Genomic DNA, 229,039 nt, shown 5'->3' with positions numbered 1-229,039 from the left:
ATAGAGTTCCTGTAATAGATATGTATATACATAGTTATATAGATAAATAAATACATGGATAGATTATTTCATGATAAAAAGTTGTAGCCACTGATAAAAATTATACGAAACTTAATATAAGGATTCTTTATAATTTGTCTTTAATTTACAATTAATTCACCTCAATATATATGGCGTGAGCACGTATTATTACTAATAAGTTCACGTTGTTCTGATAAATTGTACTTGTTATTTCTTTATTATACATATACTCAACTGATATTTGATCAGAGTCAATCTCTGAGTAGAGCTTTCGGTAATTGATATAGAAATTTTTCTTCTTTTTATAATCTACAAAATTTTGCGTACTTCGAGTAGTAAAAACGTTGCTGTTGTAATTCTGTACACTTCTCTAATTCATCAATTTGTCTTAAATATGCATTTTCACGATTTTCACAGCACGAGGAAAAATAAATTCGTCAATATGCACATGTAATTATTGTTGAAATTCATTTGTCGCAATGTTCGTTAAGTAACGCATATTCTCGCTAAGTCAGAAATATTCAAATCTCGTTAAACCTGTTACTCGATGAATATTTGTCGTTCTGGAAAACTAACGCTGTTGATCAGAATGAAAGAAATATCAAGACGTGAGTGAAATGTTCTTAAACTCACAGTAATATACAGTATGATATGCGCGATCTCTTATTGGATTCAATAAATCACCTCAGTATGAATATACATCCTGTATCCTGTTTTCCAAAGAATCCGGCAATATTGCAGGATTCAAGTATTTACATAAATATTCAAATTAACTTATCCCGGCGTTTCGCGTGGTCGAGGTCAAGCACATGGCAAGAAACTTTCACCAGATCGTAGTAAATATATACTTGTCTAACCGTATAAATAGACACTGAAACTCGTGAACTCACTTAGTGAAACCCGAAAATTTTCCAATTAACAAACCATAGCTGTGTTAAGCATTAAGGGCTCACATACCTCTGTGCGCGCTGAAAACCGAGTAAATTTGAAACATTACTATAAAGATTATGTGGTGAAAAAAAAAATTAAATTGATGATTTCACATATTTTATTAACTCTTCAACTAGAAGATTTTTTCAATGTTGACACTATTTTTTACGGGTATAATAGGACTACTGATGAAAACCTCCCGATGAAGTTTCCTTGTCGACATCACAACTTCGCCAAAAATGATCCATTCTGCAAAAAATAAAAAAGAATCTTGTAAAATAACGTAGTAGTAACAGTCTGACGGAGGGAATTTTTTAGTTCATAAGTAAAGAAATTGTAGTGTTTGAAACTTTAGTATGCGATTGGAAAAAAAAAAAATTAGAATTTAATGATTTATAAAAAATTGTACAACCAAAAAATTAAAAAAAACCACTTAATAGACTATAGAGAAATAATTATCAAGATTTAAAAAAAAAAAAGCTAAAAAATATTTGAAATTGATAGAGTTGGCATTCTTTCTGTCGTATCTTCGTCTTTTTTACCGTTTTCTACCTTCTTTTGTCAATTCCAGCTTCTTTAGTGGATTGAATTGATTGTATCCTGGCGTATTTCAAACGGTTAGCATCTTCTTTTTCACAGTAATTACGAGCTTCAACCCCAATGCTGATTCCAAGTAATTGTAGAATTTGTAAATAACCGAGAGCTCCATCGTTAAATGTAGATACTGGAACGCTGGTTGCATTTTCTTTAATTTTACGACTACCTGTCATACACTTAGGAGCAAGTTTCCAAATTTTATCATTGAGACTCTCGTTATTGTTTTCAAAAAATCCACCTAATCACTTTTCCAATAAGTCATCGCTACTCAATGCCTCGTAGATGGGTCTAATTGCGGGCTTATGGACAAAAGTTGACCCCTCTGCCTTTGTCTTCTGCCAATCACACCAGCTCTCTTCTTCAGACGATTACCTACAAACGACCTTGTTTTTTAAAAAATCCAAGTTTTGCGAACAAAAGAAATACAAAATCCAGTTGTCAAGAGGAGCGTGGCAGTTAGCCAGGTATAGCCATCCCAACCGGATGTCCGGTTAAATTTATTGCTATAACTTTGTCACCGAGTAGAATTTTCTCAAAATTAAAAAACAAAATTCTTAATAGTATAAATAATGAAAATCCGTAAAAGAAAAATCGATTCTTTGAAAATTTCAGGGGTATGTGAGCCCTTAATATCTAAGCTTCTATTCATAAATTCAGTAGTTTATATTTTTTTGTTTTTAAAGAGATTTTCGTTACTTTCGTTATTGAATTCATTTGTTACTCATGCCACTGACAACAACGTACATCTTCAAGTCTGCAACGGTTTATTCGAGGTCTTATAATAACTTACCGTTATCAAATAGCGGTGCAAATGACGTGTATTATAAGACGATAATTACGTGAAAACCTGACGCTTCGGTGCTGAAATGCAATAGATATATGTATAATAGAAGCTATGGGACGAGCCATCAATACGCCATAGAGCATCGTTATGCTACTTTTATATAAAATTTTCTTCTCTCGCGATACTTAAGTGAAGATAAAATTACTAACAAATAGAGAATGTATGTCAGATTTATTTGACTCCGTATTGTGAGTATTAAGTTTCTCAGCTATTGACGAAATAGACTGCGGGGTTCTATCAGAATTCAGCTGCAGCTTCGTAGAACTCATTTTCGTTTATTCGTTTTCAGTGATTAATGAATTCTCGAAAGTTTGTAGATAAGAATTGCTCTGTATAGCAAATTTTTCGTCAATCAAAATCAATCGGGTGAAAAGTGTAATTTTGAAATTGCCGATGATCTGGGATTCGTTGATTCTGTTCATTTACTTATATTTATTTTATATTTTTTCATTTAAAAGAATGATTTAATAAGTATACCACACGTTTACATCAGTTTTTCTTTTTTTCTTCTCCCTGGTTTGGTGACGCAAGAATTATACAGCCAGCGAGTCTCGCTTCAAAGATTTTCCATCTAGCTGAAAGACGGTCATTGAAATGAGACGTTGCTGCAATCAACTCTTCAAAGTGCTGAATTTTTTCACCTGCGATCGCAGCTTGGAAATGCTGCAACCCATCACGTGTGGCCGCAGATTTTGTGCGCTGGAATCAGCAGGCACCGATACTTGGGCAGCCAAATTACCGATCCTTTGGTCTTTCAATTTCACCGCAGACTCCAGAGAAGATACTTTACGATTCAGCTTACTAATCGTAATCTCTTTCTCCTGGAGCTCTTGCCTCAGCCGTAAAAACGCCAGACGTGAAATCAAGTTTTCCTCACTTTCATCCTCGACGTCACCAGTACGGGAAACTTCGGCTACCGCCGAATCATCATCGACCATTTGATCTGCAGACGAGTTTATGCCGCTCACTTCTGCAAGTTTCATCAAATTATGATAGTTATCAACCATCGAGAAGGTGATGTTGGGTTTTTCCGAAATATTTCTTATAGATTTACAACCATGTTTGTTTGTAATAATATTTATATAACGCGAGCATGTTTTACTCGTTTTTCCATGCGTCTTTTCCGTACACAAAGTACCCGTTTCTATGACGGTTCAGTGAATTTGCGAATGCGTATGCGCGGAGTACAGAAAAAACCACTTTTGAGTTCCAGAAGTCTTTTCTATACTCCGCGCATGCGCTGTCGCGAACAAATCTGACGTTACGCGACCGTAACCTCAATTTTGTGCTTCCTGAAAAATCGCGTAACATACTCTTGTTATAAAAAGAATCGTGCAAACAAGTGACGGTACAAAAAAAGCACTAAAATGCATGCGAATATCACATATCATGTAGAGGTATATCAACACAAAGTTTACACATTCTTGAACGTGATTGAACAAAATATGTACTTTTAATGTTTCCGAAACATTTGGCATAGCATTAAAACATTTTCTTGAGTCTTCTAAACGTAGGTGTAAATTCGCTGAAACTGTTTTTATAGAAAAGCAGTCATCAGCAACTTTCTTCGTTGTGTTAAAAGCGCTGATATAGGCCTATCATGTATCATATAAGGCGACGGACAAAGTTATTGGCGGCTGCTTTTCTACAAAAAAAAATGGGTGCGTGTACTTATGTACGCGCGTGAGAAGTTATACTTCTTTGGCATCATTAAAAAATACACAACATGTCAAAATCTTCTGTCACACAATGATAAAGAAAAGAAGTATGTAATAAAAAACAATAAAACAAATAACGGATGTCTTACATTATATTTAAATAATCTATTAAATTTTTGTCACGAACTTTTTATTAAATGTTCTATTAAATTTATTTCTCTATTTTGTAAATATTAAAAAACCAATAATAAATATTCAACATTGATAATTTAATAATATTTAGTATTAATTATATTAAATAATGATATTTTAATTTATATCAATAAATAATACATACGGATAACTAACCTCAATTATATTGGAGCACTTGAAAAAGTATTTTAGCACAATTTTTTCACTAATATTCACAAATTTTTCGAGACTTAATGAATTCGGTTGAGTGGGCAACTTCATCCTGTTAATTTTGTGTTACAGTGATGCGCGCGCATCTTGAAATTGAATTCGGTTGAGTGGGCAACTTCATCCTGTTAATTTTGTGTTACAGTGATGCGCGCGCATCTTGAAATTGAATTCGGTTGAGTGGGCAACTTCATCCTGTTAATTTTGTGTTACAATTTTGTGTTACAGTGATGCGCGCGCATCTTGAAATTTCACTCTCATCAGTTTTTCATAACGCGCCTAAAGAAGTATAACTTCAAAAAAAGTTTCAGCGGATTTACACCTACGTTTAGAAGAGTGAGAAAAAAATCTTTTAATGCTATACCAAATGTTTCGGAAACATTGAAAGCACATACTTTGTTAAATCACGTTCAAGAATGTGTAAACTTTGTCAACAAAGGATTGAGTTCAATAAATATCGGAAGAAACATAAAATAAATTCCATGGACAGTGATAGTTACAGGTTGAGACTGAAAAATGCTGTTGTTCAATGCTCATGGCGTGTTTTAACTAAATTTATACAAAAAGGAGTACAGTGTTTATAATTTAAATAAAATTGTTGTTAAATGTTAATAATGGGAAACGCTAAATTGGCTACAAATGTTATAAATCTAGTTACTACCTGAATACGTTGAGTTCGTGTTAACCGATTTTTTTTATCACTCATAACTCAAAAAAAGGATTAACGAGGATTTTGGTTTCAATGTACAACTATTTTTTACTATTCTATAATATTTTCAAGAGAATAGAATAAATATAGAATCGACGATCACATTGCCTGAGAAATTACCGATTACTTAATTCACGTGCAAGTGAACTCGATCAAATTACCCATCACAATGAAAGTATGAAATTGAACTGCAGTCGACAACCTGTTGCTTATACTTTTGTACTGTAATTAAGTAGACTATAGTAATACATTCATAAAGTAGCGAGTATAATTGCATTTAGTTTAACTGCGTATTGCCTGAGTTTTTCTTATAATTATTTTCCCCGTTTACGTTAAATACGGGCAATCAAGTTGAATTTCAACAATGGCGGATCCAATACGGCGGTCAGACAAAAACAGCCGGACGGAAAACTTTGAAAAAATTCTGTAAAAGCTTTTGGTGTGTATTAAGTTTGAGTAAAAATTAGCATTCGGATTTTCATGGTAAATGAGCAGAAAATACTTTTTTTCGTGGAAAAGTACGAATTTCGACCAGTTGCTTACATGTACTATTTTTGCAATAAGTAAATAAATTTTATACTTTTTTTTTAAGTGAGAAATATTTGAGTGACCACGTGAAACCAGAAACCTCAACAGTTGTTACCAAAAAAGTAGTTTAATAAATAAAAAGGTGCAAAAAAAAAAAGGTGGGACGCTAAGCGTCCCAGCGTGAATTAAAGGGTTAAAACAATTAGTAATTACGTAAAGTTTGTTTACCAGGCATTGAAGTAAAGGCATTGAAGAATGTGTTTAATTGTGCGATATCGAAATAACGGCTAATCAAGATTGGTTCAATAGTAAAATCTTGGAGTAACGAGTAATCAAGTTAGATTTAATTGCAAAAAACTAAAGTAACGGTTAATCAAGTTAAGCGTTACTTGATCGTTAAGTAGTTGAATGAATATTGAACCTAACAGTATTCCCGACGTTCTTTCATTGTGAACAGCGAACTCACCCTTGAAATTGGAAGAGCATTTGACGTTTACGTTTCCGGGAGTAACAGTGAATGGCCACATCCATCCAACAAGCCATCTACAGGCTTGTCCAAGTAAATTCTTCGTGTTTCTCGTCATCGAAACCTGGGAGCTAGAGACTTTGCCGAGTGTTTTAAGGTCTTCCGACGAGCAAGTAACTTCGCGGATATTTTTATCTACGTGAAAGATATGAAAATGTCATTTCTTAGCCTTTGGGGTAAATGAGTGAAGAATGGATTCGAAATTACCGCAGTTGGTACCGCGATCTTTAATGGCGATGTCGGCTTCGGTCCCTACTTTGATTATTTCCTCACATGCAATTGCATTGCTGGATTTTTTTTCGACACGAGCATCCTTCGTCCGAATCTTATTCCGCAGATCCATGAGAACCTTTTCGATAACTCCCTGCTGAGCGTTTGCCAGCTGATTTATCACCTCCTTGCTAAGCCTGAGATCAATTTTTGACAGCACCTTGCGGTTCAGAGTGCTCCAATTGTCCCTCTTTGCCGCTACGCTACTGGCCGAAATGTAGTTATGGACGTCGACAAACCGGGGGTAATAGACCCTCAGCACCTCAGCCATGAGTACTAATTCATTGGGTAAGAATTAACGAGTTGAAGAAAGGTACAAAAGGGAAATTTAGGTGGTGTACACGAGTAAATGGTTAAGAAGTGGGTGAACTTTAGAAATTTCTGTCCTGACTCTCAATCCAATTCCATTCGACTGAGGCTTGTTTTAGTTAAAAGTATACAGATTGAGCTTCACTCGCCTATTTTCGTTCATTAGAATCGATTGCCAAGAAGCATTATTATTGACAATAACATCAACAATGATACCGAGTGACATGCTTTGTGGTGCCCACGTGACTCAAAAATGGCTGAACAGATTTACTTCAAATTTGGTACCATTATTCTTATATGGTGTGATCTATTTTTTACTTTTTTTTTTTTAATTATAATACTTTGCTATTACTTGAGTAAAATGTTGTAGACGTTAGAAGAAAATCGAGATTCAATTTCACACGGTCGCCGTTTTGTTTGAAATCAACATCGGACTGTGACAAAGCGGTTACTGAACTATCCGTGAACTCCGTCTCAAAATTACAAGTGAATCGATAATTCTGTTTTTGAGATATCATTGGTATCGCAAGACATACACGGAGTAATGGTTGACGTTATGGTCAATAAAAATGCCGCCTAACAATTAATGCTAATCAGGAAAATGTGCGAATAAAGTTTTATCTATATCCTTTTAAATAAAATGGGTTAAATACCGCCGTCAGAAAAATCTCGAGGGATGTTCTTCTTCGGCCTTGAAAACGGGATTCCTTCTATCCAGGCGTAGATCTCTTCGAGATTATCTCCCTGGTTCATTCCAGACATTTCACTCATTTTCTTACACGTTGTTTTAATTTTTTCAGACTTCTGTTTTAGCTAATGACGAAGAGAGGTTAGATACTTGTTTGCTACAGATCAATCTCAGGTACCGATTGTCCGGATATTCATTTCAACGACAAATTTAAACTGCAGCTTCTCTTGCATTATACACCCAAATTTCCAATTCACGAGTGAACAAGTACTGTTTAATTTTTTATAAAAATGTCTAATGTAATTATACTGATATTTGTCGTTGCTGCAGCTTCATGGCAGACGTGAAGATGCCCCCTATTCCATTCTAAATTGGATAACATTTGTTTTAAAATTCTTCAATGTTCACGTTGCTCATACCTTATTTAAATAATGACGAACAACAACGCACGTGCTCTTATTTTTCACTTCTTATCTTAACTCAAAAAACAGTGCATAATAAAATATAAGTTTGTCATACAGTCATCTAATTTATATAAACTGTTTTGGCACCCAAGAATTGATTTGTTCGCTGTTATACCTTATTTTACGTAAAATATTAGGCCTTTAACTTTTTGAAGGGCACATTTTTCTACTGAACAACTTTAGAAAATCATATTCTGAAGTCAGAATTACAAAATTCAAAATGGCGAGAAAGAAAATTCATCTTACGAAATTTCCAAAAATCTGTGTCGATAAAACTAGGGTACAGAAAATTACGAAGAAAATATATATTATAAAACTATGTATGGGGAATACGTAAAATAAATTTCAGAGCCCGCGCTGTTAATCAGTAATACAAAAAAATCCTCTTCAATTTCTATGGGTGAAAGCCCAACTTTTACGTGAAAAATTTGTCACTCATAGTGTAATTTTTTTTCATTTCCGTACTGCGATTTTAATTCGGAGACTCAAATTTTTCTTTCAATTTATTTCAGTTCATTATCTCCCTTTTTGTCGTGTGATTTCACATTACCATCAATTGGATTTTATTTTGCTTATAATTTCCTGTATAAATTATTTTCGAGAATATTTTTTATTACATTGAGTGCCTAAGTAGATTCGTAACGGATCCTAACAGCGTAATCTTAGAAAATGCGACGCATAAATTTCCGTCATTTAAAAAATCGTTTATTTCGTTTAGCTTTGAGATTTATTTCTTGCGATGGAAAATGCTGATTTAACTGGCAATTATCTCCCTTTAAATGTGAAAGGATACTAATATTCACAATATAATATAAAGTGATTTTTAAAGTTTATTTCTCCTGCTTTATCACCTGCTCAAATTTCACAACATAAATGATTATTATTAAATTCTAAAATGAATAATCTTGTGCCATTACTTAAACCTTTATTGGTACTGAAATTTCTGATCAGTGATCAGCATGATCACAGAATACGCTCTGCATTGCAATTCGTGTGAAAGGAAATTTGGCAGATTTAACATGTTTTTCAATATTTTGGTAGCATAACATCATTCATATTTTCGCTGTTGCAAGATTCAACATTGCTTAAACTCGTGTTAATTCATTCTGTTGATCTATTCAATAAGACCAAAACTCTTTTATTAATTTTCTCAGCAACAGAAATTTTTACAGAAAGTATTGCAGACTTTACTTATCTTTCATGTCCCTTTTTCTTGATGAAATTCTTATACCTATAACTTGTAGCAATTTTCTTTCGGCCCGAAACGTATCGATATACATTTTAGTTTCTACAACGTAGGAATAAAAATTGTATCGTACAAACTTAAATAATACTCGTGTGATATAAGATAGATCTTTTTGTTACTTAATCCGATATATTAACAATATTCCATATGGTTAACCTTGTTCCTCTGATGAGCAACGATAATATCGTTGATAATAGATCTGAAACTGTTGGCGTGAGTTTTCAACCATGGATTCTTTTCTTCTAGGTAAGCGTCTATGTTATAATTGAAAACCATACGAATGAATTGGCTCCTATTAACATTGGACATGTACTTGATGTTTTTACTTTTCGATGGCTGTGCATTGATGCTCATATTTAACGTACGTTTGTAAAGTGAACCCAAAGGATTCTCTTCATCAGAATCTACGATGTCGATAATTTTTGCTGGTATCGTGGGCCGATGGTCAATCTCTCGGGTCTCGTTTCGAATACATAATCTATCCTGAGTTTTTCCAAGTGATAAAATCTTGCTATTCAAATTTCTGTCTGAAGCTACGAGAGGAATATCATTTTCCGTGTTGCAGGACGGTCTTATTTTATAAGAGACGAATATTTGTTTCAGCATCTTTACTATTTCTCCGGAAGCTTTGCATACTTGGAAATCACTGTCGTTGTCCAACGTGGCCAGAAGTACCTGCACAAGAATTCGCTAAATGTCAGAAAATATGAATATATGGAAAGCAGTAATTTTCAGAAACAATTTGCTGCTCGATTTTCAATTAATTTTCTTCTTCTTTTAAACGTTTAATCATTTTCTGTTCACAACGAATCAGTCATACTGTCTGAATCAACAATAAGAAATAGAGCAAAAACCGTTTGAAAAATCTCCAACAATGTTATTTGCGCAAACGATGGTGAACACTAACGAAACAATGTCCCTACTATGTAATAGAAATATGAAAAAAGAAGGTTAAAAGGGATTGAATTTTAGTGTTATTGATCTGATTATAGTGTTTCGGGCTCATTTTGCTCGCTGTTCAGTTTCTGGCGAATTGTCTCAAAAGCCTTCAAGAAATCGTGTATTATAGTATAGCTATAATGCGCAATGTAATTGTTGAAGAACATTTGTTACACCGTACTTACACAAATTTATTTCTATGCATTCCGAAGATGGGTAATTATTTTCTTTTAAATTTCGCTGACACTGGAGGTTTCTATGGTGAACAAAATAAGCGCATAAATTTAAAATTGATTTGAAAATACGACAGATTAATCCTTTTAAGCGTTGCTGTTATAAAACTTTTGTTCGAGTTATTGATATCTTAACTTGTGCAAAATATTCGAATTTACTCAGAATCATTGCTGTTATACAGTACAGGCGACGTTGTATCCATTCCTGATTGTCATAATTGCCAACAATAACACTTTAGAGATTTTCCGAACGGCTTTTCAACTTCTCCTGATTTTTGATTTCGAAGGTACGGTCCTGCTGGATTCAAGTTGGATGGACTTACGCTCAGACAATTTCGGTTTGCTAATTCGTCAAGAACTTTAATGATCCGTTTTTTAATCTCGTCTTCGTCGAGGGAAACTATTCTTCTATGCTCCTTAGAAAACGTATAGGTAGGAAAAGTTCCATCTAGCATCCCCTGATCACTAAGGCGTGACTTTATAAATTGTGACCAGAAATCCAGCGCCTTCACTCTAACTTCCCAGTTAAGATCTAGAATGGCGGTTGCGGACATGACGTTCGTGATTTTGTCTAATGTTGATTCTCTGTAAAAGCGATAAATGGGATCGTCTGTTATATGGAAATCGTGAGAATGTTAATTACTCGAGTAAATTTTTCAAAGGGTTCGTCATAGCTTTTACTGTACACAAAGTTGAAATCTTAGAATGTTTGTATGATGTTTGAACTCACAAGCATTTCCTATAGACGAACAATTCCTTGACAAGTATAACAGCTTCTCTTCTTACTATCGCTTCCATTTCATTGGTTATCAAATTTACAGCTACGTTCTGAAAGTGATGAATGGAGGGTCGTTCAATACAGTTAGATATTCTACGATATATTTATAAATATAAAATTTGGTGTGGTCCTTAAACAGTCATTTTCGAATTTTGATTACCTCACCCCTAAAATCAGTTTCTAACAATTAAAAAATAATTCCGTTGTTTTTTCAGATTTTCATCTCAACTCTAACCCGTGCCCGTAAAAGGGTTTATTTCCCCATTCAACCCTTTCAGGAACACATTAAATCCACCCAACGGATTTCGATAGAATTTGGTCTAGGAAGCTTTCTTGGGTCGCTGGTTACGAAACTGAACTCAAAATTTGAAAATTCAAAATGGCGGATCCAATATGGCGGACCATAATCCTACAGTCATTTGATGTTGCCAATTAATCATAATAATGAAAAAAGTTATCTGATTTTGAAAAAACTCGGTATTCGGGGGTTATTGAGGTCGCTGATTACGAATCTGAACTTGAAATCATGAATTTCAAAATGGTGGATCCAATATGGCAACATCAAGTGACTTTTGGGATTTTGGTCCACCATATTAGATCCGCCATTTTTAATTTTTCAATTTCGAGTACATATTCGTAATCAGCGACCGCAAAAGTCGTTGAGTACCGAATTTCACTAAAATCCAGTAATTGTTCGGATTATCGTCCATAATATTGGATCCGCCATTTTGAATTTTCAAACTTTAAGTTCAGATGCGTCAGTGATCCAAAAAATCCCCGTATACCAAATTTTATCGAAATCCGTCCTCTAGATTTAATGTACCCCTGAAAGAGTTAAATGGGGGAATCCAGCCTTTTGCGAGCAGGCGTTAAAGTTTTGGTAAACATTTGAAAAAATAAAGGAATGGTTTTTGAATTGTTTGGGGCCGATTTAGGGGGTAAGCTAGTCCAAATTCAAAAATGACCTTTATAAGGACCACCTAATATACGTACATACGTGAAACTCAATTTACCGGCAGATCGAGGTGGTACAATTTGTCAGCCCATATCTTGTGTAGTCGCACAAAATTTGAGAGGCATTTTAGCGCTGTTGCTCTTACGTAACCAATTTCGTCGGTAGCAGCGATGTCGACGATCAACTCTGGAAACCGGTTAGCAAGAAGTAAATCTTGAAAGGCTGGATATTCTAAAAGAAGAATAACAGATACAGAAATTAATTTTCAAACATCAAGTTTCAACTCGATTGACTACTATTTCCTTATACTGCCTTACTGTCTTCGGCTATTCTCGCAATTGTATTTATCACTTGCAAAACGCTCTCTCTGACTTGCCACTCCGCATCGTGTAGCCGTTTGCACAGTACTAGTCCCATTTCATCTGTCTGCCTGTCCAATTTCATCAGCAGTACCAAATTTGGTGCCATAAAATTCTCAATTCCCATTCTGCAGAGCGAAAGCGCTTGGATACACACCTGAGTAGCATCAAGTTGTACTTCAAATAGTATTCAGTTAAAAGTGTCACGAACGCCGCATGTACATACACTAAATTATCATTACACGACTATGTCATTAATTATTAATTCGCTTTTAAAATAGACGAGGAAGCATAGCCTTAATTTCACTATTAAATACGTATAATTTAACCATATATAATCCAGTCCGTGGCACGACGAAAGCGCAGCGGCGCAGTGGACCGCTGCAACGTCAGCGTTCTCGCACCCGCCAGATCCCGGGTGTAATCAACACCGGGATGAGGCGAGCGCGAGATTACGCGCATCGAGAATGATCATCGCGAGGCGAGCTTTTGTTCTAAATTGTAAAATCAGCAAAAACCTTACTCGCTGTCCGACGCTCCAAGGGGTGTCAGACGAGCGAGCGAAGTTAGTTCCGTTAGAAACAGCCTAATCGACATCTACGGAACCCGGCTCCTCCAAGGCTGTTGTGTGAAGAGTATCAGACTTACAAGGAAACGTTTTCAAGTGTCCCCCTCCGATTTCGATGAAACTCTGGTATGTTATAGAGGGTCAAAATCGATGGCATACGTATTTTTTTTTATCGGCCCAAACTCATTTTAAAGGGGTGAAACACCCCTCCAAAGTTGACCACCTCCCAAGATGATTTTTCTGTTCTGCGTACAAGGAGGGGATTTTGATAACTAATAATGATAGTAATAAATACCTTGTCAAAAGTGATGAAAAATACACTTCGAATATTCTCAAGAACTCTTTATTTTAGGGGTTAACTTGTATATACAAAGTTCAAGTAATTCATTTTTTACATTAGAAACAAGATGTTCATCAGAGCTCAATGAATCCAACAGCACTGTGAAGAGCATGCAAGAATACAGAATACGTGCTTTTGATTTTTTCCCAAAAACTGAATTTTTATCGACTTTTTTCCCATTATTGCGGATTATGTCTAGTATTCAGCCATGAATCATTGAATAACATTGTTTGAGGCTCGCATTCATTCTGGCATCGCTCTCTTATCATTTTACTGTTTTATCATTTTTGTTCAAGAAACGTAAATATTTTTCATTTCCAGCAGACTATCAACTACTCGAAAATTCGATGTATGTCATATGTAAACAAGTCATATCTCTACTTGAATTAATTCTATGGCACAGATGTTTGAGGGGTAAGGGCTGGGAAAAAGATAAACAAAAAACAAGTAGTGATTATTAGCCATTTTGCATTGAAAAAATGAATGAAGAAATTTTTTTTTGTCACTTTGATTCATACACTAAATACACCTGTAAATAGTTTTGTAAATAAATTACGTTTTTATATAATACAAAATTGTTGAACATGCACATGATTCTACTTCCTCTACCGTGGCCACACCCTTTAATCAAAAACAAGTTCCAAGTTTATCTATAAATCGCTTTATGGATGATAGTCGGTACAATAATGATATTCATCAAAAAAATGCTGTAGGCAAAGTGATTTTTTACACCAAGAACATCTGATTACTGCGACATTCGTGCAACCTTCGATTTCACAATTCGGATGAGATGACTGTCCAAATGCAAAATCGACGGGGTTATCAAATTCATCAGGTTTCTTTGCAATGAACCCGCTTTTATGCCACGCATAACGAAACAAATTATGATATCGCGGAGATGACAGTTGGTTGTGAACTAAAGACTGTAATTTTATTATATTATTCCTTAAATGTAAATTTAAATCATAATCAAGAAGAACTAGGGTGTCTGAAAAATGACGAATATAATTTTTCCATATACGGAAGCCGAAAACATCGAGAGGTTGAATTTTTCCAGTGGTTCCTTTCGGTATCAATAAAGTCGTCAACTTTTTGTCTTGGGGTGTTGTCTCTTGCACAACTCTAGAACAATGCCCACTCCAAGAATAAATTAGAAGTAGACTCTTCGGTCCCACTTTTGGGATAAACACTTCTTCTAACCACATCTTGAAATGCTCTGTAATGAATCATTGTGATTAATATCGTTTGAATATATGCAGCGCGAAACAAGAATTATTATACCTGAAGTAAGTTTTCCTGATTTGGAAGCTGTGATGAAAATATTTGGCGGTCTGAATAAATGTTGTTCAACTATAGGTCCGAACGTTCCAGATCGTTCTTTTAAAACAATAAATAAAGGAGATAATAATTTTCCGTCCGCTGAAATTGTAGGCTGTATAGTATAACTGTGCGTTGTTGAAGTTACTGATTGTACTATGCACGACACTTGTTTAGTTCCTTCTTCCGTTAACATTCGTCCAGAATGAATCTCTATTTGAAAACCACTCTGATCAGATTTATATATATTTTGTCATCCATATTCGGAAATATGAGGTTCAACTCTTTACAAAAATTCTTCAGCACTCTTGTGTAAATATTCACTATTTTCCACTGATTTTCGCGTGACGAATTTATTGATTTTTCTGCTAGTAATGCGATGGATCTTCTTAAAGTGAAGTAACCACGTTGGCGATGCTTTAAATCGAAAATCCTTATGACTGATAAGTCCTTGGGCCTGTAAAGCCCATCTTCGCAGATCCGTATCATGAACAATCAAGCCTGTGTCAATGGCATTTTTCATATTCTGCAATGTATACTCTGATATGCGAGCTAATTTTTCCATGTATGTCCCTCCCTGGTTGATTTGGTGTGCCCAACGACGCAATTGTCGTACTGATTTGACTTTTTTATATCTATGACGAACCGTATCAATTGAGCGATTTTTTTTTCGTCTTTGCACTTCTCCAATATTCAACAGCTCTTGTTTTATAATCGAAACTTAAAGGTTCCTCATCTTCGGAACAGCTATCTTCAGGTCCTTCGGAAGGCACCTGAAAATCTGCATCTTCCACTGCGAACGTTTCAAGATTTTTGTAGGGCTCTTCAAAGTCAAGAGAATTTTCCTCAATCATTTCCGCACTATTATATTCTGTCATGCTTTGTAATAAAATGTTTTCGAAGTTCGATACTGTTTCACGTTCATCATTTGTTAACGGGGACTCGGGTATATTCGTTACTTCAAATGCTGCCCACGGAAGTTTAATAACGTTTATTGGATTCACTTTCATTGTAAACGTGAGAAGAAATTCAATAACTGCTCGAAGTTCCGTTATTAACGTATTAACAAGCACTGAACGGTCTCACGACTTTTCATATTGAAAAGATCCGAAAGATACGCGTAATCGTTAAAAAAAATATCTGTGCCATAGAATTAATTCAAGTAGAGATATGACTTGTTTACATATGACACACATCGAATTTTCGAGTAGTTGATAGTCTGCCTGAAATGAAAAATATTTACGTTTCTTGAAAAAAAATGATAAAACAGTAAAATGATAAGAGAGCGATGCCAGAATAAATGCGAGCCTCAAACAATGTTATTCAATGATTCATGGCTAAATACTAGACATAATCCGCAATATTGGGAAAAAAGTCGATAAGAATTCAGTTTTTGGGAAAAAATCGAAAGCACGTATTCTGTATTCTTGCATGCTCTTCACAGTGCTGTTGGATTCATTGAGCTTTGATGAACATCTTGTTTCTAATGTAAAAAATGAACTTTGTATATACAAGTTAACCCCTAAAATGAAGAGTTCTCGAGAATATTCGAAGTGTATTTTTCATCACTTTTGACAAGGTATTTATTACTATCATTATTAGTGATCAAAATTCCCTCATTGTATGCAAAACAGAAAAATCATCTTGGGAGGTGGTCAACTTTGGAGGGGTGTTTCACCCCTTTAAAATGAGTTTGGGCCGATAAAAAAAAATACGTATGTCATCGATTTTGACCCTCTATAACATACCAGAGTTTCATCGAAATCGGAGGGGGACACCTGAAAACGTTTCCTTGTTAGAATCACCGTCAATTAGAGAGGGAACCCCTCTAATATCAAAAGCGGTATTGAAAAGCGTCTCGCGTCGCGGCGTTAGTTCTTGAAGTTAGAATAAGTGTCAAAAGCTCGAGCCACGAACTCTGTAGAGACGTGTAGTAACAAGAATAGTGATAAGTGAGTGTAAACGAGTGAGAGCCGTTCTTTGGATGTGTAATTAAAGAGTGAGTAGACAAAGGAGTGAATGAGAATATTAGATAAAAACATTGTAAGCTTCCTCGTCTCAAATATTCACCTGCTGCTGTCGCTTGCTATTTGCAATTGATTCATTAAAACTTGGTTCCATAGTAAACATTCTGTTACAATATAATTAAATCCTCCAACCCATTTCCCAGGGATCGCCCTGTAGAGGACGATCACCTACCAACCCACGCAAAAATAAACCTCTGCGACAATCTAGAGGGTTAAGTCGTCGCGTGCGAGACCGCTCCGCATGTGACAAAAGGTGCAAAAAAAAATTTCATTTCGTGATTAAAAAACTGGTTCTAAACAGAAACTGAATCGATCAATCCTTTTCGTATACATACTTACAATGTAAACCATTTACAAATAATGTGTAAGTACAGTGTATCTATTGAATTTGTCATCATTTTAATTAGGTATGTTAACTTTCATTATTTAGCCATTGTCGAGTTTTGTTGGCCTTTTGTAGTTTCGTTTATCGTTAAAAAAATTTTATTGAAAATTACGAATCAATTTTACTACACTAAAACTTCTTGTTAGTCATTTGTTAGAGAAACGAAAATTTATCAACGCTAATTCGTACCTTCAGACCAGCGTTTGGATGATTCAGGATAGCTTGAACGGATGGAAGAATGGTTATAGTTTCCAAGCACTCTTGCCACTTGAATTTATATTTACGTAAAATTGTCGCAAGAGCATGAAGAACAGCAGACAACAGCTCTGGGAACTTAACGATCGGATCGCCATTGAGAATCACCTTCAATCGTGGTACCTTATGATATTCAACCTCATTTCCATATTTACTGGTTGTAAAATTATATCGACAATTTGCTTCATTATTTCCAGCGCTTGCATATTGCTTCAATAGGTGTGACATTAATTGAAATAAAATCGCCACGCCCTCCTGTGATTGAAAAGATTAAATTGAAAAATGATTATTGTTTACGGGGCGTTATCTTTTACATCGGCTAAGATTTTAATACCGCATTTTTCATTTGCGTAAATTTTTTTAAATTTCGATCTACCCGTTGAAAAGCGGATTCCTGTTTTTTTGTTTAATATTCATTATAATTGTTTTTTAAATTATCAACCATTACAAAATTTCATCTTCCAATTTTTCAAATGAATATTAATAAGCGATAAATTTAACCTGATTACCTACCCTGTCCATGACGTCTAACGTGTCTAGTATTATTTGAATAGACGTTTTGGCCATCAATTCTTTCGGCAATTCTTCCCTCAGTAATGTGTCGCGTAACATGTAGCAGAACCTTTGTGTATAAGTGCTTGTGACGCTGAAAAATTTGTACAAGAAGATTTCGAATTCGTCCTCGGGAATTTCCGGAACACACACAAATACGTCCAACAGACCCATCTGCGTAAAACATTATTGTTAATAAACGAACATTTTTTCCCCTTTAGTTGATGAGGTATTGAGAAAAGAATGCATTATCTGGTAATCGATGGACGAGGGATAAAAAAATACTGGATCACAGGTATGATTTTTGAAAACAAAGGAAACTGAAAATATTTCGTTAAAAGTGCGAAATGTGCAACATCATATCAATTAATTATAATCCCACTTTCTAAAATTTGAGGCTTTTGCAATAAAATCTCCGCTTTTCAATAAAAACCTCGTAGTAATTATTAAGATGTTTCAGGGGAAAAATGAATACTTAGGATTGATCTAGAAACGGACAATGTGGCGGTTGAAAAGACCTTTAGACCTTAGTCTTTTTTGTACCAAAAATATATTGGGTAAAAATTTTTCCTGGGGGGTGAAATTCAACTTTCAATCTACTATAAACGAGATAACTAATTGACATAAGGTAATGAGACGTAAGTATCATATATAATTGCAGTGAATGTCAGGAGTTACTTATTTTCATTACCAGTAAAACTACACCGTGATTTTCAATTTGGTAATTACTTGGCATTTTTATATCACACAATCGATTCACTTTTTTCCAGTATGTTAAAAGCAACTTTCCACCGTTTGCCATGCCCAAAATATGTTTTTTTGCCAACAGTACCGAGTCTATGAATTGTAAAGTTACTCCAAAAACCTCCCATGCTTTAGGGTCCACGACCCCATTGGATCCATCGATTCCGTCTTTGAGTCTCATGAATAGCAGTAGATATACCAGCTTCATAATGTGTGAGTGTAATTTTATGCTTGTGCAGGATTCGAATAAACCCATTATCCTGGATTCGAGGTTTGTCACCGAATCCAGGAGTCGTGGTATCGCGTTGTCTATGCTCAAGAACAGTGTGTTTTCCATTATGGCGGTCAGGACGTCTATTGCGCTAAGAAACGCTTCATTTTCCTCAAGCTTTTGTTGAGGCTGAAGGCTGAAATTATTCCTAATAAAAGGTTCGGCAGCCACGGAAATGACTCGTCCACAAAACACGGTGTTTCCAGATTCGAACATCAATAATTTACATATGAATTTTTGACTCTCTCTTGTCACGTACAGCATCCGATTCGAGTGGCAAGACTTTGCTTGTTCTATCCACGCCTCTGTGAAATTAATAATCATCATGATGAACATCTCAGTGATATTTTCACGGTGACATCTTTCTCTGGCAAATTATATTCCTTTGTATTCCTATAACAGTTTCAGACGATACCTTGATTGAAAAAGTTTATGAACTAATATTCTTGCTGCATAAAAACCAATCAAAAAAAGGTTTACTTTACAGATGTTTTACTTTTCATCTGCTGACTAATCTGTACAAAATTCATCGTTGGCGAGGTAAATCTAATTACCACATCTGAATCATATTTGCATCCAGGTAGGATGCAGTCGAATCAAATAAATGAGGTACCTTGATGAGGTAATGTTTTTTTTTTTGTATCTTTTGTGCCAGCGCTTTCTGATTAGTCATACCAAGATTTGACCGTAAATGTCTGATTGAAATGACAGATGATTTGACACTGCATTGAAAACTTGCAAAGAAAACTGACAAATTCATACATAATTCGAATTTTACTGACAATCAGAAATTGACTAATCGTAAGCTTATTGGAAAAAGCCAAGAACTTGACAGAGATTTATCAATATCAACAAAGTACTTTTTGATTAACGCTAAACAGGAAAAAAATTGTTAAAAAAACCCTTAGATTCTACCAACGAAAACATTTGGACGAATTTTACGCTTGTATTCGTATAAATGGCAGGTCCATAAAATTGTCAGTGACGTTTACCAGTCTCGATGATCCATTGCCGTCCGCTTGTGTGGTTAACAAATTCAAGTAGCATCTTGGTGTAAGCCATTTTAACGGAGGAGTGAACGTGGGAATCCTTCAGAGCAAAGACAGTGCATAATTTATTCAGTATATCTTTGTGATACCAATAGAGAAAGTCGACTTCATCGCGACCAAGAATCCTGACCAATTTTATAGTGAATATTATCACAGCCTGGTAAGGCTTTTTTTCAACTGTCCAAGTATCCATTGCTTTCGAAACCCATTTTTGTAAAATGGACTTGTCAACATCGCCGCCCGTGCAACCTATAACACATAGAACAAGTAACACCAATAGGATAATAACATTTAAAAAAAAGTTATTAGGCATATATTTGAGTATAATGAAAAAAATTATTATGCTTTTTTTTAGAATTTTACACTGGTTTTACTCTTTAACCCTTATGTGCGCACCCAGCGTTTACCATATGAATGCGCCCTCAGGGTACTTGGATTCTCTATGATGTGAACGGAGCCATCCAAAATTAATTCACTTTATCCAATTAGCATAAATAAAAAGTATATGAGCTGTTTTAAAGTCTTATAGGACAGTTAATTCACTGCAAAGGGAAATTGGAGCAGAGGTTTCGAACGCTTCGCAGACATCGCGCGGTTAGTCTTGATCCGTGGCGGTTGGCAGATGTTCGAAATGTTAGTGGCAATGGTAGTAGCGTAGCATAGATTTATTTATTTTTCCAATAATCTGTGTTATGTCATTAAGACATGTATCAGTATCACAACTTATTTCCAGGTGACCAAATCATTTTTCACTTACAAGCGGGCACTCGGGTCCTTCCCGTGGCTACCTGTTTTCAACCTCCATATTTTAATGGTAAAAAAAAACAGCTTCCAAATAAGGCGAATCGCGAGAGTCAGGAAGCTCATATCAAAGGTGAAATTTTTCAGAAAACTCATAATAAATGTGTGAAGTGGTGGTCACCCGGGTACTCGGGTTTTAATTGGAAAAGTTTAATATATATGCTACTGCGCAAAAAACGAGTCAGTTGATTGTAAATATAATAACATATATCGTACCTCTGCTCGAAATCTTGTTTTCGATGTGTGAGAGTAATATGTCGAGACATGTTGTCGAAGCGATGGAGTAATCGGGCAGAAGTAACAAGCCAAGAACTTCCTTGAGCTTGTCATTTTTATTCACAGAACTCATCGTACACAGTATCAAACACCGATGACAGCGACAAGAATGGGTTTGGCTGCATATACAAACGACGTAAATAATATTATATCTATTTATCGAGCGATTCGAAATCAGTAGAGATTCTTTATATGGTGAAAACATTACATTGACCCCATAAATAGGGCACTGTTCTTATCGCCGTGCTCTCCATTTGGTATCAATTTTTCATAATATATGTTTTGGTGAAATACGTATTTCTCTGATTATATAAATGTGTATATATATTTGTATACCCAATATCTATAATACGTTGTATATACATGTATACCCTCAGTTACGTAAAAAAGTTACCACGACAATTTTTTTTTTTTTTTTTTAACCACCGAGCTTTAACAAGAACATGGCGGAGTGAATTCTTATCAAATATCAAACCAGATTAATCCATTAGTTAAAACTGCACACAACGGCGGTCAGCAAGTTAGTGCGGCCAACACCAACAAATTGCTTTAGTGGATTCGTCTTATACTCACTGTCAACCTGTACACGATATCATATCATTTATAATCACATGTTTGCGACGCACCATTAAGAACTCTAAAAAGACGGAGAGACATCTTGTAAGCAGAAATCAGATAACCCAGAACTAAATCTACCAGTTTATTATTATTTTTTAATCGCACCAAATCTTTGCAAACAGCACGGATCTGTAAGAAATAATTTTTCTTTTCCACACTTGCTTGGACAATTTGATTTTCGAAGCGTGAATAAAATGCCCTATTTTCGAACAGAACGATAAAATTACATTGGCACATACGCACAACTGACGTCCTCGATTTTACACGCTGTCTAATTGACATCGCAAGTTAACCAACTTCAATTTTACACGCTGTCAGTGACACCTTTATTGCTTCTCAAATCAAACTATCCTTCACAGGTGCTGGAAATAGTAGCGTGTGTTACAGGTGTGGAAAGTGGGCGATATCTGACTCACGTGATTACAGAACTCGCCTTTCGGCTCACAGTGCAAACTTCACACCTATCAGAAATCGCCTACTTTCCATACTCGTAACACAATATATTATTCTTACATGTACAAACATATTTATAACTATGCATTTAATAATCTACGTCATACAATATTGTACTCAACATTTTTTCGCTAAACCTTAAGTGGTGAAGCTTGAATGTGTCATCTACACGTTTTTCTATCCATCTGCACGTAACACAAAAGTCAAATACTATTTACTAGACGTTTTGAAAACATTTTAGAACTCAATTTATCACTTATAAAGTCTTCTGAAGGATCCAACTTGAAAAAATGACACGTATGAAGACTATGGCTATAGACGTCTCTAGACGTCTTTTTATCAATATTACTTCTAGTCTTTTGTTAGCTGCATTAGGTAACCTCCGTAAAGCCACAGCTATTCAAACGATTCGTTTGACATCGAGCTGAAAAGTTACGTGTTCTTGTCAGTATATAAAATACCGGAAGTGTTTTGTGAAATCAAAATTACATTTGACGTCCGTACTGCTAAATTCGAAAAGATATCTTTGTGTAACCAATGGAATCTCCGTCAGCTGTTTGATCAGATACTTTCGGAAACGGCAGTACAGGGCTCATGTGTATCTCCGGTTGCCTATCTACGGACGCTTAGCGTCGAGCTTCACAAAAAACATTCGATATGTGTACCATAGCCAAATGTGGATCTCCTGCAATTACGCATAAACTATAGTGAGCCCTGACTCCACCTTGAAATCTACAATTTCAATTCATCACTCCCGTCACGATTTGGGCATCGCAGTAAATGTTAGAGTAAATTCACCTCAATTAGTTTTCACAGAATTTGTCCTCCACATGGCGATCTTTCAAAATAAGTGACACGGATTGAAGACTTCAGAATATTCTTCGAAGCGAAAGAACCTGATAAGCTCAACTGATTTTTATCTAGTAATCAAGCTGCTGCACTTACCTAATATATCGTTTCATTGAATATGTATATGAGGCTTTCTACGAGACTCACTAACCGATTGACCATGATATCGTTGGATTTCATCAAGGATCTTACCTATGTTAGTACGAAAATCTAAGACATTACAAAAATTTTCGGTAATCGTTCGTCTTTATCGTATGTGTTTTTAAACCAATCTCAAAAACACCTAAATAAATTGATATGAAGCAAGAACAAAATATTCTGTTTTCGTAATAAAACATTTTTATGTAAGATTTAAAGTGGAAGTACGGTTCTTTCAATTTTTTTTTAAATCATTTTTTCTATTTTCTAACTATCTGGACTATTTTCAAACCTGTTCCAAATCCATCATAGTTCATACCACATTTTCGATTTGATAACCCATTTTTCAAATTGTTTTTATAATCCTAAAACACACTCACAGTTTTTCTCATACTTTTGCAATAGATTTTAAATACTAGTACGAATAGAAAAAACTTATTTAAATAATAGAAAGAACATCCTTCCACTGTGAATTTTGTGTGAAAATGTTTCATTTCGAAAATAGAATGTGTTTTCTTTTTAATAAAAATCGATTTGGGCATTTTTGAAATCGGTTGAAAAGTTCATATGGTGAAGACGAGTGATCAGAAAAGCTAAAAAATTTTTTTAGGTTTTCAGGGATCGTACCAACATGGGAAAAATCTTTGATGACCTCAAACTGAAAACAATCTAGACAACAAACCAAGCCGTGCTGGGACTAATGTACGATGAATATTTATACTCAAGCCGCGTTTCACCAGTTAATCACTGCTAATATAACACAACAATACCACAGGTCAACGAAAATTGTTTAGAAATGACAACGCTATAACAGCGCGATAACAAACCGAAAAGAACTCTGTCTCTCGTGAAATGAATTGTATTAAATTCGTTTTTGACTTGGATCGCGACAGTAAAATGCTATTGCTACGCTGTCAAGAGACTAACGTTTAACGTAATGAATTTAATCCCCTGACTCCTAATTACATGACGAAATCACAGAGTGAATACGTATCGAACACTGTCTAACAGCTTGTATCAAGCATCTAGAGATTCACGCTGCACTATTAGAGAACAAAGTATGTTCAGAAAGCGTAGTCTATGAGAGGATGGGATCCCCACTGGTCTGTTAGACTATTACTGCAGGGCTTGACTAATATTCTGATCTAGTAGATCGCGGTGCTGGAGATTCGTATTGCACATACTTTGCCACTTGAAAATACTTAACGAATCAAATCGAGTCAATAAGACACAATTACCGAACGCGCCTGTCACGGATCGAGTATACCCTACCATCTTCCCCTGCAAAGTTAAATTACGTAGAATTACGAAACCTACAACGGTATATTTTCCATGTTGCTACACTGTCAATCTATGTCGAGAATTAGTTTAGTTACTTATTCAATCAGAGTTGCCTATAGTAGAGACATTCAATCACCGTATTGCAATTTGCAGTTGCTCAAAGTTTTTTCGAGTGATATCTATTCTCGTACATATATTTTAAATTAGAACTGAAAATATACACCAACAACAAATATGCCATCGTTGAGACGTCCGTAAAGACATTTTGTTCATCAAAGTTGTTCGTCGTTGTTTATAGTTCTTCCATCGATTGTCTTGTAAACATCTCTTGTTAATCACTTTCACGAAGATGCCAATATGTCGTGGCTTTTAAAAACGATCGATGTTGAAGTTCGCAACGTTAAAGAATTTTTTTTCTTTGTAATGTTGCAACTCTAGAATTTGGTTTCAATCTCAAGACCTTTCTTAACTTGAAACCGATTAGATTTCGGGTACGATTGATATAGTAGTTATCAAGTTAATTGGGTAAAATCAAAAAAGAAATAAAAATAATGATAACTCGAGAATGGATTAACGTCTTTCGATGCTTTTAGTCTCAATAGATGCAGCTTTTCTTAGATTATAACAGACTAAATTCTGAATTTCAACGGTCAAGTTGTTTTCGATTTATTTAGCTTTTCGTGGTCTCACGAGGTCCAAATTACCCCAACATCCACTTAGCAGTTAAATAAATGTACGATCGCAGAGACCCAAAAAATTGACCCGTCCGATACATGAAGTTTGAAGTTCCCTTTTCAGTGGGGATTACTAGAGCCTGAAACCCTGCTTAGATTGTAAAATAAATACTTTCTTGCAACGCCTACTATACAGCGTGTCCCTAAATTGAGGGACACGGACCAGCCAGCGTGATACCTGACTGAAATGCAACCGAGAATTTCTTTACCGGAAGGTCGTCCGACGCATAGTTTTTGAATTATAAGCGATAGCGTTAAGCCAATCAGAGTGCACCATTTCAACTGGATTTGCCGCCACGGAAATTGCTGTTTTGTTCGTCTGGGTGAATTATTATTATTCGGTTACAAAGTAAATATCGGCACCTCCCCTCTCTCGCTGTTGTACCCCTTCTCGAGCGCTGACCTCGGTATTGTTGCCGCGGCACACGCTGCCGGCCGCACACCCACGGACGCACACTCGTGTGTGTGAAAATAAGCGAATGCCCAGCTACACAATACTACCAAACACACATCTACGAGTGAAAATAAAAATAAATCTCGAAATAAATCAGCCGATTTAAGATTTAATGTTATAAACACTTCCAATCATCGATGTATGCATAAAACTAGAGATTTAAGACGATTGATATGCCGTTAGGGTTCATAATTAGTCATTCAATCAATCTGAATTATGCTTTCCGAACATTTTCTGTGTCTTTGCAACATGTTTTTTCCACTAGTTTGAAATTCATCATTGACATACGATTCTTCAATAATGCGAGGAAACAACAACTCGCTGAATTGACGTGTCAATAGGTTTGTAAATCAATTACAATTCACCTGAGTTAACACAAAATAACTGAATAAATGAGAATTCACTGAATCACTAAAAATGATAACTGAAATCATGAGAATTATTTGAGATATAACTGAATTAGGAAGAGTTGTGATAAGTCAAGTTACTTTGAATAACTTTAGATTCGTGCCAAAATTTTATGTTTAGAGAGAAAAATAATTAAATTCAAATAAAAAAGTGATTTTAAATCAAGAAGAAGAAAATTTCCAAATACCTGAATTCAAATGAAGCAATTTGAATTTAATAAATCTATCTGAATTTAAGGAAAAATAATAATTATTATTTGGACCAGAAAAATGAAGTCGAATTACATGAATAAATTCAATTAATTCAACTCAAAAAAATATGGTATCATTCAAATTCCCAGTTATTTCCTCGTCGATTCAATGTGGGTCTGGAGTGGCAAGTAACGTTCAAATTGTTGAGATCAATGCTAGTGATGGCCACTTATCTGAGAACAATCGATGTATCGATTAATCGATTTCAACAAAATGATCGGCACGGCTCGATTGAATTGGTAAAAATTAATCGTTTTGCTAAATTTCTGCGTGTAGTCTCAATATCACAAGAGATATTTTGGTAATTTATAGTCTTATTCAAAATATTTTGGTCCAAATAATAATTATTATTTTTCCTTAAATTCAGATAGATTTATTAAATTCAAATTGCTTCATTTGAATTCAGGTATTTGGAAATTTTCTTCTTCTTGATTTAAAATCACTTTTTTATTTGAATTTAATTATTTTTCTCTCTAAACATAAAATTTTGGCACGAATCTAAAGTTATTCAAAGTAACTTGACTTATCACAACTCTTCCTAATTCAGTTATATCTCAAATAATTCTCATGATTTCAGTTATCATTTTTAGTGATTCAGTGAATTCTCATTTATTCAGTTATTTTGTGTTAACTCAGGTGAATTGTAATTGATTTACAAACCTATTGACACGTCAATTCAGCGAGTTGTTGTTTCCTCGCATTATTGAAGAATCGTATGTCAATGATGAATTTCAAACTAGTGGAAAAAACATGTTGCAAAGACACAGAAAATGTTCGGAAAGCATAATTCAGATTGATTGAATGACTAATTATGAACCCTAACGGCATATCAATCGTCTTAAATCTCTAGTTTTATGCATACATCGATGATTGGAAGTGTTTATAACATTAAATCTTAAATCGGCTGATTTATTTCGAGATTTATTTTTATTTTCACTCGTAGATGTGTGTTTGGTAGTATTGTGTAGCTGGGCATTCGCTTATTTTCACACACACGAGTGTGCGTCCGTGGGTGTGCGGCCGGCAGCGTGTGCCGCGGCAACAATACCGAGGTCAGCGCTCGAGAAGGGGTACAACAGCGAGAGAGGGGAGGTGCCGATATTTACTTTGTAACCGAATAATAATAATTCACCCAGACGAACAAAACAGCAATTTCCGTGGCGGCAAATCCAGTTGAAATGGTGCACTCTGATTGGCTTAACGCTATCGCTTATAATTCAAAAACTATGCGTCGGACGACCTTCCGGTAAAGAAATTCTCGGTTGCATTTCAGTCAGGTATCACGCTGGCTGGTCCGTGTCCCTCAATTTAGGGACACCCTGTATAAGGTATTTTTCCTCAACAGTACCATATTCAAGAGTGTCTGTTGTAAATTTTATAAGAAAAAATTGAAGAAGGACTGACTTGTAGTTTTCTTAAGTGCAAAAGCACATTTCTTAGGCCATTGCGTTTTGAAAACTTGCTTCACCATTTTCAAGGTCAGTTCCTTATCATTTCCAGCAATTTTTACTTGAATCGATAGTCTCCGACTGTGTAACTAATTCTTTTTGAATTGCTGATTTCAAATTATTCATTTTAAATGTTGGTCCACGAAGCGATGAATAAATAGTAAGTTTGCCGCAATAAGCGCATGTCAAACCTATTAAAGATGTCTGCCCACTTGCAACTAGAAATATTTCAACTGCATTACAGCCACGGGACACGTACTGCTTTCTCCGCTATTCACTTTCACAGTCGATTTCTGATCATTCTTTCACAATGTCAATATATATTTTATATATACTACCGTCTCGTTTGGATACTCATTGGTTGTCTTTACAGCTTTTAAATTTATTGTTAAGAGTCACCCTTATTTACAAGATTCTGCCACATTTCACGTAGTTTCGAAATACAATCATAATATTATAACATCTTTTAGAATGTGATGGTAGAATGAAAGTATATAAAAAATATTTTTAAAAGCCAATGTATCTCTGTAGTATATTTAATTGAAAACAAAAAAAACTAACGGAAGCTTTATAGCTTCTAATGCCTATATATACTAAGTGTTTATGTAAACTCTGGACAGTCTTCAAGGATGTGCTTAGGCAAGCATTTTCAGGTAAGATACCCATGGTCGGAAACTCATCCTAACGGCAGTGGAGGGCTTTGAAGGATTGGGTATCGCGCGCTTCTTTGTAGTGTAATGAATTAGATGTGATCACTTTCGACCCAACGTTTTATTCAGCCGCAGACAACTGTACAAAGTTCTTGTGTGGAGTCAACAAAATGACAAGCTTTAAAAAAACGATAAATAAAATGGAAACTTTGTGTTTCGTTTTCCATAACTTTTTCAAATTCTTTCTGCAAGCACCTAAAATTGTTTTTTTTTTTTTTTTAGTTACCAAGTTTATAGTGTTGTTGACTTAAGTCATACAAGAATTTTGTACTGTCGTCTATGGTCGAATAAAACATTGTGTCGAAAGTGATCACATTTGTTTCATTACATTATGAACAAGCGCGTGGTACCAAATCCTTCAAAGACCCCCAACAGCCTTATTGTTAGTAGTCCAGGAGCCAACCGCACCATATCTTCCCTCATCGAACATACGGCCAAAATGCATATGAATCGATGGGGAATATAGTGGTCAATAGGATGCCAGACTTTATAGACAATGGATCCTGTCCGGCGTGTCAAAAAAAATGTCACTTCCGGTCAGTTTTTTCGAGCTTGTCTTCCCTCATCGAACATACGATTGAAACTAGTACCAATCGATCGGGGAGGTCGAGTACTTGAAGAAAAAACCGGGGTGCCAACCCCCACCCTGTCCGGGGGGGGGGGGCAGCCACCCCTAAGTGTAGTCGTAAGTAAAGTCGTTCGACTTTTGGGGGTGGCTGCCGCCCCCCCCGGACAGAGTGGGGGTTGGCACCCCGGTTTTTTCTTCAAGTACTCGACCTCCCCTATCGATTGGTACTAGTTTCAATCATATGTTCGATGTGGGAAGATAACCTCGAAAAAACTGACCGGAAGTGACATTTTTTTTGACACTCCGGACAAGATCCATTGTCTATAAAGTCTGGCACCCTATTGACCACTATATTCCCCATCGATTCATATGCATTTTGGCCGTATGTTCGATGAGGGAAAATATGGTGCGGTCGGTTTCCCGACTAGTACGCACAGCCAAAGAATAATGTACGTATGTAATATACATACAGATACACTTTAGCTGTTGATTCTGACTCTTTCGATAAAACTAGTAATTTTACGACCCACGATTTCGAATGAGCACCGTTGGCACTGCTGGCAACGCCAAAACTGTGGATCGTAAAATTACTAGGAATATTGATGGAGTCAGAATCAATCTAGATGTCTGTACATTTGTCCTTGCCCTTCCCTTATCACACGATGTGCATAACAGGTTGAAAATAGTGGTCCTTTCCCGTTCCACCGGCCGCCAGGCAACGCGAACAGTTGACAGACTTCGTAGAAATTCGTTATTCTTCGCCCAAATAGGATAGGTGGCGCCACTCGTAAATCCGACTGAGATAGCATTTCTGTTTACTAATCGATCATCATTGTGGGAGAGTTTGTAGCTAATACTTTCATATTTTAGACTGGCGGTTGGGTTATGGGATTGGAATAATAGTGAAGGAATGAGAAAATGTGGGTGCTGTCAATATGATTTGACAATGCGTGTCGTTCATGGTTTGACTGAATATCTGGTGTGGTGATTGAGATGACGGTGAATATGCACTGACGAAAACTAAGCAACATTGTTGACGGTGGACGGTATATAATGAGATAACGAAACGCAGAATGAGATACAGCGGAGTCCTCAGCTATGCGGTGCTCACGCTAAATCTGCATTTTACTGGTAGGAACCAGCTGTCAATGCTCCGATCACGCGCCAAACATTCTCCAATCCCGTTCACCATCACGCCCTGCCCTCTAAATCAACGTCCGTCGAATTCATTTGTCCTGCAATTTCTTTTTATCTTCCATGAGGCAATTGTTTTTTCCCACCTTCGCCGAATCCCCGACTATTTTACTAATTCGATATGACAAAAGTTTCTTCTTCTCGGTATATTCCTGACCGCAATTAATAAATCTTCCAGGTCAAGCTAGGGCAAGCGGTTCTTGCAAGGACGTACAGGGCCGATTCTTCGAGTCGGGATTCCACTACAGCCCTGGCCCGGATGCGTGCACTCTCTGCGTCTGCGACAATGGGAATCCAAAATGGTGCAAGGCGGTTCTCTGCTCCCAGCCACAGGTGATCAAACAATTAGTCAGAACTTTGTTGGACCTTGAGAAACAATTTTCCATTATCATTTATATATTGCTTCTCGTATAGGACTGCAAATCTTTTCGTGTTGGCACCACTTGCTGCGAGTTTATCTGCATGGACGACACTCTCCCAGTCGGTGGTGGAGATGGAAACAGTGGAATCGGAGGCGGCTTGGGAGATGGCAACACGTCAAGCGACATGGGACTTCGTCTCGTCGCCAGCTGCATCACTGCCATATTGTCACTTTCTCTCATATTCTTTTTGATCCATCGACTTCGCCAGAGAAAAATCAGAGGTGAGATCAACAGATATCGTTACGCATTGAACATTTATATTTTTTCATCCTAATGCCATTACATGTTCAGATTAGTTCATTAGTTCACAATGCTGCACCAATAAAGATTTGTTTTACTTGTATGAAATACAATGGATAAATAATGGAATACTATAGTTTGTGTGGCAGGGAGGCAAAACCGGCAACTAACCGACGAGCAGAGAAGTCTTGGTAGTATGGGATACCTAGAAAGAGGTGGATTGTCGCACGGTGGACCAGCAGATGACATGTCATGCGGTGGTGGTTATCCGTTGTGGAAACCACCAGGTAATTATTTTCCACGCGGAGAAGCTCCACCACCATATGAAGAAGCAGTAGCAGCTGCGAGAGCAGAGCAAGCTTTGCTATCTGCAAGTCCACACGCGTTATCACCATTGAATTTCTCTGGCGCGTATTTGTCGGTGAATCACGGCACTCATCCTTCATCAGTCGCGACTGTAGCAAATAGCCAAATTGGCCTCTCAGTCACAACGCCAAATCTCTCAGACAGACATGGAGCATCTACGTCTCCGATGATACTGTCGATGAATAGGCCTTTGAGCAGCCCTAACACTCACTCAAATACCCATCAAGTAAATCAGGGCGAATCCATGACAGTTGGGGCCTATGCGAGTAGCTCTGTAACCACATTTAACATAGGACCTAACACTTACGAAAATCTCCCACCACCGCCAAGCATCATCACCAACCAAACTAACGATTTATCTCAGAGTAATATTTTACCTCTACCACCTTCCCACTCCACTATTCCAAAAGCCTATCACCAGCACACGACTCTACCTCGCCAGGGCGCTGGTGCCTTTACCATATCTGCGACATTGCCCACCTCGGGCACATCCAGCCATCGCACTATTCCCAGAACCCTGGCTACCAGTGGCAGTCTCAGATTGAGAAGAGAGTTTACTGCTCATCAGCCCGTTGCTCCCCTTTTCGATACCCCACCACGGAATGTTTCCCCTCAGAATACTCCACAATCTGCTCCACCGACTGCATCAACCAATGACAATTCTATTCATTCGGATGCATTTTATGATGATGTACTTGTTGGATTACCAACTGCTGCGCCGCAGGTTGAGGGGGAGCCGCCTACCCAACCAAGTCCCAATCTAACAAATTGTGACTTTAAGGTGAGATTTTATTCGAAAGAAACATGCTAGTATTAATCAGTGGTTGGTTCCAGTTAAGAGTTAGAAACTGCATTGACAAAAGAACATCATGACGATTGTGTGCATATTCAAATACTGGTATTCAATTTCAGCCTAAAATTCCTTCAACTACTGAAGTGAACCAAGATGGAAGCATCGAATCTGTGGCATGTGCTTGCAGCATGCAAGCTCTGCCGACATTGCACGACGACGCAGATGACTATCGCAGTGAATGTGAGAATTGCAAGAGTGCAAACGGTTCCCGATATTATCTGGACAACCAGGATGAATTAGTTACTTCTCCACACGAGACAATGACATTGCATCGTAGACCAGAGGAAACACCGCTAGGCACCGCACCCCAGTATTATCGTACTTCCTTGACACTGCCCACTAGTACCCGTCAGCGTACGAGGTGAGATAAACTTTACACAGAAAATTCTCCCTAGCAAATAACTTTACCTCAGTGGAGAATAATGAGCGGGGTTTCTTTATTTTTTTTTTTTTGTTTATATTTTTACAAATTCATTCTAGGTAGAGAATTATTAATGTGCAGCAAAAAGATGTTCATTGATAATAACAATTGCTATGTTCTAGGAGCACCGGAGCTCGTGAAAATTGGTTCAGCTCAATGCCTGAAAGCTCCACAGAGTCTTCAGATGAAGATTAAAATTTGAATTTAAAAACAAACAACAAAAAATCAACTAACAAAAACAAAAAAAAACTCATAGTTGTGCATCATATTAGGTATTTAGAAAAAAAAAACAACGTACAAGAAGCAGCTTGAATACGCGAGTGCCAAAAGTATTATCCAATCTTTATTGTAATTAATAAATAACCGCATACATACATAAATATCTATATCAATACCAAATATTATATCTTCAAAAACAGAAATTTTGATATTTTCACTCTAGCAATATAAATATATATATGTGTGTGTGTGTGTAAAAGTATACATATACGTATATGTATATTATATCTATTGTAGGGTTAGTTAATAACGAATCAAATCTGTAACTAAAATTTTTGGGCTGAAGACAGGAATAAACCGAACGAATGGACGACCATGCCGTAACATCGGTAATTATTGTTCGTTTATCGGCAGGTTTCTAAGATTAGATAATATATTTGTTAAAATACCCACATATAATTGGTAGATGGTGGAAATATTGTTCTGTACACATAGTCTTCACAAATCAACTTACAAACCTAGTTAGTTTAATCAAAACATATTTGGCTTTGAGTGGTAATGATGAATACCTTATAGTTGTCGAAATATTCTACTCACAAAAAACATTTCTTATCACGATTCAACAACAAATTTGTATAAATGCAGTAGTAGTGTTGTTACCAATCAATATTTCTACCCATTTTATCTGTACTGCATGAATTCGTTACAAAAAACTGTGCCAAATAAGAAACAGGACTTGTAGAAAAGAAGAAAAAAAAAAAAAATTGCCAAAACTAATGAAATGTTTTATTAACAAGGCATAAGTCAACAGTATTAATTAAAAGGCAGCATATACGTCAAATTATTATCATTTTCAAATTTTTATTAAAGACATTTAGACTGTAGTATATTAACACGTGTTCAAGCATATATATATATATATATATATATATATATGCTATTTTATATATATATATATATATATATATATATAAAATAGCATATATATATACATAAAAGAATAGAAGGTATCTACAAACGCTCGTTTTTCAGACTAAATTATAATTCTCTCTAAAACGAACAAAAAAGAATCAAACATAAATAAAACAGTTTTGTCAGGGCGGAATTTATTACAATTAGCTAGGTTGTTATTCAAATATACCAGGGACAATTTTTCGAATTTAAAAAAAAAGCGGCAGCTCAAGTACGGATTATTAATTTTTATCCACACATATTTAATTTTGTACACTATTACACGTAGAATCTTTCGTCCTTCGTTTCTTTTTTCTCGTGATTGGAAATCAATTGTTAATCTAGTATTATTTATAATTAAAAATCGAAAGTTTTCATCACAATTCAAATTAAACTGTATAGGTAGGTGAAACTGTACCGTTCCAATTGTATCGTGTTTAATCTGACTCGCTCTGTTAAACATACAGTCATTTACATAAATATATACATTCATTGATGTAGAATCTTAACGATATGGGCTAAGAAAAAATAAGTGAACAAAGTACTTATGGAGAAAGAGCAAGGTCGATACGTGTCAGGTCGCTAAATAATAGAAAAGTTTCTCTATTCGACTTAGGCCCCCTGATATACATATGAAAGATAAACATTCCGGAAAAAAGGAAAAAACGAAGCAATTTACAACTAGATTTCAAAACACGAGTAATAAAATAAAGAGCAGCATCCAATATTTCTGAAACTAATTTGAAAAAGTTTTGAACAAAATATCCAAAGTGAAACTTGTATTTTCTATAGAATGTAGAAAAGTAAACGTACGTTATCTAAAAGTAAAAAAATTAAATAAATAAAAATAAACTAATATGTTCTGACTGTAACGGTTGCATGGGGCCCAAACCAAAAAGACAAACCATAAATAATCTTTATAAGTAAATTAAAGAGAAGATCAACTAGAGCGTTATTATAACAAATATTCAGGCATAACATATAATCATTCTGTAATAAAAATTGAATGAAAAAACGATGAAGAAATACGAGTTGGCTCAAAAAACATGTTAGTGTTGGTACAAATAATAAGAACCATATAATATGTAGGTGAAATGAAACTTGGGAACGTGCAAAAAGAGAGAAGTAAAAAAATTATTCATGGAAAAGAATTCTGAAATGATGAAGGGCTTGAATAGTAATTTCGTGAGATATTTTATTTCTTTTTTTTTTTTTTTTTGTTAGAGAAAAATAATCACTCTTTCCAATTAGTTGCAAGTAACATTTTTCTGAATCATCCTGTACGTGTTATATCTCTTTACCGTGACTTATGATATAACTTGATTAATAAATGATAATAGTATGCGTAAAAAAATAATATTACTCGCTCGAAACAAAGATATTTGAAGATACCTTTTGTTATTAAATTGTTACCACTTGCACCACAATCATGATTCAACTTGAATGGATTCATTATTCATTTAATTTACTTGTGATATTGTATAATTTTGTTGTTGTTGGATTAACTGTTTTTTTGTTTGTATCTTGATACATATATATAATATATATAATATATATATATATATATATATATATTGTGTATATTATATACATACATATACATATATTTTTCTATTATTACGACTTGTTTACATTTTCACGATATTTCATTTGTTGAACATTCCCTATAATTATAATCATTATCATTGTTACGAATAGAATTATCGTTACTATTATTCCAGATGATACGTAAGATTGAAAATTCTCGAATATGTATTTAAAAATAATATATTAAAATATAGATTATATGTTAATACATCTTTCCCATTTCATTATTTTCCCTGACGGTCAATTTATCCTGTTACTACATTCATAAATCACTCAATTGTATCAGGCACCACATAAAAAAGTAATCAAAAGAACAGATTAACTTAGATGTGTAACTGTATAAATTACTACCAGAATTATAATATTGCAATCTGTACAAGTAAATAGAGCAATGTAAGCTGTAAAGTAATTGTCACATCATTCATTTTAACATTGTAATCGTAAGGAAAAGTACAATAATTCAAAATATTAAACATGATAAACATAAAAATATGACTCAAATGAGATTAACTAATCAGAACTGCTATTCTACAACGCAATGTATTGTTGCATATACGCATTGTCTTGTATGACGACCATTGAGAGATCAAGCCGTGTTATTTCTTGAGTTGATGACAGTGTCACTGCCGCTTGACAGTATATTCAAATGTTCAAGTAAGTTTTCACGTTCTCTCAGGCAGCTCCAAGCCTTCTCCTGTTCTTTTTTAGTCATAGACACTTTTCTCTGTTTAGCTAGTATTAATTTTTTGTAATGTTCAACGACTTCGTTGTCGACAATGCTTATTTTACGTTTCACAGCCTGTCGTTTGCTCTCCTCTTGCGCCAATTGAAGCAGTCGTTTCAACTGTGTCACATTATGATTGGACAAAGCGGACAGTTCTTGTTGGCATCGTTTGATTTCTGCAAGAATTTCATCATCTTGATTCTTTTTCGGAGTATCAGCCTCAAGTATACCTTGCTCTACCAGCTCCTTGTGCATCCTCAATTCCAAATTCATTGAATTTTGTATAGACAAGTCTCTAAGCACAGGAGGATCGCCATCCCTAAACAATTTATTATCCATATTATTATTAGCTACATATACATTCTCTTCCAACAGAGCTGAAACTAATCTTTGGGTCAAAGGTCCTGCGATGCTATTTCCCTTCTTATCAACCTTCGAAACAAGGAGCGAAACGTCGGACCGATTTTTCTTTTTATCCCTGTTTGGATTAGCCGCATCTTCCTCCTGCAATAAATCATTATGCGCCCACAGCAGACTATAATGACGACCCAGCGGCGGGATTTTCTTCAACTCGCTCTGATCGCTATGAGAAGCGACCAATTCCTCCAGCAGCTTTAAGTCCTCCGGCATGATATCGGTGCAGTAAGGATCGACCGAAGCCCAGAACTTATTGGGAGTATCGTTTTTGGGCAAAAGTAATTTAGGGAGATCAGATTTACTCCCATCGATTCTGTTCAATTCGTGAGGATTCGGGACAACTTGAGAAGCTAATCCCCCAGAAGTTTTTTGCTTAAACAGTTTGGCCGGAAGCGGAGACTGCGCCTTCGAGCTAAAGTCCTTGAGCTTGGATTTATCCTCGCGAATTTTTTTGTCAAGTGTCGACAGGCCTTTTACACTCTTTGACCTTTTGTCTCTACGTTCTTCCGCGGACGACAAGTTTGTTATCTCATCTTGCAGTAATCGGCATCGAACTACAACGGATGAAAGCAATGTTTCCAGCTCCAGTTGTAGCGTATCCAAATCCTCCATCCCGACACATTCCTCCGCCGAACGCTGAAGAATGCTACAGTACCTTGGCAAATGTTTTCCATTGTCAACCGTCTTTAGAACAGGCAGAGAAACTGCAGCCTCTGTGCTCTCCGAACTTGTGTCAGAGTTTACAGAAGACAGATGTCCGGATTTACCTCCCTCGCGCACCTTTATCAGCGCCTTCTTTGAACTCTGTTTACCTTTACCTGACATTACGGTTTCTCTCTGTCTTCTCTGTGGGTATGTTCAGTTAACGTTCGACCGTTATAAAAATACAACCAATAAGCTGGATTGCAGTAAGTTTAAATTATCAGTAATTTCTGTGATTTTCACCGACTGTATTAGTTATTATTATTCACCGTAAGTGTCCAATAAGCAATCTTGGAGGTTAGGTTCTGTTTTTCCTTTGTGTCCACTTACTATGGAAAAGCGAACAAATCAGGTACGTACGAAAGATCGTCTGATCTGACGATTAGTTTTATCCAAGGTACGTTTGAAATTATCATGCCAATCATGTACCCAATTGTTTAATGATATTTCACTATCAACACCATTTTGCAAACGATGTCACACAACCCACACAACCTAGGACACAAACTAACCTGCACTAACCTGTCATCTGACTTACCAAGTGCCGTCATTGGCGGGATAGCGGAAACCGCCATCTTGAGAGATGACAACTTCAAATCGAACTACTGCAACAAGTGTTTGTTACACATTTAAAACAATATCTTCCGTCAATAACAGAACTACTTATTAAGCAGTATTACACATGTGGAACCAATTCACAATAAAATATTCGGAAGCATGTACGTAAGCAAGTATTCTTAGTCCTTCCTTGAGGAACAAGGAACATAAATTTTTTACAAACAAATTGATCATTTGAATATTTTTTCAAAATTTTATTTCACAACTTTATTATATTATAAATATTACGATTTAAAAAAAAAATTTTTTTTCCTAACAACAATTTTTACTTGTTTATATTCGTTTTTTTTAGAATTCTATTGTTTAAATAATTAGTTGCGAAATTATTTTTTATCTAAAAATCATAATGGACAGTCCTCCATGAAGTAACAAAACAAATTTTTTTTATCAACAATTCCATTGTTTATTAACTTATCAATTTGTCATAAACAAATTTTTAACTTTGTTACATTTTTTTTCTCAAACTTCTAAAAATTAAAAAAACACCCATATATAACAAAATACATAAAAACAATTTTTTCAATTTTTTATTTTAATACAAGCTTAGCCAAAACCTGAAAAATTTGAAAAGCTTGTGAGAAAACTTGAGAATACGGCGCTGTAACGAGTCACTGAATATATGCACGAGTCCAATCGCAGCTCTCGCGCTCGAGGCTTGGCCCGTCTCTCCGTCGTCGCATACCGCGCGTTACCCGTATCGCTATTATCAAACGTATTGGAATATTCAATAACGAGTAACGAAAAATGAATAAACCGTTTTCATTATTTTCTTCCTTATTTTTTTTTCTCTGCCAACAGGTCATTCCGTTCTGCGGCAACAAAATCATGGTCTGTTCGGCATTTTACGTACGAATTTTCTTACGCATTTGTTCGTTAGGTACAATTATTGTACCGTATTCGTCAGCTTCTTTGATCTATGAAGGAAAAAGCATAAGAGAGAGAGAGAGAGAGAGAGAGAGATTGATTGATTGATTGATTGATTGATTGATTGATTGACTGAACCTTTGTTATGCCTTGGTAGTACCATGAGGCGAATTATGAAAGTACATAAAATTATTCAGTGTAAATCAGAAATAAGTTTTTCAAGGATATCAAAATAACAATAGTTGGTATAAGTATAAAAAAGAAATATAAAAAATATTCAATAATAGTAATAAAGTTGATATAACGGTAGTAGAATTATTTAATAGTAATAGACATGTACAAGAGGACACGAAATAAAGAGTATGAAATAATGTGCCGAAAATAAAAATAAAAATAAAAATAAAAATAAGGACGTAATTAAAATAAAGATGAATAAAGATCAAAGGATTGTGGATAGATACAATGTGATGATACTTAAAATTAAAATTAAACTAGCCAAAACGTTCAAATTTTGATTAAAAATAGCTAAACCGTAACCCTATCTATAGCAAAGAGGTAGTTGTGCAGTCGAACCTTTAGAATTGGAAGTGAGGGAGAAGTTGCTACTTCAGCAGGGAGAGAGTGCCAAAAATGCATGGCAGAAAGAAAAAATGAATCGCGATAGGTAGACGTGCGGGGTAGAGGTAATTGGAAATAGTGAGTTTTTTGTTGTCGGGAAGTATGGTTCGTTTGATTTTGGAGAGAAGATAACTCTTTCAAATATGATGGTGAGTTGCCATGGATTATGTTAAATACCATGATACCTAGAATATAGAGGTGCAGAGAAAAAAATGGTGATTCAACGATAGATGAAAATAAGATGCATATGCCAAATGAAACATTGGGAGGGCGTGTAGAGACGAAAAAGCGGATGTGATAATGAACGAGAGCGAGTGAAACAGCATTGTCTGTCTGTTGTCAAGAATTTGTGAAAAAATTCCAAAGATCGATCGCGAATAATAGCTACATAAATGCGTTCTTTAACTGTATGGTTAACAAATAATGTATTGCTTGAAAAATAATTGAAAAAAAGTCGAATATATTGAACAGATTTCCATACACACAATTTCAACAAATGGACGAATGAATTGGCCAACTTTTAATTATAACTACATATATTCCAGCAATAATTAAAGATGTGCGTACGCGTAATTTATAATTGTATAAAAGCAGGTGGTCAAGAAATAAGATTATCGTGAGTGATAAAAAGAAAAACATTCTTTAAATTCGGTTTGACACGTTTGACACGTTTGCCATGCTCAACATGTTTGATCGTACATAATTGTTTACCTGCTCGCTAAATTATTTTTTCTATAAAAATATAAATGAAGAAATTTTTGTTTCATTTGTAAGTGGAAGGGAGGGGGGAGAAAGAGAGTAATTAATGATTCGTTTATTATTTATTTATAATACTAATATTTATTTATTTTTATAATACTGGATTTGTTTGTAGTACTATAATAATTAATTGAATAAGTATCACATGTAGAGTATTGCATCCGTTTACGAAGCAAGATCCGAAATTGCATTTCTGTAATATTAAGCAACTGAATCTTTGCAAAAAGCGGCAGAGTGGCCGAGGGATACCGCGGTTTCACCCTGTAAGACGCGTGCGTGTGAGCTTACGTGGATGGGTTAGCATAACAGAGAGCTAAGCGGTGGAGCAGATAATACAGAGCATACTTCGTTATCTGCGTCCATCGCTTACCCGCCGAGAATTTAGTTCACGGAACGGACACACAGATCCGACGGAACCGAGCTTCACCAGCCTGTCCCAGGCTCTTCGTTCCGTGGGCCCTCTCAGGTTTCTCTCTGTATAGAGCAAGATTCGGGCCAACGCCATCATAATCAAAATAACAACAAATGTCGCGACTTGGTGGGGATCCATCTGATTGTTAAAAGTCGCGGGGAGGGAGTTCGCCGAACGTGACGGCTCCAAACAGACGACTTTGTCGCAGGCACGTTAATGTAAGCAAGAATTGTGACGTCAACGTCGGATCGTTCTGCTTTCGTCAGGGATGAGTAGTTTTGAAAACAAGTTGTGTGTGTATTTGGCTTATGGCTAGCCCGCCTTTAGTTGGGTAGGGTGGGTGCAGATTGCTGCCGCGGTTAATAGAACCCGTGTAACAAAACAAAAAACAATAACAATACGGATATAATATAAAGAGAACAGCGGTGTCGTCATAGTTCGAATTATCTAAACAGCTTGGGAAATCGGACAGTAATTTACCGTCAAGAAGCATTCGTAGTTGTTACAGAAGTCACGAGGCGAAAGGTGATAACAAAAAGGTTTCGCGTTAAAATGGACGCTCTAAGGGAACAGGTGATGATTAATCAGTTCGTTCTGGCCGCCGGGTGCGCCAGGGAACAGGCGAAACAGTTACTGCAGGCTGCTCACTGGCAGTTCGAGGTGAGCTCTACTTCCATTTTTCATTAATTATTTCTCGTCTCGGCCGCCGAGGCAAGCCACAGTAAGTAAACAAAACACGCACGACGACGACGACGACGATACGACGGAGTAGTGATAATAAAATGGCTGCTCTTCGTTTACAAGTTTATCTTGCGCACTTTCCCCGTATCTTTAAACAACAACTCGCGGTTATTATGCGGCTACCATTATCATTTCACCCGCATGTGATATAAATCGATAATCGGCAAAAACCCGGCTGAAATTCGATGGTAAATGAACGTCTAATTTTACCACGGATTCTGCGATACTATTATGAACATGTTGTAGTTAGTAACGTTATCGTAACTATTCGTGTTGACGAAAAACCGTTATTTCGCGATTTTGGAACTGTTTGAAATTCAGTAAACCGTAATAAAACAAAATACACTCATGTTTTGCAATCTTAGTTCCTTCAAAATCATCGTAAAAATAAGAAATAGTGATATTTTTGTTCAATGTTTCCTTACGGTAACGCTACTAACTTTAATGTCGTTATTTATGTACCATCTTTTTCTTTTCTATCACACATCCGCCGTTGAAGGTAAACACTAATAAACAACGATCGCTCGTTGCTCGAATCTTTTGTCACCAGGCAATAGGCCGATTTGTCATTTTAAGAGATCGGAACAGCAGGAAATTGGAACTCAGGTCGCGATGATTACGTACGCATTTCGTAACAACGCGAGTCGGGTCTCAGATTGAATAATGACCGGATTTCAACCAACTGATGATCGTTTCTGCTGTAGAACGGAAATAATTTATTCGTAACATCGCTACTCAGCTTTTCATGCCGCTGACCAGTCTCTCTGGCATGTCTGTTTACCATTATAGATTATATATTTTCGGGCAGACGGGTGACAATGGTCTGTGCCAAACCAGCCTAGTAAAAAATAACTCAACTTGGCAGGTGGCAAAATGCCATTTGCGATTATTTATACTTAGTCTATGCTAGTGTAGCATAATCGGAATGAATTCATTTCACTAGAAGGCTTTCGGCATTTTTTGTCATTCACTCAAGTCTTTTTTTAATTCGTATCTATGTCAATTTTCGTTGTCAAATTTATTCTTTTATCTGTCCAGTCAATGACATTTTCTTTTATCAAACCGAAGTTATTAACGTTATCGTAACAATTCATGCTGGGTAAAAACTGTTATTTCATGACTTTGGAATTGTCTGAAATTCAATAAACTTTAATAAAACAAAACATACTAATATTTCGAAATCTTGGTTCCTTCAAACTCATTGTAAAAATTAAGAAAATAGTGATTTTTTCCCCAATGTTTCGTTGCTAACTTCAGTCTCGTAGTGTTAGAAGATAGTCTTATTTTTAATTCGCGCCACCTTCTACTCAACCTTCCACCCCGCCGTGAAATTAAATCTTCTAAGACTAGTAGCGAGTAACTTATTTCTCATAACTGAGTCAATTTTACCATAAAATTGTCAGTTTCAAATACCATAATATGTTATGTATTCCTATTGTCTGGTGATATTGTACAGACTGCTCTACTTAACTGCGGCAACAGTGACATTTGCTTCGTTACAAACATATCTTAAAACTTATAAGTGCAGTTATGTTAATGATTCAACACATGCATGAATGTTTTAAATTTTAGTCACCACATGTTACAGTTTTGAAATAAAATGATTGTTTCTTGTAAAAACTGCAAACAGCTAGGGTTGAAAAAAAAAATCGAATCTATACGCAATGTTGCTCATACACAGTAGAATAAGAATCTGAATTGCATCTGAGTAACATTTGATGATCCTGTATTTAAAAAGAAACAAGCAAATTTATACTTTACGTCCAAATTAGGAAAGATTGTTTTTGTTTACAATTTAAAAGGTCACTCTTGTTATCAAGAGTGATAATATTTTTTGCATCCTGCATTAAAACATCGTTTTATGAAACAATGAATTGGTAAAATAATTATTAAGACTGTACGCAAGCCAATTGTCCTGCTTCCAATCAATTTCTTCGATGAAGTCTGTGGTGTAATTTGAACATCTATTAATTTTGTCATTTACCACCTATGGTAACTCAGATTCTAATTTTATTGTAGCTAGATTACTGACAATGTGCTCTTTATCCCAAAGGTTCATCATTTTTTTACAGGTTATATAAGTTTGGAAAACGGATAACTGTGATAATCAAGTATCTTTACGATGTTTGTCAGTTCTTTTTTCTACATTTATTTTTTTGTGAAATCAATCGCGAACCAAATATTTTGTGATTAGATACTAGTGAGGTTTGTAAAAGAAACATACTTGTAAAGAGTATTGCTGTTTGAAAATGCTCCAACATGCTGTAAATGATCATTAACAGCACACATAAAGCGAACCATACTGATTTTGCAATCACAATCCGTTCAAAGTGATTCTTTGATAGTAAAATATTTATTTTTTACGATGTTGTGTAATTTGTGAAACATTTCGTAAGGTTAGATGAAATAATCAGTGAGATTGTAATAACACGTAGAAAATATTAGAGATTAGTTTTTTTAAATCAGAACATTATCTTGTTCACACGTTCTTAGAGAAATGCATAATGCAGCTGAAACAATGTTTTTAAAACATGTATTTGCACAATATTCAGGTTATAAAAATTATAGACAGAAACTCTCTTAGTAAAAGTATCAGTAATTCATTTTCATTGCAATGAACACATGGTTAATTTTATGATCTGCTTTACAATTTATACTCTCTAAATTAAAAACTTTTTCACTCTGTTCACTTATTTTATATTATATATCAACCAATATTAGCAACTAGTTTTCATGCAATAAACCTTGTAATAAATCTTTGAAGTCACTTTTGCTTTACTTTTGCACAAAATATTATGCGCTTTCACCAATTCCCAATTTAACAGCATATATTTTTGTTAATTTTGCTTCAATTCTGTTTACAGACGGCGTTGAGTATATTTTTTCAAGAAGCTGCTATACCCTCGTGCGCTCAAGGACCAGGAACACATTTTGGACAGGTGAGAAATAGGATAGAAATAAATAAAACTCAAATCCAGGATCGAAATATGTTTTACATTTGCCTTTCACACAGAGTACATATTTCCATTCAATTCTCATTTTCTTTTTTTACTTACTACTCTTTCAGATCACACCATGCAATACGCCAGCTACACCTCCAAATTTCCCAGATGCATTATTAGCATTTTCTAAAATGTCTGCCGGAGACAAAACGCCGTCTGGTAAGTTATAACTAATGAACTTGTTTTCTGGAGTGTCTGGTCTGATGTTTGAAAAAATAGTTCTTTTGAGAAACGAAAAGTTAGGGATCGCTTAGGGATCGGCTTATTCTGTTGTAAAATGCGTTACTAAACATGATTAGATCAATTAATCACTTTCTTAAGACTATAAAAATAATTCCAAGGCCCGAGAGTATTCTAATAATAATGATAATAATAATATTAGATAAGACAATGAAATTGTTTTACAATTATCCAGGCATGTCTCCGAGCCAGAATGGGCAAGTACCTCATCAGCACCCAGGTGGCAGGTGTAGTGTTTCTGGTACACAACAACAAACCAGCCAATCTTTTGAACTCGGTGAGCCACAGAGATAAAACAAACCTACCAGCGTGCAATTTAAATAAAAGATGTAATAAGTAATACAGTGATCGTGTTCCATGATTCCTAAAAAAAAAAATAGGATGCAGATCATCGTCAGAAGAGTTTTATTTTTTCTTCTTCTTTGAGTGACGAGTATGTTGTCGTCAGACTATCAGATGCACAGAGTTCTCATTTGCAGGGGGATGGTCCGCCTGTCAAGAATTTCATTATAGTCATGCCTGTGTGTGTGTGTGCGTGTGCGTATGTGTACCGGGCCAATCACTTGAAACTTGAAAATCAATTGCGCAAAATGTGTACGTTTGAATTTTTCAAAGAGCATAAGCATTAAATTCCGACCGTTCAACTGCATCTCCGCTAGAAACAGTTTTACAGCTGAAACTCAGGATGGCCAGCCTGCATGAACAGCCGATAAAATTTGTACATTGATTTCCAAGTTTCAAGAGATTGTCCCGGTATATATTCAACACCATAGATACAGAATTTTATCTCCAATCAGTTACATATCTAGTTCAGCAGTGTCAGCTAATTGAGAAGATGTTTTATCTTCTTTTTTCTTTTCTACCTTTCATTCTAACTAGGCTTCCGAAAAAACCAAAACCTGCATTCATTTTTTTTTTTTCAATTCTATGGTATGACAAGGAATCTGAAAAATTCATTAGTAGTCAAACTCGGGGTCAGTTGATTAAACTTTTTTTTTTTGTTTTTACTATGGATGTCTTGAATTATTAAGAAGCATTGCCGCCCTGGTATTTCAAGTACCTGGAGTTCCTATTGTATTGAAAATGCAGCAATCAATAGATCTTATTCAATATAGTTTTATGAAAAAACATATATTTTTTTAAATGTACATGTTATCGAGGGTCAAAAGTGTTGAAAGTGTTAGGTTGAGTTAAATTGATTAAATGGTGAAGAAAACGCATGGCCACCCCCAAAAATGAAGAAACAAAGAGAAAGAAAAACCTAAAGTACAAGGAACTCGTGTTACTGAATATGTACGTTATTCTCTCAGAAACACTGACAAGTCATTGCTGCCTGCATTGAAATATAGTTACTAACTGATATAGCATACTTATAGAGTAATTCATATGGTTATTGAAATACATAATTCACAAAAAAGTAAATGATTTTAATCTATCCACGTCTTATTTTTACTTTAATATACATCGCTGAGTTGAATTCGATGATCAGGTTATTTTTGTAGCGATACTTCAAACCTCTCAAACTTATTTAATGAAGTGACATGAAAATAAGAAGTGGAGGAAGAAAATAAACAAAAGTATGAACTATTCCGTATGGGTAAATAAAAGTTTAATCAACAGTTGCTATTTCTTTTGTTTTAAGATTTTTTCTGTTGATTTTCAAAACAATTCAGTGAACTATGATCCATTGTGACTTACATTGTGAAATAGTATAATTACACTGATAGCAGATCTTTCTTTCCATCTTTGTCTCTCTTCTTATTGTTCTCAGATTGATTGATAATAAATAATTTAACTGAATGCTATAGTTGCAACGAGAACAGTGCTTTGATGATTCATACCGAGGAAAAAAATGAAAATGAAACGAAATAAGCCCTATTTATAACCTGAGGTTGAAATGCTTGGTCATACGCCAATTTGCTAATTATAAAACCTTTAGAAAATTGTCAAAATCTTTGGTAATAAGGTTTATACCAGTAATCTACATGACAAAAATAAATCAATACTATCAATTTTGAACTCTGAAAAACTGTAATATGTAAATTAGCACCCATGAATACGCGTGAAAATGAAATGAAGTGATATTTTAAGTTATAAAACCATTTAGAACATCGTTTTAATCCTAGTGGTGACAAATTTAACGATTAATCATGTAATTCTTAAGTATAGTCATCTACTCAGATAAGACGTAATGATTACATTTGTGAATTGCGTCAACATTGCAATTTGATTTGCCGGACTTATGTATGGAGCTATAAATTGACGACTACAGTTAACTGCTCAAGATATTTCAATTTTTTTTCTTGAGTAATGCAGCTCGATTGCACTACTTTTTATTTATGAAAATAAACATGTAATTCTGCAATCTATTTACCATTTCTTAGACTTGTTCGAAATGTCATTAAAAAAAAGTTATTATCTGATACGGCAATTCGTGTTAGCTAATGACAAACTGAGTCTTTTGTCCTCATTTGCACTAGCAGTATTCAAATTTTAGTTTCTTATTGTACTAGTTGCGATAAATCATTGTGATAGTTTTTTCCATTGAACAATTATGAATACCCATTATATCATATACATTTACTGTTATTTGTTGCTAAGATTTATTACTGCCATAATTATTTAATATTATTCTAGTGCAGACTTACGTAAAGGTAGTCGTTTAGCACAATTTTAGATGACCGTGCGTCGACTGATGATGTATCATATGTATAAATAAAATTGGAGACAATTTGACCTAAAAAGTACTAAAAAAAATAGTAAAAGAAAGGTAATTTTGTTGTCAAATTAGTTTTATTGTTAATGTAATTGTATAATGTATTACTTTCATCGTGTAAATTATTGTTTCAATAACATGTAGTGAACAGATGAAAATCTTAATGTATATTACAGGTAACAAAAAAAAAAAAAAACAAACAATTGCATTGAGGAATCTTATATTGTCAATAGTTGAGTACACGTTTTAAATTATCAGCAGCTTTTTACCTATGGTTATTATCTATTACTTCAATTACCTACGGTCTAGTAACTTTGGTATTTGTTACATTGAGCAAGTTTCAATGAATGTAAAAACTGAAAACTGTCGTTAAAACCATCTTATGACAATAATGACACTTGGCATGGATCAATCTTATCTCTGTATCTTAAGGTTCTCAAATTTTTATGCTCTCATTTTAAAGTGTTCATTTTATTCCTTCTGATGGAGTTTTTCCTATCATAAGTCTATTGATACGGACATATACACACGTGCACGCTTACATGAACTGGTCATGTGAAACAATAATTACTTATTTTAACAATATTGAAATCAACAGTTTTCATTAGCTGGTGTTGGTCATTCATATTGCTATAGATTTTTCAGACACAAGTTCATTTATTATTGAAACAGGATTCCAGTTGATTAATTGCAATAAATAAAATAAAAATAAATACAAATTTAAAAACAGCCATCATAGATTAGAATGATAGCAAATTATGTCAATACTTAACTTCGCAGTTTATACAATGGGCTCTCTATATTGAGATTTCATTTATGCATTGTTTTTGGATTTCTCCAGTGCAAATTTGTCGAGTTCGTCTGAAAAGAAGAGAAAAGTTGCATTTTTGGAAACACAAATGTGACCAATTGTTTCTTCGTGCTTTGTTCTTTCGATTTATTCTCCATTCGTCATATTTCTATATTTATCTTGAGACATTTTTAAGGTTATTAATAATGAAAATCTTTTAATCAACAATCGTCTTTTATAAAGATCCATGACAATTGTGTTTTGTAATTTGAAAGTTTTGCTCCTACTTTGTTAAACGTAATTGCATACGTTATCTATGTAAATATTTATATTTTAGAGAAATAAAATGAAGTTATTAAGCAATGTTTTTATCAAAGATGAGCTTTAATATTCCCGTTGAATAATAATTTGTCCTCGCATTTAAATATACATATTCTATGTGTCATGTAACTGCTTACGATCGTTTGAGTTTATTATTATTATTATCATTAACGATAATTCATTTAAAATTTATGATTACAAAATGATTATAATTATTAAAGTTTTTGTGTGCACACATACATATGGGGCTTTCCACGTTAACTCAGTAAACAATTGACCATGACATTTTTAATTTCACCAAGGATATTTTTATACGTTAGTATGACCCCTGAAAAGCTTCCAAGAATTTTTTCAAATTTTTTGAATCGCTCGCTTTTACCCCATGATTTAAATCTATCTCAAAAAGACCCAAATTGATTTGTGTGAAAAAAGAAAAACAATATTTCGTTTCCAATTGGAAACATTTTCACACAAGATTCAGAGTGAGACCTCGTTTTTTCAATATTTTTAAATAATTTTTTCTATTTTTTGAAACGTTTATTCTATTTTCATATCTGTTAAAAATCTATTATAACACATACCGCATATCCGATTTGATTACTGATTTTTCAAATTGTTTCTCTAGTTCTAAAACACACTCACAATTTTTTTCAACATTTTTTCCCCAACACTTGGAATTATTATTTCCCACAAAGATTGTTCTACAAAAGTTTGAAAAATGTCGAAAATGTATTTTAGAACTGAAGAAACAATTTAAAAAATCATCAAATCTGAGATGCGGTATGTATTACAATAAATTTTTAATAGGTGTGAAAATAGAATAAACGATTCTAAAAATAGAAAAAAACTAGGTTCCACTCTGAATCTTGCGTGAAAATGGTTCCAATTTGAATTTGAATTTATTTTTTAATTCCGGCATACATTCTATAGAGATTTTTAGAAATTTCAAAGAAAAAAATTATAAACGAAATATTTTTTTTCTTGTTCCATAAAAATGAATTTGGGTATTTTTAGACAGATTTAAAAAATCTTAGGATAAAGACCAATAAAGACGAGTGGTTCAAAAACTTTAAAAAATCTTGGAAGCCCTTCAGAGCTCGTACTAGCGTATAAAAAATCTTTGGTAAAATTAAGTAAATGTCATAGTCAACAGTCTACTGAATTAGCGTGGAAAGCCCCATACGTACGTGACATTCCCAAATGGCCGAGGAAATAACTTAGGCCACTCAGGTTGTCGCTCCAATTCAATTAGATTGAATTCCATTATTTCTTTGTCGTGTAATAATTTCATAATGTCTAATTCCACATTCGGTACCGGATCAAAACTAAAAAGTGTTTAAAAGCAGTGCAAGGTTTATTTTTATCTGTCGTCTGTTGTTATTTCAGACAAAACTCACAAAATTCAAATGATCTTACGTTCGATTTGGCGCTGCAGTCTAACTTCTGATTGCTCGTAAGGTTCGGCTGGCTTGACCGTCAGATGGAGCCACGGCTTGAGTTATTTTTCCTGCCATTTGGATTTGCATTTCATGTATGCACATGCGCGTATATATATATACATAATGCTTTTATTTCAATACGGTTATGCGTGAATACCGGCAGGCAGATACGAATACTTGAGTCAGTTTGCAGGGTTCAGTCTCCTGTCAGTAGGTTATCCGTAAGTATGTTGTTTCTGCATATTTACATCTTGATTTTATATAATTCTATTGCAATCATTACACAAATGGGTTCTTCAAAATTATAAGTATTCGCCACTTAGTAAGCAGTATCATTGCTTTTGTTCTCTTTTTTGTTCTTTTTCTATACTCACTCGTCGTTTGCATTTATTTTTAAACACGTCCGCACTTTGTTCCTTTAAATAACTTTCGATAAGATTGTGCTCAGTACAGTGCAACAACAATAACTGCTTCGAGTGAGTTATTTATACATGCAATACTCATTCCAATTGTACATGCATGAATACGTGCGCAGTATGCATGTAACATGGTGTTGTGTTGAATTTATTAACGTTATTGTAACGATTAATGCTGAGGAAAAACTGTTAGTTCGCAATTTTGGAACTTTCTGAAACTCAGTAAACCGTAATAAAACAAAACACGCTCATATTTCTCAATCTCACAATTAGTTCCTTTAAAATCATTGTAAAATTAAGAAAATAATCACTTTTTCCCCAATGTTTCGTTGCGATAACGTTACTAACTTCAACCTAGTTTGTAAACGGCTTCTTGTTTTTTTCTACATTGTTTCGTGTTTTTCTCAATGTGTCTACGAATACCAATGACTATGACACAGTGTGAAGTCAGAAAAAAGAAATCTTCAACTGGAATTTGAGCTTTTTCTTAATAATCTTATTATAAGATAGAGTTCATATTACAAAAGATATTTTTTCCGATTCGCTATTCTTAATTGGATCTTATGGTATTCGGTTTCTTTTTCTTTTAAAATTTATCTTGTGCGTTTGTTTCTTTTTTTTTTTTATTATTCTTCACCAAGAAATAATAAATAACTAATGATTTAATAGTTTTCTGAACAATCGAGTTTCGCTCGAATCATTGAAATCAATTTTGTTTTGTTTGAGAATCTCTGTATTTATGCAGAACCTTTATTTTTTTCTCAGTTTCGTCTGCTAAATTTTTTTTTTTTTCACAAATTTCAATTTTATCAATCATTTTCTACTCATATTAAAAGTTCAGATTTACCATGAACAAATGACTTATTTGTCTTGCAATTATCACAGGTAATATGTTATAAAAATAATAATGACCAAATTATTCTATTTATTTGGTTGAACTTGATTTCACAGCAAATGAATAAAACTTACTTACAATTAAATCTAGTGAGTTTATTTGTAACAATTCATATGGAACAGACTGGCAATGAATTAAACAGCATTTGTTCCCGAGAAAAATGATCATAATCGGTACATCACCATGGCAAACACAGAGCCATGAACGAATCCTTCTTGAAGTATTTCAGAAACATGTAGAATCTATCAAAAGATATTACAGTTTTTGAGCCAAAGACATGCCAAAAAAAGATAAAAATTTAGCTAGGTAGGGATAGGAAAGATATCCTGATTCTGTATGAAAACCCATTTCAACCTAGAAATCTCAATTCTCATCCACAGATTGGAGACAGGAATAAAATGCCGTACGAAGAATCCCTGATTCCCAACTCGAAGAATACAAACTATAAGGAAAAAAATATGGCAAAGTCATTTGCTTTTCAGCATAGCATGTTCCATTATTTTAAGCCACTTGATGAAGAGGAGGAAGATCCTAAGCCCCACGTATCGTTGAAGAAAAGATATGTACCCTCTCTGACAGTATTCGCAAGGGTTGTAATGATCTCATTTGTACTGGCCAGTTTGTGGTATTTGGTGGCCATGCTGTGCGGGTTCGTCACTGACGAATCACTGGGAACTTATACCGAGCAGGATGTTACGGGTCAAAATATCCGCGCTGATGTCTTTCTCGAAGATAGCATCACTTCCAACCTAGCTGACTCGTACTTTGACAACTCTCATTTGGAGAGTAGAGGGAGTTTGGTAAGAGATTTCATTCGCCGAGAGCCGCCGTCGGACAAAAAGTGTAGGAACATTCCTAAGGTATTGCGATTTGATTGCTATCCTCAAGACGGAGCCACCAAATTGAATTGCGAGAATCGCGGGTGCTGCTGGAACCCACCTGACCACATAAATTGTGATAACGATAATTGTTCCAAACGTGTTCCATTGGATGTACCTTATTGCTATTATCCGGAAGATTGGACTAGTTATCAATATTTCAATATGACACCGGATGGTAACGATTTTTCAGGCCTCTTAAGGATTGGGGCTAAAAGTTCTTACAAAAACGATATCGGCATTATAAAAATTGAATCTACCAGCTTGACTGATTCCATTATTCGTGTGAAGGTGAGGCATCAAGTTACTTTTAATTTATTTCTATGCCAGTGTTGTACAAAATGATCGATATTATTATTTAGATGAAGATCAGATTATTTATATAAAATTTATGTAGATAAGTCGAAAGATAGTTTATCATGCCATTACCTCCCTAAGGGATAAGATTATCATTATTTTCATCTAGATAGTCAAAAATGTAACAATGAAAATGGCGAATTCTTATTACATTGAGAGTAAAAAAGAACTTGCTGCAACAAAATATTTCCTGGAATAAAGTAGAATTTAGTGTGAGGAATAAAATATGTTTTTGCTATCTACAAAAAATATTTGCTTAGCTGAACTATGTCATTTTTCAGATTCGTAGATTTCGAGGCGTTTATTGCTGAGAGATGTTTTTATTGAATCATTTATTTTTGCAAAATCACGTCAAAGTCATGATTCTGAATGGCGTTGCCTCGATTGAAAAATTAAAATGCAGTTTATTTTATCTTAATCCTGTGAAAAAAAAATTAAGTTGTATAGCAGATTTATCTATACGACGATGACAGACGAACTTAACTCATATTATATTATCTGTATAAGACGAAAAATGAATTGATTTCATCTAAGCTGATTATCTTGAATAAGTTTATAAAGATAATGTACTGTTTTTTAAATTCGTGTTTTAACATATTTTTATTGCTCATATGTTTCGAATAATTATTTATTCGGTAATATTATACTTGTATGATAGATCTCAGACCCTGACAATGCTCGTTACGAACCTCCATGGCCTGTTAAACGTGATTGGAAAAAGTTGCCTAAAAAAAGTTCAAGCCCAAAGTACATTTTTGAAATTGATGAGTCAAAAGCTGGGTTTGCGATCAGACGTGCATCGGACAAAACAGTTCTGTAAGTTCTCTTCTCACATATTTTAGAAATCTATAGATATGTATACTTCAAGAATGTTCAGAGGATGTATTTTTCGAAGTTGAAGGATTCGTCCCACGAGGCACAGTTTGAGACAGTATGTAATCGTGGCTTGTTTGTGAGTGTAACTCATTACACTCCTGTATTAAGCCATTTAGACCGGACCCGGCCAATCACCAGAAAGATATGAAGAAGTCATATATTTTTATGCGAGAAAAATTCGTAGAGAATGCAAATTCGAAAATTTCAGGTGACTTAAAAAGTGAAGGACGGAGCCAGGAATCGAATCTGGTGTTATCCTTCAATTTCTACAAATACACGGCACACGAACCAAAACAAATTTCGAATACAGGTGATGAAAGAAATTAATGACATTGTAGTCAGGCGGCTAAGTGGTCTAGTGGAGTCAGTCTCCGGTAAAGCATCTCTAGACACCAGGTTCGATTCCTGGCTCTGTCGTTAATTTTGCAAGTCACCTTAAATTTTCGAATTTGCATTATCTACGATATATTTTTCACAAAATTCTGTGGTGGTCATTCACTATTTTTACAGATTCAATTCTATTGGAATAGGCGGTTTCACATTCTCCGATCAGTTTCTTCAAATACATTCAATACTACCGTCTTACAATATCTATGGCCTGGGTGAACACAGAAATAATCTTAGACTAGACACTAACTGGCAATCATTCACGATGTTTAACAGTGATCAACCTCCTACAGAAAAGGTATATTTGCCATGAAAGATTGTACAATATTAAATTAACTGTGTCAACAGTATTGCAGGGTATGTTTTGAATCACGTAGTAACTTTTTGAATTGTTTTGACCAAAAGGTTCATCGCTAACAATTCTGAAATCAATTTCTAAACTGTCATACTTGCAGCATTTACAAAAATTACAGCAGTCCAGCTAATTAGGTGATTCGGATTATTAAAGTTTTTCAATACGTTTCATTGTTCTCTCCTCTTGGCTTCGGTATTGTGTTCATTGACCTTTAATGTTGAATACATTTTACGAAAGTCAGAAAGTACAAAAATTAGAAAATTCAGTAAATTACCAATATCAGGCTTAGTTGGCAAATCAGGCAAACTCTTGTTAAATTTGAATGGCTATGGCTGACTGAAAATTGAATATTCAATTAGTTGCTTTTACAGATATTTTAGATTCGTTACTTATTATTTCAGATGAATTTATACGGTTCCCATCCATTCTATCTTGTAATGGAAGAATCTGGCATGAGTCATGGGGTCTTATTCCTGAACAGCAATGCTATGGGTAAAATTATCTCTTATCTAAATCACTTTGATGGTAATATGAATAGCGACAATTGGAATAGAATTGTGTATTTTCAGATGTTATTCTACAGCCAGCTCCGGCTATAACTTTTAGAACCATAGGTGGAATATTCGATTTGTACTTTTTCATGGGACCTACACCAGCAGATGTATTGAGGCAGTATTCCGAAATTGTTGGAAAGCCTTTTATGCCACCATATTGGTCTCTTGGCTTTCACTTGTGCAAGTATGTGCATTTAATTTTTGGACTGGTCAGTTCTTTTCACTAAGGGTATGCGAATAATTTAATTCGAGTTTGAATATTTCAATTTCTTGAATCATTTGATTCTTATTTTACGTACCTGTGACAAAATATCTGAATAATTTGATTGGAATCTCTAACATACAATTTTTAAAAATTAATTTTGTTTTCTGATTTGACACTGATTTTAAAGTTTTGTTTCTGAAATTTGGTTACCGTTAAAATTTATTGACTTATTATTATAAAATTTACTTATTAATTTTATGAAATTAATTTAATTAATTTTTTGGAAATTAACTTTTCATTTCCAATTAAAAAGAATTTTGACAAGCGCACGTATCATTTGACTAAGTATTTTACAAAAAGTAAACAGAAAATGGATAATTTGAGATTTGAACCGCATAATATGAATAATTCGAACACTTTTATTCAAAGTATTGGAACTATTTGAACACTCGCATATTCGATTCGCTTTGATTTGATCACTATTCAGACGCCCCTGTTTTTCTCCAAACTGAATTTTTTTAATTATATTAAATTATATTTGCAGGTATGGTTACAAAAGTCTTGCCGTTACCAAAGAGGTTTGGAATCGTACACGAAACGCAAAGATACCATTTGTAAATAAATAATACCCTTCTAAAAATAACTGTATAATATATCGTAGTATTGATACTGAAATATATCTTATACTCTAGGATACCCAGTGGAACGACATAGACTACATGGATCGCAACAATGATTTCACTTACGATAAAAAGGATTTCAAAGATCTGCCCGAGTTCGTTGATGAACTTCATTCAGTGAGTTTACGCTATTCATACTTTCGGTCTCCGAAACTGCTATTCAGTTATTGTCAAGCTGTAAAATTCCTTTCAGGTAGGTATGCACTACATTCCAATAATAGATGCAGGACTGTCTGCATCGGAAAAACCAGGTGAATATCTGCCATACGATGAGGGCTTACGAGAGCGCATATTTGTGAAAGACTCTGCAACAGGTCAGCCTTTTGTTGGAAAAGTTTGGAATCTGGTTTCCACCGTGTGGCCTGACTTCACGAATCCCATGACCAGTGATTACTATCTTCGCATGCTGCAGAACACACACAAAATGTTCGCATTCGACGGGATATGGATCGTGTGTATTTTACTCATGAAGATAAATGGATATCTAGAATCGGTTCAAGCTATCAAGCTTCATTATTATTCATTTATAAAACTTGATAGAAGTATAATGGCTTCTCTCTAATTTAAGGATATGAATGAGCCATCCAATTTTTATAACGGTCGCGTCAATGGTTGTACGAAAAACGATCTTGACTATCCGCAATATGTGCCGAATGTCAGGGGCGGAATGCTCGCGTCCAAGACATTTTGTATGGATGCTCAACACCACTTGGGCTGGCATTACAACCTTCACAATACCCACGGAATTGGACAAGCAGTTGCTACAAATTTGTAAGTTTGGAATATGATACAGTCGATTATTCGAACGTCAGTCATCCGAAATGTCAATTATACGAATAGTGATTTGATTTTTTCGAAATATCCATCGTCCGAAAGGTAATTTGGTTTATCCAAACCACCAATCATCCAAATGACGATTCGGTTTATTTGAAATGTTAGTTCAGCGAAAGATAACTCAGTTTAAATTTTCAATGTTTCGACTGACATGAGTTTGCACGCATTCCGTTATTCAGTGTCAGTCTTTACTCGCCTGCAGACTTGCTATAAAAAAGCGAGCCTCGATATTGAATCTGTTATTTTATGTACATATTCTATTACATTCAACGGATTAGTGTCTTTTTTCACACTGTTCAGTTATCCGAATGATGCCTGGTTCCAATTAGTTTGGATAATCGACACTACTCTACTCACAGTAGTTGATGATAGTAAAAACCCATAAGAAAATGATTATGATATATTTGCGCTATAAATTTGTGGTATCTATAAAGATTCTGAAGTTTCTCACTGCAAACACTCCGATCAATCTGTTATGAACTATTTTCAGCGCCTTGAAATCAATCAGGAATAAAAGACCATTCATAATATCAAGATCGACTTGGGTGGGTTTTGGATACTATGCAGGTCACTGGACAGGAGATATACTGTCAGACTGGTAGGTCATTATTGCCACATAATTATTGATACTGTTTATATTTTTTTAATTAAAAAATACTGCAAAAGGTGGGTTAGTTCATTTATTTATCTTTTCTTCCTAGGCATGATTTACGAATGAGTATTCCTGAGGTATTGAGCTACAGTTTATTCCAAGTACCAATGGTAGGTGCGGATATTTGTGGCTTCCGTGGTAATACAACACCGGCTCTTTGCAATCGTTGGTCGCAGCTTGGTGCATTCTACCCATTTTCTCGGAACCACAATTCTGATGAGTCAATTGTGCGTATTGGTTAAGCTTATGCTACCTATTTGAAACGTAAATTCAACAAATGAATCACTCTTTGTATTTAGGTACTTCCTTGAAACTTCTGCGCACGATAGGTTTTAACCATGTATCAAGGACTGAAATTATCGTTGAAGATTTTTTTACTGATTTTGATGCAGCTTAAATGTTTTCATTGTTTTTCGAATACATCAATAGTTTTACTTTTTTTTTACTTTCACACCTACTATATCTATGTCTAGAATGATAAATCTGAAGCCAAGCATTACTGATTTTTAGCCTCAAGATCCAGTCGCAATGGGAGACTTGGTGGTACACTCAACCAGAAAAGCATTGATGATCCGTTACAGATTCTTACCATACTTGTATACGTTGTTTTTCAAAGCTCACAAATTCGGCGATACCGTAGCGAGACCTTTGTTCATTGAGTTAGTAGTATTGGCTAGCATTTTGATATACCCAATGGCCTTTTATTGATTAAAATATAATATTTGTTTCAGATTTACAAATGATAAAAATACGTACGACATTGACAAGCAATTCTTGTGGGGAAGCTCTCTTATGATTATACCTGTGTTGGAAGAGGTATGTTAAATTAGTAGTAAATGAAAACTGTTGAGCATTAATTTGAATGTTAGAGCTTCTTAGGAGTACAGATATGCTACGACTGCTAATAAGATCAAATAGTATAGTAACTTTCTTCTGCATATCGATGGTTGCGTAGAGAAACCGGCTATCTTGAGGTTCGCTTGGACAACCGGCTATCTCGAGTTATCGTTGAAAAACCGGCTATCTCGAGTTTCGCTTGAAAAACCGGCTATCTCGAATTAGGCTTGAATAACCGGCTATTTCGCGTTTGAAATGTTTCGGCCGCAAATTAAGTTGCTATCACTGTCCAGCTGAATACGAAATTCGACAGCGCCTGACAAAATTCATACGAGCTTCGTTTTGTGAATGTAGGTATTATATGCTTATATACTGTAACGTGGATTTTTCCCGCTCCTCGGTCACTCGGAGAAAATGGGCGAGAACTTACCGTGTGCACAATAATTTGGCGTCCACGATGTACCCTGGATCTAAAAACAATATCGCTAAGTTTTGTTGGGCGCCTGGCGTGATTAACACGCCTCAAAATCATTAATGCGCTCGATAGCTCAGTACCGCGGAAAGGGGAGGGGTAATTTTTGGAGAGAGAGAGAGAGAGAGAGACACTCGAAATACACACGCTATTTAACAACAGAAGTAAAATAAAATCTTATATTTCCCAATAGCGGTGATACAAAAACAAAAAAAATATAATCCAAAAGTCGCTCATCGCGATGCGAAAGATAAACAGAAAATTGCACGTAACCTACTCTATTTCTTACTCTACTGAGCTCGCGGCTCCCTAACTAAAATGTCACTCAACGATCACAAAGTCTTCATACGCAATTCTGAATTTGCAAATTCGCCATTTCTTCTCCATGGCGATTATTGCTCGAAACCGAAACTAAAACTAATTATTCGACGGTGCGCCGTCGGGCTACCGAACAGACGGCGTCCTCAATCTCACCCGACTCGTACCTTCGACGCTACCGCGAGCTGCCTTAAATCTAAACGTGACAACTCAACTCAACCTAAAGCTTATTTCCTACCTATCTCAACTAAACGAATCCGCAAACGTTACTATATTTCAAACGCAACCAAAACTCAATACTCAAACTTCTCGTCTCAACTGCTGCTCAACGCAACGGCAATTTCGACTATACATCACCCCAACTCGACTAAACACTATCTTAACTAAACGGTAACTTAACTAAGCGCAAGCACCACTAAATTTAGCTTTATCTAAATACAAGCTCCAGGTAACACAACTCAATTTACATTATCTTAACTAAAGGGTACGGAACTATGCAGGCGCAACTAAACGTAACCTAAACTATACGCTATCGCAACGCATCCGAAATCAAACCTTCTCAAAATCCTCCAAAACGTTATCCGCTAATCCGAGCACTCCAATTGGGCACTTCCCGACCTACTCGAGAGGTGACACTGAAAACCCCGATAACGCGGCTCGACCCGGTACAGCGAAATTCGGCTATACTTGATTTCACACATGAGAGAGACTCAACTAAAACCCGCGACTCTACTCAACTTTCTCAGGAACTCAAAATTTACTCTACTCCAACACGCGTACTCAGGCTACGGTCATCAAGCAAAAGAATCGGCAAAAGAATTTCGAGTACTTTTCTACAATGCAAATCCAAAACGGCTATCCGTTACTCGGCAAGCCTTTTCGTAATTATGCTCGAAATTCAATCGCGGGGATAGAAGCAGCGCTTACCTTCTACATCCTTGCAACCCCCTTTCCATTCCCCTCGCGATTTTTGGGTGACTCCATTACTTCGCGAACCTCCCCAACATGTGACTACTTATCACGACCGCCAGAACTAAAGTGGTTTCAAAAACCTACGACCTGCCGCAACACGGATCTCGATACGCCATCCCATACGTGACGTCATACCCACAAGAATACGCAATAATCGATCCGTCATCGATTTCGTTGATCGCGCAACTCGACGCACACCTTCAATAGCATCGCTGCGCAGAACTTTAAGCTAGATCGCAATCTCGTCCTCCGTGCAGCTCCAAAGCGTCTTGGCGGTGAGCGTGGTGCTCCCTCGTCGCTAGTCGGTCCGTCGCAAGTTCGCTAGTCAATTGTTGGCGGCGCGAAGGGGGAGAGGCTGCGGCGCGCCGGCCGCCAGCAGGAATCGCGTCCACTTTGGATTCCCGCGATGCGGGGATCTGCGTCGGCGCCCCCTCCGCAGCCTCGACATCCTTCCTTCGCAATTGTCGCTAGCCCGCCACTTCGCAATTTCCTCGAATTCGGTGTCGACTTCTTGCCCGATGCCGTTTTAGCTCGAAAAATCAAAAAAACGAAAAAACCTGAAATATCTTACGCTATTCGCTAAGGTGTCCCTTTTCGTAGTTTCGGATGCGTGACTCTAGTCCTGGCGCTCTTTTGCAAACACTTCGCGACTCAATTTCGGAAATTCCTAAATTTTGGTTCCGCCCAGGGTTCAAGGAGCCCCTTGTAACGGGCATTAAAAATGCCACGTTACAATACATCATTGTAATGCAGAAATGAAAGTATAAAGCATCAGGCGTATGTTGAGATGAAATTAAAGAGTATCATTTCGGCATAATGAGATTAAATGGATAATGACATTAAATTGGTAATGTCATGAAATGAAAGTGTAAAGCATCAGGCGTATGTTGAGATGAAATTAGAGATTATCATTTCGGCATAATGACATTAAATTGGTAATGACATTAAATGTCATTATACCGAAATGATAATCTTTAATTTCATCTCAACATATGCCTGATGCTTTATACTTTTATTTCTACATTATAATTACCGAGACAACCATAGGTATAATACCTACATTCACCAAACGGAGCTTGTATGAATTTTGTGAGGCGCTGGCGAATTTCGTATTCAGCCCGACAGTGCTACCAACTTAATTTGCGGGCAAAAAATTTCAACCGCTAAATAGCCGGTTTTTGAACTTTACTCGAAATAGCCGATTATTCAAGCCTAATTCGAGATAGCCAGTTTTCCAAGCGAACCTCGAAATAGCCGGTTTTTGAAGCCGAACTCGAAATAGCCGGTATTTCAAGCCTGACTTGAGATAGCAGGTTATTCTACGCAACTGTCGATATGCTGTATTTTGCCAACCATGTTAGTCGAGTATTTATTTACGTAACTATTACCTACTTATCCATTATTAGAACAAGGTTGAAGTAACAGCTTACATTCCACGTGGACCATGGTACGATTTCTACACCAAAGCTTTCATGTTCTCAACGGGATTCAATCACACCCTAAAAGCTCCGATGGATACGATACCATTGATGATTCGAGGCGGTTCAATTTTACCAGCACAAACTCCAAGCGTCACTACAACCCAGAGCCGAAAAAAAAAATTCGAATTACTTGTGGCGTTAGATGAAAACGGATTTGCAAGTGGTGAATTATATTGGGATGATGGAGATAGTCTGGGTGAATAACAATTTTTATTACCCGATACTTCGAAAATAAATAATCTTACGCTCATCAATCAATAAAGAGTACTGGAGCATGAATTTTCAATTCTACACAGATTCGTTGGAGAACTATCAATTCAGATGGCTGAGTTTTACTGTCCAGAATCGGACATTGAGAAATCGTGAAGTTAATAAGGGATATTTCAGTGGAGATATGATTCTTGGAAAAGTTAGTGTAATGGGAGTTGGGACTGTGGTCGATGGAGTTTACTTGAACGGAAATGAGCATGGTGATTTCACTTATGATATAGAGAGAAAGGTAAGATACAAATAACTGTATTTGATTTCGTTTCTTTCCCCGTTTCAAAAACTAATTATCATACACGTTCTCAAATTGTGCAGTACCTGAACATCACGGGGCTTGGTGTGGATCTGAAAACAAGGCTTACTCTGTCCTGGGTATTCAAGAAATAGGACGGATTTACCGCGAAAATATTCTTTAGCACACTTATGTGTAATATTTTTACCTTTTACAGTAATCTGTAGATAGAACCTGAAATAATATTGTTCCATTTTTTCAATACTTTTCGTGCATGAGTGTACCATTCTTTTACTTAATCCTGGCTTTTTCACAACCTTCGTTAGTACTGAATTTTGAATGACATGATATTCAATACCATATCGTTCTAGATATAATTCGAACCTGAACGTAAGTCGAATTTTGATTCCTGAGATTTCCTTTAAAAAATATTTCATATTTTGGTTGAGACCAATCGTTTTACTCATAAGCAGCGATGGAAGATCAAGTCATGTCTAGAATAATTTGTCGTTAAAGGATTGATTCTCATGTTTATAAATGTATATTCTCATTTCACAATACAACAGGATACAGAATCCTTCTCTTTTGTATTCCCGAATTTTTCAAATGTACTTTGCAACAAAAATGAATCATTCCATATTCTGAAACCCAACATAAGAGTCGTGAGTTCAGAAGGCCGGATGCTGCTTTATCTTGTGGGGGGGCATTTGAGTTGGACATTTAACTCTGATTATGAACTCTGCTTGCTACACCAGCATACATTCAGTTCAGACGTAAAGTGCGCTTCAAGATAATCGGTGTTTGTGTCACAGTCTTATTGTTTCATCAACGCAACTTGCGATAGTCATTGTGTGTCTGAACAATGTACCAAAGCCATATTGGAGTTAGACTTATAAGAATAAACTTTGTGTTAATTATCTAATCGTAAATGAAAAATGAATTGAATTTTTCGACATATGCGATTTAAACTGACTTCAAGAAATTAGAAGATTGTTATGGATATTCGTAACTCCAAGTAGAAAAATCTTGTTCCAGAATCAGATATTCTACAAACTGAACCATCACATTTGCCAAAGATGATTTCGATTAAAAACGTCTTGTGCAACCAATCAGTGAAGAGACATTCTTTCGCTTTGAGATCATTTGGATTCAGATTTTTATTTATTTTTTTTACTTTGACTGTTACCTCGCTGATCGTAACACCAGTGCACGCAATCTTTCATGTTTACTCTCCGAGCGACCCTATTCTAAGAACTAGTTATGCCATCGATGACAATGAACAAAAATTTGGAAATATTCCGAAAGCATTACGATTCGATTGTCATCCAGAGGATGGAGCATCACAGTTGTCTTGTACGAATCGTGGGTGCTGCTGGAACCCGATAGACGATGATAATGACAGTGAAAATATGTATAGATTGGATGCGCCTTTCTGCTACTATCCAGAGGATTGGCCCGGCTATGAATTTATCAATTCTACAATCAAGGGAAACGATTTCTCAGGATTTTTAATACGAAAAGTAAAATCTTTCTATAACGATGATATACCCGTTATTAAAATGGAAACTACAACATTGAGCGATTCTATTTTACGTGTGAAGGTAAGAAACGAAATTACATGTTATCTTATTGTTACTTTTACCTTCTTGGATGCCATTTACATCGAACTTTTGTCACTGCAATTATTATTTTGTAGATTCACGATCCTCAGAGTTCTCGTTACGAACCTCCGTGGCCTGTCAAATCGAACTGGGAAACTTCACGTGTGAAAGATTCATCTTCCAAATACATTTTTCAAACTGATTCCTCCAGACCTGGTTTTGCGATTAAACGTGCAGCAGATAACAATACTATGTAAAAGTTCCCGTTATTTTTCAGAATCAATGCCACGGAAGATCTATATTTTGCCTGTCATTAATTTATTAAAAACAAAGCTTTATGATGTGCAAAATTGAAATTTTAACAACGATGCATTTTTAGGAGAAATTGTTACTTTGCAACCTCAAGATTCTCCAAAATTCAGTAAACCTTAATAAAGCAAAACTTACTAATATTTTACCTCAACTTCTCCGAACTTTTCTTCAAGTTAGAAAGTTGTCTCCTTCCAATGGTTCGCTACGTTAATGTTAACGTTAACTTTAACCTTGTATTATCTTTGCAATTCTTTGATTTTTAAACACAGATTTGATGCTATCGGAAAAGGAGGTTTCATATTCTCAGAGAGGTTCCTGCAAATAAGCTCTCTGCTACCATCGCACAATATTTACGGTTTGGGTGAGCATAGAACAAAGCTCAAACTCAATACCAATTGGAATTTGTTTACAATGTTCAACAAGGATCAACCTCCAACAGAGCAGGTGAGTTTTCCAGGGCAAATTCATCAATAATACTCATGAAATAGTTCTGAATTAAGAGTCACGGAAATAGAAACGATTATTAAAAAAATCTTCAGCTATGTTATTTATTGCTAATGAAGTGAACGTAAAAGAAATAGTATCCCTGCTATATAATATAAATGTATCTGAGCAAATTCGAATAACGCAATAACACACAATATGAGATATCAACAATTTGAGAAATTTTTTTTAAATCAAAACGTTCAAAATGATTAGACACTGGTATTTTCAAATTTTATTCTAATGTTTTTCGGGCTGATTTTGACCACCATACAGTTCTTCAGGAATTACTTCAGGTAAATTTGACTAATAGTTATGCCCAAAGTGGATAAAAATAAGTTTATGCAATAAACATCTAAGAATCAAATGAAAAATACCAGAATTTTATAATTTCAAAGGTTTTACGTATGAAACCTTTGTTCAAATTGTTCGTACGTTGCCTTGTGTTATTCGAATTTGCTTGAATGAATTTCTTTAGCATTACTGGGGATTTTGTAATTGCATAGATATAATTACAAATGGCACAGTGAAATATCTTGAGCATGGAATCAAAGAATCGAGGATAATACGACACGCCATCTGTTAGTATTTTGTCAAAATATTGAAAATGTTTCAATCATTTTTCATACCTTCCATGTAAGCCGTAAAAATGCATGATCAACTGTAACTATATGACATATGTTGTACAGATAAGTGCCTCATGTAAATTTGAAAAATATCATGAATTTTCAAATAAAACGTCACAAATCTCGACTCTTTTCGGTCTATTAATTCATAATTCTATCTATTTCTAAGATTGTCCATAACGAAACATATTCGAGGTATTCAAAATACAAAATTTGAATAATAGAAAGGATTCTGTCGTTTAGCATTGAAAGGAGACAGGCGCCCCTTCATTTCGTTTACTACAGAATTCTCGTGCCAAAACACGAATTTTATACAAAAAAAATCGAGCCTCACATGTTTCCGACCCCCCCCCCCCCTCCCTGCCCCTTCACCCCGTAACCAGCAACGTCGGACCTGGATCCCCCCGATCCCCATCCCACAAAAATGAACGTATTTGTTGAATGCATCCTTAGCGCAATTACGTTTGCCAAAAAAATTAACAACCAAGTACCTTTTTTGTAAAAGAGCAGCACTATGATTGATTGTTTTAGGCAAATCTATATGGCTCGCATCCCTTCTACATTGTTATCGAAGATTCCGGTGACTGTCACGGTGTCTTATTTCTAAACAGCAACGCAATGGGTAAGGTGTTCTAATGTGTTTCAGCTTTGACACCAATTGACTAATTCGCATCTTTTTAGACATTATACTGCAGCCAGCTCCGGCTATAACATTTAGGACGATAGGTGGTATCCTCGATTTTTATTTTTTTATGGGTCCCACGCCTGCAGATGTTCTTAGACAATATGCTGTAATAGTTGGAAAACCTTTTTTTCCACCTTATTGGTCTTTGGGCTTCCATCTGTGCCAGTAAGTGTCTTATTTTTGGGTATCGTCGAACATTCTACAATAAAATCACTTTTTTGAACCAAGTGCTTGGGACATTTTCTGTTCCAATTGTTGCGACTTTCTCAAAACAGTTACAAAATCATAAAAGGTGGTCAGATTTTTGCACTATGTGAAAATAATATACAGACAGATATATACCTTAATGCTTCACTGTAAACTTTCAGACTTGGATACGGGAGTGTTTCTAGAACCAGAGAAGTTTGGAACCGAACACGAAATGCCGGGATACCATTTGTGAATATTACATCTAAGAGTTTGTACAAATTAATCTTTTGTCATGCACACGTCACACTATTCTTTCAATATTCTAGGACACGCAATGGAACGACATAGACTACATGGAAAACAGAAATGATTTCACTTATGACAAAAAGAATTTCAAGGACTTGCCTCAGTTCGTTGACGAAATTCACTCGGTAAGTTTCCAGATATTATTTTCGTTCAAAGTTCCTCCAAACCATTACATAGATAATCGGAAATGCCTTCTATAATTTTTCAGGTGGGAATGCATTACATTCCAATGATAGATGCTGGTGTTGCTGTAGCAGAAAAGGCAGGGACTTATCTACCTTACGACGAGGGCTTACGTGACGATGTATTTGTCAAAGATGCAGAAACTAATCAACCCTTTACTGGGAAAGTTTGGAATCCTATCGCTACTGTATGGCCCGACTTCACGCATCCAAATAGTACAGCGTACTATTTTCGTATGCTGAAATCTATGCACGATATGTTTGCATTCGACGGATTGTGGATCGTAAGTGATTTATTTTTGAACAACTTAATATCATAAATTATTATCGACAAGTTTTATTTCTGCAATGGTAAAAATATGTTGAAAATACAAATGATTACCATCATTATTGTTAACTTAAGGACATGAACGAGCCATCCAACTTTTTGAATGGTAAAGTTAACGGCTGCACTTATAACAAGCTGGATTATCCACAATATGTGCCACATGTCGTCGATAGATTGCTCGCAACTAAGACCTTATGTATGAATGCTAAACACCACCTGGGTTCGCATTACAATCTTCATAACACCTATGGCACTGGACAAGCAATTGCTGCAAATTTGTGAGTTTGAAATGCATGGTGAAACAAACAGTGGTTACATACGTTATCTAGATAATTTATATCTGAGATATCTACGATGAGTATGTACAACACTAAATACGATTGATACTGCCAAAATGTGTTGCATGAACTGATTCTTGTTAATGATTCCCAGAGCTATGAGAAAAATCAGAAGCAAAAGACCTTTCATAATATCAAGGTCGACTTGGGAAGGCGCTGGACATTACGCAGGACATTGGACTGGGGATATTTATTCATCATGGTACGTTGTAATTATATATATCTAAATTCTATATTATCATCACGTTCTCCACGAATTCATTCGAGATGTCTGAAATCGTTCAATCCATTCTCCTTTTCAAGGCATGATTTGCGAATGAGCATTCCAGAGGTGTTGAGTTACAGTCTATACCAAGTACCTATGGTAGGTGCTGACATTTGCGGTTTTGATGGCAACGCATCTGTATCTCTTTGTAATCGCTGGGTGCAGCTGGGTGCCTTTTACCCATTCGCACGAAACCACAACTCCGACGATACAATTGTAACTGACTTCATCAAACCTGCAATTAAACATTTAAAACTACAACTTCAACATTCATATTTCATCTCAATTTCTTTAAGCGCTTTGCAGTGCGCTAATTGCATATATTTCTACACTCTTGTTCCTGACTTTTCAGGTGCAAGATCCCGTCGCCATGGGAGACTTGGTGGTAGAATCTGCCAAAAAAGCACTAATGATTCGTTACAGATTTTTACCGTATTTGTATACGCTCTTTTTTAAAGCTCACAAATTTGGTGATACTGTAGCAAGACCGTTGTTTGTTGAGTAAGTAGCAACGGGTCCAATTAACATGTCTCAACCATCCTGCCACTCTCGACAACAATGCTGTAGGCTCTCTTTTTCAGATTTACCAACGATAGAAATACGTACAGCATTGACAAGCAATTTTTATGGGGAAGATCTTTGATGATTATACCTGTCTTAGAAGAGGTAAGTTTCACAAATAGTTCATAAACAGTAATGGAAAATTACATTTTAATTGCGAGCCACCCAGAGAAATACACTGTGTAGTTTGAATCGAGTTATTGAAAGAAGTTCGTTTCCCTTGAAATTTTTATCCCTTTTGTGAATCATGTGCTCAAGTACTGATTTAGTTCTGATTTGTTTATTACTAGAATGAGGTTGAAGTAACGGCTTACATTCCACCCGGTCCATGGTACGACTTCTACTCCAAGGCATTTACATTCTCAAAGGGAGAAAACCTTACCCTGAAAGCTCCGCTGGACACGATACCATTGATGATTCGTGGTGGTTCAATTTTGCCAGGACAAACTCCAAATGTCACTACAACCTTGAGCCGAAAAAATAAATTCGAATTACTTGTGGCGTTAGATGAAAACGGTTTTGCAAGCGGTGAATTGTATTGGGATGATGGAGATAGTTTGGGTGAGTAATACAAGTTGTGTCTTCTGTCATGCTAAGAATAAATAACACATTTGTCATTTACGAAGAGTACTAAAGCAAGAATTATTTAATTTTCAGATTCATTTGAGAAACAGCAATTCAGATGGTTGAATTTCACAGTAAAAGACCAAAAATTGACGAGTCGTAAAGTAGAGAAGGGAGGTTTAAGTCAAGATATGATCCTTGGAAGAGTCAGTGTAATGGGAATCAGTAGAAAAGTTTACCGCGTCTTCTTGAATGACAATAGTTCGATTCCGTTTATGTATAATAAAAGCAGACTGGTAAGATGGCACTGTTCTCTTTTGTCCTCATGTTCATCAGCCCCTGTTTGAAAACTAACGATCAACCATTCTCTAATTTTGCAGTACTTGAATGTTAGAGGACTCCATGTGGACTTGAAAAGAAACTTTACTTTATCCTGGGCATTCGAGGAATAAGATTGGTCCACCGATACAATATTTTTCCAACGTTTAGTGAACTTTTGTAACGCTCTTAACACTTTCGTACGTACAGTACTACCTCGTTATAAGAGTACTCCTTATAAGAGAATTTCCCCTTCGTTCCGCTTGAGCGAGTTTTATAGCTTTTGCCAAATCCTTTACTTTACGAGGTACTCCAACTTTGGAACAATTGCGTTGCATTATACGTGTGCAGACACCGAATCTGTATAAATTATTCTGATTCTCTTATAACGAGAAGTGAAGAATCATCAGCACACTCACACACGTGCAATATCTGAGCTCTCCAACAGTAGTAGCGGAACGCTCCTGTGACGAATTTCCTGGAATCCTATCCCTCTAAGCGCCCTAGCACTCTCTTGTAACAGGGTAGTACTGTATACTATTCTTTATCCAAACACAGATAGTCAAGTTGTGGAACAATACACAATTGCATTCAATGACTTTCCTTACCGTTTCAAAAACTTGCTGAATCGTCTACTTCAATACTTGGCAATGAGAATGAATAATTTTGTTGTAATAAACATTAATGTGGGAGTTGGCCTATCATAAACCGGATGCAGCTTCATCCTGAACAATAATCAGTCACAAGCCTCAAGTAACATAGAGACATTCGAAACAGACATAGTACTAGAATCTGCCGCAATCATTTTCAAATTTACACACACGAAACCAACAGAAAATCGTGAATTTTTACTTCCTAAATAAGAATAAATTTAAACATACAATTTACCTCGAGTTTTGCACTGTTTCAAAAACTAATTCGACTATGTTAGTTCTCCAATGCTACAATACTTGAATATTATGGGAGCGAATCTGAAGATAATTGTCACCCCATCTTTGACTGGTTTAAAAAAGGAATTTTCGTTCATCACGATGCACACCGTATAGCTGAAATATCGGTACAGGCTTAATAAATTTAATGTTTACTTTGGATATTAGATCACTATCTAGTTTCCAATGCAAATTTAATTATGTCAAAAAGAAAAAAATAATGTATACTTGAAGCATGAGTTATTACGTTGGAAAAATTAAACGAGGAAACAATAACACTTATATAAGTTAAGGATTGAATTTTTTTGGATTTATTAAACAACTTTTTTGTAATTTTTTGGTGATGAATAGTATGGATCAAACATTGTACAACATTTGTCAAAATAAGGTAATAGATTAGGCATGTTTTGCATCCGATCCAAACCTCCGCCTGCCGCTTTCGTAGATGCAAGGTAATTATATTGAATAAATAATAACTTATTCTAAACTGGATTTTTTTCAATGGTGACATGTAATGATTTATAAACATATTGTAATGAACGTAAATTATACTATCGTATTTTTTATAAGTAGTCATAACTATTAATAATAATTTGGTGTACAGTTTGATATTTGTTGGGTTGCTTTGGCTCCAAAAATTAAAATAAGTGCATTGACGTTACAGATGTGTAAATGTTGAACAAAGAAAAAAATATGCACCTTAAATTACATCGGTCGAATTTTAAGTTTCGCAAAACGAAAAGAATTGTATGTATATTAAATAAATTGAATTGGATTGTTTATTTTTAAAGAAACAGATAATGGTGTAATCACTATACTCCATAGACACAATAATATATATTGGTATATTATCACACATCGAAAATTACATTTCTTTCAATGTAATTTATTAACTAGCTTATTACAGCAGGTTTCAACTTGACTACATGTGTAGTTTCATCAATCTGGTTTCACATAGATATTAAAAACTACCGTGATACCTGTTTTTGTGTTCTCAAGAATCATGAATTGAATACCGAAGTGTTAAATGTGAATCCATTACAAAAACTGTACGAATCGTTATTGTATTTTTACTACATTAGATTGCCATAAATATCAATTTAAATTTCAATATTATATTCTTTTTCAGTTATACTCATATCTACTTTACATACCATTGCACGTAACTGAAAATAGGTGTTTGTGTATAATATAATATGTATTTCATAGTGAACACACGTGGCGAATCGCAAGAATGAGAAGCAGCCGATTTCGTTTTTTTGTCTTTCCTAATTTTGATTTCTACCTAAATAATTACATACCTACGAATCTTTTGCTTTTTAATGACAAAAAAATTTATATAGATGAACTTCAATTGACTCGGCTGCTTCTTGTATAATATGTGATCTTGCAATACACGATAATGCGTGTTACGAACAAACATTTTTACTTATACACGGTATCTAAATAGTTTTAAAAAATTTGTTTTTATTTCATGTAATATATATATTATGTTAATTAATTATATTAATGTTTATTGTCTGGTCACATTTTCTTAAATGTCTAACTATATAACCAGTGACACTATTATAATGTTTATTGGCCTAGCGTTGAGGCGTATAACAAAATCTTACGATGAAGTTTGCAACATGGGAACTCGGTGCTACATCTATAAGTATAACAATATTTAGAAATGTTTTTTTTTTATTCAATAAATAAGAACTCAAGGTTCTTCATTCTCGTCATCCTCTTTTTTTGGCATTCTCTATTTAAACAACAAATAAAAGTCTGAACAAATAAATATATATATGTATATATATATTTATATATGGGTCATTCCACGTTAATTCGTCTAGGGTCTGATCCTCAACCCCTTAGATTTGGTCCGTGATTTTTTACATTGTTGTTCCAACTCTAAAAAGTTTACCAATTTTTTTTTGATTTCCCCTGCCCTCCCCTGTGCCTGAGAGCTCCCTACTAAATTATGATATGTTGACAATGATTACAACATTTTTAAAAACTACGAAAAAAAAATTACATAAATTTTGTGGAAAAAACCAAAAATATTCCAACTAAAATTAAAACGGGCAGGCAACACGGTAATTTTTTATTCATTTTTCAACTAATTATTACATTTTTTTAAATTGTTTTCATCTTTTTTTTTTTTTTTGAAGATACAGGATTCAATATATCTTCCTTAACACAACAAAAATCTGTAAATTCCAACTAAAATTCAAAAAACATTGAAAATTGAAAATGATGTTTTTTTAGTTATTTTGATTTTTCAATTTTGAATTTTAATAATAATTTACAGATTGTTGTTGTATTAGGGAAGATATAACGAGCGCTGGAAATCCTAAAACAAAAATCAAAATAACTGAAAAAAAAATATTAATCAGTTTAAAAATTACCGTTTTACCTGTCGTCTTCTATTTTGGTTGGATTATTTTTGGTCTTGGCCACAAAATTGATGTAATTTTTTTCATAATTTTCAAAATTGTCGCAATCATTGTCAGAATATGATCAGGTGCTCTGAGGGCGTCGGGAAGGGTTAGAAAAATCTAAAAAAAACAATAAAAATTGCTTTTTAGAGTTGGAACAACAATATGAAAAATCGTGAATCAAATTCAAAAGGGTGAGGGTCAGACCCTAGTCGAATTGACGTGCAATCCCCCATATATATAATAAGTGTAATATGTAGACATATAATTATAATATGTATGTGTATAATATACAATATTATTTATATGGCAAGCGTTAAATATTATATGTATTTTAAATTAACGTATAATAACAAATTTCGTTCATGTGCGAACTTAGCCGGTTTTTATACCCAATTCGTAGACAACGACTTAGAATTGAAAATAACAGAGAAAAAATTATGCATAAAATACAATAGAAAATATCGCAATTGAAATTAAACAAGAAAAATTGTCTTTTGGTAACATTGACTGCAACTTTTTTTTAACATAATATAATATGTATGTGTAATGTATTGATTGAAATGATACACATTTATTTTGGGTAATGACAAAGGGAACGAAAATTAAATTAACCGAAAGTGAAGTTCTCTTTCGCTTCTGACACCTATTTTGTGGCTATCCAAGTCTTACATTGAGTCATAGGTAAAGTTAAATAATAATAATAATAAATGGCGAATTTATATTTCATTGGTAAAATATGGCAAGGATGTATAGTGACAAATAATGGCACTACTGTATAAGAATTGTGGTATCACAATAATAAGCCTATAGACATTACGATAATGGATTTGTTATTGAAAGTGAATCTTCTCCGGAGTCGAACGAGAGAGGAGCTCCAATCCGGCTGACGCTCTAAATCCTTTTGTTCATACTCATTCGCGTCACAATAATTGTGTGTGATTATCGGGCGGGTGTCTCAATCTTCATATCTGTTTCTTCCGCACTTACAGCACACATCACTAATTTGATGGATAAACACACATTATTATTGTGACGCAAACGAGTATGAATGCAAGAAAATGAAGTCTCAGCCGAATGGAGCTCCTCATTCACGTGAGCCGAGAGAAATTTCACCCTGTATGTATATAGGAAATTTCTTTAGTTCGTTTCGAAGGCGAGGTTTTTTTAAACTCGCTTATTTGGTTTCTTTTCAGAATATGACATTCCCCTGGAACGTTTCTACAGACCTACTGGCTGACGGTAAGCGTTTCTAATATCTCCTCGGGTGTTTTGTTCAATTTTTTGAAAGTTTCCCAATGCTCAGGGGGCACGGTCCACTCCAAAAACGTGGCCAAATTCTGCTTCAGGATATCAAATTCGTTGGCGTCGTCGGAACCCTGAGCGGGTTCCTTGCCAGCGGATATGAGGGAGTCCTTCAATACCTCGTCTATAAGCCGTTTGCCAAATCCGAGTTCGTCGAGTCGTTCGGGTTTCGAGATACGCTTGAACAGAACGGCTAGAAGCAGTCTCATCTTTTCAACAGTCATAATCCGGTATTTCGGTACCATCGGACGCCCGGTCCGGTTCTCAGGATCAGCATCAATCGCCGGCGTTTCCCCAACGTGACAAGACTTCTCATGCGTCTCCAGGTCGTTCTTTATCCTGAAAAAGGTGTTGCAGTTCTTGCAGCAGTACGGATCGGTCCTCCCATGGACGCATCTCATGTGCTTCTTCCAGTGTGGAAGCTGCGTGAAGCCGGCACTGCACTCGGCGCACTTGAACGGTCTCTCCCCAGTGTGTCTCCTCGTGTGAAGCTTCAGGGCAGTCGAGTGTGCGAATGCCTGCCAGCAAACGAGGCACCGAAATGGCCGCTGTCCCGAATGGGTTCGCTGATGTACGGTGAGCTGGGACTTCTGGGCGAACCGCTGACCGCAGGTTCCGCACCCGTGAGGTCTGTCCTGGGCGTGGGTCCTCATGTGCTGGGGGAGGTGACCCTTGAACGTCTTGTTGCATATGACGCATAAGAAGGACTTGACGTCCTTGTGGAGACACTCGAGGTGCTTTTTGAGGGCGTCCCGGCGCACAAAGGCTCGTCCGCATATTTCGCATTTGTGATCCTTCTGCCCGTTGTGTCGTTTCACGTGCAATGCGAGGTTCGCTGCGCAGGAAAAGGTACCCGGGCACAAAACGCAACGGTATGGTTTCACCTGGGTGTGAGTGCGACGGTGTTGAACGAGCTGACCGCCCCGAGCAAAGCTCTTCTCGCAGTCAGTGCACTTGTACGGCTTGTAACCAGTGTGCGTCCTCACGTGAAGCTTTAGCCTCTCCTTCAGGGGGAACTCCTTGCCGCATTCGTTGCACGTGAACATTGGTCCACCGGCGTGAACCACCTTGTAATGGGTCCTCAGACCACCGCTACCCTTGAATCTGGCACTGCAAATCGCGCAACGGTGTTTCTTTATCAAAGACGATTCCTCCTCACCCGAATTATGACGTATTTCCGATTCCGAAATGTCGGATAGACCATGCATATGTGCCTCATTCTCCAACTTATTGTTACGATTTTCACGCGACGTATTGTTGTTCTTGTTACCTTCCATTACCGAGTTCGCCTGTATTATCGCGTCTATCTTTTCTCGAAGGCTCTCATCGCTTATCTTTGACCGTTCTTTCATGGTCACTTCTCCTTTGGCTTTGTTATTCCTCCCTGTTGTACGATTGCTCGTCGTTCCGTTCAATCGGATCTTTGAATTTGAATTTGAACACTTCCTCTTTAATGATTCCGACGCTTTTGCGTTGATTACCTCGGCGCCGTTTTTGTCTTGTTGAAAAACGTAGACCTCGTCAGGAAGAGTTCCGTTCTTATCGAGGTCCTGGGCGATGGGAGAAAGTCTGGAATTCACATGGGAAACGGTGCTTTTATTGCAAAAATCAGATCCGTCAAGCTCGTCGCGGTCGAGGACATTATTCAAACCATTTGACTTGATGATTTCGTTCTTTTCATGCTTTCCTTTTTTCTGTGACTCTAACTGATTCTTCTTCAGAAACTTCATACGCTTTTTAAACACTCTATTGCTTTTCCGTTTCAAGGTGTTTCTCTTTCCATCACTGCACTGATCGACGTTAATCTCGTCAGTGATTTTCGGATTATATTCGTCCAAGGAATCATCAACGTTGTTTACTCCTTCGTCAAACTCATCGTCGTCATCGGTAGCGCAGAACTCATTCCTCCCGATAGAAAAATCGTGTTTGTTCCTTTCTCGCAGTGCTTTGAAGGCGTCGGCGACGGTATCTTCCTTGTCGTCGTCGTTTTTTCGGCATATCGACAACTGTTTGACGGGAAGTAGTTCGGTCAGGTGAACCTCGTCCGCATCCCTGGACGACTCCATGTGCGGAAAAATTTCGATCGTAGGTCGGTGGATGTTCGTCATGTTGGGTCAAAGTGCGAAAAAGTCTCCTTCGAATTTCTCGATCATAATAACATTCATCGATCAAGGTACAACAGATGAATAATTTTTTTCGCCATCTCGCTGACACTCCGGTGAACTGATCGACAACTCGGTTGAATAATAATCCAGAACTGACGGAAAAACTACATATAATAAATCGGAGGGAAAAACAAACTTGATGGTAAACGAAAGCATATATGAAGTCGCGTTACGGGTGTGCGGAGATCGCGTCTCGCTTCGAACTGGCACGAGATTTTGTAGTACGTGACAATACACGTGGTGTGCAGGTAAGAAGTGGAATGAAAAAATAAATGAAAAACGGTGCTACAGGTATATTATCTTTTATCAACGGCGTGTTCTTCAAACACCGTTGCAGGGGAAAAGTGTGTAGCCGTTATCAGCAACCGCGATGTTCAGTGTATAATACGTGTATACGTCCAGCGTTTTCGTTATCTACCGTCGGGACGCATTCCTTGTATATTATTTCAAAGAAAAAATTCCGCTCCATATTTCGGAACACATCGACGTGCGTGTGCGTATGTGTATGTTTTAACACATGCAGCGTACTGTTCACGTTAAATAATTGTACATAGTTGATTCATACTCAAGTGACACCGACAATTCTCTGCAGTCTCCATGGAGGGTGAAAACATTTCCTGCGCGATCGTTTGAATCTCCTCTGCGAACAAAATCGTTCCTCTTCATAGATGAGAGCCGGAGAACCGCTCTAGGATCGATCCTCCGACGCGCGGGAACCGGGTCGTCCTCTTCTACTCGGCTCGACGACAGCCGGTTCATCCGGTACCGTTGACTGCACTGTGTTCCTGGAGTCCTGGAGTAGGACCTCTCTTCCTGAAGTCGCCGCCGTCGCCGCCGTTATTGCCATTCAGGTCTCCCGCTACTCATCCGCACCCGGTGCCGGATTCTGACCTACCTATTTCCATTCCCATTCCTGTTCCCGTTCCCGCTTAGTCCTCCTCCTCGCGCAAGCGTGCCCGTTCTCAATCAATATCCATCTCCGCTAGCTCCTCGACTCCCTCTCGTCTCTTGAACCCTCCGCCGTCTCCTTCGAGAGTTTCGTTGATCCGTGTCTCCTGGCTAAACTTGCGTTGTGTACACACCTCTAGGTCGTGGCCCTTGACTCTTGACTATTGACCTTTATTTTTTGCCTCATACGCGCATGGCGTTATATGTATATTTTATGTATACACATATCGTCTACCCTCCAAGAATTATTCAAACATTTTATTGAAAGTCAATGAGCCAACGGCGGTGATTAGCTTTTTCGTATATCTCGATCTTCCTATCGTCGACTGGGATCTCTGTTCTGTTTTATGGTTCTACATTTGTATTTCTCTGCTTCTTCTTTTCTTCTGTTTTTCTTTTTTTCTCCAACACACGGATAAATCTTTCCCCGTATTTGATATAATATTTGTTTTTTTTTTCTTTGACTAGATGATAATTTATTCCCGCGCAGCTCAACGGATTTCCGGCCGATGCTTTATTTACATGCGATGTCGTACGTTCTTCTTTCAGGCTTTTATATTCGATTAGTGTAATGTATTATTATACGGGACGAACCGTACATAGTGAATAATGCGCAATTTTTATACGTTCGATTGTCACACAGAATAGTATATACACATATGTGTATAGATTGCTGTATAGATTGAACGGTTTATGGTCTATATTACACGTATATTGTAACAGTTAAATATATTATATAGCTGTATATTAGATAGTAGTCTAGATGCAGTGATTGGGGTATATTATCAATGGTTAGTGAATTATATACATGTGTGCGTGTGTTTGGATGTGTATTTTATTCTTATTTTATTTTGTTCTGTTTGTTTTTCTTTCTCTACTGAAGTAGAACTCTTGTTATGAAAAGAGGAAGGAGACAGCCCATCACCACCTGCGAAAGAAATTAGAATTGCCAACAACCAATGAATGATGTTATATACATTAATACAGAATGCAATATATAGATACATTATAATATGTAGGTATTAATACTGCAGGTATCTCCACGAGGAAAATTCCAACATCTGCGGATTAACTCGGATATAGATCTATTCAACGATTTATCGACAGCTGAGCAGAACAACATCGTATCTCAGAATTCATTTCGATAACATCGTACCTCAGAATTCTGTTCAACGACATCGGGTCTTGAGTTAAGATTTTGTTTACAACACATTCTAAGGCTGAATGAATACATATTATTTTTGCAAAGATATTACTATTGGTCAACTTACGAAATAGGATTAAGATTTGGCTATATGCCGAAAAATATTAACGTATTTGAAGCAGATTCTACATTAAAATCCCAGCTTCGGTATTTGTGAAATCCACTTGAACATAACCATTTATTAATAATCGTTAATCCGTCATTTACGGTACTGGTCCAATATGTTAGGTAAAAATTGCAGTAATTATGTCCGAGAATTGAGATATGATATGGAAAAGAAATATTAAGTCCTAATTTATAAGTCAGTTGATATTTTTAGCTGCCAATATTTTTTCACACGAAATTGATACCCATATGCTGCATATTTTTTGTGTACACCACTGGTGTCACACCGGGATCGCTGGAGACCTCATATCAAAAATCATTGCATAGAAACTGAGGTAACGATTCGATAACTTGAAAAAATTCTGGGATACTCTTTGATTATTATACTTCAATGAAAATTGGTTATCTTTAGCAGACTAAAATTGAGAATATAAAAAATAATCATAAAACGAAATACCGGAAAATGGATCATTCTACTCAAAAAATCATAAATTACTGAATTTTCAATATTTTGAGCTGAAAATTGACTGAAAAACTCTCAAATATGAAGATAGTGCGCGACGAAGAAAAGGTATTTATTTGAGTGTGTGAAGTTGAATGTTTGGAAAAATATGCATCAACGTTTTTTACGATATTTCATTATTTATCTTGGGTCAAATCAGATTGTTTTGGATGTTTTTTTTTGTGTGGACTTTACCGTGAAGATACCATGGGGTCATTTTGACCCTGGTGTGTAGCATAAGGGTTAATAACTTGACGTATGATGTTGAACCAAATCCTGAGATGGGAGGTAAGATACTGTGACAAGGATGTTACTCTTGTTGATTCAATAACGAGTAAATGGCTTCTCTGTCCGAATCAAACAAATGGTAAGCACATGGCAAATATAAATCTGATGAAAGTGGATGTAATTTAAATAGGTGTTCTTGTGTTTAAGTCTCAATACGGACTGTTTTTTACAATAATAGTTGTTAGCTGAGACAACTTCATTTCAATATTGTTGAACCAAATTCTAAGATACGATGTTGTTCTGCTCAACCGTCAACATAATAAAAATAAAAATAATCCACAACCACCTTAATAAACGCAAACTAATTCGACATTTCGATGAAAAAATGACCACTTTGGAGAAAAGCCAATTTTTATCAACTCGAAATATTGGCCCTCTCGTATTTCAGGTTATGTACCGTGAAAAATAGCTCATCCAATCCATTACGAATACCGGAGAAAGATGTTTTAAGAGGTATACAAAGTTAGTGGAAACAATACACGTTTACCAAGGAACTAACTATTGAGCTCACTCCAGTGGTAATGAAAATGTGCAGATATGAGTGGAAACACGTGCGACGCTTAGCGATATTTCTATATTCTCGACTACTACAACTTACACCGAGGAATATTAGGCGAAATTTTGCGGATGAAATATACACAACTTTGTGAGTGAGAAGGTATAATATAATACAATATCACGCATCAAAAGTTGAAAGTATCCCAACTCTAATTGATGGGTATATGCTCGATTTTCTGTAACGACGTTTCCGAGAGGAAAAATTTTACATAATTCTTGACCACCCACAGACGAAAGCACAGTTCAGACCTGAAGTTCTATTTTTGCGCGACTGGGACGATTCCGTATGCGTGTTTTTTTTTTAAACGTAAAAAATCGCTTTTATACATGTCAGAGTCATCTTTCCACGCGTTCAAACGGTGACATTGATAACGAGGAAAAACAAAGGCGTGATCGGATATTCGAAGCTGTAATAATGGCCGCTGAAAACGGACATCAATGGTATTGTAAAATAGATTTCTGAAATAAATTCCCGACTGTTTTATGCATCCTAATAAAATTCCTTGATGCATGCTCGTAGGCGTCTACAGTGAAACAGGAATACTAACTTGAAATTTTTCAATTTTTGAGTTGACACGTGCTAGAAATAATTAGAAATAATTCTTTTTCCTAAAAAACGAATTTCTTTTAAGCCAGTATTTTTGAAATTTGGAATAGTCGGCTTAATGATTCTATTTCCCAATCATCGAAATACTGCAGATTGTTACTTATCGTTGTGGAACGGCAAAACGAATTCAACGAAATTAGGGTAAACTTAGTTGTTTGACGAGCAATACTGTTTTGCTCATTTTGCCATCTCCTGAACTCTGAGTTACAATTCACATGACTGAATTTAAAGCGAATAATATTTTGTCGCGCTAACCTTAGGAACATGACCGATTAAAGAAAGCAACATACATACTCGATGAATCTCCATAACTTATCGAAGAATCAGTGAAAGTATTGCAATGCTGCAGCACGGCAAAAATCATTATCTTGACGGAGAAATTCATCACGGTTCAACTCTCACTAAGGTTGAGTAACAGAAAAAGTGAAATTACGCGCGAATGGTGCACTCATCACAACTGGATATCTATGTATTAATAGAGTGGCCACAAATTGTTGGAAAAAAAAATGTCACATGACACTTCCAGGTTTTCCAGGACCTAGAATCCATATGTCCCTGACATTTCCCCAGTTCAAGTAAGTTACTAAAACGTAAATCGTTCAGCTTATTAACTCTATATTTGGTTCAAATTCAATTCGAATTGAAAATAAATATAATGTATAAAAAAGTCAGTGCAAGCCAATTTATTTTCTCGACGAAAACAAGTTAATTTGTCACCTCAAAAAAGCATTCCTGTTTCCTATGATAGAAAACTGATGTTTTCAGTTTTTCTTTCATGACCAAATTAAAAATCCTTTGAGAATTCCAGGCTTTCCATGACCCCTTTTAAACACCCTGACATTTCCAGGTTTTCCAGGTGTGTGGCCACCCTGATTAATTTTTCGGAAGGTCGCAGATCGCCCCGCAGCCTGTGAATTGTAACGTGCAGTGACTGCAGCAACTCCGTTTCGCATAATAACGCGCCCGAGTGCATCGAATCTAGAGTAGCGTGTCTGTCCATCCAGACACTCGACCGCCTACCGTAGTTTACGTCGATGGTTTAGCCATTAGCATAGAGCAGTCACGCACGCACACAGACGCACGCACGTGTAGCACACAAGCCGGTCAAGTAACTTTGTTGGGCACACGTCTCTGCGTTGAACTTCCCAACGCGGTTGCATCGACATCTAGTTCTAAATTAATTTTTCCTCCCGCTCCGCGATCCGTTTTCCCTATCAAACCGACGTAAAACGTTCCCTGCGCCGGAGTCCCTGCCACGCATCGTGCCGTGCACTAAACATTAAGCAAATCACAAATTCTCAGGCGTGGACTATTTTTTTTTTTCTCTCTCTTCTATTTTTTGTCCATATCTTTGCTCCTCTTCCTTCATCTTTCATGCTCCCCTCCGACTCGACGCCAGGCATATCTCCAGTGTAAAATTCGCGGACGGTGGAGATCGATCGAGTGATTCGGAATTCGATTCCTCGCCACCGCCACCGCCTCGCGGCCCCTCCAGACGTAGTAGGTATGTGTATGTAGAAAGTGAAAAATTGAACACCTACCTCGGGCGTTGCGGGTCGGGTCCCACTGGCGTCCTCGATCAGACGAGCGACGTTTCGTCCGCGGTCCGTGGTGCCGTTGGCGACTACTCCCGCAAGTCGCAAGGCCTCCTAACGCCTCGGCGCCATCTTTGCGTCGTTTGCTGTGACGTCAGGGTATCGCGCATCATCGTCGGCCAGGCTACGCGCTCTACTCTCTACGCCGGGCGCGCACCATTCACGACGTTCAAGGTTCCCTCGATCAGTGACAATGGCGCGACGACGCGCTGCCCACCCGGAACGCGGCTTTGATAATGGATCCCGATAATGGTAACCGTCTCAACTAGGCTTGATTCCCGTATCGCGTTAACCATTGTCGGATGTCCCCTCCCCTCCCTTCCGCCCCTCCTTCATCCCTCTGCTAGATAGCGAGAGATATTAATCCGGGCACACGGCAACTTGCCGATACGAGCGTCTCAAGCTCTGAGCGGTGAATTTGATTTTTACCTTTTGATATTGCCACTACGCGGAATTAGAGCTAGGAGACTTTAACGCTGAAAATTTGCTCGGGCCCCCCTTTCGCCAACCGTGGTGTACAAACGGTACTCGTTCCTTTTTATAGTTCAAGCTAATTTAATTGGTTTGTGATTACCTCCGCAGCCTTATCTGTGACTTTATTCTGCGTGAAAGAAGTGATAAACGCTCAAAGCGGATTTTTGATTGCTCCAAAATGGCATTTGTCACATTTCCAAACTAGGATAAAGTAACAGAATATAACCTCTGCGCGAAAAATATGGATAAACAAAATTGTATTGTAGTTATGGTTACACAATACGTTCTAAGTCCTGTTTTACAGTACAGACAACGTGTGGCAGCATGTATTCTGTAGTGTACTTAGATAATTACGTCGCGATACCAAATTGACAATAGCAATCACTCTTTTGTTTTCATTTCTTCCAGGGTTTCGTCCACTCCTATGTAAAATGTAGCATTATACATATACGCATACATAATCAAAACGTTACACCTCGTATATCGCCGAGGTCGATCTACACTGATCGTCAACAGTCGGGATGTATATGTATGCTAATCATCCGACGGCTCGCGGACGCAAGCGAGACTTTATCGAGGCGATCTTTATCCCTGAACAGCGTGTCGTTGCTACCAAGCTTGTCTTACCCGTGTGCGCATGTGCGCATAACATAAACTTGAAACAACTTGAAACGGTCTGCCGGGATCGGCGGAGGGCAGGCAGCGTCGCGCTCAAATTTGAATATTTCGTATACAGCGATCACAAAAGCCTTTGATCGTTATTCCGAAACTATAAGCTATAAGACATTTAGTCGAAATTTAAATGATGTCAGCGAATTTACGCCACGTGCGTTGCCAATTCTAATTTACCGATTTGCTAAACTTAGAGACTGTCTTCCGTGTGGTAGAGATCCAAAAATTCTCTTTTATTGGAAGAGACACAGTATCATTGTCACTAATCTAATACAAATTTAATGATTAGTAAATTCCGTTATCAATAAGGTTTGTTAGGTATTTTACTTACAATACATTAATTGCAGTACTGTTTGCACACAGTTTTGTATTACAAAGCTGAATATGCACCACACTGACTCAATATAAAACTTATTTTAGCTTATATTAATTTATTGGCCAATGGGTTTAATAAAAATGTTTAGTTACCCTTATCTTTACAACTTTAAAGAATTTTGTTCAACTCTACATCGCTAAAATCTTAAAAATGATAATTATACATTGTGAACGGATCCTTCGATTCTTAGGTATTCATAGGACATCTTGTTTTCATGTTTTTGTTCATTTAATTTTTGAAACTCAAAAATATTCAGTATAAATTGACTAAGTTTTACAATTCTATTTTATATTGTTTGTAATTTTGATATTTTTTATTTTACAAACAGTATTTTTAGACTAGTTTTGGTATAAAAATGAGTGCTCAAACATTTTGTGACAACAGATCTAACTTACCACTTTAAGAAAGTTCATGAATATAATTGTTTCAAGCGCATCGCATTCCAGCATTGATTTTCCCCTTGATGATTTCTTCTATTTATAATAATGCTTGATTTTATGATCGCGGTAATTTATTGTCGACTTATTCTTTGATTTGTTGGAAAATGCGAGCATGCATCGTAATATTGAAATCGTTTAGTTTTCGTTGATTGGCGCCACGATGTTCAGCTGATCTACAAAACCAATTTCAAAAATAAACGAAAAGGAAACAGAAAATTGTTTTTCTATATCTAATCGCCATCGAACGAAATTATAAACATGCATGCATGCTTCGTGTTTGAATTAAGATTCAAAATTTCAATTCAACACCCAAATATAGGTCATCTATGTAAAAAATGTAGTAACAATTTGTGGTATTATTGAAAGTGAATATTATTTCTAAGGCTACGCCTGTGATTATACGAAGAAAGATGAATCGATCTAAATTCCGATGAAATTCCCAATTTGAAAAGGTCCGAAAGCACCAAATTCAAAATTTTTTGGTGGTGAAACTTAACGAAAAGAAATCGAACTTTGACTAAACATCAAAGGTTCGAATGATCCGAAACCCGACGCTCAAAGTTCCGAACGGACAAAATGCCGCAAGGGCATACCTCCGACTAGTCAAAGTTCCGAAAGTGCAAAAATGAGAAAATTTAAAAATCTGAAACAATGAATTCGGAGACAAGTCCGATCACGCAGGACTACAGAGTCCGACTTTTCACCAAGGAACTCGAATCAGTGTTGTCCGGTGCTGCTACGACCGGTGAAAGACGGAAGCTTCGGGTTCATCTGTCGCTTGCGGGGTGTGTGATGATGCTTCAGCGAGACAGTCGCCTGTTGCACAGATGTGGCCAGTTGATCAAGCGGGCAGCACGCCAGCCGAAGCACGGGGCAATCTGCAACACACACGTATCTCTAGTGAGAAAAACACATACAAAGAACATTGAAACACATTTATTATTATTTTTCCGCCGTCTGTCACTCCGTGTCGTGCCGTTACGTTCGTTCGATCGGTGACTGGCTTTTTGTTTTCACGGAGAAGCTGCCGTCTTAGTCGGGCCGCGGCGCATTTGCTCTTCCGACGGAGACGATATCATTCCCGGTCTCGTCTTCGGGTGCGTAGAAATAAATATCTACTCTTGACTGACTGCCAGTTCCTCGTTCCACCCCTGCCAGCCTACTGTCCGTCGCTCTCCACCAGTGTGAATACAGTTGCGCAAACAATCGTCATACTCCGCCCGAGACCTACGACATCGATAGAGGAGAGACTCGAGGCGAAGAAAAGAGATAGGCGGCCGTCCGAGACAGTCCGCGGTACTCTCACACGGTAAGTCCTGTATTGTTGTTGCTGTTGCGTGGTACTCTTTCTTTTTTTTTCCCGATCTTTTGTACTACGGTAAAACCTCGGTGTACCGAACCATCAATTATGCGAACGTTGGCTCAAAAAATATATTTTCGGTATGAAATATGCATCGTTACTCGGTAAAAAATGTGTAACAGTCGATCGTCGATTGTCAATTGACGAGTATATAAAATCAAAGTAATAAAACGAGCGTTCGGTGTTTGAAAAAGGTTGAATATGTAGTTATAGGTGTTTAATATAGACTGTCAATTTAAATTTGTGTTCTATGTAGCCCTTAAGATAACGATTGCTTTTCGGCTATTTTGATTATAAGAACTAATCGTAAGCTCATTAACAGTTCCAATTAATTCGGATAATCGAGGTACTACTGTATTGAATCATCCCCCCCGCACCCGTGATCCTTGACGGTTCGGTTCTCTCTGCGGCCACATGTCAAATCGTCTCGTCTATGGAGTCTAGATAATATCTATGACCTAACCAGATACGGTGATTATCGTTCGAAATGTGGGTATGAGATCGAAACTTTTTTTTTTGTTTTTGTATCGTAGACCGCTGAATAAAAATTATTGCAAACCTTAGAGCTGCGTTATATCGCGTGTCGTCACAAACAGAAAATCATTCACGTTCAAGACACGGTAGAAATTACGGAAAGTATGCAGGCATGATATGCAAGTAGGCCTGTCCCCGAGAGGGACTGCATCCTCTCAATACCTACAAGAGCATGCGCGGTCAACAGAAGACGGACTAGTTAGAGCCACTCGAGGCAAACCAGCCTGTCTGGTATCTTGCTCTCCTGTATTTCCCTTCTGCTCCGTTCATTCGCTGCTGGTCGTCGTACCAGCTCCGAATCAAATATGCGCCTACATACACTGCAGCTGACAATGAGTATGAATACTCGCCTGCGATCCCTGCGATATATTGCTGGAACACATAATGCACACACCTATCTAGATCAGTCGGTTTTTTATTATCGGTACGATTCGGAAAGGATACTAGCGATGGTCACTAAGCTAAAAATAATCGATGCATCAATTAATCGAGTCCAAAAAAATAAACCGAGCACGACTCGATTGAATAGGTAAGAATTAAACGATTAATCGACTATTTTGTATTTTTTTAAACGATGCACATGAAACCAAAATTTCGCAAGTTTCAGTACGTAGTCTTAAAAGGAGAAAAGTTTTTTTGATCATTTGTAGTTTAATTTAAAACACTTTTCAATTTTAGGTGAAAATATTCATTTATCTTTCACTTATTATATCAAATACATACTTAGTAAGGCAGTGATAATAGTCGATACTTCAATCACATGAATTGATATTGTATTGCGTCATTCATGAGAGTAAAAAACAAAAACCGATTGTGAAGAAAAATAATTGAGTCTGAAAAATAATTGGTTATACTCGATTAATCGGGAAAAAATAACCGATTTAATTAAAAATCGGTAATTTTTGGTCACTCTTAAAGGATACTTATAAATCATTTTTTCGCATATATTTGCCATCCCCATTTCATCAATTTTCCTCTTCGTACAATCATTTGTGCAAAAGAATTAATTGAATTTTCTAGTGTGGCGAAATCTTGTTGATTTCCCGATATTTCAAAATTATATGACGATGAAGTTAATAATATTACTGTAACGATGCATGTATAGAAAAAATCGTTACTTCGTTCCATTGGGAATGTCTGAAATTGATTAAACGATGCTGAATTAAATATCCTCGTATTTTGCAATGCCAACTCGTTGGAAGTCGTTCTAAAATTGCGCAATAATGATTTTTCTCTGACATTTCTTTACGTTAACATTACTAACCTTACCATCATAAAATTATCTGGTTCTCTTTAGCGACGAAAGAAAAGTTTAGTCGTGTAATGTATATTGCCTACTTACATTCGATTAGTTCATAAATGTTGTTAGAAACTTTTAATAAAATCAACTGTCGAAAGTCATCGATCAAAGTCATTAATCATGTTTGTTAAGTTAGCACAACTACATAAAAATATCAAAATAAAACGCTTTATATAATTAGCCGTTAACTAGCCATTGATTAGCTGCGGAAACGTTTATTTTACCACGTGTCACATTTTCCAAAAAATTGATGGTCCGACAAACTTCACAATAAGATAGCACAACCACTAGTGAGATAACTACGAAGAGTTGATAGTTGGTTAGTTAATTTTTAATGAGACTGTAATTTGCCGCTGATTAGCCGCTAATGATCAGGCGTAGTTTTAATTCAGTTAGATCCCAAATTTTCGAAACAACTTGAGGGTATACCCATTTCACTATTAATAATTAATCCTTGATTGTTGAGAATTATGAAAAGCACCAAATTTTGCCGTTCATTAGCCGCTAATGAGCCATGAAATTAATGAAGGATGAAGTTCATATTTTCGCGATCTAAACGTTGTCCGAAATTCCGTAACACTCATTATATATTGATCCTAAACCCTATCGCCACAGTCAAACATTGTTATAACATTTTGAATATTGAATGCATAGGAAGGATGAATTTCAGGAAAAAAATCGCATAAAAATTGACGATACACGTTTTATAATATGTAATTTATGTGTATGAATATTCCGAAGCCGCTGATTGAGTTCGGGTTATTTATCAATCTCCAAAACGTCTGTGCTTGCTCCACGTGTGGACTTGTCTCTCATTTGGATGGTACAATTATTACTCCTCTATCTCTTACGCACTAATTTTTCTAAATACGAAGACTGCTTTCTTTTCGCCGGCATTTTTGTGACTGTTTGGTGTGATACGGGTAATACGCAACTAATCCCGTGTGACGGCAGAGGTGTTACGACGCTTTAATGTCATGTTTTGAACGTCTGATAATGGTAACTTTCAAAGGGGAAGAATGATCTACTATATTTACCCGAATAGCGTGTCTTATACACAGACACCATCCACAAGAGCATGATATGAATTTCACAGTTAAGTTCGATTTTTCGAGAAATCATTGGATATAAATGTACACGAGAGAAACTTTTAGTTCCGGTTACCGCTCAGTCCTAAACTATTTTCATTTTTTACCACAATCGCAAAAATATAGTTCTGTGTACAAAATGAAAATTAGATTTGTAGCTGTTACCAGAAAGTCTAGTATCTCTTACAATTATTTCTCATTACGATCACTGTTACTATATTTTCTTGTAACAGTTGCAAAAATTTAATGCTTGTGCAACAATAAATTGATGTTAAAGCCTTATTTATCTAAAAAAGTAGAGTAAACCGAACAAATTGATTTTGCGTTGCAATTACCAAAAAATGATCGACAATAGCACAAAATGGTTACGTGTACCTCGTTTTTCGTAATTCGAAACAACGATACCTGTTTTACTAAATTTTTCTAGTTACTATAACAAGTGAAATTTTTCTCGGTACAGTAAGTACCTATCAGACGGTACGTCTCATGGAGGATACTGATAATATTCTACTATCATATGAATAAGAATGATAAATACAGAACGGAATATTCGTGCGCCGTTGATATCGAGCAAAACAACAATGTTTTAAAGGAAAAAAAAATACATGAAAAACGGTAAAAAAATAATTTAATATTCTGAAAAAATCTGTACGTGTTGCAAATTCGATTTCGAAACGTTAATCGTATGGATTTTGCGATATCTCATATTTTTCTATGACAAATAAAATGCACAGATCTTATTACAATTGTTTTAATTTTTACTTTCTGATAGTTGAATTTTACGTAAAAAATACCCAGTATTAAAAAAGTTTCAGACTGGTGCTAAAAAAGTTAAGACTCGTGCAGAGCTGCTCATAATCAAGAAGTTTTCTCGAAACTCGCGAATTAGGTCGAATTAATTTTCGTCGTAGCAATGCGCACTGGCAATATTATTCGATATTCTAATAACGCAACGGAATGTAAATTTTGAACTCAGTGAGAATTCTTGAACTCCCCGGAAATTTCTTCAGAACTCTGCAGGATTGTACGATTCCATAAAAAAAAGAGTAATGGTATTTTTCAATAATTTTTTTTTCTTGTATCATAAAAAAACCAGAACTGTTGCTAGTATGGGCACAGAAATATATAACTATTCGAGTACTGAACAAAACTGCTAACGTTACTATTCGAAAACTGACAAAAACTGAGGTTTTTTCAGAAAGTTAGGCGTCCCTTGAAATTGGCACCACATATTCTGAAAATGACTTTCCCAATCCTTGCGAATCGCAACTATTTTAAAAATTTTTCTGCAACTCTAGAACTCAAGAGAATTCCAACCGTCTGTCTCCAGGAAAATATCAATTTTATCGAATCCGGTGCCAACTTTATAGGTACACGTAAAGTTCTATATCTTTTACGTGCTCTCAATAACTTGAATAGAAACGGTGGACTCCTACTAGATATGACGACATGATGATTTTACTGTTCTTCATTGTAATAAAAACAAACTTACTGGTCATCATAGTGTAGAAGCAGACTATTTTGGGTGTTCGCCTCTGGTTTTGATGTAGAATTGCGACATTTCCAGCTTTAATGAGTCAATAATACTTAAGTTTTGATAGTAGTCAAAACAAGTGGCTATTTATGCGGCCAGTAAAAACTAACCTTATGTAACCTGACTACGTATCTTATTAAAAATGAGATCAAATGAAGAAAAACTGAAGCCCTCCGTGAAAACAGCAGCAAAAACAAACAAGTGATGGGGAATACTTTCACTGTGTCTGACTTACAAGATAATGCTGAGACCCACATTTTTATATTTTGGTTCAGAATTAAGTTTGTCGAATTCTTTCATTATATTCAATCACTCGACTTTAAAAAAAAACATTTTAGTTCTGTTTAAAAAAATCTCAAGACTCAAATCCTTTATTGTAAATTTGCTGGTGGTTGTGCTACTTTCAAGAATTCAATCAGTACTGCCAACAATTTCTATTGAAAATTCAACTCCCCCGACAAATTCCAAAATTTCATGGGTCATTAGCGACTAATGGGTGGCAAATTTTGGTGCCTCTGACATTGTTTTCACGACCAATATTCCATAGCTGATTTGCAGGTGGTTGTGTGATCAATATCTTTTTACATCTTAGATTCTCACAAAATCCCGAATTCCATGATTTATCAGTCACAAATTTTGGTGCATTTGACTATTTTTTACGAACAATCTTTCATAGGTAAATTTTAGGCGATTGTGATGTTTTCGAGAGAAATCTTCGTAGTTCTCTCACTAGTAGTTGTACCATTTTATTGTGAAGTTTGCCGGACAATCGATTTTTTCGAAAATTCGACATGCTGCAAAATAAATGTTTCCACGGCTAATCAGTAGCTCATTAACGGCTAATTATCCAAAAGGATTCATTTCGATAATTATAAGCGGTTATGATCGAATGGAAGACATCTTCCGCAGTTTACCCTTTAGCTGGCACCTTTATCTGGTATATCATTGTTAGCACTTTCAGGTCGTTGAAGACCCCAACCGAAAATTTCTTGCTGTAACGAAGCAATTTAATATTTTTACTTGAATATTTTTTTTTTGCGGTATTCACTTAACAGTCTTTTACAAGATAAAAATGGTCGCAACAATAGTTTTTAATTCTAAGATAGTAAAAAATGAAATCACACAAGCCAGTTCAAGGTTAATGCAAATATTATGCTTTTTTTTTTTGTAACGCCCGGTTTATGGGAAATTTTAATCGTCGTATTCCGTAAGTAGAACAGGAATTAATTTCTACATTTTTTCAGATGTTTATTTTTCACTTGTAAAAACGATCCATTTTCGTATTTTTTAATCAGAATCCTTCTTCTTCTACCATATTACATTGGCGTAATATCATAATACTAATACTAATCAAAATACGTAATCAATGCTGAATTTCGTTTCTTAACTGTACGAGATTTTTCTCACTCGTTTTATCTGTCAATGCTAGGGAGGCTGTGATGCACGCACGCACGCCTCGCGATACTGTTGACTAATTTTGACAATTAGCAGTGTTAGTCTCAGGACCGGTATCCTCCTTCTATCTCTCATATATACACGGTAGAACAATTTTCGTAAATAACGTGTTCATCTATGAAGTTTTTAGCCAAAAAAAATTAGTTTTAATTGTTAATATTATATACGTAAAACTGATTGTTTTGAGCTCTCGACCCATTACTGATTTCTGCAGACACCAAAATTTTGAGTTACTTATTAGTTCACGATATTTTTTAGAAGAGAAGGGCGCGGGGATTCACTGTTTTTTTTTTAAGTTCTCATTTCTCTGTTTTCAGAGAAAAAAGGAAGTTATTGTAATCATCTCGAAAATGAAAATCTGAGTTTTCACTATATCTTCACGTTTCGAAATTCAGAGAATCACTCACCTCCGATCATTTTCAGATAAACGGCTGTGTGTATGTAGTAACCAGATTTCAATGATTTTGGTCTCAATTGACGCGGCTTTACCAAACTTAGAACTGAACAGATTTTGGCTATGATCGGTTCAGTACTTTTTCAATCATATAAATACCAAAATGATATAACAATGATGATATCTTGAGAATGGAGGAATGGATTTGAATGAAAATTGGTACCCCGAAGTTTTTTGGATCGCTAGTCACGAATCTGAGGTCAGATTTGCAAATTTCAAATTTGGCATATTCAACCAATCAAGCTTAAAAAACTAACAACTGGATTTTGATGAAAATTGGTACTCACCGGTTTGTTTCGTGGCTGATTACGAAACTGATGTCAGATTGCGAACTACAAATATGGCGATCCAATATGGTGTAAAAATATTTCAAGTCAAGTCTAAAGCCGCTTGTCTTTTATTATAGAGACACTCATCTTTGCTACGCATTCATTTGCACGCGCACAAATTCAGAAATGAGGTGGGCGATAATGGACTAAACTTGTTTTTTACTTGTTTCGTATTATTATTATATTACCATCAGAATTCAATGACGCCATGCGTCGGATGATATAGCTGCAGATTTGATAATTGACTTTGAATATCCGAAAATTTGAACTCACAATCGGTATTAAAACATGGCAACCAGTTGTTAAGAAGAATTCACGGAATTCAAAAAATCGTCCGGGGAGACACGGAAACGTCGGTAAATTTTACGGCAGTGTAATGAAACGAGAAAGAATATCAGAGTAAATGCCCCTAAGTGGTAGGTAGTTTATTTTTTATCCGATTTTAATAATTGAGCCTTGCACCTGGTTCTTCATGTTCTTCTTCTTTTCATGCCGTTTTATCTTTTGTCCCACTCTTCTTCTACTTTATGGCCAATACCCATCTCTTACAAATGGTAGCTATTATTTTCTAGATTACACCTTGTTGTTAGTCAGGTAATGTACCCAACTGCATGCAGGTAAATGTTGATAGGTGGCAAGTGTAGTAGCGACAAGCCACTGCAGTTTAATCGTTATACACCACTCAGACACACGTGCAAATGTATAAACAAAATTATTTGTTATATATTATAAGCAAAATTTCAATCTCCTGGCACCCAAACCATCCGCTCATCCTTCACTGACGTCCGCGAGGTGTACAGAAGTGGAAAGGGAAGGGCACAGCTGAAACTCTGACAATAGAAATATACGAGCAGTAGAAGGAAACAAAATTCAGAAGGCATCAATTTACGTCAGTTTTATAGAGGTTGAAAAGAAACGATCATTATATCAATCCGTTTATTAATATGTAGGTAAGTGTGTAATATGTTTTCGAGGATTAGTTGACAGAAACATTACATTTTCACTGTCTATCGGTTAGTCATACTTGAATTCATGTTTACGTACGGCGAAAAGTCATCCATTTGGATTCACTGGAAGTCACACGAAATCATGTAAAAGTAACTTGAACTAATGAGAAGATAGGCGAAGTTACATGGAATTGAGTGAAGCTAGTGGGATTGATGATAATCCACTTGAGAGGAGGGGGGCTAAAATCCCAAAATTTTTCGTTACTTACCATTTGATCGGCTGCTTGCTTGACATAAAGTCATTTTTGAATTTATAATCTCAAGTTGTTGGGAAGGGTTTTCAATTCGCAACAAAAGTCACTCGTTGTCAGAGTCTCGATTGGGTTTGTTATCTATTGGTGAGGAAACTATGCCTTACATAACGTCAGGGAAAATATCGTTATTGAGCAGTTTCATAACGATTGTCGAGGAGGTGGTTTTCTAAAATAAATATATATGACCACGTGTTGTGTAATCATGGTTTAGTCAATTTCAGACAATCCTAAAAGTGCGAAATAACGTTGTTAAGTTCATTCTCGTATTGAGCAAAGGTTCACTTAATAATTTGAAAATGTAGGAATAATGGGGTAATCTTTTTCGTTGCATCGATATACCTATCAATACCACGATCCGCCAACTCTTCTCATATTACGCTTCGTTGCCGGCTTTCAAATCACTATCGGTAGATTCTGAGTTCTTTCACTAATCACATCTAATGATTGGTCCTTAGCGCTGGCAGTCGTCATCTCTCTCGGTTGGCTACTCTCAAACACGGGCTCGCCCCAATTGAACGGTCTCGCATACACAGAGCGTGCTTGTAGCCGACGTGGTGAGCTTAGTTTCAGCTCCTCCCGCTAATTGGAAGTCGGAGTTGTAGGTACTCGTACATTCAGTGCGCGGACTCCTCAGGCCACGAACTACCGTATCATCATAGATCATATATGAGAGTGAAGAAAGCACCGTGTGTACAAATTCTACACCGAATATTGCACCCATTGAAAGTTTGCGCCAGGTTTTCTCAATCTCTAAATCTCATCTACCTTTTCATTGGTCAGATCAATTTACACGCTGTAGGTGCAGTTTGATTCCATATTATGAAAAGATCTTACGGTACCTTCAAGATTAGTACATATTACGGATATGCAGTCCAATAATTTTTCATCCTAACCGCTCTGTTTCCCATTTGGATATATATCTGTCTCTAATCTTTCACGATCTCTTGGGTATCTTGTCCCACTCCATCTGCGTCTCGACACCACATCGACTACGGCTTGATACTTGTTGAGCTGACAATGAGCTCTTTACTCCTCGACTGCACGGAGTCTATAAAGCTAGGCTAAGCTGGACGGTTGATCCGGTTGGATGGCGGCTTCAGGAAGAGACCAGCCAACTTGATACGTCACAATTTGGCTGTGTGTGCGGTACTTACCCGCTTGCTAGTACGTCTCTGACGTATTATAAGTGCACTCACGTATGCACGCAGATGTCTGTGGTGTCTGTTTGTTGCGCACGCCAAGGAAGCAACTGGCAGAACACTTAGGAGCTCTGCTATCCGAGAGTTCATACCTACTGCAGTCTCTTTGGTGCATAGACTGCTTATACACATTATTATGTCGCGTCGTCGTGGCTTTGTATTAATGCCATACACGTGTCTAATTGTTCCTAATAGTGTAGCTGTTGCACAGCCGTATATGGGATGATCTACGAACCTTCGACCAGCTTTTTAAGGTCATATTTTCGATTTGGCCAAAATTACGATGTATGTAGTATACGCTAACTGTGAGATGTGAAAATACTGCAATTTTCAGGTCTCCTGCTCTTACTGTTTATGAGGAACACGTCGACCAGTTTCGTTATTCATTTTTATTTTTTTAATTGAACTTTTATCCACGAATTTTTAGCATTCCTTGTCGTCGAAAAACAGATATGACCTAACGTCTTTGTTTTTTGTATGTAGAAAAACTGTTATTTCTGCATACGTCACCCATTTCGAGTTGGTTCCTCAGTAAGTGCCAAAAAAAAAAAAAAAACAATTTTTCTAAAATACTCTGTTAGTCGTGTATTTGGGAAGGCTGAAAAAATGAATTGTTTTTTATATTTTTGGTGCAAAAATTAGATATTTTGAAGTGTATCCTGATATTTTCAGAGTGGGGTGAAGATGATATCATGATTAGATTACTACAATCTTTTCAGAGATCTCGAATTTTTGGAATATTAAAAAAAAAAAAAAAAAAAATTGTTCAACGAATTTTTTGTTTCTGCTAAGGGAAAAAATGTGCATTTCGGAGTATATTCTGACTTCAATTTATAAATGAAATTAATATAATTAAACCGGTGTAAATATTCCAGTGATATACACTCATGGAAAACATCAACGTCCGCCTGTTTTTGACCGAAAAAAAGTTCAACTTTTTCATTTGTGAATCAACTCTACTTGCAATTTATACAATGTTACAGCGTTTTAAAGTTGAACATTTTGTCGTCCAATAACAGGGGGGCCCATTAATTTTTTCCACGAGTGTAGAATATATCCCAAAAATATCCAGCTTACTGGAATATCGATACCGATTCAATAGTCAATAATAACCCTATTTTCGATTCACTTTGTACATATCAAGATTTACTCCGAAATATCTACTCTGTTGCTAAAAAACAACCTATACAATTAATTATTATTTTTTTTTTTGAGTGTTTCCGATTTGATTACGGTCCCATTGTCATCTGTTTTTTATACTGTATCTTGTTATAGATTTTTACTCAGTGAAACCGGGAGGAATACTCAAAAAATTCCATCACGTCAGGTTTTTTCTTGAACTCTTGTTTGTAGTTTGACTCAAAGTGAAACTCTCGTTTAACGTGAAATCTGGTATCCTATTCTTACTTGTAAAAATCTTGTGCAAAAGTGATTTCTGACCTCCATTTAATATGTATTAAAGTGAGACTCAATAAATACAAACAGGGAGACAGAAAATGGAAAGCGAAAGCATGTTCGGAGAAGTATAAAAGATGAGAAGAAAAGGTTTTGTAGGGAAAAAGATTAAACACGGAGTGTTGTACATTTCGCGAAGAAATTGTTTGTTTAATTTTCCAAGAAATATTGTTCTAGTTTATTTGAATGTAATGGTGGTTTTTTCATTATTGATTTGCTTTTTTTATGGCCACACCTTGTATTTTGCAAAAATACTGTACGTGACGGATGGAAATGAAGTAATTGTTTGATTCAGTGCACTCAAAAACATGATATTCACGAAAAACATCCCATGCAACTGAAATAACATATTTTTTTGCAGACCTTTGTTAGTCCTTTATACACAATATTCGAATATGTACGGTCCAAAATTTGAATTAATTCAAATCTTTATGTAAATTGAAATATAGTAAACGTAGCTTGTGAAACGAGTAATTTTCGCTTGTTGTTTAACGATACCAGAGCAACTTACTTACCAAAATTAATGATATTGCGCGTATTACACATTTTACGAAGTTCAACGCCTGTCAAATACGTTTTCTGTTATTTTTCAGTCGGTTTAAAAAGAATATTCAATCCAACGATTTCTGAAGATGTTTCCAATCAATAGGTTAAAGTTTTTTTCTTAAGTAAATCAATTTTTAATGACCAAAAAATAAAAATAATTCTCCCATAAATCCCACCAAACGTCATAAAAACACGGTGAGAATTTCAAAAAATGTATGGAATTTGTGTAGAAATTTTTTTTTACGATTTTCGGTATCATCTGTAGCGAAGTTGCGGAACCTGCTTATAATATAAAAAAATCGATCACCTAGTTCAAGTTTTTGGGTTCTATTCAAGAAAAAAATTATTTCTTTCTCGATATTTTTGTAGAATTTATTTCTACTGGATAAAATGTAGGATACTAGGACCGAATGTCCTGGGAATAATAACTCGGAAAAAAAACTCATAACACGAATAACTTGTGACAAAAATAACTCATGAGAAAGATAACTCATATCCTCAGTTTTTTCATTTCTACACATGTGTAATTATTAATTGGCTCAGTGTTATGAAAAATATGTTTGAAGTTTAGCAATTATTTGATAATTTTTTTTTTCTTTACCAAAAATTAAATATAACGTCACAAAAAAAAACATAGCCAGATTATGTAATGTTAGATTCTTTTTTCGAATAATTTTTAAATCAAAATACTGTCACAAGGGGGTTAGATTGACTTTTTTTTCAACCATCAAGCTTTCACTATACTTTGGATTTTTATTGTGTCCTTTCCATAGAATTCCACCATACTTTCCAACAAATACCAACACTCACTTTATTATTATTAATTGCCGTAAGGTTCGATTCCTGCGGAGAGCTTTATCTCTCTTTACACGATTCTTTGGGCGATTTAATTTTCGGTGAAATGGTTCGAAATCTCGGATTCTCGATCGACACGGAATGCCCCATATATTTATCATCGATGCTAGAATTCTAGGAACTACGTTGTTCAGGGTGCTGCTCTTCCTCGTCGACGGCAGGCTCACTGCCAATTTGTAGCCATGCCAACCAGGCAACTGGGCAACAACTCCTCCCCAGAGGAGGTTCCGTAGACTCTTACTATAAATCACAAACTCGGGTAGACTTGTATATATTACAAATTTATAGATATGTACGCTAGGCTGGTCCAAAAGAGTTAACTATTACTTTTTTTTTTCCAAGTCACACGTTTAATATTAATTATAGGAAGAGAGGCCTGTTATAATTTGAGTCCTTAATGTTAATATTTAGTGATTCCTGAACGCAATTATCTATTTTCCATTTAATTAACACGCGCAAGTAGTTTTAGTTGTTTCTGAATTTTGTAGCTCAGTAACGAGGCAATGTACATAAATGTCTGATATATATTTTTGTAGGGAATTCAATGCCCTACAAAAAAGATCTCTTATAATTTTTTGATAACTCAACGGGGTTAAAGTTGAAATCATGTAAAAATTCACTACTTTAGAGATTAACAGTGAATATTATAGTCTTATCGCAAAATATTGTGGGTTTTTTTTTTTTTTTATAAAACAATTCAACCGCCATAAAATCATGTCATTGAATTAAATTTAAACTTACGTAAATTTATTTTGTAATTATTAAAAGTAATGATATGTAATATATGTAATTTCACTTTAGAAGCATGTTGTTTTTAATCAACAAATATATTAGCTCAGGTTGAAAATGAATTCAATGACATGATTTGGTAGCGTATGAAATACTTTGCAAAAAAAAAAAAAAACCCGCAATATTTTGTAATAAGTCTAGTATTTTCGCTATTAACTGTGAAGAACTTTTGAAAGAGTCAAGTTATCAAAAAATTATAAGAGACCTTTGTTGTACAGCATTGAATTCCTTACAAAAATATACAGCGAAAATTAATATTCATTTCCTCGTTATACTGTGCTATAAAATTCAGAAATATCTAAAACTATTTTCGCGTGTTAATTAAATGGAAAATTCCGTTCAGGAACCACTAAATATTAACATTAAGGGCTCAAATTATAACAGACGTCATATTCCCTATTTCTAAATCTATTAACCGTGTGACTTTGAAAAAAACAAATAGTCGATTTTTTTGGACCATCCAAATGTACGCATGTACAATGCACCTCGGTAAGCATTTATACGTCGCGTTCTGTAACAATACCGGATCGCATTGTCTGCCACAATATGTGCATCGTCATCGTCATCGTCACCGTAATCGTCATGATAGAACGTAAGTTCAGATTTGTGTACTGTATCTGTATGAGAATAGGCATGTACACACAAATCAGAAACTTAGAAATGCGCTCGCATGCATTGTTATTATGTATGTGAAAGCAGTAGTTACGTGGATAAGTAATTATTGTGCGTTTATGAATTGTATGCATGAACGTGTAGATGACTGTGTACTCGTAACGACGTACTGGATTTGACTGCTAATCGTCTTCAAAAAGTGGCGTAAAGGAGGGGGTGTAATTTGAACTAGGATGTATCTGTGAGTGTTGGAATCTCTACGCTGTCAATGGAATATATATAGAATTTATCGCATACGTAGCTGAAAACCTTTATTCTATCAATAAATAGTTGCACAAATCATAATTTATTGTACACATTACCGTAAATACGTTATTGTTTTACGGACCTAAGCAACATAGCGAATAGAGTAACTGAATTTCGAGCTATTCCTGCAAACGTGATTAATGTCTCTGAGATATACTTTCTGGTCGAATATTGTTGGGTTTATCGTAACATGAACAACGTGTGAACTTTATTAATTCAGCGCGTTGTATAGATTGTATAAAATTATGCCGTCGCTGTTAATGTTATAACAAATTATGTTGTTAACTGGAAACGTTTTGAGTACAGGTCTTCTTAATCTAGTCTTGAAATTTTCAGTTAACCATTTGAGACTGTTATTGATTTCATAATCATCGATTGCTTTTTATAGAAATCTCGACTTTCCATATTGAATCCGATATGTCTCGATCTCAAACTTCCAATTTTCCGCAGATGCGAAATGTGAAACATAATCACTGACTTGAAAATTGATTTTTTCTCATGCCAGTGCAGTTACCGAATTTAAAATTCTCCAAAGAATTATTCACAACGACAATTGTTGGAAACGAGCAGGCAACATCTGAAACCGAAATCATAAAAAGTCCCTAAATTCGTGGCTCCTCTGAAGCTTGTTTAATTGACCTTAATCAGTGACCTTTTGTATTATAAGTGTTGGTAAAAAAGTTATCAAGAATGGATACGATCACCTTGCGCGAGTACGCGTTGAAATAATATAATCTCATGGGATTCCATGCCCGGCGTTAAGGTTTGTCGGATCGCGGGCAGGTCAGTACATATTCCTCCAAGGGGGTCTAGATTTGGTACAGACTGTCAAGAGTACCGTACACTGGACGACGGGGACCGTCCGTGGTTATATATACGTATAGGTATATATACAAGAAAATTGCCGTTAAGACCGTCGCCCCACGACTGGCAACACGGGGCCCGACTTGCCAGGCTCTTGGCTCTTGAATCGACGATGAAGATCCCGGACTTTTCTCGATCCTTCGGCGTAGTGCATAGTTGGACTGCGATTTACAATTACTATTAATTGGGAAACAACGAGGGGCAGTATTCAGGTCACGTGTTAGTTTGGAACTAATGGCCTGTGAGAACACGTGGCAGGTTGACTTACCTTTTATCACGCAGTATGGGTGATTAGTAAAAACTTCTAAATCACGTGGAATTTGAGTCAAACGGAAATTTTTTAATTGTAATAGCGATCACGAATTGATTGGTATTACTTGAAATTGTTCGAAGGGAATGTTGAAATTTATATGATATTTTGGGATTTCGTTAGGTCTAAGGTGGAAATTAAAGAGAAGTGGATGATGGAAGAGATATAGGATTGTTGGAAATCCAAGTTTATATCGTTTGAAGACTAATTTGAAATCCGTATCGCAAAAGTTATAGAGTATTAAAGAAGGAAACACAAGGTGATGTTGGCATTGTTTGAAATCTGTGTTGAAATTGCTTAAGCCATTAAAGGATAGGGTTCAAATCGAGAGCAATTGGGATAATGGGTCAAGTCACAAATAGGAATTTAACTTGCAAATCGTTTGAAAAGAATATTGAGATAGGTGCATAGAGAAAAAGTTTGTTTTTCACAGGTGCTAAAAAATGATACAGTGAAATGAGTATTATTACAATAACGGTTGAAATATTGTTGAAATTACAGGAAAATGCGGTACCAATAAGTATTTAGTTTGACCATAAATAGTTATCGATGCTACATTTCCTGGTTATGACACCATTAAATCGGTTATATTGTTTCCGCTAAACAAGGCCCCAACATTAAATTATCGTAACAATCACAAAAAATATTACCCAGGCTAGTATAGGTGTACAAGAATAATAGTGTCAGCTACTAAATTTTCTGATCACAGCCAGAAAACGAATTTTCATTTTCTATTCAGAACTACATTTTATGTTTATGTTAAAAAACAGTTAACGATTGTAGAGTAACTGTAATTAAAATATTTTATAGGTGTGGCATTATACATCCGTATGAAATTTGGTTCCGTCAAAATTGGGAATTAAACTACAAACAGCAACTAGAAACAGAGAAAAGTGAAACCATCCGAGAAGCTTCGAGAAATAAAAGTTGAAATCGTCGTTAACAATTGTAATCAATTGAAATCTGATCAGCCAATCCTGAATTCGGTAGAACGTTGGTTCCGCCAATATCAGAAATAAGAAGTGTAAGGGAAAGACGGAACGCGATGAAGAGATAGGTAATAACATATCGTGAAAACATTTAAAAATCAAACTCAAAGTGATTTGAAATTAAATTGATATTGATATTTTAGAATCGAATTTTATCACACAAATTTCTCGGTTGTTGTATCTCAGTTACTTTCTTCTATCCTTATCACATAAATTTCTGTGTTCCTGTTTAGACAATGGCGTCAGGCTTAAATATCTGAAACAATCGTCAATTGTTTCCGTTGATTGCATAATTAAGTTGCACTTCTTACTCTTTGTTGTTCTTTAACTGCAGAATTTTCTGGACTGCGTTTAGATCGTCGCCGCTATTGTTGCGATCTTTGATACAGGTATACCATTCACGGAGCGACAGGAATGCTGATGAGCGTTTGATGATGGATCCGGCAGTCCAGTAGCTACCGTATCGACCTGAACTGTGATGTCTAGGCATCTCGAATGCAAAAAACGGAAGCCAGACTCCCACGGGCTTACTGTTGACCGTCGGTATTATACGATTAGTAAGGATCCGGGTTTGCCTTGCAGGCATTCTTCGACTTCTGTTGCTAGCTACCTTGATCGTGTGACATGACTCACCCCAATGGTAATGATCGTGATGATGGTTATTCTGATCTACGCACAGATAAAAACTTTTTGAATTTTTAATTCCTACATTTTTTGTATCACATCTCGTCTTATCATTTGGAATGCTTAGAATCATAGTTATCAGAGTCCAATATCGAAAATTCCTAAGAATCCAATCATTTGAGATTTAATAACCTTATAATGAATACCAATATAATTATTTCAAATTGAATCAATTCTTCTGTAATATAAATTATAATTATAATTTTTTCCCTACATAAATAATAATAGCCATTTTCTGACAGAAATAATAATAACGCTCTTCATAAATTTGTAAATCGAACTGTTTCGGTATGGTTAAATAACTGATTTATGCATTTTAGATACTCGATTCTTTGTTTGATTTATTTTTTAACGTATGGCGTATCCTATGGGCAAGAGCTTTCTTAATAATGTATAAAAATTCTTCAGATTGTCAAGTTATTATCGTGCTACGGAAGTTGCGTTGACTGAGAATTAAGAAAATTTAACTGCAATTTTTTTTTCAAGACATTGAAATTATAGAAATTGAATATTCATATAACGATTTTCCACCACAAAAACCTCATATCTCGTACTACGAGGAGAGTGGCGTGTTGATAAGCAGCAGAGTCTCTGTTAACAAAATATTGACACACAAGTATTTTTCCAGGCTAAAATAAAATGAAATGGGAGTCTAATCAATGTAAACAATGTATCCGCGCGTGCATGAAAGAGCTTGCGACTTTTTCGTGACGTGATGCTCGCGCGATATCGCTTCCCCTATTGTACTGTTGCGGCCCTATTGAGAGATGATAGTGTCAAGTGGTCCTGGAAGTCCTTGAGATCCTGGAAATTTCCTTGAATTTACTGGACACCATGTTAAAATACATGTGGTTTTACTCGATAATATGAAGTGGTCTTCCGAACAATTTTTTATTGTCCCAAATGGCATTTATTTGAACAAAAAAACATTTCTTTCATCTTATTCGACGAATCCGACAAATCCTTTCTCTGTGTTTAAATCTTCTCGCGAAAGAATCACAAATACTTTATTAATGGAACCCGAAGCTTTAACTTTGAAGCTGATATTTCAAAATCAAATATCAATTCACAGTCTATATTCAATCATGAATTTTTCTCACGATGAACAACTCGGTGCATATCAATCTGTGATTTTGTTTGAATTCATATGCACGTTAGACAAGTATTATACGTAGATTTTTATCTGATCGATGTTCTCAATTCGGAGAGTCAAATACTTGGAATTGTCACGAACAAACTGCTTTAGCCTGACCATGAGCCAGCCCTCAAACTTTTCGTTTTTGTAGTGTAGGTTCCAAGTTTCCAAAACAAAAAAATGTTTATATCCAAGTTGAATTCCGAACTAAAAATTGAGATCCGTAATTAACGAATCAAGAACTACGATATTACGTGAAAATATGTCGATTGTTTTTATTTTGAACCATTGTAATAGATCCACCGTTACAAATATTGGAAGTTTGACCTTCGGTGACCCAAAAAACCTTCACCTTCTAATTCTGACAAAAATCCGAATATTTTTAGATTTTTTTTCATCATATTGGATTCGCCATGTTAGATTTCGCAAAGTTGACCTTAGATTTGTGATCAGTGACTTGAAAAACGCGACGGTATCAGTTTTTATTTGAATTTATTTATCCATGCTCAAGATATGATTTTTGTTCCATTTTTTGGAATATCATTATTTAAAGAACTTGAAAAGTATTGAAGCCATCAAAGCCAAAATTCAATCGGTTTTAAGTTTTGAAAAGCCGTGTCGATTGAGATCAAAATCATTGAAACCCAGTAGCTCGTTTTCGAGATATCACCGGACAAAAAAAAAATTGATCACATACACTGATGTTTATTCGAAGATGGTCGGAGGTGATTTTCTAGGCTTTGAAACGTCGAGATCTAGTGAAAACTTAACTTTTCATTTTCGGAGTGTTGATAATAACTTCTTTTTTTCCCGCAAGCAGAGAAACGGGAAGTTAAAAAATAAAATACAACGATTAAAATTGTTTTTTTTTTTTTAAATCAACTAGAGCCTTAATTCGCAATTTTTTCTCGTAATTCCATTCATTGCAAGTCTTGTTGTGAGAAGTAGGAAGCAAAAGCTCAAGTTGATAGGACACGAATTTTATTGTATGCAGAATATCGCGATGATGCGGAAAAAAGTACTGCACGCTGAAGACTGATAGATATTGGTGAACTACAGTTTGGGATTAAAAGACTAAAATACCAAACAATAATCGAATCACATGCCTTAGAATACGCCCATTAAGGAATTATAACTGTTTTTAGTCATTTCTGTCGTTTAAGAGGGCCTAATAATAATCTTTAAATATGGGGATGGCCCAATGGCCCACTGTCCTAAGGGACACAATTCAGTAGCCCACAGTTTTAACGAACGCATATATATAAATGATTGGTAACAAATTCGGTCTTTTCGGACCGAGCGTCAGTTTGTAACATGAGTCGTAGTCGAAGACGAATATTGAAAATACGCTAGGCGAAAAAACCGTTACGTCCTTGTAGCACATGATCAACGAATATCGAGTCACATAGAAGCGTACGGCTTGCAGGCTATTTGAAGCAAGAAAAGTTGGGGTGCTCGGACGAGCTATCACCCCAACAGCTAGGTGTCGCTAGTGGCGCCTTTGCTTGTGTGGCTCACCTACAGCGCTCTATACTAACGCGTACAGTGTCGGTGTGTTGGCTCCGACCGGCGAGTTGGGGTGATCGTGTTCTCTATTGTCGACCGACGGTAGAGCCATCTTACAGATTTACGAGTCGCGGAAAATTTTGCTTCAAGCGGCCCATAAGCCGTACGCTTCTATGTGACTCGATCTTCGTTGACACGATACTTTATATAACAAGAGTATCTTACGCGTTTTGTTTTACGATGCACGAAATTGAGGTTAGGGCCACGTGTTATCAGATTTGTTTGCGACTCTGCATACGTGCAGTACAGAAAGGACTATTTTTAACTCCAAAATCCATTTCAACTGTGAACACGCGTCGACGTCGTTTTACCGCACCCTTCGAAAATGGGGTAAGCACGCACGCTCCACATGACTCGAAAATCGAACTTTCCCAGCAGATGTTAGATAATATACTATTATAAAACGCAAACGCATTTCACGCGTTTGTTTGTGCGTGTTTTTTTTGTACAGAAGCACCCATTTCTATGACGGTAAAATGAGTATGCGAATGCGCATGCGCGGAGTACAGAAAAGCCCATAGGAGTTGAAAGTGGTCCGATGGCTTCGGTGCCGGTAAATGAGAAGAATAAGAACTTATGTTGAACTTATGAAAGTCTTTAAAAATCCTCATATTTTCAGTGGGTTGAAAAGTGTCGCCTGTTGATTCATTTATTCCATACAGCTATAAGATAGTGAACTTATGTCTCTTGGAACTGTGGACCATACATAACGCTCTCAAACGAAATAATGATCGCGCCTATTGTGTCGCAACCTGTCTTACACAGTACATTGTTTGCCTATTTTCTAGCGTTTTATTTCAGATTTTTTAATCCGATGTCACATTAGTTGTAAGTAGTATTAGCAGTGGCGGACTGGAGGGAGGGGTTGTAATTTGCCAATCCTTCTTCGTCCGCCACTGGGTACTAAATATTGGATTATCTGACTACTGCTGCGGAACCTACTTTCAATTTGTATCCGGAACAATATGATTTGGTTGGGGTGAAAAATGAAAGTAGTTACGAGGATTGTACAGTAATCCCAACTGAAAATTTGTTGCTGTGTACCAAATATTTACAGTTTCGATTATGATTATAATTATTTACGGAAAATTTCCGTATATGATATTGAAAGGATTTACATCGTATAGGGACCAAGTGCGAGTACGAGTAGCGCCGCGAGTGGCCAAATTTGTCCCTATCGATGGGACTTGCACTAACGTTGACGAGTGGTCTGGCGGTTATTTGTAATCATCTTTCCTAAACAAAAAATATTTGTACCGAAGAAATGCCTCCTCTCGGTGCAAGGAAAGTGAAGGTTAATTGTTTTCAATTGTTTGTTAATTGATTCAAAATGATTGGTCAATTTCGTGCCATCGCATAGCCACGGAAGTTTAATCGGTTCGAATGACTTTGAAGGAGTTCAGTTATCAAAATATGAGTATGAGGTTACATGTTGACTTTATTATGGTTTAATGAAATCCATATTATCGGAAAATTTGAAGTAGCGATGATTCTCCAAAATTCATCGTTGTATCGACGTTGCGAACTTCAATTTGGTGCATGAATATTTCAAAATGATCATTCGAAATTTGGGCTTGCGCTTACCGTGAAAGCATTCTTATGATGACGATGGTGATATTGCAGAGATCGATGCTGGCCATATAGATTGCGATTCGATTCTACAGAAGTCAGTTATACTGGGCAAATGTTCTACAGAATATGTACTACAGACTCATTTCTACAGTAATATTTTTCTACAGAAAGGAATTCGAGATCCACATTAGAAATAATCCTGCATGAATCGTTTTCTATATGGGAATTGTTTTACAGACTAATTTTCCACATATCTTTTTCTATAAAATATTTTTCTACAGATTGTGTTTGACACAACACACATTCAGAGCAATCACCGAATCGTCAAAATCATATATTTAATCGTCAATTTGGCACATTTTGATGCAATTTAATTTCAATTATTTGTATTGAATTTATGCGTGTGTTGTGTCGATCGGGTATTGTAATAGTGATGTGTGAAACTAGAAAACAATTCCGTAGAAAAACATTCTGTAGAACAATTCTCCTGTAGAATAATTCGTGCAGGATTATTTCCGATACGAATCTGGAATTCCTTTTCGTATAAGAATATATTCTGTGGAATATTTACCCTGTAGAACTGATTTCTGTAGAATCGATCCTCCTCCGCCATATCAGACGCTGGTCCAAATCCAATGGCGAGCGTATAGGGGGGGTGGGGGGGATTACGCGTTGTGTTGTGCTAGGCTCATAATTACCCCCCCCCCCCCCCCCCCCCCCGCTCTCCTCCCCTGGCTCCTTGCTTAATGTCTTTCTGTCTTTCTCTTTCTCCCTGTACGTGCACACAAGCAACAAACTATTGACGTACATATACCTAAGTGTATGGCGAGAATGCAATGAGAGTCACTGTACCTTGTACCGGTTGTTCCACTCTATGGAATGTGGATGCTGCTGCATATCGAGCCCCGCATAGTCGTCTCCTACTATAACAACGTTTTCAGTATGCGCAGTGCAGGTGGGGTTCGCCCGAGGAGGAAGTGTCTTCCTTCCTCCCTCTGCTTGATGATGCCTTCAGACCCTTCAAACTTCGACGACTGCTCTACATAATGCGAGTCCGTATAGGTGTACCTACTTGTTGCTCGCCTAGATGGGCTATCGCTTTTCATCTCTCGACACGGCCGAGTCGCATATCGATGGCCTCTAATAAAATTCACTCAACTTTAGAGCGACTGATTAGAAAATACCTAACTCTAGCGTGACGATTAAAATAGAAATAACCCTACGGACTCCGAGGATAAAACAGTTATCTTCTATGCTGGTCGGGGAGATTTTGTGACTTTATACTCGGTACGTGATGCTAAACATGTTTAAAAAAATAAAATAACTCTTGTAATTTAGTGCGATGCAATAATAGCTATTGACTGGCCTAAGATATCATGGGCATGAAACGACATTCGATAGCAATTTCTTTAAGTATTTTTTTTAAATTTTACTTGGAGTTGATCGTATATTGAATATTCATGAAGTTACTATATTCTCAAGCTCGAAATATCCATTTAGAAATACAAAAACATAGACAGTTCTTAAATTTTAGATAGTTCCTTACGACTAGATAGTGATGCTTTATTTCGAATCGCTTCAAAATTGTTAAAAATCTAGCAGATTTGTTCGAGTTCATTTTACGATTGTTTATTTTGTGCAGAAGATTATATGCTATAAAGTCACTGAAACAGATTTTTGTTCTTTACAGTTATTACGTCAATACTATCATTTGATGACTGTAATAAATACTGGTGCGATGTTACAAAATTAAATATTTATCGACGTGCAGCATGATTATAAAAATGTGTTTCAGTGGCTCTGTAGAAGATAGTCTTCCGAATAAAACGAGGTAACTTATTGTGAAATCGAAAGAATCTACTACATTTTTAGCCGTTCGGGATCGATTTGAAGTGAAGTATCGACGTCTAAACTTTTGTTTATGATTCCGGTGTCTTTGATTTTCGAATTTCCTGAGAGATTTTCGCAGCCTACGAATACAATGCTTTGATAAATACTCAATACATGTCTATCTCGCACTAAAATTGATAAAAAGTGTAATTTTTCTACCGACCATACCACTGAAGAAAAATTTTGAGGCTCTTGATTACGTAAATAATAATATATCCTCGGCTAGCTTTCGCCTTTATAACTTGGCGGCGATTCGCTGCCGCGAATCTAGACATACTTTCGTTGCGTTCCTTTCTGCCATACCATATATTTTGAAGTACATGTTCATAAATGACGCCGTACTCATATCAGTAACTCAAGAAACCTTTATATTATTGATAAACACTTGAAAGTAGTCGATAAAACGGAATAAATACAATGCATCTAGGTTTTTCAGGGCACACAATCAATTTGGACTCTACTATTTACCGACAAATTGCCGGAATTCGTCGTCTCTTGGCTCTTGAGTCCTCACTAACTATAACTTTTTTTAGGGAGTCTGGTCGATTTAAATGAAAAATTAATATCGAAGCGATCTTCGAGTACTTTTTTTTAAATACTATTGTCAGAACATGAAAAATATCTTAGTATTCGCGCATGTACCTCGATACATGTATTCATACTCCATATATATATACAGAATGATTTGCTAACGATGGGTACGTTCCGAAACACGATGGCAGCGCTAAAAACTCCCTAGGACAGAAGCAAAGCTAGTAACGAACACGGCGGCGCAAAAGAGATAAAAGATCGTTGACAGCGCTGGAAGGTAATTTCGGAACGCACCCATTGCACGGATCGTCGTCTGCTAACATTTAATGCGCACGCGCTACAACCGCAATGTGTGCAACCTCAAATTTTTTTACAGTTGTGAGTTGAACACAACTGCCACCGATGGCTGTAAAAATTTTTGAGGTTACGTATATCGGAGCGAACTGTCATCTACATTTATGACGGTTGGTCGCACTGGCAAAGAACTGGACTCGGATTGTACCGCGTGTGCATTGAATGTTAGCAGACGACGGTTCGTGCAATCGTTAGCAATTTTTTCGCTATAAATCGCTTATCTGCGAATTTTTACATTAATTTCTAGCAAAGTTCACAATCAGTCGGTGTGATTATTATTGATGAACGGTGGACGAGGTTGTTGCTTAATGGGTAACGATAATGATGCGATGGCAATGAAAACAATCGACGGAAGTGATGTGCGATATATATAAATATGCAGTAAGCAATTCGAAGTGTATCTCCTCAGTACATACACGTATGCCATATACGCATGCATACGTATTATATACCAGATCTATATATTTATATTCGCCACTGTGTGTAAATATGGTTTGCAGGCAGCTCTTATATACGATTAGCATATATTATAAGGAATTCTCTGTCTCTATTCCACATATCCTCGTACATCGTATGTGTAAACATGTGGTGTGTAAGCATATGTATGTATGTACTTGCATGCAAAGAAATTCAAACAGTATAAAGGTTATTTTATGCGCAGGTGCTTCTCAGTTCCCGCTATATATAAGCTGAATTAATTTATGTATACGCATGTATACCGATTTACATTGTATGTATGCACAACGCAACCTCGAAACGATTATATGAAGACAGACAGAAAGACGGGGGTTGAGGCAGACACGTTGCACACATATGTGTAATGTCGAACGAATTTAAATACCTAATCATCGTCCTGATCACCCCTCGGATACTCGCGGCTGGTCCTAACCATGAAAATATGGTCACTTAATGACCATATGTATACCTATGTTGCGTGGTGCTGATAGTCGTCAGCCCCATTGACTATATAAGCCACTTGACTACCAGCGCCACTAGCGGCCGGAGATATTTCGAGGACCACTAGAATTACTGTGTGTCAACCCCCTGGTCTTGATGCGATCAACCCTGTAACTTTATTGCAGTTTTCTATTTTTATGTAACTAGTTTACGATTTAACAGGTTTCCTCGCAGGGTTGACCCTTTGAGTCACACATTACTGTACTGACCCTACTTTTATTGTAAGACAGTAGTAGTAGTAATAGTAGTAGTGGTAGTAGTGGTAGTTTTTTTTTTAAAGAGGTTGAAAAAATCTTCGAAAAGACACCGACAGGATGGTATTTGTCGGTAGTGCCAGATTTTTACTGGCTAAAAACATTCCTCTTTTCGCCCCTCCTGTTGGGGAGGGGGGCCGAGCTGGAAACCGCTTTCGCATTACTTCAGCCCGGCCTGGGGTGCGCTCCTAGGCGTTCGCGGTGGTTGGATGCTCTAGCTTTTTGGCTTTCAGCACGTTTTCTGCGTAGGTTATGATTGCCTGCCATTTCGTCTCAGACTCGATGATCTGAGAGGTCAGGTTATCCGGGCTAAGTGTGGCTCCAATGGCTCTATCGGCCCTGTCTCTTTCTGCCTCCCACCTACTGCAGTGGAAGAGGGTGTGGCAGGCGTCGTCAATGTTTTCCGGGCAGTACTCGCATCTAGGGCTATCTACTATCCCCATACGGTGCAGGTAGGCGTTGAAGTGGCCATGGCCCGTGAGCAGTTGCGTGATGTGGTAGTTGAGCTCTACGTGCTTGCAGTCGATCCATGGTTCGATCGTTGGGATCAGTTTGGCCGTCCATCTCCCTGTGTCAGCGTTTTGCCACCTGCGTGTCCATTCTCTAGCGTCTGTTTCCGCTCGAGCTCTCGAGTTGTATCGTCGAGAGTACCTGCTGAGCGTCGTTCTTGGAGTCGTTCGCGTTCTTTCGCCATAAGGTCAATTGGTATCGTCTTCGTTACAACTAGGATTGCCGCTTCCGAGGTTGTGCGATACGCGCACGCGACTCGGAGGGCGACCCGTCTTTGTGCTGCCGCGAGTTTTTGTCTGTACTTTTCCTGGGTAAGTTGGTCTGCCCAGATTTTGGCACCGTACAATATCACCGAGTGTACCACGCTCTGTAACAGTCGCCGCTTGGCGTATCGGGACCCCGAAGTGTTTGGCATTATCCGCGCTAAGCTTGCTGCTATTTCGTTTGCGTTTTCGGCCGTTCTGGTAAGGTGTTCGAAGTATGTCAATTTTTCGTAGAGCTGGAGACCCAAGTAGCGAACTGATTGTTTCGCCGTGACGTTGGTTCCACCGATGTTTACTGTGAACGGCTTCTCGAACCAGCGTTGTCTGGTAAGGACAACCATCTCAGTTTTGCTGGCGGCTAGCTCGAGTCTGTGCCGCTTCAGCCAGTCACTTAGTCTCTCTACTAGACGGTCGATCTTCTGGTGTGCGTCTTCCTTGCTGTTTACGAGGACGATTTCAGCCACGTCGTCCGCATATCGTACAAGGTACGTGTCCCGTGTTGGTTCGGTCCTTAGTAGGTCGTCGTATCGCACGTTCTAGAGATCCGGGCCCAGGACAGAGCCCTGCGGGACGCCAGCCGTCACTTCGGTTGTGAGCGTGCCCTCTGTTGTGTTGGATATTAGCTCTCGTTCGCGGAAATAATCGTCCACCATGTCCCGGATGTACTCGTCCATTCCAAAGTCATATCTCAGTGCGTCGAGTATGTCTTCCCAGTCCACGGAATTGAAGGCGTTTCGCACGTCAAACGTGATGAGGACAGCTACTCTCCGGGATCTGTGGTTCCCTGCCCATGCTTGTTTTACGAAGGCCAGGGCTTAGTCTATAGCCAAGACTGTCGAGTGCCGTTTCCTGAAGCCGTGTTGGTTGTTTGAGAGTCCACCGGCTCTCTCCACCGCTGCGGTTAGTCGTGTCTTGATTAGTTTTTCGAATAGCTTGCCGGCTATGTCAAGCATGCATAGCGGCCTGTACGAGGCTGAGGTTATCGGCGGGCCTTTGCCTTTGTCGAGCAGCACCAGCCGTTGTCGCTTCCATTTTCTGCTAAAGGTTCCGCTCGAAAGGCAGGCGTTGTACATTCCGAGCAGTATTTTCGGCATTTTTTCGGCGATTTTCTTTATTACGCTCGTTGGGACTCCATCCGGACCTGGGGCCATTCCTGGCTTAAGCGTACGTGCGGTGTCTTGCAGTTCCTCTGTTGTGAACGGTGGTGCCGCCACTGTGTCCAGTTTCTTTTTTTGGGCGGTCTTCGTGGGTGTCGTGGGAATAGGTCCTCTATGACTTTCTTGGTCGTGGCCGAGTCCATGAGGGGTACGGGTGCCTGCTTGCCCAATCCCTTGACCGCAATTTGGTACGCCTTGCCCCATGGGTCCTCATCCAGTTCTGCGCACAGGTTCTTCCAGCTTTATCGTTTGCTGCTTTTGATAGCCTTTTTGAGGTCTTTTTTAGCAATGTCAAATTCGTCGGCCAGTGCATTAGGCTGCCCTGGCTGTCGTCCCCGGTTGGCTCTGACGAACTTTCGTCGTAGTGCGAGGCACTTTTTCTCTGAGCTCTCTAATCTCGCTGTTCCACCAATAATTTGGCCGTCTGTTGCCTCGGCGGGGCCTAGCAGGCATGGATGCGCTGCAGGCCACCGTGATGAGGCTCATCGTCTTCTCGACTAGGGTTTCGGCATCCAGGTTGTGGTCTTTAGTAAGGGCCTCCGCGGTCCTCTGTTTTCCTTGGAGGAATTCCATGAGCTTCGCTTCGTCCAGTTTCTTCTCGTCCATCCCTTTCGCAGAGGTCCGGTGTCGGCCCTGATTGGCTTGGCATTGGAGATTCCAAATTGGATGTACTGGTGGTCGCTCGCGCTGTAGTCTTCCAGAACTCTCCAGTTCTGAATGACGGCAGCAGTGTTCGGTGTGGCTAGGGTGACGTCGATGATGGATCCCCGCTGGTCAGGTCTCCTCCAGGTCGTAGTGTTTCCTTCATTGACGATGACCAGGTCAAGGCGGGCCGTCATGTCCGATACCTCGTTCCCCCTGGTGTCGCTTCGATCCATACCCCATTCCGTCGACTTGGCGTTCAGGTCTCCGGCGATAACGACCTCTCCTCCGATTTGTCGCGCTGTGTCCTCTATCTCGCCGAGCTTACGTCGGAAGGTATGAATGTCTTCGTTCGGCGATAGATAGCAGCTGAAAATGGTGTAGCCCTGGAGTTTGGCCCAGGCAAAGCCGTCGCTCTTCCCAGTGCCACGACTTGCAGGTCCGGGTTTACGATCCAGATAGCGGCTGTGCCGGTATTGTCTGGGATCCAGTAAGGGGTCGGTGTGTCGGAGTGTTGTTCAGCCAGTACGAATACATCGATCCCTTTCTCTGTGATGTATTGGTGCATCAGGTTCTGGGCTGTCCACCCTCTTTGTAGATTCGCTTGGAGGACAGTTATCATTTTGCCTTATTGTTTTTAGATCCGCGATAGGTCGTGCAGTTCGCGGTGCCAGGGATGCGGTCGCTATTTCGTCCTTCCATTTCTGCACACAGTACGCACTTGGGTGTTCCGTTGCAGGAAGCGGCTTTGTGGCTGGCCTCACCGCACTTGTAGCAGAGGTTGCTGCGGTCGGGCCCGGAGCAGTTCCTCAAGACGTGCTCGTACCCAAGGCATTTGAAACGCCTCTGGACGGCTTCGTGTATTCTTACGCGGCAGGCTATCCAGCCGATCTTGATGCGGTTGGTGGAAAGGATCTTCTGGGCCATATGGTCGCTGAGCTCGACGAAGGCCATGCGTTATCCACGGATGATATTTTTGGAGAGTCCTATTCTCTTAATGTCTGCGTTTTCCCCTAGGTCGCGTGTTAGCGCTCCTCGGATGTCGTCCTCGCTGGAGGCGGAGTCGATGTCACGTATCTCAATAGTGACAGCTGGGGTGAGGTCTTTGACGGCCCCACTGGCGCCGACCGCGGTGGTGACGGCTTTCGTGAAAGATTTGCTGTGCTCAGAGTTCCGGTCCAGCTCCAGCAGTATCCCATCATCCCCCGTCTCTCTGATTGTGCGTATGCACGTTTTGTGTTTGTCAGGATTGACCTTCCTCTTGATGTCCTTTAGGAGGTCGGCGTAGGTTTTGCCTTCCGCTGGCTTGATTAGGACGGCATTGGAGCGTCTGCTCCGTGCGCTCGGGTTTTTGTTTTTGGCCCTTGGGTGTTCTGCGGGCATGGTCTGCGCTTCCCCAGCTGCTGTGGTCATCTGCTGTGCTGTCGGTGCATCGCGGGGCGCGTTGGTGCGCTGCTTCTTTTGTCTGCGGGTGACGAGTGCGAAGTTGCCGTGTTGGTGCCTTGACACGTCCTCCTCTGGACCTGCGGGCGGCTGTTTGCCGGCCGTTTGCTTCGCGCGGAGCGTGGTGTCACTTCTGGGTGGTTTGCTAGGAGGGTCTCTTCGCGTTCTTTCAGTTTGCCGTGTAGGGCTTTTCTCTCTTCGTTTTCAGCGTATGTAAGTCTGCGCTGGGCGTCTTTCCAGGCTTTGCGGTTGACTAGCGCGTCGGAGAGCAGCCCGAGTGCCTCTCTGATGTTTTTCGTGACCTCCGTAGGTACGGTGCGCTTTGCCTTTATTAAGCTAATTGTCTCCGTGATGAGAGTGTGCAGTACACTCAGCTTGCTGTCCTCTTGTCCGATTGCTGTGTCGCGGGCGAGCGTATGTTGCCGGAGTGGGTCATCGTGTTGTGCGCTTGGAGAGGTTAAGTCTTGGGCGTCATCTTCCGGTTTGTTTTGATTTTGTTTTGGTTTTAGGGTATCCATATGTTAGAATATACTCCAGAGCGAGAGGTCGTCTCCGAACGCGATGCCTCAGGAAGTGGAGAGGTGGTCATCTTCTGACCATTGGGGCGGGAAAGATCATCCGCCCCGGCCGTGCACACTCTTCCTTCATCGGCTTCCTGACGCTCCCTTGGGTGCGGCGCGTAGACGCCGGGAGTTACCACGTACACTGCGTTGTGCAGATCATTTCGCACATCCCTTACGGGCAGCGTCACTACACTCGCTGGTCTACGTGACCCTGGTTTTTTATGGCGGTTTCCCTTCCTCTTTGCACCTCTTTTTGGCCGCGGGAGTTATTTTGTTTCACTCCTGTCCGTCGGTCTTGCGGCCGGTTAGGACGTTCCCCGATCCGCAGCCTGGGGACGCGCCCGGTAGGTGTTGGGTTTCACCCCCGGGAGTAGTGGTAGTAGTGGTAGTAGTGGTTGTAGTGGGTAGTAGTGGTAGTAGTGGTAGTAGTGGTAGTAGTGGTAGTAGTGGTAGTAGTGGTAGTAGTGGTAGTAGTGGTAGCAGTGGTAGTAGTAGTAGTAATAATCTGGAAAAATTCACAGAGAGTACCTTTAAGTAGTACTACTTTATAACCCATTATGGAATAGATCCGAGAGGATTGAAAGAAAAGTGGCCGAGTTGATTGAGAACGCCTGCAATAAGCTTTACCCTAAAAAGGGCCTCTGCATTTTTTTATTCAAGTCTTTAATGGTTTCTGTTTTGTTTTGTTTCTTCTCTTTCTTTTATATTAATTAAAAAAAATTTTTTCCAGGAGATACGAAATGAAAGAAGCGTTTATTCGTGAAATGAAGGCCGGGGAAAGTTATTCTAACTAGCTGGACTCTCGTCATCGAGTTGAGATAACTCCAGGTAAGCGGATATCGATCACCCCTTTACCTACGTATGATATATTATAGATACAAGTATAAAATTTTGTGTCAAGTCAAAATTGATCTCCTATTTCGCACTCTTCTAGTCACCTTCATAGTTGAATGCATTTGGATCTTGACTAGTAAATTCGAATCTTGTAGTGATTTCTTCTCCTCTACAGAGTTTCATCTTTCGACTAAAAAAAAAAAAAATGGATCAGAAATAAGTAAAGCTTTGCGAAATTTCATATGCTCAATAATCATGGGTTGTAACTGGTAGTAATTTTCTAACATTAAACTTGATTGGTTGTATTGTATCAATAAAAGAATAACGTATTAAAAAAATTCGAGCCATCCGAGTCTCTTTATAACATTTCATTTGACCAATTTTTGACCAACCTCATGGAATCTCGAGGCATGAATATATATTTCCTAAATCCATGGACTATAGGTAATAGGTAGGTACTTAGGTACGAGCTCTGACAATAATCATCTTTATGCCACGAGTTCAATCAAAGGACAATCGACGATATAATGCCTTCCTTTGTAACCCATATAAGATCTCCGGCGTACAGTCGCGATCGACTTCCGACGTACATATTCGACGTTCTCTTCCTTCTATTCGTTTCGTGCATTCCAGTTTATATCACAAGTATATACAGGGTGTTTATGTTAACTCTGGCCATACTTTTAGAGTGTGTAAGGACTGCTTAGGCAAGTATCTGGAGGTAAGAAACCCATGGTCGAATAACTCTTTCCAACGGCTGTGGAGGGCTTTAAAGGATTTGGTACCGTGGGCTTGTTCGTAGCGTAATGAATCAGATGTGACCATCTTCGACCCAACGTTTTTTTTTTCAGCCGCAGACAGCGGCACAAAGTTCTTGTGTGAAGTCAACAAAACGAAAAACTTGGCGATGAAAATATAACAAAAAAAATTTCCGGTGATTATAAACAGAATTTGAAAAAATTATGGAAAACGCAAAGCCCAAGTATGCATGTGCACAGATTTCAAATCTTGGTGAAATCTTCAAGGTAGCGGACTCTTTGAACACCGACTGTAAAAGATCCGTTTGAAGACGTGAAATTCTACACATTCCGAACTACAAAAAATTTGTTTTACTATTTTTCACATTCTTTGTCGTTTTTTCAACGCTTATCGTTTTTCTGACTTCACACAAGAACTTTGTACTGTCGTCGCCCACGTAATCTACATGTTATTCACTACTATTTCGCGGATGGTCTGTGCTCCAACTTGTAAATTGGCGCGATTATTAATTGTTTTTACGAAAACTTATTTTTATGGGTTTTTCTTAGATAGAAATGCCCCGACCGAGTCCATCCAAAACTCATTCTGAAGGTTTTTTCATTTTCTACAAATTTTCTCATCGGAGTAGAAAGCTTGGTTGATTTGTTCTCATTCTAGAAATGAAAGACTTATAAATAACGGTTTTTGCAGTTTTAAGCAGTGTTAAGAAAAAAATTTTAAAAATAAATCAGAACTGATAGTTGGAAACATGTACCTTTTTTTATCTATAAACCATATTTCAAATCATGGCACAGTTGGTTTTCGGACGAGTTTTATGGCATGAAAAAATTCTCGTTGCTTGGCCTATAAGCAAAAATCGGCCAAGCTGCATATCGGCTGAAATGTTTTTTAGCTGTGCACATTGATGGACATTGTTATTATCATTATTATGATTATCGTCATTAACCGTACTTATACAGGACTGTATTAGCTATCCGTAAAGGTACGTAGGTATGCCTCTCGCGCATCCTCTTCTTGTCGACGGGGTTACTTTTCCACTCCTCTTGGGATCTTCGTGACTGTAATAGCGGTGAAATTACACCGGGCGGATGGATGGACGTAGATACACGATGTACGGACAAGAGGGGCGGTCGAGGCACGCGGAAATCCAACTGATACGTAACCATTACCCTAATTATTGCCCTATCAAATCCTTGCTGGGCCCTCAGAGGCACAGAGCGTGTATGCACACTCGCAACACTGCATACATGGCAAACATACGTATAGAGTTACTCTCGGCATCAACAGGCAGTCATTATTTCCCCGTTCCTCTTCTAAATGAAGAAAAAAGAAATTGAGTCCGTTAGTTTTTTTTTTTTTTTTTCATTATTAATTTCTTAGTTGGGTTTTTTCATTTATTTTTGTCTGTATACATATTTGACTTCTGTTTTTTGCTTCCTCATCACTAGTTTAGGGTGTTTCGTAAAGGTGCTGGTTCGAATAATAGTCGTAATCAGTCGTTTTTCAAAAACGTGAATAACAAGATCGTTTTTCTATCATATTGATAAACCGATAGGGTATTCTTTTCACGTCCAAACTATGCTGGTAATTGAGACGAATTCAACAAACCCTTGCACGACATGTTTGGACGAACCGTTTTCGACATATTTCACGATAAAGAAACCCACCGTAGTAGCGCAAACGCGCGCGAATTGCTTGGACTAGTAGCGGGCCTACCGGAAACGCGCTACCGGATCATAATATTCGTATCACGATATCTCGAGAACGGTGTATTCAATACGGTTTAACGAGGGCTCGTTAGATTCTTCTTGTCGTCCGCTACAACCTGCAGGGATGCAAAAGTACGTTGCGGTGTGTTATTGAAGCAAAAATTATAACTATTCGTTTAACCCTTTCATGCATACATTTTTCCTTGCACGTCTTCTCTCTTGAAATTTTGCATTCGTGGACTTTTGGGGTCACTGATTACGAATTTGAAATCGAAATTTGAAAATTCAAAATGGCGGATTGAATATGGCGAAAAAATAAAACCAATAACAAGAAAACTAATGTTGTGTGTATTAAGTCTTGTGTGAAAATTAGCATTCAGATTTTCATGCTAGATGAGCAGAAAATCCTTTTTGTCGTGAAAAAATACGATTTACGACCATTTGTTTACATGTACTATTTTTTCAATAAAAAAATAAAGTTTATATGTTTTTTAAACATGGAAATATTTCTACGACCATGTGGCACCAAAAAACTCAGCAGTTTTGCCAATAAAGTAGTTTAATAAATAAAAAGGTGGGACGCTGAGCGTCCCAGCGTAAATTGAAGGGTTAAAACCACTTCAATAATATCGTTTGAACTTTGGTAATATAACTTGCTTCAATTGCAAATCTTTCTATCGCAATGCAAACATATACATATATATTGTTGAGACACCCTGTACAGTTTACAATTTATAATGCATATACCTACTTTTGGGGTTTGTCGTTTTTTTCCTGCACCTATCTTAATACTCTTGGAGATATTTATCTCGAATGACCGATAGGAAGTAGGTACAAAAAGTGGTTCACTTGGCCCCCCCTGTATAGAGGCGGCAGCGGCAGTCTTGATGGTATTTCTAGAAATCTATATGGGTGTTATAATGTAACTGCGAGGTTATAAACGCCGGCGAGGAGTGAGAAATGAGAGTCGAGAATTGGGATTCTCAAAGATTTATCAAAACTCGTTACCGCGGGTCTTCAGATAGCTGCGGACTGATATACCTCCTTAGTCGTAAATTATCAAAGACATATATTTAAAATACTAAACAGTAGATCGGGTGTCTTGATCGGAGAAACCGCTCGTATCGTGTACAGGCATCGGTATTTATCATCGATACTTTTTAATCCTGCAGCAACAAACGAGTATAGAAATGTTTTGAATGTCCAATAGAATGTGTACAGAATTTGTTACGTTAATATAGAATGTGTTTGTTTAAGGATGAAATGAACATGTAGCGTAAAAGAAAATGAGTTGAAACAAATATTCACTAAAGACTAACTCAACACGTTCCCGTGATACAGGAATAAAACTTCAAACACTAAACTTTAACGGCAGATATTATTAACAACGCTAAAGAAAACATATTATCTCACCATTTTACACTTGCCTCCAAACAATAAATGACAAAAAAAAAAAGCAATTTTGAAATGTGATTTAATTTTAACAATAATAAATATTCTGAAATAAATCGTCATTATGCGTGTGCAAAATCGATGACAGCTGAACTGGAAATAAAAATTGTTGTTTACAAATGGCTATGTTAACACTTTCTTAAGTGTGTATCTTTATCAGTGTCGGAGATAGGTGCAATCGCGTTAACAATCTACAGAACTTGTTTTTTCAATGCGTGCAGTAGTCCACCTCAGCTGAATATATGTTGTAATGAATATTATCGCAAAACATTTTGCAATATATTGGGATTATTTATGTAAACAATGTACGTATCATAACGTGTATTACGTGCATTACGTATACTATTATACTAATATAGCTATCAATTTATACACATGTACTAGTACCATATGATTATCTCACGTACTGGAAGCAAGTTATTTTATTTACCGTTAACTGTTCCGAAAAATATTTGTAGCCAATCGTTTGAACGTACGAAATATTTAAAAGAGATATGGAAAAGTGGGTTATTCGTATTTTTTTCATTGATTAAAAAATCACAATCTGGTAGGTGAAGAGTTCTTTTTGCACTTTATTTAGCAGAATTTTGGTAAACTGTAAACTGGATGCGATACAACCTCGAAATTTTGAGATACCGCAGGTATTGGAAAACCTGATAATCTAAAATCTTACATCGCGTTTCCTTCGCAATTTCAGTATTACGTGAGAAATAATCTTCCCTCGAAGGCTGCTCACTTGAAACAGCGTGAAATTCCTAATATGTATATAATATGGTATATACCTACTGATGTTTCTTATCTGTGCTCTAAATACAGGAATTTATCTCTTCATTATATAGTGATATTCCTACTCGTATTCGTATTTGATAGTTATTTCACTTCACGTATCTAAGCACAGGAATTTATCTCTTCATAATATAGTTATATTCCTACTAGCATTCGTATTTGATCGTTATTTCACTTCACATACCGTATTATTTTGGAGAAGATTCTGAATTATGTGTATTAGTATATGATTATTGTTATCGTTTCCGTTATCGTTGTTTGTAATTATTATTCAAAATCGTTGTTATTACGTGTTCCTCTTTACGGCTTCATCGCCCAGTGAACTTGTACTCATTCGTTATACCCTGAATAATTGGTGAACAGGGAAGGTCTAGTGCGCATGCGTCGATACGTAAAAAGATTTTACACGAGTGAACACAATCCAGTCCGTGCTGCGAACTGCTACCAACCTATTTGTCGTGTTGCCGTTTCTAGTACAATTGTACTTTACCGGGACATTTCAAACGTTTTTAATACGCTAGTACACTTCATGATTCTTTAGTAAATTTAAAGATATTTCAGTACGCTTTGGTGATTTTTAATACAACTTTTGAAACGCGGTTTTTCTAGGCAATATTGACTTTCTAACTAAATCGATGTGACATCTTGTCTATGCCAATGTATACCCTACATTTCTCTAAATACCATGTTATAAGGTCGTATGTTTCCCTCCATGCGGTTTGACAAGTCATAACCTGGGCACAGATAGTACCTAACCTAGATGGGGTATGAGCCTGACGAAAGAGCCTTTTCAGCAGCATTGCCAACCCTAAAGAAATTACTTTAGTTATAAAGTAATTAAAGTTATTGAGAAATATTATTGTTCAAGTCAGAATCTGAAGGAAATCCAAAGGTCTCTGACGAAATCTCAAGACAGATAGCGAAATCTCTAAATATGGTCCGTGAAATCGAAACAACGGGCTAAAAATCAATCAATCGTGAGGTTCCTGAGAAAATATGCGCGAATTAGACAGTGTCTGCAATTTTCAAACGCACTTATTTCACAAGTTGGTGGTTCTGAATATTTAGAATAAAAACATTATATAAGTAAAAGTTCTTAAGATCTTTATACTTAAATCTGTCCCTCTACCTCGTTCTGTAATTACATTAAATATTTCTCGGAAAACTGTTTACGTTATAAGGCGAAAAAATTAAATATATTATGTATTCCTGTATTTATTTTTCAATACCGTCAAACATCTCTCTTGAAAATGAGAAATATGAAGAATTATTGTGGCGCCATTAAGACATCTGAAGAATTATTGTGGTGACATCTAAAGAACTGTTTTGGCACTATTTAAAGAACTATTTGTCCGATAAGTTGGAAACACAGCCTTTCAGTGACCAGGGCCGTGTTCGACGATCTCTTCTTTTTGATGAATTCCTTCAAAATAATAGGAGCACACGCGCAGAACGTACTTCCTACTGCGCGAGATCGGCACATGCGCAAATTATTACAATGAGAATATAACCACAAAACTGGTAAAATGTGTGTTATGCGTGTTACCATAACTTGTTGCTTCTGAGACATCTTTTTTTCTAGGTATAAAGAAAAATCGACAGTAAATACAATCCCGATAGTATTTGACACGTGGTTTGACCAATTTACCCAGGTTTTGAGGTTATATTCTTATTGTAATAATTTGCGCATGTGCTGGTTTCGCGCAGCAGGAAGTACGTTCTGCGCGTGCGCTCCTATCTTTTTGAAGGAATTCATCAAAAAGAAGAAACCGTCGAACACGGCCCAGCCTCACTGAAAAATGTGAAAACAATGAAAGCACCATCTGGTGGCAAAAAACATAATCTCACAACAGTTGAATTCCATTCAGTACATTCTACTATCTATCTAGTACATTTTTTTTTCATAGAGCTGCTACATTCACGATTACCAGACTGGCAACACTGCCTCCTGTTTGACGAAATGGTTTCTAACCTCTTGCGTGACGGACATTCTGCCGTTAACGAGTTACGGGCATTCCGATCCATCATTATGAACGTTAGGTTGGCAACAATTCGTGGGCACGCTGCACTCCTTCAACTCGTGTAAAATTTGTGCATATGCTGATGCATGCGCATCCAACCTTTTCTGATCACCGTAAGTTCACATTATATTCATCCTGCAATATCGTGAGGAAATTTTACCGTATTATCACATCAATTAGGCGTGTAAAGTTACACATATTACGTATTATCCTATAATAATTATAATCATCATCATCTATTGAATTGCTGTCTATAACTTGACCAACTTCTTACCCTAGATATTTCGGATTCGATTTACACATTTTTATAGTGTTGTTCAAAGTTTAAAACACTTGAATAAAATTTTTTCCATTTTTTGCACTCACCTTAAACTTTTTCCATAATTTTTTAACCCTGGAAGAATTTACGCAGTGCATAGTATTGCTCATGGAAATGTGTTTGATAGGATCGAGAACTTTTACTGCGATTTGTGAATTAAAGTTCGCTATATTTTTTTAAGACCATTATATTAAAACTGTTACAAGGATGAAGTTGGTAACGTTTCTGCGACGGTGCATGTTTAGGAAATATCGTTACTTTGCAACTGAAATTTAGTAAATCATGACGGATAAAGTATACACATATTTTGCAAAGCCAACTCTTTGAAATTCATTCTAAAATTACGCCATAATAATTTTTTCCCTGACATTTCGTTGCGTTAACGTTACTAATTGTAGCTTCATTAAGTGTCGCGATATTTTGCTTAAGGAATGAAATTATAATCATGACGTTTTTTATATGAGAAAAATATCTGCATTCATTTCATATCTTGTGTGAAAAAAAATTCATTAATGTAAATTTAGAAAGTTATTGATTATTTTAATCCGTTTATTTTTGATATCTTACTTGCGAAATTCCGATTAATTCATTCACGTTGCAGAAATAACAATAATAAAAAAAGTTTGATAATAGGTTAAAAACGAAGTCTAAATATCGTTTCTACTTTCAGGAATTACCTTCACATTACTGCCATCGCCGGACTCACAATTTTCACGATTTTTATCATAAAATTTCGTAGGAAGAGCAAGCTTTCATTGTTCAAAAGTTTCATAGCAAAAATGGTTTGAAAAAAAAGTGATGAAAAATTTACGAATACTTGGACAACAGTTAAAATTTATTTACATCAAATGGAATGCCCCATATATGAACAAGGCAGCCAATTACAAACACAGTTCCCACGCCGCATGGAAGTATATTATGTATAGCTATAATTAATATGTATTTTTCATTCAAATTGCACGCTTTGGAATCACGAATCCATATAATACATATGTGGCATTGCATGATCGTCGTTTCTACCAATAAAATTACTAATTTTAAAATCTGTTGTTGAAAATTGCCAACTGTGTCGCCAATTTTTTCATCCACTATAATTTATTTCACTATTTGAAAATTCCCCTCTTTTATTATAAGTACAACTATAGACCTGTAATTTGATATTGCAAATGTACGTACAAAAAATTTGCATTTTACGCATCGACATTCGACTATATGTAATTTGGAAAAAAACATTCTATCATAGATTTTCTCAACGCAGAATAATTCAGATGGGTATATAAGTATATTACGAAGAAGACGTTACGTGGTTATGTGCAAGTCGTAAAAAAATGTTCATTTTCAGACCGGTTTCTGAAGCGATCGATCCTACGTATAATACTATCAAGGCGTGTACAATATCAGCCTCTTTCGATATGCTTTATCCTCCATTTCCTTCGCGGTAAAATCTTACATCGATATTTATCCAACCACGCAAAGGAAAATCATCGGCGATCCGGTATAATCGAGATTTATCTCTGCGCCGGCATCTTTATCACCTTTGTCATTATGATGATTGTTATTATTACATACTTAATCGTTGAACGGATTTATTGATAATAGGAAATTACTAGTGTGTACAGTTAGTATTCTCAGTATTTCCATTTATAAGCATGGAATTATGAATTTATCCACCCGGTATGCCGTTTGGTTGCCGAAAGAGATAGAGCGAATGATTAAAGTCAAACGAAGAAGAATGAAAATAAAGAATACAGATATACGAACGTATATAATGTATTATGCAGCGCAAGCGAAGAAAAAAGAGGTGAAAAAGAGTGAATTTAATGAAAGAAAATGAAGCAAAAGGTGATTAAAATTAAATTAAATACCGCGTACTGATTCCGTCAATATGTAATAAACGGAGTGAGCTAAACAAGTTATTTTCTTCATGAGTTCATACTGATGAAATCCCTGTCGCTGTATACCCATTGGATCGAAGCCTGTGTTTAACCCCACCTTAAACAGCTTTTGTCCCGTTCACGAGCCAATCGAAACCACGGCTGATAAGAGGCCATAATTACCCCGATTTCTTAATGAGCGAAGCGGCGACGACGAGGCAACAGAGAACCAAGCCGAGTCCCCAAGTCTCATACTGTGTTCGAGTGGTCATCTATCCTGTATTGTACGGCATCTGTCTGTAATGATAATACAGGATATCTGTGGTGAAGTGTATTATTATTTTTCGGTGGTAAAAACGATAATCGCAACTTGATCGACCGAGCGAAGAAAGATACAGGTCACGTATCCTGTGACCATATATTTATTCCGATTGCAACGTGTGTGTCTGAAGACTCGAGGAAAGCTTTTGGAATACCTGAAAAATATTCATAAAGGCCTCGATCGGTGTGATTAACAGTTATTGATGTACAAAAAATCAGTGAGTGACCAAGAGAATTTTCGAAAATTTGAAAACCGATGTGCGAGGAACTTAACAGTGATCAGTTTTGCTAGTGTCAAAGTTCGTTTTTTAAACTCATACACTGGCACATTGATGCACTCGATCTATTCAACAGAAGTTCAGATCTGTTGCACCAGTTGCTTCTGTGAAACCTGTCCTATTAACCCTCCGTGTGAACAATTGTTACTTCAGAGCTTTTGTCTCTACAGTTTTTCGAAGAGTTCGAGGCTTTCAAGAAATCGGAAATAATTCAGGGCTTCTTCTCAAAGTGTTAACTACGTTATCCAAAAGTTGGCGGACTCAAAACTTTGGAATTATTGTTCGTGACAATTGATCTTCAGAGAACGACTGCTTCCTAAAAGACCTAGTGTTCACACGGAGGGTTCATCAGGTTAACGGTACATTGGATTTTGTGCCTGATCCGCAGCTGAATTCTAAAAGAATCTCTTCGTATTGTCGATATTGTTGATTCGAGGTAGGTTGAACATGTAACTGTATTTCTTCTGACCATGGGGCAAGTTGGAGTGCGATCCATATGACGATGATGATGATAAGATTATAGCTATAATAACATCATTTCATGATCTACTGTTTATGTTTATTATAATACATGAATTTTATTCCTGCAGCGGAAAGAGCTGAGCGTTTCAATTATTTATCTTTCCTCGAGTTTTATTTACATTGTACACTTGTTTTGAATTCTGTTTTCTAGTTTCAAACAAAATAGCGTCGAAACAGAAAGGATATAGCAGAAGTTGGAAAATTGTGAATAAAGTCATGAAGTTGAATTTATTCGAAACAATAGCATTTTATGAAAAAAATGAAAATGAAAACTATAGAATATCAAGTAAAAACGCTCAGTGACTGAGCAAAATTTACGGAAGGTTATACGGATGTATGTTCGTACTACAAATTCTAATAATAATACGATTTTGAAATTTAAGAATACGGATCAATTATACCATTCTTATGAAATTACCTTCACAACTGAACTCGATGTACAACTTGCGGTTTTTAATATTATTTTTCATATCATCGAAGTTTTGTGTTTTTAAATATAAATTTTGATATAACCAAATTAAGTGTCATTTTTTGAAAATTTAATTTATCCTATTTTTGTTTTATGCCAAACTGGAATAACTCATGAACAGTCTGATATCAATCTGGTACAAGCGCGTTCGAAAACACCTTACAAAATATAGAAGACCTTACTTCTACGGAGCGATGTAAATATTTGAGAAGTTTGGTAATTGGACTTGTTTGAAATGGAATTGGAAATCAAATAAAAATCTGTAGTATAGAAAATAAAACAGATATTCTCGTAGTGAAAAATTGAAGATTAGAAAAATCACTCGACCATTTTTTTTCAATTTATGAAGATTCTCATACAGCGGACAACGTAATACGCAGATAGAGATAGTCTGAATTTCTTTAGAAAAAATCATTTCGTGTTCAGTGCGAGGCGACGTGACGCCACCGTGACGAAATTAGCATTTTCAATCGGCACTGGTTTGTGGTAATCCGATAACGTGTACGTCATGTCACGTGTCACTGCCGTGGCTCGCGAGAATTGATGTGCGGTTTTACACTGCGATTATTATTATTGTTGTTATGATTATTATTATTATTGCCGGTTGAAGGTGGATGTACGATTTTTATTTTTATGACTTTTTTTTTTCCCCGCACACTCCTGCAGTGTGAAGTACAATGCGGCGCTAGGCAATGCGATATTGATATATATATATATATATATAATAATAATAATAATGTATATACGTATAACATATGTAACTACCGATTAGCGAGTATCTGCACGTCGTTGGCTTATGCTTCTGATGCTGATGTCTATTTATGACTATCAGCCCTGTATCACGATTGATCACTATACCCGTTGCAAGATTTAGCATACAAGTAGCATAATTCTATGATCCATCATAATTATATTAGCTTCAGTGTTACACTCTCAACGACCTTGCGAACGACCGCATTGAGTATGAAAACAGTCTTCACAGATTGAAAATTGTTGAGCGAAGTGGTTTTATTTTTCTTCAAAGGTGATGCGAATCTAACATTTAACAGAGGGTCAGCTAAATAAAGTCATCCTCACTTATATACCGTATGTTTATTCTCGGATGTTCAACGTATCTCTGATTAAATATATAGTTCAGGTAAAAGGTGTTATAGAAATTGACATTTTAGAATCCTAGACTATTGGTGTTGGTCACGTGTTAGGTTCCTCAATTTATGGTGGTCTACATATATTATTCGACTTTCCTTCAAAGACTATTCGTCAATATCCCATCTACTTCGAGGGTTACTATGATAACAACAACACCAACACAAACAAAAACAATAATAATAGTAATAACAATCACTGCCATTTTCTGCCGTACCCGGTAGAGTACACGGAGGGGAAGGATTATTTGAGAGTCGAGTGGTATTCGTTTGATTCAACTAAATGCTATAGTCAAATGCGGCGAACGCAATACGTACTTGATTGAAGAAAATACTTTTGTCAGATGAAATACTTGTGACAACTTCCAACTAATATAGAACCGAATCAAGCCTTTAAATGATCATGCTGACTATGAATTTATTCAAGATAACACGGCGCGAGCTACTTCCAATTATGTGAATTTTCTGCCAAGAAAATGTGTGATTGGAATGACTAAAAATTTCATTGAACGCACCACAATCCGTTTTGTTTCAAATATACCAAATTTTCGTATCAGAACAAATTGAGCTTGTTTTAATAACATTTTTTGTTGAGTCAAGAGTTCAATGGGTGAAATAGATAGTGAAGTTTGTTACAAAAATCTTTTGCGTCGAATGAACATTAGAGTTATTCACAAGGTACAAAACGTATCCTTTGAAACATATCATTTAAAATTCTGTCGAGTCATAAGTTTGCGGGACTTACCTGATATTTAATGGGTCACAACCGAAAACTTATTGTTCTATGCGTGGAAGTATGAATTGAACATGTGTCAACAGGTTTTGTTTATTTGTAGTCAATATCAATATCGACGACTTGTAACTTAGTATTTTACTAGTCAAATTTATCTCACGTTATCCGTATCTGAACAATTAGCTCACTACCCGGTTTTATAACTATCTCTGATGCCACTTCCGTAGCGCGAAAGTTCAGCGGATAATGGCGGTTAATAAAACTAGTATACTGACGTTTAGGATAAATATATTCTCTGCTTGTTTCAAAGCATGTGGTGTTTCTTTTACCTCCTAAACAAACTAGTGCAACTGATTCAGCCAGTTACGCCAAACAAGTTCCGGTTAGATCAATAAAGTGTGGCATTCGATCGATGTAAATTTTTCGTTGACGATATTCATGTCCTTATTTCATTTAAAGCATTTAATCATTTTTATCAACGAACATGTGACTTGGAGGAACAATACGCAAATTTCAAATCAAATAATATTTACTTGACTCAATTTTGGAAACACGTCAAAAGGTTAATTAATCTCTCTATTAATACTTCAGTCGATTGCGACAAGAAAGGCTTTTCTTGAATCAAGGAATTCGCTTGACCATCAAAAGTAACTAAATCGAAATTGTTGAATTGAAGTCATCGTATTTGGAACAAATGAGGGGTACTAAATTGAAGTGAATGGACCCCAACAAAATCTATTTTGTTGGTTCAAGAATTCCTTTCCCTCTGTGTACGTCCCCAGAAGTCTACAGGAGACTTATGCGGGGCAAGGAAAGGGGTGGATTAGTGACCATCGTTATGCGGCTGCAGCTGTCTTAAGCTATTCAATAGAAAGATCGACATTCGCACAAGGGACAGGGGAAACTGCAGAAAACCATGCACAGGTGCAGTCAGACAGAGTTCAAACCTTAACCCGCCAATTTAGCGCCTGACCGACGTGACCCGTCTTACCGTTTTTGCGAGTTGCCGCTCAGGTCCTTCCGTTCTGCAGTCTCACGCGATACGCTACCACGGTCGGTACAACTAACTGTAAAGTTTTTATTTTTTTTTTATTTTAGATAACCACTAGGAAATTTTTTGGCCCAAGAACCCAGTAATTCTATAAATTTAAAACGAGTATTTCCGATTTGAACAGTATTTTTGGACACCCTTTACGGAATAATAAGAAAACTAAATAAGAATCCATAATCGATGTTTTATAAGTTATGGTGATTAACTGGATCTTGAAGTTGTAAATTCCTTATGCAGTTTTCTTCGTTACATATTTGAGAAAAAGCAAGCAAAATTCGAAAATGTCCGGATGAGTGGTTCAACAAGCGAACGAAGAATTTCCTGTCGCAGTGGCTGAAACATGGTATGCACTTGAAGCTTATGGATGTTTGTGAATGGTTTTAGGGTCTCTGTATATTCGATGTAGTCGACTGTAATCTTAACTTGCCGACATCAGTAGATTAGAAGTTCCCAGTAAGTTTGAGATCTTCATAAGTACCCTCAGAACCCTGACGTGAAACACGATCCTTTCTTTGTTTTGTTTCCACTCACTTGTCAACTTTTTACTCCAAGTGCAGAGAAATGCAGTATGGAACAAGTAGAAATTTTTATCTGCTCAAAATTCGGAGTGATCATTGTGCAGAACCTCATCAGTCTAAACAGTGAAAACGACAAAGTGTTCGAGTTTTTGAAGAGAAAAATTGGAGACTTTCAGTATTAGGAGTGAAGCGGAATTCGACATAATGGTCAACACGAAAGTCGATTGGAATGGTGGACGATCGTACAGTTGAAACTACTAGTGTATAACATTGCTGTAACGATGAATGTTTGAGAAAAGTCTTCATTTTACTGTGTTAGGATCATTTAGTGCTCCTACCTTTATCGACCGAGCAAACTGACACTTCTTCTTCCTATATTGAATAAACAAATGAACGGAAAGGGTTCCATTTTCGCCGGCGCATCGCTCCTTTGTTTATTTAATATAGGAAGAAAAGGCGCGAGTTTGCTCGGTCGGTAAAGACAGGAGTACTACATGACCTTAAGAATGCGTGACATTCAATTACCCGTAATAAAGCCAAACATTTAAACAGCATATATTTTGGATACCCAACTACTTAGATGTTATTCCCAAATATTTAAATAGTGATCCTTTCGCCTTACCAACGACTGGTAACCGCTCGCTTGCGTCCATGGGAAAATGTTTGATGTTCTGAAAGCTAGATTTTTGAACCGAATGACAGCATTCATGTATATTTTTCATTCCGTTTAGGTGACTCAAATTTAAAAAAAGTCACGTGGCTCGAGATACCATAACGTGAAGCTCCAGGTCGGCCACAACGAACAAGAGGTGATCGGTGTTATCGATGAACTAAAATCTGACGTGTGTTCCCGTTGTATGTACAAAGTGAGATAAAAATATTGAGAGACCAAAGAATGGGCGTCGTCTATTGTCACCCGTTCTTACATCTCCATTGCCTCGTGTTTTCAGTTAAGTCAGTTCATATATCGTTTAGAATGCACATACAATATGAAGAAAAAAGAAATCTTTTATGTTTATTCGTAAATTGTCATACAATATGAAAATGATTACGTTTTTTCGCGCCAAAGCTACGGATATACACAATGGCATTGTTATTCTCGTTTCACTTGTATTTTATACTCGGAAGAGTGAAGAACAAGTGATGAGAGGCCGATAATAAAATGCCCTTTGAGCTGCTTTGAGCCGATGGGTCAAGTTGACAAGGAAATTTGGATAAATCAGGGAAATTACCGTGTCTTTGTTTGTAAGACGTGATTTATCTTGGTTTGCAGCTTTCGATCAGAAGCACACGCTATATATCGATGTATATTCAAGATTACTTTAAAGCTGAGAAATTAGAGAAACGTAGGCTTAGATAATGATTTAACCACTACGAGATATTACAACTTTGCTACTGCAATAACAGTAGATTCTCAATAACAAGTAATATAAATTCAGTTTATAAGTAGAACTTACCTAGAAAAAAAAAATCGAATCCGTGCATTTGTAATTAGATTCGACAGATATCAGTTTTTAGTATACCAAATAACCAGAAATGTGACTACTTGAAATAATTTTTTTTTTGTATCTATTACCTACCATCACCTCTTTTGGAACCGGATGAATATTAGGTAATTCCATTGATCGTTCAATTGAATTGAAAATTAAACCGGGTGGCCACACACCTGCAAAATCTGGAACCTGGAACCTGGAAATGTCAGGGTATTTAAAAGGAGTCATGGAAAGCCGTGAGTTGTTAGGGGATTGTTAATTTGGTTACGGAAAAAACTGAAAATATCAGTTTTCTATCATGGGAATCAGAAATGATTTTTTGAAGTAACAAGTTTACTTTTTTTCGTCAACATATATGTATTATACATTACTGAAGTGTATAACTCAAAGTAAATTGCCTACACCTGCAAATCCGTCCGAAGGATCTCGTCGTTAGCTGGTTAATTTTGCATTATGTTACAAGCATTTTTGTCCGCCGTTTCTGCTCCATGGATATATTTGCATATTTATGCTTCTTGGGTAATCAAGACGCACCTGCATCCCATTCCCCCACATTTATCCGAAACACTGAAAACACACCCAGCCTTAGCTTCGTTGAGAATCGTTTTCTCTGTTAATCTGTATTTTATTCTACATATAAATATTATATTACACATACGAAATATAAAGTATATATGTATGTATATATATATATATATATATATATATATATTATATGTATATACGAGGAGATCGGTGTGAGTTGAGAGAGTGTGATGTGCACGTTTAGTGTGTTAGCATTCAGTGTGAAAAATCAAGTAAATTGTATAGTATAATTAAAAATTTTTAGTAAATCGGAAAGCCGAAAAAAGCGGGAGTACTTTAGTATATAAAATAATAAAAAGCGGTTGTGATAATCGGTGAAAACTACTAAAATAAATAAGCGTAACGGGTAACCGGGGATAAGGTTATGTCCGAAAGTAGGAGTGCTATGAATGTCGATACAACGGCTCCTGCACTATCAACAGTAGGTGTCTTACCACAAGCTGAAAACGTGGACAGCAAGCAGTTAAAAACACCGGTAGGCGCCAATTTTGAAAAACGAAGACCAGGCAGACCTACAACCCGAGAAAGTTTCCTGATCCATCGGTCAGACTCAGCAGGTTCGATCAAAGAGCTGTTTAATAAAAGGAAAAGGGAGCTAGAAGACAGTTTTGAGAAAAGTTTCTCAGAAAAGTCCCCAACACTAGCGCAACGAAAGAAAGCTTTCACGGAAAGCAACGAGCTGAGCAACAGTCTGGAAGAGTATTTACCCGTTGCCGCAGCCTCGCCAACGGACATGGACTCCGAGAAAATATTGGAGGGAATTAAGAGCTTCAGGCTGGAGAGTAGCACAAACCTTAAAAAACTAGACGAAAAATTTTTAGAAAAGCTGAACGACATGAAAAGTGATCATGCGAAGGAAATAAATGTTATTAAAAATGACTGTAATGAGCTGAAAAAAGAGCAGAATGAAATCAAAGAAAAAATGAAAGCTCTTGAAGGAAAAATAAATGAGGAACCAGCTGAAGGAGGTCGGACAAGCGCAGGAGGAAGTCAAAGAAAAGAAATTGAATATCTGGTGAACTATGCAAAGCGACAAGAGAACAAAGATAGAGCAAACAGAAGACAAAACATAATAATCAAAGGTTTAGCGTCGACCAGTAACAGCAATGACAGTAAAAAGATTGAAAGTGAACTACTGGAAACAAAATTCAATCTACGCAATGCATACAGTAACCTGGAAGTCTTAGGAAAAGACAAAAATGTCTACAAGATAACAATACGAAACTCTGAAGACAAAAGCTTAATTATGTTGAACAAAAAAACAGCGCTAAACGGAACAAAGATATTTGTAGAAAACGATCTCACTGAATCGCAAGCCCGTGAAAGATGGAACCTCAGGAATGCGGTAAAACCGAGAAGAGAAGCCGGCTCATCTGTAAGATTCTACCAGAATAAGGTGAACGTCGATGGCAGCTGGCTGGCCTGGGATGAGGGCTCTCAGGAGCTTATTCCGACACATCCACCGAATAATAATAAAATTCATCAAGGGCAAAAAATCCCAATGATGGATCATCAATAACAAGAAGCGAATTCTCTTAGCCTAATTGTATGGAATGTCAGAGGAATAAAAAATTTTTATAGCCAATCAGAACTCGATACACACGACATCATTTGCCTCATTGAAACATGGACCACGAGTGAAGTCCCACTGAACGCTTGTAACAACTGTTTTGTGCGTATAGTAAATCGGAGTAGTGTTTTCATTGTGGGTTTCACGTATCTTAAGCCAAGTGACGTGCACTTTAACAATGACTTAAAAAACTTCAGTGAGGCAACAGAAAGCTTCGTGAATCGATTTCCGTCGGAGCCAATCTACTTGATGGGAGACTACGACGCGAGGATAGGTAACCCTATCCAAATCCCTGATGAAATTCTTAGTGAAACAAATCTTACCGGGGATGGAACTTTTTCCGATTGTAGACTCAACAAAAGAGGGGAAGCAGTAAATAATTTTATGGACACTATTAATTTCATAGTAGTAAGTGGTAAAACTGTAAGCGATAGTCCGGTGAAACCAACCTTCACCGGTAAGGGAAGTAGTATAATTGATCTCGCGTTGTCTAATGCACTAGGGCTTGAAAAAATTAAGGATTTTGAGGTACTTTATAATATTAATTTTTCTGATCATTTTCCGATCACACTTGTTTTAAACGGTAACAATATAGTCAGGGCGCGACCAAGTAAACAAATTAAATATTTTTGGGAAAACAATTATAAACTCATGTACAAACAACACTTAAGGTGGTCACCTCTCGTGGGTCTAGATATTGAAACTGAAACGATAGATGAAATAGAAAAAAGGTTTCACCTGGCTATCACTCAATCAGCATATGAGCTTAACATGGTGCGTGAAATTCATAATATAAAAACAGACGCAAAACAACCATGGGTAGACAAAGAATGTAAAGAGTTAGAGAAAAGTGTAAATTGTAATCTGAGAATTTATAGAAAAAATAATTTTAGGCAACAGGATAGAATTGAGTATCGAGAAACTTTAAAATGTTATAAAGCTCTATACGAATGTAAGCGTAAAGAATATTTTGCGAAGTTGGCAGAAAAAATTAACGATGCTAGGAACGCACAAGAATTTTGGAAAGCGCTAAATAAATACAGGGTTAAAAAATATGTACCACCAGAAATAACAGGTCAACAATGGATTAGTTTTTATGAGAATTTGCAAAAAAAGATTGAACCGAATAGTAATATGTATACGGGTGTATTAGATCCTTACCTGGATGCGGATTTTACTATAAAAGAATTAAACAAAGTACTAAATAAGTTGAAAAATGGTAAATCGCCTGGGGAAAATAGAATTACAAATGAATTTTACCGGAGTTGCCCGCAAAACTGGAAATATTACTTACTTAGTCTTTTCTATAAAATTTTGCGCGATGAAATTGTCCCTGAAAGCTGGTCAAGTATAATTATAACAATGTTATTCAAAAAAGGTGATACGAAAGATCCAGCGATTTACAGGGGAATTTCTCTAGTTAATCATATAAAAAAACTTTTCATGTCTTTGTTGGCAGAAAGGCTATATACTTGGGCAGAATACTGTAAAATATTACCTGAAGGTCAGGCGGGTTTTAGGTCAAACCGAAGTTGTATGGACAACTTGTACGTATTGTTTGAAATAATCCATGCAAAACTATGACAAAAAAAGGGTAGATTATTTATCATATTCGTGGATTTAAAAAGAGCGTTTGACACAATAGTACATAAGTATTTATGGGCAAAACTTTTAAACATGAGCGTTAGTGCAAAGTACATAAGGATACTGAAGGACCTCTATGCTCTATGATAAGGCGCATATAAGAATAACAACTCCAGAAGGTCTAACGGATAGGATAGATATAGCGGAAGGGGTACTACAAGGAGAAATCCTTAGTCTCCTTTTGTTTATTCATTTTATCGCGGATATGGAGGAATACTTCCGGGAAGAAGGCCTCTACGGTACAAGTTTAAACATTCCAACTGATGTACTATTACTTCTGTATGCTGACGACTAGGAATAATACAACTTAACAAAATTTATCTTTATGTTGAACAATTATGTAGGCTAAGAGAATTACGCATTTCTAACAATAATATTTTAGACTAAGTGATTTATAATTAATTAATTAGTAATTTTAAGCTAAGTAACAAAATGTACAATTCCAAACTCAATTTGTAAACATTAGAAAAAATATAATAAGGCAAATGAATATATATATATCTGGAAAAAAATGTTGCAACACATTCACGATTTTCGCAATTTTTTCCACCTAAAATCTGAGACTAAAGTAGCAGTTTTACAACTGGCGGGCTATAAAAATCGACAGCTTTTTCATTTTAGTGTGGCAATATCACATTTTTTTGATGTAACGATACGAACAATTACGACTTACAACACTTTTTTTGTGTTAACGTTTCAGCCCGGATGGGGGCCCTCCTCAGAACAATTTATCTAGAACATCTGTCACGAACAGAAATTGTAAAATAATGTACAACTAAGTTATAACAAAATTAAATATGGGGGCCCCCATTCGGGCTGAAACGTTAACACAAAAAAAGTGTTTTGATGTTCACGACCTTCATATCCAAGAATAATATTATTCATTATATATCTATGTCGAAGAGGTAATCATGGTTGCCATGTGGCGTTCATACGCCTTGTAATCTCATGTAATTTCATGTAATCCTTGTAATCCTTGTAATCACATGTGATCTTTTGTAATTTCCAAGTATTGTAATAACTTTGTGATCAGTGTAATCTGTTTCTAATCCTTGCAATTCATGCATTCTCGGTATAATCAACTGCGTATAGTTGTAATCGTAATCGTTTTACGCCATGTTTTCGTACTGATTAATCCCTCGATTTATATGCTAACCGCATATGTAGAAACTGTAATTTATATGCAAAGAAAAAGGTTGTTGTAAGTTTCAGGAATACTCGTCTTCTTTAAAGAAATGATTGCATGGTATTATATTTCTTTTAGGATGGTGTTGGTGGTGAACGGGGTCCTACAGGAGGAGGCTCCGACGAACAGCAGGTCCTTGTACGCTGCTCATCCGATCTACAGGGAAACTGCTGCCCAGTTACAGGCTATACCGCCTAAATTGATGGGTCCCGACGGCCTGCTCTACGTTCTTCAGAGAGAAATGGCTGCCACGTTGCCGCACGACAGTAAGCCGATGTTTTTTTTCCTTTTATCCTTTTATCCTTTCAGTAATTAAGGAGATATTGTTGCAGAATACTGAAAATAATCAGAAAATAATCGGAATCGAGTTAGTGATCATTTCGTGAAAAACGTTGTCTATTCGTTTGAAGTTACTTTTTCACATCTGCACCAATTAACATATAAATACCACTACTTTCAAATACTTACAAGATTTGATTCTAACATAATTTTCAATGGAGCACGTAAAAAATGAAGTTCTATTTTTGTCTCTGATATTTCTGTCGAGGTAAAACAGAATTTTTCTGTGCAAAAACATTTTTACATACCTAATTTAGTGCTATAAAATAACTTGACGAGAATACAATTTACGGGCAAAGCAAACGATACGTATGCACAATATTTATTTTTACTGTTTGTATATTTTTTAATGCTTGAGGATTTTCATTTCATTCCCATTTTTAAAAACTCTTTTTTCGTTTTCATATTCTTTGTGTGTTGAATAAGCTTAATGGAACAAGATAAAAATGTGTAGCTCCAGCCACTTTTTTCGTACACGTCTGCGGAGGTTGATTATGAGACGGAGATAGTCTCAACATGGTACTTATTTAAGTTGGTTTCAAAGTACAAAACAGTAGCGGTCAGCAGGTGAAGGCGCTATTGGCTTACTTTCGATTGAGAATGAACTTCTGCAGGTGTATATAATTAAGAGGATAAATATATTTAGTATATGAGGTATTCCAAACCATTTCACCTAATCGGTGAAGGTCACCGACGCCGATCTTCGTGTCAATTTTTTTCTTAATTCGTCTATCGAAAAAAAAGAACACGTGTTCGACCATTTTTCGATTAGGCCACCTGTGTCGATTTTATGAATTTTCCGATTTTTCAACTTTTTCGAAACAGACTTTTTTCAACTGGCTCTATCTTCAAGAGCTTTCATTCTTTTCAAAAAATGATACAAGTATAAAATGCGTCAATAAGTCCGAGCTTTCTGAAAAAAAAATTTGAAAATTTTTCCAACCACACAATTCTAAAATTTGTTTGAAAAAACAAAACATCAAAATTTTTTGAATTGCGTCACCTTCGATTTTCCTGAAACTTTTTACTTGCATTCGACCAGTTACAATCAAGTTCTCCTTCAAAGGAAATTATGGACTTCCGATTCGTTCGGGAGTTACACCATCACAAGTGCCGAAAAATTGGAAATATTTTACGGAAATCAATCTTAACTTCGATCAGACACGTTTTCATGTTATAAAAATACATGTTTGCTGAAAAAAAAACTTTTCGGAATATCCCAAACAATATAAATAAAAACGAGATCACAATTTTTCTTTTTTATGCCAAATATATTTTCAGGTAGAAAATTTCTAAATATAAATACAATTAGTTTTTACGTGGTTTGCCGATAATCAAATGAGTTCTACATTCGGTCGATTCCGAATAAAACTTTGAGCGAACTTTGCCATCCGCAAGTAGAATTATTGCGTGTGTTGCAAAAAAAATTTTGATGTTTTGTTTTTTCGAAAAAATTTTAGAATTGTGTATTTGGAAAAATTTTCAAATTTTTTTTTCAGAAAGCTCGGACTTATTGACACATTTTATACTTGTATCGGTTTTTGAAAAGAATGAAAGCTCTTGAAGATAGAGCCAGTTGAAAAAAGGCTGTTTCGAAAAAGTTGAAAAATCGGAAAATTCATAAAATCGACACAAGTGGCCTAATCGAAAAACGGTCGAACACGTGTTCTTTTTTTTTGATAGACGAATTGAGAAAAAAATTGACACCAAGATCGGCTTCGGTGACCTTCACCGATTAGGTGAAATGGTGTGGAATACCTCATATATAGGTATGTGAATGATAAATGAACTATACAAATCTGATTGAAATTTTTTTAGAGCTTCATCTTTTGTCTGTGAAATTGAAATATGTGCTATGTATACTAAAATGTTACACAAGTATATTATATCGCGTGTCTAATAGTTCGGTCGACATATGCGCCATTATACGACCTTTTACCACGCGTGGAGCCAAAAAGGCGTATTTTTTCTCCTTTGTATTCACGAGAAAGACATGACGACATGTTGAAAAACGTTAAAATTGAAAAAAATAGATCAATTAATGGTGAAAGGTCGTGAATACTGTGGATTATGGTCCTTTCATCACGTAATTTATTAAAATAATCACGTTCAGTAATGGTGTAAGGTCGCATATGCCCACATAGGACCTTATACCGTCACGTTTATTATTATTTTTTTGAGAAGATGAACATTTCTTAAAGTTCGTCTCGAAATTGACGAATCTTTACGTTTCAAAGGTATTTAAATCATTTACGAAGAAAAAAAAGCGGACACAATTCTATATCGTGACGTCCGATATTATTTTTTGAGAAAAAAAATATGAAAAATTCTTCTCGAAATCAATAAGTTTTTACGTTTCGAAAGTTTTTGCGTCGTTCACGAAAAAATAAAATTGAAAATGGCGGATACGACCTAATATCATTGATGAACGTGATAAGTAAAAATACGTTTTGGTGTTGCAAAAACGTATTAACCAAACATAAGATCTTATACCTTTATTTATTTTTTCAGCTAATTATAGTGTAGATATGCGTTTGGAGTGCCTTTGTAACGAATGTTGCAGAAAATAAAAAAAAAAATTTTACGCCCTTTTACTACCAAATTCACCTTTTTGACGCATACGTCCTTATACCATTAGACATGCGATATATTTATGGTTCTATATTGTTGTACTCGATCTGCATCGACTGTAATATCGCAAGCAAAAGTAATTTTAAGAAATATGTGGAGTTAACATCCCGTATTCAAGATTCATCAAGAATTATGATTGTGCCGACTGTTCCCGAAAGTGTTCTGGAGTTCTTAACCATTTTCGAAACTAATTCTGAGAATTTTATCTACTTCAAATTTTTGTGGGGAAAACTTTACGGAGCACCTCGTTTCTGGAAAACTCCACCAGGAGGTTCTCTTGAAAGGACTTACTCGATAATTGCACTTCGTCTAGTTTATAGGCGTAGCCAACTTTGTAAAAATGTTACTATAGTTGAGTTTGGTATATGGGATCCGATCGAACTTTTTACTCTTCGAGCGGAACTTTTTCGAGCTTTTTGTCGTTCGGCAATAGTTTCGTGTGGAACGCTAGGAGTAAATGGAGTTGACTCGAAACGCTCTATCGCAAGAAGTAGAGTAACTCTAGAGTGATCAAAATGAACACAGAAAAAAGCGGGCACTACGTTTATTCAATGTATTTTTAATAGATGGGGAGGGTGTTTTGTGTCTTATGTAAGATTACCAATTGTACAAAATGTTCAACGAAGAACTACCGATTAGAACTATTGTGGTCATCTGCACTATTTGCGATGAAATGATTCCATTTATATTTGATAATGTGTTGACAATGTTATTTCTTTTCTCAATACCAAGTAGATCTTCGGCGTTACCATCCTCTTGTTTTATGTCATTTACATCTGCCGGTTGATCGTCAAAGTCCTCCGAAAAATCTTGATACAGTTTTCACAAATTTGTTGAGATTTTTAAAAACGGACCTTTTCAAAATCACTCTTAATATATACAAATAATTAACCAATATTTCGAATAAAATTGAAAATGGTGAGAGTCAAACGTTGGTTCTGTTCGCGTGGAATTCACCATATACAGGGCGAGGAAAAAGTATGGAAATTCGTAAAAATCTCGCGGGGTCCGGTGAAAAAAAAATTACCAAGGTTCAATTTTAGGTAATTTTTATCAAGGGATTCGACGTTGACCTCTGATTTAACCTTGAACCTCATCTTTCAGATCATGTTGAGATCAACTTTGATTTTTCCACTGGTTACCCCCATCTTTAGTGCCAGAATCGAAAAGAGCGGGAAATTTTACGTTCAATGTGTCTTCTACGGGTCGAATAAAGGTGAAAAGTATGCTTGGTACCAATAACGCGGATAATTTTGAGGATCCGCATACCACGCAAATGTTACTGAGTTCGTGAAGACAAAACAAAGTTCGTTGAGTAAAACATGGGGAGCTGCTTCAAATTTTGGTTAAAGATTTTCTCCGTCGTAATTTTTGAAACTATTTGCAAAACTTGTGAAATACTGTAGCACCCTGAAGGAACTATCAAGCACTTCATTTGAAACTGAATTTTTCCAAAATGAGGTGCTCCGTGAAGTTGCCACGCCCCCCGCCCTCAAAAAAAAAAAAAAAGAATTGTATTCTTTCGGATTAAGTTGTTAGATTTTTCAATTTTTAAACATGTTCGAGAACTCTAAAACTCCTTGAGAAAGAGTCCGCACACTCAGAATTCATGGTGAATCTGGAATTTTTAATTAATCGCTTTACCAATCAACTGGATTGACCGGCTCTTTCAATTAATTATTCTTCCATTCAATGAATCAATCGGTAAATAAAAGAGAAACAATTAATCAAAGTCTACGAATAATCCCTTAATTGGACAGCCCCATTTTGCAGTGAAAAAGTCTCCTATGTAATCCAAATCCTTTTATTTGGGTTTCAGAAAACGTGAGTATCCTCGGATCCGATGATGTGACCTCCTGCATAATCGTCGTATTAAAACATTCTGGTAAGTCGTGCAGTTGATAGTCTGTTAATTTTCGATAATTGAGTAATGTTTTTCATACTTTCAACGTTGAGATATTGAAAACAAAATTTTGTTTGTAAATCTTAGTAATTTTCTAAAACACTTTAGACTTACAGTAGAAAAAATTTTGGAAAAAAATGGATTGAGAAAGTTGAGAAATTTTCAAATTCATGACTGAAAATGTCAATCCTGAAGTTGAACATTTTTTCTATATTCGGATATTTTTTTCAACATTATTTACCCGTGCGTAGGATATCATGGAGGACACTAGCGTTCTTGTTTGTGGAAAAAAAATTTTCATACTTATTTCCAACTTTGAAATTGTCGAATAATCATTACTATGTATCGTCGATCGATGCAGGAGATTATCATATATTTTTATTCTTCATTAAAATTAAACTTTAAGTGTAGTACTTCGAAAACTACATATAAGAAGAAAAAAAAATTGAATTATTCCAGAGCTGAAACAAAGATGTGAAAAAGTACGTATAAAAAAATCTAAGGTGGTCGGAATGGTCGAAAAAGTTCAAAGCTACAGTAAATATAGAGTTTATAGCCATAAAAAAAAATTTGCTTTTTCTATCTGAAGCTGGATAGTGTTGAAAAATGTCTGTGTTAATTTCCTTTTTCCTTACAAACACAGAAACTACCATAAAAATAGAGTGATAACGTACTGATAATATCATTCACAGTTAATGGATCAAGGAATCAGAGTTATTTGCATAACATAAACTCGCGCTTGCACGTGCAAACGTGCTTCGGGCAAAAAACAGATCAAATACAATAAATACAACAATTTTATACTCTTGTAATTAAACGCACATATTGAGACATATGTGCTACAATTTCATATCATCGTTTACAGATTATCTTTAGCCTTTGATAAGCGGAGAGATTGGATGAGTAGAAACAACTGGGTATGCAGAGTAGAGGAGGCAACGCTTTTTGAATTATGTTATATTCGTATATTTTAAACTTTTCGAACGCACACTTACAGATACAGACAGATGAAATATATTAACCTTGTATAAAATTTCCTGTACTTCCATATTTCAACGTTTTTTAAAGATCCTTGCTCATCTGTTTTCAAAAACAAAAACTATGCTGTGTCTTTGTAAATTCCGTTTTCTCATAAGGTTATTTATCTACGTAGGATCAGGCGCTGTGGCATTGGCACATCTCGATGGAACTGGAACGGAGGATGCAGCTGCTGCGATGATCCAAAAAGTGACTGAATTGGCGATAGGCTTTCTGGAGGGACGCTTGGAGCTTCAGCTTGTTGGCGGATATTCAGATCCCAGGAATTGCTCCGAGGATATTTTTTATAACATTCTCTGTAAGTGTTGTTTCATTCTATCCTTTATTTATCGTATCACCAAATATTGATATTTGGAAACAAGTTTAGACGTTCAAGATCAAATTTCGTGTCCAATAATAAAGCTTCATATTCAAAAGCAACTGTTACTGTTCAAAAATAATTTCTGTGTTTGAGAATAAGCTTTGATGAAACACTGTACTGATGACAATGTAAGTTATAGTTTTGAATTTTTTCATACACAATAGGTGCACAATAGCTGTTAAAGAGAGCAAAAATTGACAAACATATCGACGTCCATTCTCATGCAGCTTTTCTGTTGAATGAATTTTACTTCTAGAGTTGAATCTTTTCATGAAACCTTGAAAATTTGTTCTAATCATGTACATATTATGTATTATCAGGCGCCTTTCACAAGCAACCAGTCGAAGTTGACCTTACGCTTTGCTGCATCGGCGAAGTCAACACCACAGTTAGAGGCGGTATTCACTGGCCGGTTATTTATGGCATTGGCGTTGATGTGAAAACTGGTGAAATATTTCCTGCCAATTTTCCTGACAAGGGACCCGACCAGGCTCTCAGAAACGCGAGACAGCTTACCGGAGGACAACAGGTATCTATGCTCAACGCTGGAGCACATAACTTAATTTGCAGGGCTGCGTAAAATACTTTCATAAGTGCATTCGAAATAGATAACGAAAAATGGTCATAAAAATATCATTTAAATAGGCGGATGTAAATGCTTGTCACAATTCTATTTAAAATATTTAAAATGAGTTATAATATGTAAAATGATATGGTACGTACTGTAACAATTACATTTTCTCGACTAATTGAGATACGCCTTGTCATGTTAAAATTTTATTTTGTACATGCATTATTATTCTTGACAAGCAACTGCGGTACTTCATATTATATTCTGTTGTCGATGTGTCTCCCATCGTGCACATTATCATTCCACTGTATAAAGGTAATCCTATGAATTATCCAGACAATGGTAGACATGTATTGTATTTCAAGAAAAGTTGTTCAATTGTAGATGGCTGCTGTTTCAAAGATTTTTGCTAGATCCAGTTAGTTGTTGAATGGTAATGGAACGTAGTTATCGAAAAAATATTGCAAGTATTGTAATCACACACTGTTTATTTGTGGCATATTATTTAAGATCCTCTCATCTCTTTGTAACGGGAGACATATTTGGTTTTCATGCATGCAATATATTCAAAATATTTATGAAATCACCGCTTCATTCAAGCACAAGAATTGATGCATTGCCAAATAGATTCTCCTTAAGTGAAAAATTAAACGAAGACCTGACAATTGCAACATTTTTTATTTCAATAATCAGATAATTATAACATGAGAAAATTTTCTTTGAGAATGTTGGCACGGAATTTTTCCAAAAGTTTAGAATATACTTTAACAAAAACATTTGAAAAATGGATAAGTATTCGCTTTTTTCATGTAAAATAAAAAATAGAAGATGTGTGTTATTATCTATTTGAAATAGAAATAGTGAATTAACATTTCGTATTTTAATTGCATATTTAAAATGTAATCATTTCAATTATTACCCAGCCCTGATAATTTGGCAATTTACTTACGATTGGAGCATTTCATAGTTTTCAAAAGGAAAGTTCAATTTTCAAAAGGAAAAAATGATTAAACATTAATTCAGAGTAATAGCGGGAATTAAAAAAATGATGAATACTGTATTTGCGAATCTCTGCAAAAGCTACGCAAAATTTTTTTGATATTATTTACATCTTATAATCGTGGATTATAATTTTCATCTGTGTTAATCTTTCCTTGAAATTTTGCTGTACACTGTATCCGAAGAATTAGGAATTTCAGGTATAAGATAAAGTTGCTGATGAAGTAAGGGAATATGGCCAAGTCAGAATTGTTGAGTCTTGCTTAAAAAATTTGGAATTATAAGTTTATCGCGATGACTCAACTTTTCACTTTGTTGTCTTCAATCTGGTACAACTTTTGAGTGGCGCTTAATTTTTATACTATCTATCTAGGTGTTGGACATTTACGACTGTACTCTGGGTCTCCTGAGGATTGGCCCATTCAATTACGACCCACTCAGAGGAGTTGACCTCTGGCTGGCCCAAACGGATCAATTCATCCTACAGCATTTATCTAGTACACCTGAAGTTGAGCCGCCTCATTTTGTTTCTGCGGTAAGCATTTCGAAAAGAATCATGACTAAATAAATATTAAGAATACGATTTGATGGCGGAAAAAGTGGATGAGTTTTGCTAATCTATATCTCGACAATCAATTATGCAATTCGATTGAGGTTTTATTTCTTCAAAAGATAGTTTTGAGATTCGTCAATAACAATGCTTCCTATGAATTCCATTTAATGGAAAAAACGAAGTTAATGAAGCTTGATTTACATACTTCTAATTGCAACAAAAGCTAAAAATATTTAATAAGTATAATTGTAGAATATTGACCAAAAACAAAAGATATAAAGTTGAACCTAACAAATATTGTGAATACTGTGCTGAGGAAAACACAATTTTTCATTCAATATTAAATTGTGAGTATTATTAATTTAAAGAGTTTAAACGCCTCTCCACCCTGAAAACCCTTTACATCTCCCTTGTCCGACCTATTCTTTGTTATGCGTCTCAAATATGTGCTCTTCCACTAGAGAGGATATATACATCATTGAGAAAGTCCAACATCGATTCCTACAATTTGCCTCCCGTTTAACAAACCATTGTATGAATTTATTCCATCATGATTACTCTGCGGTTTCTAGAATAACGAACATTTTTAGCCTCGACTCTTTAGGGATTATCAGAATCTCTTGTTTCTCTTTAAATTATTTAACAATTATATAAATTCTCCTGAGGTCCTTAGATTGTCCCACCTCTGTATTCCTCATGCTTTTTCTAGGAATAATGACTGCATCTTGCACTGACTGCATGACTGCCACGAATAGGTTGGAGGTAAAATCCATCTAAGTAGGGTTAGTGCTTTGGCAAACAGAAATGTTACCTAGATGGATTTTTATATATTAACCTAAACAATTTCTGATTTCCTAATTTTCATCGGTATACTTATGAAAAGGGCTTTAGCAATGAATAAATAAAATAAATAAATAAATAAATAACTTATAAAGAATACAAAGGTAAATTATTACCAGACACTTTGCGTAGCAGAACGGAAACTTAAACTCTTGAACAATTTGAAAGAATGTAATGCAAGAAAATTAGTAAATTTCATACATATAATCTTAGCAAAGGAAGACTCCAAGGCTTGTTAATAATGACAACAAAAACTATGATATGAAAAGATTTTATAAAGATAGAAAGTAATATTAGAAAAAAATATTGATACGAGATAGCAAGCTTATATGAATATGACAGAACAATGTAAATAATACAATATGTAAATTATATTCACGTTTTGTGCCAAGTCTTATTGTACTAATCTGTAAATGAGTAAATGATAAAATATTACTATTATCGTCATGTCTGTAGAACACAATTCAATGGAATTGAGTAATCGGTTGTTGAGTTATAAAAATCCAAAATTTGTTCAATTTTTCAGCTATACACTCGAACGTAACTCCCTAATAATCAAGAAATTTTAACCCTACAACTCATTACTGGGGTCCAAACGCACCTCACACAAACTTTGAACTACACCCAGTATCGCTACCGCTACGCGGTTGTCAGTCTTCGAATGGGTTTTTTATTAACCAAATGTAAAGAAAATAAGATTTCCCGTACACCATTCTCTTATAAAAAAAAAGAAGAAAACTATGCATGAGAAAGCCTGTTTATCAGCATAGGACTGGCTTTATGATCAAGAAAATCGTGGGGTGCGTTACGGCCTCAGTCATGTGTTTGAAGGTAGAAAAATAAAGTCACGAGTTGTCAAATGTAACTTTCCCATGCCATGAAAATACTTATTTCGTAATTATAGTCATTTTCAATATTTGTAAATCTTTATTTTGGTTCAATGTTTAGTGCATTGTCAGAAAAAAATAATTCTTTCTTCTTCGCAGGTACGTACAACTCTAAAGTACATACAGGACAATCAGTTTCCAGCCGTAACGGTGTTCAGAGATAATAGGCCGCGTTACTACCGTCGTGATGAGGTCCACGGTGGCTGGCAACCGATGAGATATTGAAGAACTTTATCCCTCCACCGATCGATACTAATGTGTCTCATCAACGCTGTAACCAACTTTACGTCCGGTACCCGGTGCCCTGCTCTTAGAGAGTTGAACTAAGAAAAGAAGCGTTAAAAAAATATTACAGTTGGAGAATTTTATCAATCCAATAAAGAGCTGATCGATGACGTACCACCTTAACCGAAACGGTTCAGTAAACTAAGATAAAAGCAGAGTAGAAGGAACGGGTCGATTTATTAATGTTCATCTCGTAAATATGCCTCCTACGTATGACTAGTGAACGATATAATGTTTAGGTAGATATTATGTAAGGTCATTACCGATACAGTACAAAGACCGTAAAACGTAAAACGTAAAAACAAGAAAATGCCTGAAAGACGTAGCCGACATTTCTAAGACCATCGTACGAGTGATTTTTTGGGCAATTTTTCCAGTCTTCGTGCTGAATTGGTTATTAATAAATTACCTTTAATTTCAAAACGGCGCATAAACAATTTTTTTTTTTACGTTATATTTTATATTTCAAAGTTACTGTACTATTACACATTATAATACTGTGATGTTGATCCAGAGTGTGTTATTGGTCAATACGTGATTGTTAAGAGTTTTTTATGCATATGTGTATGTACCTATGGGCGGTGAGAAAAAAAGTTTATTTCTATTGGAGGTCACGTAAGTTGTTGATTCGTGATGTATATTGTTTTTCTGTTCCTTTATTCTATTTTTTCTATTTCTTAATTAAAAATTGTTAAATAATTTAAAAATCGTAATTATAATAATGATATTGATAATACCTTGGGGCCATAACGCATTATGCCATGCCATGTAAAACTAAAAGAAACAAAAGCAAAAAAAAAAAAAAAAGGAACCGCTGTAAATAATTAATTAATCGATTAATATTAATATATTATCGTGCGAATAATGCTTAACTTTTTTAAATAAGTTTAACGTAAAAACCGTAATGGGAAATCATAAATTGAGAATGGTATTTCAGACAAAGCGCCCGTCCAAAATTTTTAGTTTAACATACATAAATTTCTCTCAGTCTCGAGTTTTTTTTCCAATTATTGGTTCAATAAAAATGAAAAAAAAAATAGAAATATCAAATTGGAAAAGGAATATAAACACTTTCGTGTTCTGAACTTTGAAAGTTGACAGACAAATTTGTAAATTAATTTCAACATGGCAATGCTTCATTGCTTCTTGACCGATCACGATTCAGCCTTAAAGCAGATTTTTCTTGAATTACGAGAATACGAAGGTCACGATATTTAGAGTGGAATTGGCGAAAATCGACATACTTAATGAAATTGAGGAAAAGAATGATACTAATTTTAATTCAGCACAAACGTAAAAATATAAATTTGACTGAAAATGTTCGTAGGTGGTGTTTGATGGTGGTGAGTAATCAATATAGTTCAGAACACAAATTACATTCAAAAATGAGTTTACATATAATTCTGTAATCGCAGTTTTTCAATAATTTTCCCACTTCTGAATGACTTTCTCTTTAATCTATACACAAGAAAAAAGATGCTACATGCCGAACAGATACTCTGTATTCTAAAAGTCGTGTTTGACGTGAAGAATATCATATAATAAAGATTTGCCGATTGTGACTTGAAGAGAACACATTTAATTAATATTAGACGTCATTAATCGTACGAGTAGACGACTGACAAGTGGGTGAATTTTAGTAATTTAAATCTCCACAACCAATTCTTCAATTCGATTGGGGTATACGTTTTATTCGAAAGTACACAGATCGAGCTTCAATTGCATACATTTTTTTAATTCTAATTAGGTGTTAAAGATCATTATTATTAACAATAATGTCAAATATTTCGTTTCTGACATATTTTTTGGCATTTTTGCTCAATTGACTTACTTTGAATTTGGATACTGAGTTTTTTAATGATCCAGTCTTTTTGCCACGACGTGAAGTTTCTTCTACAACTACGATAAATTTTGGTAGATAATTTTCTAAAAAAGTTCCAAACTATGGAAGAAAAATCGAATTTCCCTTTAGAAGGTCGCCATTTTGTTGAAAAAAATTCAGATCGCAGCAAATAGGATCAATTGTGAAAGAATATTGTTCCCCAAAATCGGTTGATCCGTTGCTGAGCTGATGTCGTGAATACGGCAGAACATATCACCGTGCAAACCAGTTGTCGCTAAGAATGCTTCCTCTTAATCGTTTGCCAATGAAAAAAAATGTCAGTGAAGCTCGATCCGCATACTTTTGATTAAAAGCTCAACCGAATTGAATGATTGGAGTTTGCCGAGATCTAAACCTCCAAAATTCAAAAACTATCTACGCCTAGATACCCCAAAATAAGAAGGTTATTTATCAGCTTAGGATTCCACCGGAAAATTAAACCTTTTGTTTCTCACTACGAGATATCGACGTCGCGCGCGTGGTGAAAATAATGTTTATCGTATTTTTACATTTATCATGAAACTGGGAGGAGTTGAAATGAAGTGAGTAGCGTGGACGACGATAAGACGTAGCTTGAGAATGATTAGAATGAGAATCGCAATACGTATCAATAGGTATACGTATGATATACGAGTTTAGTTAGTTATATCCCGATATGATAAACCATTTATCGTAATAACGTGCATCTATTTAGTTTATTTTAATTATAGCTGTAGGGCGTGCAGGTTAGTAATGCTTTCAATAAACATGTCCAGACTGCAGACAATAGCATAGTGAACTCTCGGGTTTCAATCAACTATTGTTTTGGCGTGTTCTTCAATATGTTTATTTTCTGTCTTGAACGGAACGGAGTATAGTTAATTTTTGTACCACCTTCATTGATCAACATTATCCGTCAATTAACGAATTTAATGACGCTTTTTATAAATTAACTTTGTTTCCGAGAGCTGGTGAATAAAACGTAACTGTATTTTTTGAAAAAACAGCAAAGTGTTTGACGTCTGTTTTAAACAACAGGGCTTAATAGGCAAGCTATGATTATGCACAGGAAGAAATTGTGTTTATATATTAGAACGAAGACTAAAAAAAACGAGGTACAGAATTTAATCAATTAGCCGATTGAGTAGGCAGAATAACAAATAGCGCTATAATACACGATATATTTTTATAAAAAGAGAAGAATAAATGGAAAAAAATTATGAAGTAGTAAACTGTTGTGCATGTGAAAATCTTTATTTGAAAGAGATAATTATTATGCGTTCATTTTTGATTACATGTCTATTCAAAATTTATTTCCTCGCGGTCTAGCTGGGAGAGCATAAATTTCCATGTCACTTGTACGTATATATAAGTATATGTAAGCGAGCGTGTACGACATTACCTATAAATAGTTTACTAACAATCGTCTGTTGCAATATATATTCTTTATGTTTTAGTTTCGTTTTTCGATCATTTCTCGTTATCGTTACGCAAAAGCGATATAATTATAATAACGCCAATATTGTTATAATTATAATTATTTTTATTATTAATATTATTCTTACTATTTGGTGATATGTGCGCATATATATGTATAGATAAAAAAGAAGTAAATCACACGCGCACGCGGAAAAAGTTGGCGTCAATTTACATCAATATTTTACATTCATTTACTGATCGAATTAATTAATGATAGTGACAAATGAAAATTAAAATAAAAAAATATTTCATTGATTTTTTCATTGCTTTTGACTGATTTTCGAAACGAATGGCGTGAGAAAAATCAAGAATTGTTTCGGTGTTGTTTCTATATTTTCGACGTATTAAGGTGGAAATTGATTGGCATACATTATTTTCACAAGATTCTGTGATTTCTCATGTTTGAGGAATTTCAAAGCCTGAATTTTAGTGTGTTTTCCTGATAAATCGAACCAGTAAATTTTATTTTCAAGTTTAAACGCCTTGGCGAGAAAACAAAAATACAGATACGTAAGTATATAAGGCAGATAAAAGGAAAATATATTTATGAAATCTTTCGGGTTCTGCTTCAAGTCTTACTTCAAAATGTAATGTAAGGAAATTTCGTGGGAGACAAATTTTCATCAAACGAAAAAAGTAAATGAAGAAAAATAAAGTAAAAGGTGCGATGCAACTAAATTTGATCATGAAAATATATGATTGGAATACTAATTTCGTCTACGACATGTTACGGAAAAATCAGTTTCGGAGAAATTGTACGATCTACGGTAAAAACAAATTGGCAAATGGTAAAATTTTTATTACGAATCGCATGAAAATTTGAAATCATAATATATGAAATATTTGAAGAAGAATTCCATTAATGCTTGAGAGTTGAAGATGACGCTGAAATACACCATAGAATTTACACTTTCTTTACAAAACTGTAACGAAATCAAAATAACTTCTGACCAGATTTTTTCAATTCTTACGTCTATGACCTACAGTGCGAATAGAATAATTCATATTTGCTCAAAAGCGTGATATTTTGTTTTGTTTCTTATTCTCAATTCAACTAACTCTACTTATTTAAATTTCCTTTCTAGCCTTCGAGCGATTATGCGTTTTGAATTCGAATTGAGCACGATATAAATGTAAGACTGTTTCAGATACGGGCATTTTCTTCTCTTTTTGTGTACATGAACAAGATCTAAACTTTAGATTTTGGCTAATTAAGAATCGCCTAGAATATATAAAAAAAATATATGTAATATATAAAAAAAAATATACTCAATTTCATTTTTTTGCAGAATTTTCCAAAATAATTTTGATACAAAAATATGTTCAATACTTTTGTAGATCTTGAAAGGTCTGTTTTAGCAAAGATCTGGAAAAATACTTTATTTTACTAATATCTGGTTTCTGGCTGCTCCAACGTAAATGAAAGCTATCATCATTGAATATAATTCAACTGTATAGTATTGTATAGATACAGGACTGTACTCACGATTATTTTCAAAGATTCTGCGAAGAAACTGGCATAAGTACGTTCTGTAACATAGAACTTAACTGAAAAAAGTCACATGCTGTAAGGCACCTCTTTTTGTGAAACTTGAGCTAAAAATACTAGATTCTAGAAGATCTTTTTGCATGGCAAAAGATACTGTTCGGACCTCGTTCCAGCAAAAAATATTGTCATAATTTGAAACAGTCTGTTGATCAAATTTTAACGAGGAGATAGTGGAGGAATCAAAGGGCAGAGGGAAAGTCGAATTAAGATTCCGGTTGACTATTCAATATTCTTATAATTGGCAACAATTTTAAAAACTTATTGGGGCTGACGTCTATCAAAAAATACTAATGGAAAAAAACTAATAATAAATAATTAGTTTCAATTAATGTATTCGATCTCCGTAATTCTTCATCGTACTTTCGATCGGAACGATTAATCAAACGCTCGGTTCATCTTACATACATACCTATATCCGTAATACCTATTCTCGCTTTGACTACTTCTTCTTGGTCCGTTCTGTCTTAATTTTGCTTTTTTATCCATGAACTATACTTGTGTACCTACTCGATCCTAGCTCTCGTTAATCTCGTTCTAACACATACATACATACATGTATACCAGCGTGGTCCTTAAAACGGTCATTTTTGAATTTTGATCGGCTCACTCCCGAAATCGGATCCAAATAATTAAAAGATAATTCCCTATTTTCTGCAGATTTTTATTTCAACTCTAACCTGTGCCCGCAAGGGGGTGGATTTCCCCATTTCACCCTTTCAGGGGTATATTGTAATCTGCTGAACGGATTTCGATAAAATTTGGTATACGGGGATTTCTTGGGTCGTTGACTACGCATCTGAACTCAAAATTGTAAAATTAAAGATGGTGGATTCAATATGTTGGAACAAACTTCAAAAAGTTACTCGAATTTGGTCAAACTCGGTACTCAAGAGTTTTTGAGGTCGCTGTTTACGAATTTGAACTCTAAATTACAAAAATAAAAATGGCGGATCCAATATGTTGGACCAAAATCTCAAAAGTCGCTCGATGTTGCCATATTGGATCCACCATTTTGAATTTTCTAATTTTAAGTTCAGAATCGTAATTAATTACTTTGGAAGCCGCAGAGCACCGAGTTTTATCGAAATCGAATGACATTTTGGATTTTGGTCCACCATATGTGATCCGACATTATGAATTTTTTAATTTTAAGTTCAGATTCCACATCAGCGGCCCAAGGAACCGCCCTATATCAAATTTCATCGAAATCCGTTTGGTAGATTTAATGTGCCCTTGAAAAGGTTAAAGGTGGAAATTCACCTTCTTACGGACACGGGTTAGAGTTGAGATAGAAATCTGAGAAAATTAGGGAATTGTCGTTTAATTTTTTGGTACCGATTTTGAAGGGGGAGGTGAGCCGATCAAAATTCAAACCGACTTCTTTAAGGACCATCCTAATAAACACACACATAGTATACTTAATTTTACGGTACAGCATTCGGATTACTCGCTTCTAGGTGCAGACGTAATCAAGTCTAATAAACATCAAGGTTATGTACTCGGTCAGTCTTACGCCTGAAAGATGTTTTCCCTCCATACACGGAAGAGAAAGTGGTTCGAGGTAACAAATAGGTGATTGAAAATCTCGGGAAAGGAATCTGATCCATTAGAGAAGAATGACAAACGAATGGAATATTGAAGGACGAACGAGAACCGGATCTGTCGAACGTACCTTTTCACCAGGCAAAATGTTTACAATTTTTAGCGACATCCCACGGTATCTCATCCCGCGCAGCCTGTAATATTCGATTCTGAATGTAGCGACACATCGACACACACACACACATATGCACCGGATCTATAAACATACGGTGCGTGGTTCGTGGTGTGTGGATGGCATGCTACCCTGGCCTAGAGATAGCGGGACAAAAGCTGCCCTCCACAAATTGACTGGTCGACTGTCCCGATGCTGACGACGAAAATGTGTTACCGACGACACGAAATAAATTGGAACGTCTCTCGCGCCACTCGTCGCATATGTAACACGGCCCTGTTTAATTACTGCGAATGCGTGAATTTGGATCATTCGAGGCAATTACGCCACCTGGATGAACACTGAATCATACACATTTGATACCTTATACCTTGCAAAATTCCGCGGGGGGAAAATTGCTCGCATACTTCACAGAAAATTGTACCATTGGTTGTCGAGCACGATGCGTACGAACACTGGCGGTGAATCCATTTAATGCGTGTTATCACGACTTGACCACTTGTAAATTGGGGTATGATTTTTTCCAACACTACCGATAAACCGTATCTCTAAAGTAGTCTTCAAGTCCTATGAATTCAAGATCCTGATAAATAATTATAGATATTCGAGCGATACTGATAAGAATTTCAGAAATTATTTGGGAAAATATGTAGAGATAAAAATAATTTCGTAAGATATGTGTACGTACAATGTACATGTATATTTTCCTAAAGATGGCTGCAACTTGTGAGTGGATATTTGTTGGTTTGCTGTATTTTTTCAATTCCACAACGCCTAGCGAAAGTAGTATTCATCATTTTTTTTTCGAAATTATTAGTTCCATTTGTTCTAGAGTTACGAATTTTTCAAAAATTGTTAATTTGAATTTTTCAACTCAATGTAGCTCAAAAACGAAAAACGAGATTGAAAAAAGTTTAAACTGGTTTTTCCGTTTTAAATCATGAAAGCTTAAAAACAAAAAATTAAAAGAAATTATGTCCTCTCGAAATCACCGACGTTTTTGAATTGTTTTAATTTAGTCGGGAAAAGCCTTTTGAAAAGTATTGGTTTTTGCATGAATTTTGAAGAAGAATAACCATGGACTGATTACTATTTTTATATTTTTATTTTTTTTGAAGAAGCTGGAAAAAGTCACACGGTTTAGGGTAGTCATCTCTTATGATTAGACTTAAGGGAAAAATCTTATCAAGAAGTACTTCTACTGATGAAAAAACTCAGGTAAAAATTAAAACAAATCTAATGCCTATTTCGATAAGCAGAATGCAATAACAAAAATAATACAATTCGAAATTCTCCTGGTAGGTACGTCATATATTTACGGGTGTACATACATACGAGTAGACGGCGTAAAAAGTGGGTTCAATTTGATTAAAGTTTGTTTTATTCAAAAGTATGTAGATCGTGCATTAGTTACATCTTTTTTAAGAAGCATTGTTATTCACAATAACGTCAAGCATTTCGTTAACTGACATGTTTTGCTGTATCCACGATATTTCAAAAACGGTCAGACAATTTCGTTCAAATTTGAAGAGAACATTCTTCAACAATTTATATCTTCTCCGCTACGGTCCTAGCGTTTTTTGAAAATAATATTTTATCTGTGTGTTACGGGGTACAGAGGGGTGGATTCGATGAGCGGTTATCGGACTATGTCTACACCCACCCAAGATGTTATTCGGGTAATTCGGGTAATTCGGGTCCGATCTCGTCGCTGTCCTCGATCCGGGAATGATGGACGGAGTGATAACGAGACGGAGAAGGTATATATTTTGGATGTACAGAGGCTTTGTTAGAACTAAGATATGTGTCATTGCATAACTAGGATAAGTGGATTAGGAATAGGTGAAATGATTATTTAGACTGGAACTGAGATTGAACTTGGAGGTTGGAGTTGAAATCGATTATACGAACGTTGGAATAGAAGTTGATTTGACGAAGGTCGGAGTTCAAGTATACTTGATGGAGGGTGGAATGGAAGTGTCTTGGAGCTAAGAGTACGAGGGCACGAAAGTGCGGGAATCCAGAATAGTGGGGAATAGAATCAACGAAATAAGGACGACAACGAGTGGCATGAGGCTGGATGGAAGTAGGACAGGATGGAGACTATAACGTTACTATGAGGAATGTGGACAGGTTAGCAGGCAGAGGCAAGAGGTGGTCGAAGAAGATGGCGAAGATGTGTGGCAAAATGCCGGACGTAACATGTCAATTGAATAAAAAAAGTCGTAAAATTTGGACGAAAAATAGAATCTCAATTTCAAACGATCGCCAACTTGTCGAAAAAACAAAGAATATTTCGGCTCGTGGCAAAGTCGTGAATTTTGACAGAAAATCAACTCTCAATTTGAAACGATCGACAATGTGTTGAAAAAAAACAAAACATTTTGGGTCGCGGGTAAATCACGAAATTTGGAGAAAAAATCGAAACTGAATTTGAAACGGTAACCAATTTGTTGAAAACAAGGAAACGTTTCGGACCGTGGCAAGGAGGATAAATTATTAAAGATCACTGTCTCCAAATTGAAAATAAATCTGTGGAGCCACTATTGGGATATCGTGAGCACTGCAAACCATATCACTGAGTGAATTGGTTCACATCATTGTCACCGCCAATATTGCCTATTAATTGATGCCAATGAAAAAAAAAAAAAAAAACACGAATGAACCTTGATCTACGTACTCGTGAGTAAAACGAATCCCAATTGAATTGAATAATTTGCTGTCTTCTCGGGGGTTTTCAAGGTCACTAGTTTTAAACCGATGACTTTTCGGATTTTGGTCTACGATATTGGAGCGGCCATTTTGAATTTCGTAATTTCGAGTCCAGATTCGTAATCAACGACCTCAAAAGTCTTTGTGTACCGAATTTCACCAAAATCGAGTGACTTTTTGGATTATGGTCCACCATATTGGATCCCCCATTTAGAATTTTCAAATGTTGAATTCTTATACGTAGTAACCGACCCAATAAATCCCCGTATACCAAATTTTATCGAAATCCGTTCGGCAAATTTAATGTTTCCCTGAAGGGGTTAAATGAGGAAAACCACCCGCTTGTGGGTACACCTTAGAGTTGAGATAAGAATATGAAGAAATAAGGGAAGTATTTTTTTAATTATTTTGAGTCAATTTAGAGGGCGAGCGGGTCGAAATTCAAAACTGACCTTTTTAACGTCCACCTTAAAGTATGTATATACCCCTTAATCCCGGAATAAAATACTGAGAAATTGAATTAAAATGGCTACCGTTAACACATTTGCAATTTCATTTTTGCTGTGAGATTAGATCCAAGACTTGATAGTTATTGAGATTCGTTAGTGAGAGTACACGTCGAAGAATGGTAAGCAAAGTTTTCCTCCTTATTTTCATCTCCTATCCAAGGTCTGTCAGGCAAGAATTTGAGTAGCGAATTACGTTGAATATGGAACAAAGTTCCTTGCACAGTGGTTATAAAAGTGTTGGTTAGGGTCGGTATACAGGTGGATGTTTCGGGTTTAAAGCTCGATATTGTCAACTGGCTGAGCAATTTATTACACGGTTATTTTCAGCCCTGCCCTAGAGAGTCCGCGTCAGCAAAAAAAAAAGACCCTGGAGTTCTCGGACTTGGATCAATCCCCACAACCCGATAAATCTTTTGGGTTCAGGCTTCGGCTTAGACCTGTCCAAGAACCATCCAAACTTAATTAATTCCTGGATTCAAGATGCGGATCGCGCGAGTTTAATTAATCTTCAATTTTGGCCTACGAAAGACCTCGGGACCCAGCCTTTCGACTTAGATACCCGGGGAATCGAGCATCAAACCGTTAGAGATGCTAAAACTCAAGATTCCAGGAATTAGAATCTGCGTCCGATCGGTATTTCAGCTTTCAATATTCATTTACCACATCTGACACACCTTCAAAAAGGTATGTATTCGAACGTTTTACGTAATTTCGATTCGCCGACCTCTGGCACAGGAAAGGGTGCCGAATTTTCCCTCAAATGCTTGAGGCTGTTAAAGGGGGAGCGACCCTTGACATGTACATTATATGTATATAGATTATATATATAGATATATAGATTATATATATATATATATATATATAATCATATAACAATCATATATAATCATAATATACGTATATATATGAGGTATTCCATGCCAACTGAGAGGTCATTTTCCCTGACCCCCGCCAATTTGCTTCATTATTTTTTATATGATTCTACAACCTAAAAAAGCACTCACCATTTTTTTCAGATTTTTCGTCCCAACCATTCTTTTTTAAAAAATGTTACAAACCCTTTTATGGTCCTAAAAACGCAATTTTTTTATTTTGCAAAAACTCATATAATTTCTGGATCCCAAAACAAAGATTTTGAGCCATGGTTCAGAGTGGAGAATTGATTTTTTGTATTTTTTAAATATTTTTGTAGAGGAATAATTTTTCTTATTTTGTATGTATACACAACATTTGTTATGTTTGTAACATTTTTTAAAATAGAATGGTTGGCACGAAAAATCTAAAAAAAACGGCGAATGCATTTTTTAGGTTGTAGAATCATATAAAAAATAATGAAGCAAATTCACAATTTGTATACATACAAAATAAAAAGAATTATTCCGCTAAAAAAAATATTTAAAAAATACAAAAAATCAATTCTCCACTCTGAACTATGGCTCAAAATCTTTGTTTTGGGATCCAGAAATTATGTGAACTTTTGCCAAAAAAAAAAAGAAATGTCGTTTTTCTTTTAGGACCATAAAAGGGTTTGTAACATTTTTTAAAAAAGAATGGTTGGCACGAAAAATCTGAAAAAAACGGTGAGTGCATTTTTTAGGTTGTAGAATTATATAAAAAATAACGAAGCAAATTGGCGGGGGTCAGGGAAAATGACCTCTCAGTTGGCATGGAATACCTGATATATATAAGTATTTTATGATTGTATATGATTATTATATGATTATATATATAAAATGGTGAGTGCTTTTTTAGGTTGTAGAATCATATAAAAAATAACGAAGCAAATTGGCGGGGGTCAGGGAAAATGACCTCTCAGTTGGCATGGAATACCTCATATATATGTGTCGAATTTAAAATTACTAACCAACCGAAAGGTAAAAGTTTTCCACTCAATTGCGAGCCTAATGAATTTATACGTTATAGGTATTCATATTGTACAGTATAGAAGGCAGTTTTACACCTTTGATATATTCGCTTCGTTGAAATCTTTCATTTGCATATATTTTCGAACAAATTATTTTTTCCTAAACTTGATGAGGTACCCAACTGAAAACTTTTCAATATATTCATCCAAAAAGTTCTTCGCTTTCAATTACAGTAAAATATTTACAACGCTTCGGGAGCGAAACTCTCCAAGTTATTGATTATATTATATCTGTAGAAATAAGGTACAAATATTACAGCAGTTTGGAATCAAAATGAAAATCGTGGTTTATGCGAATACATGAGACAAATGGTGGAAAGTTTTATAGAAAATCATCAAATTCGTCAATTTTTTTTATGATTTCACAATATCGACTCCTTTTCTGCAATAATATTCGAAATATTATTCATTTGGATTATAGACATATTCAAATAAATATCGTAACTTTTTTGAAGAATTTCCTCGGTAAATACGGTAGATATCAGCTACCACCCATCAAAGGTTGCCATCGAATGTAACTGTTTGTGTACATTCTGGAGGCCGCAGCTTTCATCCGAGATCAATAGGGTTTCAAATTTACTTTGAGGACATGTCGTTCTTCTATGCGAACCTAATTTCCCCCCAAAAAAATGCAATTTTCAATTTTCGAGAGAAGTTAGGTTCATATAGAAGAAAGACATGTTCTTGAAGTAAATTTGAAACCCTATTGATTTCAGACGAAAACTGTGGTTTCCAGAATGTATGTACATATCTACACAGCTACGACGAATCGTGACCTCCGATGGCAGCTGATATCTTCCATACTTGCCGAGGAAATACGAAAAAAAGGAATTACGATGTTCATTTGAATATATGTATAAAATATTTTCAAAGTTTCAATTAATTATACGCATTCCTTTTTTGCAAAAAAAACAAAAAAACAAAGAAATTCGTGAAAATCACAAAAAAAAAATCTATTTCATAGCTTATTTCCTCCCTCAAAACAGAAAGTAAATGGATGACAAGCTGATAATAGCCAAAAAGTTCATTTTTTTTTTTTGCATAAAGCACGATCGCGTTGTTACGTCCCAGCCGATAATTACGTATCGTAACCTATCAACGTGCAATTACCATAAGAGAGCACACATGCTCGTACCATAACCTTTGAGATCCATATCGATCTAGATTCAGTTACGATCTTGGTGTGCAATGGTCTCGCACCGACAATCCGCATATAACATACCATCCGTTATTTCGCAAGCGAGCTTACATTCACGTAATGCCATGCGACACATACCAGGTGTCCCATTTTAATCTTACATCTAAATTATCTCGAAAAATGTTGCTCTGATCAAATTTTGTTTGAAACAAAAGTTTTAGAGTTCAAAAGGGGACGTTCAAAAAAAATTTTGTTGAAGGTCCCAACTTTAAAATAGCGACGCTACGATGGCTGACATGGTTTTTTTAAGGGAAACCTAACTTTTTTTTATGACAAAACAATGCATTGCATTGAAACTAACAACTTTTGTAAGAAACATTTTTCGATTCAGATTGTGGTTTTCATGTTGGAACTCCATTTTTGACTATTTAGCGCTGTCCGGAAGGTACCATACAAAACCCAAACAAACCCAAACAAACCCAAACGAACCCAAACAAACCCAAACAAACCCAAACAAACCGAAACAAACTCAAACAAACCCAAACAAACTCAAACAAACCTAAACAAAATAGTCAAAAATGGAGTTCCAACATGAAAACCACAATCTGAATCGAAAAATGTTTCTTACAAAAGTTGTTAGGTTCAGTGCAATGCATTGTTTTGTCATAAAAAAAAGTTAGGTTTCCCTTAAAAAAAACCACGTCAGCCATCGTAGCGTCGCTATTGTAAATTTGGGACCTTCAACAAAATTTTTTTGAACGTCCCCTTTTGAACTCTAAAACTTTTGTTTCAAACAAAATTTGATCAGAGCAATATTTTTCGGGATAATTTAGATGTAAGATTAAAATGGGACACCCTGTATATTATTTTCATTTCTTAACTTTTTATCTTCAATTCCAACTCACACATAGAACGTGTGGGTCAACAATAGAAATTCACGGAACTCAGGCTTATGAACTCTCACTGATGAAACGTAAGAAATGTGAAAAAAGAAAAGATGAGCAGTTCACAAAGTATCATTCTTAGAATTCAAGTATGCATTCTTGCAACTAACTATCTTGTCAGCACAGCACCGATTGGCCTCTTCAAGACCAATCGTCATGCACTGACGTAGCTAAAAACCAATCAGGAGTCTCTTCCAGACCTCTCGATATTGAAGATCCTTTTCGAACCAGACAGATGGAAAAAAAGAATCAATTCAGACATCAAAAAGAGAACAGAAATAAATTAGTTGCAGAAACAATTTAGACTTGAGACCATTCAGAACACTTCAAAATTAAGAATGTTCTAGATCATTCTGAATCATAAAACACTCACATTAGAACTTCGGTATAACTAACCAAGTGAATAACAACATTGTAAAACCAAATCTCGAAAATCGATTCAAGGAACATCTTATTGTTAATAAATGTGTATTTTTAATTGAAGTTTTGTGTAAAACGAATCATTTCAATCACGCATAGTGATGTGGGCACGACCCACAACATAATTTCAGATCGAAACAGGCTGCACGAGACATCCTACCGAGATTTAAACACCACAAGGTTTGTAGGTAAATCAAACTAAGGTCGAAAATCACGCAGTGAAGAAAAGATTCCTCGCGACATTCTTCCTAGAACGTAACAGTGCGATGCTGGTTTGCCTGATAGTTTCGCCGATCATGAAATAATTACTAGATTGGCCTTCATTTTTCCTCAAATTTGTTTTAGAATTTAGATATGTGCATCCGGCAGAGTAATTTCAAATAATTACGATACATTTTGTCATTTCTGTTGAAAATGACAGTTGCGAATTCTATATGGGATGTCAGTGTTTTTGCTGTATTAAGAAAGCAAAGTCATTGAATAAAAAAAAATAAAAAAAATAAAAATTGTTTCCATTAACTAAATGTGGAGTTCACGGGCGGCGAAACGAATATTACAACAATTTATAAATTGCACAAACTAAATGAAAAATACTTCCGTTGACTAAATTATCATATAACACAAGTAGGAGGATGTATAGTTAACCAAATATTAAGTTGAACGATCTGTATTGTATAGTTAATATGAAAATGATTTTGTTAATCTGAATATCCTACTTCTTGATCCAACACATGTTTGATCAATGTAAGATCATGTTCTGTTGGTTAAAAAAAAATTACCTAAATGAACATGGAATGGATAAATCACAGCTAGGTACAAGCAACTGAACATTTAGTTCACTGTACTGTTTCAATCATTCATTGAAACAATTTATGTGTTAACTATAGTCTCATATCCTTCGGATGCACAAATTTTCAGGTCATAAGGCATTTTCCGACCAACTGAATATTCAAAAGTAGCTAAATTTATCAGCCTATTCGTGATGGTAGATAGATTTATACAACTATTTGTATAAAAACAATTTTGTTGTTGTTTCAACGGACACGTACAGCCGAATCTACAAAAGTATTTCCAGTTGGTCGAATTATATTCGCAAGATACAAGTGCAACCAACAGGACGTAGATTTATACGCTAAGATACTTAATTTGTTTCTTTCGATCATAAAAAAATAAAAATACGGTACATCAATTTTTACGAAATAATGATTGAAGCAACAATTTTTCATCCAACTAAATCGATTCGATTGATTTAATGACTTTTTTCTCGTCGTGTAGATGTATCTTGGCATGGGTGGTGTCATAGCTCTGTTGCTTTAAATTTGTCGTAGAAGCTTTTCGTTCCATTAATAAAAAATACCGTTGAATTTTATTGCAATGGCTGTTGCATAATCTTGACTCGAAAGTGACTGAGTTACAGGGACTGCCGTTTCAAATTCGAAAATGCCATTGAGCTCAAAACCTTATTGGCACATGTTCGCTGTTAGAACAGCGTTCCGCACAAATTTCATGGGGATCTGTTCAACGGTTCGACTGGACTCCTGCTTACAAGAAATCCATACTAAAATACATCCACTTCTGAAAGTATTTCCAAACTTTTTTTCAAGTACTAAAACGTAATTCATAAGTAATTTTAAAGTTTTTTCTCAGTCAGACATTTTTGGTGATGGCGAATGTGAAAGGTATTCCGCTTACCAACGATCGTACTTGAAAATTGGCGAAGTGTGTGGTATATACGAGATTTTATTACTAGCATATGCAGATGACATCGTCATTCTAGCTGAATCTATCGCGACGGCGAAGAAAATACTCAGTGAACTATATAACTACTGTACGACTAACCAACCAACAAGAAATACGAAGAAAACTTATATTACCGTATTCAATAAGGAAAGAAGAACTAATCAGAATTTTTTATTCTATAATGGAAAGCAGCACCGGATCTAGGGGGAGATGGGGGCAAACCGGGGCACTTGCCCCGGGCGGCAATTTCACGGCAAAAAGGAAGAAGGCGAGTTGGCGGATTGCGAACACCTTTGGCCAAGATATATGTAGCTGATAATAAAATGTAAAAAAAAAAATTGAACATGCTTACTTCACATGTTGCTGGAGGTGCTTTCATGAAATTTTTCATCTTCCATCATTGACGAACGAATAGAGTTGAGAACACGGGTTCTCTTAGGATGAATGTGTTGTTTACATATCAACCCATAACATATTTCTTCAGAATTTTCGTGTAGGTTGATTTTTCATTCAAACAAATTACTATGAAAGGAAAATTTTTTTTAGGATACATGATATTTTTCCAAGCATGTTCAAGAAAAAGCTGGAAAATTCTGAGTATTCAATTAATAAATACCAGTACATTTCGGAATTGTCATAAAGCGAATGCGAATATATTATTATACGACTTACTTGTGCAATGAATAAGTCGTTTCTTTCGTTAACTTTACACTGTCATGGCTTTTCTACAATATCGGAATGAATTTTCAAATTTTATCAAATCCTAGATCCGGCACTGAATGGACAGGAACGAATGAATACTGTCAGAAAATATACATATTCAGGAGTTTCTTTTGTAAAATTCGCCTTGCTTGAAACTGTTACGAAATATACGTTTAGTAAGACCAATATAGCGGCCGCAGCGACCATCGAGCTTATTACCCGCACAAAGGTGTCCTCGTGGCCTAAAATTACTACACTATTTACTTTATTAGTATCTTCTCGTGCATTATATTCATGTCCGTTGTGGAGTATAGGACGTATGGATCGAGTGGAAAAATTTCAATACTAATTCTTGAAAAAGTTACTATCTGACGCCACCTGATTGAAAACAGGACGAGATCATGTGGCTGTGAAAATTTTCAAACTCACTCTCGGTTGGATAAGCACAATCCTCTGTATGGAAGAGCGCAGATATCCCAGAGTCTGTTTTTTAAAATTGGTAGAAATATCAAATAAAGAGAACTGTTTGAGTAAATACGATTGGATATCTTTCATTAAGCAAAACTTTTTCAAATCAATTGAGGAATTAGAAATGTGGAAAGATACTCGTCAACTATCTAGCACTGAGCTCATAAATAACTTAGTTGAAAAATATGCAGGTTATTTAAGATCGCAGGACGTTTGTAAGGCTCTGAAATCTACATCATTACTCATAATATACGAGTATTCACACGTAATCCCCCCAGACTCGAAAGATTCTTACCTACCGAGGAACTGTGACTAAGGGATGAAATCAGTTTTAGCTCGATTGAAATTTAACAAATATTTGTAAGGACTTGTAATGTAGACCAAGTCTTATACTTACGTGAACGCCCTTTTGATTTTAGAGAGCTATCTAAAGCCAAAAGAGCGTATAAGTTTCGTTTCCTTGCCAATCATTCCGAAGGCTTGTTTTCAAGTTAAATATTGAAAAAAGTATGCGCCCTTTTGGCTTTAAAAACTTTTTCGATATTTAGCTTGAAAACAAGTCTACGGAAAAATTGGGAAAGAAAGATTGTGTATACAAGATCGGCGTCACTCCTTTATATGTATAGTCCGATGTGACTGTCAACAATGTACAATAAATAAATGTACCACGAAAATAAATTCAAGCAAAAAGTACGCTGTACAATATTTTTATATTTACCACGTTTTTAGAGACATGAAAAACTGAGATTGCAATTAAGATGCGTAATTCTAAGCACCGATGATATTAAATTTTGCGGAGATCAAATGCCACCCTTGACAAGGCTAATCCTCGTCGAAGGAGGTGAAAATGTAGGTAACACACCGCAGTTTCTCGGGAGACGGAAAAGGGGAGAAAAGGGAGGCTTTCTGCCCAGTCCTGTTGTCCCTATACATTTTACCACCCTTTTTACTTCCCCATCAACTCCACCCAAAGGCCGTCTCCACCGTCTTGGCTGAACCGCTCGAAACTAATCTTATGAACGTCCACGACCTTCGTCAATTCTTGAGCCGTGCTGTGCTGCTTCAGAGTACCACAGATGAATCTTCCAGCTTCCGGCGGGCGTTTCTATAGCTATTGCCGCACCCAGCGACGCTTTGATTAAGTTTATTCAATAACGAAAGGGAGAAAACAGACAGGAAAGAGTGGGATGGAGGGAAATGAAAAAGTATCGACGCAGTCGTTCAGTTTCAATTATACATGCGTCCAATTTCATGTGGTCAAAAAAAAAAAAAATATGGCCGATGAATGTAACACTCCTCAAATTCTGCTTTAAGGGCGTAGTCTGACAGCTTTTTTTTTTTAAAATCGATCATCTAAAAACAACCGATTTTTGTACTAAATATACGTAGAAATGCTACGTAAATAATGGAAGAGTCTCGAGCGCGTGTTTAATATATGGAGCAGGCATCGCTGATTGAGGGTAAAAGGTTGTTTTTTTCAATTTTTGGGACATATATTTTAAGGAAAAAAAGTAAATCCCGTTTTTCTCGAAACAACGTTTTTTGACCTGGCTGACATTCTAAAAAAAAAAAACCGTTGTACGTATCAAGCTGAAATTTTTATGGCTTATTCCGCTCAAGTGCAGCTATATCCTGAAGTATCATAAAAATTATTTATCAATATTAAATACATTGTTTAAGCATCCCATAGCTATATTTCGAAAAAACAAATTTTTCACAGTAAATAAATGAACTTGAAGTACGGTTAGTCCCAAGGAGCACCAAGGGTACCCGGGTACCCACTAGTGAGAAATTTGATATATTCATCTGTAAATCAATGTTAATATTTATAAATGTTCCTTTGGGGTAATATTGGTTGATAAATAACCAAATACAACAATTTATAGTGTAAATATAATTAAAAAAAACATGTGTGCAGTTCACACGTGGTAGAAGTGAGAGCTTCAGAAACTAAACTGCGAGAGAATGAGGAGAGTGCAGTATCAGAAGTGGAATAATTATAGGGTTTATTAGTTATTTCGTTTCATCGAGATTCAAATCACTACCGTGCCGAAGAAGTTTTCGTTACATTTCGTTACATCGATGTTTCGTTTCATTGATATTTCCGTTACATTGATAGTTGTTTCATTTCGTTTCATCGAGTTTCAAATCAGTCGCGCGCTGAAGAAGTTTTCACTTCAAAATTTAAACATTTCTCGCAGTATACATGTAACTTTTGTTACTGAGTGCTCATCGCACACAGGTTTCTCGCAATTTTTTCAGCTTGTACATGTTTTCCTACGCCTTTTTACGGTTAATTCATAACAAATACGGCATGAACCGGTAACTATTTTTCTGCCAGACCTATCACGAGTTTCAGCTTCTCTTGTAGCAGAAGTGGAAGCAGTGTTCGGGGATCCTACCATGCTTTCGATCGCGAGTCCCGTTGAATGATTTCGCGTGATTTGATTATTCAAAGAGTAATCCTCAATCTGTGGTTTGGCAAGTTCTTCGCTCAATTGGCGCAATAAAGTACGAAGCTCATTCCTTATTCTCTTGAGGATACTATTATTTTCATAATCAATTATTATATGCTGCAGGAACGCCAACATCAATGATGTTGAAGAAAAATGCAAGAGGCCACCTCTGAGTGGGCCTATGCGTGGTGTATCCTGTTACCATTTGGTCCATTGTGTCGACGCCAACCTTATATTTATTATAATATTCAATCATGTGAGGTTTTCTTTTTGCATAGTTGTTGACAGCAGTATCGCAATGCAATGTAGAAAGTATAATTACAGTTTTTGTTTTTTTTTACACGTAAGAGCAAAGTGCAACGTTGCGTTCGTGAAAAGCAAAAAGAGAAGAGAATTCTGCTCTAGATTTCTTAACACCCATTGCTTTAGGGATATACGGTTTGTTTTTTCTCAAGGTACGGCTAATTGTCAGTTTCGAAGACAATAAGTGGTTAGCGAGAGGTAGAGAAGCGAAATAATTGTCAATCGTAGTATTTCGGCCGCTCCCTTTGAATGGAGCTGCAAGTTCTTTCACAATTCTCTCTTCTCGATTCTTTTTACAAACGTTGCTAACTTTACCTGTATATATAATTCCTGACAAAGGATATGAATTTTCTGCGTCGCAAATCCACCATACTTTGATGCCGTATTTAACCGGCATAGAGGGAACATATTGGGTGAACGTCGTGTGTCCGCGATAAGGATAAAGCTGCTCATCAATGGTTAAATTTTCTGTTAGTTTATACAATTTACTCAAATTTGAATTGAACATTATCCATAAATCACGAATAGATTCAGCTTTATCCTTTCGTGTTCGTTCCTCACGCGTATTAGCATTATCGAAACGAACGAATCCCAATAACAAACGAAATCTATTGTAACCCATCGCTGCACGGTAAAGAGGTTACGAAGTCGTTTTCCACATTTCACTTACATGATCCGTATTTGAATTATTGGCCCCAGAACAGATCAAAATTCCAATAAAAGCATACATTTCTTGCGTAGCATACCAGCCGCCACGATCGAGTCGAATCGGGATTCTTTGCGTTGTACCTTCTATAAACTTCCTTAGCTTTTTGATTCGTGTAGCGAATAATGAGACGGATTATCTCAAACGTAATAATTTCCTTGAATGTATCCGCTATCGACAATGTTTCTGTACATCTGTATGGACCACTTCTTTGCAGCAATGCGTTGTGGGAAGCAGTTTGACAAATTTCTGGCGGATTCTTATTCCACACAGTTTTGTCCCTGGCAACGTATTTATTGTAATTTTCAATACCTGCTTCGTCCCCTCTCATAGATGTACCTGAAGCTGTATCCTCGTTCTCGCTCTCACTCTCTCCTGACTCACTGCTGTTCTTTTGCTCTTCTGAGAACGCCTCGTTGTCGGTTACAACATCCAGTGCCGTTTCATCTCCTAGGACTTGGCTTGGTAGCCAGTCTTCGTATTCCGAGTCATCATCCATGATAATAATTCAATAATATTACTGAATAAATATTGTATCAATAACAGAAACCATCCCAAACCGATTTATTTTGATACAACAACGCATATTCCAACGGTACAAGGCTTGACGCTCTGTAGGCACAGCAGGCGTTCTGCACAGGTATACGGCTCCATACTTTGACTGCTGGTTTCTAACTGAGCAAATGCGTCACTGCTGGGCTCTTGTACTCGTATACTTGGAAAGGGGGGATGCTATCTGACTGCCACTTCCACAAACATTTGGAACATCTGCTGCTCAATAAAGCCAATAATTGGCTGTGAAGCGCTCGAGATCCCCTCTTTCGATCTCTCCTTGTGGCAACTACACGCTACTTTTAAACAAGAAAGAGTACAATTTCGAAAATGTTCAGGTGAGTTGAAAAATTAACGACGGAACCAGGAATCGAACGTGGTATCTAGAGATGTTTTACCGGAGACTTACTTCACTAGATCAACTAGCCGCCCTGACTACAGTGTCATTAATTTCTCTCATCACCTGTAATCGAAATTGTTTTATTTTCGTGTGCCTTTGAATATATATGAGATATTCCATGCCAACTGAGAGGACATTTTCCCTGACCCCGCAAATTTGCTTTATTATTTTTTTATATGATTCTACAACCTAAAAAAAGTACTCCTCATTTTTTTCAGATTTTTCGACCCAACCACTCTTTTTTAAAAAATGTTACAAACCCTTTTATGGTCCTAAAGAAAACGCCATACATTATTTTTTTACAAAAATTAACATAATTTCTAAGTCCCAAAACAAACATTTTGAGCCATAGTTCAGAGTGGAGAATTCATTTTTTGTATTTTTTTAAATAGTTTTTTAGAGGAATAATTTTTCTTATTTTGTACGTATACAAAACATATGTTATGTTTGTAACATTTTTTAAAAAATAATGGTTTGAACGAAAAATCGAAAAAAAGTTGTGAGTGCTTTTTTTAGGTTGTACAATAATATAAAAAATAATAAAGCAAATTGGCGGGGGTCAGGCAAAATGTCCTCTCAGTTGGCATGGAATACCTCATATATATATTTGAAATTCGTCACGAGAGACACATTTACGACTTGTGTGTGAGACTTGTTGTGCAACGTGCACACGTTGAGACATCTACCGGGACAATCTCTTCAAACTATACATACAATGCGCATGCGCGAGTTTTATCGGCTGCACGGGCAGGCTGGCCACTCCGAGTTTCAGCTGTCAAACCCTGTTTCTGGCGTCTATGTAGTTCATACGAATTTTTAAGGTTAGAATCTCAAACAGTCGAGATAGTGACTCGGAAAGTTGATGCTAATGCTCTTTGAAAATTGGCTTTATTCGAAAACATCGCCGCGGGGCGATTTCACCGACCAATGAGATTGAATTATTTGGCGCATGCGCATTGTATGTATAGTTTCAAGAGATTGTCCCGGTATATGTGGCTATTAATGTGATTTACATTATTTTAGCTATTTAGAACGGCCCAGCCGTTCATTTTTGATGATATGAAAGAATCATATCCATATTAGAGCGAGAAAAATTTGCTAGAAAGAGTACAATTTCGAAAATGTTCAAGTGAGTTGAAAAAGTGAGTTCTAAATGACTAAAATAATGTAAATCACATTAATACGCCTCTTGGATAACTCTAGTGGCGCGGCTCGGTGGCAGATTCAGGCAAAACGTGGACGTGCGAGTGCGGTCAGCTGTACGGTTTATGTATCAATTCAATTAAACAATGCTCTCCGAAATAAACAAAAAATGGGTGGTACGAGGTACTGTTGTATCGTGGACTGCAAAAATACCCAATCGAAAAATCCAGAGTTAACTTTTTATTCGTTTCCGAGACGAAATTGGGAAATTAGCAAGAGAGATGAGTGGATAATAGCTGTCAGAAGAATGTAAGTAATATTATAACAATTTGATATAAAGAATTGACGTATTGAAAATATACAAACGTCAGATTTTCTTAAATGTTTTATTTTTATAGTGCACCAGATGTCAAGCCGTGGCAGCCGAATAAGAACACTCGGATCTGCAGTGCTCATTTTATTGGTGGCAAGCAGTCTAACATAAGGAGATACATCTACATTTTCCATTTCTGTTTTGCATGTATAGACGCAAAGTTCCTGAAAATATATTTTTTTACATCATTATTGAACTATTCATTTATCTCATAATTAATACATACCTCTAATTTCACTTCGTACGGCGGATTATGTACTCTCGTCTGTGGTATTACTTTCCCACGCACGATTCGTTCTCCACTAGCTTCATCATCAATTTCGACGTCCTACTGAACATGATGGCTTTGGAATAGTTTATACTCTATAAATGTTTAATTAATTGATCGTCGTATTGTTAGTAATACGATAATCCTAAAAATAAATACGTAGTAAAAATCACAATGAATTTGAAAGAATATCTCATATGTTTCGTGCATTTACTTACCTTTCGACACAGATTTTCCGCAAATGAATTCTGCATGGATATTCTGAAATCCACATTTGATGATAGTGTGGCTCATAATATCACTTTTAATTTCGTATTGCACTAAATAAAACAATAATTTGAAACGTGCCGATTTATATGTGAATCATATGTTTACTGGTATGAAAACAACGTCCTCGAGTTGCCGTCGTTAACCGGCAGATAGCGTTGCCGTCGTATCGCCATGGTATCCAAAAGGCGTATAGCCACATATAGATGTCTCAACGTTTGCACATGTCAACAAGTCTCACACACAAGTCGTAAATGTGTCTCTCGCGACGAATTTCAAATATATATGCTACTTTTAAACGTAAATATAGCTTAATTACTTTTTAATTATGTTTACTCAATTAAGTAAACCGATTTTTAATGATTCTGTTCACATCTGAACTCAAAAAGTAATTAAACCTGGAGGCGGGTACCCGGGTACCCCGAGTGCGCATCAACGTATATAGGAGAAGTTATGTGCGCACATAAGGGTTAAGTTGAAAAAAGGAGGTAAAAAAACTTTCAAAGACCGACATTTTTTTTATCTTCTTATTTTATCGGATTTGCATAATTCTGCTTCAGGATGTATCGATGAGTGTACTTTTTAATAATCTTTTGTTTTTTATTCAGATGCTTTAAAGTTGAGATATCCTATCAGCCAGGTTTAAATGGAAGTAACTTCAGGCGGCCATACCAGCGAGATTAACCATAAAAAACGTACAAAAAAACTTTGTTTCACTGTATAACTTCCTATTGTATGGGTCAAAAATATGAAAATATTAAATAAATTTTACGGTGAAAAAAAGTTATTACAAAAAGGCATTGAGGTATGAGACTACTTCCTCAAGTTTGAAGTTTTTTGATGACAATTAATTATGGACAACGTGTCACAATAAATTTGTTAATCTTCACTAATTGCTCAATTTTCACATTCAGCAAACTACACTGATAATAGTATATTGTTTTACTAGTGCGGAAAATGGGCGATTGCAATTGTATTTTTCGGTTGTAGTAAAAATAAAAATAGTCAACGACTGTACAGTAACCATGACTAGAAATTTATCTTGGCGTGAAATTAATTATCTGTAACTACCTTACCGTTATTAATTTAAACCTAAAATATGTCATAAAATATTTTGAAGTGTTCCTAGAACTAGATAATTAACAGATGGTTAGGTATATAATTTCACAGCAAATAAATAGTGAACGTAATATTCACTTTATGAAATATTTTGGGTGAAACGTTTTAGTAATATCACTTATTGTTAGAATATGCAATGTTCCTGAAATGTGAACGGACATGTAATCGAAATATCTCGAAATTGCTTAGAAGCTGTTCAAGAAAGCATATGAATCAATAATCAACGGCACGCAAAGATTTGAATTACATATACAGAAAGCAATAGAGCAGATAATGAGTGATTCTGCAATAAAAATACTACCAGGGTACCGACTGTGCCATCACACAAAGGAGAATCCGTAGTTATATAATGTTTTTCCAGATTTTCTCCGTTAATAATTATCCAATCACGTCGTTACAACGCTCCTTTTCTTCGTCTTTTAATCCTCTACAATTCGGCTATTCACAGCATCAAGATTGCCTGAGTAGTTTTGATTTTACAAGTGAAAAATGAAAAGAAAAACGCAACTTTTTGCTTTTAATTGTCTATGAAAACTCAATAGATGATAGTTACGGGCAGGAAACATAACAAAATATAACTATGGACTGCCTTTCGTGTGATGACACAGTCGGTATCTTGTTAGTATTTTTGTCACGCAAAAATCTCCATTGCTTGTACTACTAGTTGAGCACCGTTCTAACGCTATGTCGTAGTTCACAGTTTATGATCTGCTAGAGCACACGTAATTGGGTGTAAGTTTGCTGCTTACAGTTATACTTTGTTTCTACACGGGTAAAAGTCGATTAATATATTATCTAAATCGGATAAAATTCAAATTGCAATTTTTTTCACAAGTAAATAGAAAACAAACTGTGTACATATTTCGATGGGTTAAAAGCTTGTGTCTAAAATTTTTACCGTAAGTGATGAATATAGTTTCTGCTCTATTGTCAAAAGTTTTAATTTTTTGCAATACTGTATTTCAACTGACTTTCAAAATCATTTTCGATACATCTGCTTTCGATGAAAAATAACATTGATTTGTCTATTTTTGATCATGTAACATAATATTTATGTAAACGATCTGCATAAGGTTGATGTTTTTTACTAATGATAAGAAAAAGCTGAATTAACGAAGTATTTTTTGTTCATGAAGTATGTACACATGTACAAATTATTTTTAATTCCTAAGCAAATGAAATGAAACTTGCGGAGTGAGGATTAATAAATTGCTTTCAAACAACAAAATCGATTACTTCATCGGGTTTTGATCGCGCATTGGTTGTTCATAATTTTTTTCTACTCATATTTTGTTCTCACGAACAACATGTGATTTCAAATTTCAATCCACCACTAGAAAATACATCGAAGACAAGTAAAAGCTCTACTATGATTAAAAACAAAATGCATTTGGCAGCTTTTGATTGAACATATTGCTTGTTCATAATATTTCCACACGTATTTTCCTGTGACGGACAAGGTCTGATTTCAAATTCAAATTTGCTGAAAAAAAACACATCGGATACAAGTGGAATCGAAATAACCATTTAAAACTGGTTTAGCAGTTTTTAATCGAACATCGCTTGGGCATCATTTCCAACGCTTATTACCAAACGATGGACAAGATCTGACAGTAAATTTGAATTCGCCATAATCAAACACAACGCATCGAAATCAACTGAAACCCAGATCATCATGACAAGATTTATTTTTTATCTGTAACTCCTTAGTTGTGCGAAATTAACCTTTTCACTTACAGTGGGATACTGAGCGTAACACCTAAAAAATGTCCATATCTCAGCTTTACCACAGTTTATTTACAACTTCGAATAATCTTTGTTACTTCGTATAACCTCAAAAACCCCCGAGCAACAAGTTTCGTCCAAAATCATCAAATATTGATAATTTTTTGATTTTACATCCGCTATCTTGCATTTAGAAATTATCAAATTTCGACTTCAGATTCGTGATCAGCGACCCCAAAAATCCCCGTGTAACAAAATTTAGGCCAAAATATTGAGTAGGAAAATGTGTGACTGAAAGGGTTAAACACCGTAAGACAGTTTGTTAACAACCATGAAAGGGGTCTCAGGGTGTTGGATTTACGCACTTCTGTACAAGAGAATCTGGAGACAGCGGGGTGAGACGACGTGGGTCGAGGAGATGTGAGGTATAATACTCGTTGTTCAGCCAAGGATACAGCCGAGACACTAATTGCACGTCATTGTCGCCGGGGCGGCTGGATTTCGAGTGTCGTTGGTAGCTGGCTGCGACCCAATACTCGCTCACTTTCGAGGATGACGAAGCGGCCAGGGAGAATCGGCCGGATGAACACTACCGAGGCGGCGGAGCGTTAGCGTCTGGGTTTCGGTCCTGCCCCAGTTGTTAACTGCTGCGAAACACCAGTCGTTGAACAATGGCTGCGACTACCTCGGATACGCGACAGCATATCATACTCGAAAATAGTGTTGCCAGAGCGAGGTATCGTTTAGTAGTAGACGACAGCGCCTCACTGTAACAGATGTCGAATTTTCGTACTAAATGGAGGGTCTCTTCGTGTGAAATGGGGTATGTATAATGAATACATACTATAAGCTTTAGCGAGATTTTAACGTTGATGTTTATTCATTGATTTTTGTCTTCCACAATAATAAATCTAACTAGCGACGAAACTTTTACTTTTTATTTACTGTTGTTCTCTATAATGAAGATGTACAAAGTCACAAAACACGAAAAAATATAAATGACGAATTATGGAAACAGTTGATTCGTTTTTGCGCAAAGAACTTAAATCGAATGATAATCGAATACGCAATAACGTCTTAACCGTAAACAAATTTTAATTGCCTATTGCTTGTCAGCAGTAATGAAATGAATTATTATCAAAAGTTTTTTGATTAGAGGTAAAGCGAAGTAAAACGAAACGAAAATATAATAATCGAATAACTATAAAAATAGTTGATTTGTTCAAATTTTCAGTAATTTCAAATTGAAAATCTAAATTTACACTATATCCATCAATATCTTCTCCGATCAATTTCTTGTAAAATTCATGGTTCATTTCACGCGAAATAAAAAAATGGCACGCAACCTACGAAATCGTAACAGTAAATTCGTAGTATTTATGACATTTCTTTGTTTCTACGTCAAATGAAAATGTATCGAATATTTTTGATTAAGAATTGTGTGTAGAACGGGGCTGTTTAGCCCTTTTTCGTTTTGAGATACGTGGATTTTGACATTTGGAGATGTATACGTTAACTTCGAAATCGACCAAGGCACTCCCTCAACTAGTCTGTAAGTCATTATTGACATCATTCTAAGAATTCTAAAATAAATATTAATCAATGAAACTTGAATTCAAATCATATGAGTATAATTCACTAGATATATTCATTATACTAACTCGATTTTTTTTTAAATGTTGGTTAAGACGTCATTGCTTAATACCGTCCAGTTCATCAAAATCAATATTACCCAAACATACATGAATCAAGAACAACCTAACACAACTCAGCCCACTAAATTGTCATTCAATGAATTGGTTTGTCTGACTTTGTTATTCGACGCATTATTTTTTCTCAACAACAATAACACAACAATCTCCAGTCTCCAGGTGGCGTAAGAGTCGGGAGCTTACACATTTGATTGAACCTTTTAAGATGAACTAGGTATTTTATCCGTTTGTGAGTCTTTTTCATGTTTGGGTAGTAAAATTGAAAAATGTAATAGATTGACGGAAAGCGTACTGACTTACTAAATACTTTAAAAACGTACTCGATTTAGTATAACTGCACTAAACTGTCAACGCTGCTCCAAAAGCTGAAGCCTTGGTATATTTTACAGCAGTGGAGTTTATGCTTCTCAACCAACCTCTACGTCATACTGTATTTTACATTTGTGACGTCCTTAGCTCTGGATCTTCGGTATCGTGTGACGGATCCTCTCACCCTATAGGTTGTAAACCTCGACTCCACAATATGATCTGCATAGAGTGTGACGTTTGGAAGTGACATTTTTTTCGCAACTGCCTGATAATTTTTTTTTAATGTCATGCTTTGTATTTTTCATTTAAGGTGCCGCTGAACTGGCTTGTCATGTATGTATATTTCGCGACGTCACAAGCGGGGAAATTCTGTCGTTAAAGTGTGTAAGAACGGGGGTACGAATCCGACTGTGAAAATTTTTAAATCGTAGCTTGAATAAAAGTGTATCTACGCTTCTAACTCATTCATTCTTAATGTGGATCGCTGATAATGTTTATGATGAGTAATAATGAATAAATACAATCACGTCACATCAAATATGGACGATTGGAATGACCGACTTATTGAATATTCATCGCTTCTACGATTTCAGAATTTATTTCACTTCCGACAGGGTGTTAGGGACGCATAAAAGCGTACACGTAATCCGAGAAAACCTATTCCATCAGTTAGCTTTACGTAAATATGGCAAACTTTAACGAGGAAATTTTCAGGTGAGAGAAGCCCATTCATGCAGACCGCTTTCCTTTTACGTCAATTTTCTTTCACAATACGAAACTAAGTGATTTTATTGGCCTACTCTTTTATATCCGACCAATCAGATCACTCAGTGTGCACAAGAATTCTGTCATTTAGTTCAACGTTGAACGTCCAGAAGCGCTGTAATGATTATGACGTTACGAAATATATAATAAGGCAGTTCAGCGGCGCGTTAAGAGCGTACATGCCAAATTGAAAAGTTGGGTGAATTTTGGGAACTGTTAGTTTCATAACCAATTATTTGATTCAATTTGCGATTGTTTTCTCCAAAAAACTGTAGATAAAGCTTCATTTCTATATTTTGTTTCTTTTAATCAGTAAGAAGCATTGTCATGACATAATAATGTCAAGAATTTTGCTCGGTGACATGCTCAGCGGTGCCCACGATAGTGTAAAAATGGCTCAAACGAATTTACTGTAAATGACTGGATTCTTGAATAGTTCAACCTCCTTGCGACAAGCAAATTTTTTTTCATTTTTTCTTGTCAAAATTGGGAAAATTCAAAGTTGAAATTCGATTTTCCGTTCAAAATGTATGAAATTTTTATTATAAATGAGTAAAATAAGAAAATTAAAAATGTTGATAGAAAAAGTGAGGTTGCAGTGAAAAAGGGAAACTATTCGAGAATAATATCTCCAAATTTGAAGTTAATCGATCGAGTCGTTTTTGAGATATCGCAGGTACCGCTGTTACGTCCTCCACACTCTTAGAGTTACTTTAAGCCCTGTATCCTCTTCGTCTCACACTAAGTCAGCGCTGGGTGAATGTTCGACGTTATTGGCAATAATAATATTTCCTATTAATGTATTCTACTAAAAATGATATTAAATAAAATAGACTCCAATAGAATTAAATAATTGGCTGTCAAAATATCAATTCCCAAAATTCACCCATTTTTTCTGCCGCCTACACACAACCCTTTAAAGAGTATAGACATTTTCTGACGCTTTTTTTTTAATACGGAGATTTCAGTCGCTTCTAACGATACAGTGTTGGTTTTGGATGCCTTGTTAAGAGTTTTCAACATTTCGTTGAGGATAAAGTCCAGAATAATCGGTCGAAAATGGTGATCTTTTCGATTTTATTTTAAACGGTTATAGTGGTAGAATGACATTAGATTGATTTATTGTACATAAAATAAAATACCTAGGGAAACAGATTGTGTGGCGGTTTTTGATTTTTCTTTATCGTTTCTGGTGTATTGGTGTACAACGTTGTGGGATAAACAATGAAACAAAAATGGCCGGTATAACAACTCATAGAGACTATGACGAACCAAAACATAGCTTATAGAAGTAATTTGGCCGGTTTTTTTTTAGAGTTAATTTACACGCCAAGTTGGAAAACGCAGTTTTGAGACGAACGCGTCAAAATCTCTCAGACGATATAGTACTTTCAAATCGAAAATGTGCTGATAAGAAGTAATCAGAAATGCATGTAGATTTCGGTTTATAGAATTTTGAGGTCACTGATTCCGAATTTAATATCATGTTTTTAGATTTTCAAAAACGAAAACGTTATTTGATTTGGTTGAAACTTGGTCGTAATAGAAGTGTTCTAGTTCTAGTCAATTATATGAATTCAATAATATGAACTTCGGGGATATATATTCTCCAAAATTGCCGTATGAACTGTATAAAATGCTGAAACTCAATTATAAATGATCAGATATTAAACGATGAAAATAGCTTTAGCATTTCAGGGAAAATTTCTTCATTTTTTCTGAAATTTCTTGAAGTTGATTTTGCTATGAAATCTTTTGTGAAGATTCTCAGACCTTGCGAAAAAATGACCTAAAATAGCATACTTAGACTTGCAGAGAATTTCAGAAATTCTGTGCTTTTATGTTCACGCAATCTTACCAAGTACTAATCACATCCTTCACCCACCATGCGCTTCCGTGTTTGAATCTGCTCAAAGAAACGATTTCTCATAGAATTTTTTGATTGCATAATTTATACAACTCGCTAATGCCAAGCAGTAAAATCAAAATACAAGAAATAATAACTTTGGTGGCGACAACTTTGCCGGTTTGGAGAGAGTCCTATATTAATAATCACCCGAGATTTGGGGAATTCATCACAAGTATAAAATGTCATAATTTTCCAACTAATTTGATCGTGCGATAAAATGAACCCCCGGAATACCAGAAAAAATATAGTTTTAATTACGAAATGAAAATTAGTTTTTAGCTGTAAGTGGAAAATTTAGTAAGTGTTACTATTCTTTTTGATTATGGTAACTCGTGAGATATTTTATTGTAAGTATTACAATAATTTTATGTTGATGCAAAAGTCAATTAATGATAAGAATGTTGAAGGGTTCTGCAAGTTGGGGATATTCATGCATACATGTACACACCGTCTGCCGATGATTAAGAAATATTTCAAGCATTTAATGGGTGGAAAAGGTACCTCGCGTACAATTTTTTTGTGGATAAAATTGCCGAAGGTATCCACAAATTAGACTGAAGCTGGAATAAAATGTTAATTAAATAGCCTTAGAACAGCTGAAACACTGATGCACCACATTCACGCATACAACATGACCTCCGCTCGTTCGATTGGAATCACTTTTTGATAATACAATGTTTTTGTGTATTCTAGAGGAACGGAACACTGTTTAATAATGATGTTATTACGGCAAATACATTTAAATTGCAATCCCAAGTTATAAGTTAAGCTTAGAAGAAAATTACTAATAGGTGTATATATGTGTAAATGAATAGCTCCCCCACTCCTTCAATAGCTTTAAGGCCTTATTCATACTGATAAAAATGTAGTGAATAAAACAAACAGATTTAATGTTGAAGTATGCAGAAAATATTGTATTAACAACTATAATTACAATTTTCTTGTAATTTCAACAATACTTAAACCGTTATTGAATTAAGTGATATTCGTTTCATTCAAATAAATGTTATAGTCAAATGCGACAATACTTACTTAATTCAACGAAATACTTGTGACAATTTATTGTAGTATAGGACTGAATAAAGCCTTTGAATGATCATGCTGCCTATCAATTTATTCAAGATAACAACACAGCGTGAGTTCCTTGCAATAATGTGAATTTTGTATCAAGAAAATTTGTAATTGGAATGACTAAAAAATTTTATTAAACGCAATGTAATCGTTTTGTTTCAAATATATGAAATTTTTGTATGAAAACAAATTGAGCTTGTTTTATTACATGTTTTGTTGACTCAAGAATTCAATGGCTGAAGCAGGCAATGAAATTTGTTGTTACAAAAATCCTTTTCATTCACTAAACATTAGAGTTATTTATGCGCACAATAAGTATTCTACGAATCATATCATTTATATTTCTGTTGACTCAAATTATGCGGGATTTACTCGATATTTAATGGGTAAAACCCGAAAATTTATTCTTGAATGCTCAGAAGTATAAATTGATCACGTGCGAGTGATTTTTTTTTTTAGTTGCAGTCAATACCTATTTCGATGACTCGAAATTTGGTATTATGGTTTTTTCGTTTGCAATAGGTCCAATGTCAAATTTATCCTTCGTTGTTCATATGTCAGACTCTCTATTCGACTACTCGGTTTTATAAATATCTGTGAAGCTACTTCTGCTACGATAAAGTTCACCGCCCAGTGGCCGTTGATAGTACTAATACACTGATGTTTACGATAAACATATTCCCTACTTGTTTCAAAACACGGGGTGTTTCTTTTACCTCATAAACAAATTCGTGCAACTGATTCAACGTGTTACGCCAAACAAGCTTTGATTAGACCAACAAAGTATGGCATTCGATCGATGTAAATTTTTTGATGGCCAGATTCATGTACTTATTTTATTTAAAGTAGAAGAAGGGGGAAAAAGTGTAATGAAACGAAATCATTTATTTTATGCGGACGAAGCAGAGATCAGTCCCAACAGTTCTGGCGTGTTACGGTGTGTGTAACGGGGCGAAATGATGTCTAAAAACACGCCACGGGTCTATAAGTGTAATCTGATGGAGGAAATAGGGTGAATGGGAGCGAAGTATCGAGAACTGATTTCAAGCAGATTCTATAGGTATTTTTACGCTTGTCCGATCATGAAAGTGTGCTCACCTCTTTCCTTTTGGAAATTTCCTTCAGCAGAGGCGAAAATCAGCGGAGTGGAACTGCGCCGGCGGAGAAAAGGCCTTATTGGGAAAATGCGGGAGATATACAACTGGGGGTGGATGAGGACAGGTGCAAAGCACGTCGCCTAAACCCAACTTATAACGTCTTACTGATGTTTTGGACGCGTCAGTCACGTTAGGCAGACGGCAACTTTGAACCAAAGCCTCTACCCTTTTGTGTTTCGGTTTACCCTTTGAAGCATACATTTTTCCTTGCGGTCAAATTTCTTGAAAATGGGTATGTAAGGGTTGTTAGGATTGTTGATTTAAAAAATTGAGTCATATCTGAAAAAATTTCAGAATTTGAAATGGCGAATCGAATATCAGCGCATAGGATCTTTACATCTTCAATCCGCCATATCCGATCCGCCATCTTGAATTTTGAAATTCCGACATGGGATTCGGTTTTAGCGACTCGAAAAATCCAAAATGGCCAAGTTCCACTTTTATAGTCTCCATAACCTTCCCACAACTACATTTATTTTATAAAAACAGGCATTTTCAACATATTGTTTATTTATAGCGCTCACTATATTTGCGGAATCATCATAATCCCTCTTAAAGCATCAATATTGACATCTTAGAAGTTCAATTATGCACAAAAATGACAGCCATATCTCAGAAACTGAATATAAATTTTGAATAAGCGATTCAAAAAAGGTGTCTTGCCGCAAAGGGTTAAGATCTGGAGCAAAAAAATTTCATATCCCGTGTTTCGCCCATAGACATATTATAAATAGAGTAAACAAGGTATAGACGTTAGCATACGTGGAAAGGTGAGACGGACGTGAAGGGAGAGAAAATATAATGACTGAGCTATCCTTTTCTACCAAGCATGCGCAGTGTGTTAGAAGCTGCTTTACATCTGCGCAGTAACACACTGCGCATTCTTGATAGAGAAGGATAGCTCAGTCATTAAAATTTCTCTCTTTTTGTGGCCTGGATGTTTTCACGGTTCACTTGCCTACCCTATTTGTAATATCTCCATGGTTTCGCTTTACCTACAGTGTACTGGACACCGATATTCGTAAGGGAGCCAACACGAAAAGTTTGTTTCGCAGGCATAAGGGGGCACATCTACTGGAGAGGTTTAAAAAATCGATTTTTTTTTTTTTTGCACTTTTCAAAAGTTTCACGCCTTAAGCCTAGAACGGTAACTGGGGGTGAAAACACATCCTACGTGAATTTAAAATTCCCGCCGCAAAAGCAACAGCTTACGTTTTCGAATCGAGTCACCGACAATAATTAAATTTTTTTTAGACATTACGTTAAAAGCTCTAGGCCCACGTGATTCTTGATTAAAAATGAAGAAAAAGGTTAAGAATGTTTCCTGCAAATTTCACATTGATGTCTACAATATTGACACTGTTATGACATTTTATATTTTTGTGTTTTAATTTTTGATAAAAGCTATTGTATATGTGGTAGAACTTGTTTTTGAAATAAGCGAAAGAGAAGCCGGGGTTGATGTGAAAAATCGAGGGGAAAGGCCTCGAAAATGAAAACTTGCTGGCAATCAGCATGTAACTGCAACAGGAGAAGTTAGAAACGAACCTGAAGAGTCAGGATCACGATGATCAACGTCTTCATCGCGAAACAAATTGACGAGCATTGCTGATTTTGTAGTGAAAAGCGAAATTGGATATGAGAATAATTAACTTTATTAGCGTTTTTACTACTATTACTTCACTTCTGAAATGTAAAGAGTGCGGAGATAACAACGATTTCGAAAGATACCATCAACGCGTCTCGGCCTTCAAATCGAAATTTTCAGTAAAACGTGTGAAGACAGATTTATTCACTCGAGTCCTACGAAGACCTGCCAGGCAAAAATACTGTCAATCACGATATCAATACTAAAATATGTGCTGCACTCAGAACGATGGGAATCGGTTACGGTGGGCGTGGGAAGACGTGTGAAACACCACGGAGGGTAAGGATTATTTAAGTCAAGTGATATTCGTCTGGTTAAAGTAAATGCTATAGTCAAATGCGGCGAATACAATAGTTACGCAATTCAACAAAATGCTTTTGTCCGACGAAATATTTGTAACAACTTAACATAGAATTGAATCAAGCCTTTAAACGATCATGCTGACTATCAATTTATTCAAGATAACACGGCGTGAGTTCTTTGCGATAATGTGAATTTTGTATGAAGAATATGTGTGATTGAAATGACTAAAAATTTGGCTGAACGCATCTTAATCTTTTGTTTTAAAAATATGAAATTGTTGTATTAAAACAAATTAAGTTTTTTATAATTCATTATTTGTTGAGTCGTGAGTCAGTGCTTGAAGCTGCTAATGAAATTCTTTATTACAAAAATCTTTTGCAATGACTGAACATTTACAGAATTATTCAAGCGTACAAAATGTATTCTTCTACTCATATCATTTATAATTCTGCTGCCTCAAATTTTTTTGATATATAACCGATATGTAATTGGTCAAACCCCAAAACTTATTATTGTACATCTGGAAGTATAAGTTGGGCATGTGTCGAATTTTTTTGTTTTTTTATCGTCAATATCAATTTCGGTAATTCAAAAAATGGTATTACGCTTTCTTCGTTTGTAACAGCTCAGATGACAAATTTATCTTACGTTATCCGTATCCAACCTCCAAGCCGATTACCCGATTTTATAACTGTCGCTAAAGCTATTTCCATAGAGAGAGAGAGAGTTCACCGCTTAATGGCCGTTTATAGTACTAGTATACTGATTTACAATGACAATATTCTGTACTTGTTTCAAAGCATGTGGTGTTTCTTTTACCTCGTAAACAAATTAGTGCAACTGATTCGACCAGTTACGCCAAATAAGCTCCGGTGAGATCAATAAAGTATGGCATTCGATCGATGTAAATTTTTTATTAGCTAGATTCATGTACGTATTTTATTTCAAGTACCTAATTGTTTTTATCAGAGAACATGCAACCTGGAGGAACAATACGTAAACTTCAAATGAACCGATATTTACTTCATTCAATTTCGGAAACACGGGAAAAGGTTCACTCGAATGTATACTTCATTCGATCGCGACAAGAAAGGCTTTTGTTGAATCAAGGAATTCGCTTGACTGAATCATTTTCACAAGCTAACCGAATCGAAATTGTTGAATTGAAGTCATCGTATTTGGAACAAATAAGGGGTACTAGATTGAACAGAATGGACTCCAACAAAATATATTTTTTGGTTCAAGAATTTCTTTCCCACCGTGTTCCTCTTCAAGCTAAATTTAGTGTGATTGTGTTATGCAATTATAAAAAAGGAATTACTTATATAAGGTATTCGTTACGAAGAATATGTGTTATCTTGGTTATTTGTTCCATTGATACGGGAAACTCGCGACTATTCATTCAAATAATTCTTCGTTGGTTTGGGCATCCCAAATTTAATGACAAACTTCTGTTCTTGGTCACGGCTACCGCTGATCAATTGCCTAGCCGTCAATCCACGGTCTAGCACACACAAAATTACGTATTTATACAAACTTGTTTCTACGTTAGGTGCTCTCGCTCTATACGGTTAATCGCAGACTTTGATTAATTGTTTTTTCCATCGATCGAAAAAGCGAAAACGATTCGTTGAACGGTCAATCAAATGATTAATTGAAAAGGCCGATTAATAGCTTCATTGACATTTTAGCTAATAGTTTTTTCGCTTTAATCGATTAATCAGCCCTTACAATTATTTTGTATCTTCGATTAATTGAATCGATTTAATTACGAAAGAAATGATGAATAGAATAGGCAGATTATTCGATTAATAAAAATCTCGAATACTTGCAAAGATCCATGAATTGAAAAAAAAAAATTCACACGATTTAAAGTGAAAAATCGATAAACACGTTATTGTTCACAATTTGAGTATTTGCTTTTCTCGTGTATTTAGTTAGGAGCATCATTGTAGCTTATGAAATAAATTTGATAAATTGTCAATGTTAAACTATCTCGTAAAATCAAATCAACGACAAGATATTAAATTTCTACTCACTTTGACTCTCTAACTTTGGGTTTCACCATTTTTTTTTCATCTCACTGGTCAATTATTCATTTATTTATTTGTCCGTGTGGTTATAGTGGGTAGGAAAGTGGTCGGACGGGCAAGTGAAAGGCCGGTATATAAAGCTGGGGGATAGGAAAAAGAAGGAGAGAAGCCCCTCATAGATTATCACCAGGGGGATAAAGTGATTGTGCGACCGCCGCGGATATACGGGGCAACATGACCACACGAGTGCTTTCTCACCTAATAACCAAAGAGTCCGTAGCAGTATGTCGTGTAAGTGGTTAAGTAACAGGGGTTAAGGTGCCCATAAATAATTTTCACCTCTATACCTCTCGCCCCAATAACGGATATTGCATACGGTGCGGTGCATTAGCTTCAAATCCATGAACATTACGCTGTGCATTAGTGTTGAAAAAAAAAAAAAAAATTCAGACTTGCATCAAAAAAGTTCTTAAACAAGAAGGTATCGATATTTCATTTAAAACTTTGAATACCACTAATAGTCTTTTCACTTCTCTTAAAACAAAAATACCTGTTCTAGATTAAATTAACACTGTTTATAAAATCGATTGTATAGAATGTAATAAAGCCTCTATTGGACAGTCATGACGACATTTGAAAACACGAATTTCCAACTACAAATCGAATATTAAATGCCATAACCGTGACACTTGTGCTTTAGAAGCTCATTCTTTACAATTAGGACATTATTTTGATTTTGACTATGCAAAGGTTATAACATCTGAACCAAATTGGTATGAACGCAATATCAAAGAGATGATCCATATTAGTAAAAATACCAATACTATTAATAGACGTACAGACATACAAAACCTAAGTCATCTATATTTCGTTATACTGTAGTTTAAAATTTTTGCGCCTAATAACAATATGGTAATATTTCACTTTCGACAATTGACTATCGTATTGAATTATCGATTTTGGTCATAGATTGCAATCAATCCTCCTGTCACTTCCTTCCATCATGCCGTTTAATTAACATCTGAGCGGAAAAGGTTGTCACTTATTTGTAAGTAATTTTGTAACATCGGACTCCTATAATTTAAATTTCATTCCTGAACCTTGTAATTGCCTTTTCTAAAATTTCTGTATATATTAATTGATAATATTTCATCAAAGTCATAAACTATTATAGTCTTATGCTATCTAATCTTCAAGAACATGCTGTCCTCAATAAATTGACAGTATATCGTTCGGAATAACAAATGTGCTTATATTTAGAATTTACTGGACAATTTCACTAATCAATACACCGTCTAAGGGTAAAGAAACAAATGTTTACCAAAACGTTTCTGTATCTTTTCAGCCTGAAGATGGTCGGCGGGGCTCGACCGAAACGTCGATTTTACATGTTGTAAATAAATTGAATTCTTTGACCTTCACTCGATGAAATGTTTTCTTTCTACAAAACTACCTGGTCACCATAACAACTACCATAATCTCCAAACTACCTAATATTGGCGTCCGTTAGAAAAAAAGTTTTTTTTTAACATCCTACTGTACATATGTATATAGGTTAGGGCGGTTGGTTTGAAAAGAAGTATAATATGATCTTTCTTCCTCGACAATTCCAACTTGAAAATACTTCCCAATTATCAAAATTATTCTGACAAAAATTGGTTCCGACTAAAAAGATATTTTTTTGATGCCCTGATTTTTTCCGTGAATTTTGGTGTTTGAAAACGTAGAATTTCCGAATAAAATCATGATTATATTAGATTGGCTCCAGTTTTTTATGTTATTGTAGTATTGTAAGGAGGGGGATGGTTTCTAATATAATCATTACTTGATTCATAAATTCTTCATTCTCAAGCACCAAAATTCACGGAAAAATCAGGGCAACAGAATTTTTTTCCTTTGTTAAACCCTATAGTATTTTTCTTTTTTGATAATGTTTAGATGTTAAAAAAAATCGCACTTTTCATCTAAATATTACTTTTCGGAGTCATGTATGCAAATGTCGATTAAATAAATAACTGGAGCCAATTTCGAAAAATTACGCTCACTCGTAGGGTCGTTGACATCAAATCTTACTAAGACCACACAAATACCAAGGGCGACAAAACCTCTGCTGGCCAGTGTATTCATTCATATCTCAACTCTCCGGCTAACTTGTTTTTGGTCTGGAACAAAATGCCCGTTTGATGCTATATGAGTCGCGTGACAGAAACTCCCATATTCATATAATATTTGTCCAACATTGCCATGGACATAATGAATTTTATTATTATTATTGATATTCTCTCACGTCGGCTGTATCGCCCGTCATTGGCACAAAATTCGTATAGAGGCAAACTCGCATTTTATTCCAAACGGAAAACAATTTAGTCAGAAGGTCAAGGCATTAGCGAATATTACCGTGCATGTACACACGGGATAAAGCGGAAAAAGGAAATAATAAGAATAAAAAAACTCGTTTGAGGGAAAAAATTTGCGGGGCAGCTGTACAGTATGGGGAGAGTATCGCATTTTTTCTCCGAAGATGAGAAGGAAGGCGCGCAGAATCTCTGGTGCGCGTGTCATATCAACGGAATCAGTGCCGGCGACGCCGCGCCGAATGGTGAAAGCGAGCGTCGAGACGCTCCGCGTCAGTACCGCCCCGTCCACGCGCCGTGACGCCAGGCTACCCTATCTAACTGTGTGCTTGCTATCTCGCTGGGAAGCAGAGGGTTGATTATCAGAGAACGAAGGACCAGCACACCTACTCTCCGTCCATCCGCAGGAATCGCCACGAAACTTAGAGCCTAATTTCGGAGTGAGTACGTTAAGATTTCATCACCATTTATGGTCTACTACAATTTTCGTCTCCTTCTTCTGTTTCTCTCCATCCTCCTCATCGAATAACATGTCTGTCTAGTTCTTATCGTGTTTCGTTATCAATGTTACGTAGGTACGCGAGATATTACCAGGGGATCAGTCCAAGGACTTCACTTTTCACTTTCCCTAATTTTCAGTACTGCGAATCTCGAGAAATGATGCAGAGTAATTTGTACATTATTTTTTTCCGACAAAGTTATCGTCGTTTTAACAACAAACCGCTTAATTATTTTACCCTCGCATAGCCGGTGAAGTAATTTATGGACGTCTAATTGCACGATACGAGTACAGATTCTATGAGAGAATTTGTCTAACATGGCAAATTACGACAGGAGAAAATTAGCAGAAAATTTAATCAAATTTTTTACAACACCGCAGATGTGCCACAAGTACGAGCAAATTTCGTGTGTTATATTTTCCGGCATTAGATATTACTCAAGGTGAAATTGATAACCAAACCATTGTTGCCACTATTTTAATAGATGTAAAACACTCCTTGACGGACGGTTGATGTTGGAAGTGATTTTTCAGGCAGAATAAAAATCGAAGCGTGATCATCAGTGGCCATGTTGGTTTCCCATGAAAACACTAACGTTTCACTCAACAACTATAAAACAAACGTTTGAAACTCGATCACATTATTATAGCACGTATGCCCTAATATCATTACATACAATTGGTAAAAAAAAATTAGGGAAAGATGATTCGTATCTCACGAGTTTCCCAAATTGCTTATACAGTTATACGATGCGGGATTGATGTATAATCGATGATATTAAGAGAACCCCCTTGAATTATTCTCAACGGACGACAAACATCTAGGAAAAGAACGTTTCTATATTTGTACCTTTGCGTGATACGGGGATGTGAGATGTAACAAAACACGGATGTGTTTATGTAGAGGATTATTTTCCTCTTTTGAGGCTCTGCGCCGCGCCCTTTGTGGCTATAATCCGTCAAAAGTTTTTGTGCGTAATTAGGTACACAACAGAGTATAACAAGGTTCGGTATATCGTTTCTCTACAACGGATCCGTTCCGAACAGGATTTTCGCTTTCAGATCCCTCGAAGGGCTTGAAGCGAGCCGAAATTATTATCGACCCCGAACAAAGGGACGGGGGGCAGGGAGGGGGGGGGGGGGTTATGTTGATGATTAAGAGGTTCAAACTGTCGACCGACATTTTTTGCGGTGATCTATGTGTAACATGATACACGTGTTATCTGCATCTCGGTTATATAATTGCGTGTGGTTTTTGCGCCGGTTAGTTTTATATACTAAGCACATACTTGTAGTACACAATGTGTATGTCAAATTATTATAAGGACAACGCAGCCTGACGAATGAACCTGATCAACAATGGGTCGCGTCGGTTGATATGAGGAGCCTTTTATTACACGCGATTCTCGCTAACTCGCCCTCTATATTTCCGTTTCGATTTTGAAACGAACGACTCGTTTGATATTATCCAACTTGTGTACGCATACACGCATGTAACATACCTGCATAGTGCATACTCTTTTACATCGATGTTTATTCCGACGGCATCTGCGCATTTCCAGCTCCAACCGACCAGCGACGCATCCTGCCTTCCTTATCTTCCAGTTCCTGGTATAAATATTGCAATATTATATCCTCCATGGTTTTTAAGGGGAACTCCAAGTAATCTTGTTATTAAACTGCGTATCTCTTGTCGTATTAATGGATTAATCACGGATTACAGGTGTTTTCTTTGAAACTCTAGGCTTAACGACAGTATGCCTATTTGCTGGTGCTGAGCATCAACTTTCACGGCAAAATTTCAGTGTAAATTAGTTATCTAAGTATCATGCCCGAAATCAATTCGAGGGAAAACTTTCCTTCTGCCTTATTTAATCTTGTCAATTCATGTTTGGCTTGATCTAACCAAACATTTTATTTTAAAATCAAAACCTGGCCCACTGTGCCAGAGATTGTTCAAATAATTCAAATTTGTTCAGTGTGATTAATTATGCTTTATTCAATTACTCGTAATTTCATGTCTACTCAAGTTAACTGATATTTATTAGGTTATAGAAAAAATGTTTGAAAATGTAAATCACTATGATATTATAATTTCTTAATAGTCACTGTTCATATCCGTAGTTGTAAAACGATAATACCTTACTAATTGTAAATTGAATTGCTAATCATATATTAACTCGAATAAATTTCGTAGACTTGGGGAATAACTATTGCTAACGATAAGTTAAAGTGAATGGGATCATGCCTTCGTCGCTAAAAATAGTCGAATCGAGTGTAGAATATTTATGTAAAAAAAATTATGTCGACGTGTTATGTGTTTGCTTCGCGTTTATCACTACACTTGTATATTTACTTTATGTACTGTATGTTTACACGTATATATGTGTACACAAAATAACGTAAAAAATTAACTCAATGTAATGAAAATACAACGTGATATGAACCTATATGGGATAACACGTGTAGATTATAGCAATCTTTTAAAGTAAGTGTCTGTAAATTTTCATTTCCACAATTTTTTACAACCGTATCAACTGTTCTTTGACCCGTAGTAACCACACCTCTATTAGGCATACATACTAACCACAATGGTACAATTTGGGATTCTGCATTTTCAAAGTACTATAACTCTTGTATGGATAATTCTCTTGTATTTTATATAAATTTTCCAGAAATTTAATGGTAATAGTCTCGAATGCGAAAAATAATATTATCATAGTGCGAATGCGTCAAAATCAGAACAAAGATGTTTCGAAATCGTTTTTTCGTAAAAAATACACCATTATTTTTCTATTGGATGGGAATTTTTTTTTTTTCTTTGTTACTCAAGTTCAAATGTTCTGCTTTGAAGAGAAAAATATTTCGTAAAAATTATGGAGAATAGAAGATTTTTTAAGGGTCTTTAAACATATGATATATTTGAAAGGTGAAAAATTAATAAATGATTAGTTTATGATGACAAACCATATACGTTTTTTTTTTTTTTTTTTTTAATGTATATTTATATTTTTAGCACACTCATTGTTAATGTAAAGTTCGCATCTACGGTCCGGTCGTCGCGAATCCGGCCTGATATTGACTAATAAAGTAAGAATTATTAAAAATTGCGTGTTTTTGTGCTAGAAACTACAGAATATGTTAAAATACTAATAGGTATAATAACAAACTTTCCGAATGTTGCTACCACGCTAGTACGACTCTGGTTTCAGAACGAATGACGCCACGCCATTGTGCAGGTCGCAGCCTAGGGTGATGACATATTTGTCATGATGGGGAAAACTAGAAGACCGTTATAGAAAGCCGTTAAAAAGAGCCACAAATTAGAAATTTTAGGTGATGCGAATTTGCATTGGTGTGGTTACTGCGGGTTGAAATCTACTCACAATCCCTTACTTCGGCACTTTTCTGAAAAATCTCAGTAAAAATTTCAACTTTATTTCGGTAATATTTTTCTTCTTCACTTTCCTGCATCAAAAATCGCTTTTTTTGCTTGCAAATTTTAATGAAGTCGTGCAAGATAATTTTTGATAAAGAAATATTTTGATTCTACTTCCGCTCTTTTCTTTTTCCTTCTCTTCACAATTTCAGCATTTTGCTTTTTGGAGATTCGTCTGATATGTATGTAAAAAATTCATCGCGATCTTTTGAATTATAATCTGCATACTGAAAATCTAGAATATATAGTTGAAAAAAAATTAATTTCTAAGAGTATATTTTTCCAAAAAGTTCTGCAGTGCCAGTAGCTGTGCTTGGACTTTGAACAAAGCTAAATTCATATAACTCGAATGCTGAAATGTTACCCTTGAAATTATGATTGTTACTATTTGTATATTCATAACAACTGAATTGATTTTTCCAACACTTTTTCACTTTTTCTGCTCGGGAAGTTCAATTTTCGAAGACTGTAGACTATGGCCCATTTCTCAACGGTCTGGTATAACGACGTTGGCGCATGCGTACAATTGAAGTGCTAGATTCTATATCTTTGGCGTATGCGTATTTTCGAGCAACCCAATTTTACGCACTGTGTCAATAACAACGTAAGTTACCCAACCCCATTTTGTGTTCTGTCAGTGGCACACTCCTTGCTTCTCAAATCAAACTTTCTTTCACAGATGTTGGAAATAATAACGTGTTGTCAAACGTACGAATGGACGATATCTAAATTGTCTGATTACAGCGCTCCCCTTAACTCATGCTGCGTTCACACTGCCAGTCATGATATTCATGTAAGCCTATCCACTTCCGGCTACCTATTTTCGGTCCAAAACAAAATGCGCGTTTTGATTCTATACGGAATATGTAAAATAAAAAAATTACTAGCGACGCAACCTATTCTTTCACTTTAGCTGCATTACCCGATATTGTTATAAATGATTTGTATATAATCGAAATTAGTATTTTGTTTCGGGCCGAAAATAGTTAGTCGGAAGTGTACAGGCATGCATGAATATCACTGTACTAGAGCTGTGCGATTAATCAATTAATTGAACAACGAATACTCGAAAACAATTAATTGAAGTTCATGAAAAATCGATCAAGTGCACAGCTTGGTAAGTACACAACGTGCAGTGCAAGTATAAATTTCGCGAGTGCATTCCTCGCAGAGATCATGCTGATCTTATACCCTGAAGCAGAATCCGCGTCCTGATAGGTAAACCGAGTCCCACAGTTTCTATGGCCGGGTTAGCAGAGGTACGTTACCCCGGGAGTTCAACTAACCTTTGCGTGACCATAAAACTGCATGCCTGATATTTTCCGGTCTAGTTCCGTTCCACTGTACATAGAGTTATAGTACAGACCTGTGTATATTATACGTTCGGTTATAGGGGTAAAAAAGATGGATACCAAAAAAAAAGCATAGGAACAAAACACGTTGTACTCTTTCCATCGACATGAAACCGCGGGGGTGGTCGCCTGGAATTTGAACATCTATGCACAGACGCACAGAAAGTTGTAGCAGGTTTTATCTTGCGGTATATGTATTTAGAACGTGGCGATTATATTCCGGGGATATTCATGGTTTATTGGGCAAACACACGGCGATGCGAGCAAATGGATGGAGGAGGGGTCCTTAAATTTTTTATCGCTATTTGTCCGCTGGTCGTCCACACTTCATCCCTACCCCTCGGTTTTCAAAAAGCTATAAATTCCTCCGACGCGTTTGGGTCGCCTGCTTCCTATGTCGTTTGTATAACATGGGTGTGAACGCGTACTCGTCTGTCCGGACTAAACGCTATGGTGCAAGCTCGATCAATCAAATCAGAGCGAGGTGCGCAATTATCAGGTCTTATCTTCATCTAGGTCGTTTCGAATAGCAAACCTCACCCAGTTAGCAAGATACGACCACCTGCACAATACCTAACGTTTCTATTTAGGTATACCTATCTGGCTACCAATCCACCAATGCCTTACATCTAGATGCTAGTTTTTCATGCACCACCCTGTCATTCGTGGTAGCCACTGACTACTTGCACTTCATCGTTCTCGTCTCAGGATCTAACTTTTGTGTGTGAATAATGGACAGAAGTTGAGTGTTTTAATCTGCATGTGCTGTCTATACTATGAATACACAGCTCAAAGGGAAGAGATGGACGCAGATAGAAAATAAAGTTGATGATTACTAAGATGGATTGATTGACATATAGCCAGATTGTTGGTAGACAGATCGATAGATACACGGACCGGTGAATAGGTAAATGGATAAATGAATAGGTCGACTGTTTCTTAGATAAGTTTTTTCGGCAGATCGATCGTTGGATAGGTAGTTTACGAGTTGGATCGATCGTTAGAAAAGTTCTATCTAGATGACGAGTTTGTGTATAATTAAATCTCAGATTTGAGCTGATATACAGATGTATAATTGTACATTAATAGGTATAATTGGCTATGCCTATAGATTTATAACTCTTGTACCTAGAGCATAAAGTTTTACGCCCATGGTGCGAATAATATTTTTCTTCATAGTAGGTGGAAAGTACGCAATCAAGGTCAGAGGGAAGAGCATTTGGTGAAACATAAATTTGGCTGATAATCTGCAATAATGGGAAACCCTCGTTTTTATTTTTATTTTCGCGGGTTATGTTTTTCTGGCAGCATTGCGTCGAAAATGGATATGGCTTACGCCTCTCTTGCTGAAGCTTGCTCAAAATTCTTTTTATGGGACTTCTGTGTCTAATTTGGAAAATTATCCTTACGGCAGTAACATCATTTGTTTTTCGACTTCGATATTGAGATGGATAATTCGGACGGTTAAATAGTTAATCTGTCGAGAAAATCCAAATACTGTAAGTCAATGGTATTTGAAACATGTTTACCAGTATATACTAATTGTTTTTTTACGTCTTCGCATACAAGGTCATTTATTCGTTTCTGGATACGAGTGCGACTGACGCAGCCGTTTTACTTGGTGCTCGCATAAGCGGCTCTCTCTTTCTCTCTCATCCGATGCTCCAATTTCGCAACGAAGAAAAGACCCTGCATAATGCTCTGCCGATATAAAAAATATAGAAATTATATTTCTTAATAACATACGTTTTAACTGAAAGTGCTTTGGTTAGCTGCACTGCATAGAGCAAATACTGAAGATTATACGCGTAGAAAGAAAACTTTCAAACCAACCTCACCAACATGTTTTTGGGCAAAAGAGGTATTTTTTCCAGTAGAAAGGGGTAAGATAAATTGGAAAGAGAAAAACGTACTGGTTTATTATCCGAGCAGAAACTTCACCCAATAGCAAAATAACGGACGGTACAACTTGCACACTATATCCTCTTGAGCTTGATACTTTGCGAAATATAGGGTATAGGTAGGTAACATCCACTGCAGTTTCCATCCATCTCAGCCTCTGGAAACTCGACCAATTATTGGAAAGTAACATGTAGAGGGAAACGTGGACGGAGCTTTGGAAAATGATACAGTGACGTAAACCCACATGGAACACTTTATCTATTAAAGATCCATACAGGATCCGCAGTTTCATAAAATATCCATATATCCAGGGTGGATCCCTGATAGACATTTAGAGAAATCCAGGATATCTACGGTCAGAATAAAGTTGGTGATCGATACCCACTGGATGTCTATGCATAGCCATGCACGTAAGTGGAGATACTGTAGGCAACCACTATGCAGTGAATGGTCGCTCTCCTCTCTCGCTACAAAAGAGAGCTCCAAATTATACAAACTCCTAGCGATTCAGCCCTCTTGTTTACTCCAAATTACGTCCGGTATCTGCGTACTTGATCGTCCTCGGAAGCCTAGTCTATGTTGCCTAGGTCTTCAGTGAACTTTTCTTCTGGAGTAGAACAAAATGTCCACATGAACATGCTAGCTTCTAATATTTTTCATGATACGTAAGCAAGAGTACATGATATGAAAATAACATTGATTAAAGGTGTTAATTCCTTTCCCACAAAATCCATCATATGTGGATATATGGTAGAGTTCTGCTACATGCTTAGTAAGCGGACATTTGGATCTTTGCTGGAGCTTTATTCTACTTCATTTCGGTTGAAATGGATGTGTAATAGAGGTATTGCATATCCATTATGGAAGTCCATAGTATGTCTATTAGAGGTAAATATCCCGCGTGGGATTCATTGAAATTGTGAATCTTTTGATACTGGATAAAAAAAATCAAATAATAAGTCGTATGAGTTCCTTCTGACGATTAATTGTAGAACTTCTTCTTCATAACTCTGTTCTGTGAAATACCACTGCAGAATTCTGTGTATTGAGAGACTCTCCCCAAAAAAATATTAGGGAATACATAATAACAGAAATGTTGTTTGGGAATTTATCAGTTTTACATTTGTAAGTTCTGAATATTTGCCAACCGATTCAATAATTCTTTCAAATTTATCTAAGTCAATTTCTGATTCACCTTTTCGAAGGTGTCTGCAAGGTTCTACAATTTTATATACATATGTACATAGTAGGGTTGCTTAATTTTTCTGCCAAAAGGTTTATCGTTTTTCTATATTTGTCAGGAAAAATGAAAACTATGATTAGAAACACTGATAAAGAATCATTTCAAATTTTGAGATTATTGAATGAACAGACTAAGTGAAATGTAAAAGTTTGCATTAAAAAACTAACACAATTTTTCTATTTAAATAAACGGAGAAATTTCGCTATACCTGGGAACGTTTTGGAGTATAATGGAAATAGAAAAAATGTAAACAATCCTCGGAATGGTTAAATCGAAATTATTCAGCTGTCGATCAAAATTCCGAGCGGTCCAAATTACTGAGGGGTTAAAATTCCTAAAAGGCCTAACGATCGAAAGTTTTTCAAGTAAATTATTTCAACGGTTTGTGCAAATTTTCCACAATTAATTGGAATTATCCGAAATTCAACGTAATGATCAATCTGACGAATGTTCAACTCGCGGGAAATACCAGCTGTTGTAGTAATTTATCAAACTTACTTTAATATTTTACTTAATTACCGTTTGCCAATGGTAAATTACAGGCTTGGTATTCATGTAATAACAGATGGATAGGTTTGTTCACTACAGAAAGGTTGCGCCCCCTTAAAATACAGCGAAATTCATAAAGTATGATACTGAAAGTAACTAATGAGTGCCATCATTGGACATTACCCAACCCTTCGTTGCGATTTAAAAACGGAACTAGTTTTTGCTAATAGTTAAGTGCAGGCTGACGATAAGGGTACTATAAACAGCGGACTAGTTTTGCTTACCTTCACTGGCTTACAGTTTAGTAGAATAATGGGTAGCAGAAGAATCCGATTGATTTTCAAACCTGACGTCCTAAGAGGGTGTTAGATGGAATTCGGAGCGCGCTGCAGGAAAATTAAACGCTAAATTTACGAAGGGGTTCAGTTTTTCCAATAGTGGCGTGAGAAATGCAATATTTGAATTTATATTGGGATTCAAGTCTTCAATTTCTCTGGTTATACTGTCCAATTCCTATAATACGTCACGTTGACTACTACACTCTGTTAAAACAGCGGAGTTCATCGTTTTACTCTATTTACTTTTGGTCTCCCATAGTCGAGTTCCTCTAATAGCGCGGTTCAGTGAAGAGCTGCCGAAAGCGGGCACTGGGCTTTAATATTAAAATCCAATCGCTGGACTTTTGAATCACAGTAAATTCCAATACTGTTGTTAATGTTAACAATTGACTCACAAGGTGTTTGCTCCTCAAATCTGTTTCACCACTGTTTGCCATCAAGCATTGCAATTTTCGAAAGATTACAAAACCTTGTGAACTTCGGCGAGGTATGTATTCCGATTTCACGTGACACTTTTTTCTCATCTTTATGAACATTCGTTAAAATCCGAAGAACGATTGGAATTGTGTCAAATTTTTGCAAACATTATGAAATCACGTGAAATCTTTCGAAGACTTTGAATTCTGCTCAAAATTCTATGTCGAAGTTGTAATTTTTCCAACGTCTACGAATTCTCGGGCAATGATTTCAAATGTATTGAATCATTCATTTGATATTTCAGCTGAAAAGATCACGTGACATCTACGTTATCGTGTCATTTTTCTTCATGACGCTGTATATAAAAATTGATAAGTTAGGTGATGAATCTTTCGTATTGGACAAACAAAAAACGTATTAATGTCCAACAATTATTAATTGCAATTTTTTCTTGAATAGTTTTTACTTAGCTTTTCTTATTCTCGCAACAGCGGTGTGAAAATGTATAGCCGATTTTAAAAGTCAGCCAACGAGTTTTTCATAGAGGTAATCACACAATTAGCTTGGAATTTGTTGTATAATAAACAACCTTCGGGAAGAGATTCAGTAAGTTACTCTACATAGCTTTAGCGTAACAGGCAAGTTTTCGTTTCTTGTATCTTATATAAACCAACACATAATGATATTTCGCATATCCTGCTAGTATAAAAGCTTCCTTGCTAACTCGGGATGCTTAAGGTCCCGTAGTACTCCTACTTTTACCGACCGAGCAAACTCGCCCTTTTTTTTCCTATATTAAATAAACAACCGAACAGAAATGGTACAAATTTCGACAGTGCGTCGCTGTTTTCCAACGAAATACAGGAGCGTTTTTTGGTTCGCCGTGAGCCCAGCTAACCGTAAGAGTAACTTTTATTTACGAAATTATTATAATTCCTAGTTCTTGTATAGCGACCTCAATATTGCATGAAAATAGTCTCACGATGGTTCATTTTACTCCTTATTCTTTCCGGAATTTTGCAAATTGTCCAAGCTATGCAGTTTTTGGCCCCTGAAATACGGGAAATTACACGTGTAAAAAAAACCATACATTTATCCTTTAAAGTGCATCACGGGTGTTTGACACCCGCAGAAATGTTTAAGGTCCCAAAAACATTACTTAATTTGAAAAAAGTGGGTATATGTCGCCTTCTACCTGCAATTGAGATCACTAACTGTAAGTAAAGTAGGTTAGTATATTTTGGTAAGCGTCAGTATACGAACAGATGCTGCGCAAAGTAGACGTTCTAAAATCCGCGGGTGTCCGACACCCACTGTGCACGTAGTGGGTGAAAAAGTGTTTTTGGAGCAAATTTTTTCTCTGTTTTAGTATACGTAATTAACAATAATTTAACGTAAGTACACTATCGAAAGTGAAAAAAAATTTTTATTTTCATTATTTAACACATTTTTGCTTCGTAGATGGCTTATAGCCTACGACCACGCTTGTTGCGTGAAACGTTATTAGAAACTTTTTTATGTGATCCTTCAATATTTTGTATTATTTCATTATTTCGATCCTTTTTTTATTAAATAAAAACATGAAAATAGCTAAGAATTGATGTGTTATTTTACCCGAAAAATTGGCACTTCAAATGTGCAAATAAATATCTTTTTTGAAAACATCCGTATTATAGTATTTTTTTTCTAAAAGTATAGTATTTGAAGAGTACCATCCTAAATTTTTAGCTAAAAATATTTAAAATTACGCGAGATACAATTTTTTAAGTAAAAAAATCCATTTTTTCCATTTTTTTTCTTTCAGCAATTTTTTTTGTGTTATTAAAATAAATGAATAATTAAAATACCTACTATATAATAAAATATATATGTTAAACTATATCGGATTAAATTTTTGTAACAAAATATTCGATAGCGGCTGAGTAATTAACGTTCAAAGTCTCGCGGGTGTCGGACACCCACGATGCACTTAATGATCCGCGAAACAACGATGCACTTTAAAGGTTATTCAACGATTTTCAGGATATGAGTAACTTTCCTCAATTCTGATACGAAAGAGCGATCTAACGTCGAAAGTTGAATCCTTTCCGTTCATGTTTTTATTTATTTAATATGGGATGAAAAAGGGTGAGTGCTCAGTCGGTAAAGGTAGGAGTACTACATGACCGTAATGGAAAGAAGGACCAGAAAATCGAGGGCATTATTATTATTCTTATCATTTATGTATAATATAAGTATCAAGGTGCTAAACGTGAGATAATGAAACACTCTAAATCCATGAGCAACGACGGCTGAGAAAGGAACGGACGACCCTTGTTTTGACTGCTTTTACAGGTGTTAGAGCTTTATATAAATACTCGAGACTTTTTCCCCTTTTAGCGGTATGAAGAGCGAGAGAGCAAAGAAGAGACAGAGATAGAGAGAGAGCAAAGAGAGAAAGAGAGAACTAGAAGAAAAGGGTGATGAGAGAGGATTTCCTTGCAAACCGATTCGCTGTGGAGGGAAGGCGTGCCTTATGCTGCGGGGTTCAGGATTGTAATCAACGTTGAGCTTTGGTTATACATATGTATAACTACATACAAATTTGGTTATGTGTATGTATATGATACATTCACCAGATGGTTCTTTTTTGCTTGAGCGACTTTTCTTGTTCGTCCTTATACTATGTAAATGTAAGTGGGGCATGAATGAGACATTCTATGCCAAATCAACCGGGATCAGATTTTGTTCGTCTCCGATTTGATGGGTATTTTTTTCGCATGACAGGTGCAGTCCTACTTCTGAAACGCTCACACGTCCCGGATTTTTTTCCAAATTTCGTTACAGGTTATGAAACTTGTTCAGTCTTGGAGAATTCTGTCACTGACCATGAACCAAACTTTTGAAAAACGGAAATACTTTTCTTTCCATTTTTATTCGCTAGCTACAAAAAATAAATCAAATTACTGTAAACACGATTTTATCCAATGAATGATCCAGAAAGAAAATCAAGCATTAAACTAGTCAATTATCAAAAACTGTATTATATTATTGAAACGTCCATTCTGAAGGTATTAATTATATTGAAAAATTGTGTTGGAAGTATCCAATTATTTTTTCGGAGATACAAACGTCGTGAATAATTTTTCTCCTACTTACATATTGAAAGAAATCATAATTCATGTAGAAAGATCAAAATAATAATCCTAAATAAAATATGGATTCAGGCAACAAATTGTGATTATATATTGGCATGGAATGCACCATATGTTTTCACAATACTCCTACACATCGGCATAAAATGAAATATGAAAAATATACTACGTCAAATGTTTAAGAACCGTAGACAGAAACATATTTCCTTATACGGTCAACAAGGGCATCGGAGGGGGAAGTTAGGCTATATTGCAATAAGAATTCCCGGTATATAAAAAGTGACCTAGGAGTATCGTCCCATGAAATCTGAAAGTCTTCATAAAAACGTTTCCTATTTCACATCGGAAATTTATTGTTTGCGAATTACAGCTGTTTGAAATTGGTCAATCCAGTACAGTCCAATCTGATGGCTACGAACAGAACGAGAATAGGGTTGGCGGATCATCATTTGAACGTGATGCGCTCCTCAGCTGTCCTAAGCCATCATATGCTGCCGGATTGGCTCATTTCAATCGGCTTTAAGTCGCAAACGAGAAATTCTCTATCAAATGTCGAAAGCTTGTTTGGATCGCAGATTTTCACGAGAAACACATTGGTGGTCAACGGGGCGGTAGTCCTGGGTCCTTGTGTATGTATATATTACATGTGCAAAGTGTACCATGTTTGATGTTTCATTTCGTGAATAGTTGTATAGCCCTTTGCTGCACAGCGTCTCATATATGGGACACCTTTTTTTGAATCGGTTATTGAGGTTTTACATTCAATTTTTGAGATATTGCTATCATTTCTTTGCATAATTGGACTTCTAAGATGTCAATGTTGATATTTTAAGAGAGATCATGATGATTCCGCGAATATAGTGAGCGCTATAAAGTATAAATGAAGTGTCGAAAATGCCTATTTTTACAGAATAAATGTAATTGTGGGAAGGTTATGGGGACTGGAAAAGTGGAACTCGGTAGTCTTGGGTTTTTGGGTCGTTAAAAATGAATCCAACGTCAGAATTTCAAAATTCCAGATCCAATATGGCTGAATGAATGTATGAAAATTGATCCTATTCGATTGAAGTTTATTTCTCGGAGATTTTCCTGGTCATGTTCGGGGAACCAAAAAACTCCTGAATGTGCATTTTCGAGCCATTTCGATCACTTTCGCATTTTCAGCCCACCATATTAGATTCGCCAATTTGTATTTTGAAATTTCTCCGATATGACCCCATATTTTAAATCAGCGACCGCGAGAACTGTTATATGCCCAGTTTCAAGGAATTTGACTAAAAGGAAAAATGTATGCTTCGAAGGGATCGCCCATATAGTTATATTATACGGACACGAATACAGAGCGAATCTTCTTCGGGATCGGATGAGAGAGGAGCTCCAAGCCGGCTGAGGCTTCACCTTCTTTTATTCAGTCTCGGTCGCGTCACCATAATAGTGCGCAATTATCGACCGGGTACCCTTATTTCTATATTTGTTGTCCTCTACATTTGCAACGCACATCCGAAATTCGATCGATAATCGCACACTATTTTTGTGACGCGAACTAGTATGAACTAGTAAGAACTAGAGGCGGTACAGCAGTCGGCTGGAGTTCCTCTCTCATCGGATCTCGGAGAATATCCACCTTGTATAGCATTGAAGGCACAGGGCAGATTTATAATTTTGGAGCTCCTAGGCCCTGAACAATTTGCAGTCCTACGGGAAGGGGAAGAGATGTGTTGTATATGTGATAAAGAATCCTGATCACTTTATGATAATTTATTTATTTATTTATTTATAACTATCAACGGAAATTACTTAATATTCTCAAAATACATGACATTAATATAGAATATATAAAAAAAAACAATATATTGTATAAAAATTTAACAATGTATAAAACTAGAGTGTTTTCAACTAAGATTGAGATATATAGAGTGCCTCTCTGGCTAACGCTTTGAAGTGACTGATTGGTTAGTTGAAGATATCCATCCAACCGCTGTTACTATACTCAGTCGCATAATGATGGATTTGTGGGTGTAACTGGCTAGATATTGGTTCGGTATTGCAAATGTGTGTACATTGTGTCTCGATCTTCTATTTGGCACTCTTAAGTTAAACATTTTCGAAATTGAAGGGCAGTCTATTAAATTGTTGAACATTTTGAATAGAAACATTGCATCTGTGAATTTACGTGTTTTTTCGAGAGACTTAAATCCTAATTGCTAGCTGATTTTTTCATAATTGTGATTAAAAAATGACATGGGTGAGTCTGTTTTGTAGGATGCAAATCTTAGAAAGAGGTGTTGTACGTATGCTAATTTTCTGCTACTAACGTCCGTTTTGGGGGACCAAATAACGGACGCGTAGCTCAATATTGGTCTAACGAAAGTGTCATAGAGTGTGATCATTGATCGAAAATCAGATAAAGGTTTCGATTTTTTCAGCATATAAAAGAACATCCTCATTGAGTTTGCTTTGACGTGGTATATGTGGAGATCAAACGTCAGATGACAGTCGAAAATAACTCCAAGATCGCTGGCTACGGTTCTCTTTCTAAGATTTGGTTTTCTAGCATGTATTCCACATTTGCCTATCTAGAATCGATATTATTTCTAAAGAAAAACATCGAGTACCATTTTTTTATATTTAGCACAAGTCCATTCTCTTTGCACCATTGGCAGACACTATTAAGGTCGTATTGAAGTAGGAATAAGTCTGAAGGACTCTTGATTTTGCAGTAGATTTTCAGGTCATCTGCAAATAGTAGAAACTTGGTGAATTTGATGCAGTTTTCAATATCGTTGATAAAGATCGAGAATAAGAGTGGTCCCAGGTATGAGCCCTGAGGGACTCCAGAGTCCGCAATGATAGGTTTTGCTTGATAGTTGTTGATTTTGACCGTTTGTTTCCGGTTTCTCAGGTACGATTCGAACCATTGTAAGAGATTTCCTCCTATTCCATGACAATTTAGTTTTTCTGTGAGAAGCTTGTGATTCACCGAGTCAAATGCCTTAGCTAAGTCCATATAAACAGCATGAGTTTCATTTCGGTTAGTAAAGGAGGTAATTATTTCCTCAAGCATTACTGCCAGGTTGCTTACAGTGGATCGTTTTTCTCTAAATCCATATTGCTCATCGAGAAGGTTTGTTGACAGATGGAATTTTGTTTTGTTGCAGACTATGGAATCAAATACTTTGGCAAAGACATAATGCTAATTGGTCTGTAGTTTTTTATGTTGGACTTGTCGCCATTCTTGAATATTGGTATTATGTGACTTTCTCTCCATGGGTAGGGAGAGTACCTTGACTCATAGAGCAGTTGAATAATGAAAGCAAAGGTTATGCTAGGTTTTCCTTGCATGCAAAGATGAAGTACGGGTGTAGTTCATCAGGGCCAGGCGAGGCACCTACGTTTAGCCTACTCAAGGCTTTCAGGATTTCTTGTTCAGTAATTTGAATCGTGTGCATGTTTTTTGGCGAAATAATCGGTAATTTACAGCCAGCAAGAGAGTCTTTTTTATAGACACTGCCGAAAAAATCTGCAAAAAGGTTTGCAATTTTCTCACCCTGGTCAGATGTAACATCGTTTAGATGTATGGATGCTGGATAACCAAATTTTTCTGTATCGTTGACATATTTGAAGAAATTCTTCGGGTCCCTTTTTATGTTTTTTTTTAAGTTTGACAGGAATTGTGCATAATCACGTTTGAATTGCCGTTTCACTTGTGCTCTAAGGTGCTTGAATTCTAACCAGTCACATTCAAAGTTATGTTGCCTAAATCTGCGATGTGAGGTTTTCTTTCGAATGATTAGACTTATCAGCCATTTGCTATACCAATTAGGAAACGTGTTATCATGTTTTTTCTTCTGTGGCACATGTTTAATAGCTAATTCTTGCAGTTGTTGGTTGAAAATATTGCACATATCATCTATAGGGCGGTTCTCGAAAAGAGATTCCCAGTTAATTTCACTAAGACCTTTATTGATGTTATCGTAGTTACCTTTTCTGAAGTTTAAACCCCATATTTTATTCACCAATGGTACAAACATTGGGTCATATAGTAATATGTCAAAAGCTTCGTGTAGTTTGTCGATTTTACTCAGTGGATCGATGCTAGTAGAAATTATGGCCTTTGAAAACGAGGTAAAAATTAGATCAAGTGTATTTCCTGTCGAATTTACAAAATCATTGAGTTGTCTCAAATTTAGGCAGTCAAATGCATTGCATACAATATTACAGGAGTTTCTATGAGAGACACTAGGATGATTACATTCGTATGAGAGATGGTCATTTGTATGACTCCACTTGCAATTAGGTAAGTTATAATCTCCAGCAAATATAAAATCACTGAACAGGTATTTCGAAACAAGCATTTCATATGTAGCTGTGTAATCGGAGTATACTTGAGATTCTGATGAGGGGATAAAGTATACACCCCCCACCAAGACTCTACGTTTACCAAATTTGATTTCGATGTATAGTTGTTCACAACTGAAAGCAGAAGACAATAGCAGACTGGATAGAAGTCGAGTACTCACTGTGATCAAAACACCGCCTCCGGTTTTTTTGTTTGTTATGATGCGGTCTCTGTCACCTCTGTAGACATTGGGTACGTTCCACTAAACGCCCGCAACGATTGTAACACCCTCTGTATCGTTCCACCTATGGCTCGTGGTCGTCGCGAGCGATCGTTCGACGTCATAGATGACGTCACTGTTCGCGACCACATCGCGCCCACATCGCCCACAAAATATTGGTGGGTCAGAGTGGGCTTTCACTAAAACGTGGCGGGGATTGGAAAAACACAACAATGGCGACGAGACCGATAACTTTGTATAATCCGGAAAGTGACATTGCAGTCGAAGTAATAGTGTCAGTGGAGGATGCGAGGCGTGCCGAAAATGGTTAGTGGCCCCTTAATTTTGAAGATAAAATATAATTTTCAATCGAATAACTTTGGTTTGGAAAAAAATTGCGTTTTTCTTATCCTAACCTCAAATAGAACTTTTCGTTGTGTGCGTCATTCTATTTGTTGAAAAAAATGAAACTCATCACATTTTCTAAATGTCAATATAAATAAGTATTTGAGATTTTGTTTCATTCAATTCCAATTATTTCTTGCGATAGATGTGTTCATGAACGGTCATGTATTTTCATCGTTTCTAATAGATTTTCTAACGAACTGAGTTTTTTTATTCCAGATTTACACTTTGCAACGGCACTAATAAATGGTGCATTAAAAGAAAAGGCCGCAACGATTGTTCAATTGCAGCAGGAAGATGCTGACAATACTGCTAGTGGTACGCAAGCTCTATTTTCTATTAAACAATTTAAATATGCATACATATATACAAATGGTTTAAATGCGTAAAATCTGTAAAAGTTTTTATGGCGTGCCTATTGAAGAGTCAAAAATAAAGTGGTTATTACATTGTCGTTATTTTTGATTTAGCAAATATAGAGGGTCACTCGCAATCAGCGCAGCAGGGTGATGCTGTTACCTGCGAAGAGATTGGTACGTCAATCAGTCTGTGGTATCTAGACCATATTACCCAAATAAATTAATGCAAACGATAATTTCGAAAATGCTGTATGCCTTCTAGGATTATATCGTTGGAGTACGGAGATGGTGCTCTTACTCCTGGATACGTACACAGAGAGTGAGGAGAAATTTTCCAGCGGGAAGTTTTCCCAAAAAAAAATTTGGGAAGACATTGCGGAAAGTATGAAAAGAAAAATTCCGCTGATCACTGGACCTCAATGTGCAGCGAAGATGAGGAGTTTAAAAAAAACATATAAAAGTGTGAAAGAAAAAATGTGAAACTTTTCCATAATAGCAAAAGTGGCAATGACAGACGAACTTGGCTATTTTATGAAGTAAAAACAAAATCTATATGTTTTTATATTTGTTTTCTAAACTTATTTTCATTCTTGGATTAAATGATATGCTCATTCCTCTGTAGAAAATGGACACTATTTTCCATTCAAAAGCCTGGGCTTCGCCGGTTGCAGTAGCTTCTTCGTCAGGAGTCTCCTCACAAAGAAGTCAGGAATCAGAGGGCGAAGTGTCATCCGGTATGTTTATTAATTTCATTGCTATGCAACTAGTTGCTACTCCAAATTTTGTAGACATTTTTCATTTCTCAGATTTATCCTCGAGCCGGAAGACACGAGAAAACGTGGCATCCCTCTTGAAAAAGAGACTCTGGCAGAAATCGGAAGAGGAGGAAGCGCGTGCCAAACGACATAAAGAGCGCTTGGAAATGGATCAAAAGATGCTTGCGTTACTGTCTAAATTAGTTGATAAGAAGGAATTAGTTTTATCGATGAAGTTCAGTTTTTCACGTGTTAAGAGAGATTATATAACTGTTTTTGAAGAATGAAAAGTAAATCTAATAGTGTAAGTTGTACTTGATGAAATAAAAAATATTTTTGAAATCTTTCAATTTATTTCTTCATATAATATATACACTGATTCTGTTTGTGATGTAAAAACTCCCCATTCTTTCGGGTTTCCATATTCACAATTGATGTGGTGCTGTCGGGAGGTTAGTACTGTATAACGCCAGAGAATATGGTCTACAAGTTGTTTATTGGCAGAGAAATCCTTTCCTGTTTCCATATTAACAAATAGTAATAATAATGATTATACTCGATATTATCGAAATTTCCAAAATAAGCTATGGAAGATTTTCCATAATCCTGATTCTTTTTTGAATCGGAGCGTTCTGATTCGCTACTTGACGAACATTAGTATTTTCTTGATTTTCGCTGACATTTCGAGGTAACACAATTACGCTTATCTCGTCATTTCTTAATGTACAAATGTTATGAATAACACAACAAGCCACAATATACTCAGCCATCAAATCTACTCTTGTCATTGGCAAGCAATGCAATAAGCTTCTCATACGTCCTTTTAGTAGGCCAATACATCTTTCCACGGCTATCCTGGCTGCGGAATGTCGATAGTTGTAATTTTCCTGTCTCCGAGTTAGGAACCCATTGTCCCGAAAAGGTGTCATCAAATGTTGATGCAGTTCGTATGCGGCATCACCCACGAGATGGCTGTCGGATGGAAACTTTTGGTCATCATTCAAAAATTCAGATACTTCCGAAAAGCGAAATACTCTTTGATCATGGATCGATCCAGGATGTCCAGCGTAACAATGTGTTATCAAACATCTGTGGTCGCAAACCAACTAGAAAAAGATATGAATACAAACAAAAACCATACAGACTAAAATAAAACCAACCACAAAAAAGTGGAATCAAATGAAATATAGTAATGAATACCTGCAAATGAACGGAATGATATCCTTTTCTGTTTACGTAATCCCTCTGGTCTTTTTTTGGAGCGTTTATACGAATGTGGGTTCCATCAATAGCACCGATAACTTTGGGAAAACCACTACTTTCTTCAAATCCTCGCACAACTGCGGCAGCGTTATCTCCAGTGGGCCATTTTATAAACAAAGGAGCTCGTTTGAATAATGCACGAGTGACTCTTCGTACAGCTCTGACAGCAGTTGCCCGACCAACATTAAATCGGTCACAAACGGATCTGCAACGAGTTTATTGGAAAAGTAAAGGTGGAAACATAAATGATCCAATTGATACCAACTTCTACCCACAATGTGCTTCAACAATTTAAAAAAAAAAGACAGAACACTTGTAATCCTGTTTTTAACAAAGATCACAGTGTAATTCTCTATGTTAAAATCATATCAGAAGTCTCTAAGTAAGGTATAAATCTGATTTCATGCTTAAAACGAATCGTTACCTATATGAATCCGCAGTGGCCATCTTCCAAAGAGCTATCATTAGCTGTGTTTGAGAAGGAATACAAGGACAACCCTTTACCTGTCTTAATAAATCTTGTTGCATCATTCCATGGAGGTATTGAAACGTAGCTCTTGACATTCTGCAAACAATAGTTAATTAGTTTGTATACTAAAATTATATGTGCAAATTAATAATTACAATTTTAAATAAAATTACCTGAAATGACTTTTAAACTCGTGATCTGTGTAACAAGCGACCACATTATTATAACCTATAATGCGTGGACGTATTTGTCGCTTTCCTCTCACACTCAAAGCAGCGTCCCACATGTCATCAGAACTTGATGAACTTTCCGAGTCATTATCTCTCATTCGTTTCATCAAAAACGCAACTATAAATTCACGCGAATCCATGCGAACTATTAACGCACAACCCCCACAGCTGCGCGTTTCCACTATGCCGCCATATTGTGAGTACACAGCGCTCAAATATGCGTTCCACCTATAACATTTTTATTATATAACAACGCCCGCGGCGTTTTTACGTTAGTGGAACGACAATTTCAGCGGTCGTGGTCGATGTCGTTGCGGGCGTTAAGTGGAACGTACCCATTGTAGTTTGGTGGAAATAGTTCGTGGTTTCGAAAGTTCTCATCGAGCCAGGTCTCTGTTAGAATGATAACATCGTATTCAATCGAAGAGTTTCGAATGTAGTTAAGGAATTCCGTGGTTTTTCCGCTCAGATTACGTACATTTTGGTAGAATACCTTTAGTTCGCGTTCTAGTTTTTTGGAGCCGGTGCCGTTTCATTTTCAACTATCTCTAGGATACCATTTTTATGTTTCAGAAAGAGATTTTGTTCACCTGCGGCTGCTCTTTGCTTCAATTCGTTGATTTTTTTTGTGAGTAGCTGCGTTTCGGCTGGAGTTCTATCGCGTTTGAAATGAATGTTCTTGTTATTATTGTTATTGTTGCTGCTGTTATCGGTGTTGGTGTTGTTATTTTCGTTTTAGAATTTATTGCGCAGACGACGAAATGCACCCAAGTAGCATCACTGGGTGATGAAAAGGTCATCATATCTTCCAAGCCTGGCAACTTTAACTTGATTAAGCGGGAATTTGGCTTGTGTGATCTTATCGAATATAACTTTGGTGTCCCTGCGGATATCATTTGTATCAGGTATATTACTCCCAATAATGTTGAATTCTCTGATCTGGCGTGATTTCAGTTCTGACAACCAAATTTCGCGTGTGTTTGTATCAAATTCCGAGGTGTGAGTGTCATCGTTTTTGAAGGTTGCTACGTCATTTTTGACGGTTTGAAGATTCTCTTTAATGTCGGAGATATTTTTTTTGTTGTTTTCAACCTCAGATGTAATTTCAACGATCTTGGCAGAATTTTCTTAAATTTTCTCAATGTAGATCATAAGTGGAGAGCTGAACCCATTTTGTTTGCAATTTAAGCATTGAAAAAAGCACTGTTTATTTGCCACATTAAGTGTCCTTTCCTATGAGGCTGTGATATTGGCACAGTTCAAACCCTTTATGTTGGCATGGAACAGGGATGTGCATCCGATGCATGGGAGTATGAGGCTACCATTGAATTCACCTGAACACTCGGCGCATTTAGACATACTGAGGTAAATTTGGAGGCACTGGAAAACCAAAACCACTTGAAAACTTTTCAGTGAATGTCGCTTTAGTCCTAGTTGGATAGAAAGTCCAATAACTCCACAGAATCTTCACTTTTCTTGTTGAGATATAAATTTCAGCTTTAGGTGCATGTTGGTACAGTTTAAAAAATTTTCGAAACACTTTTTACAGCACTTTTGTGTCAAAAAAGCCGGAGCGAAAGATTTACGCGTCAGCTTAGTTAGCCCTCTAGCGGATAATGCCACAGTTGAGACAAAAAATGTCAGGTATCAGGACTCTGCTTGTAAATATGTAAACAGATTCTTCTTCGAAATTTTTATTCGGGCTACAATGTCGGTAAATAAAGAAACTCTACGCGTAACTATGTGTTCAAATTTTATTTTAATATGGTATTATTTACGAACTCACAGTACACTTCACTCAGTTGGTTCTTATTCCATACGATTCGGAAAATGTGATGCACTCATTTTAGCCAGGAATTCAGGAGATGCGTTACCATTTTTGACGGAGTATGTATTAATTTACACGAGACAGTTATGTAGGCAACACAGAGAAACCTAAAGCGCCATAGTCGGCCAAGCGTGAAACAAACTCAATTTCAATAAACATAACTTAACTCATGACTGTCGACTCTAACCTTAGAATACCGCGGGGATAATGACTTGTTGGATTGATTGGATTGACACGTCAACTAGTCATTATCCTCGCGGTATTCCAAGGTTAGAATCGACTACAATTTGATTTTTTTTTGGCGCAAGACGTGTTCTGACAAATGAATCAGAAGGAGTAATAAACAACTGTGACTGACGTTAGATGATTCATGAAATGTTTATGAATCTCATTGATCTATGATCATGTTACTAGTGGGTCAGAAATTTAGACCAATCGCGACAAAAATTAGAGAAAATGTAATTACAGATGTGAGAAAGTGATTAGCGTAATGTAACGTCAGCTTTTGTGTTAACTGCGCTAAGTTTTTTTTAGATTACTACCAATTTTATACAATGAAATGGAGATTGTCATTCTTTTTTTCTGCAATTGAAAATATTTTGAAAAGTGCAATAACAAGTATAAGAACTATGTTTACTTCAGTAATTCACATTCTTCGGGGATTTATAAATATTTTGCATCAGACGATAATTTTTTTTCTTCCTGAGCTGTCAGAATGCTACTGTAGATGAAATTTAGATTTATCTACTATGCGTCTATTTATTTCTATTCCTACGCTATATACAAAACTGTTTTGCTAACGTTGGTTTAATGTAATATTTGCCCAGTTTTGCTTGTAAGTTGTTTTTCCAATTTTTTTATCAACAGACTTCGTAGATTATAATGTTGTTATTTTATTTGCAATTCGAAGTAGTAGATTTCATTTCCAATAATAACGTTGTTTTCATATTGTTTTGCATATTGTTTATTTTTAATTTTTCTGAAACAAATATCATCATATTCAAACTTGGAGTTGTCAGTCTTATTTGCCTAAAATAGCTATTTTCAAGTTGTGCCCTGTATGTTAATGATTTCTCGTATCGACTAGGTAGTATGTAATCCAAAACTGGGATCGAACTAACACGGGATTCACGTAAAACATTGCTGTGAGTGGCAAATATATGTAATAATTTACTAGTAATTACTCAAACACGTGTCATATAGTTGTAACATATTCGGAATAGCATTGAAGCTGTTAGTGTCCAGGAATAAACAATAGATTGACTCGAATACTCACAATTGGTCAACACATTACAATAACAAGGAATTATATGTAATGTTGAATCGGTAGACGCAGGTCGTAGTTGGTTCTGCAGCAAAGGCTGTTTCATAAAGATACAGGTGAGTGTGGACCGTTCAAAACGAGGTTCAAAGTGATTGGTCAATGACATATTAATTGTAGCATACGTTATTTCAATAACTTGATGAATAGCATATTTTACAAGGTGTCAATGGGGGTAGATTTTATAAGATATCAAGTGATTCGATTTCATAACATTCTAAATTACCTCAGCATTTTCAAATTGGTTTTATAACATTTCAACATATTTATTTCAAAAGATTTAACTAGTTTACAAATAATATCAGGAAATTTCAACTCATTTGAAAACCTTAAGAGATTTTATGTGATACGACTGCACATGTAGTTGAATGGTTCATCATGATTTCATAGGTTTGAAATGGTTTCAAACATTACCAAGATTTCAATCGATTTTATAAGTTCTAATGGTGACACTTGCCTTACGGGGAAACTAAATAGAATATAAGCGCTAGCATACACCTGCAACATGCAACACAATAAACTCTCGAACAAATAACGGAAAAAGTATGAAGTTAAGCAAACCTGTAACCTATTTAAGAAAAGGGAACAATGGAAAGTAGGAATGTTGTTGGGTGACAGGCCGTGTAATGGCCAAGAGTCGATATTCAATAATCAAGACAATTTCAATCACAAAAGAAAAGAAAGTAATCAGCTGCTCTCAGCAGTTGATCTTGACCTCACGGGATGTTCAGCCGTCAGTTTGGCAGAGGGGAACGTGGGGAGGATGAGGGAAACAAAACACGAGAATTTAGTAGATAGAATAGGGATTTATTGGCGGTGGGTAAGGCAGCTCTCGAATATTAGTCGAGTCGATAAGCTCAAAATGGTCTAAAATAGAGATACTGCTCTTAAAATTATGTGCGATAGCTCATTGGATTCGGAATGACGCCTATACAAATGTGCTAAAAAAGTTTATCAGCACATAAAAAATTGCAAAAGTTATAAACAATTTGAGATGAAGAAAAAGGCATTTCGTTCTTCGCCAATATTTCATAGACTATTCATATTTCTGAAATGTTAAAAAAAGATTTTTAAAGAGGAGAAAATTTCCATTAAAAAACTCCTATTCCCCGGAACTCTATCTCCATTATTTATGATTTTAATTTGACGCTAAAAATGGGTCTCCGCGCTTCGTTTTCAGGTCGCACGCGCGGCGTCAAAAGCGAGTACGACACATTGATTAATTTTTTTAAGGTATTGAATATTTTTCAAAAATTTGAAAAAATTATGGTGTATTTTGAACACTTCAAAAAATTTATCCCCGTTGGAAATTTTACTTAAAGTTAATTTTTCAACAAGTTAAACGATTGTTAAGTAACAAAATTTTCTCGAACTTCCGTTTTCATTGTAGATGAAAAAAAATGTTTAAATAATTGTTGCAAAAACATGTCGCTTCATGGAGCCTTTCTTATATACATACTCAACAATATTACGCCTTAAAAGTTGAAGAAATATTCATACTTTGTTTATAGTAATTTTTGTACTCGAACAAAAACTGAAAAATTCAAGTAATACTGTTAAAAAAAATTTTTTTTTACTTAATCATGATATTATCGTTTTTTTATTATTACAAGATATTAATTGATTCGCACAAAAAAAATTTTCCGCCATTTCTTCATAATTTTTTACAAACTAATTGATTTTTTGAATATTTTTTCGAAATTTTTTTTTAAAAACTTATTATATTATAAACATTATGATTTTTGAAGAAAAATTTTTTTCTTAACAATTTTTACTTTGAATATAATCGTTTTTTTTGTATTTCTATTGTTTAAATAATTAGTTAAGAAATTATTTTTCATCTAAAAACCATAATTGACAGTCTTCTACATAGTAACGAGAAAAAAAAAATTTTCTTTTCAACAATTCCATTGTTTATTAACTTATCAATTTCTTACAAATAAATTTTTAACTTTGTTATATTTTTTTTCTCATACTTCTAAAAATTACTGAAACAAACATACATAACAAAGTATGGAAAAAAATTTTGTTCAATTTTTTATTGTTACTTTAAAAAACACGTGCTACAAAAGTTGCAGCGGCTGCTTCATTTGTCTACTGAAAAACTAATATAACTTTTAAACTATTACAGATACGAAAATGAACATTCTAGTCGATTTTATAAAGAATTAAACGACCTTTCAAATGAGTTATTAAAAAATTTGTAGTTATTGTTAATCTGTTGTTATGCGCATTTGTTTATAAAAACTGCTGTTTTTTTCACTGTTTTTGGAACTTTTATGACTTCTAACTTTTTAAATAATGCAGATACGGTTATAGACCCTCAAGGCAATTCTGTCAAGTAATAAAATATATTAACGTTGCAGTTGTTTATTTATAAATAATGTCATTTTTCAATGAACTTATGCCGTTTTTCTCTAAATTTTATGGTTCTCTCTCTTCACAGTTCTTATTTTGCCTGTAATATTCATCATTTATTTTGAGTTCTGTACCTTACAATGAGCAGCTGCTTCTTTCAGAGGCCAAGTCTTTTGACCGACCCTTGATCCTGATCCCTTCTGTTACCTGCTTTTTTTGCTGACTTTTAATCAAAATCACAGGTTTATTCAACAATACAATTTTCGCCTCACATTATTTGTAAAAATTTTTGCATGTTTTTAAAGAATATATTGTAATCAACATTAATTTTTTATGAAACACAAAAAAAATTTAGAGAAACACGGGATAATTTCATTGAAGAATGACATTATTTATAAATAAACAACTGCAACGTTAATATATTTTATTACTCAACAGAATTTCTTTGAAGGTCTATAACCGTATCTGCATTATTTAAAAATTAGAAGTCATAAAAGTTCCAAAAACATCGAAAAAAACATCAGTTTCTATAAACAAATGCGCATAACAACAGATTAACAATAACTACAAATTTTTTAATAACTCATTTGAAAGGTCGTTTAATTCTTTATAAAATCGACTGGAATGTTCATTTTCGTATCTGTAATAGTTAAAAAGTTATATTAGTTTTTCAGTAGACAAATGAAGCAGCCGCTGCAACTTTTGTAGCACGTGTTTTTTAAAATTACAATAAAAAATCGAACAAAATTTTTTTCCATACTTTGTTATGTATGTTTGTTTCAGTAATTTTTAGAAGTTTGAGAAAAAAAATATAACAAAGTTAAAAATTTGTTTATAAGAAATTGATAAGTTAACAAACAATGGAATTGTTGATAAAAAAATGTTTTTTTGTTGCTTCATAGAGCACTGTCAATTATAATTATTAGATAAAAAATAATTTCTTGACTAATTATTTAAACAATAGAAATATAAAGAAAACGATTATAAACGAGTAAAAATTTTTGTCAAGAAAAATTTTTTTTTTCAAAAATCATAATATTCATAATATAATAAAGTTGTGAAAAAAAATTTCGAAAAAATATTCAAATAATCAATTTGTTTGTAAAAAATTTATGAAAAAATGCCGGAAAAATGCCGTTTTTTGAGGTGCGTTCGACCTAAGGGTGGGTATCGACGCGGAATCGTTTGTAGTTAATTGTAGTGAAGGAATTTTCGTTTGTAGTAGTCCGGGAAGGAACTGACAGCCATTGTTCAATTTTCGAAGAAACTAAATTTGGTAATATTTGAGGTGCCATTTTTCAACATTTTCGAATCATCGATTGAGTAATCTCTGATTTCTTCTTCAATTGGAATACGAATAATCATAACAAACGGCTTTATCGGTGACCCGTCCAGTGAACTCCGACAAAATAACTCGTTCCAAATAATCTGTAGTAGGTACTGTTCTCGACTTTACCCATCCAACATATCATGAACGCACATAATCAATAATTTTTTCTCATTATTTATTCTTGCTTGGTGTGTCCGCTCTCTGCGTCACGCAGAACCAACGGTGAGGACGTGGCGGAATTTTGGTTTCTCTTTTTCCTTATTGTGATGTTCTTTTATATTTTTTTATTTGTTTTTCTTCATATTCCTTTGTATTTGTCAATATTTTTTTTAATTTTACCATGAATTTTTTATGAATGCTGTGTTGTGTATTATTTTTAAATATAGCAAAAGAAGGTTTACGTACATACCTCGGTTCCGACATTGCGATTTGTTCGGTTACTGATTAAATCCATTCTACAATCAACGTAAACTGGACAAGGAACGTAAAACGGGCTCATGCGCAGTTGATATCGAATTTAAAAAATAGAATGTCGAGCACAATGAGCTAAATAATCATTGATTGTAGACTACGATTTTAGGTGCATGATGACAAATTTGTCAACCCTGGTCGAATGGACTTGATTCATTACCAATTACTTGAGTTCTCTGAAACATTCTTCGCTACACGCAGAAGAAGCAACAAGAGAATTCGTATATGGCGTTTTACCGTCCCTTTCAAACCTGAGGACATGACAGTTGTCCATAAAACGAAATGCTTCGAAAGCTTGTGTAGTCGGGTTTCAAAGTTTGGACAATAGTATGGATTGGGCCGCCTTCTGTCTTCATCGGGCTGACTATCAGACTTTAGCTTAGTTAAGAAACTATCGATAGTCCTTGATTCGGTGGTGACGTTAGATGTTTGTACATCATTGCTATCTTCGAAGGTGGCGAACAAGGTATTGCTCTCCTCAGTGGGGTTGTACAGATCTGTTTCTTTGCTTCCTTTCATCAGTGCTACAAATCTTTTTTGCGCCGCAAAACAGCTATTCGTTTCATCGTCTACATCTTCAGTGCTGGAGAAAGAAACTAGTAGAACGTCTGTGCACAATTGACTAAACTCTGCAATTGTAGTAGTCATGCTGAGAAGAGCAACGTATCTTACGAAGAAATTTTTGACAGCAGGAAATCTTTTTTGAAAGCAGGGCTATCGACAAGCTAACTTTATCAAATGGGCAACATTAATACGTATAAAGCAGAAATGACTTTTGGGTAAAGTAGCTCCAAGCAATATATTCATGCAATTGTTCACGTATGATAAAAGATCTGTATTATTGAAAGCTAAAGCCAAAGTATTCAGGAAAGCCAACGAGTAATCGCTTCCCACCTCTTTAGGAATTTTGAGACAGCAACGCAACCATTCGCGGAGCTAATAAGACAGCGTATTCGCATCATGTTTTTCGGAGATAAACTGACAGAATCGGCACAATCTTGCCACTAATGGAGGCTACAACCATATACAAAATATTAACGCTTTTAGATTCATCTGGTTTGGGGCTTGGTTTTATTAATAATCCAGTAGCGTCAATGCTGATGCTATCTATACTGCCGTTTTTTAGTAGATGTTTGTACAAAAATATTTGTTATGGAGACCAATACATTATATAAAATTTGTCAATTGCAATTTCATACAAACTGATGGCAAACTCAGAACTACATTTCAATTTCTAGATGCATTCTATAGGATTCATTGCGTTAGTAAGTCCCAAGTCTGCATCTCGATGCTGCTGTTTAGTTTTACGCACAATATCTTCGGAATGAAGATTTGATAGTTCAACATTTCCGAATTCCATCAAGCGATTAGCTTCATCCCGACGCCACATAAAAGATGACTTTCCTTGCAATTGTTTGGCTACTTCCCGTCGAAAAGGGACTGGCAACTGCCTTTTTTTTCATATGCGCAATGTTTCGAGTGTCATTGGTAGAAACGTTCAAGTCGGTACCATCATCTGATGGATATCCAGCACTGTAAAGGTTAACCATCGTTTGGCATTCCGAGCACTTTCCGCTTATTTTCAAGTAAATATCTCCGGGTAAGTTGTTAATCTTTGAATTTTTCAATTGTAACGCACGGGGCTCTTGAAATCATCCCATTAACATTTGTAGATTAGGTTGGTCCAACTGGGCTTCAAGGTCTCGTAACTCCGACCTTGGTAGTTCACTTCTACTGGACTGATTTTCATTCACTGCTCGTGAGACAGATGTATTTTTTCGCGTAAGGGCGGTAAACGATTGTTATCGTCAGGCATCGACCAATTTAGATCTGCGCCGTCGATACAATTTTTTTTCGTTTCTGGTTTTTTATTGACAGGCATATTTTCACCACAGAGCCGCTGGGAAATTTTATTTATATCCTGCGTCACGTAAGGATAAACATAATCTTTGGATAAGTAGTCGATCGACCGCGAGTTGTCAAACTGCATCCTTATCACCTTCACTGACAAAATTCATACCTTCTAATGATACGAAAATTTTGTCCGGGATTTTTTTTGGTTTACGAGGCATTATTATATGTAATATACATGTATATACATATATTAAAGTGGAAGAAAAAACAACCAACAAAGTAAATGTAATATTAATAATTGTAAGCAATTACTATGGGCAGCAAGTGCACGCGTATAATGAGTCCAGCGGTTTGCTAACCAAACTTGTCGAAGAGTAATCTCTTAGGAAGCGAAGTAATGAGAGCTTATGTGTTCCAGTTTTATGAAAATAAGAATAAGCGGTTGTGATTGTGAAGTGATAACCTTATTGACTACCTTTCAACTGCAATACTGGAAGAAATTGTCTTTCCACTGGAAAAAACGGTAAACTTCAAGTGTGGAAAAAAAGCAGTGAAAGACTGCCCAGATAGAAGATAGAAGAACCAGAAACACGAATATCGAGTGTAAAAATATGAAGAGTCATAAAAGAGTGATTTATAACTACGTTGAAAATTAGCGTGAAGGGAACAAAATTAGAAATTGTGACCACCAAAGTCACCGATGAAAAACGAGTAACATTATGTATCATAAGCCAACAATCAGGCAGCTGTAATGCGTATACATATAGATGCTGCAGACATATTACGTCTTGTCCAACATCTGTTTATTTACCGCTCGGGCCCGTATTGTGAGGGCTGATGTGAATGCGTCGCATGTGTAGTGGGCTAGTAGGCTGCGCGCGCTTCGAGGGTAGACGAACTGGGCCGAAAACTCGCCGAGAATACCCGAGAGTGGCGACGCTCTACTACAATAAGAAAGCGAGACCCGTGAGCGAGACTTTTTCCGTCGGAACGCAGAGGTTATTCGCAGGTTTGTCGGACCAGCATCGGAAACTGGGGGCCTATCGTGGTTCTCGGGTGAGTTTACTCACTTTTAACGTACCAATAGAAAACGAGATTAGAAAAGAAAACTAGGAATGTTTTCTCCAATTGTCGTTTCTGATGATCTTCTCAGCATGACCACTGCAATCGCGGAGTTTCGTCAGACGCGCACAGACGTTCTACAATGTAATTTGTTTCTACAGCACTGATGATGTAGACGATAAAACGACAGCAGCTTTGATCCGCAAAAACGGCCGTAACTTTTTTCCCGAACTACGACAGCGAAACTTCTTTATCTACAATCAACTAGAAACGATTCCGCATCGATACCCACCCTCAGGTCGAACGCACCTCAAAAAACGAAAGAGTTGGCGTTGTCAAAAATCAATAAATGGCTGTAACTTTTTTTCGGTTCGACTACAAACGAAAATTCTTTTACTACAATCAACTACAAACGATTCTGCACTTGCAGCTTTTTACGATTTTCGAAATTTTCACTGGGGTGAGCCCCATTTTTGGAAACGTTGTATTTTTTTTTTGGTTTTTTACTACAAATGATTGATAATCGACAGATCTTTTGAAAATTGATTTCTGAACATGTCGGGTGCCAGGTTCACATAGGTGGTATTTCAGGGACTTGTGAGATTACTATAATCGGTTTGACCTTGCAATTTTAGAATCATCACATAATGGATGACACGAAAAGACAGCAATGAGATATTGTTAGATTTATAAAACGAACACAATGAATCAGGGAATCCGGGATGTATTTTATTTTATCAGTCCGAACATGACAGTGTAGCTTTAAGTCTAATTTCTCTTCCTCAACTTACTCCTTACGAATCTTATAATATATTGAATTATAACAATAATAAGCTATCTGATTTTGTATTTGTTGGAATACTAGCAAATTATATTATCCTTGAATTAGCCTGGTTACGACATCTCTGAGTGTCAAGATGAAAGTATACTAAGTAAGAGAAAGAGAGTGTACGTGTGTGCGAACATAGGAGGAGAAACGTACTAGACAACTAGAGACTCGGTATGGAAAAGAACAAAGATAACAGATGCACGCTTACCAAACACTGGAAGTTTCCATAGATGTAATTTACTTAAAATATACTATTATAATAAAACTACCGCTTTACATTTCTCCCAATTATCATCACACACCCCTCGAAAACAATAAATCCAACAGTATTGTCTCCATATTCGAAGTAATATGCGTTACATTACTAATTGCGAGTACTGCAATAATGGTAATAGTAAAACAAATGATGAAAATATAAGGACTTTTCGTCCCAAGAACAACGAATAACCGTAATATTATTGCATCCTGCAATTTGACAATGTGGTGAATAAGTTTCTCCGAAAGCGAAATCTACAGGGTTTTCAAATCTTTCTGGGCGGTCTTCTGTGTGAGTATCCATGAATCAAGAATACTTTTAAAAAAATTGTCATATCGTGGAGATATTAACTGATTGTGAGTCAGAGATTGTAATTTAATAATATTATCTTTTGAGTGCAAATTTAGATCATAGTTCATTAATAAAACACTGTCTGAGAAATGTCTAAAGAAAATTTTCCACACTCTTAAACAGCATACGTCAAGGGGTTGTGAATCATGTCGGTTGATCCTTTTGGCTGATTTTCAACGCAAGGTCTTTATTCGGAGGTGTTGCCTCACGTATAGCTTCAGGGCAGTGTCCACTCCATGACCCAATCAACAGTACACTTTTGAAGCCAACGTTGGGGAAAAACTTGTTGCAACCAGGGAGGAGGAAGGGAGGATACATACCTCAGTACTCTTCGCGATGGCAGAGGTGGGAGGCATTCTGGTCAGAAGTTTGTGGCATCGATAGCGGCGCTCGCAGCGCTGGTTTCGTCTGTTGCATTGAAAATTTGAACGCGCTATGCGCGCGCATAGATTTTAATAGTACTTGTTGAAAAAATGAGTACACATTGTTTTATACCCGAGTGTCGAACAGGATACGTGACAAACGTTTAGAAAACTACATTCATGGCAGAAAACAAGTTGGAGTTTTTAGACCATGTACGGTAAGTAATGCAACCCCAACCAGCATCTCAACTAATCTCAACAATGTTTAGCTCGAAAACTCTTTCAACTGTGCAATGCAATTTCATTTAATTTAATAATTATGGAAATAAGTCCAGTTTATCCTATATGTGATACATTATATTTTTTATAAGATTAAATGGCTGTTAATATATCATATTGATTGTAAGTTCAAATTAATTGTAAGTAAAATATTCATTTGGATATTTGTATTGATTTCACTTTTTGACGTTGAGAAAGATAACATGACAAATCAATTCATAACAGTGATATATATTGCTATTTGATTTTAAATTAATTATGTACATTTTCAGTTTACATTTATGCGATCGTCACTCCCCAAGCTATACTCAGAACTACAGAATCTGATACGCCTGGAGATATCCCGATTCAGAGAACTTATAAAACTAACGTTTTAATCTATTTTCTAAATTGATTTTTATAAATTACTATCATCTCTATACAAGATGGTCCCTAATTTTTTAGAATAAATATCCATTGCTTCCAGAACCCAAACCATCCCTTTGATATAACTTTTTTTTGATCGTCCCAGGTACTAAATGTAACTTTATTTGATGAGACAAAAAAAAAAAATCATTCCACGGCATTATCACAAGTTTTTTTTAACGAAACTGACATTTTCACTTTCTTACACAGACCAATTAGTATTTCCTGACAATTTCAGGTTTTCTACGTGAGTGGCCACCCCGATATGTACGTTATCTAGTGAGGTCGTTTTACTAACTGGGTGCACTGGTACTTCAACTATAGTTTGTAATATTACAGTTCAATCATTGATATTGCTATTTCGAATACATTGGGAAAATGGCATGATTTTATTGTCAATCAATATTTTTACTTTGACATTATAAGTCACAGCTAGTCTATTTCGTACAAGATAATCCATTTCAACTTTTTGAAAACCAAAAAAGGATTTTTTCTTACAAAAGTACCATTGTATAGAAGGTAATCTTGCTAGCGATGGCCTATCTTGCAGCCATTTAAAGCTGCTGTGTTGTTCACCGTTATCTCCTATCAATACTGATTAATTTGTGCTTTTTGTTTAAACTTTTGATTCTATGTAATACATATCTTGTATATACTTCAGAAACTTACCTTTTATGTAAAGGGGTTATCTTCAATTTACTCGCGAAGGGTTTTAGTTCAAATCGTTCGTAATATATAGGAAGCTTTCTGTTAGATTAAGTTTAATATTGACGTTATTAGACTTATTTACTTGTCATTCGATAGCATACAAACCCCTTAAGTTGATATTAAAGTCACTTTGTACACCTCGAAAAGGCGGTGAGCGTAAACTTCTACACCGTTCAGGCGATCGGAATGAGACTTGGGCAATTAATGCCTTATTTTGGCGAAAATAGAGCGATTTTTTCTTTTTTTAAATTTTGAAAAAACTTTTACAGACCGGCTACCACTCACAGAAATCGGGAAAATTTTCACAGTTGCACTAAATGGATGGAACTAACCGGTATGATGCCACTAGGCGCTGATGAAACACACATTTTGAGCAGTCCCATAAGATTTGATGGTGAAATGACGAAATGGCAGCTGATATGGTTTTCGATTACGAAGAACACCTACATCTCGTTTTGGCGACATTTTGTACCGACATTATACGCATGCGTCATGTCTTATTTCCTGCATCAAAGATATAGCGTGGCAGCGTTAGTGATATCTTCTGGTATTGTCTGGTATTGCTCGTGCTTCCACGAACAAATCACGTGGTAACTATGTAAACTGAATCCGCGACTTCGAAATTTTCCGACGATAATTGTTCCTTCATCGAGTTCAAGAGGTCATTTGTCTCGCGTTGTTCTTATTTATTCTATGAGAACGAGAAAAAATATAATAAGAATAATGACTCGTACATTGCAGACGGTATAACCTCACCGAACTGACACATAACCTAAAATATATGTATATATGCAGAGTCGACAAATTCGTCATTGGGATCGATATTACGACAAGCTTATTATTTCTATTCATTTCATTCGTTACTTTCGACTGTTCAAAAATCTAAAATTAATTGGAGTAATCGATGATAAATCATAGTCCGTATAAGCTCTCCTGTCTGATAGTTGGTAGAAAATCAACATCAGATCGCAGTTGACATAACCTGACCCCTAGCTGATACAGAACTTAAAATATGAATCAACATAAGATAGATGAAATTGTCAACCGGATTTAATCTATGACAAGCTTATAATTTCTATTCGTTTTATTCATTGCTTCTGATTTTTCAAAAATCTAAAATTAATTCGAATAATCGATGGTGAATCCTAGTCTATGAAACCTCCCTCGACTGACAGTTTTTGGCCTACCTGGCAAAATAATTATGACATTGCGTTCCCCTCTCACGATGAAATTCGACTCCTGACAATTTTCATACGTTTATAAATTTTTAGAGCTTTCTTTTAGCCCTGTATCAATGTGATAGATGCATGGGTAGCCGCTTACACAACTTGTAAGATTCCATCATTGTTGAAATCGTCAGTTCGTGTTCAACGACTTTCAATTCTCGAGACTGGATATATAAAATACAATTTTTGGTGTATATAGATATACAATAAGTGACAAATACGGTTGTGTACCTTAGAGGATCTGACTATTTTGACCCATGATATAATGATTCTCTATGATTCCATGATACATGTAGAAAGTCGCTCGCCTGTACGAAATTTATGTGGACACTTGAACTTTATCTGGTGACGAAAATCTCGATAGCCCTGCTAAGAAGCTGATTGACCGCATTCCAGTTCTCCCAGCTCGTCCCAGAGGTACGATGATGGTATGGACCATGTTGTTTACATGCGTTCCAAATCTTTCTGTAATTTATCTTCGTATCTTTGTTAAGTAGTGTTTTTGCGAAATTACGACAGACGGTTTCCAAATGGCAACCTTAAACAATGTGCTAAAACTTGACGTGGGTATGATGGCAAAGTTTTTTAATAAACACTAACAATCAGATTCCACCGGAGCAAAAACACGTGGAGTAAAGCCAGTAGGTAAGTCATATCATGTTGGTTGAGAGTATATGATGTTGGTCTAAATTTATGAGAATTGGTCGATAAATTGTGGAATCTCTTTCACACAACAGCGTGATTTATTAAAATTTTCGATATTTTACGTCAAGTTCTCGAAAACGCATTCTAACCTCGCAGTAAACGCCAATCGCAGTCTGCTTCATTAATTGTATTTTTTATACATATGAGGTATTCCGCACCATTTCACCTAATCGGTGAAGGTCACCGACGCGGATCTTGGTGTCAATTTTTTTCACAATTCGTTTATTGAAAAAAAAGAACACGTGTTCGACCATTTTTCTATCAGGCCACCTGTGTCGGTTTTATGAATTTTCCGATTTTTACACTTTTTCGAAACAGACTTTTTTCAACTGGCTTTATCTTCAAGAGATTTCATTCTTTTCAAAAAATGCTACAAGTCTAAAATGTGTCAATAAGTCCGAGCCTTCTGAAAAAAATTTTTGGAAATTTTTCCAACCATACAATTCTAAAATTTTTTCGAAGAAAAAGAAAAAGTCTAAATTTTTTGAATTGCGACACCTTCGATTTTCCTGAAACTTTTTACTTGCATTCGACCAGTTACAATCAAGTTTTACTCCAAAGGAAATTATGGACTTCCGATTCGTTCGGGAGTTACACCATCATAAGTGCCGAAAAATTGGAAATATTTTACGGAAATCAATGTCGCAATTCAAAAAATTTTGATTTTTTTTTTTTTTTTTTAAATTTTAGAATTGTGTGGTTGGAAAAATTTTCAAAAATTTTTTTCAGAAAGCTCGAATCTTTTGTCACACTTTATACCTGTATCATTTTTTGAAAAGAATGATATCTCTTGAAGATAGAGCCAGCTGAAAAAAGTCTGTTTCGAAAAAGTTGAAAAATCGGAAAATTCATAAAATCGACACAGATGGCCTAATCGAAAAACGGCCGAACATGTGTTCTTTTTTTTCGATAGACGAATTGAGAAAATAATTGACACCAAGATCGGCGTCGGTGACCTACACCGATTAGGTGAAATAGTGTGGAATACCTCATATATTTATACCCAGGAGAGTGTACAAAAATTATTTATTCGTTAATATCAATTAGCACATACATTTTCTACATACATAACGTGGCAGATATATCTTCTATATAATTAGGTTTGCACGGGAAAGTACGTCGTTGAACTCAGCATGTACTGTGGAACAAAAATCAGTTCAGGGCACAAAGTGCGTAAGAAATCGTACGTCGTAACATCGATGGCAGAAAAAGGACAAAAGACAATGAAATCTACAGAATGTCATGAGTGCGCGGTGGCACCTGGTATGTATTGTGACGCTGATTTTTACTGTACCTCGGCCACCCGGAGAAGTGACTGAGAACTTACCGCGTACACAATACTGTGGCGGCCTGCGATGTAAGTTGGAAAATTTTTAATTTTCCAAAATATATCGCGAGATTCTGTTGGGCGCCTGGCGTGGTCAAGACCCTCGAAATTTTTATCTTCGCTAACAATGAACCTCGGGTAATATGCTCGGTAGCTCAGTACCGCGGAGAGGAGAGGAGTAATTTTGGAGAGAGAGAGAGAGAGGCACTTGACAACAACACGCTAGTTAACAAAAATAAAATGAAATAACATATTTTACAATAGCGGCGATACAAAACTAAAAAAAAAGTAATCCAAAATTCGTTCTTCGCTATATAGAAAATAACAAAAAAAAATATATATAAAAGGAAAATCAAGAACAACCGACTATCCAAAAATCCTTAATCCTACTTGCGCTAGTCGTACTCGTAATAATTAACCATAGGGCAAAAACTAACAACAAAAGATTACTCGACGCTCTAACCGCGATCGTCCTCTACGAAATCACGGCGTTAATCACACTATTTTCTATCAGAAAATGCAAATAATTCTCAATTTCTTAACCGTACTTTAAGGAGGCTAGTCGCGACGCATCCGAAGTTCGATTAGTACTCGTGCCAAATCCAAAATTAAAAAGTCGTGCTGCTAAATCACGCGCTCACCCACGTCGATACGCGGCCTACGCGAGAGGCGACACTTTCAAACACGCTGGCAGGACTAAACCCCGTGCAGCGGAATTTGGCTCCGTGCAATTTAAAAAAGAAATGACTCAACTGAAATCCGTGACTCTACTCTAGATTTTCCATAAATAAACTTGACTCTCCGCGTTATCACGAAAACTCAAGCTACTACACGCAGATCCAACATGGCTATCCGTTACTCTGTCAGCCAAGCCTTTGCTCTATTAACTTCGAAATTCAATCGCGAGAATATTAGCTCCCCCTCCGCAGCCTTGACATCCTTCCGACTACCTGCCCGATGCCGTTGAAACTCGAAAAAAAAGAAACAGAAAGCCTAAATATTTTATTCACTACTTGCTACAGTGCTCCTCTCGAAATTTTGTGTGCGTGACTTCAGTTCTGGCGCTCTTCTGCGAATACTTTTTTACTCACTACCGGAAACCCCATAAATTTAGTAACGTCTAGGGTTCAGGGAGCCGTTTGTAACGGGCATCAAAAATGTCACATTACAGTATATACAAAGCAATACGTTTTGACATAAAATATGTGTGCAGAATTATCAATGTAGTATCTTGTTTGGCAGGTGGATGCAAGCATGCCATTGCCTCTCTCATATGGATTCACCGAAAAAGCGTACATCCGGCACCTACAGAAATCAGTTGATACTGGCAAAAAGCAAAGGACAAGGGTTGAAATACACAGAAAACTGGGCTCTCATTAAATAACGCATTTCGGAAACAATCTATCAACTGCGTGGCACATGATGTAAACGATTCTCGCCATTTAGTACAACAAATTAGTTGTCGTACATGTATTTGCTGGCTTTGATGTGTACTTTTTGAGCTTTGTTAACCCAAAAGTTGATTGTATTGTATTCTGTACGAGCTAGTCCCTGGTCTGTTTGTGTTCGGTTTCTGTTCATTCATTTATCATCATAGGGGTTGGATATGCTTGTGCTATACAGTAAAAGCTATAAGGTCGGTTTAATATATTCTTCTAGACATAACTTTGAGTGAAAACATTTACGAAAAGTATGGTACTTCGTTTTACGTAATTTATACTTCTGTCTATCCTGAACATTAGAACATTCTTTCTATATTTCAGAGAGTAAAAGCTTCGACTAAAGCAGAATCGGTGTGACATGTGCATGGACAGGTAGTTTTTCAAATATGAACGAATCAAATGCAGGATTCAAACATCAGCATCGAGGGACCATTCATTGAATGATCAGTTCAAAATCAATGGAAATCACTGGAATTCGAGCTGTAGTTCAATATTGAAGATCACTTGGAAATCAGTAATATACTGACATCTTCAGAAGTTCAGAAACCAATTGAAGACTAGTGGAATGAAAACTGTTTTTTAATATTGGAAATCACTAAGAAATCACTTCTAAATCGTTGATGATTTCAAAGCGTGTGGCCCCTTCGACCATCATCGTAGAATCTGTCTACAGATTTCTTTGTACAACTTTAAGGTGCATCAAAAGTAGTTTTGTAATATCGCTTTAAAAAGATTTCGAACTTTTGTACGTTCAGAAGTTGAAGGCAAGTCTTTCGGCATCATTGAAACTTGACCCTTACCTTCCACATCTTTTTGGAATCAAACTGCTGCCACACCGAGATCAGACTAAGTCTTAACTTATCCAACTACAAATGATAATTGATTATGAACAAGAAACAAAACAACTCATACATCGAAGAAAATTCTGAGAACGAAAAAATTACATTAGTAAGTGGTACTTGGCGGGCATTTTTAGAAAAATACCCTCAGGACTAAATCAAATTCTATCCTTATTACTTTATGTAAGTATCATGGCTCAAAAAACCCGGCAAGTTTCACGTACTAATTTAATTTTTTTCCCTCCATTTTCAGTAATGAATGAGTTATTTTATTTTTTATTCATACTTAATTATCGTATATGATTGTCTTGACCTCGATGATGACGAATAAATGTTTGTTTCTTGGATATGAAGGTCAAGGAAACAGACGTCAATTTGTTAACGTTTCGGCCCGAGTGGGGGCCCTCCTCAGAACGAATTTTTTTTAGTATGATAATCTGGTGCAAGAATTTTTTGGATAAAAAGCATGATGTGGAACATGCGAAACGAACGAAATTCAATGTCGTGTGTCTTCCTTGCCATTAATTTTGCTCCATGATGTGTACTTGGGAGTTCCGTATTGCACTGTACAATGTAATAGTGTATTTTAAAAATTTTATTCTATAAAACTGTTTCATCGGCATGTTCTACATCATGCTTTTTCATCCAAAAAATTCTTGCACCAGATTATCATATTGAAAAAAATTCGTTCTGAGGAGGGTCCCCACCCGGGCCGAAACGTTAACAAATTGACGTCTGTTTCATTGACCTTCACATCCAAGAAACAAATATTCATACTTAATTATCATTTGTAGTTGGATAAGTTTAAGGCTCACTGTGGCAGCAGTGTGATTTCAGAGAGGTGTTAAAGCTAAGGGTCAAGTTTCAACCATGCTTTCATTATGAATTCACAGACATGTACTTGGCAGTAGTATGTGATTTGAATCTTTTTTTGTACGAGGTGATTATATGCATACATTTTTGATTAGCGACGGTATTTTTGAGGGCAATGACCAGATTTGTAATGTACTTGGCAAAAGGCTTTGCAGCATAGGTGCATTTTGGAGGGATTGATTTCATCGATTTATATAAATCATCCAGGAGAATATTTTTCCTGTACCACCCCGCTCAAGAGCGAGAGACGAAAGTTACTCGTCAGTTGTATGGACAATCCATACTATTTTTCAACCTCTGTATTGATTTATCAATTCTAGCGCCTGGTAGAGATAATGAGATAATAGGTTTCAATACCATTTCTTCTACAGAAAAAGTTAATATTTTACTAATGAAATTAAAGTTTGATTTTTCGTCAACTTGACATTAGTCGAATTTGCACATTTACGTACGTAAATAATTTCGACGCAATAGGATCGTGATTTTAGGCAATTAATTGAATACATTGCAATGCCTATGACTAACGTTGTGAAAAATTCATGAATTTTCATAATGCAGCGAGCATTGTCTATACAGGTTTCTTCTATTGCACTTGGTTAGAAAATGCGTGCTTCGTCATCTAGCGGTATGTAGAGGTACTTCGGTAGACAACTGTGCGCCATCTAGCGGTGTTCGGAGATACCTTGACACTAAGGTTTGCATTACCGTAGTGGAAGGAGTCCGCGTCGGAGTTTCCAATGACTTTACAAGCACCTTAACTGTCAGTAACATATACCGGGACTTTTCGTGGATAGTAAACGGTAGAGATACGAATCCGATACTCGTGCGGCCTAATGGGATTGCGTAAGACAAATGATGCAGAACGAGAGAGACAGAATGGCTCATTGTCAGACATACTCCGGTATGGTTGAACGCAATCCCACTAGGCTACGCGAGTATTGGGTTGGTACCCTTCCGTTTACTGTCCATGAAAAGTCGCGGTACATGGAAAAAAAAAGAAAGTATTTCACTCATTAACTTTGTATTTTAAGCATATATGTATGTCAAAACTGCAAAATTGATAAAATTTTTCTGACACAGGACTGCAAAGGGGTTAATTGCAAACAGATAGTAACATTTAATATCAGCCAATAAATTTGCGCGTGTAGCGCGTTCAAATTTTCAATGCAACAGACGAAATCAGTACTGCGAGCGGTGCTATTGGAACGTCCAACTCCCGACCAGAATGTGGCCCACTTTTGTAACACGGAGATATATCTCCTTTATTCCTTCCTGGTTGCAACAAAGTTTTTAAATGTTCTGAAAAGATCACAAGACAACATTCTTATATATACAACTTTTCCATTCCCATAAGTGATTAATCATGGAATTTATAAGCCGTTTTTACGTAAAGTAAATTTACCAGAATTTGATACTCCTACATATACTTTATCTGGTCGAAATAACGTCTGTTGCCTAATTGGCCCAAGCACATCACTTCGTTCTTATAGAAAGAGAAATACACAGATATTACACGGGGTCTAACTATTGGAGGTATTGAAAATGTAGTTACAAGGGTGTAGAATAAACATTATACTAGATTACATTGTATTTATTAGTTACCAGGATATAGTTACATTTATATTTTATACTCGTAACAAAATCGTCATCAACATAAATCAAACATCGAAAATAAACATAACACCTTATATTTTTATGCTTCATTAATAAACAAGAAACATATGTACATGTATATCTGTGCCGATAAAACACAGTGAAATCAACGATTCAAAAAAACCAAGTGTTTATTTATCCCATGCAGATGTGTCGATAATTTTACACTGACGACGACACGGGTCGATTCACGGATTCGATAGACTTTCATTTGTTATTACTCGCAGATCGCGAAATATTCTTATCAGAATTCATAATTGTTGCACAATTCGACCTTACTTCACTGCATTTAGCAATTTTCAATGCGAAAGAACGGGGAATAAGTTTTCCATCGGCCCATACTGTTGGCTGAATCGTGTAACGGTGTGTAATCGAAGCAACTGACTGCACTAGACATTGTACCTTTCTTTCTGCTTTGACTGCTAAAGTTCTTCTAGAATGTGCCTCCAATTCCCAACCGCTTCGATTTGAATTATAGCCTTTCGATAAAACGTATATTTTTATATTTTTCTTCACACATTGTACAAATTGTTCAGCTTATTCTCTTAAATCTTCGCCATTTTCGATCGTTTTTTGGTAATGAATTTACTAGTTTTCCTCCACACAATACGATGGGCAGTTTTGACTGATTTTACCCACCGATCAAATACTTTAAACCGAAAGTCTTTAGGGTTTATTTCTTTTCGGGAACTAAATCGATCGCGAAATCAACTCTGCAAGAAGGCGGTCGGAAATTTGGGAGGGTAGTTTTGTCAATAATGCAACCAAATGTTATCTACACGAATAAGCCCCTGAATTGTGGCTCAAAAAGAGCCTTGTAATATTAAATAAGAAGAACCGAATCAAAAAAGTACGGATTTAATGGGAACTTGGTTGCACGCGTTTAGGGGTAGTTTACCCCCTATCTGACATTATTTCGAAAAACATAGAAACATGTGTCCCTTACTTTTTTATGTTTTTTCAAATGCCATTAATTGCATTCAAACACGAGCAATAGTTTTGTATTTATAAATAATTTGTAAATTTCAACCCCTGTAATTTCTTACCATTCAACCCCGTCGTAATCGGATAGGATGCATTTTTCATTATTTATCATGAGAATTATTCTTTATTGGTTTCATTCAAATATCTCGACCGGAAGCATACGAAATTGCGAAACTATCACTGCATGGGGATGTCCAACTTTGGGGGTTGATTTTACCGCTATAAATCGTTTATCCATCGATAAAAAAAAATACGGGTTCCTTAGAATTTCATGGAGAATTACATGTCTTAAAATCAACGAAATCGGAAGGGGACACCTCGGGACCTTTCCTTGCGAGCGCGATCTTCCACGTAACGTAGAACGCTCATCTTTTAGCATAGAACGCTTTCGACAGAAATTTTCTTGTAACCTGAAACTACTATTTAGGGGGTGCCATGTCCAAAAATCGCAAATTGTTGTTTATTAAAACACCCTAGTATTTATACATACACACCGCCTATCACATCGTATCTTATCACGTCTTATCGCCGCAGCGAATTGCTATCACACACACACAATATGTTTTTCAATATGTATCAGAGGTGCGTGTGTGGGCCTCTCTTTCTCCCTCTTTTTCTGCTCCGAGGTGAACAGAGAATTTGGTTGACTGTAAACCACGGCTTTTCTGGCAGGTGGTAAATCGGCCCTCGTACAAAGCTATACCGCAGGTATACCAATATCAACGAGGATACACACATACCTATATGCATCATGCGCGTTCCTGGACATATGTCACACAATATCCCGCACCATTCCACAATTTGCATAAATTCGACACTTTTTCTCAACTCAGTTTTCAACCACCGCCACAAATCTGCACGACGCATATTCTATCTATTATAGACAATAATCGAAAAAATTATTTTTTTAGCTACTCTATTCTTATTCTCTTAGCTATACTATATCTCATCTTTATTCACCTTTGCTTCAAGT

At 36.1% G+C, this 229,039-nt stretch overlaps 9 protein-coding genes across 36 annotated transcripts in view; 5 read left to right on the top strand and 4 right to left on the bottom strand.

The window, feature by feature from the left end:
• Positions 1-8,474: 8,474 nt before the first annotated feature.
• Positions 8,475-24,215, bottom strand: LOC124308735 (uncharacterized). 13 transcript variants are annotated; one of them, XM_046771728.1, is made up of 12 exons: positions 23,055-24,215; positions 22,232-22,294; positions 20,979-21,157; positions 19,905-20,210; positions 18,589-19,217; positions 17,859-18,071; positions 17,280-17,600; positions 12,412-12,610; positions 12,153-12,325; positions 11,092-11,189; positions 10,685-10,946; positions 8,475-9,864 (listed from the first exon to the last, which is right to left on the bottom strand). In XM_046771728.1, the coding sequence occupies exons 1-12, from the start codon at positions 23,069-23,071 to the stop codon at positions 9,322-9,324; spliced, it is 3,003 nt and encodes a 1,000-aa protein (XP_046627684.1). In that variant the 5' UTR covers positions 23,072-24,215; the 3' UTR covers positions 8,475-9,321. The 13 variants fall into 13 exon arrangements, with proteins under 13 accessions (XP_046627684.1, XP_046627685.1, XP_046627687.1 ...); XM_046771731.1 differs by lacking the exon at positions 22,232-22,294 and having other exon boundaries at positions 8,476-9,864; positions 23,055-23,168; positions 23,724-24,215; XM_046771729.1 differs by having other exon boundaries at positions 17,280-17,311; positions 17,375-17,600; positions 20,979-24,215.
• On the bottom strand, positions 13,954-14,907 carry LOC124308744 (uncharacterized). Its single transcript, XM_046771757.1, has 2 exons — positions 14,643-14,907; positions 13,954-14,577 (listed from the first exon to the last, which is right to left on the bottom strand). The coding sequence occupies exons 1-2, from the start codon at positions 14,872-14,874 to the stop codon at positions 14,024-14,026; spliced, it is 786 nt and encodes a 261-aa protein (XP_046627713.1). The 5' UTR covers positions 14,875-14,907; the 3' UTR covers positions 13,954-14,023.
• Positions 24,216-29,721: 5,506 nt separating the features above from the next.
• LOC124308740 (uncharacterized) lies at positions 29,722-34,839 on the top strand. 2 transcript variants are annotated; one of them, XM_046771747.1, is made up of 6 exons: positions 29,722-30,081; positions 30,323-30,477; positions 30,559-30,787; positions 30,956-31,953; positions 32,085-32,386; positions 32,569-34,839. In XM_046771747.1, exons 1-6 carry the CDS (start codon positions 30,024-30,026, stop codon positions 32,639-32,641), a joined length of 1,815 nt encoding a protein of 604 aa, XP_046627703.1. In that variant the 5' UTR covers positions 29,722-30,023; the 3' UTR covers positions 32,642-34,839. The 2 variants fall into 2 exon arrangements, with proteins under 2 accessions (XP_046627703.1, XP_046627702.1); XM_046771746.1 differs by having other exon boundaries at positions 29,724-30,081; positions 30,944-31,953.
• A 379-nt stretch (positions 34,840-35,218) lies between these two features.
• Positions 35,219-37,575, bottom strand: LOC124308741 (transcriptional adapter 3-B). Its single transcript, XM_046771748.1, has one exon. It carries the CDS (start codon positions 37,167-37,169, stop codon positions 35,790-35,792), a length of 1,380 nt encoding a protein of 459 aa, XP_046627704.1. The 5' UTR covers positions 37,170-37,575; the 3' UTR covers positions 35,219-35,789.
• Positions 37,576-40,268: 2,693 nt separating this feature from the next.
• LOC124308733 (lysosomal alpha-glucosidase-like) lies at positions 40,269-61,498 on the top strand. 6 transcript variants are annotated; one of them, XM_046771720.1, is made up of 20 exons: positions 40,269-40,535; positions 43,923-43,997; positions 44,126-44,219; positions 44,476-44,577; positions 51,258-52,046; positions 52,771-52,928; positions 53,499-53,673; positions 54,132-54,222; positions 54,300-54,468; positions 55,034-55,103; positions 55,182-55,286; positions 55,363-55,620; positions 55,738-55,940; positions 56,494-56,601; positions 56,705-56,882; positions 57,166-57,314; positions 57,387-57,471; positions 60,661-60,931; positions 61,032-61,234; positions 61,318-61,498. In XM_046771720.1, exons 4-20 carry the CDS (start codon positions 44,494-44,496, stop codon positions 61,387-61,389), a joined length of 3,168 nt encoding a protein of 1,055 aa, XP_046627676.1. In that variant the 5' UTR covers positions 40,269-40,535; positions 43,923-43,997; positions 44,126-44,219; positions 44,476-44,493; the 3' UTR covers positions 61,390-61,498. The 6 variants fall into 6 exon arrangements, with proteins under 6 accessions (XP_046627676.1, XP_046627677.1, XP_046627675.1 ...); XM_046771721.1 differs by lacking the exon at positions 40,269-40,535 and adding an exon at positions 40,984-41,038; XM_046771719.1 differs by lacking the exon at positions 40,269-40,535 and adding an exon at positions 41,065-41,246.
• A 113-nt stretch (positions 61,499-61,611) lies between these two features.
• On the top strand, positions 61,612-69,470 carry LOC124308737 (lysosomal alpha-glucosidase-like). The gene is made up of 16 exons (XM_046771738.1): positions 61,612-62,835; positions 62,931-63,088; positions 63,417-63,591; positions 64,788-64,878; positions 64,938-65,106; positions 65,310-65,379; positions 65,457-65,561; positions 65,645-65,902; positions 66,022-66,224; positions 66,379-66,486; positions 66,588-66,765; positions 66,902-67,050; positions 67,131-67,215; positions 67,401-67,671; positions 67,768-67,970; positions 68,055-69,470. The coding sequence occupies exons 1-16, from the start codon at positions 62,311-62,313 to the stop codon at positions 68,124-68,126; spliced, it is 2,820 nt and encodes a 939-aa protein (XP_046627694.1). The 5' UTR covers positions 61,612-62,310; the 3' UTR covers positions 68,127-69,470.
• On the bottom strand, positions 65,897-80,879 carry LOC124308738 (zinc finger protein 37-like). 5 transcript variants are annotated; one of them, XR_006909077.1, is made up of 4 exons: positions 80,565-80,879; positions 68,881-69,038; positions 67,425-67,576; positions 65,897-66,784 (listed from the first exon to the last, which is right to left on the bottom strand). XR_006909077.1 is itself a non-coding variant. In XM_046771739.1 (2 exons), the coding sequence occupies exon 2, from the start codon at positions 74,752-74,754 to the stop codon at positions 72,571-72,573; it is 2,184 nt and encodes a 727-aa protein (XP_046627695.1). In that variant the 5' UTR covers positions 74,755-76,687; positions 80,565-80,821; the 3' UTR covers positions 71,386-72,570. The 5 variants fall into 5 exon arrangements, 1 of the variants encoding a protein (XP_046627695.1); XR_006909075.1 differs by lacking the exon at positions 68,881-69,038 and having other exon boundaries at positions 67,013-67,576; XR_006909074.1 differs by lacking the exon at positions 68,881-69,038 and having other exon boundaries at positions 80,565-80,874.
• Positions 80,880-83,396: 2,517 nt separating this feature from the next.
• Positions 83,397-146,966, top strand: LOC124308742 (protein N-terminal asparagine amidohydrolase). Of its 2 annotated transcripts, XM_046771749.1 has the most exons (8): positions 83,397-83,889; positions 114,072-114,169; positions 134,689-134,876; positions 139,400-139,465; positions 140,637-140,819; positions 141,203-141,411; positions 142,826-142,987; positions 144,832-146,966. In XM_046771749.1, exons 3-8 carry the CDS (start codon positions 134,690-134,692, stop codon positions 144,955-144,957), a joined length of 933 nt encoding a protein of 310 aa, XP_046627705.1. In that variant the 5' UTR covers positions 83,397-83,889; positions 114,072-114,169; position 134,689; the 3' UTR covers positions 144,958-146,966. The 2 variants fall into 2 exon arrangements, with proteins under 2 accessions (XP_046627705.1, XP_046627707.1); XM_046771751.1 differs by lacking the exons at positions 83,397-83,889; positions 114,072-114,169 and adding an exon at positions 123,307-124,130.
• A 38,024-nt stretch (positions 146,967-184,990) lies between these two features.
• Positions 184,991-229,039, top strand: part of LOC124308743 (GTP-binding protein Di-Ras2) — a 310,047-nt gene continuing 265,998 nt past the window's right edge. For all 5 annotated transcript variants that reach the window (XM_046771753.1, XM_046771755.1, XM_046771756.1 and 2 more), the window contains exon 1: positions 184,991-185,190. The gene's annotated coding sequence lies outside the window, so the exon portion shown is untranslated. The remainder of the gene's footprint in view (positions 185,191-229,039) is intronic.

Source organism: Neodiprion virginianus, chromosome 7 (genome assembly GCF_021901495.1).
Source record: "Neodiprion virginianus isolate iyNeoVirg1 chromosome 7, iyNeoVirg1.1, whole genome shotgun sequence".
NCBI lineage: Eukaryota > Metazoa > Arthropoda > Insecta > Hymenoptera > Diprionidae > Neodiprion > Neodiprion virginianus.
The sequence above is the reverse complement of the archived record's forward strand: the minus strand, read 5'-3'. Positions and strand labels throughout refer to the sequence as shown.

Coding starts and splice junctions, on each gene's coding strand:
- LOC124308738 (XM_046771739.1), bottom strand. CDS start 74,754: ATGACGAACATCCACCGACCTACGATCGAAATTTTTCCGCACATGGAG.
- LOC124308742 (XM_046771749.1), top strand. CDS start 134,690: ATGGTGTTGGTGGTGAACGGGGTCCTACAGGAGGAGGCTCCGACGAAC. Junction 139,466..140,636: donor CGTCGTATTAAAACATTCTG/GTAAGTCGTGCA, acceptor TTATCTACGTAG/GATCAGGCGCTGTGGCATTG. Junction 140,820..141,202: donor TATTTTTTATAACATTCTCT/GTAAGTGTTGTT, acceptor ATGTATTATCAG/GCGCCTTTCACAAGCAACCA.
- LOC124308740 (XM_046771746.1), top strand. CDS start 30,024: ATGAGATACAGCGGAGTCCTCAGCTATGCGGTGCTCACGCTAAATCTG. Junction 30,478..30,558: donor TTCTCTGCTCCCAGCCACAG/GTGATCAAACAA, acceptor CTTCTCGTATAG/GACTGCAAATCTTTTCGTGT. Junction 31,954..32,084: donor TAACAAATTGTGACTTTAAG/GTGAGATTTTAT, acceptor ATTCAATTTCAG/CCTAAAATTCCTTCAACTAC.
- LOC124308744 (XM_046771757.1), bottom strand. CDS start 14,874: ATGTTAACGGAAGAAGGAACTAAACAAGTGTCGTGCATAGTACAATCA. Junction 14,578..14,642: donor ATCAGGAAAACTTACTTCAG/GTATAATAATTC, acceptor GATTCATTACAG/AGCATTTCAAGATGTGGTTA.
- LOC124308733 (XM_046771720.1), top strand. CDS start 44,494: ATGGGCAAGTACCTCATCAGCACCCAGGTGGCAGGTGTAGTGTTTCTG. Junction 52,047..52,770: donor ATTCCATTATTCGTGTGAAG/GTGAGGCATCAA, acceptor CTTGTATGATAG/ATCTCAGACCCTGACAATGC. Junction 56,602..56,704: donor GGAGATATACTGTCAGACTG/GTAGGTCATTAT, acceptor TTTTCTTCCTAG/GCATGATTTACGAATGAGTA.
- LOC124308735 (XM_046771724.1), bottom strand. CDS start 21,243: ATGTTTTCACCATATAAAGAATCTCTACTGATTTCGAATCGCTCGATA. Junction 19,218..19,904: donor GCAATGGATCATCGAGACTG/GTAAACGTCACT, acceptor TTAATTTCACAG/AGGCGTGGATAGAACAAGCA. Junction 10,947..11,091: donor TTCGTCTATAGGAAATGCTT/GTGAGTTCAAAC, acceptor TCGCTTTTACAG/AGAATCAACATTAGACAAAA.
- LOC124308741 (XM_046771748.1), bottom strand. CDS start 37,169: ATGTCAGGTAAAGGTAAACAGAGTTCAAAGAAGGCGCTGATAAAGGTG.
- LOC124308737 (XM_046771738.1), top strand. CDS start 62,311: ATGATTTCGATTAAAAACGTCTTGTGCAACCAATCAGTGAAGAGACAT. Junction 65,380..65,456: donor GAAATGCCGGGATACCATTT/GTGAATATTACA, acceptor TCAATATTCTAG/GACACGCAATGGAACGACAT. Junction 65,903..66,021: donor CATTCGACGGATTGTGGATC/GTAAGTGATTTA, acceptor TGTTAACTTAAG/GACATGAACGAGCCATCCAA.